At 45.4% G+C, this 288,358-nt stretch overlaps 6 protein-coding genes, 2 long non-coding RNA genes and 1 pseudogene across 10 annotated transcripts in view; 6 read left to right on the top strand and 3 right to left on the bottom strand.

Moving 5' to 3' along the window:
* Positions 1-15,431, bottom strand: part of LOC120913900 — an 18,025-nt gene extending 2,594 nt beyond the window's left edge. Inside the window, exons 1-2 of the long non-coding RNA XR_005743587.1 lie at positions 15,338-15,431; positions 5,898-5,926 (exon numbers count right to left, since the gene is read on the bottom strand). This is a non-coding gene — a long non-coding RNA (uncharacterized LOC120913900). The remainder of the gene's footprint in view (positions 1-5,897; positions 5,927-15,337) is intronic.
* Positions 15,432-21,172: 5,741 nt separating this feature from the next.
* On the top strand, positions 21,173-39,574 carry LOC120913899 (organic solute transporter subunit alpha-like). Of its 3 annotated transcripts, none has more exons than XM_040324234.1 (7): positions 21,173-21,410; positions 23,671-23,822; positions 27,550-27,623; positions 32,172-32,327; positions 36,947-37,058; positions 37,388-37,550; positions 39,009-39,574. In XM_040324234.1, exons 1-7 carry the CDS (start codon positions 21,344-21,346, stop codon positions 39,449-39,451), a joined length of 1,167 nt encoding a protein of 388 aa, XP_040180168.1. In that variant the 5' UTR covers positions 21,173-21,343; the 3' UTR covers positions 39,452-39,574. The 3 variants fall into 3 exon arrangements, with proteins under 3 accessions (XP_040180168.1, XP_040180167.1, XP_040180169.1); XM_040324233.1 differs by having other exon boundaries at positions 21,177-21,410; positions 37,298-37,550; XM_040324235.1 differs by lacking the exon at positions 21,173-21,410 and having other exon boundaries at positions 23,696-23,781; positions 37,298-37,550.
* Positions 39,575-50,171: 10,597 nt separating this feature from the next.
* FTSJ1 (FtsJ RNA 2'-O-methyltransferase 1) lies at positions 50,172-63,567 on the bottom strand. Its single transcript, XM_040324231.1, has 11 exons — positions 63,457-63,567; positions 60,540-60,668; positions 58,524-58,593; positions 57,455-57,554; positions 57,062-57,140; positions 56,077-56,129; positions 55,028-55,081; positions 54,828-54,930; positions 52,934-53,017; positions 52,667-52,770; positions 50,172-50,486 (listed from the first exon to the last, which is right to left on the bottom strand). The coding sequence occupies exons 2-11, from the start codon at positions 60,658-60,660 to the stop codon at positions 50,271-50,273; spliced, it is 984 nt and encodes a 327-aa protein (XP_040180165.1). The 5' UTR covers positions 60,661-60,668; positions 63,457-63,567; the 3' UTR covers positions 50,172-50,270.
* Positions 63,560-64,849, top strand: SFT2D3 (SFT2 domain containing 3). The gene has a single exon (XM_040324232.1). It carries the CDS (start codon positions 63,587-63,589, stop codon positions 64,268-64,270), a length of 684 nt encoding a protein of 227 aa, XP_040180166.1. The 5' UTR covers positions 63,560-63,586; the 3' UTR covers positions 64,271-64,849.
* Positions 64,850-81,982: 17,133 nt separating this feature from the next.
* On the top strand, positions 81,983-186,859 carry LOC120913896 (synaptonemal complex central element protein 1-like). Its single transcript, XM_040324230.1, has 11 exons — positions 81,983-82,091; positions 84,502-84,561; positions 92,913-92,987; positions 118,016-118,063; positions 140,635-140,689; positions 144,440-144,529; positions 162,483-162,546; positions 162,718-162,784; positions 164,731-164,848; positions 178,668-178,757; positions 186,736-186,859. The coding sequence occupies exons 1-11, from the start codon at positions 82,079-82,081 to the stop codon at positions 186,806-186,808; spliced, it is 753 nt and encodes a 250-aa protein (XP_040180164.1). The 5' UTR covers positions 81,983-82,078; the 3' UTR covers positions 186,809-186,859.
* Positions 186,860-187,950: 1,091 nt separating this feature from the next.
* LOC120914686 lies at positions 187,951-188,085 on the top strand (annotated as a pseudogene).
* A 4,253-nt stretch (positions 188,086-192,338) lies between these two features.
* On the bottom strand, positions 192,339-209,903 carry LOC120913895 (ficolin-2-like). Its single transcript, XM_040324229.1, has 9 exons — positions 209,796-209,903; positions 207,085-207,168; positions 206,562-206,606; positions 205,532-205,567; positions 195,646-195,693; positions 194,555-194,682; positions 193,836-193,965; positions 193,396-193,530; positions 192,339-193,009 (listed from the first exon to the last, which is right to left on the bottom strand). The coding sequence occupies exons 1-9, from the start codon at positions 209,863-209,865 to the stop codon at positions 192,762-192,764; spliced, it is 924 nt and encodes a 307-aa protein (XP_040180163.1). The 5' UTR covers positions 209,866-209,903; the 3' UTR covers positions 192,339-192,761.
* Positions 209,904-225,181: 15,278 nt separating this feature from the next.
* On the top strand, positions 225,182-250,605 carry LOC120913894 (ficolin-1-A-like). The gene is made up of 10 exons (XM_040324228.1): positions 225,182-225,368; positions 229,569-229,682; positions 230,961-231,005; positions 231,366-231,419; positions 236,005-236,040; positions 240,231-240,254; positions 243,419-243,543; positions 243,635-243,764; positions 246,346-246,480; positions 250,144-250,605. The coding sequence occupies exons 1-10, from the start codon at positions 225,290-225,292 to the stop codon at positions 250,404-250,406; spliced, it is 1,005 nt and encodes a 334-aa protein (XP_040180162.1). The 5' UTR covers positions 225,182-225,289; the 3' UTR covers positions 250,407-250,605.
* A 24,370-nt stretch (positions 250,606-274,975) lies between these two features.
* The window catches only part of LOC120913893, a 77,977-nt gene continuing 64,594 nt past the window's right edge, over positions 274,976-288,358 (top strand). The window contains exon 1 of the long non-coding RNA XR_005743586.1: positions 274,976-275,067. This is a non-coding gene — a long non-coding RNA (uncharacterized LOC120913893). The remainder of the gene's footprint in view (positions 275,068-288,358) is intronic.

Genomic DNA, 288,358 nt, shown 5'->3' with positions numbered 1-288,358 from the left:
AAGCACCCGATTAGAGCCATAGGCTTTAAAATTGCGTGGGCTGGGGAAACAGAGGATGCGCTCCGATCCCACCCAGGTGTGTTACAACAGCGAATGAACATTCGCTGTTGAAACACTGATCCTCAATCAGGCCGATCAGAAGCTGGTGTGAGACCCGTTTTTCGGTTGGCCGAAAAGAGAAGACTCCCGATTGGCCGCCGTGGAGAGCAGCAGAATGGGAAGCCGCCGCCGAGCAGGGGGAAGCTGCCGGTGATGGGGTAAATGCTACAGACCGACCGACCGATGGACGGGGTGGCAGAAAGGGGGTGGGTAGAAAGTTGCAGAGGATATTTTGATGGAGCAGAAAGTCAGGGTGGATATTCTGAAAGAAGGAAGATAGGGCCAGATTCTTGTATAATCTGCGGCGGCGTAGCGTAAGCCATTTACACTACGCCGCCGCAAATTACTGGAGCAAGTGCCGTATTCTCCAAGCACTTGCTCCGTAATTTGCGGCGGCGTAGTGTAAATGGCCCGGCGTAAGGCCGCGTAATTCAAAGGGGGTGGCTTGTATTTAAATTAAGCGCGCCCCCGCGCCGATCGAACTGCGCATGCGCCGGGCTGAAAAATAGCCCAGTGCGCATGCTCCAGCTCACGACGGAAAATGTCAATGACGCCGACGTGAGCGTCATTGACGTAAAGTCGTATTCGCGGATGACTTAGGAAAACAACGTTAACGACGGAAAAAGACGACGCGGACCCGACGCCATACTTAACATGGCATACGATGGACCTTCGTGAACTTGCCCCTCATATAGCAGGGGCAAGTTTACACTTACGTAAACGTCGTAAATTCACTGCGTCGTCCACGCGTACGTTCGGGAATCTCGCGTAAATAGCTAATTTGCATAGACGACGGGGAAAACGACAAGGCGACACCTAGCGGTGGGAAAAAAAATTGCATTTAAGATCTGACAGCGTAAGAGCCTTACGCCTGTCAGATCTAAGGGATATCTATGCGTAACTGATTCTAAGAATCAGTCGCATAGATAGGCGGGCCAGATTAGGACTTACGACGGCGCAAATGGCGTTGCGCCGTCGTAAGCCTTTTAAGAATCTGGCCCTTAGTCTATCTTGTCAAAAGTAAGTACTTGCCTTTACACGCACATGAACTTGTGAAAATATTTTTATTATGTCAGCGGAATCAAGACACAACATTAATAAAATAAAACAATAAGTCAGCGCGTACATAAACCTTAACTACTTGCCGACCAGCCGCCGCAGTTATACGGCGGCAGGTCGGCTCCCCTGCGCGAGAGCATGTAGCTCTACGCCACCTCGCGAAGCGGCCACTAGGGGCTCGTGCGCGTCCCCTGCTCACGACGCGCGTGCCCGGCGGGTGCGATCACCGTTGGGCACCCATGATCGCTTGTTACAGAGCGAGGAACGGGAGCTGTGTGTGCAAACACACAGCTCCCGGTCCTGTCAGGGGAGAAATGCCTGACCGTCTGTTCATACAATGTATAAACAGCGATTAGTCATTTCCCCATGTCAGTCCACCCCCCCTACAGTTAGAACACACCCAGGGAACATACTTAACCCCTTCCCCGCCCCCTAGTGTTAACCCCTTCCCTGCCAGTGGCATTTTTATAGTAATCCAATGCATTTTTATAGCACTGATCGCTATAAAAATGCCAATGGTCCCAAAAATGTGTCAGAAGTGTCCGCCATAATGTCGCAGTACCGAAAAAAAATTGCTGATCGCTGCCATTACTAGTTAAAAAAAAAAATATTAATAAAAATGCCATAAAACTACCCCCTATTTTGTAAACGCTATAACTTTTGCGCAAACCAATCAATCAATAAACGTTTATTTTTATTTATTTTTTACGAAAAATATGTAGAAAAATACGTATCGACCTAAACTGAGGAAACATTTTTTTTTTTTATATATTTTTGGGGGATATTTTTTATAGCAAAAAGTAAAAAATATAAAAAAAAATCAAAATTGTCGCTTTATTTTTGTTTATAGCGCAAAAACTAAAAACTGCAGAGGTGATCAAATAGCACCAAAAGAAAGCTCTATTTGTGGGAAAAAAAGGACGGCAATTTTGTTTGGGAGCCATGTCGCACGACCGCGCAATTGTCAGTTAAAGCGACGCAGTGCCGAATCGCAAAAAGTGCTCTGGTCTTTGACCAGCAATATGGTCCGGGGGTTAAGTGGTTAATGGAATCCCAATCTTAGTCTGTAGGGTTCAATATTGAGTTGGCCCACCGTTTGCAGCCCCACCCAAAGGTGTTCTATCGGGTTGAGGCCAGTCAAGTTCCTCCACCCCAAACTCGCTCATCTATGGGGTAGATTCAGGTAGCTACGCTATAATTTACGGCGGCGCAGCGTAGTGTATTTACGCTACGCCTCCGCAACTTACAGGAGCAAGTGCAGTATTTACAAAGCACTTGCTCCGTAAGTCGCGGCGGCGTAACGTAAAGGGGCCGGCGTAAGCGCGCGTAATTCAAATAGGGAAGGGGGGCGTGTTTTATGGTAATATGTGATGACCTGACGTGATTTGCGAACAGCGCATGCGCCGTCCGTGTACATATCCCAGTGTGCATTGCTTCCAAGTACGGCGTAACGACGTATTGGTTTTGACGTGAACGTAAATTACGTCCAGCCCTATTCGCGAACGACTTACGCAAACAACGTAAATAATTAAAATTTCGAAGCGGGAACGACGTCCATACTTAACATTGGCTGCGCCTCCTAATAGCAGGAGCAGCCTTACACAGAAAAAGCAACAACGGAAGCGCCCGTAGCGGCCAAAGTTATATTGCACACAATTCTACGCTGCCGCAATCAAGTTACGTCGGTGGAGGAAGCCTATTTTTTCAGCGTAACTGCCTTTGAGAATCGGCGTAACGCTACGCGGGCGCGAATTTCAAATTACGGCGGCGTATGTGAATCTACCCCTATGTCTTTATGGACCTTGCTTTGTGCACTGGTCCAAATTATTTGGGGAAGGGGGGATTATGGTATGGGGTTGTTTTTCAGGGGTTGGGCTTGGCCACTTAGTTCCAGTGAAAGGAACTCTTAAGGAGCCAGCATACCAAGACATTGTGGACAATTTCATGCTCCCAACTTTGTGGGAACAGTTTGGAGATGACCCCTTCCTGTTCCAACATGACTGGCCTGCACAGAGACCTGACCTCAACCCGATAAAACACTGTGGGGATGAATTGGAGTGGAGACTGCGAGCCAGGCCTTCTCATCCACATCATTCCCTGACCTCATAAATGCTCTTCTGGAAGAATGGTCAAACATTCCCATAGACACACTCCTAAACCTTGTGGACAGCCTTCCCAGAAGAGTTGAAGCTGTTGTAGCTGCAAAGGGTGGGCCAACTCAATATTGGAGCCTACGGACTAAGAATGGGATGCCATTAACCACCAAGCCTATTTTTTAAACTCTTTTTTTTTTTTTTTGCTAGAAAATTACTTAGAACCCCCAAACATTATATATATTTTTTTAACACACCCTATAGCATAAAATGTCGTTGCAATACTTTGTCACACTGTATTTTCGCAGCAGTCCTATGCAATTTTTGAGAAAAAAAATACAATTCTTAGCATAAAAAAAATAAGAAAACCGTAAAGTTAGCCAATTTTTTTTCTATATTGTGAAAGATAATGTTATGCCAAGTAAATTGATACCCAACATGCTTCAAAATTGCGCCCGCTCTTAGAATGGTGACAAACCTACAGGTTACCAGTTTTGAGTTACAGAGGAGGTAATTTGCTAACAATCGCGGCAATACCTCACCATTTACGTATGCGTTCGCTTCTGCGCGCGAGCATGGAGGGACAGGGCGCTCTGAATATTATTTTTATTTTTTGTCTTATTTATTTTACTTTTTACTTTTAAACTGTCCCTTTTTAAATAAAATAAAATTGGATCATGTTTATTCCTCATACAAGGAGTATAAACATCCCTTGTAATATAAAAAAAAGCATGACAGGACCTCTTCCAAAAGACCTCAGATCTCACACTAACATTTGTTTTATTATTGCTTTTAAGTGTATTTTTTTTTCAATAAAAAAAGTGTCCCTTTTAAGGCCGTTGGGCGGAAGTGACATTTGACATCGCTTCGGTCCTCCAAGGGCATAGAGTCGAGTGGGGGGGCCCATCATGCCCTCACTCGACTTCCTGCCCATCAGGCCACAGGACTGTATCCCCCCCACTGATACCAACGGCCTGGGATGGAGAGGGGGGGGGCACCACCTCCGTCACCCATAAAGGTGATCTTGCCTGCCGCTGAGACAACTTTTATGGGAAAGAGGACCGCTCGCTGTGGAGAAAAATACCGGGGTCATGGCAGCTATCTTCTGCCATAACAACAGTATTTATGGGTGAGGTGTATATCCACGGTGGGTGGTCCAGAAGTGTTTAAAGTTCATGTGTGTGTAAAGGCAGGAGTACCAATACTTTTGACAATATAGTGCAGGGGTATGCAATTAGTGGACCTCCAGCTGTTGCAAAACTACAAGTCCCATCATGCCTCTGGGTGTCGTCCTTGTGGCTGCCAGAGTCTTGCTTTGCCTCATGGGACTTGTAGTTCTGCAACAGCTGGAGGTCTGCTAATTGCAAATCCCTGATATATAGGTAGATTCAGAGCGAGTTACGCCAGCGTATAAGTAGATTTACGCCGGCGTAAATTTAAGCTTATTCTGGAAACCAGATATGCTTAAATTAGGCTAAGATACGAGCGGCGTAAGTCTCCTACGCCGTCGTATCTTAAAGTGTAATTTTTAGGGTGGCCGCTAGGTGGCGCTTCCCGTTGAGTTCGGCGTAGAATATGTAAATGACCAGATACGCCGATTCACGAACGTACGCTTGCCCGTCGCAGTAAAGATATGCCATTTCCGTAAGAGATATGCCGCGTAAAGATAAAGCTGCCCCTAGGAGCCGTAGTCATCGTTAAGTATGGGCGTCGTTCCCGCGTCGAAATTTGAAAATTTTACGTAGTTTGCGTAAGTCATCCGTGAATGGGGCTGGACGTAATTTACGTTCGCGTCTAAACCAATACGTCCTTGCGCCGTACTTTGGAGCAATGCACACTGGGATATGTACACGGACAGCGCATGCGCCGTTCGTAAAAAACACCAATCACGACGGGTCACGAGTAATTAACATAAAACACGCCCCCCCATCCTCATTTGAATTGGGCGCGCTTACGCTGGCCGCATTTACGCTACCCTGCCGTAAGTTAGGAGGCAAGTACTTTGTGATTACAGTACTTGCCACTCTGACTTAAGGCGGCGTAGCGTAAATACGATACGCTACGCCGCCTTGAAGTTGCGACGCGTTCTTTGAATCTAGGTAATGGTGTATATTCCATAAGATAAACACGGAGAATTGGGGAGGAGATCCCAGGAAAAAATTGAAACGCAGAGCTTAGTAAATAAGGGGAAGCTCTGCTGACTTCCACCATCCAATCATGTGCAAGCAAAAATGCTGTTTTTTAATTTTCTTGAGATTTGGGTATTCTTGAAAAGTGAATCTTTACCTAATTTACTAGGCTCTGGAGCAACTGTTTTTGCAGAGTGCAACTGCATTTTGCAAAGTGCACAGTTTATTTGCCTTTAGTAAATCAACCCCACACTGTCAAGTAGGATACAATATAGAGGGCTCAAAGATGGAGTGATGGGAGATGGAGAGATTATGAGAAGAGAGGGATAGAGGAGTCGGCAAGCAACTGTCAAGACAGTAAAGACACAGAGATTCCAGAGAAATATAAAAACAAACCACAAAAGAAGACTGGAGTGAAAGGAATGCTGGAGTTTGGGAAAGACTGGAATAGAGAGGAGGCAGGTTAGAAATAAATAGTGGTGAGTTAAGTGCAAGAAAGAAAACATTAGCGACTCACCCTGTACAGAGAATTGTCTGACTTGTCACCTGTAAAAGTAAGAAAAAAAAGTAAGAAAAATAAATCAAGGAAAATTGTAGGCTAGGGAACTCACAGATTAGATGCCCATATCTTGGCTGATTATTAAAATACTACTAAGCAAATAACCTTATTCTTTAAAAAATAATCTATATATACAGTACATCCACTACTTTGTTGCCCTGTAATCTGTTTTTCATTAAATTGTTTCTTACTGTGTTTTTCTGCCTTCTTGTTACATCTTCTATGAGCTACTAAACCTCTCCTTTTTCCCCCTCACTACCATTTGCTTGGAACAAGCAGTTGCAGTCATATGCACTGCTCTATGCACTCTACAAATCCCATAGTCCATCCCAGCCAGAGAGCGACTACTTTCCCACATACAGTGGAACTATGGAGAACGAACATAACCATCCTCTAACTAACAGATAGTTAAATCATGGCAGCAAAAAAAAAAAGAAAATTGATCTTCGGAGAAGGAGGAGAGCAATGTCAGGTACTTTTCGAGTTAAGAATACACACTTGAATAGAAATGTTGGGGCAGATCCACAAAGAAATTACGCCGGCGTATCTATTGATGCGCTGCGTAATTTAAAAGTTCCCGCGTCGTATCTTTGTTTTGTATCCACAAAACAACATACGACGGAATGTGGGATCGATTCGACAGGCGTACGTCTTAGTACGCCGTCGGATCGTAGGTGTATATTTACGCTGGCCGCTAGGTGGCGTTTCCGTCGAATTCCACGAACGTACGTCCAGGCGGCGCATTTTTTTACGTCGTTTGCGTTCGGCTTTTTCCGGCGTATAGTTAAAGCAGCTATATGGTGGCGTACTCAATGTTAAGTATGGCCGTCGTTCCCGCGTTGAAATTTTAATGTTTTACGTTGTTTGCGTAAGTCGTTCGCGAATAGGGATTTGCGTAGAATGACATCACCGTCGTAAGCATTGGCTTGTTCTGGTTTAATTTCGAGCATGCGCACTGGGATACCCCCACGGACGGAGCATGCTCCGCTCAAAAAAACGTTGTTTACGTCACAACATATTTACATAAAACACGCCCCCATCACATCGATTTGAATTGCGCGCCCTTACGCCGCCAAAGATACACTGCGCCGCCGTAACTTACGGCGCGGATTCTTTGAGGATTCGAAAAAAAAAAGTAAGTTACGGCGGCGTAGTGTATCTTAGATACGCTACGCCCGGCGGAAAAATGCGCCGCTGTACGTGGATCGGCCCCGTTGTCTTTAATCAGAGTTTATTGTCGCAAGATTGTGTGGGACCAAATCTGCCCAAACTCTTCCAATAAGCATAACGATGTATGGAATGAAAAGAACATCTTTGGATATTAAAGGGATAGGAGAGAAAATCCGAACGATTTTGAAAGCTTTGTCTGTGAATGGATCCGTTGCATGACTTGTGTACAGTATTTCAGCTCAGTTTACATGGACTTTCATGAAGAACCATTTATGGCCTAAATGATCCAGCCAACCAGTAATTAGGTTGAGCCAAAACTACTTAGCCCACTTTACATGAATTGAAAAAAAGGACAGTAAACCACTCAATTGCACCATTTTAATTTATATCATCCTATTTAAAGCGGTTGTAAACCCAAAAAAGGCATAATAAGCTAGTATGTCTAGCATACTAGCTCATTATGAATTTCTTACCTGTACCTTAGATTGAAGCCGTCCTCGTCTCCCCCTCTGACCGCAGACATCTCTCCGGAAGGTTACTTCCGGGTATCGCCGCTTCGGCGCTGTGATTTGGCAAAGACATCACTCCACACATGCGTGCGGGAGCCCTCAAAGCCAGCATTAGCCATTCACAAAACCGGCATTCCCAGTGCGCCGTTTTTTTTTGGGAAATATCTCCTAATCCGTGTAGGTTTAGGAGATATTGCAAACACCTTCAGGTAAGCCTTAAAGTGGATGTAAACCCAACATTTATTTTTTATGTCACAATGTAGAGTATAAGATTTCCTATAATCTGTGCCCAGTCTTGCCATACAGAGTTAATCCAGCTCTGAGCAATCCTTTTTTTGTTCAGTGAAAATTAACAGACTTCCAGATAAAACCCTGTCTAAATAAAAAGTCCTTTCCTCTCTCCTTGCTTTCAGTGACAGGTTATTTACATATCTATCTTGGACATGTTTATCAAATGTTATGTTAATCATAATATGAGGTGATTCACAGTTCATTGTATATTACTAGGATGTGTTATGTGGGGGAGGGGTGGATTTCTCACTTTTTATACTGTGGATCACCTCAGATATGATAAACATAACATAACATATGATAAACATGTCCAAGCTAGATATGTAAATAACCTGTCACTCAGAGCAAGGAGAGAGGAAAGGACTTTTTATTTAGACAGGTTTTTATCTGGAAGTCTGTTAATTTTCACTGAACAATAAAAGAGGATTGCTCAGAGCTGGATTAACTCTGTGTGGCAAGACTGGGCACAGATGATAGGAAATCTTATACTCTACATTGTGACATCAACAAAAAAAAAAATACAAATTTGGGGTTTACATCCACTTTAATCTAGGCTTACCTGTAGGGTTTACTTTCTCTTTAATAATAATTTACCAAAACCTAATGAGGCCCCCCTCCAAGGTCTGCTGAAGAGTGGGCAAATGACCCATCAAGAGCAGCAGATAATGTGGTGTCTGCTTTTTCTTGTTAGGCCTCATGCACACTGGATGTTTTTTACAGCAGCTGTTTTTGGCCGTGGACATTTTTTTTCTACAGTCATTAAACTCTCCATCATGTTATCCTATGTGTCCATGCACACTTAGGGTGTTATCAGCAGTTTTGGGCAGTGGCGTTTTTGAGCAGTAAAAAACAAAGCTAGTGGGTTCTCTGATAGACGTTTTTCAGCTGTAAAAACGATCTAATGCTGATAAATGTCGATAAACGCTCAAAAACTTTGCTCACCCGCGTTTTTTTAAGTTTTTGATCCATTTTAAAAAAAAATCTTGGGAAAAAAAAAACTCTATTGCAAAAACATTGAAAAACTCGCTGCAAAGCTACTGGTGTTTTTATAACGTTACTTTAATGTCCAGTGTGCATGAGGCCTTATAGTCACCAGACCCGCTACAACATTTTAAACCAGCAACACTGAGCTTTGGCTCAGACTTAGGATAAAGTATTTCTTAATTTTTCCTGTATAAAAATGAAATGACTCTTTAACCACTTAGACTGCATTCACATCTAGGCGGACGAAATCGCGGCGTTTTGTCGCCGCAAATCGCGGTAAAAATAGCGGCGTTTTGTACCCCGATTTGCGGCGACAAAACGCCGGTATTGTCCGCCTAGATGTGCCCCAAGATGACCCCCTCTATGGAGATGATTCCCATCTCCTAGCCGAACGCTCGAAGACGCCTGAAAAAAAGGTCCGGGACCTTTTTTCACGCGGCAGGCGACAGGCGTCCGGCGTGGAGATGTGAACCATCTCCATAGAGGGACATCTGTTTTCAGCCCTCTGGCGGCAGCGGCGTAGCGCTACAGGCGTAAAAACAGGCTAAATTACCGGCTCACATGGATATATAGGTCGGCAGAATGCCACGGACAGGCAAATCAACGTATATTTACGTCACTTTGAATTTGCCGCCGTGCGTGCGTGCGCGCCTGGAGCGAGCTCTGTCACCGTGCCCACGGGACCCGCGGACTCTGTGTTTGCCGGTGTCCCGCGATTGGGTCACAAAGCTGCAGAACGGGGAGAGGCAAGTGTAAACAAGCATCGGGAGCAGCGATCATAAAGGCAAGCTGTTAATAGAAAGTTAATTTTTAGGGCGGAACTCCGCTTTAACCCCTTCCTAGCCCCCTTGTGCTTAACCCCTTCACTGCCAGTCACATTTACACAGTAATCCATGCATTTTTATAGCACTGATTCGCTGTATGAATGTGAATGGTCCCAAAATAGCGTCAAAAGTGTCCGATGCGTCCGCCATAATGTCGCAGTCACGATAAAAATCACTGATCACCGCCATTACTAGTAAAAAAAATGTTTTAATAAAAGTGGCATAAAACTATCTCCTATTTTGTAGATGCTATAACTTTTGCGCAAACCAATCAATAAACGCTTATTGGGATTTTATAATTTACCAAAAATATGTAGAAGAATACGGGCTCTAGGAGATACATTATTAGTAAAATCCTGATCGTAGTTCTAGATCGTAGTTGGCCTAAAAACTGAGGAAAACATTATATATATATATATATATAATTTTTTTTTGGGGGGGATATTATAGCAAAAAGTAAAAAATATTGAATTCTTTTCAAAATTGTCGCTCTAATAATAAAAAGGGCAGAGGTGATCAAATACCACCAAAAGAAAGCTCTATTTGTGGGGAAAAAAGGGGAAAAAAGGACCTCAATTTTGTTTGGGAGCCATGTCGCACGACCGCGCAATTGTCTGTTAAATCGACGCAGTGCCGAATCGCAAAAAAGTGGCCTGGTCATTTGGCAGTCAAATGGTCCGGGGGTGAAGTGGTTAAAATCACTCTCAGAGATCACCTTAGATGGTAAAATCTCTGTCACAACAATGACATCTAATGGACCTGATTGTTTCTTGCCACTCATGTCATGTCGGTACTGCCTAATTACTAAACACTATACTGAAATAGTTTTATTTTGCTTGTGAAAATAATCATGAAGGAAATTGTGATCAGAAAATACCAACCCAGTCAAGTACCTGTTCTTCCAGGACAACAGTAAAAAGTTCTGACCTGTTCACCTAGGTACCAGTGAGTTCTGAAGGATCATGAGAAATGTATATATATTTTGTTGAGGTAGCGATTTAAGGCTTCTTTCACACTATGGATTGTATGTCCGTTTTATAATATCCGTATTACACCTATTAAGGAACGTTTATTAACGGATTTAATAACGGATACATACGGATAAATATTTTACCATTCTTCCTTTATTGAAAACGGATAATGTTTATCCGTATATATCCGTATACATCCGTTATATCATTCCTTTCTAACGTCCGTTAATAAAAACCATTTCACCCTTTCTTGAAGTCCAGCTCCAGAAGTCTTTACTGAGCATGCTCAGTAAAATTAATGTCCGTTAACATAACGGACATTTACGGAGACATTTACTAACGTCCGTGCGCCATAGACTTCAATGTTAAAATATAACGGACGTTAATATATCCGTTACTTGCAACGGACAAAAAATGGACAAAAAATAGTGCAAGACCCGTCACATATTCCGTTATAACTAACGTCCGTACGTTATAACGAACTATTACGGATCTTTACGGAACATAAAAAAATCCCATAGACTTTAATGATATTTTATAAAGGACGTATAACTTCCGTTTTTTAACATTATCTGACGGATTTTAATACGGATTATTAAAACGGATTTATTTTGTAGTGTGAAAAGGGCCTAAGATGAAGCGCGGGAAGCAAATTTTGTTTGCAAGGTGTGCTTTAAAATGTCCAATCAAAACATTTTAGAACTACGGTCAGGATTTTACTAATAATGTATCTCCTAGAGCCCCTTATGAGATAATATGTACATGAAGTGATGGTTTCTCTTAATGTAGACATCCGTATGCCGCCATCTTGATGCTTCCTTTGCCACCAGTCAGTCCGGATCAAACCAGGAAATTCCCAGAGCTGGGCACTTCTGAAATGATTTGGCCTACAGGAGATTATGCTCTATTTTGATTCCTCTTATTTTGGACCTTGGCTAACAGAGGGGCCAGATGAGCCCAAGGACCATAAAAGGGCGATCGGGTCAGTGCACGATTAGGGGGGCTTTACTGCCATCAAGATCACTTCTACCATAGCACAGAGCCCCCCATCCCTAATGATCAGACTACAACATTGTAGTCCTAATGTAAGAAACAGCATTCGGGAACTAATATATATTTTTAATTAAACAATACAACAATTACAATACAAACAATTAATCAATCATTCTGTAACATTACCTATACTATAGGATACATATTAATGGCAATTCTTGATGGAGCATGATGTTCTCTACTCTTTTCACACAACATATCTCTGGGAATTTTAAATGTTTCCAGGTAGGGTCAACCTGTGCCTGGCAGTGGCATGCCCAGGTATTTTCCAGCAATGCTCCTGCAATGGCAAGCCATTGAGCCATGGAGCACACTAATAGTCAGGAATAGCTGGCATTTTATAAGTGCAGAGAGTACCATGCCTGGTGTACTCTCTACACCTCTACATACTCATTTGCTGCTGTGTACTGCATTCTTGTCATTTCCATCACAGTTCTCTAGTCATTTAATTTGATGCGACCTTTCATCATCAGACGGCGTGCTAACTTGTATGCTTTTATCTTCTTAAAAAAAAAAACACACTTAATATTTCATTTAGGCCTAGTTCACATTGATGTGATTTGACATGTCAAATCGGCGGCAATTGCCGGCAATGGCAGTGTCCGAAGTGCAATGCCACATTTGTGGCGCTGCACCGATTCCCAAAAGTAGTTTCTGTACTACTTTTGGCGATTTGGAGTGTGCGATTTCCATTGACATCTGTGCAGAAACCTGCATAGATGTCTCTGAAATTGCCCCGAAGTCGGGATGGACATGCGGGAATGAAATTGTGTAAGTTCAGCTAAACTCGCACAATTTCATTTCCACAGTCAGGGCTTAGGGACCTTAAATCTGAACTTGGTACAAACAGTAAAACACACAGGTGGAATACATATATGGGAGTTGTTTTACCTGCCAAAGGATTTGCATTCGTGTTTATCCTGTCCTGAGATTTACACAGCTCTGGTCCATAGCATACGCCTGGCTAGGGAGGACAACTGGCTTTTCTTTGCAGCAGTTTCACTTTTACTTACAAGTCCCACCCCCTTGTGATTGAACCGTGAAAAATGAAAAAGCAGACTGATTATGTCATCTCTTTGCTCTCTCCTGCTATGACCATGCCCTTTGTTGTCCAGCACACCCCCGATTGGCTTCTTCTGCTGCTTCCCTTACCCCCTCTTTGAGCTCTGCTATACAGGCTGTACAGTGGACTGCAAGAGGCTGATACTACTTTCATTTCTAGGCCAAATAATACTTATACCACTTGTATTAAAACATGTGCATATAAGGGTGTATTAATGATTACAGAGCTGCATTAAATGTGTATGCAGGTCCGCTTTAAAACTCAACTGCAGGCAATATAATAATACAATTTAATGCAGTTATTTAAAGTGGATGTAAACCCTCCATACACGCAGTGAAGTGAACAGCCTCAGATGATACACATAGATTAACCAAATCTCCCTACATACGTTTTATATGTATATCTGCTGTCTTCACATTTTATAAACGGTTTAGAAAGTTCAGATTTTCTCTTCCTGGTTAACAGTGTGATGTCTGGGAATACAGCCAAGAAAGCTAACATTGCTGATTCGTGGAAAGGCACACACCCCCTCTCCTCATAGGCAGAGACTCTGAAGCCTCGTACACACGACCGAGAAACTCGACGGGCGAAACACATCATTTTGCTCGTCGAGTTCCTTGTCAGGCTGTCGAGGATCTCGGCGAGCCAAATTTCCCCATTCCCCTCGAGAAAAAAGAAGACATGCTCTCTTTTTGGCTCTGCGAGATCCTCGACAGTTTCCTCGTCGAAAAGTGTACACACGACCGGTTTCCTCAGCAAAAAAAAAAAACAGCAAGTCGTGTGTACGAGGCCTCAGAGCTGTTTTGTAATAGGAGCTACTCTCTGCTACTCCATTTTAGCAACCTCCTCCAACAAAAGATTCAGGCTGTTTTTGTCTAAAAAGTAAAAAAATATGTCAGGAGTTCTCAGGCTGATAACAGAAGAACCGTTCAGAAGAGAGCTATAAGACATTGAAGAGAGATAACAAAATCCTGCAGATATATGTGCCCAGCTCAAATTCCATGAATTGGGTTTACATCCACTTTAAAGATTAAAAAAAGTCAAATGTAAACCATGTCGACCCACATTTGCTGCTATGCGCTATTTTTCCTTTTCCTGATCATTTTTTCCAAGAACAAAAGGTGGCAACCCTATTCATAAATGCTATTCCAGCAGTGATTTTTGTTTACAGACCCTTATTAACACCCCCCCCCCCATAATAGTTAGAACTGTGGCAATAAATGTATGAAATTAAAAGTAGACAAGACGTTAATTACATATATAACCGTACCAAGGATTGCAGGAATAAAGCTTGCTGTAAAAAACAACAAATAACTCTGAGCAGCTCAGGTATGCAGCGCCCCTCTATAACAAAAAATATGCAGAGTCCCTCTGTTATGAAGCCTCCATACACATGCAGAGTCCCTCTGTGATGAGATATCGACAGAGGTACGGAGTCCCTCTTTTTTTAATGTCTCAATACACATGTGGAGTCCCTTTGTTTATGAGGTCTCGTCTCGTCTGTATGGAGTCCCTCTGTTATGAGGTCTCGTCCGATGTATGGAGTCCCTCTGTTATGAGGTCTCGTCAGATGTGCAGAGTCCCTCTGTTATGAGGTCTTGTCAGATGTGCAGAGTCCCTCTGTTATAAGGTCTCGTCAGATGTGCAGAGTCCCTCTGTTATGAGATCTCGACAGATGTACAGAGTCCCTCTGTTATGAGATCTCGACAGATGTACAGAGTCCCTCTGTTATAAGGTCTCGTCAGATGTGCAGAGTCCCTCTGTTATGAGATCTCGACAGATGTACAGAGTCCCTCTTTTTTTAAGGTCTCAATACACACGTGGAGTCCCTTTGTTTATGAGGTCTCGTCCGATGTATGGAGTCCCTCTGTTATGAGGTCTCGTCAGATGTGCAGAGTCCCTCTGTTATGAGGTCTTGTCAGATGTGCAGAGTCCCTCTGTTATAAGGTCTCGTCAGATGTGCAGAGTCCCTCTGTTATGAGATCTTGCCACATGTGTGGAGTCCCTCTGTTTTGAGGCCTCAATACGCATGTGGAGTCCCTCTGTTATGAGGCCTCAATACGCATGTGGAGTCCCTCTGTTTAGAGTTTTTTCAGATGTGCAGAGTACCTCTTTTATGAGATCTCGTCCGATGTGCAGAGTACTTCTATTAAGAGATCTCGTCAAATTTGCAGAGTATCTCTGTTATGAAGGTCTCCCCAGATTTTTGGAGTCCCTCTGTTATGAGGTCTCCCCGGATTTGTGGAGTCCCTTTGTTATGGGGTCTCCCCGGATTTGTGGAGTCCCTCTGTTATGGGGTCTCCCCAGATTTGTGGAGTCCCTCTGTTATTAAGGTCTGTTAGATGTGCAAATGGGGCTCTATCAGGTTTTCAGAGACCCTCTGTTATGGGGGTCAGTCAGATGTGCAGAGTCCCTTTGTTATGGGGTCCGTTTAGATGTGGAGCACCCATCTTTCATGGGGGTCTTTCAGTTGTGAGGTGTCTGCATGTTGTGAGAGTCTATCAGCCAGCACACATGCACCCCAGGTACATACCTTTTGCCTCTGGCATCTTGCCCCAGTGGCTGGCTTTCAGTGACTGAGGGATAGAATCTGCAGGTAATCGGTCATCAGCAGGCACCTCCCATATTTAATGCCCCTCCCTGAAAGCTCCCCAGTGCACGAGAGAAAGGGCAGATTCCAGAAATGTGTAGAGAATGTGCACAATCAGGGTCAGAATTGCTGATCCAGCCATAGAGAGCGTGTTGCTGACCCCTGACCCAAACGCTGACCCTCCAGCCTATCGGAATTAACTCTTGCATCTCCAGCTGGCTTTTCTGTCACATGCAGCGATATGTTATGTCACCTCTTACATTGTTACTTGTTTTTACATGGATGATGTTTACAAGACCAGCAGCTCAGCAATCACCGCTGCAAACTGGCACACTGACCACAAAACATTTGCTAAACAACTGCAATACTAACAGAGGCCTTTCAAATGTTATTCATAGAGAGCTTTTTGAACATTTCCCTTCACATTGTACTGTTATTGTTGATTTGTATAGTGGCAACATCTCCTGCAACACAGTGTGGACATGCTGGGCTCCGGACAATAACATGTGCACACATATACATTACACCAGAGAATCCTGCTAGCTAGAAACAGATTTCCGTGTAAAAATAAATATCTGTATGACCTGGAAACAGATTTTATGTTTATAATAAATGTACACTCACCGGCCTCTTTATTAGGTACACCTGTTCAATTGCTTGGTAACACAAATTGCTAATCAGCCAATCACATGGCAGCAACTCCATGCATTTTGGCATCTAGATGTGGTGAAGATTACTTTCTGAATTTCAAACTGAGCATTAGAATGGGGAAGAAGGGGGATTTAAGTGACTTTGAATGTGGCATGTTTGTTGGTACCAGACAGGCTGGTCTAAGTATTTCAAAAACTGCTGATCTACTGGGATTTTCACCCACAACCACCTCCTAGGGCAGGGGTGCCCAACCTTTTGAAGAGCAAGGACCACTTAAGTGAATTGGTAACTGGTCGCTGGCCACAATGAGCGGAGCGGGTGGATGGCAGTCAACTCGGCTCTATAAAGTCCACTCTACTCTCAGCACACCAAACTCACAGGTACTAGAAGTCTATGGGTCCTTTCACACGTGATAGCTTTCGGCTTCACGGCCGGGCACTCACTGCGCATGCACGAACGGCGCAGCGCTCCCTGAGTGGACAGGCGATCGCCTAGGAACCTGTCATGTGTCCCAGGTGATCGCCTACAGGGAGGGGCCGCCAAAAGGCGATATGACGTATCGCCTAAGTGGTCCCTGGGCGGAAGGAGGAAGTGGGACAGGAAGTCCCACTCCTACTGAAGCTCCCACTCCCCCCCCCCCAAAAAAAATTACATGCCAAATGTGGCATGTAAGGGGGCGAGGAGTGGTTTAAGTGGAAGTTCCACTTTTGGGTGGAACTCCGCTTTAAATAAAGAGTACAATTTCCAAATATTTGGCAATGTGAATAAGGTACTTCAGGTTTCAATCCAAATAATGCATATGATTTAGTAAAGCTTTAAATTCCTCCTTTCCCTCCAAGCAACTGCTGGTATTTCAAGGCACATATGTAAGGGCCCTGTTTGCACTATGCTGCCCCACTTCCTCTCAAGATGGGATAGTCACATATACATAGCTCCCAACTGTCCCTTATTTGTAACAAAGTCCCTCAGACTTATATAGTTGTATATAAAATGCAAAAGTTGCATAAAGTGCTTTTACAGTGCTAAACCACTTCATTGATTTTTTTAATTTCTGCGTTTGTATATATCAAAAGCCAATAAAACGGAATAGTAGTGGTAAAAAAAAGCACTTGGGGTTTAACTGTGACAGACTCAACTGGGACAGGGGCTTTTGGAGAGGACTAGGGGAAGCCTCCTACCCACTAATTATGGCCCATGGAAAGAGCAGATCATTCTCAAATGATAGACAACCACGTAATGGGCGCTGATGGCGAGGCTTGGATTAATTCTCTGAATAAGGACAATAAAGATTCCCTTCTGGAGTGGGTGGGAAGAGGTAATATTAATCTTGTACAGGTTAATGGTCAGAGGAAATATGGTGGCCCTATTGCAGACTGGGTTGGAGAGGCTCCTTTACTTGGGACAGAAATATTTATCAAAAATATCTCTTAAGAAATGTTAATTATATTCCTGTATACAGTTTCCTTTACATACGATAATGTGATTAGGCTCACCTGATCTGGCGTGTTGTATATTCTGTGTGATTTTACAATAAAGTGAGTGCCAGTTTGTACCTGAGCAGGTGCCGCCCAGTATCTTGGGTGCAATATGCCGCTATAATACCTGATTCCTGGTTCCAGACTGGAGGAAGCTATATCTTGATAGAAGAACCCAAGCTGGGAGCTGAATGGTTCCATCACATTAACTAATCTTTTATTTTTTTTATATATACAGTATACCTTATTCCCATTTTCAAAAGTTGGGAGGTATGCATACCTGCCTTTTTGGAGAAACACCACCATGTTTTCACACATACTTCCAGCCTGAGGCCTGTAACAATATTTAAAGAATGTCCTGTAGAAAAGCATCTTCAACCCTTTTACTGCTGGTTTAAGCAGGTCAGAATAGCCAGTTAGGCACTGTCCCGTCTGGGAGGGTAGGAGTTAATGTTTTCCCATTTTTTTTTTTTGGCGGGTTCTTCTCTGGGTCCAGCCCACTAATCCTGTGTTATATAAATGGGACAGTTGTCCAGTACAAGAGTTGAGTTGAGCCCCTGAGAGAGAGCGAGAAAACTCAGAAGTTTGGGACCCAGTTACGATCCCGTTCAGTTCCGCATGTCATAGGATCTGCCAAGGATTGGGGCAGGGGCCACTCTGAGTGAGGATCTCCAAGGGCTTTTGGAGAGTGCCAAGAGCCTTCCTGCGAGAAGAATGCTGCTATGTAAAGCCATCTGAACATGGGTTTCCCCCCGAAGACACCAGCACTGGAGAATGCCACTGAAGGACTTATAATTGCTTGGACTTCACCTTTGCAGGTACACCTGGGGCAGCACAAGCTTGTAGTTAGAAGGGACGTAGGAAAAATCCTGTTCTTGTATGTTGGACTTTGAGATGTTAATTTTTGCACATTTCTTAAGTAAAGTATTGAAACATTGTCCCTGTCTGGTCTGAAGTTACCAATTGGGGTATATTGCAAGTAACTGGCACACATAGTTCACCGAGTTGGTGAACACATTGATTGGGGTATGAAGATATCAGTGTGGAGTGGAGTAGTGTGAAGACATAAGTGGTTACCCAGGGTAACAGATGTTTTACAGCAGCCTGTCCATAACCTGTACCTGTTATAGGTGAAATGGCCTCTAGCAGGGAGGGAGATGTTGTCAGCACTCCTTCCACTAGCAGTCTGTCTTTCAGATCAACAGGAACAGATTTGTGCTGCAGAGATTCCCATCCTGTACAGAGGTATGGAGGTTCAAGAGTTAAGTTAAGTGCATGTGTGTGCCCACTCCACTACTGTGGATAGTAGTGCAAAATGCATGTCCCTCCTAAATGTAAATTAGAGAAAAGGTGTACATTGTCACGGGCACTCCAGAGTTAACTTGAGAACAGTTGCAGTGCAAGTGTTAATGGTGTACAATCATCTCTATGAGTAAGGTCACGTATTCCCTCATGATGGCCTCTGCCTTGTTCCTGGGCATGGGCATGTGTAGTAAAGTGACCCTGTATAAGGTGCCTAGCAAAGCTCAGATGAACCCACCCTGGGGGTAGGCCTCTCAGGTGACCCTTGCTTGGAGCACAACAAGGAAGGAAACATGGAGGATGTGACCACAACCCACTCAGCCTTCTACCCGTTCCCTTCAACACACTTCCCACAGGTGGTCCACACATATATTACACATGGGGTGTTCCTCGCTTAGGCCCTGAGGCTGTCCTGAAAGGACCTGCTGAACAAAAGTCAGGGAAGCCACGGTACCTCCATTTCCCCCCTATGTGTCCTCCTCTAGTCATCCTTACAGTTCAGCCCTGCAGAGGACTCTCTCTCTCTCTCTCTCCTTCTCTCTCTCTCTGTGTCACTTTCCCTTGTCCCACAAAGCACAGAACCAAATCTTGCTGGTCAGGGATGTCCTACTCCCATACACGAACTCCACCAGGCCCCACCCACAGATGGCATATAGAGGGCATAAACTCCACCCACTGAATCACCACAGGAGGGGCTACAAATAAAGGGGCATTACACCTGCCAATACATAGCTAAGGAAGCCCATGTGGGGGAGCCAGTACTGATCCACAGGCCCTCTGCTACATTCTTTCCTATTCAAGGTACACCAAAGCTCTCTATCCTTTTAGGCAGGATCCACCTTATATCAGGGATCCTGCCAAAAGGGCAGAGACACCAGGTCAGTTATTGTAAAGGAGGGGTTCTTAGCTGGGAAATAAGTTAACCCCTTACTACAGGTGGGGCTGAGGGCTGCATGGAAGGTACCAAAGGTTAGGCAAGGAAAATATTGACTGCTGCTTGGTGGGCTGCCGCCTGAGGGCCACATAATAGATACCAATTGGCTGCAGCTTGGGCACCAGTAGCTTAAAGACTTGGAGTAATGGGGAAAACCTGGTGGTATAAGCAACAAAAAGTTCCAGAAAAGGAGAATAGTAGAAGAGAAGTCCTAGAGAAGAGGAGAAACGTCAAAGAGAACTTTTAGAGGCACTGTTAATGTTTTGTACAGCGATTTCACATACATAAAGCAATTTTTCTATCTTTTTATCTATATGAATGCAGCATCCATGGCTCAAGTTTTGAAATGCTCTGTGTAGGTTTATTGTGCTCACAGTTGATTTTATTGCAGCAGTGTTATTTCTAGCTGTGTGTTTTATTTTTTATTGGTGTCTGGAATTTTGCTACTCCCCACGCCTCCATATATATTGCTGCAATATAATAAAAAAGTCCCATATAATTCCATGCTAAGACTGCACATAGAGAGCTGTAGTTTTATTAAAATCATCACATGGTTATACTATGTGGATATTTTACAGAAAGTATTTATTGAAACTCTATGCAAACACATAAAACACAAACCTTTGTTCCTTTATCTGTTTCCTTACATCAATAAATCATTTTTGTCAGCTCAGCCAATATACCTGAAACGTGTTTTTTTTTTTTAATAACTTGAGCTTCTAGAAACATTAGCTGGAAGCTGCATTCAGGCTTACAATAGAAGTTCATTCTGTGTATTTTGATGGGTGGGAAAAGCAGGTATGTCAATTACTTGGCGAGTGTCACCAGTGTGGAGATAATCATTGGTCCAATAAGCGGACAAGGGCAGATCAACAGTATGTAGTATATACTGTAGAACTAGCACCCTCCGTAGGGTCTGCACAGGGTGGATGTAGAGTACATAAGCCTGTGTGTATGACTAATTACGTTTTTTTAGAAAGTAAATTTCCCATATACACAAGGCCGAAATTAATCTTTGGAGCCCAGAGGAACACGACCTTTGTTGGCTGAAGCAATGCCCTTCTTTTTAAGCAAATATTTTTTTGTCTAACTCAAATGACAATATTGAGATAAATAAGTGTATATGATTTGACTTTGTTTTTAGCTATGATGAAAAAATGCATGGTCAATACAGTAACTACATAAAACTGTTGGCCCCTATCACCTATAGGCACAGGCCTACTATGCCTAATGGCAAATTTGGCCCTTGTAGATTTAGCTGTTTTGCTGGAGTTGTCCTTTAATCTCCACCATTCACAAACCAAGATTATAGCATCTGTAATGAAGTGATATGATGATGATCTTCAGAGGGAAGGGGCGTGACATTCTTCCCATTTCCAGGTAGATGTTACCTGTGGACTTCAGTCAGTTACCTGGACGCTAGCACCTGGCTCTATTAATGATTAATGCTCCAAAGCTGGGAGCATCCTCTTCAGGAGTGCTGGGGATCCAAGAATAAGGTGGATGTCTCAGAAGCCAGAGAGGGCCGACCCAGGAAAAATGGAAGACAGAGGAACATAACACGGGAATAAAGAAGCAAAAGCAGCCATGGTGAAGCCATCCAACTGCTCCCTTGAAGGGGGGAGTTTCCCCCTTTCATCGGAATTCCTTCAAGGTAACGTGTTCTTGCATATACAGTATATATGTGCACTATATAGTGACGCATTGGGGGGGGGGGGGGTTACTAAAACTGGTGCGCACAGAATCTGATGCAGCTGTGCATAGTAACCAATCGGCTTCTAACGTCAGATTGTTCAATTAAGCTTTGACAATATAACTTTGAAGCTGATTGGTTACTATGCACAGGTGCACTACATTCTGTGTGCACCAGTTTTAGTAAATCTCCCCCATTGTAACAATGAATCCATGTTTTCAGTAACAGACGATTATAGGAAAAACACAAAGGTAACAGTTATAAAGGATCAATAGGCTTGTCTTCCTTTTATGATTTTTACGGCCATGTCTGTTGTCCTTCTTGAGTAAATATTATAACAGATTTGAATTGGTTCTTCAGTTTCCTGCCTGTGCCTTGAAACTTTTTCTAGCTGTGTTTTCTGTATCCTGTATCCCCGACCACACACAGAATTCTAAGGCAGGTGAAGATTTGTGAGGTTCTCTCTGAATCCTGGCTGCAGTGGATTACAAAAAAGTTGAATTAAAGTTGTTTTAAACCCAGAAACAAACATTTCATATATTACAGTTTACTAATCCGTAAATGTAAAGCTAAAACAAATATCCACAAGCGCTAAAACTATGAGTCATGTGTAGAAATGTCATAATCAAACAAGGTTTAATGGACTAACCCCAGTGCAGTCATCAACCACCGGAACAATGGATATACAGAAAGAAGATAACTTGGAGGTGGCGCTCTATGGGTCAACGCTAAAAAGTACATATAAAAACCATGAATTGAATAAAATACTTGTTTATTGCAACTGAGGTCAATCAAGCAGAGACTGAAAAGGAGTTTATAAAACTTGGAGACTGTAATGCCGCATACACACCATCACTTTATGTGATGAAAAAAAACAACATTTTCTGTGAAGTAAAAAACAACGTTTTTGAAACTTCAATTTTCAAAGACGAAGTTGCCTACACACCATCGTTTTTTCACAATGCTCTAGCAAAGCGAGGTTACGTTCACCACGTTTTTCCATTGAAGCTCGCTTCATAACTAGCTTCTGGGCATGCGCGGGTGTAAAAATGTCGTTTTAAACGTTGTTTTTTGCTACACACGGTCAATTTATGTGAAGTAAAAAACAACGTTTTGAAAAACGACACATAAAATTGAAGCATGCTTCAATTTTTTTTTGGGCGTTTTTCACAAGACATAAAACGACGTTTTCCCCCACACACGGTCATTTAAAGTGACGTTTTTAAAAACGTCGTTTTTTTTTATCACATAAAGGGATGGTGTGTACGCAGCATCATGGTCAAAGTATGTGACACAACTGCAAAGATTGTATTAAAAAGCAAACAATACCACTTGATGCCTTCCGGGTGGAGAAGGGTTAACATGATCCGAACGGCTTGCTGGAGAAACATGGAGAAAGGGAATTAGCCGTGTTGAACCCGATGGAAACCCGGTTGGAGAAGGTCGCAGCCCTCTGCCAGCAGAGTGAGCTGAAGCTAGACCTGTATCCAGAGATGGTAAGTCATGGAGAGCAGGGATAACTGCCAACAGCTAGGGGTTTCTGGGTTGGTAACAAGATGAGGATGACATCACCCGTGCAGATGGTACGGACACGGCCGTGCTGCAGGTGACGGATGGTGTGTGTCTCAGTCCAGACACTGGCCACAGCAGGCTTTCCAGTTGTGTCATATACTTTGACCATTACAGTCTCCAAGTTTTATAAACTCTTTTTCATTCCCTGCTTGATTGACCTCAAGTGCAATAAACAAGTATTTTATTCAATTTATGTTTTTTATACTTTTTGGAGTTGACCCATAGAGCGACATCTCCAAGTTGTCCTAATCCGTAAATGTGGCGGCTGCATTATTTTTCTTACTTATGCTTTTTTTTTTTTTTTTTTCACATGGTGATCTGACCAGTAACTTCCTGTTTTATGGTGGCTCCATTTTGAATGGAAGAGCAACAGGGACACCTTTGGACAAAAGCATTGTCAGTGCAAAGGAGAGGGTTGTTTTAGACTAGCAGATTTAAATAGACTTGACTAACAAACTAAAGATGAACTTCAGCTAACGCTTTTTAGACATTGACAGCAACTGTTTTTTTTTAAGGGATAACGTTTTTACGTAAATGAAAAAAGTTGACCATTGTAAGCACCTTGTTTGTGTAAATGGTTTGCCTCTAACTGCCAGCATAATGGCATAATGTGTTCTTGGCAATGATTTGTTCATGTATGTCTCTCCAGTGATAAAGAAGGATCTCTGGATATTCCTTGTTCCCGTGGTGGTCGGAGTTGTCCAGTTGGCCTTATTTCTAGAGGAGATGGGATTCTTCCTGAGGAACATCCAAAGCTCACGTAGGACTTGCCTTTACCTCTGGATCTTAGGAGTATACCCAGTAAGAATAAGATATAGAAGCTGTGCCAGCAATAAGGCTTAAAGTGATTGTAAACCTCAGACATGAAATATGAACAAAACATATCCTTCTATAGTGTGTACTTGACTCAATCCAGAGTACTAAGTGTCATTTCTGACTGCTGCTTCGTTCCTCTGCTAAAAGCATGAGTCACTTCTGACAAGTTTTCCTGACACCAAGAGAAAAAGGGTGACCGTGAAGTCTGTTATTGACAGCCTCAGCTCTGTTCCTGTAGGGGGTGTGTCCCTTCTGTCCAATCAGTTTTCAGAGCTCTCCTCACTGAGTGACTTCCAAAGCTGAGAGTTCCTGTGTAAATTAGGCACTTTGAATAGATGTAAGGGAAAGACAGATGTTGATAAACAGGTACAACGTATGTTGAAGGATTTGTTTCATCTCTGTGTATCACCTGAGGCCAGTCAATTCACTGGGTTAATTTAAGGGTTTACAACCATTTTAAGAAGCGCCCAGATTTATTTAATTTACATTGACCACATCACACTTTCTTCAGAAAAAGTAAACTTTACCTGGGCTTTCCATGGCTCTAAAAATCAGGGCTGTATTTACCATAGTAGCAATTATCGGTCATGCCTAGGCACCAAGATATGAGGGGGAACCCTCTGAACATTTGTGGCTCTAATCAGCAATTGACCTACGGGGATGTTCAGAGAGCAGAATGGTGTTTAAATATTGTCCTGCCAGCAGTAATACATGTTATGGATTTCAGATTGTACGCACGTGAAGAAAGTCCACTACATGGTCAGTCCTTCTTGTCATGACATAACGTTAGGCGGTGCGGATGGGCACAGACCCCCAGTGATCTCAAAGAAAATAGAAAGTGCCAATACATATAATAGTTAATTTCTGTAATGTGCTGTTTTTTTCCGGTGTTTTCCATTTTTAATCTAATACCCTCTGGTCCACTGGAACTTCTATGTCCTGTCAAAATTACCCTAGAGTAAATTCATATATGAAAATCAGTCAATCAACTGCCTTAGTTTACTTTTCTTACACCGCACAGTATGTGTAACTTGACATCCCCAGCATCTCTTCAGATGTGATCCAAACAAGCATTTCCAGAAGGAGGTCGGCAATGGCGGCCCATTTTTCCTTTAAGGCCTCCTGCACACTGGAAGTTTAGCCACAGTGCACGAGGCTCCAACGTTTAAAGTATAACTAAAGGTACAACGTTTTATTCTCTTAGTTTTGGACAGAGTGGAGAGGGATTAGAATGCTTTTCAGTTTTTATTGCGGTCTGTGCCCCCATTAAGGAGATTCATCCTCCCTATTGTGTCCTGTTTAAGTGAAAGTAAAAGAAAATAGCAAATTTTGGGTTGTCACCAGAAAAGTAATAGAAAATAAAACTTCTAATGGGGACACTAGTTCTGGTGACTTGGGGGTTCCCAAGGAATTCCCTTAAAGTGGTTTACAACCACTTTTACCTACAGGTAAGCCTAGATTAAGGCTTACCTGTAGGTGCTCAAAATATCTCCCAAACCCCATGGTTTAGGAGATATTTACAAAGATACGGGTGCCGTAGACAACGGTGCAGGCGCACTTTAGAAATGTCGATCGTGCCGTTTCTAAAGGAAAGCGTGCCGTGACTGGTGGCTCCCGTGCGCACATGCGGGAGTGATGTCGTCGTGATTCTGGCCAATCACAGCGCCGGAGCCACGATACCCGGAAGGAAGATGGACGCTTCGTGGAACAGGGGACAGCGGTGACATCGCAGGCTTCGGTTTCAGGTAAGTGACACATAATGGGGGAAGGGAAATCTCTGCAATGGGACACAGATGGCGAAAAAAAATCTGACGGGTTATAACCCTCCCTTGTTCTATACAAATAATTATAAAAAAGTTTTGCCTATAGTTCTACTTTAACCACATCCCACCGGGCCTATAGCAGAATGATGGTGGGGCTGGGGATTAGTTATCCTGACTGGGCGTCATATGACATCCAGCAGAATAATGGATCCCCGGGGGGCACACAGAGTGGTGATCGGTGGTGCAGTGTGTCGCTCTAACACACCACATCTCTGATCACGGTAAAGAGCCTACATAAGCTCTTTACCATGTGACCAATCACAGCTTATCACAGCGGTAACCAGGAAGTGCCTGGTAATCGGCTTTCCTCAGTTCATGTTGACAAGGCGCGATAAGAGGAGAGCCGATCAGCGGCTCTCCTAAAAGGGTGGGTCTAGGCGCAGCCCCGATCAGAGGTGCCCACCCCAGATGCTATTCAGTGTCCATCAGATGCCAATCAGTGCTCATGACAGATGCCAATCAGTACCCATCAGTAATGCCCATCATTGCCCATTAGTGCCGCCTATCAGTGGTGCGAATCAGTGTCGCCTATCAGTGCTGCATATTGGTGCTGCCTCATCGGTGCCCATCAGTGCCCGTCAGTGAAGGAGAAAACGTACTTATTTACAAAATTACAAAACAGAAAAGAAGAAAAAAAAATGTTATTTCAAAAATGTTGGCAAAAAATAAGCAATCCAGTGGTGAACAAATAACACCAAAAGGAAGCTCTATTTGTGGAAAAAAGTTATAAAAATTTAATATGGGTACAGTGTAGCATGACTGCGCAATAGTTATTCAAAGTGCAACAGCGCAAAGCTGAAAATTTGTCTGGACAGGAAGGGGGTGAAAGTGACCAGTATTGAAGTGGTTAAGTACGAGCGGAAGGTACAGGCATACTGCCCAGCCCTGCTGCTGGCAGCCTGCCAAACTCTGTGTGACTTTAAAACAGAAATGCAGTGCTAGAAAAAAATATATACAATCCTATATCCAGTGCAAGTTAAATATGTGTCCATAAATGAATAAATGTAATCAAAACTAATATAAAAGGATGTTCAAAATGTCCATGCAGGGAAAAATTGTAGTGATCCATGCTGAAATGCATCCATTCCTTCACCATATAATTTCTCACAAGTGTCATGCCTCCACCAATGGATAATGTGCACACTCACCAGACTGAGTTGCTGTCTAAACTATAAGGTCTCATGCACACTGGACGTTATACAATACCTTTGGGATGAATTAGAGCGGAGACTGTGAGCCAGGCCTTCTCATCCACATCAGTACCTGACCTCAAAAATGCTCTTCTGGAAGAATGGTCAAACATTCCCATAAACACACTCCTAAAACTTGTGGACCATCTTCCCAGAAGAGTTAAAGCTGATATAGCTGCAAAGGGTGGGCCAACTCAATATTGAACCCTACAGACGAAGACTGGGATGCCATTAAACTTCATGTGCATGTAAAGGCAGGCGTCCCAATACTTTTGACAATATAGTGTATGTCAGAAATCTGTCTCAATGGTGTTCACATCCAGCCTGAATCACCAACAATAAAAAGATAGTGACCATGTTGTAGTATTTTTTGGTGACTCCAAAAGACATTAATAGGATAAAAACAGTAAAAAGTATCCTCAGACTTTACAAATATATATGCTGCTTATGTAAAATTACATCCACAGCTGCCACAATGAAGCAGAGTGGTGGCGCGACCTCAGGCAGGTAACCTCATTTACTCTGTGAGAGGCTGTTTAGTGTATTAGTGTTTAGTTTAGTGTAGTATGCGCCCAGGGAAGAATGTTCTTGTGTGCATGAGGCCTAAGTGATTCAAATCTCTGTAAGGTCAAAATGTATATAATAGTGGCCTCCTACATATGGCATTAAACTATATTTCTTGTTGTACTCCCCTGCCAGGTATTCTGCATCTCCTCCATCATTGGAATGTTCATCCCTCGTTCCTCTGGCATCTGCAACTTTGTGGCTTCCATGTGAGTGGATACAATAAATATATTATTGTCTAATATGTTCCAATGCAAATGTGCAACACAAGACCTAGGCACCAGCACTACAAGTCTCAGGACATCCTGCCAGCCACTTGTAGTTCCAAACCAGATACAGTAAAAGCTTGGATTACGAGCATAATTTGTTCCGGAAGCATGCTTGTAATCCAAAGCACTTGTATATCAAAGCAAATTTCCCCATAAGAAATAATGGAAACTCAAATGATTCGTTCCACAACCATGTATTAATAAGTCATTCAATTTATAGTCCCTATAAAAAGATACATATTGCGCACACCTTATGTTCTGTTATTGTGATAGATGATGGATATGTATTATGGCAGGGTTTGACAAATTTGCTTGGAATCTAGGAGCCAGCTAAAAAAGTTAGGAGCCAGAAAACGCGCCCCGTCCCACCGAGCTCACACGCAGAAGTGAACGCATACGTGAGTAGCGCCCGTATATGTAAACGGTGTTCAAACCACACATGTGAGGTAGAGCGAGAGCAATAATTCTAGCCCTAGACCTCCTCTGTAACTCAAAACATGCAACCTGTAGAATTTTTTAAACGTCGCCTATGGAGATTTTAAAGGGTAAAAGTTTGTCGCCATTCCACGAGCGGATGCAATTTTGAAGCGCGACATGTTGGGTATCAATTTACTCGGCGTAACATTATTTTTCACAATATAAAAAAAAATTGGGCTAACTTTACTGTTGTCTTATTTTTTTTATTTAAAAAAGTGTATTTTTTCACATAAAAGTGCGCTTGTAAGACCGCTGCGCAAATACGGTGTGACAAAGTATTGCAACGATCACCATTTTATTCTCTAGGGTGTTTAGAATACAAAATATACATAATGTTTGGGGGTTCCAATTAGAGGGAATGAGATGGCAGTGAAAACACTGGGGAAGCTCCATTAGGATTGATGGCACCAGATCACAGAAGGAAGCTTAGGCCTGCAAAGCCGCGGCCTCAATTACCGGCCGGAGCGGCTCACCGCGATCACACAGCGGGGGAGGTGGGGGCGCTTGTAGACACAGGATGAGGCACAGAGACACAGGTAATTGAGGACGCAGCTTTGCGGCCTTCTGCAGGCCTAAGCTTCCTTCCACGGGGGTAACAGGTCGCTAATTCTAGTCGCAATTGCGACCGGGCGCCCGGATTTTGTCGAACCCTGTATTATAGCCATACCTTCTATATCTCTGTATTGTTATGTTGACAATCTGAAAAATGTACTCAATTCTGTCAATGTGTCTGTTTATTCTAGAATTTGTTCTTCTTTAATAAAAAAAACATTGAAATACAAAAAGATAATATCAATGTGATAGGTTGTGCAACCAAAAAATGTCCATCCACAAATGGAAGCCTCTACAAGGGGATTAGAAGCAAAATCCAGCAGAAGCTCCAGAGTATAAAAGAGAAGAGAGGCACTTCTAAGTGTAGCAATATGTAGCTAAATGTTGTACCTTTTATTAAGACCCGGTTCACACTGGGGCGACACGACAGGCGCCTCAGCCGCCTGACGTGTCGCGTCCCATTCAATGCTATGGAACCGTTCTAATAGGAGCGACGCAAGTCGCTCCGACTTAGAAAAAAGGTTCCTGTACTACTTCGGGGCGACCTGCACATTGACTTCTATGCAGAAGTCGTTTTGCAAATCGCCTCTGAAGGCCTCTTGCAGAGTCGCCCCCGAAGTCGTGCCGCTGCTATGTGAACCGACTCTTAATGTAACCATATTGCTACACTTAGAGGCGCCTCTCTTCTCTTTTCTACTCAGTTGTGACATTATGCTTGTATATCAAGTCAAAATGTATTTAAAAATGTTGCTTGTTTTGCAAAACGCTCTCAAACCAAGTTACTCTTAAACCAAGGTTTTACTGTAGTCATAAGAATCTCTACAGCAAGTATTTTGGCTGCTGTATAGAAAATGTCAGATAGGAAATCAATTGCATTCTAAGCAACAATCATATTTTTAGCTCAGAAAAAGTATGACAGCTACAATCAGAATGGAATTTATAAAATATACAGTATATCTTTAAATACCTGCCTGTAGCAGTGATATCAAAACAAAATGCTTACTTTACTTGCTTACTTACAATCTAGAGTAAACATGCGACTGCCAGTGCATGGCACTGCCATTTTGTACTCATTAAGTCCCCCGTTCACACTGGTGCGGCTTTGATATCACCCTACTTCAACGCTATTTCAAAGCCACACATCAGTGCGGTTTGTATTGCAGATTTCATTGCGGCTTGCAACTTAATTTAACAAAAGCCTATGCAAGTCGCAATGAAATCGGTAAAAAGTAGTGCAGGAACCTTTATAATAATATCGATGTAGCACCCTGTTGTTTAGGCAGGGTTGCTAACAAATTTAGTTTGCCAGGTAGGATCGTCCTGGTTAATTGTTAGTAGATCCACTGATTCCTCTCTAATTCTGGAATTGCTGCACCTTTTCTTTTCTGTCACTAGGTGGCACTGCGGCTGGTGACATTAGATTGACAAGGGTTTTGCAAGGTCAGATTATGAATGGATGGGCATCTCAGCCATCTGGCAGGGGTTTCTCTGGCCCCTTGGCCTTCTGAGAGAGCCTATTTATTTGGGTGGAGTCAGGTTATGTGCCACCTGGATGGCTGTCTAGGTGGACATGTGTTATGTCACCCCGGGTTGCTAGACCGGAAGCCAGAGGCCTATTCCGTGGACACCTGGCTGCTAGGCTGCCTGAGGCCTATCCAGAAGCAGGAGAAGCAGCGTAGGGTTGGGACTTCAGGATTGGAGTCCAACCAAGTTGCGAAGGTTCAGCCAGACGGTGAACCAGTTTTGGTCGGAGGTAAAAGGGAAGCAGTCACCACTAAGGGACCATCCACCTTTTACCAGAGACCACTGTGAGTAAGCTTGAGCAAGTACCAGAGCAGTCTTTTCACCAGTCGGGGACGGTGAAGAAGTGGGAAAGCTTCAGCGAGTGCCAAGCCAGGGACCCAGCAGGTTAACGGGGATGGCGCTTGAGGAGTGTATAACGGGATAGCTGTGGAAGAGCTTGGGAGATCATTGGATCTGTAAGTCTAGTGAGAGACTGGGAGCTCAGTGAGTGAAGATCTACAGTGGGATAACTGTGAGATAAGAGAATAACTATTCTGTGTTACTGGGGCCTTGTACACACGAGAGGATTTCCGCTGGAAACGGTCTGCTGGACCGTTTCCAGCAGATGAATCCTCTGGCGGATTTGGATCTGATGGCTCTACACACCATCAGATCGAAATCCCCGCGGAATACATCCGCGGTGACGTGGCGTCGCCGCGACGATGACGCGGCGACGTGCGCGACCCTGGAAGGTAAATACTTCCACGCATGCGTCAAATCATTACGACGCATGCGAGGGATGGGAGCGGACGGACTGATCCGGTGAGTCTGTACAGACGACCGGATCAGTCCGCTGGACTGGATTCCAGCGGATAGATTTCTTAGCATGCTAAGAAATTTTTATCCGCTGGGAATCTGTCGGCTGGATTTTTATCCGCCGGGAAATGTCCGCTAGGCCGTACACACGACCGGATCTATCTGCTGGAACTGATCCGCGGATCAATCCCAGCAGATCGATCCAGTCGTGTCTACGGGGCCTAAGAGTTATGTGCAAATACCTTTTGTGTCTGTTAGAAGTTCAGTTGCCATAGGAGACAGCGGTCCTACCTATACAGATGTGGCATCCAGCTGGAGGCCTTTTTGTGCCTACCTATAGAGTCTCAGGCCGCGTACACACGGTCAGTCCAAACCGATGAAAACGGACTGAAGTCCAGTTTCATCGGTCCAAACCGACCGTGTGTACGGCCCATCGGTCCGTTGTCCTTCGGTCAAAAATGTTAGAACTTGCTTTAAAATCGAACCGATGGACCGCTTCCCGAAAGGTCCAAACCGATGGTTAGTACACAAAAGCATCGGTTCAAAACCTGCGCATTCTCAGAATCAAGTCGACGCATGCTTGGAAGCATTGAACTTCGTTTTTTTCAGCACGTCGTGTGTTTTACGTCACCGCGTTCTGACCCAATCGGTTTTTGAACTGATAGTGTGTACGCACATCAGACCATCAGGCCACTTCAGCGGTGAACCGATGAAAACGGTCCGTGGGACCATTCTCATCGGTTTGGATCGACCGTGTGTACGCGGCCTTAGAGTCTGCCAATTATCATTGCATCTACTCAAGGGTGTCCTGACTCTAACCTGCTTTCCCACAGTTCTTGTTAAGAGACAATAAATCTTGTTCGCATTCAAAAATTGACTGGCGCCCATCATTTCATCTTGCATTACACCCACCATGCCTGTTACCAACTCTGCAAGGAAGGATGTCAGCTTTCCCTAACTCTTGAGGTCATCATTAGGCCTCTGGAGGCCCGGGACCTTGCTACATGATCATGAGTCACGGCGACATGAACGGTTTCATTGCTGGCAATGTGGTGTGAACTGGGGCTTACTCATGGATCGTTGTTCAGTAATATCTTCTTTCCTTCTCATCTTTTGTCATTCTGTTCTGTTCATCCTCAGATATCACTCCATAACGCTGTGGAAGTTCCTGGAATTGATCACAGATTATTTTGGCGGTAAAAGCCAGATGCTGGAAGTGCTGGGAAATCAGACGGTGTCACCCAACCCTCCGCCATGCTGCTGCTGCTGTTGTTTTCCCAACATCCAAGTGAACAGGTGCCCCTCTATGCTCTAAACCAGTGGTCCCCAAACCCCATTTGCTTACCTTTATCTAGCCCTTGTCCCACTGATATGAGGTATTTCTTCCCCTAACATCAATGATGAGGCACTATTCTTCCTCCTCTGACACCAAAGATGGGAAACTGTTCCTCTTACTGGCCACTGGCCACCGTCTGGCTCCCTTAAAGTCTAAATAACAGTAAGCTAGCCTTTTGTTTACAAAGTTTGGAAACCCCTGCTCTAAAGAAACTCCCCAGGGATAGGATAACAGGGCTTTCTCTAGAATGCAAAATAAATATTAGGCAAGCAATCTGATTGGATGCTGTTTTTACCCACAAAAATATAAATATCTTAAAGCATGCTACATAAATAGGAATGTATGTTATATTTACTTGTTTTAACCTTTTTTTCCATTCCTTCAGTTGCTTCCTGGTTTCAGTGATGTCATACATGTAGTGCCCTGGGATTTAGTCAGGGAGTTCCTTACTAAATTCCTTGTCAGGAGTAGCTACTGTAGATAGTTAGAGATCCACTGATTTCTCCCTAAGTTTGGCCTTGTTGTACTTTTCTCTTCTGCCACTAGGTGGCCGGGCACTTGGTGGCATTAGATTAAGGTGACCAGTTTTTTAAATGAAATCCGGGGACATATTTTTTTCTTTACTAGTAATGGCGACAATCAGCAACTCTCTGCCCGTCGCCGCCCGCCTCACAGCCCCTCAAGTCTTACTTTTCGGGCCCTGGCTACTACTGGATGGGGAGCGGAGGAAGATCACTCCGCCAGGGAAGGCAAGGAGATAGGCAGGTGGCTGGCCAGGATTTGAGCCAAGGCAGAAGAACATGCGAGCGAAGCTGAATGGGCATGCGCCCGAAACTGAAGAAATATTCTTTCCGCTCCGACCAGCACATGATCATCAGAAAGGGGCACAGATAATGGGAAAAATACAACCCCCCTATGCTAGTAGGAACGGCGGAGCGGGGTGTGTAATTCTAATTTTTTTTATTTAATTCAGCACTGACTTTCTTTGAAATTGCCCCTGCCCCCTATTGAGTCCAATCTGGGGACAAAACCAGGGACAGACTTGGTCCGGGGACATTGTCCTCAATCAGGGGACTGTCCCCTGAAACTGGGGATGTCTGGTCACCCTACATTAGATGTGAGAAGGACATTTCAAGGTCAAGTTATGGGTATATGGGATATCTCAGCTAATGGACGGGGGTTTTCTTGAATCCCATAGCCTGCTGGGAGAACCTATAGATTCGGCTGGGGTCAGGTGATCTGTGCCACCCGGACCACTGTCTGGGTGGATGTGTGTCCTCTGCCACAAGCTGCTAGGCCAGAGAATGGGCCCATCCTGGGGGCATCTGGCTGCCAGGCTGTGTGAGGGCCTATCCAGAAGTAAGAGGGCAGCGCAGGGTTGGGACTGCCGCTTGCAGTCCAACCAAAGGTGATGGTTCTGCCGGCCGGAGAACCTATCGTGGTCCGAGGTAGAAGGGAAACTCTCGCCACTAAGGGACCAATCACCTACCAGAGACCACAGTGAGTAACTGAAGCAATAACCAGAGCAACATTCTCACGAAACGGGCACAGTGGAGAATCGGGAAACCTCAAGTCAGAGACCCAGCCAGCGGAGGTGACGCTTGCAAAGCAGCCTTGTGTGTCAAGCCAGGGACCAAGCCGGTTAGCATGGGCGAAGCTTGAGGAGTATCTGGAGTGTCTAGCTAGGGGATACCACCGCAAAAGCTTTGAGGAGCTCACGGGATTCAGAGTCAGTGAATCAGAGAGTCCAGTGAGAGACTAGGAGCTCAAGGTGCTGAAGAACTACAAGTAGACATTGTAGTGAAGCTAAGAGAACTGTTGAACTTTGTGTTAGGAAATGTTAGGTACTGTTGCCATAGGAGACAGTAATCCAGCATGTGCCGAAGTGGCGCCTTGCTGGGGCCTTTCCCTGTACAGCTGTCCTCCTATTGAAGTCCCAGAGTCTGCCAATACATTTTTTTTTATTTCATCTGTTTGGGCCTCCTGACAACATGTTTGCGCTAAGGAAGTAACTGGTACATGATTCATCTGCCCTTACTCAAGATGGCCACAGATAGAAATGCTAGGAGGTGTTTTTCAAATTAATTTCTTTGTCAGCTTATTCTCTACATTCATTTAAAAACCTTCCATGCTCAGCTACCCCCCCCCCCCCAGCCTTCCTCCCAAATACTTACCTGAGCCCCATCTCGAACCAGTGCTGTGTCTGAGAGCAGCATCTCTCTCCACCAAGCTGTGTCTGAGAGCAGCTCTGAATTGAGCCCACATGAGTACCCCCATAGGAAGCTGCCACCTATGGGGGCACTTGCCAAAGAGGAGGAGCCTGGATCACTGGCGGAGTACTCCAGAAGAGGAGGATTGGGGCTGCTCTGTGCAAAACCTATTTCACAGAGCAGGTAAGTACAGTTGGGCCGAACACCCCCCCAAAATCTATACCAGACCCTTATCTGAGCATACGGGCCGGATGTAGATCCATCGTCAATCATGACGCCCGTCAAACTGCCGTATCATGAAAAAAAAAAACCCTACTCTGCCGTTTGACTGTTCTTTTCTTTTGCCGGCAATGTTTATTTTTTAATTCAGCTGTCAGCGGGGAAACCCATTGACAGCTGATGACTCATGCGTTGTTAAGAAAGCAGCGGCCGTTTTCCTGGCCTGCTCCTTAACAACCAGCTATTCACTGTGCCCTGATTGGGCAAAGCTTTGCCCAATCAGAACTTATAATGCACTGTGCAGCACGCAATGCATTGTGGGCACTTGGCGGGTAGGGCAGACGGGCAAACAGGCGATGTTCTGGGCAAAATTTTGCTCGGCTCGACCTGTTTGCCCAACTCTACAGGTAAGTATGACATGTTTATTCATGATAAAAAAAAAAACAAGGTCACCACGATACTATATACAAATAATGTATACATGATAAATTCCTTTTCATATGGCAATCCTGGTTGGATTACCAACCAGTATCTTAATTCACCACCTGGCCACTCCAATTGTAACCTGAGGGCTTACAAATATATCCTCCCCACTTTCTCCTAGCTTTCAGGAACTAACTGATTTCCCCCTTGGCAAAGTTCCAGCTCCCTACCCTCCTATTACTTTCCCTCCCTGTTTCTTTATTGCATGCCCCTGGGGTCTCTTCCCCCCTCCCCCTTTTTTCTTTCTCTCCGTTTCTTTTTTATATTAAAGGGGTTGTAAAGGTAAATTTTTTATTTTCTAAATAGGTTCCTTTAAGCTAGTGCATTGTTGGTTCACTTACCTTTTCATTCGATTTCCCTTCTAAATGTTTTTTTTCTTTGTCTGGATTTCTTACTTCTTGTTTCTCCCCAGTAAGCTTGCCCCCATCATCCGAGCTGTTCTGGCTGGGGGTTAGTCAGCGTGCTCGTCCCCTCCCCTCTCCTGTAACTTTAGTGTGAAAGTGCGAGGGCTTTCACACTGGAGCGGTGCACTTGCGGTCCTGCAAGCAGCATCTTTGAAGAGCTTAAAATCAATAGGCAGCTCCGCCGAAGCAGCGCTATTAAAGTGGTTGTAAAGCCTAGATTAAAGGAGTTGTAAAGGAAAAAAAAATTTGGGCTAAAATTAATGTCTGCAAGGTAGACAGACAGAATAGTGTAATGATTCTGTAAAAAAAAAAACGAGTAAATACCTATTAAATTCCTTCATCTATATCACCTACGGCATTCTAGTTTCTGTTCTCTTTCTTTTCCTGGTTTGCAGCACTCGTTCATGTAAGAACTACATTTCCCAGTATGCATTGCGGCACACCCAGTAATTCACACCTCCTAAATAGAGCAACTTCTGAGCAAAAAGGAACAATGAGGAAGTGAAAAGAGGAATGTCTGCAGGTAAAGGATGCTTATTATGAAAAAAAATGTTTTCCTTTACAACCCCTTTAAGGCTTACTTGTAGGTGCTGAAAGTATCTCCTAAACCTCCACGGTTTAGGAGATATTTACAATAATGACGGGCGCCGATGCCAATGGTGCATGCGCCGTAGACAATGGAGCAGGCGCACTTTAGAAATGGCGATCGTGCCGTTTTTAAAGGAGGCTGTGCCATGACTGGCAGCTCCCGCGTGCATGCCGGAGCCGCGATACCCGGAAGTATCCCCCCCCCCCAGAGAGATGTCGGCCGCCAGAACGGTGTACAAGGACGGCTGCGGGTGCTTCGATCTGAGGTGATTATTACATAATGAGCTAGTATGCTATACTGAGTAAACAGGCTGCGACCCGGTAGTGGGCCGTAGTAATTACCGCAGCCATTTAATCTGAGGGAAATCCTGAAAACATAACCTGTTGGGGCTTCTTGAGGACTGGAGTTGAGAAACACTGGTCTAAAGGGCAGCAACCTAGGTTAGGGTAAATTTAAGCAATTGATAACACTTTGCAAGCACCGATGATATTTTTTAAATTAAATGGAATGAACGCTTTTATGACATAAACATTTCTTGGTTTCATACACATCCCACCACTTTTATTAAATGCCCCCAGGCCCAACAAATGCGACTCCGCATGTTTTCAATAGGAAACTTTCCATCAGCATTATATACTGGCTGTACATTATCTCTTTGCCTTTCTATGTCTCAGGAGCAATTTGAGGTGGATGAATATTGCCGTGTACCAGCTGTCTGTTGTCCGTACGCTTTTGTTCTTTGTGGGCCTCATTTTATGGACAGACGACAAATATGACTACGGAGATGTAAGTACTGACACCTGCCTCACCACTTTGAAACAGAACCTTCCAGTGGCCATACAGTATAAAGCATTTAAACTGAAACACCAGCCTAACGTTATTATTTTGGGGACATAATCCTACATACATTGCTATATAAAAAAGTAAGCTAAATATGAGACAGCAAAAGTAAATATGGTCAAATTTATATCAAAACTTATTTTTATTTCATAAAGCCATTTATTGATTTGTTTCTTCTTCATCAGCTTGATTACACCAACCCAAACTCTTATATCAATGTCATCATTGGCCTGTCCACATTCCTTTCGTTTTACGGCTACCTTCTCTTCTACAAGGCTACCAAGAAGGCCCTGGAAGGCTACAGTCCTCGCTCCAAATTTATCTGCATCACGCTAGTTCTGGTTCTGTGTGGTCTGCAAAATGGCATCCTGGAAACTATGAGTGCCTTAGGGGCCATCCCTTGTGTGCCACCCTGGACTGTTGAGACCCGATCACAGAGTGAGTTGTCCAAAGGAAATTGCTTGCATGCTGGCTCTGTACCCTATAATCTTTTCTTGCAATGCAATTAAGTAAAGTTTTCCACTGTGTCATGCAATGGCACCACATGCAAGCCAAAAAAAAAAACAAGTGTCTGTATGTAGAAGAGAGACAGAGGTACCTGAGATTTGATAGTTGATGTCCTGCTCCAAATTCTGCTACCCAGACACCCCTTTTTCTAACCCCCCCCCAAAAAAAAAACAGGTTTATACTTACCTGCTCTGTGCAATGGTTTTGCACAGAATGGCCCCGATCCTTCTTTCTGGGGTCCTCCACCAGCACTCCTGCTCCCCTCTTCTGTGAGTGCCCCCATAGCAACCTGCTTGCTATGGGGACACTCCTGAAAGTATGTTCCCGAGCGAGGCTGTGTGTGTCATTGACACACAGCATGGTTTGGCCCTGCTCTCTCCTCACTGGTTTTATCTGACTGCAGTGGAAGACAATGGATCCCACTGCCATCAGAGCCTCTAGTAAGCCCAGGAAGAGGAGAGAAAAGCTTCAGAAGATGGCCTCGGCGCTGGATCAAGAATAAGCAGGAGCGGAGACTCACACACACAGGTGCTGACAGGCAGGGAGGGAGGGGGAGAGGAGAGCAGTAGGATGACAGAGGAACGTAAACAGACCATGGCAATCATGGATCAGCAGCCATGATTACTGTGGTCAGCACATTAAAGGGGACACAGGAACAGGCAGGATCACCCAGTTTTTTTTTTTTTACAGTTTAGAGATGAAAAGGTTAGACAGCACAAGCACTGTCTAACCTGCTATAATGAACAGGATCTTTTTTAGGGTTATAACCACTTTAATATCTACTGTGGCCTACTTGGCTATATAGGTTATTTTCTGGAAAAGTGGAACTTGGCTTTTAACTTGGTGAATTAGGTCAAGCTGTTGCCAGAGTTTCAGTGGCTTTTGACTCTGAATCCCAAGTTTTAGGAGTCAGACTTAGGCAAAGTAAGCAAAGCCTAAGAATGCAGTTGTGCTTCACAGTAAAACTCATTATGCTAATTAGAATGCTGTGTAACCCAGAAAAAAGGGCTCCAGCCTAGTGGTAGGGTGACCAAGCTGGATTGCTTACCCGTAGTTGAGAAAATTCAGGTCACTAACCTAGCTGTGTAAATCTCAGGAAAAGGTGGACAGTCTGGCCATACATGTTCAACTTTCTTATATAATTTTCCTTTAGATTTACCAAAAAACATATAATATGAGGTCAAAACTAAACAACACTTTCAATTGTATTCAATTAAGAAGGCCCTTGCACTACATAGTTGAAGGTAAAGCTAAAGAAAATTATATAATGCATGGCCATCCTAAGTAACAGTTCTCAAATATGTCATTTGGCTGTACATCTAGCAGTTAGTAGCTATAATAATGAGACATGCTTACTAGCTATGACCTGTATTTTTACTATCTCCACAGCCATCTACAATTACTCAATCACATTAGAGATGTTTTTCATCAGCTTGTTTGCCCGCTATTGTTTTTGCCGGGTGGAGCCGTGTCCAGAATCACTGGCCCAGGAAATGGTGCAAAACAAATCTTCCCAGACCACCTTGGCTGATCTGTACAGCCTGCCTGAGGACGAAGGTGTTCGCATCAACGCTGCTTACATGAGTGAAGGAGATGAGACTTTATGCCACATCGAACATGCTCCACTTGACAAGTATGACTTCCTCCAGGAGAATGTGACCGTTCCCATGCGCAACAGCAGAGTCATGTCACGGGCACGGAGCAGTGGACTGGAGCTGGGAAACATGAACCTGCCACAGGCACGTGATGTGTCTGACGGCGCAAAGGCACCCAAAAATAGGCTTCAAGTACAGGCACAGATTAATTACATTGATGATGCCACAGTGGTGTAGGCGCTCAATGTTTTTTGGTTGAAAATGTTTCAGATTTAAAGTAGATATAATTGAAGGCAAAACTTTTTTGAAACTGTTGATAGAGTCGAGAGAGATTAAAACCCCTGTCTGTTTTTTTTGCTATCTGTGGGGCACAGATAGCAAAAAAAAACAGACAGGGGTTTTAAGGAGATTTACCCTCTTGATTAATCCTGTTTACCAGTATCGTTGAAAGTGAAAGAAAAATAAAAGAAAATCCCAAATTCGTTTTTTCCCCCCAAAAAATGAATAGAAACTACAAATGGGGACACTACAGTAAAACCTTGGACTGTGAGCATAATTAGTTCCAGAAACATGCTTGTAATCCAAAGCACTTGTATATCAAAGCGAATTTCTCCAGAAGAAATAATGGAAAATCAAATGATTAATTCCACAACCATTTATTCATTGGCCCTCCAGTTTATAGTCCATATGAAAAGATTATAGCAATGTGTCCAGGTTATGTAACCAAAAAATGTCCATCCACAAGGGGATTAGAAGCAAAATCCAGCAGGAGCTACAGAGTATAAAAGAGAAGCGAGGCGCCTCTAAATGTAGCAGTATGTTGCACCTTCATTAAATGGAAACCATATTGCTACACTTAAAGGCGCCTCTCTTCTCTTTTTTACTCAGTTGCGACATGACACTACTCTTATATCAAGATATTCATGTGAAAATGTATTTAGAAAAAAATTCTTGTCTTGCAAAATGCTCTCAAACCAAGGTTTTACTGTAGTTCTCTTAGTTTGTGGGGATTTCCCCTCACTTCCTGTTTGGCTGTGGGACAGGAAGTGAAGTCTCCTAAATGGGACACAGATGGCAAAAAAATTATCTGACTGGGGTTTGTTGTAATATGTTTTCCTGGTGCCTTCCATGGCAGCATACATATGGTTGGTAACCCCGCCCCCAACCAACCCACAGGACCAATTATAACTCTTTAAAAGAGTGTCAGCCTCCCCCCATACACCATTCTTTCTTCTGTCCTCAAACCTGCAGGATCATGGATTACCTGGATCAGCCCCTACTAGGCCACTATGTCGGCCCAACCATTGCAGGTTCATGCTCTCCTGTATATGGAGTCCCATATCTTAGGCTGCTAAAGGCGCCCAAAAGTTTGGGAACCCATTTTTCTGTGGATCTTTTTTTGGGTCTGGAGTTCAGGTATTTCCTCTATCCTTTTGACTGAGAAGACTGCTCCAAGGTAAAACACTGCCTCCCAAAGCCATATTCAACCTGGGAGTTTGCAAGCTGCTGACGCTAATTAATTAATTAATTAATTAATGCTAGCTTGTATTGTTATGCCTACTTATTGCTGTCAATGGAGGAACACTGCAGGTATGGGTTGTATTATGTATACCAAAAGACATGGTAGGGGCTCACTATCCCCTCTTTGCATTTCTCCAGGCTCCGCTCCCCACTAGCGAGGTTGCTATTTTCCATGACACGCGTGTGGAGCCGTACTCACCCACGGGCTGGTCCCACTGAGTAGGTGTATGTCTTCCCATGCTGACTGGTATCTGCGGCACTTCTCGCGCAGCCTCCGGGATTGGCTTATCCCCTCCGGGGGCAGGGCCGTGTCACAAGGGCGTGACGTCTTCGGCGTATGCGCAGTAACGTCTCGATGCCGTCGGCGGCCATCTTAGTGCACCCTGGAAGTCCGTCTGTAGGAACTGGGTGCCTTCATTATGGCAGCAGCTCTCATTTAGGGAGCACCTCTTAAGGGGAACATTCTATTTCACCTTGTATGATGCATGTATTCTCTTAGGGAGCCAGTCCAAAAATATTAGAAGCAGGCTGGATTTGTGTATTATATGTATATATCTATATCAAAGGGAAGGAGTTAGCTTATATCAAAGTATATTCTGATGATTTTCTATTAATTCAGTATGTGCAAGTATATGTAGGGGGATGTGTGTATTCCCATTTTGCCTTTTGAGTTAAAAAAATAAATAAATAAATATATATATATATATATATATATATATATATATATAATTAAAAAAAAAATATATATATATATAAGAAGGCCAATATGGTGGCCTGAGTTTATGGGAGGAGCCCGGAGGGTATTTAAGCAGCCCACTCACACATGCTCTTTGTCGGTTCAGTGTGCGGTACTACACGTCACTGGGCCGACTCTTCCCAGCTCACCTCATGTCCGTGAGTCTGCGCATTCAATCGCATTCGACACCCTCCCGCCCTTCACTTTTTCAGGGCACTTCTCAGCATATCCTTCTTCAATTAACTACCCATTACTTACCTTGGGTATGCCCCCTTTTCTTGGCATACTGACCAGACCACCAAGGCCCACTTCAGGTCTATTTATGTTGTAAGTCTTGTTGCGTGTTTATGTGATCCACATCTCTCTCGGTCAGAGGGTAACGACCATAAATATATATATATAGATGGGAACGTGAATGCATGTGTGTGTATATGTATATAAATATGTGTATATTTGTATGTATGTGTATGCATGTCTATATATGTGTATATAAAAAATAAAACTTTTTTTGATCCTCTTGATGAATGAGAAATCTATGCATATACACTGGAGTAATAACATATATTTTTTTGTGTGTATGTACTCAGAGAGAGAGTGTATATATATATATGTCTTTCTTTTCTGTTTAAAAAAAAAAAAGATCCTCAACATTCCATTAGGTAGGTGGCTGCAACTACCAGGTAAGTTTAAGTAAAAAGAGCATTCGGGCACCCTGTATGGGGAAAAGACAGAGTCTCCTGTCTTTCTTTTTTTTTCAGCCCTCACCATCAATCAATGATGGAGATGTTAAAAAAAAAAAAAAATCTCCATCATTAATGATGGAGATGTGCAAGTTGGAAGATGTGCAACCCATAGCTGCAGACTCTCCCTGCATTCGGCAGAAAAGACCTCCCTCTTCGCATTGTGCGCCTGCCCAAAACCCTGCTGGGTCCGTGGATGGAAACCTCTTCCAAAAAAAATAAAAAGGGGTATGCAGTACTTGCTCTTTGTAAACAGCCAGAAAAAGTGGCCAGGAACCCCTAGATACTATTAAAAGATTAATAAGGGCATGGCTTAACTTCATTTCAAGATCAATTTCTCCTTCATCAGGCAAAGTTCCCATGAAAATCCCGGCTCAGCCAACAGGCTGCATATCGATTCGTGAGAAGTCAACGGCGCAATGGAAGAACGATATTCTTCTTTATTTGGATTTTGGCGTTTAAGGCATATAGCCGCAGTAAAGCGAAAGGTAAAAAAAAAAAAAAGGGGGACCGGTCACCTATAACCAATCTCATGAGTTATATCCTCTAGCTGGCATAGTGGCAGCTGTTTTGTTTCCTCTCCATCTGTGGACATTTCTACCAATAAGGTAGCAGGGGATACGACACTGCCCTCAGAAAGGCAGCTTCATTCAGAAGTTTACTGGATCAAGATTGAGGTTGGCAAAAGTGTGGTCAAGCGGATAATGAGTTATGTATTCTGGCAGCTGCCCTGACTTTGTTTCCGATACAGCAAAAACATGGTCTAATAAATTCAGCCCGGAAAGAGGGCATCGAGTCAGACGAAGTTGTCAACACCCTGAGAGAACTGAAATTTACTTCAGGCTTTATGCCTGATACAGTGAGTTATTACGCAGTAATCACCAGGGAATGTACAAGAAGCCAGGGGACTTCAAATTTGCCCTCTTAAACGCAGGGAAACAGAAGGGTACATCTACTTCTCCTGAAAGTTAGTCCCTTTAGCGCCTCGCCCACCCAAAAAATTTCAGGAAAGGGCCCATCTACTGGGTGGTACCTATAGCGGGGCTTTCACTCTAGTCTAGGTGAGGATCCTAGGAAGTTCATTGAATCACTTCTATAATCGTCCGCAGCCACACCAGGAGATTCAAGCACAGCTCATCCTATGCTTTGCTTCTACTCACCAAAATCTACAGGAAAGACAGGAATTTCTTGTCTGATTTATACAAGAGTTGAGACATCAAAGAAAGTATCAACGGCTCCAGAATCAAAAGGGTTTTGTTCACTGATCTCTTAGAGTACCCTTTTAAAGTAATCAGGTAGCTGAATCGGAGTTGAGTGCAGTCGATTTCGGATCTTAGGCCCCATACACACGATAGAATCCATCCGCAGATAAATCCCAGCAAATGGGTTTCTGCGGATAGATCCTATGGTGTGTACACGCCAGCGGATCTGTTTCCGCGGAGAAATCTCCTCTGGGATGGATTCCAGCAGATCGGATATTTGCTGACATGCACAACAAATCCATCTGCTGGAATCCATTCCAACGGATGGATCCGCTCGTCTGTACAGACTTACCGGATCCATCCGTCCAAAGGGATTCCCCGCACGCGTCGTAATGATTTGACGCATGCGTGGAATTCCTTATATGACAGCGTCGCGCCCGTCGCCGCGTCATAATAGCGGCGACGGCGCGACACGTCATCGCCAGAGGATTTCAGCGCGGATTTCAATGCGATGGTGTGTACACGCCATCGCATAGAAATCTTCTGAAATCCTTGAGAGGATTTATCCGCGGATACGGTCCGCTGGACGGTATCTGCGGATAAATCCTCTCGTGTGTATGGGGCCTAAGTCAATGCATATCCATCAGGTTGCAACATTGCAAGATGTAATTCCTAAATACGGTAATCCTACAAGTTCGACCAGAGGATTAGGTGGGTCTTTGTTGACCTCAATAACACCTACCTACTCATCATTTTCCTACACGTCCCCAAAAAATTGGGGACCCTCATCCACAGCCTACTTTTTGGCACATCATCAGCTCCAGAACCTTTACAAAGGGGCTAGTGGCAATAGTGGCTCTCTTCAGGAGAAGAGGCTACATATCCTACGCTAGCAAGGCGGTACACCATTCCCGCCCCATCACAACGAAGCATCCCAAACTCACCTATAGAAGATGGTGTACACTTTAACTTTACGGTTGGTCAGTTAACTACCCCCCAAATGAAGAAAAAGAAAAGGGGGTCAGTTTTGCCAGCGCGGAAAAAGGTTTTTCTCAGAGCCTTTTTCAGTACCCCTAAGGGGGTGACGTCTCCCTCTATGGAGAAAATCCCTCTAATCATGGCCTAAATACGGTGACAAGCAGAATCAAGTCAGCAAAGAATGTCCGAATCTCCTGGGGTTATTCTCCTCCTACATTTCAATAGTGCAGTGGGCACGGTAGCATCTCTGCATTTTTCAGCAGGAGACTTTCTCTTTATAAGAAAGAAAGGAAATTCTTATCTCAGAAGTCTCTGATTATGATGAAAGACGAACCCTCACAACCCGTGGAGTCACTACAAGCTTGGTTGCACCTTTTTGATTCACTCTTGCATCAGAGGACAAGATTGAGGTGTCCACTTGGGAAAGTTGGTTGTTCCAGGACAAGTGACAGTTCAATACGCAGAGCTAAAATTTTCTAACATTCTGCAGTCAGGTGCAGCTTACATAGCAATGTCTCGTCTAGGCATCTTCTCTGATATATAGGCATATATAGGCATATGCAGCTACAATTGGTCAACAAGCCAGCCTTAACCTGTATACAGAGCCAAGAAAAGGACACATAACAGGTCATCGTCCAAGGAGTTAACTCCGATAATACTCAGAGGCAGAAGGGGCTGCTCCAGCTTCAGAGCCTTTTATAGTCCAATTCTCCAGAATTACCTGGCAGATCACTCTTCAAGGAAATTTGCCAGTACCAGCAATTGGTCCTTTTTACAAGTAGTCCCTCCAATGGGTCTACCCCCAATGAGGTAGTCCTCAGAATTTCAATTCAAATATCAAGGCACCTCGCTTCGTCACAAGGTATTCCAGTCTAGGGATCCGCGGGGTTTGGTGCCCCTTGTCCAGCTGGGCACTGTCACCTAACAGAAAGACAAGTATCCATCTGAGCAGTAGTTCCTTATTGGTCAAGAAGGCCTCGGTTCTCTATACTGTCCAAATTGTCCTTTGGCAATCCTTTCAGCACGCATAAACGTAGGTCCTGGGAAGACCTCTTCCATCCACTTCCAGAGATCCTGGAGTTGAGCGTCAGGAGGTTAGGCAAAGAAATCTAGGGCCATATTCTCAAATAATTTACGCCGGCGTATCAGCAGATACGCCGACGTAAGTCCGATTCTATGTTTAAGTGTATTCTCAAACTGAGATACACTTAAACATGCCTAAGATACGACGGCCTGCGCCGTTGTATCTTAGGCTGCAATATTTACGCTGACCGCTAGGTGGCGGTCAGCGTAAGAATATGCAAATGACTAGTCACGCCGATTCTCTAACGTACGCTTGCCCGCCGTAGTGTTTTAACGTCGTTTCCGTAAGCGATACGCGGCGTAAAGATAAACATGCCCCCTAGGTGGCGTACTCAATGTTAAGTATGGCCGTCGATCCCGCGTAGAAATTTGAAAATTTAACGTCGTTTGCGTAAGTCGTCCGTGAATGGCGCTGGACGCCATTTACGTTACAGTCAAAACAAATGATGTCCGTGAGACGTCATTTAGCGCAATGCACGTCGGGTAATTTACCCGACGGAGCATGCGCATTACGATCGGCGTGGGAGCGCGCCTAATTTAAATGATCCACGCCCCCTACCAGGATCATTTGAATTAGGAGGGCTTGCGCGGGTGGACTTTACACGCCGCAAGTTTACAGGTAAGTGGTTTGGGAATCAGGCACTTGCCACTTAAACTTGCGGCGGCGTAACGTAAAGGACATACGTTCCGCCGCCTCAGATCTTTAAGAATATGCCCCCTAGTATAATTAGATTGCTCCCATGGAGTCTTACAAAGGTTGCTTCAAACCGATAAAACTTCCACCATTAGTACCTACGGCAGGATTTGGTAGAAGGTTTTTAAATTTGCTGAAACTAGCTGTCTCAGTTCTGTGCATCCCGATTAGATTTAACTTGGGGACTTAGCTCCCTGAAGGTTCAGGTCTCAGACTTTTTTAGCCTTGCCAGTCATCAGATGGGTTTGAAATCCACCGATAACTGTTTTTAAGAAAAAAACGCTCTCTTAGTTTAAGATCTCCGGGTGAATCACTACATCCAAAAAAAAAAAAAATATTCGGTGCAGCTACGGCTCCACCTCTCGCATAAGCACAAGATTGCTCTCTAGAAGACATTGCTTTCAAAGCAAATTCCTTTTTTTTTTTAGTCACCGTCATCGCTGACTGAAGAGTCTCAGGTACCCAGACCCTAAGGGAGATGGACTCTGGTATCACGTTCTTCCAAGCAGGGTGCTCCTCCGATAAATTTCAGCAGTTTGTGTCTAGAATTCCTTCTACAAACCACCTTGACCAGGAATGGGTGCTTCCAGCTTTTAGGGAAATATTCAGCACCCCTGAAATTACACAAGCTGGATATGCCAAGAACTCTGACATTGCAGTAGTCTGACACAAGACTTATCGTGAGATCATCAGGCTTCCTCTTGGATCCCTAAACGATATAGAAATATATAAACACGAAGGGCAACTTTGACAAGTTGGATCAGTTATCTCATTTGGTGGACATATCAAGCTAGTGGTCCTCCGGTTCCAAAAATCAATAAGTATTCACTCTACACCGTGAATGGCTTTTTCCTGGGCAACTGTAGCGCTTTTTTTCCCAGAAACTCTCTGTCAGGCGACAAATATGGTCGTCTTTTACCTCATTCATGAGCTACTATGGTCTAATCATGGTTGTACTTGCTCCCCACGACATAAAAAAAAAAATAGAGAAACAGAGTGGCTTCATGAGCTGTCTGATCTAGTCGAAAGTAAAAAATATTTTGGCAGCTACCCTCCCTGTAAGCTAGTTATTAACCATACGTATGCTGCCATGGAAGGCACCAGGAAAACAGAAAATTGAATACTTACCTTTCCGTAATTTACCTTTCCTGGTGCCTGACCATGGCAGCATCCCTTGCCATAATCCTTAAATGTTTGAGTCTAGTTACAAGAATGGTGTATGGGGGAGGCTGACACTCTTTTAAAGAGTTATAATTGGTCCTGTGGGTTGGTTGGGGGCGGGGTTACCAACCATATGTATGCTGCCATGGTCAGGCACCAGGAAAGGAAAATTACGGAAAGGTAAGTATTCAATAGTCCGTATATTTATGTAGGATACATTTTTATAGCCCTCTTACTTTATCCAAAATGAAAAAAAGTTTGCTTATAGTTTTACTTTAAAGTATATTCAAGATAAGCATGTGAGAAAAAAATATATATACAAGTAGAAAGTACATTCAGTGGAACTACATATGTAAATCTTTTCCCCCCACAAAAAAAAAAAATTAAGCTGACCTAAAGGGAGGACCTGTGTTGAGATTAGTCTCATCATTTACAGGAAAATGGGAGGCTACATACAGTATAACTTTAGCAGCCTAAATGTCTGGATCTACCGATCATTGTGATTTTTACTGATGGTGACCACTGCTTACGGATTTTTTATTTTTTTTTATCATCACATGCTTAGCTTGTTACAGATTTGCTATCATAGGACAAAGTGTAACGTGCGAAGTGCAGTAACCCTAAAAGATTCTGCTTCAATTGGTCCACCCTGGCACTACCTATGTTAGTGATGTGACATTTTTTTTAACAGTGGACATTTGGTAGTGCAGGCGTTAAAGGGTCAGTCTACTTGAAGTTACATTTTTATTCTTTTATATACAGTGGGTGTAGAAAATAATCACCCCCTTTAAAATAAACAAATTTTGTCGCTTTGCAACCTGAAATGAATATAGACACATGAGGTTATTTACGAAAGGCAAATCCACTTTGCACTACAAGTGCAAACTGCACTGAATGTGCACTTGGAAGTGCAGTCGCTGTAGATCCGAGGGGGGACATGCAAGGAAAATAAAAAACAGAATTTTAGCTTGTGCATGATTGGATGATAAAATCAGCAGATCTTTCCCTCGTTTCAGATCTTCCCCTCAGATTTACAGCGCCTGCACTTCCAGTGCAATTTCAAGTGCACTTTGCACTTGTAGTGCAAAGTGGATTTGCCCTTCGTAAATAACCCCCACAGTTTTATCCAGCTGTATTTACTCAGTGCAACCTATAACCCATTGTAAATATCCATTAATCTACATAACAGCTTCTTATATTTCTCAGGGTCTCCAGTTGTGGGACCAGTATGCCGAGTTCTCAGGTCTGCACACCTGCTGATTTTTTTTTTTTTTTAAAGGGGGTTGTAAAGGTTTGTTTATTATTTTCTAAATAGGTTCCTTTAAGCTAGTGCATTGTTGGTTCACTTACCTTTTCCTTTGATTTCCCTTCTAAATGTTTTTTTTCTTTGCCTGAATTTCTCACTTCCTGTTCCTCCTCAGTAAGCTTGCCCCTATCTTCCGAGCCGTTCTGGCTGGGGGTTTGTCAGTGTGCTCACCCCCTCCATTGGGACTACATCTCTGAACGTTCACAGCGTCTCCCCGGAGGGATGCCCTCCCAAAAGAGGGGGCGAGCACGCTGACTAACCCCCAGCCAGAACAGCTTGGATGATGGGGACAAGCTTACTGAGGAGGAACAGGAAGCGAGAAATTCAGTCAATAAACTTTTAGACGGGAAATCGAATCGCTTTCTGCCCCTATCCTCCATTTATAGAAGCTGTACTATAGCTTCCATGAATGAAAGTGCTGGAGGACATGGACCTTTTATTCATCCACCCATCCAATCTTCCATTCATAGAAGCGATAAAACTACTTCTATAAATGGAGGAAGACAAGAAAGGAGGGCATAGTCCGCACTCTCAACAAATGCCTGTGACTGGTACAGCACTGAAAGATTATGATTTTGGGGGTAAGAAGGGGGCAGAAGACTTCAGATTACAATTAGGACAACCTAACACCAGCACAGGGAACACTTTTCATTAAAAGTAAGTACAGCCCATGTGCTATTTTTTTTTTCTCTTTTATCTTAAGTATAATGTGGGCTTTCATTCGTTTTAAACACTGAACACTCAGAGGGTGGTATAAATGGTCAGGAATAGAACCCACTGCTGAAGATGCTGCCCTCCAGGCAGCAGCTATTCGAAATATCACCATTCCTCCAACCCCTATGTAATGGAGATGGAGAAGAAGACATGTTTGTAGTCCTAACCTAGAGTGACAAAGTCCACCCATCTATGTTTCATAGAATATTGAAAGGCTAGAACCGTAATTTTACATTTTGTGATTGTGGAAAGAAAAGACCCCATCATATCCTGTTTGACTGAGGGTCCATTCAAATATGCTGCATTTCATTAGAGGTGTGTGTTTTCTTTTTACGGCAATAACCAAAATACCTTTCTTTTTTTAACCCACTGCACCTTGAGCATGTTACAATGCACTGCAAATAAATGCAACATTTTGCAATACAATGCAACTATCTATTTTTGTCCAGTAGACACCAACACAGGGCATTGTTGTAAACTGACACTACTGAAGACAATGGGATTTGACTTGTTCTTGTGTTGGGACTGTGTTGAACAATGGGGGTTGTGTGAATGAGCCCTGACACCCATCACCTGGAGGGTAAATATCCCCTGTATATCCAAAATCTGAAGAAAAAAAAAAAGTTCTGGCTGGAATTGGGCTTTACCAAATTTCTCTGTCACAGCAGCAATCCCCAATCTTTGTTGATTTTTCATGACAGCACTACCCAATCTTTGTTAAATTCTGTAGTTGGTTGCCATGGACATATCCTGGTTGCTATGCTTTTTGACCTTCCTCTATTAGGGGGTCAACGCTTTCCTACACGCCAACACAATTAAAAGTTTTATTTTATACATTTAAAATTTTAATAAATAAAAAATGATTTCTCTGTGTAAAAGATACAGCAATAAAACCTAAAATCCTGGACGACCGTCATCTTATCAGGAGGAGATATTGAGTTTGTGGATGGCCCCACCTTCGCAGATGGTATTATCTTCTTCCCCTTTAGCAGTTGCCATGGTGGGCTGATTCAGTGGAGATGGTGGTCGTTCCTTTGCAAGTAGATTGTTCTTTTTTAAGAAGCATGCCTCTTGGTAGGGTGGTTGAATTGGGGGTTGGTTTGGGGGCATGTAGCAGTATTCTTTACCCGTGTCCAACTACCAAAAATGGAATAAACACAATCAAGCTTATAGCCGTATAAATGTTTCCCTTATCTGTCCTTATGCCTATAAAAGTCCTCATTTGCCTGTTATTTTTTCAGGCACAAGTTTTTCCATCAAGTTTTCTTGATGGTGTACAAATCCTGTAACCAATTTAGAGCTATTCCTAAAATATGGATATTCACAGATATAGGGATTTAGAGACTAGTGTATCCTGCTGTTCAGGTTAAGGTGCACTAGCAGTCTGCCCATACTGAATAGGAAACAGATTCATGTTACTGAACTGAGCAAAAGCAGCAGGTACCTTCAAAAAAAAGGACCATTCTCTTGGACTAGAGAATTGCCTTTCTTTAATAGAAAACTGGATGGCAAAGAGTTATCTTAAACTCAACGGTTCAAAAACAGAACTTCTCTTGTTTCACGCCAACCGGAAAAATCATCCCGCAACAACATGGACACCCCCGCCCATTCTGGGAAAAACTATCGCCCCTAGCACCAAAGTCAAAAGTCTCTGAGTCATTTTTGACACCAACATGACAATGGATGCACAAATAGGGTCAGTAGTCAGCGGATCGCACCAACTGCTGTGCCTACTATGTAGACTCACGCCCTTTATTCCGAAAAAAGACGTTACAGTCGTGGTAGGAACAATTATCAATTCCAGACTGGACTATGCAAATGCCCTCCATCTCGAACTCCCCAAATACCAAATCGCTCGGCTGCAAGTCGTTCAAAATACGGCCGCCCGATTAGTGACCGGCAAAAAAACATGGGAATCAATCTCACCTTCGCTGAGATCCCTTCATTGGCTGCCAGTAAAAGACAGAATCACTTTCAAGGCACTCTGCCTAATGCATAAGTGCATTCATGGAAACGCCCCCCAATATCTATGCGAAAAAATAAAAGCCCACAACCCCAATTGTATTCTGCGATCCACCAATCAAAACCTTGTCCAGATACAAGTCCAAAGGAGATCGAAGGTTTGCAGTCCAGGGACCTCGACTGTAGAATGCTCTTCCAACCACCACTTGATTGGAGCTGGACCACTTGGCCTTCAGGAGAAGGATTAAAACCCACCTCTTCTGAGGTCAAAATGGTTTCACTCGCGGAATGGATACAGCGCCCAGAGGCGATTCAGTTTGCATGTGTTGCGCTATATAAGTTTCTCAATCACTCACTCCCCTGCTTCTCCAACTCACTGCTGCTCTATAATGAGTACTTCTGGGTGGGGGAGCGCTTGACACTTACTCTGCTGTCCCACAATGCAGCAGCTGGTGTCGGGGCTCAATAATAATGTGCAAGATAAACTATGGTTAGAAATACTTAGAAAAAAGTTAATAAAAAATATTAATAAAATCAGTCCCTTGTGTCTTTGTTCTTTGTGATAAATCTGCCCAACACCTATGTGCAAATATTGGCACAGAAGGAAATTTGCACATAGGTATAGGTGTTGGGCAGATTTATCACAAAGAACAAAGACACAAGAGATTTGATTAACATTATTATGAACGTTTTATTAAGTAGTATCTAGTATTTATAACCAGTTGATGTTGCACATTATTTTTAAGTGAAACTATTAAGTTGAAACATTGGGTATATACTTTATTTATTGGCGTATAACACTCACTTTTTTACCCTGAAAATAGAGGGTAAACAGTGCCTGCGTGTTATACGCAGGGGGCTGTGGACATTTTTTTCCCCTGAAACTTCCCTTTTAAAGTTAGGGTGCGTGTTATACACCTGTGCATGTTATACGCCGATAAATATGGTATATATATATCTCAACCAAATATTATTGGTCTTATGTAGTATTTTTATTTTTGTGCACTTTATTATTTTGTATGCATATTAGCAGCCCAGCATAATTTTTTCTGAGTCTATGCACTATATAGTTGTGGGAACACTATTAGGCGCTTGCAGCAGCTATCACTTTAATTTGTTAACCTACACATAATAATATACTGATTAGTGGTAGCGCGGGGGTATACTTTTTTTTTTTTAATGGTGTCTGGGCTGCCGCCACCTGACAGTAGGTGGACTGTATACATTCGCAGCCAGACTTGGCAGTAAGTCAAAAGAAACTTTAGACTGCATGGAGGAAGTTGCTTATAATTTCATAGATTCATAAAATGAACCTGTTACTTTGTCCAGAATGTCAATTTACTGCAGTCATTTACCTGAAGAGGGTAAGTCATATCAGAGTCATAGGCACTCAGGTCTCCACAGGCCAAGAAAGGCACAATAACACGGTTGGGACCTTCTAGCTGGTTAAAATCGACATCTAATAAAAGAAAAGACCAGAAATCAAAATACAGCTTAGTTGAAACTGATCCCCTTTGTTGAACTAATATTCAGTTCCATTTTAGGAATAAATATTCAACTTTGGGTCTGGCACCCATACTGCTTTAGCATCCAGGTTTAGGACCTGTATAAGCTGCACTCACCATAGCAGTGGTCCAGAAGGGGATTGGACATATTGGGTATGTAGCCATCTGGTGGGCTGTAACCTTGGCACACTACAAACGCTTCTGTTTAAGGAAAAACAAAATGCCAACAAAATAAGTCATGAAGAGAAAATGTTAAAGGTTTAGTCCATTCAAAAATTTTATTTTAGTTGACGGAGCCTGGATAGCTTAGTTAGCACCTGGCGTCTTATGCCGCGCACACACGATCGGAATTTCCGACAAGAAAAGTTCGATGTGAGCTTTTGGTCGGAAATTCCGACTGTGTGTAGGCCCCATCGGACTTTTTCTGTCGGAATTTCCGACAGCAAAAAATTGAGAGCTGGTTCTCAAATTTTCCAACGGGAAACGTTTTTGTCCAAACGTCTGTATGCAATTCCGACGTGCAAAAAAAAACACACATGCTCGGAATCATCGAACTTAATTTTTCTCCACTCGTTGTAGTGTTGTACGTCACCGCGTTATTGACGGTCGTAATTTTGTGTGACCGTGTGTATGCAACACAAGTTTGAGCCAAAATTCAGTCGGAAAAAAAAACAAGTTTTTCTTGTCGGAATTTTCGATCATGTGTACGCGGCATTAGATGTTCTGGCTACGCCAACAGAAAGATCACCATGCAATTACTTCTAACTCTGTTGCTGTCCACTTGGGAGTTCTAGCCAACCTCTGAGGCTGGTTTCACACTAAGATCGCATGCAGCTTACAGCAGGGGTCCTGTCCATCCCTGTTCTCTATTTTAGGTACGAATGAGGCCCAAATTTTTGTCTAAATTTGGACCCAAAATGGAGCCAAAGACGCACAGGACTCCTGTACAATTCGCTCTGCAGCCGCAACGGAGATGTGTGATGATGCTCCATTAAGAGTCGGTCACAATCTCCTGTAATGCGAAGAAACCCACATCCAATTTGCACTAGTGTGAACCCAGCCTGAGTGTTCAACCTCCCCGTTACATTCCCTATAACCTAGAGTAAGGCTTTGTTTACATGTTGCAGAGACACCAGTTTTTCTGTACGCATTGTGTAAGGGCACAACAAAGACACCACTAATATCATGTGCAGATTTTTTCTGCAACGGAATCTGCACCGTGTACAAAACTCACTAAAATGCTCATAAAAACGAATGTGAACTCATGTCTCTAAGTAAAATTTGCATTTTTTTGTATGTATAGCGAGAACGAGGCCTAAATCAAACTTCCAGCAGAGAAGGTGGAAACCCCTCATAATGGGCACAGTAATTGTGTACAGCTGGGAAATCAGCTCAAATAGCTCAACAAGAGGCCATGAGCAGTGTAGGAAACTTTTATTTCAAGTAGATGTAAACCCTAACTGAATGACATTTGTTCCTAATAATATACTTTTTTTCCATCGCTTTGTCATCCCACTAGATTTTGCAGCCTCTTTGCAGTCACTTTCTGTCTACATGCACTCCATTTTTCAGGACCTGTTTTTTAAAAGTGGACCATGCTTTTGTGATTTGTGTTGAAACAGCACTTTGCGGTCTCCATTAGAAGCCTGTGTGACAACACATTGGGACACAGCATTGTCACCCTACAACAACAAATGGCTGGACAAAGACCAGCATTGCCAGATCACCAAGTATTCTTTTAATACAAATTACATGATTAACAATTTTGGCTCCAACTAAGCCCTGAAAGCTGAATTGCCTAACTCCTGAGAAGCTGTGCTAGTTCTGGTGAGGTATAGCACTGTGCCCAATGTAGCAGATTGGGGCTCTGCTCTAGGAGTGGCACTTCTGGGAGTCAGGAAGTAGCAGGTACTAGCCATTCTCACAGGTGCCCTTGAAACCATCATCTAGTTTGCCAATTATTTAAACACACAGTCTTTGTTCCCAAACCAAAACTACAAATGCAATCTACCAATGCTGGAGTTTCGACTACTTCTGGGTTTGGCGCAGGTCACATCTCGAAAGAAGATCTTCAACTGGGAGTACAGTAAGGTGACATCTTTCCCCCGAAATATCTTAAAACATAAGACCCATGTTACTACTCAGACAGCTTATGATTAATATTTAACTCTGCAAAGGCAACAAAAGTAAATTCTCCATCATAGTACCCACCTTAGCAACAAAAGTCCCCCCTTTCCTTAGGACATGAGTGGTGATGTTCAGAGCCTGTGTTAAAAGAGATACTATGAAAAATACATTCTTGCTGCATAAGACAAACCTGTAGCATGCCTACAATTCTTAAGAGAAAAATATTGAACAAGAAAAATAAATACTTTAACATCATTATGTGTCATGTATCAGATAGGAATTCTTTCAGATACTCATACATGAGCCCCATTTGTGCTTATTCAATTATTAGAAGATGGTCTGCAATAAGGACCAATATGACTGCTGTAATCCCCACTCTGGGCTGCTGTGGAGGGCCCAACGCCATGGATTAAATGATGTGTACTGTATTAAAAAAAAAAAATTGGGGTGAAGGTGGAATTTGATATGCATGTGAAACACAGTGAATTTGCATCTATTTCATGCTGCACAATTATGTTTTCATTTATATTTTCTATTGTATTTGTTAAGTCTGCACAATTTCTATTGATTCTTTATTGTATACATTTGTGAAACACATGTTGGTGCTAGCTGCTTTGTGGCACTTAGGGATAGGCTGCACAGAGACAATTTTTATTTTAATTAGTACAACTACTTATGTTATTTCTCACTTCCCCAAAAGCCGGTTCTCTCCTCTGCTCCCAGGCTGTGGATGGGCAAATTTACATTCAATGTAGGACTGCGGATTCTGCATTGTACCGGATAAAGGCAGAGAGCTGCAACCAGCTGGGCAGCTAGGTGTATTGGCTTTGGGGATTGGATGCACAGAAAAAAAGCAAGGCCAAGGAAACGAGTAATGTGGAGAGAATTTGTACTTTTATTCTTTCTCCCCTTGCCAAACAAGCATTTAATCTATGCAGTATGAGGGGGACCTATTACGTGGATAAATAAGGTTCAGTACACAGTACAGTGGAATTAACCAGAATTATATCAAATTAAAATGACTGAAATGGAATGTATTATAATGTCTTTCTGCAATTCTGCACATAACACTGATTTATAAATAAGAATATTTACTGTTACTTTCCCTTAGCTACAAGTGGATTTCGACTCACCGCAAGCAGAAGCTGAGCTTGGATGTATTCATCAATGTCATGTAGGCCAGTAACTACAGGACAAAAAGGCAGAGATTACATTAGAAACATGGCGCATAACCCTCGTCTATGTCAGACAGGAAGGGTCATGTGACAGACACTGTAAGGCCTATTTATAAGGAGCGCTTTTAGTTTTCCTACCTTTACTTCAAAAAACATTTTAGGATATTGTTCTCAAGTAAAAATAGATATATTTGATGACCATCCAGTGCAATAAAAAAATAGCTTAAAAGTAGACAGACTGCCAATAATACAGCATAGGAAAATAAAACAAAAAAATTACACCATTGAGGCCACACTTTTGCATTGGTGCACTGCGGTGCCATTAATTTTGAATGGAACCTCTACAAACTAAGGCAAAGCAGTTGGGCTGTAGCGGTGCGCACTGTGCGTTGCAGTTCATTTTGTTTCTGGAAAAAGGGTAAGGAGCAGTTTTGGCAATGTTGACCTACCCTAACCTTATAGTGTAAACTCAGTGGACAAACGTGAACCTGTCTATAAAGCTGCACTCCAGGAAATAAAATAATAACACTTAAAATGCAACTGATTGTTTTACTGGCTGTTTGGCCAGTCTTGTTATTTAAGTATCCCTGCCATACAGCATAGCCAGATCCCTGACCTCTCTGCAGATTTAATTGCAGTTATGCAGTAGATTGGTCCAAGACCCACCCCGGTCTGTCAATGCACAAAAAAATTAAATAAAAATGGAAGCAGTATAGAAATTAAGTAATCACTCTGTCCTCTTCTACTAACAGCATGTTCAATGATTGCACTACGCAAAATTATAGAGCCCGATTGGTTCCCAGCACTACCCTTCTGTCCCCAGGTCTGAGTGCTCCAATAAAAAGGATTACAGAAAGAGGGAATAGAGAAATTTCAAACTCAGAGCAGAAGTCAAGTGACGACCATGGTAAGGGGGTGCTGGGGCAAAAAAGTGCTTAATTACCATCCGGTGCCCCATCACACACAACAAGGTCCGCTGGCTGCCCCTCGAAGTGACATATTATCTCATTAGCTGTGGAAACCTGAAAGCAGAAAACCAAAATTGCAGTTAAAGAACACATACCTCTTTTTATCATCTCTTGGTGAAAGTTATTAATAATTACAGGGCTTATTTCTACTTTTCATTCATGGCTCTGTTAGACACAGATAGTGCTTCACCTCCTACAAACATTACAAGCCTCTTATTATATAAAAAAGTCTGACCTGCCCATAGCACCCATATTTAATGTTTTCAGGCTAGAGTAAAATAGATTACTGATTATTTGCTATAAGCAACACTGACATTTCACACAATCAAAACTGAAAATTGCATTTGGTCCCTCACAGCAGACAGTACCTTAGTAATATCTCCTTGAATTTGGATCACTCCAGGTAGTGGAGCCATGGCCTGTAGATCCACCGCAACAATCTTCACCTCTGACGTCTTGTCATTAGCCCTAAATAGGAAAGGCATATTCCTTCAAGTTTCCATAAAAACAAGTTTTGCCTGGGGTTTAGTTTTAAAGTTACTCTATCACAACCTCCCCAATCCCTTGTTCTTCGGGTACCTGCAGCTCAGCCATGTCTATTCTGCCCAGTTTGGCACATCCCCAGTTGACCTGTACACCTCAGACATTGAAAATATGTTATGCGATGACATGTTAACTAAAAGACTTTCAGAACTATACAAGACTCTCCTGCCATTGGTTTATGTTGGTATTGAGACTCTATGGGCTAGATGGCAGGCGGATGTTCCAGTTATATATAATGAAGACTGAGAAGACTTGTGGGATTATCTCTTCTTTCAATTGGTAGTCAATAGAGATAAATTAATCCAATTCAAATTACACAGAATATATCTAACACCTAATAGGTTAAATAAAATGTTCCCAGGTCTTTCCTCTCAGTGCTGGAGGTGCTCAGAGGAACATGCAGACTTTAAACATGTATTCTGGACGTGTAGAGAAATAAAACATTTTTGGCCTGAAGTTACACAATTTATTGCTACATTAACTATGGTGGGGGTTCCTCCTCCTCTTCTTTTTTTTTAATTAAAGCATCCTGAAATAATACTTGATTCCTATCTCCACTCTCTTAAAAAGCAACAGCAGCTTAAGAATCTTCAGCTTTCTACACACTTTTGGGTGTGTGAGATCCCTGTGTTCCTTGTGCTATGGTTGTACAGAACACATTAGTGTAGGGCTTGACAGGTGAGACTAAATATTCATTACACCCGGAAGTCTGTCAGATGCTGAAGATTCCTCAGCCACTGTCTCTGTTCAGGAAAGCAAAGATAGGAGTCTCTCAACGTCTAGTATTATTGATCCTTTAAAAAAAAAATTGACAGAGCAATTTCTAGACAAAACGTTAAAATGTATTACTTTTCATTTACTTAATAGGGAAATATCTAAGAAAAGGTAATTTACCTGAGCTTTCTGCTGAGAACCTGACTCCAACTGCCAGGCGCTGCACACAGGTCGACGGCTCTCTGTACACCTGGCAGACAGACATATCGCAATTCACTTACATTGTCAGACCAATGTCACCAATTTCAAGATACAGTATTTATAAATGATATTATCTGAACCAGGCAGCCAATAGAATTGCTCCCTTATAAGTGCATGTACACTGAACTATGAATTCAGCCTTAAAAGAGAAGTATGGGTTTGTTTGTTTGTTTAACAGTTGTCAGTCCAGGCTTCTCGGTGGATCCCAACCATATGGTCACAATCTTTCCCCAGCCAGGACCGGTGACTTGTCCTTAAGGTTCCCCTAACGGGGAAGTTCCTTAAAAGGACTGCGCAGGCGCAAACTTGCCGACGGAAATCTCCGAATCTCACCCAGCATCCAGGCTCATTCTTTAACATCCCCGTGGATTGGAGGATGTTTAAAAAAGAGCCAGGAGGCTAAGCGAGCGGAGCGAGCCGTCCGAGCAAAGCGAGGACGTGAGGCCGACTGGCCACTTTCCTTGAAATCCACATCGCCCTGGATGCCGGTGATCTGCCAAGCTTGTTCCAGCTATGGTATTTGTTCCTCTTAACAGCTGATGATCAGCTGTTACATTCGGCTATTTCCGTAGCCTGCTACTGCGCATGCCCGGAGTCTGCGCAGTCGGTTGTGGAACTTCTCAGATGGTCATCTTCTCCCCTCCTCCTCCCTCCCTGAGGCAGCTATGGGGCCTCCCCCGCCCGGGTGCTCTCTGACTGGTGCCCTGGATGGGCCGCTCTATTGTCAGTCAGTGAGCTCCTCCTTCTCCGTCAGCCCCATAGAGCCGCACACAGCCCCCCCCCCCCTCTCTCCGATGCCCAGGGATCCCGCATGCCGCGGTCACCCTTCCTGCAATATGTCAGACGGGGAAAGCATGTAGAAGGGGATGGTAGGTGTTGTGTAGGACGGCGGTGTGCTCAGTCCATACAGAGGGGGATCCTCTCTCCTCCCCCATCACACAACAGACGCCCCTTCTCTCTTCTCTGCATCCTGATCTGCCGAGCTGTGTTCCTCTTAACAGCTGACGATCAGCTGTTTCGTTTGGTTATTTCCGTAGCCTGCCCATAGCCTATTACTGCGCATGCCCGGAGTCTGCGCAGTTGGGTGTGGAACTTCCCATATGGTGGAACAAGGATGTTAAGTCACCGGCCGAGGTTCGAAGATTTCCGTCGGCAAGTTTGCGCCTGCACAGTCCTTAAAGGAACTTTCACGATAGCCGGAACCATTTCGGCAGATCACCGGCTCTGTGATGTCAACCAAAAACGGGCTTCAGCCGCCTTCAGCTGAAAACGGATCACAGGAGTGCAGAACGAACTGCACTCCTGTGATCCACAGAAGTACAGCCAAACAGCCAAACTTCTCCTTTAAACTTCACCCAGCTTCTAAAAATAACAAGAATAACTTTTACAGTTCAAAAGCTGAACTTCAAGCAAACAGCTAAATCCACAATTAATAAGGCTTAGAGTGAAACTAAACCCTCCTAGCCTTTACAGCCAAAGAAACTGCCAGCTCTCTGTATGATCTAGAGTTGGCATGGTGCTGCACATGTGATTACATAGATCCCCGGTCATTTGATTGCTTGACAGTTTGGTTGGAAGCTGACATAAGCACACTAGCAACTGGCTTGTTTCGCACAGGCTGCAATTTGTATAAGAGCAGTATGAACAGCAAGCTTTTACAAAGCATTTACAGAGCTTTCGGCAAGCTTTGTTGAAGCTTTTAAAGAACCATTGGCTGTACTGCTTCCCATTCCTCTACTGGCCAAAACAGTGACTCCAACCAACTCAGATGCAGCCACTGTTAAGGTATTCAGAAAGCTGTGGACACCTGAATACAGTAGCAGGCAGTGGACATTCCTCCAGCCATGCTGTTTAGTGGGCTAAATAAAAGAAACCTGAATGTGTGAGTAGATGAACACAGTGCAGTACCACATAAAAGCTCTAACAACACAGTACCTTGAAAGAGTTGGTATTCCTCATCCAGCTGAAGCAGTTTGAATGCACTTCGCGCTCTCCAGCCTTCCTCTTTCGCCAAGCGATAATAAATATCCCGCTTGTCTTTTGATGATCGCCCCATTAGGAATTCTAAATAGAAAAACATGTAAAAAAGAAAAAGAAAAGAAGAGGTGTGCACTTTAGCTCTGTGGGAGGAAGTGCAGAAAGAGCATACAAACTTCATAAAAATATTGTTCTTGACCAAAAGAAAAAGACAGTCATCCTGTCCATTCACAACTAGTTGATCCTCACCATGGCTCCCCCACTGCAAAATTGTTTTGTTGCAGTCACCCCACCACACTGGTTCCCCCAAACAGTTTGGCCCTTTTCACACAGTGGGGACCAATCAGGTCCGCCTGTCAGTTTTTTAGGTAGATCCGATCGGACTATCCATTGCTCTCTATGGATCTGCAGATGGAAACAGACAGGTGTCCACTTACATCTGCCGACATCCGATCTGCACTGCTAAAAGCAAATAGATAGAGGGATCGGTTTCCCATCCATCTGGCAGATCGAACAGTCGGATGTAAATGGACAGGCGGTCATGTTTACATATGACCTTTCATAGAGGGAAGTGACCTGTGTCTGTGTCAGCCCTGCATAATCAGAGCGGACACGGACCTGTCATCAGCCTGCTCAGCGGGGATCAGTGGACAGATCCCCCGCTGAGTCCGCCCATGTGAAAGAGCCCTTACTTTCAAGGCAAGCGTTAACAGATAACTGTCACAGTTATTAGTGGGCTTATGTTAGTTCTCAACCAAATGGTCAAGCCATCAAACAGCTGGTGTCACAATGGATCACATATGCAGGACCATGGCATCTGCAGATCAAATAGAGGCTACGATAGCAGCTTCCTTGGCTATAAAAGATAAGAGGGGTTAGTTCTGCTTTAAGGCATATATAAATAATCTGAGCTCCAGGGAAAATCCTTTCTTTGCAGTGCGGTTAAGGCCCCGTACACACGACCGAACATGTTTGCTGAAACTGGTCCGCGGACCAGTTTCAGCAGACATGTTCGGTCGTCTGTACAGCCGAGCGGACAGGATTCCAGCGTACATTTGCCCGCCAGACCGTTTTCGAGCGGGCAAATGTTTCTAAACTTGCCCGCTGGAATCCTGTCCGTCGGACATGTTCGGTCGTCTGTACAGACTTACCGTACATGTCCGAGCGGCCGCCATCCCTCGCATGCGTCGAATGACTTTGACGCATGCGTGGAAGCATTGAACTGCCTCGTCGCTGTGTATCGTGTACGCGCAGATTTCTTTATTTCTGTACAGCCATCATACAGAAATCTCCGGGCGGGCATGTACGCTGAAAACGGTCCGGCGGACCGTTTTCATCGTACATGTTTGCCCGTCTGTACGAGGCCTAACCCTCACTGCAGTGATTAAATAATTATGGCTAGGGTAGTAATAAAAAAAAAAAAAAGCCCAATGCCTACAGCTTCTTTTCCCTCCAGCAGATGCATGTCTTCTGATGTCATCAAAGACAATGCAGGGCCTCTAGCTTTGTATGGGACTTGATGACTTTGAGATACAGTCCACAAGCTGGAGCTTAGGGGAAAAAAAGAGTGATGGCTGCCAGGGAGATCAGGTAAATAAAAGTACTTTTTCTGGTAGACCTGAACCAGCATTTAACTCTTGCAGTGAAGGGGCAGCCCCACTGCCAGGAGATTGGTTTTAAAGTGGAACTAAAGAAAGGTAAACTTCCCTCAATGGTTCTCATCTCATGCCATCATCTTCTTCTGAGTGCTGGTCTTCAGCCATCATCTTTGGCTAGTGCAGAAAGATGTCACGCCAGCGCATGCGCAGAAGGCAGTCATCCTGGTACACAGAGATCGAGCCGGTGTTCTAATGATATGGTTCCCCTATTGCGGGCGCAATCTGAGCCGACGGAAATCTCTGAGCCTGAACAGCTGTAGACAGAGCATGCGCAAAGAACATGGTGCTCGCTCACGATGCTCGGGGCTGGTTATACACGCCTCTCTCGGTTTTCTCTATACAGCAAGGGGCGGATGGTTTTGTGAAAGGGGCGGATGGTTTTGTGAAAGGGGCGGATATGGTTAGAGGCATGATGGCCAGTGCTTTTTTGAAAGGGGCTGCTCAATATCACATCCGCCCCTTTGAGAAAAGCACTGCCCATCATAAAGCACTGGCCATCATGCGGCATCTTATAACCATATCTGCCCCTTGCTGTATTGATATCCGAGCATTTATAACCATATCCACCCCTTTGGGAAAAGTATCCTCCCCTTGCTGTATAGAGCGAGCGGAGAGCGGCGTGTATAACCAGCCCCGAGGATCGGGAGCGAGCGCTGTGTTAATTGCGCATGCTCCGGCTACAGCTGACAAACAGCTGTTGAGGCACGGAGATTTCCGTGGCCTCCGACTGCGCCGTCGAGGCTGGACCCTATCTGATAGGGGAACCATCTCAACAAAACACTGGAAATCTCCGAACCTGAACAGCTGTTCGTCAGCTGTAAGAGATTTCCGTGGCCTCCGAATGCGCAGACGCAGCACAGTCGAGCCCGGACGCTATCTGATAGAGGAACCATATCGTTAGAGCGCTGGCAGTGTAAGCAGAGCTTTGCATGCACAGCTCAGTTTACATTGTCAGAGAAGACATTAAGCAGGCAGGTAGGGGCATTTTATTGCAGAAGAGACACAACACCTTACAGAAATGTTAAATCTTCACCCACTCTATCCACAGCTTCAAATGGACTTCAGGACACAGTGCATCCTGGTCTGTCTTATTGCTGCTGAGATCTGAGTCACACAGGAGAAAAGATGAAAGACCAGAGGCTCCCTAGCTGCTGAATGTCTGTAGGGGGGTTCCTGGGCAGAGCTGTAACAGTCCTTACTATGCACTGCACACTCACCTACTGCTTTCTGAACCTGAGCTGGGAACAGTCAGACGGATAAAACCAGCCACCTCGCTCCAGTACCGTGTTTGGTCTTCAACAAAATGGCCGCGAACAATTGAGCTACAGACCTCTAGCGGCAACTACTATGTACGGTGGCCTGAATGTTTTCGCCAATCTTTATTTACACAGAGACAAAGGCGGAAGTGTCGCCGCTATGGCGGATCTTGGAAGGCAGTTGCAGGAGTACGTGGCTCAGAATAAAGCTGGAAATAGTGGCAGTGCTTCCTCGGTGTCTTCATCCTCTGGGGAGCGCTCAGAAGGGGCATGGAAGGCCTGGCTCTCCCGTCCCAGCACTGGATTGTCCTGGTCATGGACTCCTGTGGATCCAGACCCTCTGCTGCCAGGGATGTCAGGGTCTCAGAGGCTGATTGGAGCTGTACTATGCGCAGGAATGGCTGCATTGTGTTTTGCCCTGGCGGGTCTGTATGTGCCTCTGCTGCTGCTCCGCGCCCGGAAATTCGCCATGCTGTGGTCCATGGGGTCCCTCCTGGGCCTGTGTGCTGCAGCCCTCCTGCGGGGCCCCAGTCGGCTGCTCCGAGAGCTTGATCCATGGCTACTGCTATATCTGGTGGCACTTGGTGGGACGCTGTATTCCGCACTGGGGATCCGCAGTACTTCTCTCACCGTGCTGGGGGCTGCTGCACAAATCATCACCGGAGCCGCCCTGCTGTTGGGGATGCTCCCAGGCGGAGCCGCAGGAAGACGGTATATCAGTGGACTTTGTGGAAGCCTGGTGAAGAAAGGAGTCTCCAAAGCCCTTCCAGTGTGAGGAGCCACCCATGACCACCATGGAACCCAGGCTGAACTAAAGGCTCTGCTTTGGTGTTAATTTTTGGAAAAGAATCTTCAAAATCATACCAGTGCGAAAAGCGACCCATAAAATCCAAGGGAATGCTATGGGGCCCACGCTGGACTAAGGACTCTGCTCAGTTCATTTTTGGAAATTAATCTTCAAACCCCTGCAAGTGTGGAGAGTTCCCAATGAACACCAGGAGACCACCATGGGACCCATGACTGACCAAGGGCTCTGCTTTGGTTTTTTCATTTTGGAAAGAAGTTTGCTCTCCAAAGCCCCTGTCAGTGTGAACAGTGACCAATAAAAGAGACTGCCATAGGACCCATTCTGGACTAAGGGCCCTGCTCTGGTGTTAAGTTCCTGATATTCCAGTGTGAACCTGAGATGACTTTAAAGCCCTGCTGTGGTTGAGACTCTTCCTGGATTAATCAAAAACACAAAGAGTGGCCCTCCTAATGGTTTAACCATTTTCCTTAACTATGCAGTAAACTTGAGTAGTTAAAATGGAAATCCAGACTAACCCTAACTACTATTAAACTGCCCCTCCTCCTTCCTAACATGTATGCTTACTAATCTTGAGTACGGAAAATGTGTATACTTGCCTATTTTTAGGCGGCTCCAGTCCGGTTATGTGATCCTATTCCCCTGTGTTGGCCAGCACCACTGCAGGGGAAAGGAGGGATCACCAACAATAGATGGGTCATAGTAGGTCTATAGATGACATCACTGCTGCAGGCGTAACCAGCCATTGTTGATCTCCCTCCCTTGCAGCCAGTGCTGGCTGGCACAGAAGAGACCACATGACCAGAGCGGACTGAAAATAATTTATCCTGCGATTCCACTTTAACAACTCCCTGCTGCAACAAGTCAGCACATACTTTAAAATGCAGAGCAATCCTAGTGGAAAACTTGACAGGGTCTCCAAGAAACTTGGGCCTAGCCAGAAGATTTGTCTTTTACCAAGACAATAAGGGAGCTTTAATAAAACTGGTGCACACAGAATCTGGTGTGGCTGTGCATAGTAACCAATCAGCTTCTCACTTTAGCTTGTTCAATTAAGATTTTACAAAAAACATAGAAGCTGATTGGTGACTATGCATAGCTGCACTAGATTCTGTGCGCACCAATTTTAGTAAATCGCCCTCAGTAATCCCAAATATATAGTTCTTGTCATGAAATGGCCAAATTAAGAAATATTGCAGTGTACAGATGTACAAAGCTGACAGAGACCTACCCACACAGACTTACTACTGTTATTACTTGCCTATTTTTTAATACTGACTGGAAGAGGGTGAATGCTTATGAAGTTCAGTTTGTGTATTTTATAATGTAATTTAAATCACTTTGCAGAGATTCTTTATTTTGCAATTCTTCTTGTATATGAAGGAAGACTAATTAAAAAAAAAAAAATCAGTACAATATGTATACTGTATTATTCAAAAGATTATTGCAAACACAACGAAAACATCCACCTTAGAAGAATATCACCCCCCCCCCCCACCAGGTGAGACCTGGGTCCATAATATAAATCAGGGTTTGACAAATTTGCTTGGAATCTAGGAGCCAGCTAAAAAAGTTAAGAGCCAAAAAATGCACCCCGTCCCGCCAAACTCGCACGCAGAAGTGAACGCATACGTGAGTAGCGCTCGCATATGTAAACGGTATTCAAACCACACATGTGAGGTATCGCCCGCGATTGGTAGAGCGAGAGCAATAATTCTAGCCATATACCTCCTCTGTAACTCAAAACATGCAACCTGTAGAATTTTTTAAACGTCGCCTATGGAGATTTTAAAGGGTAAAAGTTTGTCGCCATCCACGAGTGGAAGCAATTTTGAAGCGTGACATGTTGGGTATCAATTTACTCAGCGTAACATTATCTTTCACGATATAAAAAAAAATTGCGCTAACTTTACTGTTTTATTATTTATTAAATAAGTGTTTTTTTTCCTCAAAAAAAGTGCGCTTGTAAGACCGCTGCGTAAATACGGTGTGACAGAAATCATTGCAACAACCGCCATTTTATTCTCTAGGGTGTTAGAATAAAAAATATATATAATGTTTGGGGTTTCTAATTAGAGGGAAGGAGATGAAAAACTTTACTGTTGTCTTATTTTTAATTAAAAAAAGTGTATTTTCTCCTATCACCTTCCAGGACGGCACACCTGAGCGATGAGGGCTCCTCCCTACAGGAAACACAATCAATTGACAGCTTGTTATAAGTCCCCACCCTTCCCCTTGATCCCCAGTATTGATTGTGTTTCTCCCGAACACAGCGAAATGTTTGTTTTGTTTAACTTCTTGAGGCCCGCACTATAGCCAAATGACAGCTTCAGCGCGGACCTGAAAATCCAGGAGGACGTCAATTGACGTCCATCCCTTTGCTTGTTCCCCGCGCGCGCTCCCGAGCAGCGGGGAAATTCTGTGCTGACTGTGTCCCTTGGACACAGCCAATCACAGATCGCAGTGAACGGCCAATCAGAGTGCCCGTTTGCTATGCAATCTGTGCGGCCAATGAGAGATGATCTCAAATGTAAACATATGAGATCATCTTCTCATTGCCGGCTCACACAGAGACAGCGTCCTGTCAGGGAGAGAGGAGACCGATCTGTGTCCCTTGTACATAGGGACACAGATCGGTCACCTCCCCAGTCAGTCCCCCTCCCCCACAGTTAGAACACTATGCAGGGCACACATTTAACCCCTTCCTCACCCCCTAGTGTTAACCCCTTCAATGCCAGTCACATTTATACAGTAATTAGTGCATATTTATAGCACTGATCGCAGTATAAATGTGAATTGTGCCAAAAGTGTCCAATGTGTCCGCCATAATGTCGCAGTTCCAATAAAAATCGCAGATCGCCGCCATTACTAGTAAAAAAATAAATAATAATTGTGTCCCTTATTTTGTAGGGGCTATGACTTTTGCGCAAACCAGCCGCTTATTGCGATTTTTTTTTTTTTTACCAAAAGTATGTAGAATAATACGTATCAGCCTAAACCTGAGATTTTTTTTTTTTTTTTTTTAACTGAGCTATTTATTATAGCAACAAGTAAAAAATATTGTATTTTTTTTACAAAATTGTCGCTTTTTTTGTTTATAGCGTAAAAAATAAAAACCGCAGAGGTGATCAAACGCCACCAAAAGAAAGCTCTACTTATGGGGAAAAAAGGACGTCAATTTTGTTTGGGAGCCACGTCGCACGACCGCGCAATTGTCAGTTAAAGCGACACAGTGCCGGAAGCTGAAATTTCACCTGGGCAGGAGGGGGGCCCAGTAAGCAAGTGGTTAAAGACCGGGGAAAGTCTAATGGTTCCCCTGTTGAGGCAGGTTTTAGGGAGGGCTAAACTAACCTGTAGGCTTTGTCCTTCTCACAGGTCGCCCCAGGCGTGCACCAGCGCTCTGGCCGCAGGGAGGGCGAGCCATCACTGTGATGCAAAAACTCTGCCATTAAGCTGCACTCTTCACTTCCGGGTTTTTTCCTAGGAGGAAGCACTGAGCTCCAAGCCTCTTTCTGAACACGACCGCATCACAGGAAGTGGGCGGTGCCGCAGACACAGTGCAACCCGGAAGTGTTAGGACGCCGGGAGACAGCGTGGAGAGTGGTGTAGAAGGCGGTGGAAGTGGTCGGCTTGCTGTTCCAGCAGCCCAGGACCCAGCCAACCTCCTCATGGAACAAGAGGAAGGGAAGGCAAGTGCGACTGCAGGCAGATCCAGGTTGGGGACTGGTGAGTACAAACCCCCATTGAAAAAGGAGGAGGAAAAGGGAGGGAGAGGTCCTGGCTTCCATGGGGGCCAGCCAGAACAGGAAACTGGATTTCACTTCTCACCTTAACTTTTTCCCCTCCCCAGTACAACCTGCAGTCCCAGGAGAAGACAGAGAAATGTTGTACATATGTTTTATATCTCTTGTCTTACAGACTCCCCCAGCGGAACCCAGGAGGCCTCAGTACAGTCTCCTGCCGCGACAGGGCATAGTTCCTCCAAAAAATATGGGAACTGTAAGGATAAACTCCCAAAGTCCCACTCAAAGCCCTTTTGCTATAAATGCATAAACAATTTAGCAGGGAAGGAGGCTGCTGCAATGATGAAAAGTTTCCTTGCATCCATGCAGACGGAAATGCTGGCAACTGTTAAAGCTTTTCGTGAAGCAGCCGGACAGTCAGCAACTCATAGTCCTGACACAGAGGAATTTACCCCTAGAGAAGGCACATCCTCTCAAGAAAGCCTCTTTACAGGTGGACCCAGTGCCCTCCTCCCACCCTCACAAGTACTCCCTCTAGGCCAGGCAGAGGAAGATGAGGGGGGGGACTTAGAAAGCCAGGCCAACCCCCGGAGCCGCCCCCCCCCCTCATTTCCCCTCTGCTACCCTTGACCGCTCCTTCTTTCCTTCTCTTTCTCTCTGTCCTTAGTTCTGACTTTCTACCCTCTGGAATAGTACACACCCCCTTTTAGGGGGTCTTTCTTGAAATAAAGAGAAAATGTGGGGACCGGTCGCGTGACCCGGATACTTTGCTATAAATTGGCACAGTTGTTACTTTTCGTTGTATACCTAATCTATTACGTGTGCTGTGTGTATGGTTGTACCATGTCGGCCTGGTCCCTGTTTACAAATAAACAATTTTGAAAAAGAAAGCCAGGCCAGATCAGGACACAAATCGGAGGTAGAATTGGATGTAGGATTCTTTAGCCAGTCCCAGGAGGAGACAAGGCTAAGGAGACACTTTGCTGTGGAAGATCTGGAAGGACTCCTCCAGGCAATATATGCCACAGAGGAGATTCCGGAAACCCCTAAAGTAACCTCAGCACAGGATAAGGTTTATAGGGGGCTGAGCAAATCTCAATCTAGAGTGTTCCCACTCCACCAATCCCTTAAGGATCTAGTCCTACAGGAATGGAGAGAGCCTGAAAGGAGGATTGTCAGACAGAAAACTTGGAAAAGGAGATTTCCCTTTCACCAAAATGACGAGGAGACTTTCTTTAAGCTCCCAAGACTGAATGTGGCTTTTTCGCAAGTCACCAAATTGTCTGACCTCTCCTTTGAGGACGCAGGCAGTATTAAGGATTTGAGGGACCGCAGAGCAGAATCCCTCCTTAGAAAAGCTTGGGAAGCTAATACAGCAGCCATGGGTCCAGCCTTAGCAGCAGCATGTGTAGCCAGGAATACAGATTCCTGGGTGGAGACGCTCACCAAGCACCAGTCCCAGAGAACCGAATCAGAGGATGTTATCGATTCTCTAACAGTGATAGAAAAAGGTGTTGCTTACCTTGCGGATGCTGCAATCGAATCTGCAAGAGCTTCGGCTAAAACGGCAGCATTAATCAACTCCGCTAGAAGAGCTGTCTGGATTAAAGCCTGGGAAGCAGATGTAACATCTAAGGGTAAGCTATGTGGCCTTCCCTTTCAAGGTTTGTTGCTTTTTGGCCAGGACCTGGATGATGTCCTGTCAAGGTCACCAGAAGAAGGTAAAATGTTTCCAGTTAAACCCAAAAAAGGTTTAGAAAAACTTTTCGAGGCCCCTCTGGGCAATCAAAGCACAGAACCAAAAAGGAACCCAACAAACGGTGGGGTTATGGTAAGGGAAAGAAAAAGAACAACCTTCTGTTCCCCTCTCCTAAAGCTGGCGACAAGGAAGCTAAGTGACGCCAAGATCAGAGTGGAGGGACGATTGTCCCAATTTGTTCCTCAGTGGGAAAAGATTTCGGACAGCACTTACATTTGCTACGAGAAGGTTATCGCCTGGAACTTTCGGCAACACCCCTCTCTATGATCACCCTTACACATCCTCCCAGGGATGCCCTAAAAAGATCTGCCCTCCTGGAGGGTATTCAGGAATTGGTCAAGCAGGTAGTGGTACCAGTACCAAAAGAACAACAATACCAGGGATTCTATTCCCACATAGCAAGCCATCGGGAAAATACCGCCTGATAGTAAATTTAAGAAACCGGAACAAGTTTCTGGAATACAAAAAATTTACTATGGAAAGTATCTACTCGGCACGGAAGAACCTCATTAAGGAAGCCTTCATGACGACTCTGGACCTCAAAGATGCCTACCTACACGTGCCAATCCACATGGATCATCGGGCATATTTGAGGTTTGCAGTGGTGGTTGGAGGAGAGATTCTTCACTGGCAATTCAGAGCCCTACCATTTTTACAAAAATCCTAGCAGAGGCAGTAGCCTTTCTGCATCTCCAGGGTATATCCCTAATACCTTACCTGGACGATCTACTGATCTCCGGGCAGTCAGCCTCCCAGGTCACGTTGGATACCAACAAAGCAGTATCAGTCCTGAAAAACCTGGGTTGTATAATCAATACAGAGAAATCCTCCCTCAAACCAGAACAGGTCAAGACGTTCCTGGGTTACATAGTGGACACCAGGCAGAAGAAGCTCTTCCTGCCAGAAGTCAAAGTGGCAAAATAAGCTTCAGCAGTGGGGTATCTGATAAAGACCCTGTTGCACTCCAGAAGGGAAATTCTGAGAACCCTAGGCTTGATGTCAGCGAGTATACCAGCAATAGTCTGGGCACAACTTCACTCAAGGACACTTCATTTCTTCTTCCTGTCCTCTTGGGACAAAAAGGAGTTCTTGGATCAGGAGATCCTGCTCACCCCTCAGATCCTGTCCTCCCTGGAGTGGTGGACAATTCCCCAAAACCTAAAAGAAGGTTGACTATGGGCTCAGTGGAACCCGGTAAAGGTCACCACAGATGCCAGTTACTGGGGGAGGGGTGCCCACCTAGAGAAGAAAAAAGCCCAAGGGCAATGGAACAGCTCACTAGCTCGGATGTCATCCAACTACAGGGAGCTCAGAACAGTAGGGGAAGCCCTAAAAGCCTTCCAGGAAGACATCAGGGCCAAGGAGGTTCAAGTAAGCTCTGACAACACCACAGTCGTAGCCTATTTGAGTCACCAGGGAGTGACCAGGTCCAGACCCCTACTGGAACTATTCAAGGAAATCCTGGACTGGGCAGAAGGAAAAGTTCTCTCCATTTCTGCCATACACATAAAGGGGACAAGCAATACAGAGGCAGACTTCCTCAGTCATCAGCTGATAAGACAGGGGGAATGGGAACTAAACCCTGAGGTGTTTCAAACCCTGGTGCAGTACTTCGGAAATCCAGAGATAGACCTGTTTGCCAACCGGCAGAACAGAAAAATAAAGAGATATTTCTCGATTTCCCAAGAGAAAGAGTCAGAAGGTTTAGATGCACTGACTCAGACCTGGCATTACAGGCTGACATATGCCTTCCTGCCCTTGGCATTGATTCCGCGGGTCCTTCAGAAGCTCAGCAGGTCTCCAGGCCAGATCCTTCTGATAGCACCCTGGTGGCCAAGGAGAGCTTGGTTTGCAAGTCTGAAATCCATGGATGTAGCGGAACCACTGTAGCTCCCAAACAGGATAGATCTTCTCAGGCAGGGGCCAGTTCTACACCCAAGGCCGGACTTTTTCCAGCTGATGGCCTGGTTAGTAAGCGCCAGATGCTGAAGCGTAAAGGCTGCTCAGAGAAGGTAATAATAGTAGAAAACCAGTGACTAAAAAGATTTATTTTAAAGTTTGGAAGACTTTCTGTTCTTGGGGTAAAGAAAGACAGATGACCTCAACTTCTGTTCCTGTTATCCTGGAGTTTCTCCAGGACGGAGTAGATTTAGGCTTAACAGTCAGTACCCTTCGGGTTCAGATAGCAGCCCCCTCAGTCTATCTTGATAGACTGGCAAAAGAGGACCTCATTAAACATTTTCTGTTAGCAAGGGAAAGAGTTTCCTTAAAGGTAGTTTTCCGCCTTGGGACTTAACTAGGATGTTATCTAAACACCCATTCGAGAGTTTGGCAAGATCTGGCAACCTTGGCTGGATATTGCAGACTCTTCCTGGAAGGATACCCCACTTTCTCAGCCATAAAAGGGTTAAGGGGGTGAGGCTCTGGGTGCTCTGTCGATTGTCGGGAGGGTGGGATGTGAACAGACTGGGTGGGGGGGCTGGGGGTTGGGTCGGTTGGATGCTTGAGGATGTGTGAGTATGTGTGTGTGTGAGTGAGTGTGTTGGGGGTATTGTTTTGTACCTATCAGGTAACTCCACGAGCGTATTACATGTGGCCACGTTTGGTCCGCATGGGGTACCCGGGAGTAACGGGTTTTTCAGTTCCTCCGTTGAGGGACCAGGGCAATTATCCTGAGGGAGGGAAGTACAGTAGAGTGATGTGAGTTGGTCGCAATTTTTTGCCATGATATGCCTGTATTGTACCGACTACTGTGCCTTTTCTTTTTGATGAATGTACCTGTACTTGTAAAAAACTAATAAACAAAGTTTAAAAAAAAAACACCCATTCGAGCCTATAGAAGAGGTTTCCTTTAAGTTTCTAACTTTACAATTAACATTTTTGTTAGCAATTACTACAGCCAGGAGGGTAGGGGATCTGCAGGCGCTGTCCATGAAGGAACCCTTCTTGCTGGTACAGCCAGATAGTCACTCTCAGGGCAGATCCTTTGTACCTACCAAAAGTAGCATCCTTATTTCATAGGACGCAAGACATAATATTGCCGTCCTTTTGTGATGAACCAAAAAACGAGAACGAAAATAAATTTAATTGTCTCAGTGAGTGAGAAACTTATAGCGCAACACATGCGAACTGAATCGCCTCTGGGCGCTTAGTATCCATTCCCTGAGTAAACTTTTTGCCCTCAGAAGAGATGGGTTTTGATTTTTCTTCTGAAGGCCAAGTGGTTCACCTCCAGTCGGATGCTGGTTGGTAGAGCGTTCCATAGTCTAGGTCCTTGGACTGCAAATCTTCATTCTCCTTTGGACTTGTATCTGGCTTTTGGTATCAGGAGTAGATTTTGGTTGGTGGATCGCAGAACGCGATTGGGGTTCTGAGCTTTTAGTTTTTTGCATAGTTATTGGGGGCCATTTCCTTGAACACACTTATGCGTTAGAGTGCCTTGAAAGTGATTCTGTCTTTTACTGGCAACCAATGAAGGGATCTCAGTGAAGGTGAGATTGATTCCCATGGTTTTTTCCCAGTCACAAGTCGAGCGGCCGTATTTTGAACGACTTGCAGACAAGTGATTTGGTATTTAGGGAGTTCGAGATAGAGGGCATTTGCATAGTCAAGTCTGGAGTTGATAATTGTTCCCACCACGACTGCTATGTCTTCTTTTGGGATAAAGGGAGTGAGTCTGCGTAGTAGGCGCAGCAGATGGTGCGATCTGCTGACTACTGACCCTATTTGTGCATCCATTGTCATGTAGGTGTCGAAAATGACTCTGAGACTTTTGACTTTGGTGCTAGAGGTGATGGTTTTACCCAGAATGCAGTTACAACAAAAAGGAATTCTGCGCTCATAAAGGTTTACCATTCAAATTCCACATAATGTTTGTGAGTAATAACATTCAGTAGATCTCAGTTTGTTCGGAAGAACCAGTTCTTTATGTAGAAAAGATAAACAAATGTATACAGCACAACGCATAAAAATGTTCCCAGTGCCTGCATGAAAACACACACAATCTTTCAGGGCTTCAAGGGTTAAAATTTTGCAATTTTGTTTCCAGCTGCATTCATAGAAAACAACCGTGCTGATTGTAATTGGAGTACATTACCCAGGACGTCACTATGGCGTTTGATGTCACTTCCTAGTTAATATCTGGCATCTGGGCTCCTGTACACTCTCCTGTATGTGTCCAAACGTGCTCCAGCCTCAGTGTTTGCAGCTGCTAGGAGCGCAGCACAGAGATGACAGCCATGGAGAGACGTTCTTCCTGTTGGAACGTGCTGACAATGACTGTGACAAAGCCCTGGATAGGGCGAAACGCGTAGTCTGGGACTGTTTCAAAACCCCTCTTTTATTTTGGAAGACCTAAGTCAGTAATATCAAGAAAAGATTTTCATTTATAATCGCCATTTACAATTTTTTTTCCTCAATGCAATTTGCACTTTGTCCACTGGAGGGCGCCTAACATTCGGCTGAACTTTTCTCTGCCTGCTTGTCAGCACGTTCCAACAGGAAGAACGTCTCTCCATGGCTGTCATCTCTGTGCTGCGCTCCTAGCAGCTGCAAACACTGAGGCTGGAGCACGTTTGGACACATACAGGAGAGTGTACAGGAGCCCAGATGCCAGATATTAACTAGGAAGTGACATCAAACGCCATAGTGACGTCCTGGGTAATGTACTCCAATTACAATCAGCACGGTTGTTTTCTATGAATGCAGCTGGAAACAAAATTGCAAAATTTTAACCCTTGAAGCCCTGAAAGATTGTGTGTGTTTTCATGCAGGCACTGGGAACATTTTTTTGCGTTGTGCTGTATACATTTGTTTATCTTTTCTACATAAAGAACTGGTTCTTCCGAACAAACTGAGATCTACTGAATGTTATTCCTCACAAACATTATGTGGAATTTGAATGGTAAACCTTTATGAGCGCAGAATTCCTTTTTGTTGTAACTGTATTTTGGTGGTGCTTCTAGGTACCTGGATTTCTGCAGCACGGATCGTTTACAGCCCATACGAGGGTCTTAAATATTATATTGGACTATAGTGTTAACCCATAGAGCGCCAGTGAATCTTTTTTGTATCAATATATGCTTTCTTACCCAGAATGGGCGGGGGTGTCCATGTTGTTGTGGGATGATTCTTTCGATTGGCGTGAAACAGGAGAAGTTCTGTTTTCGAACCGTTTAATTTCAAAAAGAGGGCGGAGATAGATATTGAACAGAACAGGCGACAAAGGGGATCCCTGAGGGACTCCGCATGACACCGTGCGTTTTTCAGAAGTGAAGGGACCAAGTTTCACTATTTGTGATCGGTTTTCCAAGAAGGAGAACCAAGATAAATCACATTCTGCGACTCTGGCTACTTCAGCTAGCCGAGTCAGTAATAATTTGTGGTCTACAGTATCAAAAGCTGCGCTTAGGTCCAGCAGTACCAGAAGACAAGATTCTCCTTTGTCTGCTGCCTCGAGAGCGTCATCCCATATTTTGAGCAGCGCTGTTACTGTCCCGTGACCAGGAGGGAAACCTGATTGAAACGGATTGAGTAATTTGTGGGTGTCTAAATTATGTTGTAGCTGTTGTACAACTTCTTTCTCCATTACCTTGGAGAAGACATTTAGGCCTGTTATGGATCGACGGTGGTTTGGGTCTTTGGGGTCGAGGGTGTTTTTTTTTAGAATTGGTTTGATTATGCCTTGTTTCAGCAAGGTTGGCACCATGCCCTCCTTGAATGACTGGTTTATGAGCTGCGTGATAGCTGGTGCCAAAATATCGGCACATTCTTTCAGCAGTTTAGTGGGGATGATATTTTTAGTGGCATAGATGGAAATGGGTTTTAGAGTAAAATTAGTTGATTGCGGCGGATTTATGTGGGTATTAGGTTTGTGATTTAGGGGGGGTTGATGAAGGTTCTATTTTGCTGAATACTTTCATGGATTTTGTCAATTTTGTTAATGAAATAATCCGATAATTTGTTGCAAAATTCTTGTGAATCAGAATTTGGGGCCTCTAGACAGACTGGGTTCATGGTCTGGGTGACCAGATTTAAGAGTTCGCGGGGGCGGTTTAGGGCATTTGTGATGATATTGGAAAAATGATTTTTTTTGGCTTGAAAGATTTCTTTATGGTATTTTTTAGTTATTACCTTGTAGGTAGTGTGGTTTTCCTCTGAATAGCTTCTTTTCCAAGCTGCTTCTGCGCTCTTCTGCGCTCCTTGCTTCAACAACGACAGCTGGTCGTTAAACCAGCTGGAGTTGTTTTTCCGGATGCACGTTTTGCGTTTTGGCGCTACTAAGTCTGCTGACTGTAGTAGAGCCTTGTTGATGGTGTAAAGTGTTTCTGTGGCTTGTTGATGTTGGATTGTTTTTATTTTGTTCCCTAACATAGTTTTGAAAAGTTCTGAGTGGAGCTTCTTCTGAGAACTACAGTGTGTTGTCACCCGTTTTATCGTTTTTTTTGAGGGGGCATTTTTAGTTATTATGAATTTAATTGCATGGTGATCTGTCCATGGTTGCGGCTCATTTTCCAGAATGTTAATTTCCAAATCTTGTCTGAAAATGAGATCGAGCGTGTGACCTGAAGCATGTGTGGGACCACATACTAGTTGCTGCAGACTTAATCCTTCCAAATGGTCAATGCAGGCGTCGGCGACAGGGGCCTGTGGGGAGTTGGCCTAGAGGTTGAAATCCCCGAGCAGCAGGAGGTGTTTGATGTTTAGAGTATAGGTGGAGATGAACTCTGTCAATGACATGAGAAGGTGCGTTTTTGGACCAGGTGGTCTAAGCAGAGTAGTATGTGAACGGTGTCCTGGGGATTTGTTTGCAGTTGCAGAGTGAGGGTTTCCATGAATGGATGTGAGTTCTGAAGGTCTGGTTTAGTGATCGAGAGGTGAGTCTTGTGAATCACCGCCAGGCCGCCTCCTCTTTGCCCCACTCTGTTTTCTGTTAGAATGCGATAATTCTCTGGCACCAATTCTCCTAGAATGGTGTTACAGTTGGCTGTTAGCCAGCTTTCTGTGATAAAGAGGCAGTCTAAATCGTGTTGTAGGATGAAATCATGGATTTCTTGTCAGTGTTTTACTGCCGATCTTGTGTTGACCAAAGCGCATGATATGTGCTTTGGCTGGGGTGAATACGTGTAATTTTTGACTGTCGATTGTCGATCGATTCTTAACAGTTGCTCACTCCTTAGAGCTTTTTTGGTGACGGCTGGTAATATTGAGGCGGATGGCTTTAGACCCCAAATGGTTTTCGCAGAGTATCTCAGATTAGCCATAATCGCAGAACCGCCGGGGATGGTGGTTAAATGTTGAATCGGGAAGGTATTCAATGACGATGGAAAGGAAGATTTTCGGGTGGGTCCCCAACTTGCTAAACCATCCCTCCCGTTTGATCCAGAGGAAGGCGAAAAAAAAACCCCTAGCCGTGCAATGCCAATCAGCAGCGACAGGGGAAAAAATTCCTTCCTGATCCCTCAGGGGCGATCGGATAAAACCCTGGATCAACTGAACTATGGCGGTGGAGCGTGGGTTCTTACCTGTTAGAGCTGCAGATTGGTGATCCTGCTTGTCCTATGTTCTGCGACCGGGCGACTTGTCGAGTGAAAAAATTGCCAGTGAATTGATTGCTTGGACGGGCTGGAGGGGCAAAGAAAGGGGTAAGCGGGGGAGGGTAGTCTCTTTGCTGTGCTAGGAGGCTTTCCCAGGTAGATGCAGTAGTATGGTTTGTGGAATGATGAGGGGGGGTGGGGGTCAGGGATACAAATGGCAAGCCTGGGGGGCTAGGGGGAGGTGAAGCCAGATGAGGCCAGGGACCATAGGCTGGAGGCTGTGTGTGGAGGATCCGTAAAAGGAGAGCTGGGAGCTTGATCCTGATCCTGGGAGCTTGGATGCCGGTGAGCTTACCTGCCTAACCTTCCTCCGGCAGCAGGTGCTACAGACCTCACTGCAAGCCGGGCGGAGGAGAAATGACAATTGATTGATCCTCTCTCCAGCAACTTCAGTCTGGATGTAAGAAGGTGTCTTCTTACTTATCTAGAGAGAACAAAGAATTTTAGGAGATCCAATCACCTACTAGTTCTGTATGCTGGGCCCAGGAAGGGACTTCAGGCCTCAAAAGCCTCAGTCTCCAGATGGATAAGAGAAGCTATCTCCAGGGCTTATGTATGCTCCGGAATCCCAGCTCCAGCTAATATCAAAGCTCATTCAACCAGATCTCTAGCAACTTCTTGGGCTGAAAAAGCAGGGGCCTCCTGGGAAAAAATCTGCAGTGCGGCCACCTGGTCCAGTCATCATACATTCGTGTGGAAATGTTGTCACAGCAAGACTTGGCTTTCGGTCGGAAGGTCCTACAAGCTGTGGTCCCATCCTGAAGGTAGGCCTGTGGTTACTTGATTATCCTCTCAGGTGTGCCGTCATGGAAGGTGATAGGAGAAAACCTACGTTAGACATACCGGTAACGGTATTTCTACGAACCTTCCAGGACGGCAGGCCTACTTCCCACCCTTAGTGGAGGGAAAAGATAAGCTAATCGCTAGGTGGTAAGTACCTATACGGAACTATGTCCCTTGTGAACCAGTTCGGGATTACTTAAATACATACTGGGGATCAAGGGGAAGGGTGGGGAATTATAACAAGCTGTCAATTGATTGTGTTTCCTGAAGGGAGGAGCCCTCATCTCTCAGGTGTGCCGTCCTGGAAGGTTCGTAGAAATACCGTTACCCGTAAGTCTAACGTAGGTTTTTGCCCCAAAAAAGTGCACTTGTAAGACTGCTGCGCAAATACTGTGTGACAGAAAGTATTGCAAAGACCGCCATTTTATTCTCTAGGGTGTTAGAATAAAAAAAAAAATATATATATATATATAATGTTTGGGGGTTCTAATTAGAGAGAAGGAGATGCAAAACACAGAACTGCTGTTTTGCTACTTGTAATGTAACTACTTGTAATGCCAACGGCCACCACAAGATGGCGCCAGATCACAGAAGGAAGCTTAGGCCTGCAGAAGGCCGCAAAGCCGCGGCCTCAATTAACGGCCAGTCCTCGCCAGCCAGTAATTGAGGCCGCGGCTTTTTCGGCCTTCTGCAGGCCCAAGCTTCCTTCTGTGAAGGCTGCAAAGCCGCGGCCTCAATTAACGGCCAGTCCTCGCCAGCCAGTAATTGAGGCCGTGGCTTTGCGGCCTTCTGTAGGCCTAAGCTTCCCCGGGCGCCAGGTCACAATTTCTTGTCGCAATTGCGACCAGGGGCCCAGATTTTGTCGAGCCCTGGCTTAAATACAATAAAAATATACAGTCATGTGTAAATCAAATAATTCATATAAACAAAATATATATATATATATATATATATATATATATATATATATATATATATATATATAAAACCTATAAATATAGACAATTAATGGGGTTGATTTACTAAAACCGGAGAGTGCAACCGTGCATGGTAGCCAATCTGCTTTTAACTTCAGCTTGTCCAAGTAAGCTTTGACCAAAAAAAAAAAAAAAAAGGGGGCAGCAGCCCCCTCCCCCCAATACTTACCTGAGCCCTATCGTGATCCAGCGATGTTGCACGAGAGCCCTGGCTCTTCGGGACTCTCCCCCCTCATTGGCTGAGATAGCAGCGGCAGCCATTGGCTCCTGCTGATGTCAATCACAACCAGTGAGCTAATGAGAAAAGCTGTGGCAGAGCCGATCCCCATCATTGTATGTGAATGGATGAGCCTGCTTGGGTGCCCCCATTGCAAGCTTAGGGCTTGGTCCGGGACTCTCGGCAGAGCTGAGTAAGGCTCCATGCACACAGAAGCTTATAAACGGCAGTTTATTGGCGTTTGGGCGTTTTTTTATGTTAGCCCATGTGTCCATGGACGTTTTTTAGCATTAATGAGCAGTGGAGATTATGGGCTTTTTTCTGAACGCAAGAGCCTTAGAGTAAGTATAACAAGCCTTTAATATCACTTTAAATAGACCCATAAGTAAGCTATAAAGGTCGGCAGAGGAATAGTAGATGCCCTAAAATGTATGTAAACCCCAACAATTAAAGTGGTTATGAAGTCTAAACAATTCTTGCATTAACCACATTTTCCGACCATTGCGTAAATCGCCGTAGCTGTATGTCGCTTTGTTCAATAGATATAGTGGGCGCGCACATACCTGCGGCACTGAAGCAGATGCATGTGGCGATGTCCGCTAGCCACCAACGATCGCTCCACAGAGAACCAGGATGGGGATCTGTCAATGTAAACAAATAGATCCCCGTTCTGTCAGGGGAGTACAGAGTGATTGTCTGTTCCTAGTGATTAGGAACAGCGATCTCTTTGTACTCCCAGTCAGTCTACTCCCCCCACAGTTAGAAACACCTCCCAGGGAACACATTTAACCCCTTGATCGCCCTCTAGTGTTAACCCCTTCCCTGCCAGAGTGATTTATCCAGTAAGCAGTGCATTTTTATAACACTGATCACTGTATAAATGTCACTGGTCCCAAAAAAGTGTCCGATCTGTCTGCCACAATCTCAGTTTGTCCTGTTTACTATTATAAAAAGTGAAAGTCAAGGAAAACATCAAATTTTGGTCTGATACCAGAACAGAAATAGAGGGGAACTCTTTCAATGGGGACTTGTTCCTGTGACCCTAGTGACACTTAAGGATTTCCGTACTTTGGAGGGATTTCCTCTCACTTCCTGCTGGTTATGTGATACGTTACGCCGCTGTAACTTTGGGCGCAAGTTCTGTATTCAGAAAGAACTTGGGCCCTTAGTTACAGCGGCGTAACGTATGTGTGGCGGCGTAAGCCCGCCTAATTCAAATGGGGATGTTGGGGGCGTGTTTTATTTAAATTTTACTTGGCCCCACGTTTTTCAATTTTTTTTGCATGCGCCGTCCGTAAAATTTCCCAGTGTGCATTGCTCCAAATTACGCCGCAAGGACGTATTGGATTCGACGTGAACGTAAATGACGTACAACCGTATTCGCGAACGACTTACGCAAACGACGTAAAAATTTCAAAACTCGGCGCGGGAACGACGGCCATACTTAACATTAGCTACGCCTCATATAGCAGGGGTAACTATACGCCGAAAAAAGCCTAACGTAAACGACGTAAAAAAATGCGCGGCCGGACGTACGTTTCTGAATCGGCATATCTAGCTCATTTGCATATTCCTCGCGTAAATCTATGGAAGCGCCACCTAGCGGCCAGCGTAAATATGCAGCCTAAGATACGACGGTGTAAAACACTTACGCCGGTCGGATCTTAGGGAAATCTATGCGGAACTGATTCTATGAATCAGGCGCATAGATATGACCGGCCGGACTCAGAGATACGACGGCGTATCTAGAGATACGCCGTCGTATCTTCTATCTGAATCTATCTGAATCTACCCCTTTGTTTTTAGTGTGATTTTAAATCCATACCTTTTCCAAAATGTGACTTGGCTTTACATACACTTTGTCAGCAAGCTCCATTTTTATTGGCTAGGCCAGGGATGGACTGGCCATTGGGACTACAGGGAGTTTCCCGGTGGGCCGATAGCTCAGTGGGCCGGCTTCAGTGACAGCGGAACACCGCCCCCCTCTGCTCCTCTGTCTCTCCCTTCCCGCAGTGCTCACCTCCTCTCCCTTTCCGCAGCGCTCACCTGGGGGGAACAAAGAGGCATTGGGAGGACCAGAGGAGCAGAGGGGATGACAGAGGAGCATGGGGGAGGGGACAGACAGCTGACTCAACAGCTATGGCCTGGGAGTTTCTCACTTCTGCCTAATCTTGTTCTATAAGGGGGGGGCACCAAACTGATTCTTTGCCCTGGGTGAAATAATGTCTAGCTTCCCCACTGGTACTGCCTATAAGAGTACCAGTACCAGCCGCTCTACTCTAATAAAGTAGAATGGCTGGTGAAAGGGGAGAGCGGGCTTGTGTGGCGGGGGGGAGGTGCGGGTGTTGTCCGGCCGCCATGGGAGAGACCTGTCAAAATGGGCCAGTCTGGATGAAGTCCAGGGCCAAATTTCTGTCCCAGTCCAGCCCTGGGCTAGGCTGAACCCTAGTTGAGCGTACCAATGGAAAGAATAAGCAAGTTATGAAAGCTCTGACAATAGGCCTTTATATACCCCCAGCAAGCAATAACTATCCTGTTGCTGAGTGAGTTAGAACATGTGAAGCAAACACTGTTTTCTACCTCAGTTCAATTAACTACTTGCTGCAGGCCAATAAGAAGGGGGTGTGGCCAAGTGGAGGGGCGGAGACCAGGCCTTCTATGAGGTGAAATCAGTGTGAGGAGAATTTTGTGAGGGGAAGATAAAATGGAGGCTGAAGGTAAACTACTTCTTGTAATGGGGACAAGTGTGAATGGCTGTGTGGAAGGCTAACACAAAATATATATTTCTGGTTCACTGAGGTACTGGAAGTCCCAGCATGGCTTGACTCCATAGCAGCAGCTACAGAGCCACATATAGTCCTCTGACAGAGAATAAGCCACCTAGGGCTGACACTTTTTCTGAGGAAATTACCAGCCTTTTGGCCCCATTAACATCTGCCCATTGTGCCCATGTATGTTTACTCATGCTTTTTTTGCATAGTGCAGCTACAATAATATGACGCAATCAGCACGATCACTAATTAAAAAAAAAATATCTGAAATGTACTCCCAAAATCAAACAAGTGCCTAATCACCAAGGCAACAAACTACCGCTAGCACTCTCAAGTGTTTCCACTGATCCACCACAGACAATATATATTAATTAACCGCTTCTGGACCGCCTCATGTACATTTACTGTCACAGGGTGTCCCCGCTGCACAAAATCACGTACCTGTACGTGATTTTGCGCACGCGGTTTAGACCGCTTTCACACTGGGGCGGTTTGCAGGCGCTATTGCTCTAAAAATAGCACCTGCAAACCACCCTTAAACTGCTGTTTCTCCAGTGTGAAAGCCAAAGAGCTTTCACACTGGAGCGATGCACTAGCAGGACCGCTCCAAAAGTCCTGCAAGCCGCATCTTTGTGTTTACCGCTCCTCCACCGCTCCTTCCCATTGAAAGCAATGGGAAATCGCGGCTATACCGCCGGCAAAGTGCCTCTGCAAAGGCGCATTGCGGGTGGTATTAACCCTTTTTCGTCCGCTAGCGGTGGTAAAACCGCACAGCTAGTGGCCGAATACCGCTGCAATTCCAACGGTAAAGCGACACTAAAAATAGCAGCGCTTTACTGCACCTCCAGCCCCAGTGTGAAAGGGGCCTTACGGGACGTGCGCACCGTCAACACACCGCTACTGCTGTGATTGGACACAGTGGGAGCCAATCAGCGGGTCTGGCGGCCGTGATAGCCGCCGCGAACAAGGCAAGGCAAACGGCGAATCTGTCAGGAAGGGAAAGAGAGATCTCAGGCTAGGCTTAATCACAGATCTCTCTTTTCCTTCAGTGTGACACTACCCCCACACAGTTAGTAAACACCTCTCTAGGGAACATCTAACCCTCTGATCGCCCCTGGTGTAAACCCCTTCCCTGCTAGTGCCATTTATACAGTAATCAGTCCATTTTTATAGCACTGATCACTGTATTGGTGTCACTGGTCCCCAAAAAGTGTCACTCAGTGTCAGATTTGTTCGCCACAATGTCACAGTCCCACTAAAAATTCCTGTGTGTCTTAGAAGGGGTTTTTAGTATTAACAATATGAATTTAATACAATCAGAATCACAATCTGCAGATGTTTCTACTGCTTCCATGTATGGATTTGTGAGAGCCTACTGAAGGTATTGTACAATTCCCTTCATTACAATGGGCCCACTGGTTGGAAGTGCATTCAGCCATTCCTTCACAGCGTGACTTTGGTTTTAACCATACCATCACTAGACCACTTCTGTGGATACACTGTGGACTCTTATCAGATTTTATCTAATTTTATTCATATCCATGTCATTTATTGCTGTATTTTATACCAGTCTGTGTTTATTTTTTCGTTCTTTTATATACATTTAGACTATAAAGTGACATCAACTAACCACTGCATCTTTTGTTTGTTTGTTCCTTTGCCCATTCTCCAAGTGGTTGACAGCTGCACTGAAGGTTTCTTGTACTTTTTATCACAGAACACTGTGTGTCACTGTATCATGTGGTAGCGCTATTGGGGGGATTTTTTTGTATTTTTCTGATGTAAGGGAGAATTCTGGGGACTCTAACATAAGGGATGCTATAGGAACCCTGATTTAAGGGGAACACTCAGAACTCTGATGTATGAAGAGGACTCTGATGTAAGGGGGAACACTGTGGCCTCTGGTGTAATAAGGAGCTCTGATGTAAGGGGTGCTCTGAGAACCCTAATTTACCTTAGTTTACTCACTTAGAGGAGGAGAGAGAAGGGGGAGACTTAGTCCGGTCTGAATAATATGTCCGGGTCTCAGACTCAGGTCTCAGTCTGAAACCCGGACGCATGATTCCAAACCCGAACTGTCCGGGTAAATCCCGAATAGGTGGCAACCCTATGTACAACGGCAGGAGTCCCAATACTTTTGGCAATATAGTGTATATGGCAGTAGCGTGATACACTTTACCACCATGATGCCACATGAATTGATAACCTGGTGTTGCTGTTCTGTGCTGTGACCAAACTGTCACAGGCATCTCCTGGTCACTGTTTACTATGAGGTCATCACTATGCACATTCTGTTCCATCCTCCTGTCTGTACTGCATGACATTCTGTCTCTCAAAACTGGTTCTTGTTATACAGCCAAGAACATGGATCCAAAGGTGGAAGATCTACTGACGAAGATTAACATAGCTTTCAAAGGTAATCGGGGTGTGGGTGGATACCTGTCCAAGCTGTGCTGTTCAGAGAGAGAAGGAGAATAGACAATAGTGCCAGTTTAGTTATGATTCTGTAAACCCAATGTACGTTTTAAGGTTCATGCTGGGATGGTGACACACACAAACATGGGCAGAGCATACAAACTTCATTGCAAAGCCATAGTGCTAACATGTATCCTGCTTTGCTAACCTGCTTTGGTTAAGCCAGTCATACACAATTTGAATCTTGGCCGGGTCAGCAGGAGCCGGCCGAGTTTCGAACCATGTATGGGTAGGCTGAATGTACCCAAGTTGATCGATCGGTTGTTATAGCCACTAGCAATAATCACTGTGTTCTCCCAGTGAGGATGACTTTCCCCACCGGGAGAATACAATGGCTCCGTGAGAACGATTTTCTTTCCTGCAACTCATGGTTACAGGAAATAAAATCGCTCCATTTATGGCCGGCCTTAGACTTACAGCTGGGGAGTCACAATATAATATCTAGTCAATTAGTAAGTAATTGATGGGCTGTACCGTGTACGATATAACAGTCAAATCTATTCTCGAAAAACATCACCACAATTTCCAGCTTAAGAATAAGACAATTGCTTGGCCTTTTTTCACCTGTGCATTTATGTTTCAGGGATTATATTTTGCTGTATATATATATACACACACACAGTATCTCGCAAAAGTCAGTACACCCCTCACATTTTTGTAAATATTTTTTCTTATATCTTTTCATGTGACAACACTGAAGAAATAATACTTTTCTACAATGTAAAGTAATGAGTATACAGCTTGTATAACAATGTAAATTTGCTGTCCCCCTCAAAATAACTCAACACAGAGCCATTAATGTCTAAACCGCCGTCAACAAAAGTAATTACACCCCTAAGTGAAAATGTCCAAATCCCCCCCCCCCCCCCCGGTGTCATGTGACTCATTAGTGTTACAAGGTCTCAGGTGTGAATGGGAAGCCGGTGTGTTAAATTTGGTGTTATCACTCTCACTCTCTCATACTGGTCACTGGCAGTTCAACATGGCACCTCATAGCAAAGAACTCTCTGAGGATCTAAAAAAAAAGAATTTGTGCTCTGCATAAAGATGGCATAGGCTGTAAGAAGATTGCCAAGACCTTGAAACTGAGTTGCAGCTTGGTGGCCAAGACCATTCAGCGGCTTAACAGGACAGGTTCCACTCAGAACAGGCCTCGCCATGGTCGACCAAAGAAGAGTGCATGTGCTCAGCGTCATATCCAGAGGTTGTGTTTGGGAAATAGACGTATGAGTGCTGCCAGCATTGGTGCAGAGGTTGAAGGGGTGGGGGGTGTCAGCCTGTCAGTGCGCAGACCATACACCGCACACTGCATCAAATTGGTCTGCATGGTTGTCGTCCCAGAAGGAAGCCTCTTCTAAGGAAGATGCATAAGAAAGCCTGCAAATAGTTTGCTGAAGACAATCAGACAAAGGACATGGATTACTGGAACCGTGTCCTGTGGTCTGATGAGACCAAGATAAACGTATTCGGTTCAGATGGTGTCAAGTGTGTGTGGCGACAACCAGGTGAGGAGTACAAAGACAAGTGTGTCTTGCCTACAGTGAAGCATGGTGGTGGGAATGTCATGGTCTGGGGTTGCATGAGAGCTGCATGAGTGCCAACATGTACTGTGACATACTGAAGCAGAGCATGATCCCCTCCCTTCGGACACTGGGCCGCAGGGCAATATTCCTACATAACGACCCCAAACACACCTCCAAGACGACCACTGCCTTGCTAAAGAAGGTGAAGGTAAAGGTGATGGACTGACCAAGCATGTCTCCAGACCTAAACCCTATTGAGCCTCTGTGGGGCATCCTCAAATGGAAAGTGGAGGAGCACAAGGTCTCTAACATCCACCAGCTCCATGATGTCATCATGGAGGAGTGGAAAAGGACTCCAGTGGCAACTTGTGAAGCTCTGGTGAACTCCATACCCAAGAGGGTTAAGGCATACCTCCCAACTTTTTGAGATGGGAATGAGGGACACCTATCAGCAAAAAGTATTCAGGCATAGGACACACCCCTTGCCATGCCCCCTTAAAGGAGAATTGTACAAAAAAATAAGATTGGTTTAACCCACAAGTGCTTTTTTTACCACTATTATTCCTTTATATTGGCTTTTGGAATTTACAAATGCAGCAATTTAGAAATTGGATGAAAGGTTTAGCACTGGGAAACACTTTTTGATAGATTAAAAGTGCATTTTATGAATCCCAGGGAGCACCTATCCTGAACCCCTGATCTATGATTAACAAAGCCCCCACAACGAGAGTGCACACATTTATGCACACAAGAGTTGCCCGACAACTCGCTTGTTTTTACATGTTATTTTTTGTTTTTGTCTCTGTTTTTGACCATGATCCTAATTTCCTTCCCTCCCCCCCTCACAAGCAATATCTTACAATCTTCTTTTTTCATGGAAGTTATGTAGTCGATGGACACGCTTTGCCTTTACTACATTCGATACATATACAATTCATCTATATGAAAATTATTCGCTATGCCTAATCTAAAACTACTCTCATTAAATGTGAAGGGCCTCAACAGCCCCTTCAAAAGAAAAGCCCTATGGAATGATGCCCTAAAATTCGGATGCGACATACTCTGCATTCAAGAATCGCATTTTGCAAGAGACAACCCTCCTCAATTTTCACACCCTAAATTCCCGCATATCTTCGCATCTCACAACAGTAAGAAAAAAAAAGGAGTCCTGACGATCATCAAGGATTCAATCTCCTTTCAACTTTTGGACTCAAAAATTGACCAACAAGGTCGGTATGTAATACTGGTTGCAAAGATTGAAAATACAATACTAACATTAGTCAATATCTACGCACCAAATAGGAACCCACAACAATTCCTTCAAAAAGTTATCACAATAACAAAGACAATACAAAAAGGCAATATTATCTTATGTGGGGACTTTAATGCAACGATGGACCCTACTCTGGACACCACTAAAGGGATCCAATCCAAACGAAGAGGTTTGAAGAACATCTTCTCACAAGAAGACCTCCATGATCCTTGGAGGTGTCTCCACGCAACAGAAAAGGACTTTACGTTTTATTCAAATGTCCATAAATCCTATTCTAGGATCAACTTCTTCATCACTGACAGAGCTCTCCTCCAGAAAACCACAGATGCCCATATACATAACATAACATGGTCTGACCATGCTCCAATCTCTTTAATTATTGATCTAGCCCAACAAAATTCGAAGCATGTTCTTTGGAGGAACAATACATATATTTTGTCACATAGAGGAGCTCTGGCCGAGATGAAGGAAAGACTAGAAGAATATTTTAAATTTAATGACAACAACGAAGTCTCTATCTCTAGTATATGGTGTGCCCACAAAGCTTTCTCCAGAGGAATGCTGATACAATTGACGTCTAGGGAAAAAAAAAGGCGGTCACAGGAGGTAAATAATCTATTAGTGAAAATAGACAAATTAGAGAACGAACACAAGCTAGCCCCCAAACACATCCTCCTCCTCCAACAACTTAATGAAGCCAGACACGAGCTTAGAGCGACTTTGATCTCTGATCATGAAAAATACCTAAAAAAACTAAAACTAAACCACTACTCCCAAGGAAATAAAGCGGGTAAGTTACTTGCCATGCAACTACGTATTAGACAGAACAAACAGAAAATCCATGAAATTGTTCACCACAAGTCAGGAAAAGTATTGTATAACCCACAGAGTATAGCTGATGCGTTTGCAGAATACTATGAGGGCCTATATAATCTAAAAAAAGATCATACTGTCACCCAACCAACCCTAAAAGATATAACCCAATTTCTTGATAAACTTAACATCCCTACAGTAGATTCCGCTACATTAGAAAAATTAAATGATCCTATAACAGTAAATGAAATCAAAAAAGTAACCTCAATGTTACCACTAAATAAAGTGCCCGGTGCAGATGGCCTATCTAGTGAATACTTTAAGGCATTTGAAAATATGCTTTCTCCATACTTGACCAGATTGTTTAATCAAGCTGTCAACACCCGCTCATTCCCTAAGGAAATGCTTGAAGCAATTGTCATCACAATACCAAAGCAAGGGAAAGACCCGACTTCTCCAACTAATTATAGACCTATCTCGCTACTTAATTCTGATTTAATTTTTTTTGCTAAGGTTCTAGCTAATCGACTATTAGAAATTACTCCTTATCTGATTGAACCAGATCAAGTTGGATTCGTGAAGGGACGTCAAGGCCCGGATAGCACCAGACGGATGATTAATCTACTTAGCCATGTAGAGCGCGGTCGGATGCCTTCTCTGCTTCTCGGACTGGATGCGGAGAAGGCATTCGACAGAGTGCACTGGGGATATGTAGCGGAAACCCTTAAGAAATTTGGTCTCACAGGATTTATTTTTGAAGCCATAATGTCTCTCTATACTACACCATCTGCTAGGGTATTTACATCGGGAAGTATATCTAAACAGTTTAGTCTCTCAAACGGTACTAGACAGGGATGCCCCTTATCACCCATTATATTCTCATTAGCAATTGAACCACTGGCGATATCTCTCAGATCTAACCCCAATATCGTAGGAATCAAGGTCCGTCAAATAGAACATAAATTGGGACTATTCGCGGACGACGTTCTTTTAACTTTATCTGCTACCGACACACTACTAGAAGAGGTAACCGCTATCCTAGATAAATTTGGATCAGTCTCTTATTATAAGATTAATCATAGTAAATGTTTTGTACTACCTATGAACATCCCGCCAGACCTAGTTGTTAAACTAAAACAACAATCTAGCTACAATTGGGACAACCCCTCCATTACCTATCTTGGGATTCAACTTACTTACCCACCTAATAAACTGTATGAAGCAAATTATCCCTCCTTATTAACTCAAATCACTCAAGATACACAGTCTATTAAAAAGACACAACTATCTTGGATTGGAAGAATAGCAGCCTTTAAAATGAAGACGTTACCAAAAATTCTATATTACTTCCGCTCCCTCCCCATCCCATTACCGACTAAATTTTTCACACAAATTAACTCGAAATTGAGCAACTTGGTCTGGTTGGGAAAGAAACCTAGAATTGCTTTATCTACTATGTCATTGGTTAAAGCTAAAGGAGGCCTAAACCTCCCAGATTTACGCCTATATTACTTCGCCTCACTCCTTGATCAAATGAGATACTGGTTCAGATATTCAAATGATAAATTATGGTTGAACATTGAACGAGAAGTGTCTAAAGGGAAGGATCTATTTTCCCTTTCCATGGCCTGCTATGCTCTACCAAAAATTAATACACCCAACTTCCTAACAATTAGAGCTACTCTGGCAGCATGGAAGTTTGCTCTAACAAAATTACAGCCGACATGTAACCCAGTCCTAATGCCAATACCACTAGGAGTAATCGATTACTGTAAAGTAAGAATTACTACCACACCCTGGTCCAAACAGGGAATCAATTTTTTTGATCAGCTATCACCCGATGACATACATAAAATAACGAATAAACTCATAGCCAAACCGTTCAATAAAAACTTTGACCCAAAGAAAAGTGTGGAACTCCCTAGGGCGCTGTGGGAATTCTTCACTTCCTATAAAATAAGTGGGAAGAGAGGCATATTCCATATATATAAACTACTTTCATCTTTTCCAATTCAAACCAAAATTTTAAATATGATTAAATGGGAGAAGGATCTATCACAAACTTTTACGTGGGAAGAATGGCAAAAAGCCATCCATATTAACAGTTCTTCTTCTGCATGTGTAGAACATTGGGAGAACGCCCAGAAAATACTAAACCGCTGGTATTTGACCCCTTACAGACTATCCAAAATATTCCCTAGCTCCTCCCCCATATGCTGGAGATGTGAATCCCACACTGGCAATTTGTTACATACCCTCTGGGATTGTAAAACCTTATCTAGCTTCTGGAATAATGTATCCTCCTTTATCGCATCCTTCACTGGTAATCTAAAAATACTCACACCTGAATTAGCCCTACTAGGTTTAAATCTAGATGTCTATCCTCCTCAATTTAGAACTATAGTTGCCAACTTCCTTACAGCAGCGAGACTCACCATAACAAAACTATGGAAATCTACCTTAGCACCTAACTTATCTGATGTTGTCCAGAGACTCAGTACTCAGGCTCACTATGAGCTAATGTTAGCACATAGGAAAGGAACCATAAGTATATTCATTAAAAATTGGAATGAATGGATTACTCATCCTAGGGCCTCAAATTTTCTGAAGAATTTTAATAATTATTAAGTGTGTTCCTGAACGACTACACTCCTAAACTAGACCGGATGTAAAAGATAACTTCCTACTCACCTTCCCCTCCCCTCCTTCCCTTGATACCCCTTTATGTTAATTTTGATTTTATTAAATAATATAAGATAATGAGCCATAATCCCTTGTTTACAGCATGATCCCGTTGGGGTAAACAGGGATTGCTAGTTACTTGTTTAAGCATCTGACCACTATCCAACTGGACTAAGGCCCTATATGGTTACTGTTTAGTAAAATGATAATTTGAAGCCTACCCAGGCACACTGTTGAACACATAGTATGACTAAGAAACTGTTGTATTGTTATGACTCTTATTTGTGCTTTATTGTGTATCTTTGAAAAATACAATAAAAAACATTTGGAAAAAAAAAAAAAGTGCATTTTATATACATCTATATAGATCAGATCAAAATGAGGGACAAATGAGTATAATGAGGGACAGAGGGACATTGCTCCAAATCAGGGACAGTCCCTCGAAATCAGGGACAGTTGGGAGGTATGGTTAAGGCAGTGCTGGAAAATAATAGTGGACACACAAAATATTGACACTTTGGCAGGGGTCAAGTCCTGGGGAAAAAAGTGTGGGAACTCCCACCCATGATCCACTCCCCCACCCAAAAAAAAAATGATAGGCTCATATGCATAATTACTAAACCACATGTTTTTTTTTTGATCCACTGTACCTTAGTAATCTTTTATGTTACTGGCCGCTTCCTGTGTATGGATTCATCGGGTAGTGTGCGGGTATTCCGTCACTTCCTCGATGCCGCAATGTCTCCTGGGAGCGTTTGTCATTGTTCCCAGGAGACATTGCAGAGGTCTGCCTTGAGTTATTGCAGTATTTAGAAAGAACTTTAAGTTCATTCTAAATCCCGTGATAACTCGCGGCAGGCCTCCGCAATGTCTCCTGGGAACAATGACAAAAGCTCCCAGGAGACATTGCGGCATCGAGGAAGTGACGGAATGAATCCATATACAGGAAGCGGCCAGTAACATAAAGGATTACTAAGGTTCGCCTGCCCCTGACAGTGACTCGAGCTGGTCATCACCGCTTAGTAAAGGAATGGCTCGGGCGGCTCGGCTGCTCTAGTCATGCAAAGGGAACTGCGTTCCTGCTGTGAAAAAAGTGCAGGGACTCCGTTCCCACGCGTTCCCGCAGGACTTGAGCCCTGCACTTTGGGCCCAATTTGGACATTTTCACTTAGGGGTGTACTCACTTTTGTTGCCAGCGGTTTAGACATTAATGGCTGTGTGTTGAGTTATTTTGAGGGGACAGCAAATTTACACGGTTATACAAGCTGTACACTCACTACTTTACATTGTAGCAAAGTGTCATTTCTTCAGTGTTGTCACGTGAAAAGATATAATAAAATATTTACAAAAATGTGAGAGGTGTACTCACTTTTGTGAGCTACTGTGTGTGTGTGTGTATGTATATATATATATATATATATATATATATATATATATATATATATATATATATAATAAATATACTGTACATATAAAAAAACATATATGGTGTGTCCTCTATTTTATATTAAAGTAGAGTTCTGCCCCCCTCCTCAAAAAAATTTAAAGTCAGCAACTACAAATACTGTAGCTGCTGACTTTTAATATTAGGACACTTGCCTGTCCAGGGATCCCACCATGTTGGCACCCCAGCCAATTTTCGAACCGGCAGTAAAGCCTTTCACGTTCACAGCCAGTTCCCTACTGCGCATGTGCGAAGCATGCTGCACTTTCTAACTGGCGCGGCGGCAGGCTAAGGAGGAGGAGGGCCGAACTTCCGAGGGAACTCACCGCGGTGGAGTTTCACAAAAGTATGGATGAGTAACTGTCAAAAACAAGTACCCATTCCCCCTCTCTCCCCTGAAAGGTGCCAAATGTGGCACCGGAGGAGGGGAGAAAGAAGATAAGCGGAGCTTCCACTTTTGGTAGTTCTTCATATAGATTTGACATATTGTTCATGTTCATGTACAGTGGTGCCTGTCCTGTGTGGGTGATCATCATTTTCCCCCCCCCTGTGTACAGCTCTGGAAGAGATGCAAAAAGAGTTGCAGGATCTAGTGAAATACGGAGAAAACGCGGAGGAGGAACTCCAGGGGGGTAAGTTTTCATTCTAACCAAGTATTACAATTTTGCAGGAAAAAATCAATAATTTCAAGGTCAGTGAAACTTAGCCCATGTTCACACCGGTGCGATTTGTTATGTGATTTTAGAGTTCCATATCGCATTACAGGTCGCACCGCATTTCCGGCAATGGAATAGTTTAAATTGCCGCGACTCATGTCGCAGCGACTTTGAAAAAGGTTCCTGCACTACTTTTTTATTTCATTACGACTTGCATAGACTTCTGTTAAACAAAGTCGCAATGAAATCGGAGGTGCAAATCGCACTGATCTGCGGCTTTGAAATCGTGCTGAAGTAGCGTTATTTTCAAAGCCACACTTGCATGAACCAGGGCTAAGCCTAGGTTCACAGATATGAATTGCACGTTCACTTTGCATGCAGCAATTTATGGAACTCACCGCAAACCAGATCGAATGGCAATTTTGTACCATGCGATTTTGTGCAGGCAAATTCACTGTATTTGCGACCTGCGTTTGTGGTGTGGTTAAGACTATACTGATACCTGCTGCAGGTCACAAGGGCAGTGTAATTATAATGCGGTGGGAGAAACACGTGGGGTTCGTGGGTTTCTCACATTGCATTCTAGTTTACATTTTGCGATATCCTTATTCTTCAAAAATAATACATACACTTTAAATCCCATAATCCCTAGTCCATCTAGGGCAGTGGTTCTCAACCTGGGGGTCGGGACCCCCTCGGGGGTCAAATGATGATTTGCTAGGGGTCAACAAATCCTGGGCTGTTCCTGAAGCCTGCACTGTTCTCCCAGGAAGGGAGATAATAAGAGGGGGAGGAACAAAGAAAAAGGGAGGGAAAGGAAAAAAAAATAGAGAGCAAGAAAGACAGTTAGAGAGAAAGATGGGGGAAAAAAAACAAGGAACTAGGATAGAGAGAGATAAAAGGGAAAGAAAGGAGAACAAAGAGAGTGGTACATTCTAAAATGTACCATAAGGGGTTTTATTACTGTACAAGTAGAAAGGAGCACTAAATGTCTGTGGGTTGGGGGTGCAAATTCCTTTTCTTGCCTTGGGTGCTTTCAACCCACGCTATGAAAATTATTTTACTGTTAGGGGTCCCCACAACTTGGGAAATTTTATCAAGGGGTCACGGCACTAGAAGGTTGAGAACCACTGATCTAGGGAGTGAGCAAGGGACAAGGCTGAGAGCAATAGAAGGTACTTTTCTGAGTTAGGAATTGAAATTTAGATATTTTAACCACTTCCATATATCCACATATTTTGGCACTTCTCTCCTACATGCATAAATCATATTTTTTTTGTTAGAAAATTACTCAGAACCCCCAAACACTATATATGTTTTTTTAGCAGACACCCTAGGGAATAAAATGCCGGCCATTGCAACTTTTTATCTCGCACAGTATTTGCGCAATAATTTTTCAAACGTTTTGTTTTGTGAATTAAAAAATAACAAAACAGTAAAGTTAGCCCAATTTTTTTATATAATGTAAAAGATGAAGTTACGCCGAGTAAATAGATACCTAACATGTCACGCTTTAAAATTGAGCACACTCATGGAATGGCACCAAACGTCAGTACTTAAAAATCTCCATAGGCGTCGCTTATTTTTTTTTTTACAAGTTACAAATTTAGAGTTACAGAGGAGGTCTAGTGCTAGAATTGTTGCTGGCGCTCTAACGCACGCGGCGATACCTCACATGTGTGGTTTGAACAGTGTTTACATATGTGGGCGGGACTTACGTGTGTGTTCGCTTCTAAACGCGAGCTACCGGGGATAGGGGCGTTACATTTTTTTTTTTATTATTTTATTTTTTATTTTACTCAATTTCTTCTATTTTTACACTTTTTTTTTTTTTATCACTTTTATTCCTATTACAAGGAATGTAAACATCCCTTGTAATATGAATGGTTTGTTACAGGTACTCTTTATGGAGAGATGCAGGGTCAATAAGACCCCATATCTCTCCTCCAGGCTGGAAAGCATTAGATTGTGAAAAAAAATTCACCAATCTAATGCTTTCAGCCGCGATTGCGGCTGTGTTTACATTCCAGGACCCGGGCGTGACGTCATAACATCGCGCCCGGGCCTCCGACGATCATAGAGATGACTGGTGACCATCTGGTCACCAGTCTACTCTATGGTTTCCATCGGACGCCGGCGGATCGTTTCTCCAGGTCTCCGATGGCAAAGGAGAGCCCGGAGAAGCACCGGATGGCGGCGGGAGGGGGGTGCGTCCCCTCCCGCCGCCTATAAGAACGATCAAGCGGCGGAACCGCCACTATGATCGTTCTTATGGTGCAGGGATTCGTCGGCTGAGGAGATGGATATCTGAATGATGCCTGTGGCTGCAGGCATCGTTCAGATATCCCCACTGAAAGTCCAGGACGTCATATGACATCACTGGGCTGGAAGTGGTTAAAGAGTTTTATATATTTTTTTTAACCCTGCACTCCACTTTTAAACTCAGGTGGCTGAGCCATTTTTGCAATTTTTCCAATTGCTTTTTTTAATTTAATAATTGTGACTGCACCTGAAGCCGGTAGGTAGCCACGGAGGATTGGGGTTATCGGGGGAGGGGGGGTTGGATCTGAGGTACTACGTGGGAGAGGGGGTGAATTAGCAGGGGAATAGGACAGAAGAGTGGGGGAGAGCCATTTAAAAGCAGAACAGAGGCTCGGGATGGAGAGGCTGAAGACGGAAGCAACGGCATCAGCATCGGCGGGGGGGGGGGGGATGGGGGGGGTTCACGTTTGAGGTAAATAGCTCTGATCAGTGGCTTTTTAGCTGCTAATCAGAGCAATCTGTTTTGTAAAAGGTCATGGTCACTGAAGTGACCATGAGCTTATATCAGAAGGAGAAATGCCAGGTCCATACAGCATACAGACTTAGCAGCAGGCAGCAAAAGGGTTAAACCAGAGTTTAGTGTTAAGGTAACACACAAATGGTATAAGGTGGCATTTTTTTTTTTTAGAGAGAGAGACCTTAAAGTGGTTGTAAACCTACTTTTTTTACTTTTACCTACAGGTAAGCCTATAATAAGGCTTACCTGTAGGTATAAAGAATATCTCCTAAACCTGTACGGTTTAGGAGATATTCCCCTCGCAATGCGCCGCTGATTGCAGCGGCGCATGCGCAGGAGGGAATCCACGGCGAAAGCCGCCGACCCTTGCCGATTTGAAATCTCCCGCGCGCACGCGCGCGAGTGACGTCATCGCCGCTCCAGTCAATCACAGCGCTGGAGCGGCGATACCCGGAAGACACGCCGGAGCAAGATGACATCTCGCTCGGCGTGGACCAGGTAAGTGTTCTTCACCTCGTTCCGAGGTAAGTATTTCATAATCAGCTAGTATGCGGTGCATACTAGCTGATTATGCCTTTTGCCTTGCAGGTTTGAAAAAAAAAATTGTTTATGCGGTTTACAACCGCTTTAAGTTCATTAGATTGTGCCTACATGTCCAACCATTCTCTAAAGTGTATGGCAGACTTTAGGTGTGACAGACTTTTGGTTATTTAGCACCACACAATGTCACTAATAGTGGCTCCAAAGTTCTCTACAATGTAACAACCTCAGATCCTGATGAAAATTGGACTAAATTGGACCCAGCCTTATTTTTGTTACATGTCTCAAACATACCGGGGAAAACATATTGTAAATTAGTTTTGTGCCATCTTATCAATGCTGCTAGATCATGTAGCGTACGGCAGTGGAGAGATACAAGCCCCCCGACAATTCTCACATGGGTGACGTGAATTGAAGAGGTGAATAGGATGGAGGATTTGTTATTATCGGCTGAAAATCGAAAGGAGACATATTTAGAAACTTGGGGCCAATGGAATACATTTAAATTCTCGGAGGAAGGGAGTTCCCTTTTTGCTCCTGAGAGTATTTGAAAAAGAGAGTAGTGGGGGGCCTTAGGGGTGCCCTCACTACCCTGGATGATGGTATAGTAAACTCAGCTTTACCTCTTTACATTTCCCCTTGAACTCCGACTCCGCCTCCTTCTCCCCTATCAGTGTCTTTTTTTTTTCTTCTTTTCTCTTTCTATTATTTTTCCCTTTTTGTTTTTTAGAAATTCTTTCCCTCATGGGGCTTTTTACTTTCTCCTTCTTCCCCTTCAGATATGTAGAGGTTTTTATTCTTAGTAAAGTATGTTGTCAGGGCATAAATAACAGGTACTTCAAACTACACCTCCAGTGCCAAAAACCATATTGTCCACACACTAAAAAAGCCCCCCGTATGGCCAACCTCTTTATGGCCAAATGGGAGGAGGATGTGGTCTTGAATGAACGCAGACTAGAATGTGGAAACAATTTATTGATGACATTTTTTTTATATGGGTGGCGGCTGAATCCTCTGCTGTTTTGTATTTAAATTATTTGAATGATGACAGCAGGGGCATTCAACTCAGTTAATGTTCTGGACTTAAAGATCTCTATTGTAGATGATACTATTATAACGTCCACCTTCTTCAAAAATAGGGACAGGAATGGCTATATCCCAATGGATTCATGCCATCACCCATCGTGGCTGTCAGCTGTGTCTAAGGGGCAATTTCTGCACCTTAGGTGGAAATGCACTCTAATGCCGCGTACACACGATTGGTCCATCCGATGAGAACGGACCAATGGACCGTTTTCATTGGTCAACCGATGAAGCTGACTGATGGTCCTTCGCGCCTACACCATTGGTTAAAAAAACGATTGTGTCAGAACACGTTGACGTAAAACACGACGTGCTGAAAAAAACCGAAGTTCAATGCTTCCAAGCATGCGTCGACTTGATTCGGAGCATGCATGGATTTTTAACCGATGGTCGTGCCTACTAACGATCGTTTTTTTTCTATCGGTTAGGAATCCATCGGTTAAATTTAAAACAAGTTGGCTTTTTTTTAACCGATGGTTAAATAACCGATGGCGCCCACACACGATCGGTTTTGACCGATGGTCCATCAGACCATTCTCATCGGTTTAACCGATCGTGTGTACGCGGCAAAAAAGAGTCAATGGTCCTAAGGTCCATATTTATGGATAAAGGGTATGATGAAGGGATACTCGATAGCATCATTCAGGAACTGGGTGATCATGATCGAGATACACTCATCTCTAATGGCACCTGTCCAGATAGGGAAACACGGGGCTTTCGTCTGGCATTTCCTATGACCTACTCCTGTCAACATCATACCATTAGGGGCATTTTAATCAGACATTGGCTGGTCCTGATGACTGACCACATCTTGGGACCATTGTTACTGAACAACCCCATGGTCATCTTAAAGGGAACTAATAATCTGAGGAACAGGGAGGTGCCAAATGTAACATCTCATCATTGAGGCCTCAATTTTTCACGGAAATTAAAAGTTACTATTTCTGTGGGAAATGTAGGGCGTGCCATATTAATATCCTGACAGGTAGGAAAGTAACTAGTTTCAAGTCCTATGATATACAATCTTTCATCTCTTGCTCAACACAGCATGTGGTGTATTTAATTAGATTCCCTTGTGGCCTTGATTAGGTGGGCCGTACAATACGGGCCTTAAGTGTCAGGTCAGGAGAAATTTTTTCAAACATCATAAAGGTTTTCCCTGGACATAGTGGGGTAGATCCACAAACAAAGTACGCTGGCGTATCTATTGATACGCCGGCGTAATTTCAAAATTCGCGCGTCGTATCTTTGTTTTGAATCCTCAAAACAAGATACAACGGCATCTGGGTTAGATCCGATATCATCGTACGCCTTCGGATCTTAGATGCAATTTTTCGACGTCCGCTAGGTGGTGTTCCCGTCGTAATCCACGTCGAGTATGCAAATTAGCTATTTCCAACGATCCACGAACGTACGAGCGGCCGTCGCATTTTTTTCCGGCGTTTCCGTTCGGCTTTTTCCGGCGTATAGTTAAAGCTGCTATCTGGTGGCGTACTCAATGTTAAGTATGGCCTTCGTTCCCGCGTATAATTTTGAAAATTTTACGTCGTTTGCGTAAGTCGTCCGTGAATGGGGCTGGACGCCATTTACGTTCATGTCGAAAACAATGACGTCCTTGCGACGTCATTTGGAGCAATGCACCCTGGGAGTTTTGAAGGACGGGGCATGCGCAGTTCGTCCGGCGCGGGGACGCGCTTCATTTAAATGAAACACGCCCCCTACCCGCCCAATTTGAATTCTGCGCCCTTACGCCGTGAGAGATACACTACGCCGCCGTAACTTACGGCACAAATTCTTTCAGGATTCAAAGAAAAGTAAGTTACAGCGGCGTAGCGTATCTCACATACGCTGCGCCCACGCAGATGTATGTGGATCTGCCCCTGTGTGTCTAGGCACTATGCCCTTAAAGTGGTTGTAAACCCTTTTTTATGACTTTATGCTACAGGTAAGCCTATATTAAGGCTTAACTGTAGCTACCAAGGATATCTCCTAAACCTGCATGGTTTTGGAGCTATAACCCCCTGTGTCTGCATGTGCCAAAGTCATCGGCACATGCGCACTGGGGCAAACTGAAGCAACAACACCTATGTGCCGCTGCTTCAGTCTTTGTGCCGTTACCGGTGGCTCCCGGAGGTAGTAATACATAATGAGCTAGTATTCTATGCATACTAGCTCATTATGTCTTTGTCTTGCAGGGTGTTTTTTTTTTGAGGGGGGGTTTACTTCCTTTTTAAACATTTATAAAAACCTGTCAGGTACAACTTTTATAGCCCTTGAGAAATATATCCCCCATTGGAGGGGTGGTGATCCTAAGGCCCCATACTCACGAGCAAACATGTCTGCTGAAACTGGCCCGCAGGCCAGTTTCAGCAGACATGTTTGGTCGTGTGTGGGCGTGAGCGGGCCGAATTCCAGCAAACATTTGCCCGCCGGGCCTTTTCCCAGCAGACAAATATTCCTGGACTTGTTTTAAAACAGTCCGCTGGAATTCTGCCCGCTCGGACATGTACGGTCGTCAGTACAGACCTACCGTACATGTCCAGGCGCCCGCCGTCCCTCGCATGCGTCGAATGACTTCGACGCATGCGTGGAAGCATTTTAAAGGCGGGCCGCCCACGTCGCCGCGTCATTGTCGCGGCGACACCGCGTCATCGACGCGGCGACACCGCGGACACGCCCCGCGTATTGTTTACGCGCGGACTTCTGTACGATGGTGTGTACAACCATCGTACAGAAGCCCTCTGGCAGACATGTATGGTGAAAACGGTCCGACGGACCGCTTTCACCATACATGTTTGGTCGTGAGTACCCGGCCTCAGAGGTCTATTTCGAGTGTGGAAACAAGTTGTATTTACCAGTTAAAATCGTACTCCCCTATATATTAACTGTTACATCAATAATAGTTGAGATTCCAATATTGATTACGTTTGAGTGTGTGATAATTTTCTTTATAGGGGTCTTAGGTAATCTTGAGGTTCTGTTTACTATTTATTCTATATCAATTGTTAGCCTGGGAGGATTCCTTATTATGAATTTAAGAGGGTCTTAATTTACGGTAGGTTAAATTGGTTTGAATTTATGGGGATGTGTCAAATTTTAACATATTCAAACATATTTTATAAAGGTCCTCTAGGGGGCGTTATGATTGGGCTTAGGTTGTTGTACTAGGTATAGCTCCGATTGAGGCCGGACTGCCTTCTTTTATGTGACAATGGGGCGGGAACAGAATACTCCCTGATGTAAATATTAATTTATTTTTAAATTAAATATTTTGTACTTTTATTGTGCTTATTATTACCCGGGAAGATGATTTATATGTAGTTCAAAGTAGGAGCTGGTTCACAACAACCCTTATAGAGACGGTGGGGGAGAGTGCTTTTCCAGATCCTCCACTATATCTATGTGTAGGGGTTACAAGTGAATGGCTATGTGTAACACAGCACTTTATGTGGCAATGTATGACTTCTGACTTCTTTACTGCGATTAGACTCCCATCTTGTGACTCCTTTTGGTATAACACTCATGGGGACTTGTCTCCTGGAATGTCAGGGAACTGAATTCCAAATAGTACTTAAATATTTACGCACCCACCAGGGGCAGACTGACAACTCATGGGGCCCCCGGGCAATAGAAGATTATGGGGCCCCTGGGCTTATAGATGGCCATCACGCCAGGAGGCAGTGCAGAGGCGGGCAGCTAAAATATCTGGATTTTCACATCAAAAGCATGTCAGTTTCGGACATATCAGGGACAGATGTAAAAAAAACACAGATTTTTACATACTGTCCCTGGTTTTACTGAGCCTGGCAACCTTGATGGGGCCCCCTAGTGGCATTGGGCCCCCTAGTGGCATGGGGCCCTCGGGCAGTGTCCGAGTGACTCAATGGTCAGTCCGCCCCTGGCATCCACCGCCCCTTATCATGTTTCTTCAAGAAACACATCTTTTAGGAAATGCAATTTTAGCACTTAAACACCCGTGGATTCAGCGAGCTATACATGCCACTTACTCATCTTATGCCAGGGGAGTTACAAACCTCCTACACAAATCTCTGCCTTGTAATATTGAAGTGGTTGTTTACGGATCCAGGTGGGAGATCTGCTATGGTAGTGTTGGAAATACAGGCGTGCCATATAGCATTCGTAAATGTGTATATCCCACCCCCTTTCTCCAGTGGGCTTCTCTATGAAATGCTAGATAAACTAGCTACCTTGACCCCTGTGAAAATCCTAATGGCTGGGGACTTCAATAATATCCTGGATTAAACATTATATACTTCAAATCTGCGGCGTGCACATAATCCGGAGCTAGTTCATTGGGTAGCTTCTGCGGGGCTGACGGAATTATGGAGGTAAAGCTACTCTCATCTGTCCCTGGTACATGATTCCTCCTCCAGAATTGACCTAGCATTTTCCTCTTCAGACTTGGTGCCATTGAAATTGGAGGCCTCCTATTTGCCAGGGGGCATGTCCAGGGCATCTTTAATATTGATTGGACCCTGTGTCAACATTTTATTGCCCCCCCCCCCCCCCAGCTAGACTCAAAATTAGTTTACTGCAGCAGATCAAGTAGCGAGTGTGATTGGCTGCCAGAGATTACAACACATCATTACAGCTCGCTGATTAGTTGCTAGAGGTTACAGAACATCATTTTTCCTGCACACCCATCAAACCGTTAGAGGTGTGATGCACCTGGAGTTTATGCACACCTCGTGGCATTGCCCGCACGTCCGGCAGTTCTGGGTGGGGGTGATGGACTGTGTTAAGTTGGTCACTACGATCACCATAAAACCATCTCTAGAAGTCTGTCTGTTGGACTTGGTGGACACGTTAGCACCTAAAAATGCGATCTGTACTTTGCGGCGGCTGCTCTCTGGGCGGCTGCTCTCTGGGATACACACAGTTCCCAGAAGGCAGAGCGCTCCATTGACCAGAAGGAGGATGCGGAAGAAGACCAACCGTGGATAAGTAAGAGGCAGATTAGGAACATCCGCATAGCAACAGGTATTTCGGGTGAGTATAAAAAAAAGAATTTGTTTACATTTTAAAAAAAAATTTGCAGCATTTTCCTGTATTTTTTTTTTCAGGGAGTGCATATTGGTGGTTTTCCAGTGGTGATATCACGTATGACGAAATGTGTTGGAAAGAGATATGCACACACGCTACCACACATTCGCGATTGATGGTAGGCCATCTTGCTTCCTGGAACAACGACCAATTTTATTATACGCTTGTTTTTAAGCTACCCGGTGTGAGTGTTACTCTTGTTTTTACTAATAAATAGTCTAAACAATATTATGCCATGTGGATTATCCCTTTATTACATGTCTGGTGTTCCGTGACTACCCCGGAGGGGGAGTTTTATTCAGAGGGTTTTACTCCCTGGTTTGAGCCATTCACCTCTATGGCGCATATCCAGTGACAAGTGCGGATGCATGGTAGGTCTGGATCCTTCGGCATGGATATTGTAATTGAGCACATTTGGCCACTCTCATTAGGGGGTTGCATGTCCTCTGATAAGCGCGGCTATATTTATTTTGATTGGTGACAGTTATTCTATCCTACGTTCATCACTCCCACCGCTGGAGGGACTTTTTTCATCCTGAGTGCTTGTTCGTATGCAATAGCAACAATTGCTCTTGGACACTTCTATGGAATTTTATTTATTGTGTGTGTGTATATATATATATATATATATATATATATATATGTGTATTGTAAGGGGTTAGCTCGGTAGCGGGGGTGTGTGACCCTCTGGGTGGGTTCACTACACACTGAATTATACAGAGAAACAGCCGAAGACGGTTGAAAACAAAGATTTTGGTTTATTCTTCCATCTTGCTGGAAACAAGTGCAAGCATCCAAACAGCATTAACAAAATCAAACATAAAATAAACCCTGGCCACTTGGGGCATCTACCTTCACCACACAGGAACCTATCTATGGAGTCTAGCTAGCACAGCCTACTGCTGGGCCGACACTGCTGGTCCTACAGCAGAAAAACAAAATAGTCTTTTTGATTTTTATCACACAGATAAATCAACAGCACCTCACCTCTTCAGAAGTATTTCAGTTCACTGCACTCCTTCACTCAGAAAGCCTCAGGATGCAGCAGTTAGTAGTAATCCTCTGGATTACTTATAGAGGCCTTAATTGCCTCATTCTGAACAGCTGAAGTTTTCCAACGCCCTTAAATCTTTCTGGCTACTTCTGCAGCCGACACCTAATAATTTGTGTATTGTCTGAACAAGGCAGAAATGTATCTCCCGTCTGTGACAACACCCACAGATTTACCTGACATCCTGTCACATACCCCCCCCTCTTGTTTCAACCCTAGGGTTGGGACACAGGTTGCCAGGCAGGCATGCACTTGGGGCAACCCATCTGCATTCCCCATTTTAGCACGGGGGCGATGTGTTACCACACAACTAAATTCCTGGAGGGCCAGGAACCACCTATTTATTCTCCTATTGGTCTCTTTGTTCTGTGCCATCCACTTCACCGGGGCATGATCCGTCACCAGTTCAAACTGTCTACCCACGAGGTAGTACCGGAGAGAATCCAAAGCCCATTTCACCGCCAAGCACTCTTTCTCAATGGTGGCATAATTCTCCTCATGGGCCTTCAACTTTCGGCTGAGGTACATAACAGGGTATTCCTCCCCCTTGATAATCTGAGACAGTACAGCTCCTAAACCCACATTTGACGCATCTGTCTGAACCACAAAGTCCCTTGAAAAATCAGGCGAATTTAAAACTGGCTGACTACATAAGGCCTGTTTTAAAGCCTGAAAAGCTGTTTTTGCTTCGGGAGTCCATTTGGTCATGACAGACTCCTTCCCTTTGGTCAAATTGGTCAGGGGAGCAGCCTGTGAGGCAAAATGGGGGATAAAGCGGCGATAATAGCCCGCGATCCCCAAAAATGCACAAACCTGTTTCTTGTTGGTGGGACGTGGCCAATCCTGAATAGCCTCAACTTTGTTTATTTGGGGCTTGATTAGACCTCTTCCAATGGTATACCCCAGATACTTTGCCTCTTCTAACCCAAGGGTACATTTTTTTGGATTGGCTGTAAACCCGGCTTTCCAGATGGAATCCAACACAGCCTGAACTTTTGGCAAGTGTGATTCCCAATCCTCCCAATGAGGTATGCAGCAGCATAGGCTCGATGAGGCAGAAGGGTCTTATCCATGGTGCGTTGAAATGTGGCGGGAGCATTCAGTAACCCAAAAGGCATCCTCCGATATTGGAAAGATCCGTCTGGAGTTACAAATGCTGTTTTTTCCCTGGCCGACTCCGAGAGAGGAATTTGCCAATAACCCTTGGTCAGGTCTAACGTCGTCATGTACCGGTTATTGCCTAGGCGATCAATCAGTTCATCTGATTTGATTCAGGCGGCGAAAGTCATTACAAAACCGCCAACTTCCATCTGGTTTGGGCACTAAGACAATGGGACTGGACCAATCACTGTCAGAGAACTCCTGTGAGACGTTTTGCACACAGACGTGCGCAAGCGCATAGCCTTTGCCATAGAATGGCACACAGGCACTCGCATGCGTGCCAGAGCTCGCAATTGCGGGCACGCATGTACACAGACGCGGGCACGCGCGCACACGTATGAGTCTAATTACGCTTGGCGCCAGACAGCCTATTTAAAGGGAGTCTGGGCTCTTGTGCTTTGCTGACTGATCTTCAGCTGTGTTCCTGAGTCTTGCTCTGATCCTGTGTGTTTTCCTAGCATTTTGACCCGGCTTGTTCTTGACCTTGGCTCTGTGTTCTGATCCTGTACTGATGTCCATCCCTGACCCGGCTCCGTTCCTGACTCTGGCTCTGTCTATGATTTGGTACCTCACTGCCCGCCTGCTGACGAACCTGGCTATTCCTGAGACCTTGCTCCTGTCTATGTTCCTGGTTGCTGTTATCCCTCGGTTACCTGCCTGGCTGTTACCTGTTCCTGCTAAGCTCAACACAGTCTGTTCCAGGCCGCTGAACCCTGCCAAGCTGTTCTCCAGGGACCTCCGGCTCCAGGCACTCGTGTCCCTCTTGTCCTTCGGCTTCCTCTGTTTCACCTTCAGCGGAACCAGGACAGGAGATATAAGAGAGGCCGACCTCATCAAATCAGTCTCCCATCCGATCCCTGACAGTATCAGTCAGCCAATAATGGAGTCTGAAAGGGAGGCCTCTCCACCCATGGACTTTTTGCAACCAATCTCTAACGCACATCGTGCAAAAGTTGCAAGCAGATCTAAGTCGCATGGATGATCGATTACCAACCAACGCAGAGACTTTGCCACTCTTAGGTTCTTCTGCTGCTACAGATGCAGCTACTCAGACGGAGGTCTACATATCCAGTGGAACCTACCCTATTCCTGAACCCCGAGTGCCCATCCCAGAACGCTTTTCTGGAGATTGCAGGAAATTTTGGACTTTTCGTAATGCATGCAAACTTTATTTTTCTCTCCTCCCAAGAACTTTCTCCATACAGTGTCAGGGTGGGATTTGTTATCTCCCTCCTTCTGAATGAGCCCCAATCCTGGGCCTTTCAGCTTCATGAGCAGCTTGATCCAGCCCTAGCCTCTATGGACTCTTTTTTCTCTGCCATGTCTCAGCTGTACACTGACCCCTTTTGTAGGCAGACTGCCGAACAAGAACTCAGCAAACTACAGCAGGGCCAGAGACCTGTGGAGGATTATGTAACAGACTTTCACCTCTGGAGTACTGATACAGAGTGGAATCAATCAGCCCTTCATCACCAGTTTCGTCTTGGTTTATCTTATGCTATTAAGGATGAACTTGCCAGAGTGGAAGTACCCCCTGTTCTGAAGGATCTAATTAACCTTGTCATTTTGATTGACCGATGGTTACGGGAACGCCAGTCTGAAAAAACCCACAGAGACTCTCCTCACCACAGATCCAAGAGTTCCATTACCTGTCTCTCCAGCGACACGACTAGCTCACCCCGAGCTCCTCCTCGGAAAAGTTTTTTGAGGTCCCCTCTGTCTGCAGCCAAACGTCTTCGTCGCCAGCACTCTGACCTCTGCCTCTACTGTGGTGATGCCGGTCACTATTTGCGCAGCTGTCCTGTACGGCCACACAAATCCCCTATCAACTGGATCCACACGATGCATCCGCCCGGACCTGACCGGGTTCACCTAACCCTTCCGTTCCATCTTCAGCTTGCTGAGAAAACCATTTCTGTCTCTGCAATCATAGACTCTGGTGCCTGTAGCTACTTTGTGGACTCTAGTTTCGCAGCTCGGCACAATCTCCCTCTTTGTACCAAAGAACAAGTGATCGTAGTACACCTTGCTGATGGCTCTGGTATCAAGTCTGGTCCAGTAACACAGGAAACGGTCCCCATCCTCTGCCTTCCTTCTACCAGTCATCAAGAGTTCCTACGTCTAGATGTCATCTCATCACCCTTGTTCCCCATCATCTTGGGTATGCCCTGGCTGAGGGCACATAATCCCAGCATCAATTGGCTTACAGGGGAGGTCCTTTTCTCTTCACCTTACTGTCTGGTACACTGTATTTCGCACAAAGTACGCACCACTACACCTCTCCTGGCCATCCAGTCTGATCGAGAAACCTCAAAACTTGTTCCTGCAGTCTATCACAAATTTCTCAATGTCTTCAATAAGAAGAATGCAGACTCTCTACCTCCTCACCGGGCCTATGATTGCCCCATAGAACTGTTGCCCGGAGCTGAGATTCCGCTTGGCCGCATCTATCCTCTTTCTGAGCCCGAATTAGAAGCCCTCCGTCACTACATTGACGAAAATTTGGAGAAGGGCTTCATCCGACATTCCACATCTCCTGCAGGGGCAGGCATCTTCTTTGTCGAAAAAAAGGATCATACCCTCAGACCCTTTGTGGATTATCGAGATCTTAACAAGATAACGGTTAAGAATCGGTACCCACTTCCCCTAATTCCGGAACTTTTTCAAAGATTGCGAGGGGCACAAGTGTTTTCTAAACTAGATCTGAGGGGTGCATACAATTTAGTCAGAATTCGTAACGGGGACAAATGGAAAACTGCATTCCGAACACGCTTTGGACACTATGAGTATCTTGTCATGCCATTTGGCCTCTGCAATGCCCCTGCCACGTTCCAACATCTGGTGAATGACATCTTCCGGGACTACTTTGATTTGTTCATTATCGTCTACCTGGACAATATTCTTATATTCTCCAGTTCTCTTGATCTTCACAGGTGTCATGTAAATAAAGTACTTGAAAGACTGCGACAACACCATCTTTACGCTAAAGCCGAGAAATGCGACTTTGAAAGACCTTCTATCCAATTCTTGGGACTTGTTATTTCTGCAGAAGGCATCTCTCTGGATCCGCAAAAAGTTGCTGCTGTGCTTGATTGGCCTGCTCCTGAAGACAAGAAAGCCATTCAACGTTTTGTAAGCTTTGCCAATTTTTATAGAAAGTTTATTTTAAAACTTTTCCGGTATCATTGCTCCTGTCACCCAGTTGACCAAACAACATACTTCTTTCAAATGGACTTCCGAGGCACAGGATGCCTTTGAAAAATTAAAGACTTTGTTCACTTCTGCCCCATTCTAAGACACCCTGACCCTGCTCTGGCCTACGTACTCGAGGTAGACGCCTCTGAAACGGCCGTTGGGGCTATACTATCCCAAAGACAGGGGGCTAAATCTTTACTCCATCCGATTGCCTTCTTCTCTAGGAAACTGAACTCTTCTGAAAAGAATTATGATGTGGGGGATCGTGAACTATTAGCCATCAAAGCCGCCCTAGAGGAATGGCGCTATCTGTTGGAAGGGGCTGCACATCCTATCCTTATTTTTACTGATCATAAAAACTTGGAATATTTAAGAACTGCCAAACACCTAAGACCCGGCAGGCCATATGGGCACTATTCTTTTCACGTTTCATTTTTCATCTTACCTTCCGCCCCGGATCCAAGAACGGTAAACCCGATGTGCTCTCGCGCATGTTCTCTGAGTCGGCCCCACCTTCTAAACCTGACACTATTTTACCTGCCAAAAACTTTCTACTCCTGCAGACAGATGTGATGTCCCAAATCAAGGAGGCAGTTGCTAATCATTCCCCTCCTCTGGATCTGCATCTTCAACCAAAGGATGGGCTCTTCTTCCACAAGGAGCAAATTTTTATTCCTGAGCAGTTTAGAGTTCATATCCTCAAGAAATGCCATGACCATCCACTTGCCGGACACTTTGGAATTCACAAAACCTCTGACCTAGTGTCCCGTTCCTTTTGGTGGCCTGATTTATTGAAAGATTGTAGAGATTATGTAAGATCCTGCTCCGTATGTCTCAGAAACAAGTCTGATCGTGCCAAGACCTGGGGGTTGTTAGAATCTCTTCCTGTACCTGAAAAACCTTGGAACATGATTTCCTTGAATGCCATTGTGGAACTCCCCCCGTCCGAAGGATTCACCACCATCTTTGTTATAGTGGATCGTTTTTCAAAAATGGCCCATTTTGTACCTCTGAAAGGAACCCCCTCTGCCTCTGAAACCGCTTCTGCATTTGTTAAGGAGATCGTGAGACTGCATGGCGTTCCAGCAAGCATAACCTCAGATCGTGGGGTACAGTTCACCTCCACATTTTGGAGGGCCCTATGTAAAGCCTTAAGTATTGAACTATGTCTTTCATCTGCTTATCACCCGCAGACCAATGGTCAGACCGAAAGGACTAATCAGTCCCTGGAGCAATACTTGAGATATTTCTCATCCTTCTCTCAGGATGATTGGGTGTCCCTACTTCCCTTGGCAGAATTTGCGTACAATAATTCTGTTCATTCTGCTATCAACCAGTCGCCCTTCTATGTTAATTATGAGTATTGCACTTGCTTTCTACCCAATGTACCCATGGAATCTTCTGTACCAGCTGTGCAAGAGAGACTGGACTTTACCACCAATAATCAACTCTTGCGAGAAACGATCCTAAAGTCACAGGCGGCTAACAAAAAATGTTTTGATAGGAAGAGAAGAGGGAACCTGAACTTGAAGCCAGGAGACAGGGTTGTTCTGTCCACAGCTAACCTAAAGTTGAAATGCTCTTCAAAGAAACTTGGCCCAAAATTTTTGGGTCCTTTTCCAATAAAAAAACAGATCAATTCTGTGGCTTTTGAATTATCCTTGCCAAGCAGTTTAAAGATCCATCCTGTGTTCCACATTTCGCTGCTCAAGCCTACGGTCTCTAACCCCTTCCCAAATCGTGGCACCGAAGCCCCTGCCCCACTACTGGTTGAAGGAAGTGAAGAATATGAGGTTGAGGCTGTTCTGGACTTTAGGAAGAGGGGAGGTCGGACTCAGTTCCTCATTAAATGGAAGGGTTATGGCCCTGAGGATATAACTCCTGGGAACCAGCCTCCAATGTTCATGCTCCCCGGTTGATACAGGCCTACCTCCAGCTTCATCCTGAAAAACGGTCTCTTGTGGGCATCCGGAGGCTGCCTCTAAGGGGGGGCAATGTCAGGGAACTCCTGTGAGACGTTTTGCACACAGACGTGCGCAAGCGCATAGCCTTTGCCGTAGAATGGCACACAGGCTCGCGCATGCGCTTTAGAGCTCGCAATTGTGGGCATGCATGTGCACAGACGCGAGCACACGTACGAGCCTAATTACGTTTGGCGCCAGACAGCCTATTTAAAGGGAGTCTGGGCTCTTGTACTTTGCTGACTGATCTTCAGCTGTGTTCCTGAGTCTTGCTCTGATCCTGTGTGTTTTCCTAGCATTTTGACCCGGCTTGTTCTTGACCTTGGCTCTGTGTTCTGATCCTGTACTGATGTCCATCCCTGACTCGGCTCCGTTCCTGACTCTGGCTCTGTCTATGATTTGGTACCTCACTGCCTGCCTGCTGACAAACCTGGCTATTCCTGAGACCTTGCTCCTGTCTATGTTCCTGGTTGCTGTTAACCCTTGGTTACCTGCCTGGCTGTTACCTGTTCCTGCTAAGCTCATCACAGTCTGTTCCAGGCCGCTGAACCCTGCCAAGCTGTTCTCCAGGGACCTCCGGCTCCAGGCACTCATGTCCCTCTTGTCCTTCGGCTTCCTCTGTTTCACCTTCAGCGGAGCCAGGACAGGAGATATAAGAGAGTTCGACCTCATCAAATCAGTCTCCCATCCGATCCCTGACAATCACTATTTGACTCTTCTATCACCCCCAGCTCAAGCATTTTTTTTACTTCCTGGCTAATTGCCTCTCGCCGGGATTCTGGAATTCTATAAGGCTTCAACTTGACCTTATCCCCTGGTGTGGTGATAATGTCATGTTCAACTCCGGGGGCCCAACCTGGCAGGTCTGAAAACTTCTCCTTATTACGGAGCACACATTCTTTAACCTCCTGTTTGCTGAGTTTTGGATAGAGTCTCCGCTATCCCAACTTCAGGGACAGCCAGGTTAAATGGAGCAGAAAATCGGGTAGTCTTAGCGACCAAGGACTCTCTATCCTTCCAGGGTTTCAGAAAGTTCACGTGATAGAGCTGCTCAGGTTTTCGTCTTCCTGGTTGGCTAATTTTATAATTCACCACCCCCATTTTCTCCAACACTTCATAGGGATCCTGCCATTTGGCTAGGAATTTACTTTCGATCATGGGAACCAACACCAAAACCCTATCACCAGGTGCAAAGGAATGGACCTGGGCCCCACGATTGTAAATCCTTTGTTGAGCCAATTGGGCTTGAGCTAAATGTTCCTTCACAATCGGCATCACTTAGGCAATTCTATCTTGCATTTGGGCCACATGTTCAATCACACTTCGTTGAGAGAAACTCTCACTCTCCCATGTTTCCCTGGCAATGTCCAGTAGGCACCGGGGGTACCTCCCATACAGTAGCTCAAACGGAGAAAACCCTGTGGACGATTGGGGAACCTCTCTTATGGCAAACATCAGATAAGGGAGCAGATAATCCCAATTCGTTCTGTCTTTATCCACCACCTTCCTCAACATTTGTTTTAAGGTTTTATTAAACCTTTCCACTAACCCATCTTTTTGAGGGTGATATACTGATGTACGTACTTGGGTCACTTTCAGGAGTTTACAAAGTTCTTTGGTCACCCTAGACATAAACAGGGTGCCCTGGTCAGTTAGGACTTCCTTAGGAAGACCCACATGGCTGAAAACCTGAAATAACTCTTTGGCAATGGTTTTAGCAGAGGTGTTTCGGAGAGAAATGGCTTCTGGGTAACGGGTGGCATAGTCCATTATTACCAAGATGTGCTGGTGCCCTCTAGTGGACTTCAGTAAGGGGCCAACCAAGTCCATGGCGATCCTCTCAAAAGGGACCTCGATAATGGGCAGGGATACCAACGGACTGCGGAAATGTGGCACGGGTGCAGTAGTCTGACACACTGGACAGGAAGAGCAGTACAATTCCACTTCCTTAGTGATCCCAGGCCAATAAAACCTCTGGGTGATCCTCTCCCGTTTTTTTCTGCTCCCAAATGTCCCCCAAGAATGTGCCCATGGACCAGTTCCAAAACCATCTTGCGGTACGGTTTAGGCACTACCAGTTGCTCAATGGTGTCCTCTATCCTCTGTGACACTCGATATAACAGGTCCCTTCCAATAATGAAGTAAGGGCGGGCAACCCTCTCATCAGGGTTAACTAACTCCCCATCTATCTTCACTACATTCTCCCGGGCACTTAGCAATGTGGGGTCGCTCAAATGCTCAGTGATGAAATTTTCTCTGTGCACCTCAAGGTCATCAAACCCTATCGGCCGCTGTTCCTCTTCTGAGGTAGCAGGCTCCTCTCTAGGGACTGGTGTTTCCCCTGCTAAGACGGAGAATGGAAACTCAGTAGAATCCTCACAGTTAGAGGTTTCTGGAGTAGATGTTTCAGGCTCAGAAGAACCACCTACTGGGGAATCTGGGCAGTCCCAGAGTTCCCACAATTTTGGGAAATCCCTTCCCACAATGGTGTCATGTGGCAGTTTGGGAACTAAACCCACCTGGTGACACAAGTTACCGAGGGAGATTTCAAAGGAAGCCGTAGTCACCGGATATTTTCGAGTGTACACAAATTACAGCCATTTTCCTAGGATGTAAGGTTTTTCCCACCAGTAGATCACTTTTCACTAAGGTGACCAGGCTACCTGAATCCAACAATGATAAAGATATAAATGTACTACAGCGCTACTAAATAATCAAATATATGACACCAAAAAAACAACCAAATAATAATCGCTGCATATGAAACAGGTGAACTAACCAAACAATAATATGATATAAATGACAATGCACAGAAAATTAACTCTAATGATGTGAAAACCTTTGCAACAGTGCAACAATGGTGCAATATACAGTGTGATACTTAATTAGTCCCAATTAGTGATGCAGTAGGTGCAGAGACCTATACACTCCCTGTGTGGAAAATTGCAAACAGAGACTTGTGTGGGGTGCGCCTCCCTGATTCCCAGTCGCTTTTCACTGGCAGGTAACGAGATCTTCCCCCGCTGATACAGCTCATGCAAAACAAGCAGAAAGAACCTGATTGCGCAATACAATAACCACCATTAGCAGATAAGACACAAGGTTCTAATGTGGGCACACTCACGAATCCCTGGACAAAAACAGGCAACAAACAAGCCGCTCAGGATGGATGTTCTCCACATTCAGACGTGTAGTCTGTCATTCCCGTTCATAGCTCCTCCCCCACGCATTACGTCACTAGACACATGACTAAGAGACTAATTAAGTATCACACTGTATATTGCACCATTGTTGCACTGTTGCAAAGGTTTTCACATCATTAGAGTTAATTTTCTGCGCATTATCATTTATATCATCTGAATCCAACAATACCACAACATCTTTACCATCTAAGCACATTCTACATAAAGGTTTCTCATTTCCCTTTACTACAGTGCATGTGGTTGCAAAAAGGGACTGTCGTGTCTCTGTCAGAAAGTCACACTGCATGGGCTCATCACCCGCTGGGCAAACCGCTGCTACATGTCCCTCTTCCCGGCAACGGTAACAAATCAACCTTCTGGTCCTCTCCTGTGGGATGGGTCTTCCAGGCCGCTCTCGCCAAACATTAGCAGTAGTCTTGATAATTCTTCTAGTTGCTTTTTGGTCCCTCTCTCCACCCCCATCCCTTGATGCAGTCTTACCTATAGGTGGGGAGGGTCTGGTCTTGGGGTGGAAAGTCTGTGCGTCTCTGGTGGAAGAGGACAAATTCTCTGTTGTTAGGTACCTTTCGACCAAGTCTACAAGTTAGTCTGCGGTTTCCGGACCACCATGGTTCACCCATTTCTGCAGGGTGTTAGGAAGAGACCTAAGAAATTTGTCCATGACTACTCGCTCCAAAATTTTTGGTCCGGACAGAGTTTCTGGCTGCAGCCATTTCCTAGCCATATGGATGAGGTCATACATCTGCGACCGAGGTGGCTTCTTCAGCTGATAACTCCAATTGTGGAACCGCTGAGCACGGACATCCAGGGTTACACCAAAACGTGCCAATATTTCCTTTTTTAACCGATCATAGTTCTTTGCGTCTGCAAGCTCCAAATCAAAATATGCCTTTTGGGCTTCTCCAGATAATAGGGCGGCCACTAGTCCAGCCCACTGTTCTTTAGGCCAACTCTCTCTTTCCGCTGCTCTCTCAAACATGGTCAGAAACATCTCAGGGTCCTCATCTGCAGTCATCTTTGGCAAAGGGTGTCTTACCCGAAAAGTCGGTATGTTACTGGCCTGACTCCCAGCCTCGGTCTGCTGTCTCTGAATCTGTGTCACGATGGCCTCCATTTGCTGCTGGTGTCTCTGTTCCAAGCCTGCAATGCTCTCTTGGTGAGCCTGTTGTTGAGCTGCAAGGCTCTCTTGGTGAGCCTGTTGTTGAGCTGCAATGCTCTCTTGGTGAACCTGTTGTTGAGCTGCGTGAGCCTGTTGTTGAGCTGTAATGCTCCGCTGCAAACCTGCATTCGTCTCCTCCATTTTGGGTTTACTTTAACTGCCCACGGCACTCCACCATGTGTAAGGGGTTAGCTCGGTAGCGGGGGTGTGTGACCCTCTGGATGGGTTCACTACACACTGAATTATACCGATAAATAGCCGAAGACAGTTTGAAAACAAAGATTTTGGTTTATTCTTCCATCTTGCTGGAAACAAGTGCAAGCATCCAAACAGCATAAACAAAGTCAAACATAAAATAAACCCTGGCCACTTGGGGCATCTACCTTCACCACACAGGAACCTATCTATGGAGTCTGGCACAGCCTACTGCTGGGCTGACACTGCTGGTCCTACAGCAGAAAAACAAAATAGTATTTTTGATTTTTATCACACAGATAAATCAACAGCATCTCACCTCTTCAGAAGTATTTCAGTTCACCGCACTCGCTTTAACTGACAATTGCGCGGTCGTGCGATGTGGCTCCCAAACAAAATTGGCGTCCTTTTTTCCCCACAAATAGAGCTTTCTTTTGGTGGTATATGATCACCTGCGGTTTTTATTTTTTGTGCTGTAAGCAAAAATAGAGCGACAATTTTGAAAAAAAAATATTTTTTTTCCTCAGTTTTACAGTTTATTTTTTGTAAAAAAAATCGCAATAAGCGTTTATTGATTGGTTTGCGCAAAAATTATAGCCTCTACAAAATAGGGTATAGTTTTATGGCATTTTTATTAATATTTTTTTTTTTTACTAGTAATGGCGGCGATCAACGATTTTTATCGCTACTGCGACCTTATGGCGGACACTTTTGACACATTTTTGGGACCATTGGCATTTTTATAGCGATCAGTGCTTTAAAAATGCATTGATTACTGTAAAAATGCCACTGGCAGGGAAGGGGTTAACACTAGGGGGCGAGGAAGGGGTTAATTATGTTCCCTAGGCGTGTTCTAACTAAAGGGGGGGTGAGACTGACTTTGGGAAATGACAGATCGCTGTTCATACGTTGTATGAACAGACGAACAGTCATTTCTCCCCCTGACAGGACTGGGAGCTGTGTGTTTACACACACAGCTCCCGGTTCTCGCTCTGTATCGAGCGATCGCGGGTGCCCGGCGGTGATCGCGTATAACTGCGGCGGCTGGTCGGCTAGTGGTTAAACACACAGATCCATGTCCTGTCAGAGATAAGGAGACCGATGTGTGTTCCCAGTACAGAGGAACACAGATCGGTCTCCTCCCCTTGTGAGTCCCTGCCCCCTTCAGTTTAAACACACTTTAGGGAACATATTTAACCCCTTCAGCGCCCCCTAGTGTTAACACATTTAGGGCTCTTTCACACGGAGCGGATCCGTATTGATCCGCTCCGTTAGCCCGTTTGGCTCAGCTGGGATTCCTCCATAAATCCCTGCAGAGCTGTCGGCGGACAGGGCGGTCCCCGCACACTGTGCAGAGACCGCCCTGTCTCTCCTCCGCTCTCCCCTATGGGGAATTGGATGAATACGGACCGTGTGTCCGTATTCATCCGATCTGTTCCGCCGGGTGGAAGAAAAATAGGGTTTTCTTCCGTCCGCAAAAGCGGATCTTTGCGGATCTTTGCGGACGCGGATGGTTGCGGACGTTAGCGGATGCATCATCCGCTAACATCTGCAATCCCATAGGGATACATTACAAGTCCGTAAACGGACTTGTAATAAACAGACCGTTTGTCCGTACGTGTGAAAGGGCCCTTATACAGTAATCAGTGCAGTTTTATAGCACTAATTGCTGTATAAATCTGAATGGTCCCAAAACTTTGTCAAAAGTGTCCGTCGTAATGTCACGGTCACAATAAAAATGTCGCCATTAGTATTAATAAAAATGCCATAAAACTATCCCCTATTTTGTAGATGCTATAACTTTTGTGCAAACCAATCAATAAACGCTTATTGCGATTTTTTTTACCAAAAATATGTAGAACAATACGTATCGGCCTAAACTGAGGAAACAAATGTTTTTCTTATATATTTTTTAGGGATATTTATTATAGCAAAAAGTAAAAAATATAGATTTTTTTTCAAAATTGTCGCAAAATATAGCGCAAAAAAAAAAAAACCGCAGAGGTGATCAAATACCACCAAAAGAAAGCTCTATTTGTGGGGAAAAAATGACGTAAATTTTGTTTGGGAGCCACGTCGCATGACCGCGCAATTTTCAGTTAAACTGACGCAGTGCCGAATCGCAAAAAGGGGCCTGGTCCTTTAGCTGCAAAATGGTCCGGGGCTTAAGTAGTTAACCACTTAAGGACCGCATCCTGCACATATACGTCAGCAGAATGGCACGGCTGGGCACATGTATGTACAGGTACGTCCTGTACATGTACCCAGCCGTGGGTCGCGGGCGCAGGAGTCCCGCGATTGGTCCCCGGAGCTGAAGAACGGGGAGAGCCGCGTGTAAAAGCGGCTTCCCCGTTCTTCACTGTGGCGGCTGCATCGATTCTGTCCCCCCCTAATCTAGGGGGACACAATCGATTACGTCACTCCTACAGCCACACCCCCTACAGTTGTAAACACACTTCAGGGAACACATAACCCCAGCAGCGCCCCCTATTGGTTAACTCCCAAACTGCAACTGTCATTTTCTGTCATTTTCACAATAAACAATGCATTTTTTGCTGTAAAAATGACAATGGTCATGTGTCAAAATTGTCCGAAGTGTCCGCCATAATGTCGCAGTCACGAAAAAAATCGCTGATCGCCGTCATTAGTAGTAAAAAAAAAATAATTAATAAAAATGCAATAAAACTATCCCCTATTTTGTAAACGCTATAAATTTTGCGCAAACCAACTGATAAACGCTTATTGCAATTTTTTTTTTTTACCACAAATAGGTAGAATGCGTGTCGGCCTAAACTGAGGAAAAAATATTTTTTTTTAGATATTTTTGGGGGATATTTATTATAGCAAAAAGTAAAAAATATTGATTTTTTTTCAAAATTGTCGCTCTATTTTTGTTTATAGCGCAAAAAATAAAAACCGCAGAGGTGTTCAAATACCACCAAAAGAAAGCTCTATTTGTGGGAAAAAAAGGACGCCAATTTTGTTTGGGAGCCACGTCACACGACCGCGCAATTGTCAGTTAAAGCGACGCAGTGCCGAATCGCAAAAAGGGGCAAGGTCCTTTAGCTGCATTTTGGTCCGGGTCTTAAGTGGTTAAACATTACAATTTTATATATTTTATCTAGCAGTAATGTTACATAATCGCCTGATAAATGGCTATTTACAGTTCTGCATTACTAACAGTTTAATTTTTCATTTTGTTTGCGCACCCCCCTAAAACTTTGAGCACCAGCCGCCACTGGTCTGTCACAGAGCTGAACTGGATAACTTAGTCTGCTGCAGGTCTTTTACTCATTAAACCACATTTATACTATCCATACACAGTTATTAAACCCTTTCATTTCCTGTGACACTCCATTTACTGATTGTTTGCTGGGGGTGCCTTGGAGGGTACAAAAGAGGTAAAGGGTTTTGCCTGAAAAGCAACATGGAAAGATTTTCCTTTAGTCAAATTATATTTATTCTATCAAATTTTACCTAGAAGCTAATTTTGCCAAGATGTTGTCAAAGATGAAATTGGTATCAGTCTGCTCATCCCTATTGCTGGCTCACACCTTGCTGGCTGTAAAAAAATCTGCACATCTTGCAAGGCTTATTTGATTTTATCTTACAGTGCGTGCGGAGAGGCAGAATCTACAGGAAGAGCTGGAGAAGAAGCAAGGTAAAGAGAGGCCCGGAGTAGAACCCCAAGGCAATAAACGGAGGGCCGGCATGACAGGGGTTAAAGGGGTTTGGGTCACAGGGAGTTAATAGTAAGGGGCATTTCAGGGCTGTTTAAAGTTGTATGGGGGCTTGGTGGAGCTTTGGGGGGATGTGATTAGGGGATGGAACAAGGGGGTAGTCTCCAGTCAGAAGGAAGAAGAGTGTGGAACAACTTCCCACATGTTAGGGCTCCTTTCTGCAACGGCGCTTTCAAATCCCGCAATTATGGGGGATTTGGAGTCACTGATCTCCCAGCTACGGGCTGCAGTGGCTGTGCACGGCATTGACTGGCTGCATTCCTAGGTCGGTGGTCTCCTTGTGGGAGCCGGGCAAGGGGGTGCCGTACCTGCACCCCCTGCTTTGCCATGTGCTCAGAAGTCTAGGCCTCTGGAGCGCCTCAGCCCGGAGGTGTCTCCCAGAGTCCAGCGCCACCTTAGGAGCCTCACAGAGTCTGCCTCTAGGGACCCTCCGGCCCCCGCACCAAAGTGCCGGTACCACGCGGTGGTGGTGCGGCCCAGGAGGAATGTGTGTGCCTGTTGCTGGGGGACCGGGTGCTGGGGGGTCTTTGCATGTTGCGGGGTCTGTGTTGGCAGGGGCTGGGGTTGCGGTTGATTCCGGGAGGGCAGTGTCGGGAGTGCAGGATCTGGTGCAGCTCTTAGTGGGGTTGAGGGACATTTGGGGCAGCTATACCATTTATCAGATGCAGAGTTGCCCACGGCAGCCTGGGTGCCTCCGGCGGTGGCCAGGGGCACACCGGCAGCGGAGACTGGGACATTGTCTGGTCCACTGCTGGCAGCTTCGGGGATGTCATCTTCCGTGGGGGGTGCTGGTGCGGCGGACAGCGGACAATGTAAGGCGCTGGATAAGGAGGTGGACTGGGTTCGTTGGGGAATCGGCCAAATGTGTGGTGTACGTTTGTTTTGAGGAGCCGCTAGGAGCACACCTAAAGCAGGAAGTGTGTGAAAATTTGGAGAAGTGAGTACGTCAAAATTGTTTCCCTTCTTCCACTGGAAAATATTTTATCTGGATAGAGGCAAGTTGGATGACAGCAAGAAGGAGGAAGAAGAGAAAGGGCCATATAGGCTCATTCCCCGGTCGTTTACCAATTGACTTTAGGAATTTGCAATTTTAGCCAGTGTTATAGGGGAAAGGGCTCCGGAGAACTGCTCCACTCTCTTTTGTTATTTGGATGCGATAGGGGAGGCTAATCAAGTCTACGGGTGATTGACACGGCTTAGGTACCACGAGCACTTCTGCCAGCGCAAGGCGTTACGTCTGTCCTTGCACTGGGACTACAAGGACATTGGTCTTTGGATGCGGCTCATGACCTCGGCGCGGGCTGGCACTTATTTTTTTCAGTCAGGGGCAGGCAGGTCTTCTTCCTCTGGATAGTCAGCCAACAAAAGAAAGGGGTACTGCTGGCCGTTCAACGAAGGGACTTGCAAGTTTGGAACAACGTGCAAATATAAACATGAGTGCTCTGGCTGTGGGGGCTCCCACCCCTTTAATAGATGTACACAAAAATGCAAAGGCAGAACTGGGGAGCATGTGGGAAAAAGAGAGGACTCCGGTGAGCATGGCAAGGATGTGTCCGTTTCTAGGTAGGTATCCAAACCGTGAGGGGTCGGACCTGCTGGCTTCGGGATTCGCAGAGGGCTTTCGTATTCCGTGTAGGCTTCCCCACCCCCCCCCCCACAACCTGTGGACAATTTGAGGTCAGCGTTGGCTCGCATGGAGGTGGTGTCTGCGAAATTAGCAAAAATAGGTTGAGCTGGGCCGCATGGCTGGTCTGTTTATCTCTTCACCGCTGGATAATTTGGGGGTAGTCCCTAGGAAGGAACCCAACAAGTTTAGGTTGATTCATCATTTGTCATATCCCAAAAGGGGGTTTGGTAAATGAATTAATTGATCCTGGTTTGTGTTTCATTTCCTACACCTCTTTTCATGTATTGCGGTGTGTTCGTTTCTATGGTCGTGGGGCTTTATTGGCAAGAATGGATATTGAATCTTGGTAAATATTGGTATATTTTGGTTAATAAAAATGGCCGCTATGGCCAATTTATTCCAATTCTACGTGGTGCATTCATTAGATGGAAGGGTGGGGTTATTGGCATAGCAGGTAATAAGCCATATTTAATGCCATAGTCAAGAAACTGGAGGGAGATGTTGGAATTTATCAAGTAACTAGCAACCAGTGGAAGGACTGACAGAGAGAAGTACAGTCCTGGCCAAAAGTTTGGAGAATGGGGGTTGGAATGGCGGGAGACTGGGTTCACCAGGAACTTGGCACTCTTGGAACCGTTTTCAATTGTGTTTGCGGTGGAGCTTTGGGGTTCTCAGTTCAGTAACAAAAAGATCTGTTTTAATTGCGATAATATGGCTGTTGTGCAGGCAATTAAATAGCGTGTCAGCTTCATCGCCTCCGGTGGTGCATTTGTTGTGGCATTTGGTGTTGGCTTGTTTACGTTGCAGTGCATTTGTATATGCTGTTCATGTCCCGGGTTGCACTAATTCCTTGGTCGACGCTCTCTCGGTTTCAGTGGGACAAGTTTCACTTGTTGGCTACGGGAGTGACGCAACTGGGAGTTCCTTGTGCAGCACAGCTGTGGCGGATTGCCTTGGAGTGACTGCGACCCTGATTCGGCAGTCGGTGAGTGAGGCTACATGGTCGGTTATTTTTGATGGTTTGGGAGTAGTGGTCTGGGTGGAGCGGTAGTTGCGGGTGATGACAGGTTCTTAGTGTTGCATTTCATAGGTCGGAATGTGGAGGAGGGGGGTGTCGGTGTTGAATAGTAAGTTGGTTGTCATTTTTGTTCAAGTTGTTGGGTCGTAGGGATTGTACGAAGGATTTTTTTTGGTTCGGCAAGCGGTGAAGGGCTACCGCAGGGGGCGTAGGCCGGTGGATGGTCGCTGTCCGGTGTCTTTTGAGTTTTTGGGTTTGTTGTTTCGGGTGCTTCCTGATGTGTGTTTGTCAGCCTATGAGGCCCTGTTGTTTCAGACGGCCTTTTCCTTAGCATTTTTTGGGGCGCTGCGCATTGGGGAATTGATCTGTTCTTCTAGATGGGGTTGGACGGTTTGCAGTCGGCTGGCGTATAGTGTAGTGACAATTCAGTGTTTTTTTGGATACGGAGATCCAAGACGGATCAAGCCAGGCGAGGTGTGCGACTGGAGTTGTTTGACGTTGCGGGGTCGACAGCTTGTCCGATGCAGGTCATTTCATGTTTTTTGGAGTTACGCCTAGGTTGCGTCGGCCCCTTTTTATTGCATGCGGATGGTTCGTCTTTGTCTCAGTATCAGTTCACGGCGGTGATCAGGAGGTATTTGGTTGTCTTGGGTTTTTGTCCTTACGACTTTGCATCTCATTCCTTTCGAATTGGGGCCGCAACGAAGGCATCGCGTTTGGGGTTAAGTGAGGGGGCCTTACAGCGTATTGGCAGGTGGGAATGTCGGCCTTATCGCCTATATGTTCGTCCCTATTTGTTATGCTTTATGTTAGTTTATGTGGGATTTGTGCCTGTATGCTGTCCTGTTTGTCCCCTCTTGTTTTCGGGGGAAGGCTGGCTTTATGTTCTTGCTTTTATGTGTGTGGTGTTTTTGTTGTTTTTTCTTTACAGGGAAGGGCTTGATTTGGATATTGAGCCACTCATACTTCCATTGGGGAGCGAGAAGTGCTGACGTACGGCCTGACGGGCGTCAATTGGGCATTCCTAGGGAGGAGGCGGTGGTTCATTGGATCGAGATGCCCGGTCTATTGTGGAGTAGAGTGGTTCCTGCATTTAAGCGTTATGCTCGGCTTGATAGAGCCCCCAACGTGTTAGTGGTACATGCTGGGGGGAACGATTTAGGGCTACGGTCCATGAGGGAGCTCATTTGAGATGTTAAATATGACTTTCTTCGGCTTCGATTAGCTTACCTGGACTTGTTGATAGTATGATAGATAGTATGATCAGATATGATGGCCCATACACAGTGGCGGTGGGCAAGGTCAGTTACGGGTCTTAACAAGGCAAGGGGAGAAGTAAATCGGGAGGTGGCACGATTTCTGATGCGCAATGGGGGTTTGGCTGTATGCCATTACGAGTTGGAATTGGAACCTTGGTGTTATTTAAGCGGAAACTGTGTTCATTTGATTGCTGTTGGTATTGATGTGGTGTCTGGGTTTGGATGAGGGTATACAGAGGGCACTGAGGGTGTGGAGGTCCTCTCAAACCTAGGGTGTCAGGTTTGCATGGCGTTGACTGGGTGCAAGGTCCTTTTAGGTCATATGGCCAAAAAAGGTATGGTGTAGGGACCCGTCTGAGGGACGGCTCCCAGTTGGTGTATGGGTACCTGCGAGTTGTGTCTGAGTCAGTGTTTTTTGCGACTAGGAGCCTTAGAGGTGACTGGCAGGTACAGATTGGTTTTATGCCTATAAATGTTAATTATTGGATATTTTATATTTTGGTTAATAAAAATGTCCGCTATGGCCAATTTATTCCAATTCTACGTGGTGCATTAATTAGATGGAAGGGTGGGGTTATTGGCATAGCAGGTAATAAGCCATATTTAATGCTATAGTCAAGAAACTGGAGTGAGATGTTGGAATTTAATTCCTCAAGTAACTGGCAACCAGTGGAAGGACTGACAGAGAGAAGTACAGTCCTGGCCAAAAGTTTGGAAAATGACACAAATCTACATTTTCACAAAGTCTGCTGCTTCAGTGTTTTTTGTCAGATGTTACTATGGTATACTGAAGTTTAATTACAAGCATTTCATAAGTGTCAAAAACTTTTATTGACAATTACATTATGTTTATGCAGAATCAATATTTGCAGTGTTGACCCTTCTTTTTCATGACATCTGCAATTTGCCCTGGCATACTGTCAATCAACTTCTGGGCCACATCCTGACTGATGGCAGCATATTCTTGCATAATCAATGCTTGGAGTTTGTGAGAATTTGTGTTTTTTTTTTTTTATTCACCTGCCTCTTGAGGATTGACCACCAAGTTCTCAGTAGGATTAAGGTCTGGCGAGTTGACTGGCCATGGACCCAAAATTTCGATGTTTTGTTTCCCAAGCCACTAAGTTATCACTTTTGCCTTAGGCCTCGTACACACGGACGGACTGTCCGATGAAAACGGTCCGCCGGACCGTTTTCGTCGGACATGTCCGCTGCCGGATTTTGGTCTGATGGTTGTACACACCATCAAACCAAAATCCCCGCGGACAGGATACGCGGTGACGTGGCCGCGCCGTCGGCGGAACGATGACGCGGCGACGTGCGCGACCCTGGAAGGTCAATGCTTTCATGCATGCGTCGAATCACTTCGACGCATGCAAGGGCTTTCGGCCGAGCGGACATGTCTGGTAAGTTGTACAGACGACCGAACATGTCCGACGGACAGGCTTCCAGCGGACATGTTTCTTAGCATGCTAAGAAACATTTGTCCGCTGGAAACCTGTCCGATCCGCCGGAAAATTGTCCGGTCGGACGTACAGACGACCGAACATGTCCGCTGAAAGTGGTCTGCGGACCAGTTTCAGCAGACATGTTCGGTCGTATGTACGAGGCCTGATGGTAAGGTGCTCCATCATGCTGGAAAAGACATTGTTCATCACCAACTGGATGGTTCGGCGAAGTTGCTCTCTGAGGATGTTTTTGGACCATTCTTTATTCATTCGTGTTCTTAGGCAAAATTGTGAGTGTGCCCACTCTCTTAGCTGAGAAGCAACCACACACAAGAATGGTCTCAGGATGCTTTGCTGTTGGCATGACACAGGACTCATGGTAGCACTCACCTTTTCTTCTCCAGACAAGGTTTTTTCCGGATGCCCCAAACAATCATAAAGGAGAACATGACTTTACCCCATTCCTTAGCAGTCCAATGCCTGTAACCTGGGTCAGACTTACCATTGGGCTTGACTGGGCTGAAGCCCATGGGCCCCGCCCAATAGGGAGCCCTGCCCGTTTACGTTTAATTATTTTCAATAATATTCCAGTCATTTCATTTTTCATTTAAAGTGTGTTGATTGGTTTAGCATTTTTACCTGTTCTAGGGACATTGATAATTTTTGTCCTCTTTCCAAGTAGACAAACTGTCTTTATTTTATTATTACCCTTGTGAAGCTATTTTTGCAATATTATGCCTGGTGTCTGTCCTTTTGCTGGATATGGCATGTTACCATTTGTATGGCATGTTATCCAATTGCTGGATTTGCCCTTTGAATACATTGCACTCTGACTTGTGTCAGTGATTTTTTGTGCCCATGCACAGTATAAATCATGTCCTTCAGGACAGCGCTATGTTTACTATTGATGACTACGCGTCATCATTGTGCGTCGCGGTCGCGATGACGTCATTACGCCCGGTCATTCTTCTGCGCATGTGCGGGCATCCGAATGACACTATTTATAGCTGCGGTGGCTACCAATGGACAGACGTGACGGCTCTTACGGCTGAATTATATGAACCCCCTTGTCAGAGAATCGGCATCTCTAACCGCTGTGTTGCACGGCGTGCTCATGCGCGGTTCTGCGGGACGGCGCGTGCACGGGCGCATCCACGAGCACCAATCAGAGGCCGGTCCTGCCTACTTAAACCAGCCCCAGTCTCATGACGGGTTGCTGGTTTGTTGTCAGCTCCTGCTTGTTTGAACCTTCCTGTACCTGTGCTTGAGCTCATTGTGACCCGGATTTGACCCAACTACTCTGCTCTCTCTCCTGTACCTGACCCCCGGCTTGTCTCACTGGATCTGCTGCTGTCTCCAACCCTTGACCTCTGGCTTGTACCTTGGACCTTGTTACCTTCTCCAACCCCTGACCTCTGGCTTGCATCCCGGATCTGCTTACAGTCTCAGCTTGAACTTGCTCTCAGTTGTCTGAACTTTTACAGTACCCGACCCACTGCCTGTTCCTGCTACTTCCTACCTACTGAGCTCGCTGACCAGCGCCACCTTGATCTGCGATCAACTCCCAGTCTGCTGCTGGTAACCGGTGCCTCTTTTCACCCTTCCCCGCTGTCTCACCTCCAGGCGGCGGAGTGCGCAGAGTCGCAAAGGTGAGCCGCTCTCGGCATCTCGGCCTCGGTGAGTACTTACCCTGACAGTACAAACCAGCCAGATGTCCGAGGCCGACAGGGCGCGATCGCCTTTCGAGACCCTCTGCCAGCAGGTCTCCGCACTTACGGAAGCTGTGCAAAAACTGCAGGAAGGATATCTTCAGATCGATGGCCGCCTTCAGCAGCTTGCTGGATCACCCGGACCCTCTGCTCCAACTGTGGCACCCGCCACTGGGGCTGCAGCCCCACAGGCTCCCGCAAACCCGGCTGTAGTAGTGACTCATCCAGAGCCTAGGGTCCCCACACCCGAGCGATTTGCAGGCGATCGCAGGAAATACCGAGCTTTTAAGAATGCCTGCTCTTTATACCTTGCACTTCAGCCCAGGACTTTCTTTTTAGAGGCCGTAAAAGTGAGCTTCGTCATATCCCTCCTTTCTGAGGAGCTGCAAGCTTGGGCTCATGGCCTGATGGAGCAAAGAAGCCCAGTGTTGGATTCCCTTGACACCTTCTTTGAACATATGGCAAAGCTCTATGACAATCCACAGTGTACAGCTACGGCTGAGTCCACTCTCTATAGCCTAAATCAGGAAGGAGACCAGTTGAAGACTATACCGCCGAATTTCGGAAGAGGTCAGCCGATACTGGTTGGAATGAGGCGGCTTTAAAATATAATTTCCGACGGGGACTTTCAGAAGCTCTCAAAGATGAGCTAGCGAGAACTGAAAGTCCCGCCACCCTAGAAGACTTGATTCAGTCTGCCACCCAGCTGGACAGACATTTACGGGAGCGACGTTCTGAACGTTTCCAGGCTACTCGCCCCAACTGGATTCCTCCGAGGTCAGCTCCAACGCATCCGCCTCCCCCAGTTCCATCAACCATTCCTGTCTCCGATCTGGAACCTATGCAGCTCCGCCTAGTTCGTGCTCCTCTTACCCCTGAAGAAAGACAGCTCAGGCGTCAAGCCAACCTGTGTCTCTACTATGGAAGTACTGGCCATTTTCTTCGCAACTGCCCAGTGAGACTCAGTAAGTTTGAACCCAAACCCGCTTCGAACTACCGTGTTTTCAGTGCTCCACAGACTTACCTTGTCCTTTTTATCTCCCTACAGCTACCGGAAGGGGTAATCCGGATTCGGGTGCTTGCAGTAGCTTCTTGGACTCCGCCCTTGCTCGGAAGCTACGTTTTCCTCTCCATCTTAAGGACCATAATCTACAGGTACACTTGGCAGATGGCTCTCACCCCCGCTCTGGACTAGTCACGCAGGAGACTAGACCTATTCTTGCCACCACTGACTGGACACCAAGAACTCCTGCGGTTGGACCTCATCCCTTCTCCTATGTTCCCCATTATTTTGGGCCTCCCTTGGCTACAGACACATCAACCACATATAGACTGGGGCGCCTATAACCTCATCCGGATCAGAGCGGGAGATGAGTGGAAGACCGCTTTTAGGTCCAGGTTTGGACATTGTGAATACCATGTGATGCCTTTTGGACTCTGTGAAGCTCCAGCTACCTTTCAACACCTCACCTCAGGGCTTAATCATCAAATCTACATGGGAATTCCTGAATGTGACTAACCCTCGGACACCAACGCTATACGCGTTACCTAAGATTCACAAAAATTCCACTGACCCACCGGGCAGACCCATTGTCTCTGGCAATGGGTCCCTAACGGAAAAAGCCAGCCAGCTAATTGATGAATATCTTCGACCATTGGTTGAGGATTTGGCATCCCATTTACAAGACACCACAGACCTATTAAAGACCCTAGACGGGATTAACATCCCCAAGGGGTCCTGGATGGTGGCTCTGGATGTAGAGGCCCTCTACAACTATATCCCCCATCTTTTGGGGTTGAGAGTTGTAGAGGGCTTCATTTCTGAGAATTCTGAGGCCTCACCCTCATACAACAAATTCATTTTGGAACTTTTGGATTTTATCCTTTCTAACAACATTTTTCTTTTTAATGGCTCCCACTACCTCCAAGTGCAAGGTGTAGCAATGGGGACCAAATGTGCCCCCTCCTATGCGAACTTGTACTTGGGGGGGTGGGAGCAAAACCTTTTACGTACAGACGATGTGCATTAATTTTTTGAGCACATTCCTCTCTGGCGTCGATTTATAGACAATATTTTCTTTATTTGGACGGGCCCTCAGGTCGATCTTTTGTTATTTTTGGAAAGTCTGGAACACAACGATTACAACCTAAAATTCACCTTTGAAATGAGTCAACTTTCTTTAACTTTTCTGGACATCCAAATCTCAATTAATGATGAAGGCACGATCGAAACATCTCTGTTTTGCAAACCTCTGGCAGGTAACTCCCTCCTGCATGCATCCAATTCACACCCTAAATCCCTTATCTCCAACATTCCTTACGGACAGTATTTGCGAATACGTCGCAATTGCAGTACGGATTCCAATTTTGAACATGAGGCAAAATTGCTGCAAAAACGATTTCAAGAAAGAGGATATAGCAAGAAGGGTTTAAAGAAAGCCTATCTAAGAGCTAAACAGAATAAACAAAACTCTTTGCTTCATGACCCCAAAGTACCCAAAACCGACCCTGGTATACGGGTAATTACGCGCTTTTCAGGTCATCACCAGAAAGTGCGCTCTATTTTCCAAAAGTACTGGTGTCTTCTGCTTAGCGATGATGCTGTATCCAAGCATATACAAGGTCATCCAAAGATCACTTTCAAAAAATCACGGTCACTGCGGGACCGATTAGTCCGCAGCCACTATTCCTCTGGAAATGTACGCTCATGTGGAACTAAGGGATCAAGACCATGTCACAAATGCCCTTTTTGCTGTTATATCCATGCTTCTACCACAGTAAAGCTTCCAAATGGACAGATATTAAAACCTACCTTTTCTGTGACATGCCAGTCCATAGGTATAGTGTATTTAATGCAATGTGAATGTGGATCGTTTTATGTAGGAAAGACCAAGCGCCCGTTTTTTCATAGAATAAGGGATCACATTTCCCTTATTTCTAAGAAAAAAATGGAAACTCCTATAAGTCGCAATTCAGGTATTCACCATGGATTCAACAGCCACAAAATGAAATTCTCGGCTCTGGAATATATCACCCCGGGTGAGAGAGGGGGTGATTATGACAAAATATTACTTCAGAAAGAGGCCAGATGGATACACTCTTTGTCTGCCCTGACTCCCCCGGGGTTGAATGAAGCATTGATCTTCAAACCTTTTTTATAAGTTTTTCATTCATCTTTTTTATTTCTAATATTTATTTATTATTTTTTCCTTATTCATTTTCATTTATTTTTATTTTGTATTCCATTTTTCTTAAAGTACTTTCCTAATTTCCATATTGAAACCTTTATTACGATTGTTGATTCTCAAATTATTGTATTTCCATGTGTGTATCTTTTTTGTGCAATATGTATGGATATCTTCCAATTTCATTTTTATGTAACAGAATCTGCCTTTTCAGGAATTGCGGAACTGGGCGCTTTATTTGATCTTACTTTTTATCTTTTTCACAAATAAATAATCTAAATCTGTATTTTTACAGTATATATATATATATATTTATATATATTTTTTGTTTCCAGCATGTTATGCATTTTTTTGCATTGACGGCACTTGCCTCCAGGGGTGCTGTGCTTATCTGCCTGGACCCGGATTCCGTCAGGGGAACCGTACGGACATGTAGGGACCTTTGGGGTTAATTGGTTTAACCAATCCCTTTTTATTCTCTCCCTTAGGTCCTCTCTTTTCGACCTTATATGTCAGCCCTTCCTTCTCAGCTCCTTGTCTTAATGCGCGTCTTTTCCTCTCTTACACGCGCTGTTCATCTCAATTGTTTTCAATGTTAAATTAGTATTGGAAGGTTTCCAGCTTCCAAGATGGCGCGGGTCCGTCCAGCACCGCCTCCCCAGGCCTTTTTCGATTGGCCGTCCAGGAGGCGTTCTCGATTCGCCCCATTGGGTCAGCTGATGTTCACAGCTGAGGGGATGGGTGTAGATGTTTGTGGTCATGTGTCCGCATCGCGGCGGACGGATTCGTCAGACGCCGCCGTGGTGGCTGATATAAACACGGCGCTTCCAGTCGCCCAGTTGTCAGACCAGACACATCACTGTCAGGGACAGTCGCATCCCTCCTGCCATCCAGGTGGAATTTTTTTCTCCTGAACTCCCTAACCAGGTAACCATTCAACCAGCCATTTTTTGGCTTTATTCAGACATTTCCTTTGCTGACTATACAAAATCATTTCTATACTTATTCTTTATTTATTTATATATGTATATATTTTTTCTATATAGTCATCATCATTTTGACCAACCTTTCAACAATTGGCTTTCATATGGCCTCCCTTCTCATCTAAATCCCTATGTGTGGGAAAACGCTGATTGGTTCAATGTAAATAGGCCTTGTTGCCTTAACAGACAGGTATTTACCATATTTTCTATATATTTTTATAAATATATGTATTTTTTCTAAATATTAAATATCAACTAAGAGAGATTTTGGATACATGTTTGTATATATATATCCTTTGTCTTTTGCATATTTATCCATTAGGTGGCTTGTATTAGCTATGGTTTTCCTGAGGTCTTTGTGGTTTTGGTTGGAGCTATAGTTCTTCCTGGGCGATTTGCTGTCTGTACATGCTGGTCTTTTTTTGATTTTTTACCTTCGGGTAAGTTATCTTCATCTTGCGCCTGTGTTATCTATGGTTAAAATTGCTGAACATGCACTTTCTGCTTAAACTGATGTAACCTATTAACTTGTTTCATTTTTCATATACTCAATAATAACATATTTATCTACCTTCATTTAAACATTGGTATGTAAATCTACTTTACAGTCAATTAATTATATGTTTTTCTTTTCTTCTTTTTTGATACCCAGCATTGTCTGTTAAACGCTCCTGAGGAAGCTCTAAAGTAGTGAAACATGTAGAGCTAATCGACTAATCAATGCCTTGTCTTGATTTGGTATTATGTATTCAATCAAGATTAGATTTATTTATCATATATTTATGTCATATAATTGTCTTTAATAAAATGTTTTTTTCTATTTTTACATAAAACCTTGATTGTGTGAATCTCTATCTGCACCATTACAACAGCCCCTGGGTCCCTTTGGTACCCTTTTTTTGTACTTCTCATTATTTATTGGGGTGAGGTGCCTTCTGACAATTGATACTTGTCCACTAAATCCTATACCTTTCAACACCTAGTCAACGATATTTTTCGTGAACACATGGATGTCTTTTTAGTGGTATACCTGGATGACATCTTCATCTTCTCTGCTTCCATTGAGCTACACCGGGTACATGTCAAAATAGTTCTCACTATACTCAGGAACCATAAATTGTACCTTAAGGCCGAAAAGTGTGACTTTAAGAAAACCACTGTACAATTTCTTGGTTTCATCATCTCCACCTGCGGAGTTGCTATGGACCCACAGAAGGTCAAGGCTATTCAAGAATGGCCAGCTCCAGAGGACAAGAAAGGGGTACAACGATTTATTGGGTTTGCCAATTTCTACAGAAGGTTTATCACCGGATTCTCTGCCATTGTAGCGCCCATCACCAAACGCACATGTCAAGGCAACCGCTTTTCTTGGTCACAAGAGGCCCAGGAAGCCTTCCTAAAGCTTAAGTCAGCATTTACCTCCGCACCCGTCTTGCGACCCAGATCCAACGTTACCTTTCATATTGGAGGTAGACGCCTCCGAGACAGCCGTTGGGGCTATCCTATTTTAAAGGCAAGGACTGAAGTAGCTTTTGCCTCTCGAAATTTGAGTCCTCCGGAGAGGTATTACGACGTCGGGGACAGAGAGCTATTAGCGATTAAATTTGCCCTGGAGGCACGCCAACCACCCCCCCCCCACTCCCCCCCTCCCATCCTTTTCTATTTCTTCTTTTCTTTTCTTTTCTAGTCTTGTATACCTGAATTATTCTTTCTATATCTTTTTTGGTACTTTTACCGCCTTCCACAGGCAGGCTTGATATCACCAAGACAGGACCCTACCTCAAGTTTGTGTGGTTGAATGTCTTTGGCATACACCCTTATAAGTTGGAATGGTAAACATGTTACTGCCTTGTTTTTAAGGCAACCCATATCGTCAGGGGCATGTCTCCCTGCTCTCCCCTGGCCATGGGCGCAGCTGGTTCCCAAGGGGGCGCCCGGGCCGGAGGGAGCAGATGCTGGGTATATAATGCTGCGCGTTAGGGTCGAATACATAAATGTTTTCCTAGCTCCCGAAGATGTTCATACTATAGATTATGTTTTGGAAAGGTACTGTTTGTTATAATGAGAACCAGCCCACCCAATGTTGGGGGTCTGGTTCATGTTTCTTTTGAGGTCTGTCTAAAATTCTTTAATAAAACTTTTATTGAACCTAAATTTGCCCTGGAGGAGTAGAGATATCTGTTGGAAGGGGCAGTTCACCCCGTCATGATTTTCACCGATCACAAAAATTTGGAGTACCTACTATCAGCAAAGCGGTTGAGACCCAGACAAGCCTGTTGGGCTCTTTTCTTTACCAGATTTAACTTCCACATCTCCTATAGACCCGGCTCCAAGAATGGGAAGGCGGATGCTCTCTCCAGGATGTTCCCAGAAACCCCCCTGGTAACGGAGCCTAGTACCAACCTGTCCTCTCAAATTTTTCTTTTGCTCTCCCAGACTGACCTGCTAACCTCCCTCAAGGCGGCATCCAGGCACTGTTCTGACCAGGAGACTCTTTCCCTGGAACGAGTTACTCTGGTCCCGAGACAAAATTTTCATTCCTTTAGAAACCAGGCATCTGGTCCTAAGCACTTTCCATGGCCATAAACTGGCAGGTCACTTTGGGACTCGAAAAACTGCAGAGCTGGTCTCCCGCTCCTTCTGGTGGCCAAGGTGGAGGCAGGATTGCAAGGCCTATGTCACGGTATGTACCCGTTGCCAGCGTAACAAGGGACCAAATACAAAAAGTTGGGGGTTACTCAAAACACTGCCCATTCCTGAACGACTGTGGGCAGAAGTCTCCATGGACTTTATTGATGATCTGCCTCCTTCCGGGGGCTTCACCACGATTCTGGTAGTGATTGATCGTCTCTCCAAGATGGCACACTTCTGCCCATGGTGGGTACACCCTCTGCTGTAGACACGGCCAGAATTTTCTTTAAAGAGGTAGTCAGGCTCCATGGGGTACCCAAGAGCATTGTCTCTGACAGAGGCGTACAATTTACATCCAAATTCTGGAGGGAACTTTGTAAATCTCTGGAGATCAAGGTTTGCCTCTCATCTGCTTACCACCCGCAAAGCAACGCTCAGACGGAGAGGACGAATCAGACTTTGGAGCAATACCTCCTGCTTCTGCTCAGTTTCTCAGGATGACTGGTCTTCTCTACTACCATCTGCAGAGTTTTCTTACAATACTTCCGTCCATTCCACCACCAGTCAATCTCCCTTTTGGTCCAACTTCGGCTTCCATCCTTCATTTCTTCCCAATTCCAGTCCCAAGATATCTGTTCCAGCTGTTCAGGAGCACATAACTTCCGTCCAGTTGAATTTCCGGAAACTCCAGGAAATGATGCAGCAGGCTCAGGAGGACTACAAGAAGTTTTTTGATAGAGGGAAGAAGGAGTTAAAAAACATTCCAAAGGGGCAGATAATGCGGGTCAGACGTAACTGCTCAGAAACCAACAACTTTCTCAACCAATCAAAAATCCTTACAGAAAGATTTAAAGCTAAAGGATATAACCCTCAGTTTTTGGACACAATCGTGGAAGAAGTGGGAATGATACCGAGAAATAAATGTCTAGAAGATAAAAATGTTGGAAATATACAGGAAGTTCAAGAGCCAAATCCCAATGAATGGGGATTCATTTCCCAATTCCACAGTCAATATAAAGAGGTGGAATCCATTTTTATGAAGCACTGGCACATTCTGTCGTTAGATAAGAAAATAGGACCCGTAATACCACAGAAACCCCAATTTATTTATAGAAAGGCATCCACATATGGTGACACTATAGTGAAGAAAATCTTAGATCTCCCAGAAAAACCTCAAAGTTTTTGGAATAAGAATGGATTTTTCTCGTGCAGAAAATGCAAGCCTTGCAAAGAGGTGAGAAAATTACAGAGAAATTTGGATCACTTTACATCACCGTCGAACGAGCAAGATTTTGAAATAAAACAATTTATCACCTGCAACAGTACTCATGTTGTATATGCGTTAAGGTGCCCATGTGGTTTACTCTATATTGGTCGCACAAAAGGGAAACTAAAAATTCGGATAGGGGAACACATAAAGAACATCTACCTGGGAAATGTTGATCATAATGTATCCCTCCATTTCAAAATCAAACACAATCAAGACCCATCGGGCCTGGAATTCTGGGGCATTGAACAAGTTGAAGCACATTGGAGGGGCTCCCACAGAGTACGCGAGTTGTCCAAAAGAGAAACTCATTGGATCTTCCTTACTGACGTCTTAGTGCCTAAAGGACTCAATGTGGAACTCGATATCAACTGTTTCATTAGTGATACCTAATAATGACCATCAGAACTAGGGCCTCAATGCCAGCTTAAGTAATATGATCAAAATAATAAAGGGGTCACGCAATACATATGCTATCAAGAAAAGATTAGTGTAAATATTATCCACACCCATCTAACAAATAACAAAATATGACCACCATTGTACAAGGGCTGGTATTCAATCATCCATCAGAAATGGCCCCTGGGGGGTAAAGAAAACCAAGCTCATCACACTAATATGTGAGATACTACACGGTTGAGTGATCCCAAACACATTGGAAAATAGGTCTCTTCCCCCATCAACTTATGTGATCATGGTTGTGATGTGGACTTTAATATTTGCACAACACATCTTATTTAATCCCCATAAATATAGCTTTGCACACTGCATATAACGATTTACCCATGTCTCTATGATGACATAGGAATATATATTTATATTTCTATTTTTTCTACATTTCTATATATTCTTTGTTCTTTGTTCTCTTATATATTTTAAAATCTTTTCTGTAATATTTTTTATATATTTTTATAGTAAGATTTTTTATATTCTAATTTTAATATGAATGTATTTTATGGTTATATATGAGTGTGTATTTTGGGTGGTTTTACACACGTGTGATGTATATATTTATGTATAGACACACAGTGTCCTAGATTTACTCAAGTTCAACACCCAGTTTATATATTCTCTGTTTTTTTCTTAATGGACATTGGCTCTGCGGAGTGTGTAAGAACCAATGTCTATGAACGCGCCAGTCAGCCACTCATGTATAGACCCATTAAAATTGAAGCACATTGTGTTGTGACACAAAGGATATATTGATCCTAGTATAGCACAATGCATGGGCTACAATATGTGTTTATCAACATATACTAGTGTAAGAAGTAACACTTCAGACCACTCGGCTATATACATATATCACATCTTTCACAGGTACAGAGCCTAAATATGAATTTAATAGTGCATGTATGGCCGCGCGCTGACGCATACTCATCTGACAGTCCTATGGTGGCAACAGTGTATGTCAGCGAGCGGAGTACAAAAAAAGACCCAGTGATCTCCTCCTCTCCGGGGGGCGTGGCTTAGCGCGGCGCTCGGAGTGAGGATTGAGTGATGCATGGATGGAGGGTCATTCCCGTCTATAGCATCGTCACAGGTGGGCGTGTAGCACCACGCAATATAACTCCGGCGGGTGCAGAGGAATAGCACGCTCTTGGAAAAAGTCCGAACGGACGAAACGTCAGAGCGCTGCTATCCAGCACCCGACCGGAAGTGACGTATGCGTTCCACTGAGTGAGAAGCCAGGAAGTGACAGCCACAGGAAAGTCTCCAGAGCGGTCTTCAGGGGTCCACACCTAACAGTGAGAAATGCTAAAGAAACATCCACATGTATTTATGTGCCTGACTTAATTTATTTTCTGGTACGCATGTTTTTATGAGGGGACCATTGTATATCTGTTTTTGGGGTAACATTAAATATTCAAAAACGATATTGCACCATATGTTTTTTTTCATTCCCTCATACATCTGCGGACACTACACCCGGGAAGTGAATACAATAACGGTGATCAAGATAGGAGAGGGGTATGCAGTTTCCAAACATCTGAAGGTGATACGTGAGGTGATTTATATGGAAATGCGAGTGTAAAGAAACCATCTGGTGAGTGTTTCCCCCGAAGGGGACCCTATATCCCCCCACGTGGTGAATGCCTTTTTGGTGATTGGAGCACATACCTAAGCTACATCTGATCGAGTCATCCTACACAGCTTTTATCTTTTTCCAAACCAGGGGTTTGCAGCGCTGCTGCAGGACTATTTACATGCTCTGTGCGGGCTGTTTTTATTTTTCTGCTTTTATCAAGGGAAGAAGGAGTGCCCGGCTTTTGAAGTCGGGGAGGAAGTTTGGTTGTCAGCCGCCAACCTCAGGTTACACATTCCCTCACGGAAGTTGGGTCCGAGGTTCATTGGGCCTTTCAAAATTAAGCGGAAGATCAACGCTGTAGCCTTTGAATTAGCTCTGCCTAATTCTTAAAGGATTCATCCCGTTTTCCATATTTCTCTGCTGAAGCCTGTTGTCCCCGAATCCTTCCCTGGGAGAGAAGGACCTCCACCCTCACCAGTTGAGATTGAAGGAGAGATGGAGTTTGAAGTGGAAGCCATTCTGGGTTGCAGGAAAAGAGGGAGGCAGCTTCAATACCTGATTAAATGGAAGGGGTACCCCCCAGAAGACAGTTCATGGGAACCCTTGAGGAATTTACACGCTCCACGGTTAATCTGAGCCTTCCATTAGGAGCACCCAGAATTGATGTCCAGTTTGGGCGTCCGGAGTCTGCCGCTTGGGGGGGCACTGTCAGAGAATCGGCATCTCTAACCGCCGAGTTGCGCTACGGCGCATGCCCGTTTGGGAACGGTGCGCATGCGTGGTTCTGCAGGATGGCGCATGCACGGGCTCACGCAGGGGCGCATCTACGCGCACCAATCAGAGCCCGGTCCTGCCTACTTAAACCAGCCCCAGTCTCATGACGGGTTGCTGGTTTGTTGTCAGCTCCTGCTTGTTTGAACCTTCCTGTACTTGTGCTTGAACTCATTGTGACCCGGATTTGACCTGACTATTCTGCTCTCTCTCCTGTACCTGACCCCCGGCTTGTCTCACTGGATCTGCTGCTGTCTCCTACCCCTGACCTCTGGCTTGTACCTCAGACCTTGTTACCTTCTCCAACCCCTGACATCTGGCTTGCATCCCAGATCTGCTTACAGTCTCAGCTTGAACTTGCTCTCAGTTGTCTGAACTTTTACAGTACCTGACCCACTGCCTGTTCCTGCTACTTCCTACCTACTAAGCTCGCTGACCAGCGCCACCTTGATCTGCTATCAACTCTCAGTCTGCTGCTGGTAACTGGTGCCTCTTTGCACCCTTTCCCGCTGTCTCACCTCCAGGGGGCGGAGTGCGCAGAGTCGCAAAGGTGAGCCGCTCTTGGCATCTCGGCCTCAGTGAGTACTTACCTTGACACCCCTCCATCTGACAAAAAACATTTGTCATTGAATCGTTCGTGAAGGAGATTCGTTCAAAAATGCTGATTCATCTATGAAACAAGTGTATTTGATTGAGGAATTGAATCATTCATTCAAACCCAATTTTTTAAAAAATAATTCAGATTAATTACAAATTTTTAGTAGACTTCAGCAATTAACATATATTATGTAATTTTGTTTAGTTGTTTGTTTAGAATCGTTTTTATTCTCAGTTTATCCAGATATGTGTAGCTTTAATACATAACTTGTGTATGTATCATTTTGTTCTATTTAAAGTAATGTATAGAAGGTAGGGCCCGAAAGTGACTCAAGCCCAGGGGCCCCCACCACCCTAAGTCCTGCCCTGCCTGTAACATTTGAAAAACCAGTCTGTCCCTGGAGAGAAGTGGCTTCTTTGCTGCCTTTCTTGACACCAGGCCATCCTCCAAAAGTCTTCACCTCACTGTGTGTGCAGATGCACTCACACCTGCCTGCTGCCATTCCTGAGCAAGCTCTGCACTGGTGGTTCCCCGCTCTCACAGCTGAATCAACTGTAGAAGACGGTCCTGGTGCTTGCTGGACTTTCTTGGGCACCTTGAAGCCTTTTTCACAAATGCAGTGGAAATGTTCTTATGGGATTAGGTTAATTTTCATGGCAAAAAGGGACTTTGCAATTAATTGAAATTCATCTGATCACTCTTCATAACATTCTGGAGTATATGCAAATTGTCATCATAAAAACTGAGGCAGCAGACTTTGTGAACATGTATATTTCTCTTTCGTTCATTGACAGACACAGTGCTCCATTATTCAGAACCATAGGGTTATATCGTCCCTTACAAGAGTAGGACACTAGGCAGAAAAAAGACTTGGCTACGCCTATGGGCAGTCCTAGGTGATATACACCCCCTCTCTGCTATAGGCCTTCAGTTTTTTTCTGCCTAGTCAGGAGTAAGTACCTAGTTCCCTGCTGGGATCTCTGGTCCTGGCAATTTTTTGTTTTTAACCACTTCCCGCCCGGCCTATAGCCGATTTACGTCCGGGAAGTGGTTATGAAATCCTGACAGGACGTTCTAGAACGTCCTGCAGGATTTCATGCCGCGCGCGCCCGTGCGGGCGCGCATCGCGGCGATCGGTGATGCGGGGTGTCAGTCTGACACCCTGCATCTCCGATCTCGGTAAAGAGCCTCTGGCGGAGACTCTTTACCACGTGATCAGCCGTGTCCAATCACGGCTGATCACGATGTAAACAGGAAGAGCCGTTGATGGCTCTTCCTCACTCGCGTCTGACAGACGCGAGTAGAGGAGAGCCGATCGGCGGCTCTCCTGACAGGGGGGGTTCGCGCTGATTGTTTATCAGCGCAGCCCCCCCTCGGATCGCCACACTAGACCACCAGGGATGCCCACCCTGGACCACCAGGGTGGGCAAAAAAAAAAAAAAACCTTCCAAAAAAAAAAAAAAGTAAAAAAAAAAAAAAAGCATTCAAAAAAAGATGCCAATCAGTGCCCACAAATGGGCACTGACTGGCAACCTGGTAAAATCAGTGCTGCCACCCCAGTGTCCATCAGTGCCACCCCAGTGTCCATCAGTGCCACCCCACAGTGTCCATCAGTGCCACCCCACAGTGCCCATCCATGCCCAGTGCCCACCTATCAGTGCCCATCTGTGCCACCCATAAGTATCCATCAGTGCCACCCATAAGTGCCGCCCATGAGTGCCCATCTGTGCCGTCTATGAGTGCCCAGTGCCGCCTATGTGTGCCCATCAGTGCTGCCTATGTGTGCCCATCAGTGACGCCTATGAGTGCCCATCAGTGTCGCATACCAGCGCCGCCAATCAATGCCACCTCATCTGTGCCCGTCAGTACTACCTCATCGATGTCCATCAGTGCCATCTCATCGGTGCCCATTAGTGCCGCCATATCAGTGCCCATAATTGAAAGAGAAAACTTATTTACAAAAAAATTAACAGAAAAAAATAAAAACGTAATTTTTTTTCCAAATTTTCAGTCTTTTTTTAGTTGTTGCGCAACAAAAAAAAAATCGCAGAGGTGATCAAATACCACCAAAAGAAAGCTCTGTTTGTGGGGAAAAAAGGATGCCAATTTTGTTTGGGTACAGTGTAGCATGACCGCGCAATTGCCATTCAAAGTGCGACAGTGCTGAAAGCTGAAAATTGGCTTGGGCGGGAAGCTGCGTAAGTGCCTGGTATGGAAGTGGTTAAACAACTTTTTTCTCTTGGATTTATTCCTGTAAGATCTACAATCAGCTGCTGGACTGAACGACGGGCTGGGCACTAAGATCCAGTGGTCTTCCCAGGCTGGCCAGCAAGCGTGTGCAGACCACAGCTATGCGCTAGGACAAACGCAACATAGCCCCATTGGACGGGGGCTGGCCCTGCAAGTTAAACGTCTAACGAGGTCGCATATGACCGTGTCCCAGGTCAAAATGTCCTAAGGGATTTACCTTTCATGCCCTGGATGTGTTCGGGCGATTCGGGTGTATTTGGCAGTCACATTGCCTTTTCGGAGATCAGATTTGCTGTTTGTGATCACGTACAGGCAAAAAAGGTCTGTCGGCTTCTTCTGCGACCTTTCTAGATGGATCACACAGCCATCAGGGGTTGGGTTCCTCATTTTCCTGTTACGGCGCATTCTACTTGGCTGCTTATTGCCTCTTGGGCCTTCCATCATCAGGCGTCAGTTGTGCTGGTTTGCAAGGTGGCCACTTGGTCGTCGGTGTACACTTTCACAAAATTCTACAACGTGGATGTGCTGGCATCTGAGGATGCTTCTTTTGGCTGCTTTAGGTGTTGCAGGCTGCTTTTTAGAGGGTCTATTCCCTATTGAAGGGGTATTGTTCAGGTTGGGCTCCAGTTTGTTTGTGTTGAGCTCCTGTTACCTGGTTGGCTCTTGTGTTTAGCCTTGGGATTTTTCGTTGTCCCCCCCTCATGAGTTCATCGACAGACACAGCACCTACCCCTCTAAGGAGTTTTGATGCTTCTGACACTGCTTGTTACTAAACTGAAGGCCTATAGCAGAGAGGGGTGCATATCACCTAGGACTGCCCATAGGTGTAGCCAAGTCTTTTTTCTGCCTAGTGTCCTACTCCTGTAGGGGGCAATATAACCCTATGGTTCTGAATAATGAAGTGCTGTGTCTGTCAATGAACTCAATGAACAATGATTTTACCTCAAGTCAAACATCCCACTTTTTTAACATTGTTTAATTAATTTTTTTCCATACTGTGACCAGAGCAGTGCATTGATACACTGTACTCTTCTGGGGAGGTGATCAGGATTTTTTTTATTACTTTACGATTGCTTATAACAGATCATTTTTACAAATGGCATCCATTCATGTTCCATTATGTACATTTGTAAAAGTTGTGATTGGCCACAGCTACCACATGGTACAGGAGCGCTATGTCTGTCGGTACAGGCTCAGAGAGCAGTGGGAGCCATTTGCTCCTGCTGCTGTCAATAAAAGTTTGCGAGGAGAGAGTGGGGGGCAAGCGCACACAGTCTGACTCAGGATCGAGTTTGTGCCCCCATAGCAAGTGAATTGATGGGAGAAGGAGCTGAGTGCCAGGCTGCCAGCGGGGTACCCACAATAAAGGAGGTTTGGGACTGCTCCATGCAAAACCATTGCACAGAGCAGGTAAGGCGTGTTTATTATTTTAATAAAAAAATAAAGCTTCACACTTGTGCGGGTGGTTGCGGGTGAAGGATAGCATGTATATCACACCTGTTCCTGCAGCCAAAGCATGCTGCTCTTTTGCAGATGTGCCGGGCTGCCATTCATTCTTAATGACATCGCTACACATTTCCCTACACCTGTGTTTAAAAAAATTAAATAAAATGCAGGTACCTTTTTCCTGCATGAAACACAGGCACAGTAGCCTATTCAAAAGGTGTTAAACTACCCTTACAATCAAATTTTTCTTGTGTTATTTTAAATATCTTTTCAGAATCTGTCCAAGTTCTGAAGTTGAGATATGACAGCTACCTGGAAAAGGAGAAAAGGTGAGTGGACCATATATTGTTTATCATTCAATAGCCATCAGATTTGAATATCTTAAAAGCTAAATTAAAGCGGCATTAAAGTGATTGTAAAGTCTCAGGCTGGGTTCGCACTTGATTCTGAGCATGCGCGGGTTTGGAACCGATGCTTTTGCGTACTAACCATCGGTTTTGACCTATCAGTTAGGCGTCCATCGGTTGAATTTTAAAGCAAGTTCTAACTTTTTGGACCGAAGGATAACTGACCGATGGGGCCCACACACAGTCGGTTTGGACCGATGAAACTGAACTTCAGTCAGTTTTCATCGGTTTGGTCCGATCGTGTGTACAGGGCCTAACAGAGTTTGATTGACAGCAGCATGAGCCAATGGACACAGAAGGCTTTTTATCTTAATGCATAGAATGCTTAAAAGGGGTTGTAAAGGTAAATGTTTTTTCATCTTAATGCATTCTATGCTTTAAGGTGAAAAAACATCTGTGTATTAGCGCCCCCCCCCTCCCCCCGAGCCCCCCTTTACTTACCTGACCCTTCGAAAGTCCTGCACTGTGAACGCGCAGGCTTCTGGGCCGTCTTCCTGGCTCATTCATTGGTTGATTGAAAGCAGCGAAGCCATTGGCTTGCGCTGCTGTCAATCAGATCCAATGACGCGGCACGCCGGGGGGTGGGCCTGGGTGATACAGTGAGCGGCTATGGCCGCCAGCTGTATCACGAGAGCACGCCCGCAAGCACTCAACACCATGCAAGCTCACTTGCATAAAGGTGTTGAGTCCCTGCGGGGGGGAGCCGAGACAGCCGCCGAGGGACCCCAGAAGACCAGGTTCGGGGCCACTCTGTGCAAAACGAGCTGCACAGTGGAGGTAAGTATAACATGTTTGTTATTTAAAAAAAAAATACCTTTAGTGATCCTTTAACCACTTCAATACAGGGCTTTTATACCCACCTCCATACCAGGCCTATTCTGGCACTTCTTTCCTACATGTACAAATCATCATTCTTTTGCTAGAAAATTACTCAGAACCCCCAAACATTATATATGTTTTTTAGCAGACGCCCTAGGGAATAAAATGGCGGTCATTTTGACTTTTTATCTTGCACAGTATTTGCGCAATAATTTTTCAAACGCCTTTTTTTTGGAAAAAAAATGATTTAATGAATTAAAAAATAACAAAACAGTGAAGTTAGCCCAATTGTTTTGTAAAATATGAAAGATGTTACGCCGAGTAAATAGATACCTAACATGTCATGCTTTAAAATTGCGCACACTCATGGAATGGCGCCAAAATTCGTTACTTAAAAATAAAAATCTCCATAGACAACACTTTGAAAAATGTTACAGGTTACCAGTTTATGTTTCAATAGTATTTATTAATTTTCTTCATAAACAAAAGGAAAGACATTATCGGTTATGGGGGGATGTACGCTTGTGTCGCTCTGTGTGTCTGATCAGCACGTGGAGGGGCTATGGCGTGTCCCTTTAGATAATCTCCCATCAACAGGAATGGTAGAATAATCTGGGTATGTGTTTGTAACAGTCAGGGGTTAACACTGTTTACGATATTCCATTCCACAAACCCACGACAGCTTATCCGACACTCCAACAATCCAGCAGACATGATCCATTGTATTTTCCCCCCCAGAATAACGAGACACAAGCTCTGTTCTCTGGTTCCAAACGAATGACCACTTTAATAGTAAACTCTCAGGTTTTTATACAGTCAGAAGCCAAATATGGACAATGACTCAACTCCACCCACAACATGACACAATAGGTGCTCAATACACATTCCTTTAGATAATGACCTTCAGATAATCTACATGAACTAATTATTAGTCATTACCCAGACATTCTGACTCTGTGACAAGCTATTCTCACCTGATACATAAAACACATTCCTTTAGTAAACCTAATTGACATGCTAATCCACTACACCTGAAAGGTCAGACATCTGACCTTTCAGACTGCCAACACATATCTATCATCAATAGAACTTTCACACAATACAGTGTCATTAGCATCACACAATGAGTGGTCCTTGAGAGGCAGACTTAATTAGCACAATAGACAATAGAATGCAAACACAGTTAGCTTTTTTCACTACAGCCAGGTAGACTTAATTAGCACCTCAGCAGCCTATGTTCCACATTGAAGGAGACACTTTCCTATTGACCTGTTGTAATTAGTTCTTCTAGACATTAAGGAATATATTGTGGATTACTGTCCCATGCTAAAACAATCCAACATATTTCCCTTATTTCCTGGCTCAATCTGTGCCCAAAAGTGACTCCCGTTACATGACTCCCTCCTTGTGGGACACTCCGGCAGACCCGGCTTGATCCTTTTCGGGTCAACTTGGGGATGTCCGGAACTAGGAGGGTGGGATGACGTCTGTTTGCCGGGATAACCCGTCCGTATTGCCATTTTGCTTACCAGGTCGGTAGCTGATGGTGAAGGTGAATAATGGAATTCAGTTCTGGAACAGTCACTTGCTTTACTCTCTCAATGGCTCACACAACCTGTTGCTGATGCTCTTGGGAGAGATAAGGCACAACCTGGGCGCAAATCCCATTTAACTTTTTGACAATTTCAGCCTGTTTGTGCATTTCAATGTTCAAGCCACGGGACATCTCATAATACATGATGTAGTGGCGTTGCATCTCCGATTTCTCACTGGCCAACTTGTCACATTTCCATTTTAGACTGTGATATTTTGCCTGATCTATGGTACATGTCGGGGAAGATAGTCTTACCCGGGTCTCAGCAGCAAGCAATTTGGTTCAGGCAAAGCGGGTCTGGGCACAGGTAGTCACTGGGTTGGCTTCAGCGGGGCACATTGGGGCGTAAGCAGAAACAAGGGGGGCCAAATCATTCCCCAGTAGAAATCCTTCATCACCCCCACATTCACGTGTCCTGAACCAACCCCCCAATCCAGGTGAACCCGGGCAACGGGTAGCTGGAAGACGGTGCCTCCCGCTACTCTTACGGTTACAGTGTCTCCGGTGTGCTGGCTCTCTGGGATGAGGTTCTTCTGTAGCAGGGTCATGGTAGCACCAGTATCACGTAGGTCATTGGCTACCTTTCCATTGACCCAGACAGTCTGCCTGTGTTGCTGCCTGTTGTCCTGGTTAGCTGCTTGTATTGGATCTGCCTCGTGCAGGTCGCCCCAATGTTCTTCCTCCTCAACGCAGTGGGCCGCAGGCATGGATGTGTGGGGGTTCCCCCTTTCTGGCTGTCTCCATGACTGTGACTGCCTGGGTGGATTCAACGGACAGTCTAGCTTTTTGTGTCCTAGCTGTTTACACCTGAAACACCTGATGGGCTGTGAGTAGTCCTGGGAGTTGAACCTAGGCTGCTGAGAATATGTGGCCGCTGGAGGTGGTGCTGTAGGGCGGTACGACTGGGGTTGGTGGGCGATAGCCGTAGGGGGTGCCGCCGATCGATAGTCCACCCGAGCTGTTGTCTTGACCACAGGGTTATCCAGTTTGCGGGAGTCTGTGTATTCGTCTGCCAGGCGAGCTGCTTCAGACAAGGAGAAAGGTTTTCGGTCCCGGACCCACTCTCTGACTTCCAGGGACAGTATGTCAAAGAAGTGCTCCAGCAGGAACACCTGCAGCACCTCTTCCCCCGGATTCTGCTTGGCATCCATCGACCCAGTGGGATGCAGTTATATATTTAGTAACTCAAATTTTAGATTGTCTTTTAGCATTACTCTATAACTGAAGTTCTGATGTAACTCTCTAATGTTGTTGAACAGGCAGCGGGAGCGGTCAGAGGACTATAAAATGAGGATCAACAATCTGAAAACTCAAATTCAGGAAGAAAAATTAAAGCAAAGAAAACAGAGGTGAGAGTGCAAGGTGAAAACTTTCAGTTTTCCTATGTAGATTTGTGTCAGTGCAGGAGGGGTTTCAGGGGATGGTGCCTTTCATTACTGGGGACAAATAGAAGGCAAAAGTATTAAATACCTCTATGGGGTAGATTCAGATAGAATTTACGCCGGCGTATCCATAGATACGCTGCGTAAATTCAAATCTGCGCCGGCGTATCTACTTTCTGTATTCAGAAAGCTAGATACGCCGACATTTGCCTAAGATACGACTGGCATAAGTCTCTTACGCCGTCGTATCTTAGGGTGCATTCTGATGCTGGCCGCTAGGGGCGCTTCCGTTGTTGTCGCCGTAGAATATGCTAATTACCTAGATACGCCGATTCACAAACGGACGTACGCCCGTCACAATGTATTTACGTCGTTTACGTTAGGCTTTTTCGGCGTAAGGTTGTTCCTGCTATTAGAAGGCGCAGCCAATGTTAAGTATGGACGTCGTTCCCGCTTCGAAATTTTAATTTTTTACGTCGTTTGCGTAAGTCGTTCGCGAATAGGGCTGGACGTAATTTAAGTTCACGTCGAAACCAATACGTCGTTGCGCCGTACTTGGAAGCAATGCACACTGGGATATGTACACGGATAGCGCATGCGCCATCCGTAAAAAAACGTCAATCACGTCAGGTCATCCCACATTTACATAAAACACGCCCCCCCCTTCCACATTTGAATTACTCGCGCTTATGCCGGCGCCATTTACGCTATGCCGCCGCAACTTACGGAGCAAGTGCTTTGTGAATACTGCACTTGCTCCTGTAAGTTACGGCGGCGTAGCGTAAATACGTTACGCTGCGCCGCCGTATCATTGCGCGCCCCTACGTGAATCTACCCCTATGTATACAAAGGAGCATAGGGGAGAGCTCATGGCCATAACACAGGTATTGACACAGCCCCAAATGATCCACAATGGCTCAAAAATGATATGGTCCAGAAATATTTATTTATTTAAATGTAGATAAAGCACCTGGACCAGATGGCATACACCCATGGATCCTAAAATAATTGAGCCCTGTCATTTCAAAGCCATTGTTTCTAATTTTTATGGACTCTTTAATGACTGAATAAGTACCACTGGACTGGCATAAGGCCAACGTGGTGCCTATATTTAAAAAGGGACCAAAATATTTACCATACCAAGTAACTATTACATAGTAGGGGAGGTTGAAAAAAGACACAAGTCCATCAAGTCCAACCTTTGTGTGTGATTTTTATGTCAGTATATTCTTGTATGCTGTGGTCATACAGGTGCCTATCTAATAGTTTTTTGAAATTATTGATGCTCCCCGCTGAAACCACTGCCTGTGGAAGAGAATTACACATCCTAACCTCTTTTACAGTAAAGAACCCTCTACGAAGTTTAGGGTTAAACCACTTTTTTTTGCAGAAAAGCTTTATACCTATTGTGGGGTCACCAGTACGGTATTTGTACAGTGAAATGATATCCCCTCTCAATCGTCTCTTCTCCAGAGAGAATAAGTTCAGTGCTCATAACCTTTCCTCATAACTAATATTCTCCAGTCCCTTTATTCATTTTGGTGCCTTTCTCTGGACTCTCTCCAGTGCCAGCACATCCTTCCTGAGGACTGGTGCCCAGAACTGGATAGCATAATCAAGGCCGCGGCCAGACCAGAGTCTCGTAGAGTTGGAGAATTATTGTTTTATCTCTGGAGTTAATCCCCTTTTTAATGCATGCCAATATTCTGTTTGCTTTGCTTGCAGCAGCTTGGCATTGCATGCCATTGCTGAGCTTGTCATTGGACCCCCAGGTAATTTTCCATCCTAGATTCCCCCAGAGGATCTACCCCAGTGAGTAGATTGCATTCATATTTTGCCAAAGTTTCCACATTCTGCGCAGAAATTATTTCCCTGCTTAGCTTAGTATCTGCAAATACAGAGATTGAGCTGATTATCCCATCCTCCAGGTCATTTACAAATACATTTAAATAGGATTAGTCCCAGGACAGAACCCCAGGGGGACCCCACTTTCCACCCGGACCATGACTAAGGGATGTGCAGAGTACTGAGGCTCTCGTTTCTTGTAAAGTTACACAGCCAACACCACATTCTACAAACCCCCACCCAGAGGCGTTCCTAGGGGGGTGCGGTCCGCCCCCGGGTGACACCCGCTAGAGGGGTGACATCATCCCGATTTAAATTATTATTATTTTTTTTAGCTGACATGTGGGGGGGGGGGGCGGCTCCCCCTCGCGACTGCAGCGATGAGCGCCGCAGAATCAGAGCGCCGAGCGCCACGGTACAAGAGGAGGGGGGTTGCGGGGTGACACCGCAGCACCATCCATCCCCTCCTCTCACAGCCACGGGCTGTTAGTGGTGGTTGGCACACAGGCACAGCCCCCTCCTCTGTTTGTGTGTATAGAGGGGGAGGGGCCGAGGAGACCTTCTGTCCATGTGCCGTGGTGCTGCCTGCGATGATCTGAGGTACTGAATGGGGAGGGGGGGTGTTTGCACTGAGGGGGTTTTCACTAAGGGGGGTTTGCACTGAGGGGGGGTTTGTACTGGGGGGTTGCACCGAGGGGGTTTGCACTGAGGGGGGGTTGCACTGAGGGGGGGATTTGCACTGAGGGGGGGTTGCACTGAGGGGTGGGTGTCTGCACTGAGGGAGTGTCTGCACTGAAGGGGGGTCTGTGTAACATGCAGGGGTCCAGAGGTCCCTTCTCTCTTAGCCCTCCCTATTCTCTCAGCCCCCCCTCTTTCAGCCGACCCGTCTCTATGAGCCCACCCTATTCTCTCAACCCCCCTCTCTCCAAGCCCCCTCCCTTCTCTCTCAGCCCACCAGTCTCTTTCAGCCCCCATCTCTTAGCCCTCCCTCCATTCTTAGCCCTCCCTCTCTCAACCCCCCCTCTCTAAACCCCCCTCTCTCTCAACCCCCCTCTCTCTCAGCCCTCCCTCTCTCTCAGCCCTCCCTCTCTCTCAGCCTTCCCTCTCTTTCAGCCCTCCCTCTTTCTTAGCCCTCCTTCTTTCTCAGCCCTCCCTCTCTCTCAGCCCTCCCTCCTACACCTCTCTGTCTTTCAGCCCTCCCTCCTACACCTCTCTCTCCCAGCCCTCCCGCCTCTCTCTCTCTCTCAGCCCTCGCGCCTCTCTCCCTCTCTCTCTCTCTCTCTCTCTCTCTCAGCCCTCCCTCCTACACCTCTCTCTCAGCCCTCCCTCCTACACCTCTCTCTCTCTCACTCTCTGTGCACATGTACCAATTTATTTATAAAAGCGGGCATGTGTGTGTGTGTATATATATATATATATATATATATATATATATATATATATATATTGTGAGGGATTAGCTCGTGGGGATCACCTTTTCTGAAATCACAGTCTGTAAGCAGGCACTTTCTTTTAAGTCTGGCGGATGCCAGATTTTATTTATAAACGGTTTGCAGATTAAAATAAACAAAACAGTAAATTAAATCCTTGCCGTCCGGCGCTAAACTAAACAAACAGGATCTCCTCTCTATACAGTGTGGGGCTAGTCCCTGACACCCACAAAACATGTAGTAAAGCAAACCTTTTAGTCCAGCACTCAGCGCTCCCCTCACTCAGGTCCCTTCCTGAGTTTCAAGCCAGAGCCCTGTTGTGCTCTCTTCCTGGACATTTAAAGTCCAGCTGATTGTGGACTCCAGTGGACCCAAACATCCGGACCGGAATCCTAGCCAGGCCCAGAGGCTGTAAAACCCGGAATGGATTCCGGTTCAATCTCTCATAATGGAACGTATGCGAGGTGAAATGTACCTATGATCATGTATCGCACCTCGCATAGCGTCACATATCCTCCCCCTCTGCTCAAGCCCCTGCGGCTGAGCACTTGACCCAACCATACAGTGCACACGGGAGAGGGCATCTGCATTATTTTGGAGCTTCCCTGGCCTGTGCTCCACCGTAAATTTAAAAGGCTGTAGAGCCAGGAACCACCTTGTCACACGAGCATTTTTCTCCCTGTTATCACACATCCACTTCAGGGGAGCATGGTCTGTGACCAGCTTAAATGACCTCCCCAGTAGGTAATACCTCAGGGAGTCTAAGGCCCACTTAATGGCGAGACACTCCTTTTCTACGATGGCATAATTTTTCTCGTGCTTGTTCAGCTTCCTGCTCAGGTATACCACTGGGTGCTCCTCACCATCCCTGATCTGTGACAGTACGGCCCCTAGTCCCACCTCAGAGGCGTCCGTCTGTATAACAAACTCCTGGCTAAAATCCGGGGTTACTAGTACGGGTACCATACAAAGAGCCTGTTTTAACTTCTGAAATGCCCCCTCGGCTTCGGGGTTCCATTTGACCATGACCGACCCCTTACCCTTCGTTAGATCGGTCAAGGGGGCGGCAATGGTGGCAAAATTGGGTATGAAACGCCTGTAATACCCCGTAATGCCCAGGAAGGCCCTCACTTGTTTTTTATTGACTGGTTGGGGCCATTTTTGAATTGCCTCAATCTTATTGGTCTGCGGCTTGACCATCCCCCGGCCAATAACGTACCCAAGGTATTTGGCCTCCTCCAGGCCTATGGCACATTTCTTTGGATTGGCCGTGAGACGTGCTTCCCTAAGGGAATCTACGACCGCTTGTACACGGAGCAGGTGCGATTCCCAATCTGGGCTGTGGATGACCACATCGTCCAAGTACGCCGCTGCATACGAGCGATGTGGTCTCAAAATTTTGTCCATCATTCGCTGGAATGATGCAGGGGCTCCGTGCAGACCAAACGGCATCCGCTTATACTGAAACGAGCCCTCAGGAGTGGAAAAGGCAGTCTTCTCCTTGGCCGATTCAGTAAGCGGTATCTGCCAATAACCTTTCGTTAGGTCTAGGGTCGTTATGTAGCGAGCCTGTCCCAACCTGTCCACAAGTTCGTCGACCCGGGGCATCGGGTAGGCGTCAAATTTGGACACACTGTTAAGTTTTCTAAAATCATTACAAAACCTAATACTGCCATCAGGTTTTGGGACCAGCACTATGGGACTTGACCACTCACTGTGAGACTCCTCGATCACATCCAACTCTAACATATTTTTTATTTCTTCCGCAACTGCCTCTCGCCGGGCCTCTGGAATTCTATATGGTTTTACATTTACCCGAACCCCTGGTTCCGTCACTATGTCATGTTGGATCGTGTTGGTCAGTCCGGGTAAGGGGGAGAAAAAGTCTCTATTTTTCTGCACGAATGCCCTAACGTCACTTTGCTGTGCTACGGACAGAGAATCTGTGATGGGAACGTCAGGTATCACGGGTATCCGGTCTGTTGGAGGCGGGGACGTGGCCAGTAAAGTCTCTCGGTCCTTCCAGGGCTTTAAGAGATTTACATGGTAAATTTGGTGTGGTTTCCTTTTCCCTGGTTGGTAGACTTTGTAGTTTACCTCCCCCACCCTTTGGACAACCTCAAAGGGACCCTGCCACTTGGCTAAAAACTTTCTACCGTGGGAACCAGTACCAACACTCTGTCCCCCGGGTTGAAAGTACGGACCTTGGCACCCCGGTTATAGACCCTCCTTTGGGCCTCCTGGGCTCGCTCCATATGTTCCCGTACTAGGGGCAGAATGGTTGCGATTCGGTCCTGCATCAAGGAGACATGCTCTATGATGCTCCTATATGGGCTGACCTCTCCTTCCCACGTTTCTTTAGCAATATCTAGCAGGCCCCTGGGATGCCTACCATACAAAAGCTCAAAGGGGGAATAGCCTGTGGAGGCCTGTGGAACCTCTCGTATGGCAAACATGAGATATGGTAGCAAAAAATCCCAGTCTCTCCCATCCTTGTCGACCACCTTTTTCAACATACTCTTCAATGTTTTATTAAACCTTTCGACCAGACCATCTGTCTGGGGGTGGTAGACAGAAGTACGGAGATGGGAGATTTTGTACAATCTACACAACTCCTTGGTAACCCTTGACATAAAAGGGGTGCCTTGATCGGTCAAGATCTCTTTTGGGATCCCCACTCGACTAAACACCTGGACTAATTCCTTGGCAATAACCTTGGCGGAGGTGTTACGCAAGGGTATGGCCTCAGGATAGCGAGTCGCATAGTCCAGGATCACCAGAATATGCTGGTGACCCCGGGCAGATTTCACGACCGGCCCCACCAGGTCCATGCCAATCCTTTCAAAGGGGACCTCAATTATTGGTAGAGGAACAAGGGGGCTGCGAAAATGGGGCGATGGTGCTGACATTTGGCACTCGGGGCACGATTCGCAGTACTCCTTGACCTCTGCATGCAAACCGGGCCAGAAGAATCTTTGGGTGATTCTCTCCCTGGTTTTTTCGACCCCGAGATGTCCCCCCATAACATGACCATGGGCCAGGTCTAGCACCACCCTGCGAAAGGGTTTGGGAACCAGTAGCTGTTCTACCTCTTCCTCTCCATGTTTTATCACTCGATATAACAAATTGTTTTTAATTGCCATGTAGGGAAAGGACACCACCCAATTAGGATCCACCGGTTCCCCATCCAACACCTTAACATTTTCCCTGGCATTTATGAGGGTGGGCTCTCGCAGCTGCTCGGTACAGAAATCCTCCCTCCTGACCTCCAAGTCGGGTACCACATTTTGGCTACTCTCCATGTCAGGGTCAGGCAAGGTTTCCTGTTCATTACCCTCAAGCTGGGTGCTAGCTTCTAAGTCCTCCGGTTCCCCAGCCATGGCAGGGAAAGGAAGAGGATCTCCGGCTTCCTCGATCCCACCAACAGCATGCCCTTCCCTTTGGCAAAACGGGTCTGGTGAGAGTTCTCGAGTTTCCCCAGTAGGGGTAACGCTATCTACTGGCCTCCCTTCACTCTCCCATAACTTCCAAAAATGAGGAAAGTCTCTCCCCACTAAGGCTTCATGGAGCAGTGAAGGTACCACCCCCACTGAATGTGTTACACAGCCCCAGGGGGTATCAACCTCAACCACCGCTGTCTGGTAGTCCCGAGTGTCCCCATGGATGCATATTACCCCAATACAACTGGGGTGTAGTTTTGCGGGGTCTACACATGCACTCCTGACTAAGGTCACCACACTACCAGAGTCTAGCAGGGCTGTAAGAGGCTTGCCATCTATTGAAATAACGCACATTTGTTTTTCAAGGCGACTCTGACTTGTCGCAACACATGCGACCTGTGCAAACAGAGAAATGCGTCTTACCCTATCAACATAATCACATTGCATAGGTTCATCATTTAGAGGGCAATCTGCAGCAATATGGCCTAATGCATGGCAACGAAAACACTGTATTTGCCCTACCCCCAGTCCTTTTAACGGTCCCAAAAACCTTCCTGGCTTCTTTGGCCAGTCTCTAGGTCTAGGACCTACAGTCTCATCTGCTGTAACAACAGTCTTATCCACTCTCCCCAAACTCTTGAACCCCGGAACAGTCTTACCCGAACCGTTGGGAGATCTTGCACCCCGAGACACACCGAAGTGGGGCGTAGGTGGGTTTATCAAGTCCTCAGTAGCACTGTACCTCTCCACTAGGTCCACCATTTGGGCTGCAGTGTTGGGGTCCCCCTGTCCGACCCACTTTCTCAGGGTAGCAGGGAGCGCACGCAGGTACCGGTCCATTACCACACGCTCCACAATCTGAGGGCTGGTCAGAGTCTCTGGCTGCAACCACTTCCTGGTGAGGTGGACCAGGTCAAACATTTGTGACCGGGGTGGCTTGTTGCTGGAATAGGACCACTGATGCACGCGCTGGGCCCGAACTGCCATGGTGACACCCAATCGTGCGAGTATTTCTGTCTTTAGAGTCTCATAGTCCTGGGCCTTATCTGGTTCTAGGTCAAAATAGGCCTTTTGGGGTTCTCCTGTTAGGAATGGGGCCAATAGTCCCGCCCACTGCTCTTTTGGCCATCCTTCGCGGTCAGCGACTCTCTCGAAAGTCGCCATGTACGCCTCAACATCATCCGCCGGTGTCATCTTTTGCAGGTGGTAGGAAGCACGTACAATCTTTGGTTCCGCTAACACCGGAGGTGCGGACCCCTTTTTCAGTTCCACCAGAGCTTCGGCGAACTGTCGGTTCATCTCCTGCTGGGCAGCGTGTTGTGCTGCAACGGCCTCTGCGACTTGGCGGTGTTGTGCTGCAACGGCCTCTGCGACTTGGCGGTGTTGTGCTGCAGCGGCCTCTGCGACTTGGCGGTTTATCTCCTGCTGGGCAGCCTGTTGTGCTGCAGCGGCCTCTCGTTGTGCTGCAGCGGCCTCTGCGACTTGGCGGTTGGTTTCCCGCTGGGCTGCATTGGCCTGTAGCAGGGCCTTTAACATTTCTTCCATTTTCAGAAAAGTGCCCGCTGAATCCACCACGTGTGAGGGATTAGCTCGTGGGGATCACCTTTTCTGAAATCACAGTCTGTAAGCAGGCACTTTCTTTTAAGTCTGGCGGATGCCAGATTTTATTTATAAACGGTTTGCAGATTAAAATAAACAAAACAGTAAATTAAATCCTTGCCGTCCGGCGCTAAACTAAACAAACAGGATCTCCTCTCTATACAGTGTGGGGCTAGTCCCTGACACCCACAAAACATGTAGTAAAGCAAACCTTTTAGTCCAGCACTCAGCGCTCCCCTCACTCAGGTCCCTTCCTGAGTTTCAAGCCAGAGCCCTGTTGTGCTCTCTTCCTGGACATTTAAAGTCCAGCTGATTGTGGACTCCAGTGGACCCAAACATCCGGACCGGAATCCTAGCCAGGCCCAGAGGCTGTAAAACCCGGAATGGATTCCGGTTCAATCTCTCATAATGGAACGTATGCGAGGTGAAATGTACCTATGATCATGTATCGCACCTCGCATAGCGTCACAATATATATATACATACATACGTGTTTGCGCTTTGGGGTGCACACCCTAATGTAATAGGTTGCGCACGCCTATGGAGAGGACTAAAAAGATATAACCATGCCAATGGTACAGCAGAAAACATATAGCACAGTGAGGAAGGTTTGTGGCCCAGGATGATAGGACAGTCAAAATTAGAAACGGCTTGCATTACACCAACAGTGTAGCACAAGCCAGCAGGGACACTTTCCATGCTGCCCCCCTGCAAAGTGCTGCCCTAGGCCTGGGCCTTGTTGGCCTAAGCCAGGATACAGCGTTATATGTTTCTCTGGGTCTGGGTCCCTTATTTCTCCCTTCCTCTCTCTTCTCTCCCCCCATTTTTGGTCAGACTGTATACTGTTGTCTATATTTCTGAGGTTCCTACCTATATGGATACTACCTAGAGACTATTGTGCTGCAGTGTATGTGAAATATTCTTTCATGTGTTTTGTTTGTTTCTTTTTTTTAAATAAAGAAAATGTTTCTGTTTAAAAAAACGATTAAAGGAGAAGTAGACCCTAAAGCTTTTTGGCCCGACTTCTCCTGTGGTTCACTGGAGTGCAATTCGTTCTGCACTCCTGTGACCTGTTTTCAGCCAGCTGCGGACTAAAGTCCAATGTTGCCTGACATTACTCAGGCGGTCTCTTTTTATCACTGGTAAATTATTGGCGCAACAGAACTACTAAAACACTCCTAAGTAGATTTTGCCTAATGTGGTGACTGCAAGCAAGTAGGTAAATCTCTCAGTACCCAAAGACCACTCCTGTATCTTAGTCCTTATAGGAATAGCCATACATTTTACTCATAGTAGAACAGTGTACTATGGCAATCTATGTGCATGTCAAAACTTGTAAAAAGAACCTCATGATCACTTAAATCATCTTTAGTGTTTTCTGGTAATATTGATGGCACCCCCCTCTTTTACACAACTAGGATTTCCTCTTTGCTGATTTCACAGCTCTTTCATGCATATAGGTTAAGATTTTACAAGCAAATGTCTGCAAAACTATAGTGCAATAATTTGATTAGTATTGGCAGCTTCCTATAAAGATTTCAGCTGTCGTCCCAAGCTTTCAGCTTGTTTTAATGAGCCTGGGTTTACACAGGTCTGGCTACGGTTTTCAGTCCGGTGTCCTGTGCGTTTGTGTCCATCAGTTCAAGTGTGATTCAACTGCACCCGTACCGGACCCAAAAACACACAGGACCCTTTTCAAATTCGCACCACAGCTACCTGAATATGTGTAAACTGGCTCCATTAAAAGCCTGTCACATTCAATGTAAAACCCATCCATTTTGCATGTATGTGAACCCAGCCTAAAGCGGATCTTTACTGCATCTGAGCACCACAGTCCAAAAATACGGTTTAATTCATTTTTAATATTCAAAGCAAACTCCTCCCATACATGTCTCTATGCTTTATTTTCTTGAGAAATCCCCTTGAAAAACAACATCCTAGAATTTCTTGGTCTGGCCATCTTGAGTAAGGGCATGTAGCATTTACTTCCATGAATCCTTAGCTCAAGCATGCATGCAGGAGAGTGTGCTTAGCTGAGAAAACCCCTTCTCTTCTCCTCCCTTTCTGAAGACTCCTGGGATGTATGACATAATTTGCCTGGGAAGCAAACCAGGAAGTAATGAAAGAATTGTAAAAAAAAAAAAATTACAAGTAAGTATGATATACTTTCCTATCTATTTACTAATGCTATCAGCATGAGGTTTAAAAATAATCAATGTTGATTTGGAGAGTGAAGTTCCATGCAGGCATAAGGACATTTACATATAGTACAAAGCTTTGAATGTTATTAAAGTAGAGTTCCACCTTGCAGGAGGATGGTGGAGCAGATACCTATCTTTCACAGGTATCCTGTCCCCACAGCTGCGGCTAATTACAGTGATGAAAATAAGTATTTGAACACCCTGCTATTTTGCAAGTTCTCCCACTTGGAAATAATGGAGGGGTCTGAAATTGTTATCGTAGGTGCAGTGGCGTCACTAGGGTTGGTGTCACCTGGTGCGGTAAAATATGGTGTCACCCCCCCCCCCAATAAAAATTTTAAAATATTTTTTACCCTACTGTTTGCTCTCTGTTCTCCTTTCTTCCCCTTTTCTCTCTTTCCCTATCCATCTTTCTTGTGCGTTCTATCCCTTCTTCTTTCTCTCCATTTTTTGTCCCCTCCCCCCACCTCTCTTTCTCCAGAACCGCAATTCACATCTCAGGAGCCTATAGGCCAGGGGCGTACCTAGAGCATTTGGCACCCGGGGCGGATCCAATATCTGGCACCCCCCCCCCCCCCACACGTTAAAATGTAAAAACACCCCACTGTGCCCCCTGCATACCTCTGCATCCTTCAATATCTTTTTGTTACTACTGTGTACCCCTCTCCACAACTGCACCTCTGGACCACTTTACATTACACAGCCCCCTGCATCACTGCACCCCTTTTACATTACACAGCACCCTGCATCACTGGACCCCTTTACATTACACAGCACCCTGCATCACTGCACCCCTTTTACATTACACAGCACCCTGCATCACTGGACCCCTTTACATTACACAGCCCCCTGCATCACTGCACCCCTTTTACATTACACAGCACCCTGCATCACTGGACCCCTTTACATTACACAGCACCCTGCATCACTGCACCCCTTTTACATTACACAGCCGCCTGCACCTCTGCACCCCTTTACATCACATAGCCCCCTGCACCTCTGGACCCTTTTACACTACACAGCCCTCTGCACCCCTTTACATTACACAGCACCCTGCACCTCTGGACCCTTTTACATTACAAAGCCACCTGCACCTCTGGACCCCTTTACATTACACAGCACCCTGCATCACTGCACCCCTTTTACATTACACAGCACCCTGCATCACTGGACCCCTTTACATTACACAGCACCCTGCATCACTGCACCCCTTTTACATTACACAGCCGCCTGCACCTCTGCACCCCTTTACATCACATAGCCCCCTGCACCTCTGGACCCTTTTACACTACACAGCCCTCTGCACCCCTTTACATTACACAGCACCCTGCACCTCTGGACCCTTTTACATTACACAGCCCTCTGCACCCCTTTACATTACACAGCACCCTGCACCTCTGGACCCTTTTACATTACACAGCCCTCTGCACCCCTTTACATTACACAGCACCCTGCACCTCTGGACCCTTTTACATTACACAGCCACCTGCACCTCTGGACCCCTTTACATTACACAGCACCCTGCATCACTGGCCCCCTTTACATCTCATAGCCCCCTGCACCTCTGGACCCTTTTACATTACACAACACCCTGCATCACTGCACCCCTTTTACATTACACAGCCACCTGCACCTCTGGTCATGTCAGCTTAAAAAAAAAAAAAAAATTTTTTTTTTTTTTTTTTTTTAAATCGGGATGGTGTCACCCCTCTAGTGGGTGTCACCCGGTGCGGCCCGAACCCCCGCACCCCCCTAGCAACGCCACTGCGTAGGTGCATGTCCACTGTGAGAGATATAATCAAAAAAAAAAATCCAGAAATCACAATGTATGATTTTTTTTAACTATTTATTTGTATGATACAGCTGCAAATAAGTATTTGAACACCTGAGAAAAACAATGTTAATATTTGGTACAGTAGCCTTTGTTTGCAATTACAGCGGTCAAACATTTCTTGTAGTTTTTCACCAGGTTTGCACACACTGGAGGAGGGATTTTGGCCCACTATTCCACACAGATCTTCTCTAGATCAGTCAGGTTTCTGGGCTGTCGCTGAGAAACACGGAGTTTGAGCTCCCTCCAAAGATTCTCTATTGGGTTTAGGTCTGGAGACTGGCTAGGCCACGCCAGAACCTTGATATGCTTCTTACAGAGCCACTCCTTGGTTATCCTGGCTGTGTGCTTCGGGTCATTGTCATGTTGGAAGACCCAGCCTCGACCCATCTTCAAAGCTCTAACTGAGGGAAGGAGGTTGTTGCCCAAAATCTCGCAATACATGGCCCCGGTCATCCTCTCCTTAATACAGTGCAGTCGCCCTGTCCCATGTGCAGAAAAACACCCCCAAAGCATGATGCTACCACCCCCATGCTTCACAGTAGGGGTGGTGTTCTTGGGATGGTACTCATCATTCTTCTTCCTCCAAACACGGTTAGTGGAATTATGACCAAAAAGTTCTATTTTGGTCTCATCTGACCACATGACTTTCTCCCATGACTCCTCTGGATCATCCAAATGGTCATTGGCAAACTTAAGATGGGCCTTGACATGTGCTGGTTTAAGCAGGGGAACCTTCCGTGCCATGCATGATTTCAAACCATGACGTCTTAGTGTATTACCAACAGTAACCTTGGAAACGGTGGTCCCAGCTCTTTTGAGGTCATTGACCAGCTCCTCCCGTGTAGTCCTGGGCTGATTTCTCACCTTTCTTAGGATCATTGAGACCCCACGAGGTGAGATTTTGCATGGAGCCCCAGTCCGAGGGAGATTGACAGTCATGTTTAGCTTCTTCCATTTTCTAATGATTGCTCCAACAGTGGACCTTTTTTCACCAAGCTGCTTGGCAATTTCCCCGTAGCCCTTTCCAGCCTTGTGGAGGTGTACAATTTTGTCTCTAGTGTCTTTGGACAGCTCTTTGGTCTTGGCCATGTTAGTAGTTGGATTCTTACTGATTGTATGGGGTGGACAGGTGTCTTTATGCAGCTAATGACCTCAAACAGGTGCATCTAATTTAGGATAATAAATGGAGTGGAGGTGGACATTTTAAAGGCAGACTAAGGCTTCTTTCACACTATGGATTGTATGTCCGTTTTATAATATCCGTATTACACCTATTAACGGACGTTTATTAACAGATTTAATAACGGATACATACGGATAAATATTTTACCATTCTTCCTTTATTGAAAACGGATAATGTTTATCCGTATATATCCGTATACATCCGTTATATCATTCCTTTCTAACGTCCGTTAATAAAAAAACATTTCACCCTTTCTTGAAGTCCAGCTCCAGAAGTCGTATGGATATTCAGGGGAACCCCGCCGTCAATTTAAAACAAAAATGACGTGCGGTTCCCGGTAAATATCCATAACCAGACCCTTCAGGTCTGGTATGGATATTCAGGGGAACCCCGCCGTCAATTTAAAACAAAAATGACGTGCGGTTCCCCCTAAATATCCATAACCAGACCCATTATCCGAGCACGTTGACCTGGCCGGCCGCAGAAAAGAGGGGGGGACAGAGTGCGGCCCCCCCTCTCTCCTGAACCGCACCAGGCCACATGCCCTCAACATGGGGAGGATGTCCCCATGTTGATGGGGACAAGGGTCTCATCCCCACAACCCTTGCCCGGTGGTTGTGGGGGTATGCGGGCGGAAGGTTTATCAGAATCTGGAAGACCCCTTTAACAAAGGGGACCCCCAGATCCTGACCCCCCCCCTGTGTGAAATGGTAATGGGGTACACTGTACCTCTACCATTTCACGAAGGAAGTAAAAAGTATTGTAAAAAAAACACACTGACACAAAAGAATAAAGTCCTTTATTAAAAAAAAAAAAAAAAACTCCAGCGCTGAAAAATCCACTCGTTCCCGGCTTCCTGCGTTGTCCTGATCCAGCGACGGGTGCGGGTGATCTCCCGCGATGAGAAGATCCAGCGTCGGGTGATCTCCGCTCCCAGCGAATGAGCGGCTGAAGCTGTGACATTTCTTATATAGAGGAGGTCTTCCCCAGTGATGTAGCAGAGGTACGTCAGAGGGGGCAGGGTCACGTGACGGGTGGCTCTGCCTCCTCTATATAAGAAATGTCACAGCTTCAGCCGCTCATTCGCTGGGCTGTGCCCAGCGGTGAGAGGAGGTCCGGGATGCTGCTGCGCCGGATGGATGGATCTTCACATCGCTGGAGCGGAGATCACCCGACGCTGGATCTTCTCATCGCGGGAGATCACCCGCACCCGTCGCTGGATCAGGACAACGCAGGAAGCCGGGAACGAGTGGATTTTTCAGCGCTGGAGTTTTTTTTTTAACCTCTTGACCACCGCCCCATGTCAAAAAGACGTCCTCTTTTTAAAGTTGAATATCTTGATAACGGCAGCAGCTGCTGCCACAACCGAGATATTCATCTTTTCAGGGGGCGGTGGTGTACACGATAACGGCGGTCTCCGCGGCGGATTCGCCGCGAGATCGCCGTTATCGGTGGCGGGAGAGGGCCCCCCCCCTCCCGCCGCTCTCCCGCGCCCTCCGCCGCTTACCGGAGCCGTCGGTAGCGGCGGAGGGGATCGGATGTGTCCGGCAGCTGAGCGGGGACGGGACTGAAGGAGAAATCTCCTTCACCCATCCTCATAGCTCTGCTGGGCGGAAGTGACGTCAAAACGTCAGTCCCGCCCAGCCTCTTAAAGAAACATTTTTTTTTGTGTCATTTGAAAAAATGACATTTTTTTTTTTTTATTTTTTTTTTTGCATTTAAGTCTAATTATGAGATCTGAGGTCTTTTTGACCCCAGATCTCATATTTAAGAGGACCTGTCATGCTTTTTTCTATTACAAGGGATGTTTACATTCCTTGTAATAGGAATAAAAGTGATCAATTTTTTTTTTTTTTTTTTCAGTGTAAAAAATTATAAAACTAAATAAAAATAAATAAGAAAACCCAAAAAATTTTTTTTAAAGCCCCCCGTCCCGACGAGCTCGCGCGCAGAAGCAAACGCATACGCGAGTAGCGCCCGCATATGAAAACGGTATTCAAACCACACAAGTGAGGTATCGCCGCGATCGTTAGAGTGAGAGAAATAATTCTAGCCCTAGACCTACTCTGCAACTCAAAAAATGCAACCTGTAGAATTTTTTAAACGTCGCCTATCGAGATTTTTAAGGGTAAAAGTTTGACGCCATGCCACGAGCGGGCGCAATTTTTAAGCGTGACATGTTGGGTATCATTTTACTCGGCGTAACATTATCTTTCACAATATATAAAAAAATTGGGCAAAATGTATTGCTGTCTTATTTTTTTATTCAAAAAAGTGATTTTTATCCAAAAAAAGTGCGCTTGTAAGACCGCTGCGCAAATACGGTGTGACAAAAAGTATTGCAATGACTGCCATTTTATTCCCTAGGATGTCTGCTAAAAAAAATATATAATGTTTGGGGGTTCTGATTAATTTTCTAGCAAAAAAATTGTGATTTTCACATGAAGGAGAGAAGTGCCAGAATTAACCTGGTGGGCAAGTGGTTAATAAAGGACTTTATTCTTTTGTGTCAGTGTGTTTTTTTTACAATACTTTTTACTTCCTTCGTGAAATGGTAGAGGTACAGTGTACCCCATTACCATTTCACACAGGGGGGGGGGGTCAGGATCTGGGGGTCCGCTTTGTTAAAGGGGTCTTCCAGATTCTGATAAACCTTCCGCCCGCATACCCCCACAACCACCGGGCAAGGGTTGTGGGGATGAGACCCTTGTCCCCATCAACATGGGGACATCCTCCCCATGTTGAGGGCATGTGGCCTGGTGCGGTTCAGGAGAGAGGGGGGGGGCCGCACTCTGTCCCCCCCTCTTTTCTGCGGCCGGCCAGGTCAACGTGCTCGGATAATGGGTCTGGTTATGGATATTTAGGGGGAACCGCACGTCATTTTTGTTTTAAATTGACGGCGGGGTTCCCCTGAATATCCATACCAGACCTGAAGGGTCTGGTTATGGATATTTACCGGGAACCGCACGTCATTTTTGTTTTAAATTGACGGCGGGGTTCCCCTGAATATCCATACCAGACCTGAAGGGTCTGGTTATGGATATTTACCGGGAACCGCACGTCATTTTTGTTTTAAATTGACAGCGGGGTTCCCCTGAATATCCATGCTCAGTAAAATTAACGTCCGTTAACATAACGGACATTTACGGAGACATTTACTAACGTCCATGTGCCATAGACTTCAATGTTAAAATATAACGGACGTTAATATATCCGTTACTTGCAACGGACAAAAAATTGACAAAAAATAGTGCAAGACCCGTCACATATTCCGTTATAACTAACGTCCGTATGTTATAACGGACTATTACGGATCTTTACGGAACATAAAAAAATCCCATAGACTTTAATGATATTTTATAAAGGACGTATAACTTCCGTTTTTTAACATTATCTGACGGATTTTAAAACGGATTATTAAAACGGATTTATTTTGTAGTGTGAAAAGGGCCTAACAGGTCTTTGAGGGTCAGAATTCTAGCTGATAGACAGGTGTTCAAATACTTATTTGCAGCTGTATCATACAAATAAATAGTTAAAAAATCATAAATTGTGATTTCTGGAATTTTTTTTTTTGATTATGTCTCTCACAGTGGACATGCACCTACGATGACCCCTCCATGATTTCCAAGTGGGAGAACTTGCAAAATAGCAGGGTGTTCAAATACTTATATTCCTCACTGTATATCAGTGCTTGGCTCCCACCCCTCCCCCCCTGTCGCCAGGCCAGTAGGAGAGCACAGCGAGTGCCTCACGCATGCGCAGTAGGGACCTGGCGTGAAGCTGTAATGCTTCACTACCAGGTTCCCTTACTGGCAATGCCGGCGGTAGCACCCGACAGCTGATGGAGACATCAGCTGTGGTGCTGACTTCGCTGGACTCCAGGACAGGTAAGTGTCCTATTATTAAAATTCAGCAGCTACAGTATTTGGAGCTTCTGGCTTTTAATTTTTGCAATAATGGGTAGACCATTGCTTTAACTTATTTAGAGAACCTCTTTTGTCTGGAGTAGTCCTTCAGGAAATGATCTCCATTCATTGAAATGCATCATTAAAATACCCTTGTCCAGAGATAAACATGAGCGTGACATTGCTGGTTTCTGTAAATGCTAGTAGTTTCCTGTGTCTAGCTTCAGCATTTGAGTCCTGGAACACGCATACAGGAGAAAGTCTGAATTTCTTACCTCGCTACTTGTACCAGAGTGGTATTGAAGCCAATGTGGACATGGCAGCTAGACAACCAGAGAAGAATGGGTCAGCAATGGCAGCCAACATTTAACTCTCAAACATTCACTGCATGTGGGTACTAGCCTGGAACTGTTATGAAACGTGGTTTATATGGGATCATCAAAACATTGATATGTCTGTTTCTTCTCTTGCTTTATTTAGGATGAGGTTTGAGGACCAGCTAGAAAATCTTATGACCAAACACAGAAACCTGGCAGAATTTTATGTAAGGATCTTTGTATTTTGTGGTCTTCATGTTTAAAGAGAAAGCTGGCTGTGTGTTCCAATGGCTTCAAGAAAAGTACAGTGGATGTGATATTATCTTTGTAGTGTTCGATTCTTGAATTTTTTAGTTGTTATAACTTATAAAACAGCTCGCTCGCAAATCTTTTTTCAGAATCCAAAGAGGCTTGAAGAAGAGATCTCTCGCTTGGAAAAACAGAAAAATGAACTAATACAGGAATGTAAGTACTGATTATTTTCCCAAGAGAAAAAGGGGAATTACAACTATGCTATGTTTTTAAACATTAAAAAAGTAGCAAAACAACAACTTTCATATGTGTATGTTTTTGGCTTAGCCCCAGATCTAAAATGTATGCCTGCTTCTAATGATTAGAGAGAATAGATTGGAGAGCCAGAGTGTGTGTAAACTAATCCAACTGCCTTAATAAAGTAATCTTACAACAGTTCAAGGTCACATGACTCAAAGCCATGCGTTGAGATGTTGAAATCAGCAGAGCCTTCCATTATCAAACTGTATGAAAACTCCACTCTGGAGCTCACAATACAGAGCTTATGGGGTAGATTCACAAAGGGCGTCCTAACTTTGCGGCGGCGTAGCGTATCGTGTTTACACTACGCCGCCGTAAGTTAGCGAGGCAAGTACATGATTCACAAAGTACTTGCCTGCTAAGTTACGGCGGCGTAGCGTGAATCGGGCGTGCGTAAGGGCGGCTAATTCAAATTCGGCTGAGGGGGCGTGTTTTATGTTAATGGGTCTTGACCTGACGTGATTGACGTATTTTTTACGAACGGCGCATGCGCCGTCCGCCTACATATCCCAGTGTGCATTGCGGCTAAGTACGCCGCACGGTCCTATTGATTTAGACATGGACGTAAATGACGTAAAACCCTATTCACGGACGAATTACGCAAACGACATAAAATTGTACTATGGAACAAACAGGCCCATGGGTCACATTTCACCTCTGTCCCGCTTATTTTTTTGATCAAACCTAGGACTTCTTTCCAGAATTTATGTATCTGCGGGCATTGCCACCAGATGTGAGCATGAGTCCCCTAATGCCCACATCATCGCCAACATAATGGTGACGTCTCGCTGTTCATTCTGTGAAGTCTTAGTAGCACAAAATACCATCTAGTCAGGAGCTTGTAATTCATCTCTTTTATTTTGTTGTCTATAGAGGTAGAGTGGACATAATCCAGGATCTGTCTCTTCTTATCCTCTGGATTGTGTTGTTTTAGTTCAACTTCCCATGCCCTTATAGATTTTAGCTTCTCCAAGCACCCCTCCAAGGTCAGTATACCGTATATGTTTGATATCCCTTGTTTACCCGAGCCACTCCGGTCTATGAGTCTCTCCCAAGGGTTCAACTCATTCGGAGCCCTCATAGGCTTTGGTAGAGATTGGACAAAGTGCTGGACTTGTCCATATCTCCACTCGTCCCCCTCCACAGCTCCACACCTTTCTTGTATGTCTCTCAGAGGGCTCAGGGTGTCCTTCTTCATTATGTCTTAGTTTCAATACACCCGTCCTTGCCCATCTCAGGAAACTGCCCCCCTCCTTGCCCGGCAGAAAGTAGTCCGTACCCGTAAGGGGCAGTTGGGGGCTATTATATGGCCATCTTTTAATTTTACATATTCTGTCCCATATTCTGAATGTTTCTTTGGTTATTGATGGGGTGTCTCCTAGGAGGCATCTGTATTGTTTTGGAACCCATATTCTTGTGCCCAAATTTGTGCCACTCAAGTTCTCCTCAATGCCTACCCATTTTTTCCTTAGTCCCCCCTCCTGAAACCTCCTACAATTTGTACAAACAACAAAATGCCTTGGCCTGGCACTGAGGATAGCTAGCATAAATTGCAATTTGGGGGCTGCTCACCGCTGGGCTCACGTCCAATCTGGCGTGCGTTTCACTCATGCTGGGAGACAAACTAGAAGCAGGGATCCGGAACTAGTGTGACCGGAATCGCCTCGACGTACGTTTCGTGAGAATCATGCCATCAGGAAGAAAAAAGAGAAACAGACCCAGGGCTTTCACACTTCTTCAAAGGGGATATACTGTATTTTAACACTTTTTTCTTTTTTTATATATATATATATGAGGCTTAGTTTTTTTTTACTAGAATTACGACATTTACAAAATCTTTTCTCTCACTTTGCTTAAAGATAGGGAGAAGCTCCCTAAACTTAAAGAAATAAAGGAAACTGAGGCAAGACTCATAGATGATGGTATCCTTACCCCAGAAAATGTCTTCCTTCACAGTGAGGAAGCTGTGTGTGTAGTGTAAGTAATCACGCTGACCATATTTCTTTTACTTACAGTATTTTTATTGAAAATATTAAGTACACAAAAGAGAAATATTAGCAATAGCAAATCAGAGTTTCAGGTTATCACCAGCATAATATGGGAACATATCAGACGAAGGACAATAATTATCTAGGTAAGTACAGGTTGTTCAATGATAGAATATATATATATATAAAACTCAACGTGTGTGTGTGTGTATGTATGTATGTATGTTCCAGCATCACGTCCAAACGGCTAAAGATATTAACATGAAACTTGGCACGCATGTTACTTATATGTCAGCAACAAACATAGGATAGGTGGTTTAACCCTTACCCACCCCCATTTGCCATGGTCGGGGTTTTTCTTTAAAGTCCCATTCAACTCTATGGGAAATACATGTTACTTCATAACTTCCAAACGGCTGTACATATTTCGATAACACTTGGTCACATGTTACTTATATGTCCACTTAAACTATAGGATAGTTAATTTATCCCTTAACTGCCCCCATTTGTGAGGGTCGGGGTTTTTGTTTAAAGTCCCATGCAAATCAATGGGAAATGTATGTTCCCACATAACTTCTGTACGCCTGGAGATATTTCAATAATACCTGGTACACATATTACTTATATGCCAAATAAAAATATATGACAGTTAAATTAACCCTTACCTACACCCTTATATAAAAGATGGGTATATTTATATTACTATGATTTTCCTCCCCAAAAGGTTAAGATAGGAAGACCGGGCAACGCCGGGTATTCAGCTAGTATATATATATATGATATATAGATATTTATACAGTATGAGGACCCCCATCTTGAAATAAAGAAATAAAGTGTCTTGTAAATTGGCCCAATTTCGGGTGCAAATTAAGAGGGGACTATACCTACAGCCCCCATCCCACCGCCGTGTTCCTATCTAAAAAAAAAGGGTGGATAAAGCCCCCATCTTGAAAAAGAGTATCATATATATTTACCCACTTAAGGAGGGGGCCTTCAGCCCCAATCCCACCGCCGTGTCCCTATCTATAGATTACTAAAAAAAAAAAAAAGGGGGGGGGGATGAGAACCCCCATCTTAAAATAAAAAAATAAATAAAGTGTCTTGTAAATTAGCCCAATTTCGGGTGCAAATTAAGAGGGGACTATACCTACAGCCCCAATCCCACCGCCATGTCCCTATCTATAAATTACTTAAAAAAAGGGGGGGGATAAAACCCCAATCTTGAAAAAGAGTGTCTTATATATTTACCCACTTAAGGAGGGGACCTTCAGCCCCAGTCCCACCTCTGTGTCCCTATCTCTAGAGTGCTAAGGCTCTGGCATACAAGGAGAAAAAAAAAACGTTTTTTTTGGGGGGGGGGGGAAGACTCATTCCCCTCATACTCCCTCCTACTAACCCAGGGTACTAATAAAAATGTATGTCTTCTTGAACTCCCTCCATCCTCTCCATATCTCTTCGCATTTTGATCTGCTTTCGTTCTGGATTGACAGTAATTCCTCCATTTCTCCCATCTTGCCCACTTCCCTAAGCCATTCCCCCACCGATGGAGCATTTTCTTTCTTCCAGTTCTTTGGTATTACTGCCTTTGCTCCATTCAGTAGGTAAGGGATCAGGGACAGTCTATATTTTTTCCTTGATATCATTGTACTATGGAACAAACAGGCCCATGGGTCACATTTCACCTCTGTCCCGCTTATTTTTTTGATCAAACCTAGGACTTCTTTCCAGAATTTATGTATCTGCGGGCATTGCCACCAGATGTGAGCATGAGTCCCCTAATGCCCACATCATCGCCAACATAATGGTGACGTCTCGCTGTTCATTCTGTGAAGTCTTAGTAGCACAAAATACCATCTAGTCAGGAGCTTGTAATTCATCTCTTTTATTTTGTTGTCTATAGAGGTAGAGTGGACATAATCCAGGATCTGTCTCTTCTTATCCTCTGGATTGTGTTGTTTTAGTTCAACTTCCCATGCCCTTATAGATTTTAGCTTCTCCAAGCACCCCTCCAAGGTCAGTATACCGTATATGTTTGATATCCCTTGTTTACCCGAGCCACTCCGGTCTATGAGTCTCTCCCAAGGGTTCAACTCATTCGGAGCCCTCATAGGCTTTGGTAGAGATTGGACAAAGTGCTGGACTTGTCCATATCTCCACTCGTCCCCCTCCACAGCTCCACACCTTTCTTGTATGTCTCTCAGAGGGCTCAGGGTGTCCTTCTTCATTATGTCTTAGTTTCAATACACCCGTCCTTGCCCATCTCAGGAAACTGCCCCCCTCCTTGCCCGGCAGAAAGTAGTCCGTACCCGTAAGGGGCAGTTGGGGGCTATTATATGGCCATCTTTTAATTTTACATATTCTGTCCCATATTCTGAATGTTTCTTTGGTTATTGATGGGGTGTCTCCTAGGAGGCATCTGTATTGTTTTGGAACCCATATTCTTGTGCCCAAATTTGTGCCACTCAAGTTCTCCTCAATGCCTACCCATTTTTTCCTTAGTCCCCCCTCCTGAAACCAGTCAGTAATCCTTTTTAGCACCGCTGCTTCATAATATCTCTTAAAGTCTGGTAGTTGTATTCCCCCTTCATTTCTAGGCCTAGACAGAATCTCTGCGGAGATACAGGATTTCTTGTTTTTCCATATGTACCCCCTTATTTATGTTTTGAAATATACTTCTGGGATTTTAATTGGAAGAACTTGAAATATATACAGGATTTTGTGCAAAATCATCATTTTGATGATATTTATTCTTCCAAACCAAGATATTATATCTGTCCAATACCCTTTGAGTTCTCCTTTAATTTTATTTAATAAAGAGATATAATTATCTACATATTATCTCCCTTTCTGACTTTGACATGAGTATCCTTAGGTACTTCATTGCCTTTTGTCTGTACCCGTTTCAATGTGAATGGGTATAGGGCTCCAAGATCTCTGCGTTCTTTTGGGCTCATAGATATCGTCAGAGTCTCAGTTTTCTCTCTGTTAATTTTTAAGTTCTAAATTTCTCCATATTTACCATATTCCTCCATCATTTTTGGCATTGTCTGTATTGGATTGGATACATAAAAGCATCATATCGTCGGCGAATGCAGATATCTTGTGTTCCTCCCCATCCACCTCCAATCCCTTTATCTCCTCATTAGATCTAATTGTGGCCAAAAGGGGTTCCAGAGATAATACAAAAAGGAGGGGGGAAAGCGGGCATCCCTGACGAGTCCCGTTAAAAAGTGGAAAACTTTCTGACAAGGAACCATTAACTCGGAGCTGCGCCAAGGGTTTTGAGTATAATGCTTCTATTAGTCTAAGCATTCTAGGTCCCAGTCCTATATATCTTAATGTTGCAGTCATGAATTTCCAATCTAGTCTATCAAATGCTTTTTCAGCATCCAGCGACATAAACATTACCGGTTTTCTGTTCTTCCTGGCTTTTTGAATCAGGAAGAGCCCCCTCAGCACATTATCTCTTGTTTCCCTCCCAGGCAGGGCCGGCGCTACCACTAGGCGGACTAAGCGACCGCTTAGGGCGCACTGCCACCTAGGGCGCCCGGCGGCTGGTTTTTGTTCTGCCGCACTGTCCGCCACAGCGCTTGCACACAATCCACAAGCAGTCTGACATGTCAAGCACCGCCGCCGCCAGCCTCCCCCCCCAGCACAGCACGTCAGGGACAGTCTGCTCCCTCCTCCGCTCTCTGATCACACATCGCCCGCTACCCCCCCTGCGATCAGCCCCGAGCCCATCACAGCTCCTGCGACCCGTAGAGACTACGCTTCCTCCGTGTACCATGTGACAGGGGGTGTGGCCGCTCCTCTCTCCTCCGGCTTTCAGTTAGTGTGCCTGGCGCGGGTTATCGGGAGGAGCAGCCCCAGGGATCGGTGTGGTGGTCGGGAGGTAGGTGCAGGGTGGAGGAGTTTCCAGGGACGGAGGAGGCGTCGCTGTTTGTGCAGGTGTCACTGATGTATAAATATGGTGTAGTCAGACCATCTGCTTTCACTTGGCTGCAGCCTGCACCCCCTCTCTCTCCTTTCCACCTGACTATCTCTCCACCTGGCTCACCCCCCCCACCTGGCTCATCCCCCCCCACCTGGCTCATCCCCCCCCACCTGGCTCATCCCCCCCACCTGGCTCATCCCCCCACCTGGCTTATCCCCCCCCACCTGGCTCACCCCCCCCCACCTGGCTCATCCCCCCCACCTGGCTCATCCCCCCCCCACCTGGCTCACCCCCCCCACCTGGCTCATCCCCCCCACCTGGCTCACCCCCCCCACCTGGCTCATCCCCCCCCACCTGGCTCTCATCCCCCCACCTGGCTCACCCCCCCACCTGGCTCACCCCCCCTCACCTGGCTCACCCCCCCCCACCTGGCTCTCACCCCCCCACCTGGCTCATCCCCCCCACCTGGCTCATCCCCCCACCTGGCTTATCCATCCATCTGACTCATTCCCCCCACCTGGCTCACCCCCCCTCACCTGGCTCACCCCCCCCCCACCTGGCTCTCACCCCCCCACCTGGCTCATCCCCCCCACCTGGCTCATCCCCCCACCTGGCTTATCCATCCATCTGACTCATTCCCCACCTGGCTCACCTCCCCCCACCTGACTCATTCATCCACCTGGAGACTACGCTTCCTCCGTGTACCATGTGACAGGGGGTGTGGCCGCTCCTCTCTCCTCCGGCTTTCAGTTAGTGTGCCTGGTGCGGTTTATCGGGAGGAGCAGCCCCAGGGATCGGTGTGGTGGTCGGGAGGTAGGTGCAGGGTGGAGTTTCCAGGGACGGAGGAGGCGTCGCTGTTTGTGCAGGTGTCACTGATGTATAAATATGGTGTAGTCAGACCATCTGCTTTCACTGCAGCCTGCACCCCCTCTCTCTCCTTTCCACCTGACTATCTCTCCACCTGGCTCACCCCCCCACCTGGCTCCCCCCCCCCCCCCACCTGGCTCACCCCCCCCCACCTGGCTCACCCCCCCCCACCTGGCTCACCCCCCCCCCCCCACCTGGCTCACCCCCCCCCACCTGGCTCATCCCCCCCACCTGGCTCACCCCCCCCCCCACCTGGCTCATCCCCCCACCTGGCTCATCCCCCACCCACCTGGCTCATCCCCCCCACCTGGCTCATCCCCCCACCTGGCTCACCCCCCCCACCTGGCTCTCCCCCCCACCTGGCTCATCCCCCCCACCTGGCTCACCCCCCCCCCCACCTGGCTCATCCCCCCCCACCTGGCTCATCCCCCCCCCCACCTGGCTCACCCCCCCCACCTGGCTCACCCCCCCACCTGGCTCACCCCCCCACCTGGCTCATCCCCCCCCCACCTGGCTCATCCCCCCCCCACCTGGCTCATCCCCCCCACCTGGCTCATCCCCCCCACCTGGCTCACCCCCCCTCACCTGGCCCACCCCCCCACCTGGCTCTTACCCCCCCACCTGGCTCATCCCCCCCCATCTGGCTCATCCCCCCCACCTGGCTTATCCATCCATCTGACTCATTCCCCACCTGGCTCACCTCCCCCCACCTGACTCATTCATCCACCTGGCTCATCCCCACGCCTGACTCATCCCCCCCACGGCTCCACCTGACTCATCCATCTACATGGCTCATCCTCCGCCTCACTCATCCCCCCCACCTGGCTCATCCCCCCCACCTGGCTCATCCATCCATCTGACTCATCCCCCATTTGACTCATTCATCCACCTGGCTCATCCCCACGCCTGACTCATCCCCCCACCTGACTCATCCATCTACATGGCTCATCATCCCCCCCACCTGGCTCATCCCCCTCCCACCTGGCTCATCCCCCTCCCACCTTGCTCATCCATCCACCTTACTCACCCCCCCCACCTGGCTCATCCATCTGACTCATCCCCCACCTGACTCATTCATCCACCTGGCTCATCCCCCCCACGGCCCCACCTGACTCATCCATCTACATGGCTCATCCTCCGCCTCACTCATCCCCCCCACCTGGCTCACCCCCCACCTGGCTCATCTATCCACCTGGCTCATCCCCCCCCACCTGGCTCATCCATCCACCTTACTCATCCCCCCCCACCTGGCTCATCCATCTGACTCATCCCCCACCTGACTCATTCATCCATCTGACTCATCCCCACGCCTGTCTCATCCCCCCCACGGCCCCACCTGACTCATCCATCTACATGGCTCATCCTCCGCCTCACTCATCCCCCCCACATGGCTCACCCCCCCACCTGGCTCATCTATCCACCTGGCTCATCCCCCCCACCTGGCTCATCCATCCATCTGACTCATCCCCCACCTGACTCATTCATCCACCTGGCTCATCCCCCCGCCTGACTCATCCATCTACATGGCTCATCATCCCCCTCCCACCTGGCTCATCCCCCTCCCACCTGGCTCATCCATCCACCTTACTCATCCCCCCCACCTGGCTCATCCATCTGACTCATCCCCCACCTGACTCATTCATCCATCTGGCTCATCCCCCCCACCTGGCTCATCCATCCACCTGACTCATCCACCTGGCTCACCCCCCCACCTGGCACATCCATCCATCTGACTCATCATCCACCTGGCTCATCCCCATGCCTGACTTATTCCCCCACCTGACTCATCCATCTACATGGCTCATCCTCCGCCTCACCTCCCCCTACCTGGTAAACCCCCCCCACCTTGCTCATCCCCCCCCACCTGACTTATCCATCCACCTGTCTCATCCCCCCCACCTGGCTCATCCATCTGGCTCATCCCCAACCTGACTCATTCATCCACCTGGTTCATCCCCACGCCTGACTCCCCCCCCCCCCCACGGCCCCACCTGACTCATCCATCTACATGGTTCATCCTCCGCCTCGCTCATCCCCCCACCTGGCTCATCCATCCACCTGGCTCATCCCCCCCCACCTGGCTTACCACCCCACCTGACTCATCCTCCACCTGACTCATCCCCCACCTGACTCATCCCCCACCTGACTCATCCTCCGCCTTGCTCATCCCCCCCACCTGGCTCATCCCCCCCACCTGGCTAACCCCCCCCCCACCTGTCTCCCCCCCCCCCCCCCACCTGGCTCATCCCCCCCACCTGGCACATTCATCCACCTGTCTCATCCCCACGCCTGATTCATCCTCCCACCTGACTCATCCATCTACATGGCTCATCCTCAGCCTCGCTCATCCCCCCCCACCTGGCTCATCCATCCACCTGGCTCATACCCCCCACCTGGCTGCACCCCCTCTCCTGTCCACCTGTCTCCATCCCTCCACCAGGAGTTCTGATGCTAAAATAATTGTTTTTTTTTTTTTTGGGGGGGGGCGCAAGTAGCTGGTCTCGCTTAGGGTGCAAAATAGTCTAGCACCGGCCCTGCTCCCAGGGACAAAACCTGCCCAGGCACCCTATTATATATTTTTTGGGACTGCCCTGTGCTCCAAACTTTCTGGCAGACGGTACTTAAAGGAATTGTAAAGGAAACATTTTTTTTTGCTGAAATGACTGTTTACAGGGTATAGAGACATAATAGTTAACTGATTCCTTTTAAAAACGATTAAAAATAGATAACAATCAATCATATAATGTACCTCCTAGTTTCATTTTCGTTTTTGCATCTAGCATAGTTTTTGCATGTTATTTGATGCCTCTGTGCTAGACAGACCCATAGAGCAGTACTGGTTTGGAAAACAAAACTAGAATCTCCCAGTACTGTGGTCATCAGGAAACAGACAACCAGGAAGTGTCCAGAACAGAAATGAATTACAGCAACATCAGAGCAAAAACGAACAATGAGGACATGAAACCAGGACTGCAGTAAGGTGAAGGAAGCTATTTAGTTAAAAAAAAAATTCCTTTAGTGACCCTTTAAGCTCATACAGAAACTCACAACCATCTCCCTTCAGGATAGCCCAGCTGCAGTTCTCCTTAACCTTACTCCCCTTTCAAGGAAACGTTACCATAAATCTCTCCTCAAGCATCTCCTTAATGCTGCCCGGGCCAGTGTCCAACTTCTTTGGAAGCAACAGTCTGTGCCAACGGTAGCCCAATGGTTCGCAAGAGTGAAGGATATTGAGCAGATGGAAGATCTAACCTCTGCGCTGCGACATAAGTCAAAGGAACATAAGTCCAGATGGATCCACTGGAACCTCTTTCACTTCTTTGATGAATTCCCCCCAATGCATGGCAGGATCCACAGTTTAGGATCCCCATTGCCAGTTCAGCGTTACCGATCTGGGCTCCTTGGGGGTAATTGCCCCTCCCCTCCTGTTCCCCCCGTCCCCTCCCTTAAGGTTTTTTTTCTTCTCTCTCTCTCTCTCTCTCTCTCTTTCTCTATATCTCCCTTTTCTACTTCTCTCTTTCAGTAAAAAACAAACAAAATGTGAATAGCACAGATGTTTGTTTACCCTATATTAGACCTCAGCGAGTGGTATGAATCTGACTGAGTAGCGACCTCTACACACAGGTTTTTATACTTGATATGTTCATCATAATCTATATGTAATACAAAGTTGTCTTTATGTTTGTATCTTTGTCTTATCTTTAAATAAAAAATTATTAAAAAAAGAAAGGCATCCCCACAACATGATGCTGCCACCATGTTTCACGGTGGGGATGGTGTGTTCAGAGTGATGTGCAGTGTTAGTTTTCTTCCACACAAAGGGGTTTATTTAACTGCTTGCCGACCAGCCGCCGCAGTTATACGGCGGCAGGTCGGCTCTGCTGGGCGAGATTAAGTATCTATACGTCATCTCTCCCAGCAGCCAATAGGGGCTCGCGCGCACCCCCCGCTCGTCCCTGATCCTGGCGCGTGTGCCCGGCGGGCGTGATCGCCACCGGGCACCCACGATCGCTCGTTACAGAGCGAGGACCGGGAGCTGTGTGTGTAAACACACAGCTCCCAGTCCTGTCAGGGGAGAAATGCCTGACCGTCTGTTCATACAATGTATGAACAGTGACCAGTCATTTCCCCCAGTCAGTCCACACCCCCCCCTTTAGTTAGAACAGGGAACATACTTAACCCCTTCCTTGCCCCCTAGTGTTAACCCCTTCCCTGCCAGTGGCATTTTTATAGTAATCAATTCATTTTTATAGCACTGATCGCTATAAAAATGCCAATGGTCCCAAAAATGTGTCAAAAGTGTCCGAAGTGTCCGCCATAATGTCGCAGTACCGAAAAAAGCCATAAAACTATCCCCTATTTTGTAAACGCTATAACTTTTGCGCAAACCAATCAATAAACGCTTATTGGGATTTTTTTTATGAAAAATATGTAGACGAATACGTATCGGCCTAAACTGAGGAAAAAATATTTTTTTTTTATATATTTTTGGGGGATATTTATTATAGCAAAAAAGTAATTTTTTTTCAAAATTGTCGCTCTATTTTGTTTATAGCGCAAAAACTAAAAACCGCAGAGGTGATCAAATACCACCAAAAAAAAGCTCTATTTGTGGGAAAAAAAGGACACCAATTTTGTTTGGGAGCCACGTCGCACGACCGCGCAATTGTCAGTTAAAGCGACGCAGTGCCGAATTGCAAAAAGTGGCCTGGTCTTTGACCAGCAATATGGTCCGGGGGTTAAGTGGTTAAAAAGGCAAATCCACTTTGCACTACAAGTGCACTGCACGTGCACTTGGAAGTGCAGTCACTGTAGATCTGAGGGGAATAGACAAGGAAAATAACAAAAAAGCATTTTCGCTTGTACATGATTGGATGACAAAATCAGCAGAGCTTCCCCTTATTTCAGATGTTCACCTCAGATCTAAAGGGACTACACTTCTTTTGCTTTTAGGCAAAATAATAAAATGTTGGTCTCATCTGACCAGAGCACCTTCTTCCACATATTTGCTGTTTCTCCCACATGGCTTCTCGCAAACTGAAAACTGAACTTCTTATGGTTTACTTTAAACAATGGCTTTCTTCTTGCCACTCTTCCATAAAGGCCAGATTTGTGGGGTGCACAATTAATAGTTGTCCCACCTGAGCTGTGGATCTCTGCAGCTCCTCCAGAGTTACCATGCGCCTCTTGACTGCTTCTCTGAATAATGCTCTCCTTGTCCAGCCTGTCAGTTTAGGTGGACGGCCAAGTCTTGTTGTGTTTGCAGTTGTGCCATACCCTTTCCATTTTCCGATGGTAGATTGAACAGTGCTCCATGAGATGTTCAAAGCTTGGGATATTTTTTATAACCTAACCCTGCTTTAAACTTCATCACAACTTTATCAGAAACCATGAATCAGACCGAGACAGTACAGTTAAATCACACTTGTTTAATAATAATAATAAGAAGAAGAAGATAAACAGAGTAAGCATAGTCAAAACATAGCCAGAGTTCAGGAACCAAATCGGATAGTCAGCCGAGTCAAATGTCATAGAGCCAGAGATGAACGTAGTAGAACAGCAAGCAGGATTATGAGCCAGAAGGGATGTCAACCAAGCAAGTCTTCAACAGGAACGCAGGAGATAGTCTCTGTGATGTTGACCAAGGCGAAGGCAGAGAGCAGGTGAACTGGAAGGCTTAAGTAGGCAGGACTGACGAGCCGGATCATCAACAGGTGAGTCACTGTGGAGGTATAGGAGCTGGCGATTAGCCGACAGCTGAGCAGCCAGCACAGAGAAGGAAGGGCTAAGCACAGCCCTGACAGTTCCTTGGCCTTCATGATGCCGTTTGTTCACTAGGGTTCTCTAACAAACCCCTGAGGGCTTCGAAGAACAGCTGTATATATATATACTGAGATTAAATTACACACAGGTGCACTCTGCCTACTAATTAGGTGACTTCTGAAGGCAATTTGGGGTATCAGAGTAAAGGGGGCTGAATACAAATGCACGCCACACTTTTCAGATATTTATCTGTAAAAACTTTGGAAAACCATTTATAATTTTTCCTTCCACTTCACAAGGCACTCTGTGTGTGTGTATGTATTAGGGTTGTCCCGATACCGATACCAGTATCGGTATTGGGACCGATACTGAGCATTTGCGGGAGTACTTGTAAATGCCCCCAAAAGCCAGATCCGATACTACACGTCGCCGCCGCATACCGCAACGCCGCCGCCGCCTTGTTAATCAGCTTACGGGGAACATTACAGCTTTCATTTGAATAGCTGTCTGTTCCGTGCCGCGCCACGTATAGACAATCCCCCTTGCTCGGGATTGGACGGGTGATCTGTCTATCAAAGTGCAGATCACCCATCCAATCCTGAGCAAGGGGGAGTGTCTATACGCAGCGTGGCGGGAAACACACAGCTATTCAAATGAAAGCTGTAATGTTCCCCGCACGTTGATTAACTAGGCGGCAGCATCTAGGTATGGGGAGACATGGCTGCATATGTGGGGAGACATGGCTGCATATGTGGGGACAAGGCTGCATATGTGGGGGACATGGCTTCTTATGTGGGGGACATGGCTGCATATGTAAGGGACATGGCTGCATATGTGGGGGACATGGCTGCATATGTGGGGGACATGGCTGCATTCGTGGGGGACATGGCTGCATTTGGGGACACATTTAAAAAAAAGTATCAGTATTCGGTATCGGCGAGTACTTGAAAAAAAGTATCGGTACTTGTACTCGATCCTAAAAAAGTGGTATCGGGACAACCCTAGTATGTGTATGTATATATATATATATATATATATATATATATATATATATATATGTATGTGTGTGTGTATATATATATATATATATATATATATATATATATACACACACACAACCTAGAAAGGCAAGAATCATTTAGTCCATTTGTTAAGAGTTTCAACTTCCAGCCGCAGTAGTAATTGGATAGACAACCACAGGAGTGGTCAGGATAATTATTATACCGGAGAAGGGGAGACCAATAAAGGGGAGGCAGAGAAATTGGCAAGAGGTTGGGGGAAGGGGGGTTAAGAAAAATGGTATCCCCATACCTGAGATTAAAGTCTTAGCAGGCACCCCACAGTTTTTAAACCTTCATTAAAGTAAAAAGTAAAGAAAAAAAGTAAAAAAAAAAAAGGGGTGGGGGGCCTAACAGCCAGGAACAGGTTAAGAAAATGAGAAGTACAGAGTCCATGGGTTCCACGTTCTGTCAAATTTCTTAGTGTTATAGAGAGTACAGGTGAGTTTGCCATTGACCATAATCTGCTTATGCTTCACATAGTCAAATGGTACAAATGACTGCTGACAAGAACATATAAGTAATATGTTTCACAGATTTATTTTGGACCTCATCAGGTAGCTTATGGAAGAGGGCCATAAGGCCCTGCGAATGTTTACTCCTGTTACTGAATAAATAAAGTTAAACATTCTAATTCAAAATCTAGTCACTATAGGGCATTGCCACCATATGTGATACATAGTCCCCAGTTGCCCACAACATCGAAAGCAGGCAGTTGACAAGGTAAGATGCATTTTGGCAATACGGGTGGGGACCTGATAAGAACGCAAGAGTTTTATAATTAGTTTATTTTAATGTGGTGTTGATAGATATCTCAGACAAGGCATAGGCCACGCCCTGCCAGTCAGGCAATTCCCAAGTGCTCCCATTGGGTCATATATGAGAGTTTGGTATTCGGATCAGTGAGGGAAGCATATATCACAGAAATTTGTTCCCACAAAAGACCCCTTGCATGACAAGACAATTGTGTGAGGGGTCCATCTAATAGGGCAAGCTTGTATCGCAGGAAAGATTTAAGTTGATAACAACAAAATGTTTCGCTAGGGGGCAGCTATAAATTATCTACAAAATATTGCAAGGAGTTTGGTTGGGCCCTGTTAAGGTAGTCTCTGATCCATAGAAGGCCCTTGTTGAGCCACCACTTTAGTTTAGATTTGATAATTTTCCCCTTGATACATATCCTTCAGGATATAGGTTTTCATTGCTGGCACAGTAACAAGCCTTGGTTTACTTCACCATCCTGCATTCTGTATCAAAAAGAACATTGGGCTAGATTCAGATAGGAGATACGACGGCGTATCTCCAGATACGCCGTCGTATCTCTGAGTCCGGCCGGTCGTATCTATGCGACTGATTCAGAGAATCAGTTACGCATAGTTTTCCCTAAGATCCGACCGGCGTAAGTGTTTTACACCGTCGTATCTTAGGCTGCATATTTACGCTGGCCGCTAGGTGGCGCTTCCGTAAAGTTACGCGAGGAATATGCTAATTAGGTATTTACGCCGATTCAGAAACGTATGTCCGGCCGGCGCATTTTTTTACGTCGTTTACGTTAGGCTTTTTCCGGCGTAAAGTAACCCCTGCTATATGAGGCGTAGCTAATGTTAAGTATGGACGTCGTTCCCGCGCAGAGTTTTGAAAATTTTACATTGTTTGTGTAAGTCGTTCGCGAATAGGGCTGGACGTTATTTACGTTCACGTCGAAACCAATACGTCCTTGCAGCGTACTTTGGAGCAATGCACACTGGGATATTCCACGGATGGCGCATGCGCCGTTCGTGAAATACGTCAAATACGTGGGGTCACAGAGAATTTAAATAAAACACGCCCACATCAAACACATTTGAATTAGGCGGGCTTACGCCGGACGACATAAGTTATGCCGCCGTAACTAAGGGCGCAAGTTCTTTCTGAATACGGAACTTGCGCCCAAATTTACGGCGGCGTAACTTATCTGAGATACGTTACGCCGGCACATAGACCATTCTATCTGAATCTAGCCCATTGTCTTTTTTGCTTTATCTTCTCAAAATGTAGCACCAAACCAGTTACATAAAAGTGTAAGCATCTAGCATCTAGGGTACCATTATAACACTGCAGGCTTCCAGATGTAAAAGCTTACTTGGGGTGCATCTATATACCATGTTATAATGTCTTATTTGTCTTTTTGCACTTTGACTTGGCAGGAAAATGTTTGAAGAAGAAAATGCTTTGGTCAAGACCATGCTGGAAAAAGCAACTGCACGTCATTCGGAGCTTCTGGATAATTGCAACAGGTGAGTGAACAACCTCTTGAGAGGATGAGGCTGGGTTTACACTTGTACGACAAATGCTCCAACATTGGGAGCTCATGTCGCATGATGTGTGTAAATCAATGTTTCCCTATGAGAGCTGTCTTAAAGTGATATTAAGGCTGCATTCACACCTCGGCGTACAAAATCGCAGCGTTTTGTCCCGCGAACTTCGGCGACAAATAGCGGCGTTTCGCCGCGATTGTGAATGCAGCCTTCACCCCCTCTATGAAGATGGTTCACATCTCCTATACCGAACGCCGAAAGCCGCCTGAAAAAAAGGTCCGGGACTTTTTTTCAGGCGGCAGGCGAACGGCGTTCGGCGTTCGGCGTGGAGATGTGAACCATCTCCATAGAGGTGCATGTTAAATCATCCCTCTGGCGTCTCAGGGCTGCAGCGGCGTCGCACTACAGGCGTATATACGCCTAGGTGTGAACGGGGGCTAAAGGTTCAAGTTTTTTTTTTTAGATAACAAACGTATCATAATCACAGGTTGATGAAGTATTTACTTCACTTCAGAGGTATTCATCTCTCCGCTGATCAGGTGGGTGACAGGTCCGTGTCTGCTCCTCTATGCAGAGCGGACACAGTCCGCTCTCATCTATGGGACAATCGGATGGAAACGGACGTCATCTGCCAGACGAATGGGGAATAGGTCTCCCATCCTTCTATTTTTGGCGAACAGGATTGGATCGGATGACTGGAGGGTCCCATCAGGTCCACCTAAAAAACTGACAGGCGGACCTGATCGGATTGCCTGTGTGAAAGGGGCCTCATACACACGACCAGTTTTCTCGTCAGGAAAAAAAAAAAAAAAATTTCAGACTGGATTTCTCTCAAGCCTGCCTTGCATACACATGCTTAGGCCAAATACCGCCCGTCCAAAGCGTGGTGACGTACAACACGTACGACGGGACTGTAAAGGGGAAGTTCCATTCAAATGGCGCCACCCTTTGGGCTGCTTTTGCTGATCCTCAGGCTAGTAAAAGTTTGGTGAGAGACAATTCGCGCTTTTCAGTCTTTGTGCTTTTCAGTCCATTACAGCGTGACGAATGTGCTATGTACATTACGAACGCTAGTTTTATTAGAACGAGCACTCCCAACTCATACTTGATTCTGATCATGCACGTTTTTTTTTTCGACAGGAAAAAGTCCGCCGGGACTCCCGATAGGAAAAAAGAAAGCTGGTTTTCCCGGGCCAAAAGCTCTCATGGCAGTTTTCCCGACGGGAAAACCTGCCATGTGTATGAGGCAGAAGAGGGTCAGTCCACCCAAAAGTGATATTTTAGTTGTAGGTGGAGCCTGAAAAGCTGAGTCCATCCCAGGCTCCAACAATGAGATCTCCCTGCCACACTGATATTTCAGCATTTGGTGGGTGTTGGAGAGTTAAACAACAGTTTCCCTTATTTTTCTGGGAGTGGGCTGAGTTTCTGGGTCTGTGAGATATATAGTTACAGTATTTTTGTAAATATTTTAATATATCTTTCATGTGACAACACTGAAGAAATTACACTTTGCTACAATGTAAAGTAGTAAGTGTACAGCGTGTATAACAGTGTAAATTTGCTGTCCACTCAAAGTAACTCAACACACAGGCAAATAATGTCTAAACCGCTGGCAACAAAAGTGAGTACACCCCTAAGTGAAAATGTCCAAATTGGGCCCAGTTAGCCATTTTAACTCACCGGTGGCATGTGACTCAGGCCTTGTACTCACGGCAGGACATGTCCGATGAAAACGGTCTGCAGACCGTTTCCATCGGACATGTCTGGCCGGGGACTGCCCGGGGACTTCTGTTCGATGGCTATACACACCATCGAACAGAAGTCCGCGCGTAAACAATACGCGGGGCGTGTCGGCGGTGTCGCCGCGTCGATGACGCGGTGTCGCCGCGACAATGACGCGGCGACGTGGGCGGCCTGCCTTTAAAATGCTTCCACGCATGCGTCGAAGTCATTCGACGCATGCGAGGGATGGCGGGCGGCAGGACATGTACGGTAGGTCTGTACAGATCCGCCCGAAAATGGTCCGCTCGGGCCAACACACGGCCAAACATGTCTGCTAAAAACTGGTCTGCGGACCAGTTTCAGCAGACATGTTTGGTCGTGAGTACGGGGCCTCAGTGTTACAAGGTCTCAGGTGTGAATGGGGAGTAGGTGTGTTACATTTGGTGTTATTACTCTCACGCTCTCATACTGTTCACTGGAAGCTCAACATAGCAAAGAACTCTCTTAGGCTGCATTCACACCTTGGCGTACAAAATCGCGGCGTTTTGTCCCGCGAATTGCGGCGACAAATTGCGGCGTTTTGTACAGCGATTTGTGAACCATCTCCATAGAGGGCAATGTGAAATCATCCCTCCAGCGTCTCGGGGGCTGCTGCGGCGTCGCACTACAGGCGTATATACGCCTAGGTGTGAACAGAGCCTGAGGATCTGAAAAAAAATTGTTGCTCTACATCAGGGTTTGACAAATTTGCATGCAGAAGCGAACACATACATGAGTAGCGCCCGCATATCTAAACGGTATTCAAATAACACATGTGAGGTATTGTCGCAATCGTTAGAGCGAGAGCAATAATTCTAGCTCTAGACCTCCTCTGTAACTCAAAACATGCAACCTGTAGAATTTTTTAAACGTCGCCTATGGAGATTTTAAAGGGTAAAAGTTTGTTGGCATTCCACGAGCGGACGCAATTTTGAAGCGTGACATATTGGGTATCAATTTACTCGGCGTAACATTATCTTTCACAATATAAAAAAAAATTGGGATAACTTTACTGTTGTCTTATTTTTTAATTTTTTAAAAAAGTGCGCTTGTAAGACCGCTGCGCAAATACGGCGTGACAGAAAGTATTGCAACGATCGCCATTTTATTCTCTGTTAGAATAAAAAATATATATAATGTTTGGGGGTTATAATTAGAGGGAAGGAGATGGCAGTGAAAACAGTGAAAAATTACACATTAGAACTGGTTTTACTTGTATTTACTTGTTTACGTGCCAACAGCCACCACCAGATGGCACCATGTCACAGAAGTAAGCTTGGGACTTCACAAGGCCGCAAAGCCGCAGCCTCAATTATGCGGCGGGGGAGGTGGGAGCGCACGGAGACACAGGATTCTGTGCCTCCGTGCGCCCCCACCTCGCGATTGCGGCGGGCCCGCGATGGCCGGTAATTGAGGCTTCGGCTTTGCGGCCTTGTAGGCCGCAAAGCCACAGCCTCAATTACCGGCAAGCGCGGGCGCCAGGTCACAATTTCTTGTCGCAATTGCGACCTGGCGCCCGGATTTTGTCGAGCCCTGCTCTACATAAAGATGGTCTAAGCTATCAAAACATTGGCAAGACCCTAAAACTGAGCTGAAGCACGGTGGCCAAGACCACAGAGCGATTTAACAGGACAGGTTCCACTCAGAACAGGCCTCGCCATGGTCGACCAAAGAAGTTGAGTGCACGTTCTCAGCATCATATCCAGAGGTTGTCTTTGGGAAATAGACGTATGAGTGCTGCCAGCATTGCTGCAGAGGTTAAAGGTGTGGGGAGTCAGTGTTTAGACCATACACCGCACACTGCATCAAATTGGTCTGCATGGCTGACGTTCCAGAAGGAAGCCTCTTCTAAAGATGATGCACAAGAAAGCCCGCAAAGTTTGCTGAAGACAAGCAGACTAAGCACATGGATTACTGGAACCATGTCCTGTGGTCTGATGAGACCAAGATAAACTTATTTGGTTCAGAAGTGTGTGTGGCGGCAACCAGGTGAGGAGTACAAAGACAAGTGTGTCTTGCCTACAGTCAAGCATGGTGGTGGGAGTGTCATGGTCTGGGGCTGTATAAGTGCTGCCTGCACTGGGGAGCTACAGTTCATTGAGGGAACCATGAATGCCAACATGTACTGTGACATACTGAAGCGGAGCATGATCCCTTCCCTTCGGAGACTGGGCTGCAGGGCAGTATCCCAACATGATAATGACCCCAAACACACCTCCAAGATGACCACTGCCTTGCTAAAGAAGCTGAGGGTAAAGGAGGTGGACTGGCCAAGCATGTCTCCAGACCTAAACCCTATTGAGCATCTGTGGGGCATTCTCAAAGGTGGAGGAGCGCAAGGTCTCTAACATCCACCAGCTCAGTGATGACTTCATGGAGGAGTGGAAGAAGACTCCAGTGGCAACCTGTGAAGCTCTGGTGAACTCCATGCCCAAGAGGGTTAAGGCAGTGCTGGAAAATTAATGGTGACCACACAAAATATTGACATTTGGGCCCAATTTGGGCCTTTTTTGACTTAGGGGTGTACTCACTTTTGTTGCCAGCTGTGTGTTGAGTTGTTATGAGGGGACAGCAAATGTACACTGTTATACAAGCTGTACATTCACTACTTTACATTGTAGTAAAGTGTCATTTCTTCAGTGTTGTCACATGAAAAGACATAATAACATATTAACAAAAATGTGAGGGGTGTATTTACTTTTGTGAGATAATGTGTATTACACATATACAGTACACCTCACATCACTCACACGCACCCTATATTACACATATACAGCTCACATCACTCACATACACAATATATTACACATATACAACTCATATCACTCACATCTACACACCCAGTGGCGGTGCGTCCATAGTGGGCGCAGGAGCGCCGCCCCCTCTCTCCTGCACCCGTCAATCAACAATACATAGATTCATGCATTGCATGAATCTTTGTATTGTTGCCGCAGCTGCCCACTATTCAGGTGTCCGGCCCCTATTGAGCGCCGACCATCTAAATAACAGCGGTGGGTGTGTTTTGGAAGTGCTTGATTAGAGCCAGAGGCTCTAATAGGCTTCCTGATTAGATCCTGTGGGCTCTAATCGGATTCCAAATGGTTAAACAGAGGGCGCACGGCTGTGTGTTCCCTGTTTAAACAGTGCTGTGTTAGGGAATCGCTTCCCTAACATTGACCAGCTTCTCAGCCAATCGGGTGCACCGGGTCTGGTTACCGGTCACCTGATTGGCTGAAGCGACAGGTGAACAGAGATGACATTGAGGGAGCGTGGAGGAGGACGGCTGACCCGAGAAAGGTCGGGGGGGGGGGCAAACTGGCTGCATTTTATGGGGAAAACTGGCGGCATTAGAGGAGGCAAACTGGTGGCATTAGAGGAGGTAAACTGCCGGTATTTGAGGGGACAAACTGGCGGAATTTGAGTGGGCAAACTGACGGTATTTGAGGGGGCAAACTGACGGTATTTGAGGGGGCAAACTGGCTGCATTTGAGGGGGCAAACTGGCTGCATCTGAGGGGGCAAACTGGTGGCATTTGATGGGCATAGTGGCTGCGTTTGATGGCACAGTGGCGACAATTGATGGGAACAGTAGCTGCATTTAATGGGCACAGTGAGGCTGCAATTGATGTTTTATTTTTTTCAGTTTGTTTGCCCCCCCCCCAAATTTTGAGCACCTGCCAGCACTACTCACCTGGCTGGTAGGGCTCTAAAGCATACCTAAAAATGTCCCAAGGGATGGTGTGTTCCCCAGAGGAGCAGGAAGATGGTGTCAGGAGAAATGAGAGACTCACCGAGTGGAGGTTCCCATGGTCTTGCACACATCAGTCACAGGCACTTAAAGGCCTTGGCGTTGTTCTTGAAGATGCACACACTGTGACTGCATTCCCAGAAGCCTTAGTCTGAGGAGGGCTTCAGGTGCCACTTTTGTCTGTGGAGCAGTCAGGAAGACACACACAATGACATGGGTCAGGTCAGTCAGAGTCTGATGGGAGACTTCCTGGGGCTAGGCCTCTGTTAAACCTCCCTTTCTGGTGGTTGTGTTGGTACTACTGTTGCTTTTTGATTGTCTGCCATGGGTTGCAGAGCTGCAATAGATAGCAGATGCATCCTTGCTGCCATTGTGAAAGGCTCTGTACAAGAACCTTAAAATGCTTCCACATAGTGATGCATTTTGGATTCCCTCTTTTCTGGTGGGATGTGTTCTGCCATTTAGGCCTCGTAGTGTGGATCCAAGAGGGTGTTCACCCTGTTAATTTTGTAGACTAAAACATTTTCGTCGACTAAATACTATTTTAGTTGACTAAAATACGACTAAAACAATTGAGATGACTAAAATAAGACTAAAACTAAAATGGCATTTTAGTCAAAAGACTAAAATGGGACTAAAACTAAATTGCCATTTTAGTCAAAAGAATATGTTCATATCTCAATACCATGAATAATAACATATCAAGTTTTTCACTCCAGCTGTATATAATGAGTTTGGAAATTGTAGAGAAATTATTAACTAATGCATTACAATTTAGCTACACCCATTAGATTTTAGATGACTTAAATGTACTGGAGATTTTAATCGACTAAATACGACTAAAACTAAAACAATTGCAGCAAGCTAAAATGGGACTAAAACTAAAATGTAATTTTAGTCCTAAGACTTAGGACACTTTCACACTTGTACGGCATGTCCCACGATTTGGGACTGCAAAGTATCTTGACAAGTCGTTTCCCATGATTACCAATTACTACCATTCATATTAGTATGACTTCAAGTCGCACCGACTTCAAAGTAGTCCCTGCACTTCTTTAGTCCGGCTTTGATGCGAGTTCAGGTTCATAGACCTCAAGTGCCCACTAAATCACGGCAAAATCGTGGCCGCAAAATCAGGGGAAAGTCGCTGCAAAGACGTGCAAGTGTGAAAGGGGCCTAAGACTAAAACGAAATTAAAATGTTCTGCCAAAATTAACACTGCTCCTAGGCAAACAAGTTTCACACCACTTAGCTTGTGCATTGCTTTATATACTTCATGATGCGTGGGAGGTCCAAATGGTGGTGTTAATAATGTAAAGGGTGTGTCCTTGGAAAAAGGATCCAAAGAGGAGGACAAGGAGGAGGAGGCAGGGGTGAAATAGAAGGAGGCGTACAGATGGCAGAGGTGGCCGAATCTTCCCCAACTCATGGTGGTACCACAAATTCAATAGGTTTACCCCTCACAACTTGCTGCCTATCCACCACTAGATTTACCCACTTTGTGGTAAACAATATGCACCACCTCTGCCCATGCCTACTGGCCCACATATCTGAGGTCAGGTGTACCCTGCCATTGACAGTTTGCTGCAATGACAAGGACTGGAGTGGCAAGGGGTCAGCGTCTTTGACTCCAAAACCCGCAAGATGGAGGTTGGCAGGGAACACTAATACAGGAGATTTTGGAGTGTAATGAGGTGATGGGGAGGGTAATGGCTCCACTTTCAGCCGCTGCTCCCCACTCCTCGCTCTGCCATTTATCACTGCTGGAGATAGAGAAGGCTGAGATCCTATTAAATTATTTCTCCCCTTTCTGTCTTTTTGTAAAAAAAAAAAAACATTTCTTCCCTTCCTCAGATTCTTTGTCCCTGTTCATTTCCAGCTCACCTGGTAGGGCTTTTTTTGTCTCCCATGCTGAGTGTGACGAACGAGGAGGAGATCCGGACAGCGAGGTGGGAGCAAGTGGCTGCAACGACCTGAATCACCCACAGCCAGCTCTGTCTGCCCCTGCCCTAGCACGTGGCCAAATTACCCTGTTCGGTGTGACCCTGGTAGTTATGCCACTGCCCGGCAGCCTAATTTAGTTGGGGGCAAGGAATAACCTGGGAGGGGCAAATGCCCCACTGTAGCGCCGCGACTGGCTGACTGTATGCTCCCCATGGCCATACTGTAATAACAGCAGCAGTCATACAAGAGCATTATACCTGCAGCCCTCAATGTCTTCTTCATTCCTCTCGCCATTAAATATAGTTTTTACGTTTTTTGATAATACACAGTGCTGCCCTGCATCATCTTTAAAATTGCGCACATAAAGTACGTATGTACTATATAAAGTACGTATGTTCTATATATATTTTTGCATATACAGTATATTGGCATTTGGATAGCTCTGTGCCTTTAGGAGGCTCATTTATTCCCATAATGTTCTGCCTCATATGCCTTGTCTTTTCAGACTGGAAGCAGAGCTGATATCTGCAGAAGTAAAATTGTCTAAGACCTCCGGAGCTGTATCCTGGGGAAATTAACCAATTCTACAGTGTTTGTTTTTAATTCAATACATGTGGAATTCAGAACAAGAGTTTTTACCCCTCATTATCCTGTTTTGGTCTTAATTCCGGGATTCCTGATGATAAGTTATCATTGTTTGTGAAGTTAATTATTTGTTAAATAAAGTTTATATAAAGTTTATTCTGCAGTTGTCCCTGAAGGTAGCCGACCCACTTCAGAACTCACGTGGTCGCGGTAAGTGGTCGGTCTTACTACCTGAGCTCTCAGATGAGTGCTGGGATGAGGCCACTGAGGTTTGTTTTCAAGATATTATCAGTCCTGCTGACCGGTTCATCCAATTTAAATTTATACATCACCTACACTATACTCCGGCCAAGCTCGAATGGGATTCGGTACTTCAGTCGCTTGCCCCAGATGTACCTTAGCTGATGCAGACTTGCTTCATATGTTCTGGAGTTGCCCTGGGCTCGCCTTTTACTGGAGGGACCTGTTCAGTTTTTTTTGAGAACCAACTTACACTTCCTATACTTAGGAATCCAGAGATTGCACTCTTGGGTATACTAAACAAGTTTGTACACAGAACCCACCCTCTAATTCTACTTCGCACAGTTCTGTATTATGCACGGAAGGTTATATTATTACAATTGAAGGATGTAAACTCTCCAACACCCCAAACCCTCTATCGCATATTCAATGGGGAGCTCCCCAAGCTCAAGCGAATATATAAGAGTAGGGCTTGTACAAAGAAATTCCCTAAAATATGGCAGCCATGGCTGGATGTCACTAATTCATTTTGGGGTACTGTTTTGTCATCCCAGATGACTTAGTCTAGCTTGACCTACAGTGTGTGCTACCCTAAACTCCCGGAGGAGATGGTACATTAAAACTGGAAAGGTCTTTATATGATACAAAGCTTTTGTTTCAATTGAAATAAGGAGTGAGGTGGGCAGAGACCTAAGTAGGTTCATACGTGTGTATGATTGAATGAATCTGTGTGTGACTGCTGTTGTATTCTTATGGGTACTTTAAGGCTGCATCCATCCCGTAGAGGGGAGGGAGGTATTTTCCCAGGGCTCTGAATGTGCCTTCTAAGTTATGTCATTGATTTCAATGGGTCGCCGAGACCACCAAATGTACTTGCGTAGGCAATGCGTAATTGGTCCCTTCTTGGCCTTTTGGCTAAGATCAAGTGTAGTATCTGTTCTTATCAGTTGTCAGTAGGTGGTGTTATGCTAACCATCCTGAGTACACGCGAGGTGGAAAGGGATGGCGGTTGGCAGTTGCTAAACCTGCTGGCGTGGAGGTGGAAGCCTTCTGATTTGGACGGAGAAACATGTGGTGGAAGCTGAAGGGCCGGGCCCCTGGCCTTAGGCTTGGAATTGGTGGTGCCTGCCCTGGTCAGTTGTTCGGGAGAGAACACTTGCTCCTCCTCCCCCTTGGGGGGAGCGGTTAGTATTTCCCAAATGTGATTAGGTGGGAGTGATGGGAGTAGTGGGAGTAGCCTATTGGCGTGGGCTCTCCCCGATCTCTCAGAGCTCCTACCTTCCTGGCTTGGAAGGGTGCTGCTGGTCCAGGCCGGGGGTCAGGGTCCATTGAAAAGCCTGTGGAGATAGTGCCCCTGGAGTGGCAGTCCAGGGCTGCCATACATTGCATGAGTGTTTGAGAGGGCACTTACTCGTATGGCACTAGGGCCACGTTTCCACATACACTTTTTTACCACCTGTCTCTAGGGCCGAGCCTTTTGGCTAGGACCAGGGAAATTTTTGTTTCCTGGCCGGAGGGCCGGCCATCGTATTGCACGATGGTCACTTCCTTCTCACACCTCCCACCTTCCTTCTCCCCCACTTTCTTTTTTATTTTACCCCTGTGTTGTCACTTTATGTCTTTTTTTGTTGGTGCATGTTTGTACACTTTATGTGTGATTAGTAGGGTGCCGGTCCTCGGGCCAGCACTGAATGTCTTGGGAGTAGGTGGACATGGCCTTCTGGCTTAGTTTGCCTGCTCTCATTGGGTCTCCCTTTGGGGGAGCCCCACCTGGAAGGGTTCTGTTTCGGCAGACCCTCCAAGGAAGTTGGATCCGTGTCGGCTTCGGCTGCATGGACCACATATTACTCTAGTCCCTGTCAGGAGCCTAACGCCCCAGGGGATCAGGGTTGGGTCCTTTTCGGAGGATCACTTGACGTTTGCACCCAACGTTTGCACCTGTCTGTGAACACTCTTTATGTGTGTGCACATTTTTTCTGCACCGGGTGAAGTTTTTGAGGTTGTGTTTTGCACGCCACACGCTTTTCAATACAATAAAAAATTGCCTCTTCCTTAGAGACCATCCATAACATTATCTATACAGGCCTGGGTCCCAACTCGTCCCAGCACAACCATATTAGCTACTTCTCTTTCATTATTTCGCTCAATTGTTTCAAAGATATCTAAACATTCTTGGTCGACCTCCCCAATAACCCTCTGTGGTTCAATCTCAATCTGCAGGAACTGTACTCCCTACCCGATCCCAATCGGTGGTACTCTAAAGGGGTTAAATACCTATGTCATTTATACGAGGCACAGGGTTTTAAATCTTTCTATCAACTACGCATTGACTTTAACCTACCACGCCCCTACCTGTTCTATTATTATCAGCTCGGACATGCTGTTCATGCCCAGTTTGGTTCATTAGATGACCCTACAATTATACCCCCATTGGCAAAACTGCTAAGACACCCTGATCCCACTAAACTTGTCTCCACTTACTATGGTATCCTTGCGACTTATTTTAATCCTAGATTCCGTAGAGCTTTGACAAAATGGACCTCTATGGACATTTACCTCACGGATGATGACTGGTCCGAATTTAGTGATATGTACAAAACTTCAGTTATCTCATCTAGGGACGGAATCATACAAATCAAAATCTTTCACCACTCCCACCTTACTCCAGCTAAGTTACAAAAAAAGGGGCTAACACCCTTAGCTGAGTGCTTCCCGCTGACTTCCTACACTGTTTCTGGTCCTGTCCAGTGGTTCAAGACTTCTGGGCAGAGGTAGGCTCTTTCATTTCCTCAACGATGGGTCTCCTGAACATTGTTCATCCCAAGAACTGCCTTCTAGGCATCTTTGGTGATCGTCACATGCTAAGAAAATGCTCCATATTCTGTATTTCTATGTTAAATTTAATTAATGATTCTATACCACTGTACAAACTCACATTTGAACTCCGGAAACAGAATAAGACATTACACAAAATTTGGGGTAGATGGATAGCTGATGGGCACAGTGGCGACAATGGCATGGCACAGTGGCTGCGTTTGGCATGACACAGTGGTGACAATTGATGGCACAGTGGCTGCGTTTGGCATGGCACAGTGGCGACAATTGATGGGCACAGTGGCGACAATGGCGACAATTGATATGATGGCACAGTGGCGAAAATTGATGGGCACAGTAGCGAAAATTGATGGCACAGTGGCTGCGTTTGATGGCATGGCACAGTGGCGACAATTAACAGGCACAGTGGCTGCGTTTGATGGCATGGCACAGTGGCGACAATTTTATGGCACAGTGGCTGCGTTTGATGGGCACAGTGGCGGCAATTGATGGGCACAGTGGCGGCAATTGATAGGCACAGTTAGGCTGCAATTTGATGTTTGTTTGCGCCCCCCCAAAAATGTTAAGCACCAGCCGCCACTGATACATATATGTCAGGACTGTTTTGGATTAAAGTATTGCTGAAGTTTTACAGTTCTATACTGATTATGAAAGCATTCTTAGAGAATGGGGCCTGCTTTCAGAAATAGTTTGTCTTTGCCTTGATCTAGCCGGATAACAACACTAACCCTCTATATATTTGCTACAACTGTATATATTAGATAGTTATGTTATGGTATTATTGCTTATTTGCTTTCAAGATGTGCATAAAAAATTTTGATACTTGGATGTCAGATGTGACTATTTTCCTGTATATGGGGTATCTCAGTCAATGGGCAGGGGTTTTCTTGAATCCCTTGGCCTGCTGGGAGAGCCTATATATTCGAGTGAGATTAGGTGATCTATGTTCTGTTCCACCTGGACGGCTGTCGGGGTGGACGTGTGTCGTATGCCCCGGGATGCTAAGCACGAGTGTGGGACTATCCCGGGGGCATCTGGCTGCTAGGCCGTGTGAGGGCCTATCCAAAAGTGAGAGAGCAGTGCAGGGTTGGGATTGCAGCTTGCAGTCCAACCAGAAGAGGTTCTGCTGGCCAGAGAACCTGTCAGTGGTTGGAGGTAGAAGGGAAGCTGTTGCCACAAAGGGACCAATCACCTTTACCAGGGACTACAGTGAGTACAGTGAGAATCGGGAAACTTCAGGTGGTGGTTCAGCCTTGTGAGTCAAGCTAGGGACCGAGCCGGTTAGCAGGGGTGAAGCTTGAGAAGTACCTGGAGTGCCAAGCTAGGAACGCAGCAGAGAAGCAGGGGTGATGCCTGAGGGGATACCACCTCAACCCTTGGAGGAGCCCAAGGGATTCAGAGTCAGTGAATTAGCAGGTCTAATGAGAGACCGGGAGCTCAGTATTGAAGAACTACAATGAGAAGTTGTAGTGAAGCTGAAAGAACTGTTACGTTTGAGTTAGGAACTGTTAAAGACCGTTACCATAGGAGACAGCATTCCTGCAATTGCAGATGTGGCGGCTTCTTGCTGGGGCCTTTCCCTGCACAGCTGTCCTATTGAAGTCTCCAAGTCTGCAATTGAATCTATAACTACTTAAGGGTGTCCTGGCCCTAACCCTCTTTCCCTTGAAAAAAATATAAAAAAAGACTAAGAAATAAAACCTCTTTTGCATCCAAGAAGTGTCTGACGCCCAATAACTTTCATCATCTTTGCACCCACTATGCCTCACAACTCACTACATATTGAAGGATGTCAGCGGTCTGTGGCCTCATTAGACTGTTCCCCTAATTTTTCAAATACTTCATTACCAGATGTGGATGTCCTATTTAAAACTGCTTGCATTTCCTTCTCAAGATCCTTGTTCATTTGAAAAGCCATATAGCCCCCCCCCCCCCCCAATATTTGCTTAGTTGGTGTGCGTTAAAGCACAAACCGCATCAGGAAAATGGCAAATCTCAAGAGATCATCCAGACGAGGTAATTAAATCTAAATAATATATACATAAGCTAGGTAAGAAAAATATGAGATTCCAAGATATATCAACTGGAGCTGAATCATTTTAATTGACATCCCCAACTGCTCATTCTTTGAGAGGATAATTGATCATTCAGACTGGAGAAGAGGGGAGGGCATTAAATTCTACCTAAGTTGATATTTTAGCTACAGGAGGTGTGTGGTGGACTGGCTTGTTACATGCCTTGGATTCTCCAACAGAGCCCCAAACAATAATTCCTAACCTGTTGCTGTTCAAAGTCGTCACAATAAGAACATAGAAGCTCAGGGACAGAGCAAGAACTCCTCCCCCTATGCATTGCTCCATGAAAGTTTCCAGTAAGACACAGTACCTGAAAACCTACTGCTGAGCTCTATCTTTAAATAAATCATAGTGCTCTGGAAATCCTTTGTTATACTTTAAATGTTTATTTGTGTCATAAAGATTATATACTGAACATATAAAAAAACATAGAATAGTTTAAATATAAACTTAAAGAAATTGACCTGTAACCATAAGAACAAGTTCAGATTGTGCATTGCTGTACATGTTTTACACTGTTTTGAATTGGAACGCAATCGACTAAGGCAATGCACCTGCTTCCTGTAGGTTGTAATGTGTTGGCAGCCCACTGAAAATGAACGGACTGCTTTAACTCTGCGCACCTTAACATGCAACATAATATACATTAACGTGCTTGTGTTAACATGCTGCATAGGTGCAATCCCAGTCTTATGGTTTCCCTTTCATAAAACACAGGTGAAAGGTAAGTGTATGTACTGTATATTGGCATGTGTATTCATTTCACTTATTTGCAGTTTTCTGGTTGTATCCCCCATTAAGCAGGTCTGATTTTCATCTCAGACTGTTTGTAAGAGTAGTTATATCCTTTTCCAGAATTCCAGTTTATTCCATCAGCAAAGGTATCATGGTTTCCCAGCAGGTACTGTCCGTTCAAGTTAGATTGGTGGCACTGGTTGTACCACCAGGAACCTTTATAGAGCTGGACACAATCTCTGTCACCTGTGTCATTGTCTTGGTCTACAGTGGAGAACTGCATTCCATTGTGATATGTCAAAGAATCTCCTAGGAGAACATAATGAATTTAAAGAAACATTTTAGTAGGAGACTTTTGCAAAAATGATAAGCCATTTTTTTTATAAACCTCCATGTCTGTAACAGTTTTATTCTCCTCCCCTCTCAGCAAGTACCTTGACTCCTGTAAATGACAGTACCCAAATTAAAGTCTATCTAAAGGCAAATGTTTTTTGGGGGTAGAGTAGGGGAAGGTAACAGCCACTATAACTTATTTTTGCCATCCAAGTCTGTAAATCTTACATATAAGAAATGTGGATTATTTATTTATTCAACTTAGTACCTTAGCCTGGTGTTTACGTTTAATGACATGCAGCTTGGACCTTATTCAGAACAAGAGGCAAGCCCCCTCCCACTTCAAATATTACATTCCTTACCTGCATTACCACTTGTGAAATTTCTGATTACCAGCTTAAACTTTTCAGCTTCTCCCAGAATTTTAAAGAAGTTGTATTTAGCAAAATGCTTGATGGTGTCAAAGCCTTGAAGATCCACTCGCAGTTCCCAAGTCCCTGACATGACAGAAAAATGATTATCATATAATAATTTTCTTTTATCGTAAAAGTATGTTGGTGCCTTTATTATATGAATTTTAAAGAACTTTATTGACGAAAAAAAAAGTTTTAAAAACTGCAAAATACTGCAGCTTTAATGGAAATAAAATTTACAGGACGGAAATGGAGTATTAAATTGTGTCAAGAAAAACAATAAAATGTTGATGTGCGATTCTCCATTTTCCTTTCTGCTTAAAAATGAATTAATATTAAACAAGTTTTAAAAAAACTTCCTGCAAGAAAACACCCTTATTTATCATTACCTGATGACGTTATCACGTGAATATTCTCATTCCCCAGCCAGAACTCTGTCAAGCGGCTACCAAACCCCTTCTTGTAAGACTCCCAGTTTTGCAGGAAATCCACAGATCCATCACAGCGCCTCTGGAAAACCTAAATAACAAATTCTATGACTATTGTTGAGCCCAGCATTAACAAAGTTGCAAGTCTTTCTTTGCATCAGTCTAGAATTATAGATTAAATATACAGCACATTTTTTGGGGAGTACATTTGTGTGCAAATTATTCCTGCTCACTACAATGGATTAAATAGAAACTGCTACCTCCAACCTGTTTCGACTATCCTGTGCTGCCACATATTAACTGATGGTAGCTGACGTGAAAAACATACGTTTCCCAAAGAAATCTGAGCTCTGCCTCTCTCCACCATGATTCACAATTTGTGACCCAGTACCAGAGCACTGATCACAATTAAAGAGACTTACGGAAGGAACACTGATCCTCTGCTTCAGCTGAAAATGTGAGTGATAGTAGAGAAAGAGCAGGGTGAGGGTTTTTCCAATCAGCTTTGTATTTTTATTATTTTACAGTAATCAGAAAGATTATACATGACTTCTAAGGCGTTGTTATGAGTTAGTACATTATGATCATTGCTCTTTGCTTTATTATAGGATGGTGATGGGTTATATACTTGCTGATTTTGAACTAATCAGGATTCATGAAACACAGGTAGAGATACTTACAACCCAGCCTCCCCCATCAGTGTGCATGTCACAAAGCACTTTTAATGGATTTTTTCCATCTGGGAATATTGTATACCAGTCGCTGATACTGAAGCCTTTCTCCAGGAGCTCCTTACAGTTCCTCGCTGCTGAAATAATAATGACAGAATTGATTAAAGTCAGGAAGACGACCTGTGCCTTCTCTACAACTGGCTCCAATTTTTAGAGTCAGGGAAAGTCAGACCCCAACTTGAAAACAATTTGATAGCCCTGGTTTAAAGTAATAAAGCTTCATGGATTTGTGGTAATGTCCTTTCCTTTTTCAGTGTAAATCCTTTGGGGGAAAAGAACTACCAAAAAAATATAAAGGCAGACTGAGGTACTATTTAAAATACATTTAAGGATATTTTACTAAATTCTTAAGTGCATTAGTTTTCTAAATATTTTCCAAAATGTTTGCTTTAAAATTGTATTTGTTGGACATTTGCAAAGTTTGAACATTTGCATCAATGTGAATATACAGTACGTGGTATGGTGACCCTTAAAGGGTCACTAAAGGAATTTTTTTTTTTAGCTAAATAGCTTCCTTTACCTTACTGCAGTACTGGTTTCATGTCCTTATTGTTCGTTTTTGCTTTGAAGTTGCTGTAATTTTGCTGTGATCTCCACACTTCCTGGTTGTCTGGCTCCTTATAACCATCGTACTGGGAGCTTTTCACGATGGTCTAAGCTGTCATTACTGTGTGTCTAAAACTTAACAGAACCAATCAGATTCATTTTAAAAACAAAACACTGCCCTGGATTTGTTTGTTTTTGTTCTGTGTGTCTCTCTAGTTCACATAAACATGAAACCAGTTTAAAAACGAAAGTGAAACTAGAGGCACATTATATGATTGAATTTAATCTATTTTTAATCATTTTTAAAAGGAATCAGTTAACTTTTATGTCTCTATACCCTGTAAACAGTCATTTCAGCAAAACATTTTTTTTCCTTTAGTGACCCTTTAAGTTCCTGCCCCGAGATTACCTGGAGGTCTTATCGTGTAGATTAAGCTGTTTTTAACTTGCAAGCATACATATATAAAAATAATATATGAATGTGTCTCTGTTACCATGTGTGATTTCCGGAGAGCCTGCGTCTCCCTTCTTCCCCTTCTCACCTGTGCATTAAAGAAAAGAACGATTTTTTATAAACACAGGGTTTGCAAACAATTACATGGTGGAGTAAGCTCTCCCAAAGTAATTATGTGCCATCCAATGGACCAGGGACAGGATGTGATCACTTTGGAGAAGCCCCCTCACCACAGTCCCAAGGTCATATATATAATTTGATTGACCTGTATAAGTACATTACATACTGTATGTTATATTAGGATACAATCACTGATAAGTGTAACACTTGCTTATAACATATCAACATAGGTATATTCTCCCTTTGTTTCATAAAATGTGTTGAGAAAGGCCTAATTTTTTGGCAGACTTCAGCAGATAATGCAGGGGTAAGCAACCCCCCAGCACTGGTGCCACTAGCGGCACGCAAAGCCTCTTTAGCCAGCACTTGACTCCCTCCCCATCAGCAGAGCAGCGCAGGGAAGTGTCGTTGAGACACTAATGCATTCCAATTTCAGAGTTCCCCACGCCGCAAATGCACTGAGGGGGGGGCACTGTGCCCCCACACATTGTAAAAGATGGGAAACATTATTTGGTTCTCTAACTTTGCTTTAGCTGCGATTGTCAGCTTTTGTGATGAGGAAGAGATTGGGTGCAGTTCTGCTGGGGGGTTCCTGTTTCCAGGAGGAGGAGAACTGTTAATGGCCACTGCCAAAGCCAATCACAGTTCTGCTAGCCCCACCCACCAGCTGGAGGAAGATAACTCGCTTGGTTGCCACTACCAATCTTAGAAAGAAAGGATTTCCCTGTGATTGAGAAAACCACAAACAGTTTGTTCAATTACTGTTGAGCTTTTGGGAACTTTCTTGAAATTATTCCTGAACCTTTGCGTCACTTACTACTGAGCCCCTGCACTCTGTGTCCCTTTAAGCCACAGCCAGTATTCAGCGCAATGAAAATCATACCCAACTTTTGATGCGGCGCGTATCGCCACACTTTTCCTCAGCAGCGTGGGCACCAGTGGCGGTTCGTCCATAGAGGGCGCTGGAGCGCCGCCCCCTCTGGCTCTCACCGCCACTGAGTGAAATAACATAGATTCATGCATTGCACGAATCTATGTTATTTTCGCCGTTGCAGCTGTTATTCAGATGGTCGGCGCTCAATGTCCGGCCATCTGAATAACGCCAGCTGGTTGGCTGTAGGGAAATGTCTATCAAAGCCAGCGGCTCTGATAGGCTTTCCCAATACAGCCCGGAAGCTTATTCTCGGAGCGCACAGACTGTACGCCCCTTGAATAAGATGACAGGCGTCTCAGCCAATCAGGTTGGCCGGTTCTGGCTACCAGTAACCTGATTGGCTGAGACGCCTGTCAGTCATCGAGGGCGGGAGAAGACATCGTGGGACGTGGATGCCTAAAACCAGTAAGGTAAGTGCCGGGCGGAGGGGGAAGAAAGCAATTTACAGGGCACAGTGGGGACAATTGGCACAGTGGTGACCATTAAAGGGCACAGTGGTGACAATGTATGGCACAGTGGCTGCGTTTAATGGATGGCACAGTGGTGACAATGCATGGCACAGTGGTGACAATGGATGGCACAGTAGCTGCATTTAATGGCATGGCACAGTGGTGACAATGGATGGCACAGTGACTGCGTTTAATGGCATGGCACAGTGGTGACAATGTATGGCACAGTGGCTGCGTTTAATGGCATGGCACAGTGGTGACAATGCATGGCACAGTGGTGACAATGGATGGCACAGTAGCTGCGTTTAATGGCATGGCACAGTGGTGACAATGGATGGCACAGTGACTGCGTTTAATGGCATGGCACAGTGGTGACAATGGATGGCACAGTGGCTGCGTTTAATGGCATGGCACAGTGGTGACAATGGATGGCACAGTGACTGCGTTTAATGGCATGGCACAGTGGTGCGAATTGATGGCACAGTGGCTGCGTTTGATGGCATGTAACAGTGGCTGCGTTTGATGGCATGTAACAGTGGCTGCGTTTGGGCACAGTGAGACTGCAATTTTTTTTTTCCTTTGCGCCCCCCCAAATATTTTGAGCACCAGCCGCCACTGGTGGGCACAACTTTTGATCCTGCACACAGGTCCGCTGCTATCAGAAAATGCCCCTGACCTGAGATCACCATTGCACATCTATTCCAGATGCTTGGGGGGCGTGGCCTGATGCATGGAGAGCTAGGACGCTTGTTCCAGGAGCTCCCGCACACGCCGTCTGTTAACGGCTACTACCGCGACCCTGACACGCCATACACCCCGGTAATGGGACGGAAGGGAGGGGGAGACGTTCACCACCCCGCCGATGCAAGCAGGGACGGCGAAATAGACAGATTCTTTCCGCGATTGAGGCCGGAGCAGCGCGGCACCCCCTCGTCCAAGATGGCGGCGGCCCGCTCCACAGGTCCCCACGAGGCCTCACACGGAGCTTCCTCGCAGCGCTCAGCTTCAGGTATGAAGACCAGGCAGAGAGCCATCTCCCCCCCTGACTCAGACGCTGGTTCTACCCGCTCCGCCTGTCACTCCCCGGACACCCACCGCTCACATGCTGACTGGGACTTGGAGGCTTACATTAAGGCCCTGCCGACCAGGCATGATTTTGAGGCCTGTGTCCAACGCATGGAGCGCTCATACAAGCAGGAGATAGCTGAACTCCGCAGGGATGTCACTAACAGGTTAGAAGATGTGGAACAAACTGTAGAAGAGAATGTAACCACCCTACAGGCCCATGAAGCCATACTCAATGATCACACTGCCCAGATCCAACAGCTAATGCTAGCCCAGGATGACCAGGAGAATAGGGCCAAACGCAATAACATTCGCGTGCGTGGCCTCCCTGAATTGATTGAAACCAAAGACCGGTGTGTGCGGGCCCCCTCCCCGTGCGAGGACCGCGGCACCCCACTTAGGATTCTCAGCTCCCTTTGGGTGATAGCTGAAATGTTGCTAGCAACAGTGTTAGAATGGCCGTTTCGGCCTCACTTTTTCTTTCATTACTTCTTCTTCTTTCTCTTCCTTCCCTCTGGGCCTCTTGCCCGACCCTCTCCTCCTTCCCTCTCCCTCCCTCCTCCTCTTCCCCCCTCTCCTCCCCCTCCCCTGGAGTCGGCGTGCTCCCCTCCGGTAAGTTACTATCTATCTTCTACCGAACCATTTTCATGGCCACCCCTGCCTACCTAACTGTATCCTCTTTGAACTGCAGGGGCCTGAATGTTCCTGAGAAGAGGAGACAGATTATGTATCACTTCCATAAACTTCGCACTCAAATTCTTCTCCTCCAAGAAACCCATTTTAGATCTGATTCAGTCCCCAAGTTCCTCCATAAGCAATACCCCACTTGGTTTCATAGCACTAACCCCTTATCGAAATCTAAGGGGGTTTCCATTGCCTTCCATGCCTCGTTCACGCCCGATATCTTAGACTAGTATATAGATACAGCTGGAAGGTTTATATTTTTAAAACCGTCTTATAAAAAAGTGATCTACACTGTGATTAATGTGTATTCTCCCAACCAGGACCAGCTGCAATTCTTCACTTCCATGCTCTCCCGCCTGAGGAAGTTTAGCGTGACCAACATGATCCTCGGAGGTGACTTCAACGCTGCTCTAATACCCCGCCTAGATACATCAACTGGTAAGTCCTCGCTCTCTCTGGCTACTACGACCAAGCTGCGTACTCTTTTTGCTGACCTTTCCCTGGTGGACGTGTGGAGAGTTCTCCATCCCTCTGCCAGAGACTACACAAATTTCTCCCCCGCACACTCATCTTATAGCAGACTGGACTATGTACTCATCTCCCGGTCGCTGCTGGATCTCTCTCCCAGTGCCTCGATTGGCCTCACATTGTGGTCAGATCATGCACCCGTCCATGTCTGCCTGGGAAAACCCCCCCCCCTATAAACCCAGAGCCTCGTGGAGGCTTAATGACAACCTACTGTCGGACTTGGCTTGTTCCGCTGACATCATTCAGACCATTACTAACTTCATTACAGACCATGCACGCGATGACACCAACCCGCTCACGAAATGGGAAGCCCTCAAGTGTGTCCTAAGAGGCACGTTCATAAAACACGGCTCTAGACTCAAGAAAGCTTGCTCGGTAGACATCAACCACCTCCTGGCTACTATTACGGCCCTGGAGGACTCCCACAAACGTTCCCCTGACGCATCTAAAATGGTGGATTTGGCCAATGCCCGTCGGGACCTCCTGCAGATTTTCGCCGACCGATCTTTGGTGGCTAGAGATAAGGGGCGGTTTTTGCACTATTCTCAGGCCAACAAGTGCGGCAGACGACTGGCAAATACCCTCAACCCGCGCCAGACCAAGAAACATATCCCTTTTATCTCTTCCCCCAGTAAAGGTAAATTGATGGTCAATTTCGCCATCGCAGAGGAATTCCGACAATATTACTCGGACCTTTATAATCTCCCACCCCAGCCCCCCCCATCCCCGTCTGGCCCGAGCAGCTCGTCACCTGATGTGTCTTCCTATATCACCGAAACCGCTCTCCCATCCATTGCAACAACTGACTCTGACGAACTAGAAGAACCCCTGACTGACCTTGATTTTTGATCAGCCATTAAGAAACTTAAAAACGGCAAAAGCCCTGGCCCGGACGGCTTTACCCCCCGTTTTTATAAGACATTCAGCACACAACTGGCCCCCCTTTTGGCGAAAGCTTTCAATGTCATCAGTGAACATTGCCCCCCATCCTCCTCCCTTTTATCGGCCCAGATAGTGGTCATCCCCAAACCCGGCAAAGACCATTCCCAGTGCTCCAACTTCAGGCCGATATCTCTTCTAAATGTCGACTTGAAGTTATTCGCAAAAATTCTATCGGACCGCCTTGCGCCGCTCTTGCCAAATGTTATACACGGAGACCAGGTGGGGTTTGTCCCTGGCCGTGAGGCCCGGGACAACACCACTAAAACTCTCCACCTGATAGCCTATGCCCATAAACACCGGATACCGACCTGCCTTCTCTCCTGTGATGCAGAGAAGGCCTTTGACCGGGTCAGCTGGCCATTTTTGCATGCCACTCTCACCCAGATTGGGCTGGGACCGAAGATGCTCTCCCGCATCATGTCCTTATATACCTCCCCCTCTGCCACTGTATTGGTGAACGGTGTTCAGTCGGGCACGGTGTCGATCAACAACGGCACCAGGCAAGGCTGTCCTTTATCCCCTCTCCTTTTCGCGCTTGTCATTGAACACTTGGCCCAGGCGCTCAGAGCAAACCCTAGTGTACGAGGTATACAAATACCTTCCTCCCACTGCAAACTTTCCTTATACGCAGACGACCTGCTTCTCTATGTTACCCAACCCCACATTAGCATCCCATCCATCCTGCGAGAACTTGCTAGGTTCAGCAGACTCAGTAACTACAAACTAAACTTGTCTAAAACAGAAGCCCTGAATGTATCCTTACCGCTACCGACCCTCAACACCCTTAAATCTAACTTTTCGTTCCAATGGTGGGAGAGGTCTATCTCCTACCTAGGTACTGCCATCCCCGCACAGCTGTCAGAGGTATACACGCTGAACTATGGCCCATTACTAACCAAACTTAGACGCCTCATGTAGGACCGTATGGACCTTCCTATCTCGTGGTTCGGGCGCATGAATGCGTTGAAAATGGATATCCTACCCAAGGCATTATATCTATTCCAGGCACTTCCGATAGCTCTTCCATCTGCCTTTTTTCGCTCACTTCGCTCGATGGCTATTCGGTTTGTCTGGAGGGGAAACCGCCCAAGGTTAAAACACAAACTTCTATGCTCCCCCGTTACTAGCGGGGGTACGGGCCTCCCCGATTTTGAACTATATCACACTTCGGCGGTGCTCTCCCGAGTCCTGGAGTGGTTTCCTCGCCCACTGCGTAAAGTTTCCACCATGGTGGAGCAGGATTTGTCCCCTGTGGACGTCCGGGCTCTCCCATGGGGATACGCCAAGACATACCGATCCCTCCCTGGGTTGTCCCCCCTGACTAAGGATGCCCTGACCATTTGGTACCGGAAGAGGGAGGCATATGCTCTCTCCACTGATCCGGGGCCCTTAACCCCGTTGTTCGACAACCCTGTCCTCCCAGAAAGCAGAACGATCCTAACCATAGATGACTATGATAGAGCTTCTTGGCCAACCGCCCACCGCTTTGTTCACGCTTCCTCCGGGACCTTTACCACACCCACGCCCTCCACATCCTCTCGGATAACCTGGCTCACTCGGTTACATCTCTCAGCGTATTGTAAATCACTCCGTGCCACTGGCCAGGTCCACAGGCCCCTGACTGACTTCGAGCAACTCTGCTCGCTCCCGGACACCCCGCGACATACTCTCTCCCAGACCTACAAACTGATCTTGGAACACACACACGACTCCCTACCCAAGTTTACTGCAGCTTGGTCGGAGGACCTTGGTAGAGATATCAGTGAGGCGGATTGGCGCAAAGCCTTCTTTTATACACACAAGTCCTCTATCTCGAGCTATGCTCAAGAAAATAATTATAAAGTATTGTCAAGGTGGTATGGTGTTCCAGTCACCCTCGGGATCATGTACCCATCCGCTTCTGACTCTTGCTGGAGATGCGACCAGACCACAGGTACGTACTGCCATATATGGTGGGAGTGTGACTTAATTCGCCCTTTTTGGGAATTCATTTTTCAGATCTATACAGACCTATATGATAAACCACTTGCTCCCTCCCCCTCCATAGCCCTCCTTTCCATTCTCCCAAGCTCCTTTAAGCTCCAAAAACACACCCTTTTGAAATTTTGTTTGAGTGCTGGCAGACAGCTGATCTCCAGACATTGGAAATCCCCTACCCCCCGACCCCAGCCGAATGGGTATGTGAGATGAACAATATCATGCTTATGGAGGAACTACAGGCCAAATCCCTTGACACCCATCCTAAATTCTCTTTCACCTGGAGTGTATGGAGACATTACTCCACTTCAGACAAGCTAAAATCTAGGCTGAACCCAGCCTAACTCCCTGCCCCCTACTAAGTGCCGGTATACCCCACCCCCTGGTTGTGGAGGGCCGTCTCGGAACGGAGCACGCCGCTCCCCTCCCCCCTCCTTCCCCTTCCCCTCCCCCCCTCCTTTCCCCTGTTCCTTCTCTGTTCCCCTCTCTTCTTAAATTCACTAATTATCTTTAGTTTCCTTTCCTCTCTGTCACATGGCCCTCTTCCTGGGCTCCCCAAACAGACCATGCTGTGCTTTTATCAGCCCCCTGCGGGCTCGGTGCATCTACAGAGCCCTTAAATTACGGTGCATCCCCCAAGCTGGTTGGTAGATCCCTGCACCCCAGTCCTGACTGTACAAATGTCATGGACGCTACTGCCCTTGTTCCTGGCCGCAAAAGGCTCCCAGAGGGGCGGCCGGGACACGGGTGGTCTCTTTCAGAAGCTGGACTGCACTGCACCGCCTATAGATGTTTAACCCACCAATGTGCCTACTTAACATTTATTTGTATTCTCTCCTTAATCATTCGACATGGTAATGTAACTGTTTTCCCTTTTATTTGTTATTTTATTTTTGTGTTTCTACTTTTATCGACTGGGTCACCCTCTGTTGGGTTCCGGTTGAAGCTGTTCTGTCTGTCTAAAAACCGACAATAAAAACTTATTGAACCTATTCCAGATGCTTGTATGTGACATCACATATAAGCACGTGGGATGGATGCGAGAGGTGGATCAGCAGGATGAGTGTGCCAAGACAGGTAGATGTATCTCATCTCTGCTTCCTTTATCCATTCTGCATATCACGCATATCATAGATGAGAAGATGGTACAGCGGTGGAGCAGATGAGCAGGAGGGTACAGCGGTGGGAAAAATGAGGAGGAGTTCAGAGGTGGGACAGAAGAGCAGGAGGGTACAGCGGTGGGGCAGGTGTGCAGGGAGGTACAGTGGTGGAAGGGATGAGAAGGGGGTTCAGCAGTGGGACAGAAGAGCACAAGGGTACAGTGATGGGGCATATAAGCAGGGGGGTTCAGTGTTGAGCCTGGTGAGAAGGGGGTTACAGTGGTGGGACAGATGAGCAGGGGGGTTCAGTGTTGGGTCAGATGAGATGGGGGTTTAGTGGTGGGACAGAAAAGCAGGGGGGGTAGAGCAGTGGGGCAGATGTCAAAGGAGGTGTATTGGTGGGACAGATGAGCCGGGGGTTACAGTGGTGGGACAGATGAGCAGGGGGAACAGAGGTGGGGCAGGAGAGCAGGAGGAACAGAGGTGGGGCAGGGGGGTACAGAGGTGAGACAGATGTGCAAGAGGTCCATTGGTGGGGCAGATGAGAAAGCGGATTACAGTGGTGGGGCAGACGAGCAGAAGGGTTCAGTGTTAGGACAGATAAGAAGGTGATTCAGTAGTGAGACAGAAGAGCATATGGATACGGCGGTGGAGCAGATGTGCAGGGAGGTACAGTGGTGGGGCAGATAAGAAAAGGGGTACATTGATGGGGCATATGAGCAGGGGGGTTACAGTGGTGGGACAGAAGAACAAGGGGGTACAGTGGTGGGGCAGATGTGCAGGAGGTACATTGGTGGGAGGGATGAGAAGGGGGTTCAGCGTAGGACAGAAAAGCAGGTGGGTACAGTGATAGGGCAAATAAGCAGGGGGTTACAGTGGTGGGAAAGGTGAGCAGGGGGTTCAGTGGTGGGACAGAAGACCGGGAGAATACAGTGGTGGGGCAGAAGAGCAGGGGGTACAGCGGTGGGGAAGATGTGAAAGAAGGGGCATTGGTGGGACAGATGAGCAGGGGGTTACAGTGGTTGGACAGAAGAGCAGGGGGTACAGAGGTGGGGAAGATGTACAGGGGGGTACAGTGGTTGGGCAGAAGAGAAAGGAGGTACATTGTTGGGACAGATGAGTAGGGGTTACAGAGGTGGGCAGATGAGCAGGGGGAACAGAGGTGGGACAGATGTGCAGGAGGTACAGTGGTGGGGCAAGTGAGCAGATAAGTTCAGTGTTAGGACAGTTCAGTGTTAGGACAGATGAGAAGATGGTTCAGCGGTGAGACAGAAGAGCACAGGAATACGGCGGTGGAGCAGATGTGCAGGGAGGTACAGTGGTGGGGCAGATGAGAAAGGGAGAACATTGGTGGGGCAGATGAGAAAGGGATTACAGTGGTGGGACAGATGAGCAGGGGGTTACAGTGGTGGGACAGATGAGCAGGGGGTTACAGTGGTGGGACAGATGTGCAGGGTAGTACAGTGGTGGGGAAGATGAGCAGGGGGGTACAGAGGTGGGGCATATGTGCAGGGTAGTACAGTGGTGGGGCAGATGTGCAGGGGGTTGCAGTGGTGGGGCAGATTTGCAGGAGGTTGTAGTGGTGGGGCAGATGTACAGGGGGTTGCAGTGGTGGGACAGATGGGCAGGGGGGTACAGAGGTGGGGCAGATGTGCAGGGTAGTACAGTGGTGGGGCAGATGTGCAGGGGGTTGCAGTGGTGGGACAGATGGGCAGGGGGGGTACAGAGGTGGGACAGATGAGCGGAGGGGTACAGTGGTGGGACAGATAAACAGGGGGGACAGTGATCTGAGGTGTGAAGATGCATGAATTGGGGCTGATCTGAGGCGTGAGAGTGCAGGATGTTAATTTCTCTCTAGTTTACAGCATTTACTTTTCGCGGTACTCAACTTTAAAATAATCAGCCATAATATACTTTTTTTTCTTATGCTGATTTTGTATACATATATCAGTAAAAGGATGTCTTCAATTCCTGTACCTAAAAAGACCTGCTTACTCTGTTTGCATGTCTTGAAAATTCCAAATGGGATGTTGGTACATTTGAAGCGAATCAAAAATGCTTTTTGTGTTGGTCTTTTTAAACCTTCTGACCATAAGAATACATTGCATTTAACATCTTTTAGTTTACCTTTGGTTCCTGGCATGCCTGGATTTCCTGGATCTCCTACAAAAAATGACACAAAATTATTTAGTCTAATAGGTAGATTCAGTAAGAGTTAGGCCAGCTTATCAGTAGATAAGCCGACCTAACTCAGAATCTACGCCGACTTATGTTTAAGTGTATGCTCAAACAGAGATATGCTTAAACATATCTAAGATACGACGGCTTGCGCCGTCCTATCTTAGATTGCAATATTTCGGATGGCCGCTAGGTGGCGCTTCCATTGCGGTCGGCGTAGAATATGTAAATGAGTAGATACGCCGATTCACGAACGTACGCCCGGCCGACGCAGTACTTTTACGCCGTTTACGTTAGAGATAGGCCGCCTAAAGTTAGAGCTTAGCCCTACATGGAATAGAAATGTTAAGTATGGCCGCCGTTCCCGCGGAGAAATTTGACATTTTTACGTCGTTTGCGTAAGTCGTCTGTGAATCAGGATTTACGTTGTTTACGTCCACGTCAAAATCAATAGGCCCGTGCGGCGTACTTAGCCGCAATGCACACTGGGAAATGTAGGCGCCCGGCGCATGCGCAGTAAAAAAAAAATCAAAAACGTAAGGTCAAGCCTTATTAACATAAAACACGCCCCCCTTACACACATTTGAATTTGGCGCCCTTACGCCCGCCCGCTTTAGGCTACGCCGCCGTAACATAGCAGGCAAGTACATTGTGAATCATGTACTTGCCTCGCTAACTTACGGCGGCGTAGCTTAAATGCCTTAAGCTACGCCGCCGCAAAGTTGCGGCAACGTACGTGAATCTAGGCATAAGAGGTAGAGTAAACTGCATATGGTAGTATATTATAGTTAGTATAAGTTGTATATAGTAAAGTGACACAGTGAAAAATTCTTCAGCAGCACAGAGTATTTCTCAAGAGGAAAGTGGCTCTTTGTCACATGACTCTTATTATTACATTATGCATAATCAGTAAAGAATATGCAGTTCTCAGAATCCATAAAAACAAATAGGTTTTGTAAGATTTTGATAAACAACCAACCTTTCTTTCCTGGAAGACCAGCCAATCCTTGGCTGCCTGGCAGACCTAATAAATGGTAATAGAAAAAAAATACATATAAAATTTTTTTTTTCTTCTTAATGCTCATGAACGAGGGGCAGAACCCTTCACAACCTTTACTCCTCAGTTCCTGGTCTACTGTACATCCTTTTCCCCTAGCCAGTGATTCAGAAAGTGCTGAAGCCAGAGGTTCAGCTGACAGCCAAATCAATAGCATCTTCAGGAGTAAGTCAGCATTGACAGCCACTGAATTTCTCTCATGACTGGTTTCCTTTACCACCCAAGAAGACCTGCACCAAAGAAGTGCAGAACCCATACATTTTGTATCACACCCTCCAGTGTCAAATGACCAAATGGTGAGCTTGCTATGGGGACCATACTCTACTCAAAATTAAGAAATTATGAATGGGGCTGCTCTTTGTCAACCATCCTGATGTGATTTTTTTTTTGTCCCAGCAGTTCAATTCTTAATATATTTACCATGTTATATAAAAGTCATACCAACCTTTCTCTCCAGGTACTCCAGGTTCTCCTTGGGCTCCGGGGGTCCCAGGACATCCCCTTAAGAAGGTAATTTGCTCTGTTCCAGCTTGCACAAAAGTGAAACAAATAATTATTATAAGATCACCAGATAGGTCCCCTTGATGAAAAATAGTGTCTTCTATGTGTGGCTGAGGTTTTATTCAGCAGGAAAGCTGAGTGATTGCTCAGGTATAATCTATAGATTTGTTTTTGCGAAATACAGCAATGAAAAAATGACACAACTGATATTACATTTTCTATTGGCTGCCAACATGTTGAATCAAATACTGGTTTCTAATATCACTTAACTACTCCAGTGGTAAGATCTCCCCACCAAAGTTTCCAGTTCCATTTAACAGCTGCAGCTATTAGGAAACCAAGTGGTAATGTCTAATGAGTTCTGCGGGATAAACGGATACAAAAAAAAAGCAGAACACTATACATTTGATCGTCTTTCTAGACTGAGCTTCCAGTTCTAGATAGCTATTAATATACAATATATAGGATTTTATATCATGGACAATGTAACGGAAGGAGCTGGAACACACAAAGATGGACAACCAACAACAACCAAAAACTCCCAGGTGGACAGAAAGGAAGTGGCAGGGAGATCTCACCGCAGAAGCAAGCAAGACATATAGAACAAGTGTTGGCAGACTTCAAAGGGCAAACACAGTGTTTGGTTTTGACCTTAGTTTGAGATGCTTATGAGATCATTCAACATTGAGATCATCTGCATTTTATCTGCTTTAAAGGGGTTGTAAACCCTCAGAGTTTTCCACCTTAATGCATTCTATGCATTAAGGTTGAAAAACCTCCTGTGCTGCCTCCCAGAGCCCCCCTTTTACTTACCTGAACTCGGTCTTTCCAGCGACAGGGACGAGCACACCAGCTCCAGCCAGTGTCTTGGTCCTCAATGGATAGATTGATAGCAGAAGGAGCCATTGGCTCCCGCTGCTGTCAATCAAATCCAATGATGTGGGAGCTGGGGGGTGGAGCCTGGTACTGTTGTCTGTTTTAATGGATGGAGCAGCAGGACACGGGAGCACGCCCGCACAAGTGCCCACAGGGAAAGCTCTTTTCTAACGGGGCACAAGAGAAGAGAAGCCAGGACCCCAGAAGAGGTGGATTGGGGCCACTCTGTGCAAAACCCTTGCAAAGAGGAGGTAAGTATGACATGTTTGTTATTCTTTTTTTTAAACAAGACTTTACAACCCCTTTAACCACTTGCCGCCCGCCAATGACAGATTGACGGCAGCAAAGTGGTTGCCTAATCCTGAATGGACGTCATATGACGTCCTCAGGATATTGAGCCGCTGCGCGCCCCCATGGGCGTGCATCGCGGCGATCGTTGTTGCGGGGTGTCAGTCTGACACCCCGCAACACCGATCTAGGCAAAGTGTCTCTCACGGAGACACTTTACCACGTGATCAGCCGTGTCCAATCACGGCTGATCACGATGTAAACAGGAAGAGCCGTTGATGGCTCTTCCTCACTCGCGTCTGACAAACACGAGTAGAAGAGAGCCGATCGGCGGCTCTCCTGACAGGGGGGGTTCGCGCTGATTGTTTATCAGCGCAGCCCCCCCTCGGATCGCCACACTGGACCACCAGGGAATTAAAAAAAAAAAAAACAGTAAAAAAATATATAAAAAAAAAGATGCCAATCAGTGCCCACAAATGGGCATTGATTGGCAACATGGATCCATCATTGCCACCCCTCAGTGTCCATCAGTGCCACCCCACAGTGTCCATCAGTGCCACCCCACAGTGCCAATCTGTGCCCAGTGCCCACCTATCAGTGCCCATCTGTGCCACCCATAAGTACCCATCAGTGCCACCCATAAGTACCCATCAGTGCCACCCATATGTGCCGCCCATGAGTGCCCATATGTGCCGCCTATGAGTGCCCAGTGCCGCCTATGAGTGCCCTTCAGTGCCGCCTATGAGTGCTCATCAGTGCCGCCCATGAGTGCCCATCAGTGCCGCCTATGAGTGCCCATCAGTGCCGCATACCAGCGTCCATCAGTCCCGCATACCAGCGCTGCCTATCAGTGCCACCTCATCGGTGCCCATCAGTACTACCTTATTGGTGCCCATCAGGGCCACCTCATCGGTGCCCATCAGTGCCGCCATATCAGTGCCCTTAATTGAAAGAGAAAACGTACTTATTTACAAAAAAATTACAGAAAAAAATAAAAACTTTATTTTTTTCCAAAATTTCAGTGTTTTTTTAGTTGTTGCGCAAAAAAAAAATCGCAGAGGTGATCAAATACCACCAAAAGAAAGCTCTATTTGTGGGGAAAAAAGGACGCCAATTTTGTTTGGGTACAGAGTAGCATGACTGCGCAATTGTCATTCAAAGTGCGACATGGCTGAAAGCTGAAAATTGGCTTGGGCGGGAAGGTGCGTAAGTGCCCTGTATGGAAGTGGTTAAGCTGCTTTTGCATCTCTATACACTTGTATGGGAAGAAGAGCAGTTCTGGAGCAAACAAGGACTGTTGGCTTCTAAGAAGGCAGAGCCCGATTTAGCCCATTAATTTCCAACCATAACTAAAACATCACTTTTGAATGGACTAACTCTTTAATAAGAGTTAAGTCAAAATTATTTAGAGAATTTCATTGACAAATATTTACCCCAAAACTTCATCCCATAGTTAAAGTTTCTTTGAAGAATATATAAATAATATCTCACCAGAGCATGTTTCCTCAGCATTACTGAGTGTGGTGAGCAGAAAGAGGACCACAACTGGTAGGGCCAACATCACAACTCCTGATAATTCAACCAGCTTCTCTTCTTGCCCTGGTATGTCTGACACTATTTATATACAGTCAAAGTCCAGTAGAAATAATAACCAAACTGTCTAAAAAAAAACTCTGCAAATCATTGCGCAACCTCAAAAACAATGACATTATTCAGGGAATGTGTCACATTTGTGTCACAGAAATATCATTTAACAAATGCTCTTGGTGTCCTCAAACTCACCCACAAGCCAGCCGCCAATGTTCAACACTCCATTTCAATTCTGATGACAGGAAAGATGTTATTGATATTTTAAGTCAACAAGAGTTGACATTTCAACAGTTACAACATAAAATGGTTTATTTTACAAATGTCATTGTTAAGTCCAATTCCATGTGCAGAAGAAATAGGATCCATGTTAGTTTTTTACTGCAGGCTGTGACCCATTGGGAGAGAATTTCTATAACTTCCTATGAAGTGGGTGGGAAATTTCTGCAGTGCAGATACAGACTGAACCAAAATACTCCACTCTTCCCCAACCAATCAGGGTTAAATTTGATCCTCTTATAAAACAAATTGTGTTTTTTTTTTATTTAAGGGGGCCATTAAATCTCATTATTGAAATGTGTTGACCTTACATTAAATAAAAAAAATGTATTTTACATGTGTTACCATTGTTTTCTATGTAGCACAAGTTTTCTGTAAATAGAGGCACTAACACCAAAATGTGAAGATGAGAAACAAAAAATACAAATATTTCACTCAGATAGCACTTTATTCATTATGGCCAGGATTCACATACATTGGCGCATATTTATGCTACGCCGAACCAGCGCAGAGAGGCAAGCATAGTATTCACAAAGCACTCGCTCCCAAATCTACGCTGGGTTCCCTCGGCGTAAGCCGGCGTAGGTGGTAGTGGGCGTGAGACATGCTAATGAGGCGTGACCCCATGCTAATGATGTGCCGAGTGCCAGACAAGTACTTAAATTGAATGGCGCATGCACCGTCCCGTGGACGCATTCCAGTGCGCATGCTCAGAATCACGTCGAAACAACTGCCTAAGTTACTTCGAATCACTGCCTATGACGTGAACGTAACCTACGCCTAGCCCTATTCACGGGGGGGTGATGGAGCCACACCACAAATAATTATTGGAAAAAGGTATTAATATATTCTTCTTTTACAGAGGAGGCACAGGAAACACAGGCTCACGAGAAAAGGAATGATTACTATATGGCAGTGGTGAGAAGGGCAGTAAATTTTGTAGGGAAATTTATTTTTTAGAAAGGTTTTATAGGGGTAGGTTACTTAGGTGTGTAACAATTCTGTGGCTCATTGCTTATGGGTGTATATGTCTTTATGTCAATGGTAACAGTTAAAAGGAATAATAAGGGTATAGTTTTAATGACATGGAATGTCAGGGGCCTGAGGAATAAGGTTAAAAGGAATGCGATGTTTAAATACTTTGATAAAATGAAACCTGAGGTAATATGCCTGCAGGAAACACACATGCGGCCCGACTCTGTCCACCTGCTGAATTCACGTAAATATCCAACGCAATATCACTTAATGCACACCTCCTACTCTAGGGGTGTAAGTGTGATGGTCTCTGCTAATGTTACTTTTGAATGTATTCAACAGCAGGTGGACAGAGAGGGCAGATATGTTTTTTTGCTCTGTAAACTGAATGGCTTAATGTGTATTATTGCTTCAATATATATCCCTCCACCGTTTACAGCAGCGCCACTTAGAAATCTAGTGTAATTCATGGCCTCATCTCCGGATGTACTGGTATTAGCACAGGGAGATTTCAATAATACCCTGGATAGGGGCTTGGACAGAATATATTTTTCACCTAGAGTGGCGAGGCGGATAATTGGTAAAACGACCTTCGCCTCCCTGCTCTCGGAAATAGGACTTCATGATGTTTGGCGTGAGGGGCATGTAGATGATAGATGCTAATCATGCCATTATACCACGTATGATGGTCTCTCCCATATAGATCTAGGTCTGGGAAATGAGATGTTAATGCATCGGGTAGAAGATTCGGCTTACGAACCACGTTTAATATCAGATCACTCACCATTCTGGGTACGGCTCAATGTGTCTGTTACATCGGACCGCCCGTTGTGAAAAATAAACCCATACTGGCTGACCTTGTTCCCTCCATCAGATGGAATAAGAGAGGCAGTACGGGAGTTTCTACATTTCGATAAGGGTTCTACCAGTGCAGGGATGGTGTGGGATACACTTAAGGCATTCCTGAGGGAATGTCTCATGAAAGAGATTTCTGGTATTAAAACTCTCTCCAGGGAATGGGAGAACAGGGTTCGGGACGAACTGAAGGTTAGAGAACAGGCATTGGTAGCAGACCCCTCCCAAGCCAAACACGACTCTTGGATAAAAGCGCAATCTTTGTATAACTCAGTTCTGCTGTCCGCAGCAGAGAAGATTAGATACTTCCAACAGCAAAGTTATTTTGAGGAGGGGGAAAATACGGGCCGACTTCTTGCCCTTATAGCCAGGGAGCAGCGGGAATCATCTAATATTTCAGCAATACAGGCTAAAACGGGGGAGATGCATACCCATGGGGATGAAATTCTAAGGGACTTTCAACAATTCTTCTAAAGCAAGCTATAGTCCATCGGACATGGCTTTGTTTTTACAAACCTGCCCGTTCCCACAATTATCGGAGGCAGATAGGGAAATGTTGAATTTACCCATAACTTTAACTGAGCTGAAGGAAGCCATGGATGGGGCTCCACTTCATAAATCCTCAGGACCAGATGGTATACCAGTAGAGGTATATTCCCATTATGGGGAAATTCTCTTACCACCTCTACTACAGGCCTTGCAGATGAGACAGGCATTCTGCCAGATAGTATGCAGGAGGCAATAATTATAGTACTATTAAAGCCGGGAAAGGATAGGCTCTTGTTGGATTCGTATCGTCCGATCTCCTTGTTAAATGCAGACGTTAAGCTCCTGGCCAAAATTTTGGCCTCAAGGTTATCGCGGGTAATTGACAAACTGGTACATCTGGACCAGTCTGGTTTTATACCCAGTCATTCTACGGCGGATAATATTAGGGGATTATATATGAATATACAGGTGTCGGTGGACAACCTGGGAGGTAGGGCCATTCTGTCACTGGATTCCGCGAAGGCAATCAATAGCGTGGAGTGGCCCTACCTCCTAGAGATAATGGCAAGATTCGGACTGGGGAGTACGTTTATAGAATGGGTAAAGGTACTGTACTCTAAACCCAGAGCTAAACTTTGAATTAATAATAAACCTTCACCTGTATTTAATTTACATAGAGGGACCAGGCAAGGGTGTCCGTTGTCCCTGTTGCTGTTCACATTGGCAGTCGAGCCTCTGGCCATCCGGATCCGCACCGCCAATGAGGTGGTGGGGTTCCGTAGGGGACAGAGGGAAGATAAAATATCGTTGTATGCAGATGACGCGCTTATTTATCTAGGTGACTCAACCGCTTCATTGCGGGCAGTGATGGGGATAATAGGGGACTTCGGAAGCTTCTCGGGCTTTGTCATTAATTGGTCTAAATCAATTTTAATGCCTATAGACAAATTAAGGGAATCCCTGCCAGAGCAGAACAGATTATGATAACCAACAGTTTTAAGTATTTAGGAGTGGTGGTATCCTCAGACCTGGCTGAGTATCTCCGGCTGAACCTGGGCCCTCTGCTGGATAGACAGAGGGAGAAATGTAACAGTTGGTGCAAACTCCCACTGTCAGTGGTAGGACAGGCAAACTTAATAAAAATGGTATGGGCACCACAGCTCCTATACGTATTCCACAATTCGCCCATATGGATTACAAATAAATGGTTTAAACAAATTGATACATTGATGAGGGATCTAATCTGGAAGAAGAAGGTGGCCAGGATAAGTTTAGCAACCCTTCAGTACAGAAAAGACAGAGGAGGTCTGGCAGTGCCTCACCCTAAAATTGATTTTTTGGCTTCTCAGCTCCAGCAGTTGGCAGGATGGGGTGGGAAATGAGTGTGGACCCCATATGTAAGCTGGTGACTACATATGTTCCCGCATTAGAGGCAGCATCACACCTGGAAATGGATCTGCCTAGTTTGCCATTCTCGGCCCCGATTTGTACTCTTCTTAAAATGGTATGGGGTGAGATTCAGAAAATTTTGGGGATAACAGGGGTGCTGCCTTTCACACCGATATGGCATAATCCAAGATACCCAGAGCTACAGGAACTAAGGGAAGTTACTTTATGGAAAGAGAAAGGGATTTATTTTTTTGCACAATTATACAAGGGGGAGGTATTAAAAACATATGAACAGTTGTGTCAGGAATTTCAATTAAGCCCAAGGGGGTTTTATCAATATCTCCAAATTCGACACGCTTTGCAGGCACAACAAAAAAACAATCATTAGTAATAGGGCTAATATCAAAAATCTATATGAAACTGCTAGCGACGGTCCAGGATCATACTTCCCTGAGATGCCGTAGCAAATGGGTAGAAGATATAGGGGAAATAGATCAGAACCAGTGGGACAGAGCTTTAGAATCCATTTTGGTAGTATCGGGTATCTGCGTCACACAGATTATCACAACTATTTTTTTTGCACAGAGCATATAGAACACCATTACAAATGTATAGGCGGGGAGGAAGAGACTCCCCCAATGCCCAAAGTGTAAAATACATCAGGGGGATTTTATACATCTAATATGGAGATGTTCAAAACTACACCGGTACTGGGAAGAAATCTCCCAGTGTATAAATAGATTGGCCCAGGTACCAGTCCCTTTAGATCCCTTGGTGTACATACTAGGGGCTATAGATGCTGAGTTATTCTCAAAAGGAAAATACCTTATGATAACTAGATTATTGTACATGGCGAGAAAACTTATTGCACGACATTGGATGGCACCGGGGGAACCTACGGGGAGGCAGTGGATCCAATATGTAAATTCCCTACTCCTAAGAGGAAAATTGTCATATAGCCGTAGGGGGGAAGCGAGAAAATTTGAACTCATATGGCAACCATGGCTAGAGGATGCCAGTCTCGCATTACCCCAATTGGTAACAGATAGACTCCGGAGATAGGGAGCCCAGAGGGGCAAAGACGGGGAAGGTGAAAACTAGAGAAAGGAATAAAGAGAAGGTAAAAGTACACTCACTAGACCCTGGAGAAGCCTGGGGTCAGAAGAAATATGAAAGTTAGTTACAAGAGGAAACAAATAAGGTGATGGCGGGGGCTAGAAGAAAAGGAAAAATAGAAATAACACATAGGTGTCACGTACCTTAAGGATGAGCCCGACGTGCAGGAAGTGGCTGCTGTTGCTCCTCTGATCCCGGACCCCTGGTAGAGTAGACAGGGGGAGCGGGAATGCAGAGTCGCACAAGCGCCAGGGATGACGCTGGTGCAGGGGCCGGATGGAGCTTCTGCGGAGTCCGAGGAAGTCTCTGAAAGGCAGGTGCAGGCTGGTAAGTAGCAGCCTGGATGCAGGAGCACTGGAACAGCAGGCAAGCCGGAAAGGAAGGTATTCTGAAAGTCTGGCCGCAGCAGGTCCCAGAAGACTGGACAGGGTCCCAGAAGACTGGACAGGCAGGAGCAGCCGGACTGGTAACAGGAGAGGCCCAGGTAACAGAGAGGTCGACTAGCCGGGTCGGCAACAGACGGTCAGCGGAGTACCAGGGGTCAGGCAGAAGGATGGTCAGAGCAAGCCGAGGTCAGGGCAGGCGGAAGACAGGAACAACGGAGACAAGCCGGGTATCAGGATCTGGATCAAGCAGGAGTAGTTGGTACAGGTACAGGTACAGGTACAGGTGGTCTCAGGAAACGCTGCAGACCGGACAGCAAGGGGCCAGGCTTCCAGGACACTTTAAGTAGGTTGTTTTGGCGCCAAATAGACGCATGCACGTGCCCGCGCGCCGTTACCGCCGATGCGCGCTCCCGTGCGCCGTTACCGCCGGTGCGCGCGTGCACGAGCGCGATGCCGTGGTTGCGCGCGCATTGCGCGTGCCGATGCGCCGCTAGCGCCCTCTGGTGGCCGAGATAATTCATGACATTGCCCCCCCCCAAGGGGCAGCCTCCGGATGCCCAACTGAGTCATCTTCAGCGGGTGAGAGTCTTTAAACAACTGAATTAGTCTTTCGGCGTGTATGTTGTCCTCCGGTTCCCATGAATTTTCCTCTGGCCCATACCCCTTCCATTTAACGAGGAACTGAATTTGGTTGCGTCTCTTCCTGCAATCCAGGATAGATTCCACCTCAAATTCCTCCTCACCGTCGACTAATACTGGTTCTGGGGGATCGGTATCCCGTCCAGGGAAGGAGTTGGGGACGTCCGGTTTGAGCAGGGCCACGTGAAACACCGGGTGGATTCGAAAGGACTCTGGTAAGTCAAGTTCGTAGGCCACCTCGTTTATCCTTCTCTTGACAGCAAAGGGACCCACGAATTTAGGACCCAGCTTCTTCGTAGGGCATGCAAGCCTTAAGTTCAAAGTGGACAAGTAAACTTTAGTTCCGGGTACTAAGTTGAGTTCCCCCCTTCTTCTCCTGTCAAAGATTTCCTTATTACGTTCCTGTGTTTGGGTCATGGTTTCCTGCAGGATCCTGTTATTTGAGTTAAAGAAATCCAAGGTGTCTTGAACGGCGGGTACCGTACTTTCCGGAACAGAATTAGAGAGGAACAGTGGGTGGAACCCATAGTTGGCAAAAAAAGGAGACTGTTTGGTGGCCGAATGGATGGAATTATTATAGGCGAACTCCGCCAAGGGCAGCAGAGAAACCCAGTCTTCTTGCGAAAAGGACGAGAAGCAGCGGAGATACTGTTCAAGGGTCTGATTCGTCCTCTCCGTCTGCCCATTTGACTGTGGGTGGTATGCTGAGGAAAACGATAGGCCGATCTCGAGACTGCTGCAAAGTGCCCTCCAAAACCTAGATGTGAACTGTACTCCACGGTCGGACACAATATCCGCAGGAACACCGTGGAGTCTGACAATTTCTCTGATGAAGGCTTTAGCCGTCTCTGGAGCCGAGGGTGTGCCCTTTAAGGGGACAAAGTGTGCCATCTTAGACAGCCTGTCCACTACCACAAAGATAGTGGTGAAGCCCTCCGATGGGGGAAGTTCCACGATGAAGTCCATGGAGATCCTTCTCCAAGGCCTTTCCGGTACGGGTAATGGTTTAAGGAGTCCCCAGGCTCTGAGTTTACTCCCCTTGTTTCGAATGCACGTAGTGCACGATTCCACATAATCTTTGCAGTCCTTTAGAAGTTGGGGCCACCAAAAGGTGCGTTGCAGAAGTTCAGCGGTCTTTTGTATCCCAAAGTGCCCAGCCAGCTTGTGGTCATGACAGGAGCCCAGAACATTAACTCGCAGCCCCTCGGGTACGAAGATCTTATCCCGGTACCATAGCAGACCGTCCCTGGATTGTAGCTCCGGATCAGGTGGAGAAGAAATGTCAGCGGATGCCTGCCTGATCTGGGGTACCAAGTCTCTTTGTAGTAGCAAAAAGTTCCCTGAAGACAGAATAGTATCCGGAGGGTTGGGAGGCTCCGAACTGGCGTACATGCGGGAAAGAGCATCCGGTTTGACATTTTTCGACCCTGGCCTGTACGTGATGTGGAATGAAAACCTTGTAAAAAAAAGTGCCCACCTGGCCTGGCGTGGTCTAAGTCTCTTGGCTACTTTTAGGTACTCCAGGTTTTTGTGATCTGTAAAAATCAAAATCGGGTGCGCTGCTCCTTCCAGGAGGTACCGCCACTCCTCCAAGGCGGCTTTTATCGCCAACAGCTCTCGGTCTCCAACATCGTAATTTTTTTCTGCTTCAGATAGTTTACGAGAAAAGTAAGCGACGGGATATAGCAATGCCTTGGGACCCTGCCTCTGAGAGAGGACTGCTCCAACCGCGGTTTCAGATGCATCCACTTCAAGGATGTAGGGCAGGCTTGCGTCGGGATGTCTCAGAATGGATGCCGAGGTGAACAAGCCTTTCAGGGTTTCGAAGGCTGCTTGGGCCTCCGGTGTCCAGCAAAACCGAGCAGACAGTTTAGTCAAGTCCGTTATAGGAGAAATGATGTTGGAAAAGGCTTTGATGAACTTCCTATAAAAATTCGCAAACCCGACGAATCGCTGAACACCTTTTCTGTCAGTCGGAGCTGGCCAGTCAAGTATTGCGGAAACTTTCTGAGGATCCATCTCAACGCCCCTTACAGAGATGATAAGTCCCAGAAACTGTATACTGGAGCGCTCGAACTCGCATTTGCTGGGTTTTGCGTACAGTCCGTGGATACGGAGACGTTCAAGCACCTTCCTCACATGTACACGGTGTTTCTCTAGGGAAGGGGAGAAGATTAGGATATCATCCAGATAGACAATCATAAAGAGGTCCAGATAATCTCTAAAAATGTCATTGACAAAATGTTGGAATGTTGCCGGAGCATTACAGAGCCCAAAGGGCATGACTAGATATTCAAAGTGCCCGAAACGGGTACGGAAGGCGGTCTTCCACTCGTCGCCTTCGCGTATGCGGACAAGGTTGTAGGCCCCTCGGAGGTCCAATTTAGTAAAAATGACCGCGGACCCCAGACGCTGAAATAGTTCGGGTACCAAGGGAAGAGGGTATCTGTTTTTAATAGTTATTTTGTTGAGTTCCCGGTAGTCCACACAGGGGCGAAGGGAATGGTCTTTCTTTTCAACAAAAAAGATGCCTGCACCCGCGGGTGACGTGGAGGCACGGATGAACCCCCTCCTCAAGCTGTCATCGATATAGGTTTTCAGGGTCTCAAGTTCAAGTCCGGTTAAGGGGAAGATCCTTCCGAAGGGGACTTCGGCACCAGGAAGGAGTTCGATGGGGCAATCATAGGCCCTGTGGGGTGGGAGGGTCTCGGCCCCCTTTTTGCTGAAAACATCCAGATAGTCATGATAAATTTCTGGGACGGATTGACGAGTCTCAATGTCAGAGTCCGAACAGAGTAATGGCAGGGGTGGAGACGGTAGTTGCAGGCAATGCTGTCGGCAGAATGGAGAGTTGAAGTCAATTTTACCAGTGGCCCAGTCAATCTGGGGGTTGTGGACTTGGAGCCATGGTACTCCCAGTATGACAGGGAACAGAGGGGAGTTGATCACATCCAAGCATAAGAGTTCGTGGTGGTTATCGGCAATGGTGGTGGCAAGAGGCTGGGTCTCCTGGGTGACGGGACCAGATTTTAACACCGAGCCGTCTGCTAAGTACACAGAAAGTCCAGTAGACCTGGGGCGGAGAGGAATCTGATATCTGAAGGCAAATGATTGATCCAAAAAGCAGCTACAGGCTCCTGAATCAATAATGGCGCTGGTTTGTATAGTTCTTCCTGGAAGCTGAAATAAAACAAGGATAGCCAGATGAGTGGAATTGCTTGGACGGACAGGTAGGGATACAGACGACAAGGATTGACACTTACGCAGCTTGGCAGGACAGGTCCTCACGTAGTGTCCGGACTCCCCGCAGTACAGGCACAGGTTGTTGGCCCTACGGCGTTGTCGTTCCTCCGGAGTAAGTGAAGGGCGAAGGAGGCCTAGCTGCATAGGCTCTGAATTATCAGGGGTAGAAGAGGCTGTGGGCGCTGGTAGAGGTGGATTGAACGTGGAAGGTACCCGTGGCATCATCCAGACCGGACGGGATGGGGCAGTGGTCCTTTCAGTCCTGCGCTCCCTCAGGCGCCGATCGATCTGGATGGTCAAGTTGATTAAAGCGTCCAGGGTCCCAGGAACTCCTACCCGGGCCAGCTCATCCTTTAGCGGTTCGGACAGGCCAAGGCGAAACTGGTAGCAGAGAGCCGAGTCGTTCCAGGTTGTGTCAGAACACCATTTGCGGAATTCGGACACATAGTCTTCGGCGGGTCTACGACCCTGTTGTAGAGCATGTAATGCGGCTTCTGCAGTGGCGGTCTGATGCGGGTCCTCATAAAGCAGAGACATAGCCTGGAAAAAGGCGGTTAAGTTGTCAAGTGATTCATCCTTGATCTCCATGAGGCGATGAGCCCAGGTTTGCGGTTCGCCAGACAGTAGCGAAACGACGAAGCCCACCTTAGTAGCTTCCAGAGAGAAAGTCCGGGGTTGGAGGGCGAAGTATAATTCGCAAGCGTTGCGGAAGGCTCGGAATTTGTTACGTTCTCCCGCAAACCTCTCGGGCATGGGAACTTTAGGTTCAGGTGGCAGCATTATTACTGATGGCGAAGCGGATGCCCCTGAAGTCGCAGAGGCTGTGGCAGGAGTGGACAAGGCTTGGACCCGATTTTCCAGACGTGTGTAACCTTCTTGCAGGGTTCGGACGGCCTGGGTTAGTCCTTCCAAATGGCGGCAGAGTTCCTGCATCGGATCCACTCCCTGCGCGGGCTCGGACATGGCTGTCCGGTACTGTCACGTACCTTAAGGATGAGCCCGACGTGCAGGAAGTGGCTGCTGTTGCTCCTCTGATCCCGGACCCCTGGTAGAGTAGACAGGGGGAGCGGGAATGCAGAGTCGCACAAGCGCCAGGGATGACGCTGGTGCAGGGGCCGGATGGAGCTTCTGCGGAGTCCGAGGAAGTCTCTGAAAGGCAGGTGCAGGCTGGTAAGTAGCAGCCTGGATGCAGGAGCACTGGAACAGCAGGCAAGCCGGAAAGGAAGGTATTCTGAAAGTCTGGCCGCAGCAGGTCCCAGAAGACTGGACAGGGTCCCAGAAGACTGGACAGGCAGGAGCAGCCGGACTGGTAACAGGAGAGGCCCAGGTAACAGAGAGGTCGACTAGCCGGGTCGGCAACAGACGGTCAGCGGAGTACCAGGGGTCAGGCAGAAGGATGGTCAGAGCAAGCCGAGGTCAGGGCAGGCGGAAGACAGGAACAACGGAGACAAGCCGGGTATCAGGATCTGGATCAAGCAGGAGTAGTTGGTACAGGTACAGGTACAGGTACAGGTGGTCTCAGGAAACGCTGCAGACCGGACAGCAAGGGGCCAGGCTTCCAGGACACTTTAAGTAGGTTGTTTTGGCGCCAAATAGACGCATGCACGTGCCCGCGCGCCGTTACCGCCGATGCGCGCTCCCGTGCGCCGTTACCGCCGGTGCGCGCGTGCACGAGCGCGATGCCGTGGTTGCGCGCGCATTGCGCGTGCCGATGCGCCGCTAGCGCCCTCTGGTGGCCGAGATAATTCATGACAATAGGTGACACAACTGATAATAAAAATAAGGTTTTATGGAAATGTAATTAAATGTTTTTTTTAATGTATAGTTTTGTAGATGATTGTAAACACAGAGGGCCAGATTCAGAAAGAGATATGACGGTGTATCTCCTGATACGCCATCGTATCTCTGAGTTCTGCCGGTCGTATCTATGCGACTGATTCAGAGAATCAGTTACGCATAGATATTCCTAAGATCCGACAGGTGTAACTGTGTTACACCGTCGGATCTTAGGCTGCAATTCCAGGCCGGCCGCTAGGTGGCGTTTCGTTTTTTTTACGCGACGAATATGCAAATGAGGAGTTACGCAGATTCAGAAACGAACGACTGCCCGGCGCTTTTTATTTACGTCGTTTGCGTTCGGCTTTTTCCGGCGTATAGTTACTCCTGTGTCTATGAGGCGCAGCCAATGTTAAGTATGGCCGTCGTTCCCGCGCCGAGTTTTGAAATTTTTACGTCGTTTGCGTAAGTCGTTCTCAAATACGGATGGACGTAATTTACGTTCACGACGAAAGCAATGATGTCCTTGCGATGTCATTTCGAGCAATGCACACTGGGAGATTTTACGGACGGCGCATGCGCCGTTCAAGTAAAACGTAAAAAATGCGGGGTCAAGGGAAATTTAAATAAAACCCGCCCCCTACATCCCCATTTAAATTACGCGGCCTTACGCCGCAACACATACGCTACGCCGCTCTAACTAAGGGCGCAAGTTCTTTGTAAATAAAGAACTTGCGCCCAAAGTTAGAGCGGCGTAACGTATCCGAGATACGTTACGCGGGCCGGACAGATACGCCAATGTATCTGAATCCGGCCTAGAGTGTACCACAAGAGTAACATTTCTAAAAAAAAAAAAAAGATGTATACAAAAAAAAAGTTGCGCAGTGCCGAATCACAAAAAGTGGCCCGGTTATTTGGCAGCCAAATGGTCCGGGGCTGAAGTGATTAAAGAGCACACCTCAAATAAAAGGTATAAATGATTTATTTAACCACTTGACCACCAGGCACGTAAACCCACTTAATAACCAGACCAATTTTCAGCTTTCGGTGCTCTCACTATTTGAATGACAATTACTTAGTCATACAACATTGTACCCAAATGAAATTTTCGTCCTTTTTTTCACACAAATAGAGCTTTCTTTTGGTGGTATTTAATCACCGTTGGGTTTTTTATTTTTTGCGCTATAAGAGAAAAAAGACTGAAAATTCTGTAAAAAAAATGAAATTTTCTTTGTTTCTGTTATAAAATTTAGCAAATTTCGTATTTTTTCTTCATTCTTTTGCATAATGTGAAAGATGAAGTTACGCCGAGTAAATAGACACCCAACATGTCACCCTTCAAAATTGCACACGCTCGTGGAATGGCGCCAAACTTCGCTACTTAAAAATCCCAATAGGCGACGTTGCAGGGTATTGTGGGGTATTGCAGACTTTCGTGGGGTATTGCAGAGTATTGTGGGGTATTGCAGAGTAGTGTGGGGTATTGTAGAGTATTGTGGGGTATTGCAGAGTATTGTGGGGTATTGCAGAGTATTGTGGGGTATTGCAGAGTATTGCACAGGGTATTGTGTATTGCACAGTATGGGCAGGGATAGCTGACCGTGTTGGGATGGATGGATGGCTGGATCTGTGACTGCATTTGTCACAGATCCAGACCACAGCACTCGTGCTGCATCCGCTCTCTCCCCTCTCCTCTCACACTGTACCGTTCGGTACAGAGAGGGGAGGGAGGAACCGGCGTCATCACATGACGCCGGTTTGTTTACAAGTGATCGCTCCGTCATTGGACGGAGCGATCACGTGGTAAACTGCCGCCATCAGCGGTGATTTACCGTGATCCTTGATGTGCCGGGTCCTCCGGACCCGGCGGTCACGGACATTCCCGTGTGCGCGCCCCATGGGGCACGTGGGAGCGCGATTCTGGGAGGACGTCCATGGACGTCCTCCCAGAGTTAAGGAACCGCCTTGTAGACGTATATCGTCTATAGGGCGGTGATTAAGCGGTTAATAAACATTTGAAAACAGCAATTGATACATAAAAGAAACCACATATTAAATGTTGCATTTTTCTCATAGACCTTTCCATGAGATCTGATTGTGTCATGTAGATAACTGTCAGTAGTCTAGGATGACTGTGCTACTGTAGGTCTTTGCAATATTGATTTATATGTAGACATTTAATATGTGGTTTATTTTCTGTATTAATTGTTGTTTTTAAATGTTTGGTAAATAAATCATTTATACTTTTTACTTGAGGTGTGCTCTTTAAAAGTCCAAAGGACAGTTTTGTTTTTTGTTATGTGCATACTATTGGGGGACTGAGCATCACCTTCTTGGGCTAGCTCGCCTGTATTATATCTAAAGCTCATGTTACATTAGCATGATGGCCTATAATAAGAATGCTTCTTGCACTCGTGGTCAGTGGGAAGAATGCTTCTTACACTGGAGGTCAGTAGAAAGATTACCCCTTACATATAGTTAAAAAGATAATTGGTATCAGTCACTACTTATCCAGTTGCTCATTGTCCAAGGAACCCCTAGCAACCTCTGAAGGAATCCTATATTTATAGGAAATGACTTATAACTCTGACCTTTCTTTACACATAGATTTACTTTAAACACAAAAAACATTCATTCACAAAACTTTCACTAGAGGGAGTGCTAAAATAAACTGTTGTCACCCCAGGAGAAGCGTTGATTTGCTGTGTAGCGCCCCCTTTACTTTCAGTAAGGGCACTACGCTAAAGTTAGTGGGAGAATGAGAGAGGTAAGTTGCTCTCATTCTTGATTATGTTAAATTTGGCTGTCACCAAATCTGGATTGTTCTGTGGGTCAGACTGCGTTCTAGGGATGCGGTTCCATCCCTGGGTGGCAGGTGGCGCCAGAGAGGACCAGGCGGAGCCGCTTCTTCTCAGCAGCCAATTAGAGGAGTTTTCCCTCGCGGGGCATGCTGGGGAGGAGTATTTCTGTGGCGGAGGCCGTTGTTCTTGGTTTTTCGCGGGTTCCTGGTTCGGCACCCACCTTTAGGGTGTGTGCACATCGCGGGCCCCACCACTATGGCCTACCTGGGCTGGGGTCGTGCGCTACGCGGCGTTCCAGGCTCTGGGCCCTCCTGGTCTGGAGCAACTGATGCTACCAAGGGGCCCCAGTGACTTACTGGGTCCCCCTTCTACTAAGAAGATCCCAGGCTGTATTCCGTTCGGTGGAGGATCGGCTTGAGGAGAACCCGGAGGCAGGTTATCCAAAAGGGCTTGAACGAACCATCGGGGATCTGGTGACCAGAACATTGACAGGTACACTTGCACTGTCAACCGGTGACCTTAACGCAGTGTTTCTCAACTCCAGTCCTCAAGGCGCCCCAACAGGTCATGTTTTCAGGATTTCCCTCAGATGAAACAGCTGTGGTAATTACTAAGGCAGTGAAACTGATCAAATCATCTGTGCAAAATAATGGAAATCCTGAAAACATGACCTGTTGGGGCGCCTTGAGGACTGGAGTTGAGAAACACTGCCTTAACGTGATTTACTGGGAGGATTTGCTCAACCATTTAGCTCATTCAAATACTAGGCCTGTGGTAGAGGTCTCACTAGAGCCAGACCTGCTCCTCCCAGCAACCTTAAAGTGGCGCTCCAGCTGCCAGGCCTGTGGCAGAGGTCTGTCTGGGGGCACTTCACCCACTCTGGCTGGAGTGGCGACGAACTGTACTACTATAGAAAGCAGGATTGCTTTCCTTCTATCCAAATTTGTAATCAATGATGGGAGAATTGTGCGAGAAATATAAAATGAAATGCGCATGAGCTGTGACCTGGAAAGAAAAGAAGATTCTCACTACGAAAATTATTTTCTGTACCAACATGAGAGGAAATTGAAGACTTGGTTAATCAAATTTCTAAATCAATGGTAGCACCATCGAATCGCAAATGCACAAAATTTCAGATTTTCAAAAAAAAAATATTCGGAATTAGACCCATGTATGGCTTGCATTAAATGTAATCAATGTATGTGCTCTCTGAAATTACACTTCAATTTCCCTTGAAGGTAAGCTACATTGCAACACAGATTCACTGGTATTTGTTTAGGGAAGAGCTAGATACCAGTAAGTAAATATTGCTGTATCATTATGCATTCATTGTGTTTTGGTCAAGGAGCCAGTGACCTCTCAATCGCACTCCTGGGCAGGAATTGACTGTCCATGGTTATATTTACTGGATGACTTAAATTTCAGAATTAGATCCCAGCCAGCCAGGGTTATGAGGCGTTCACACCAGATCACACTGTGGGTCCTCTGGATTACTATCACGTTTTGTCTGACAGTTGAAGCCTGCTCAGGTCAGTAAATCCTGTATTTTTAATGACTAATGGCCACAGATTTGTGTGCTAGTACAGCGTTGCATAACAGTTCTATATATATATATATATATATATATATATATATATATATATATATATATATATATATGTGCTCCTGGGGCACAGTTTCATTTTTTATTTTTGCAGAGGATAAATTCTGCTTTAAAAAACATATACTGTGTATATATATATATATATATATATATATATATATATATATATATATATATATATATAAAATGAAACTGTGCCCCAGGAGCAATTAACCATAATGTTCTAGTATGTGCATCATATTGGCACATTATGGCAGATTTACCTGGCTAGTTATCTCCTCTAGCACTGCTGTCATGGATGCTGCGACCTTCTCCTAGTTGATTGGCTGGGCACAATGACATCACTACCACGCACATGCAGGGAAGTCACATTATTACAGCATAGAGCCATGCTGTAAATCAGGGTTTGACAAAATTTGTTTGAATCTAGGAGCCAGCTAAAAAAGTTAGGAGCCAGTTTATTTATTTTTTAGTATTGGGGTACTTTCACACTGGGGCGTCGCAGGCGTTGGCGGTAAAGTTTACCGTCGCATTTGCCACGATTTACAGCCGCTAGCGGGACGCTTTTAACCCCCGCTAGCGGCCAAAAAAGGGTTAAAACCGCCCGCAAAGCACCATGGCTGCGCTGCCCCATTGATTTCAATGGGCAGGGGCACTTTTATAGCAGCTGCAAAGCGCCTGCAAAGTGCCCCAGTGTGAAAGCAGCCTTACTCTGCAATGAGCCAGCTCTGGGGATCTGTCAGATTCAACTTCTGCCTCATATATTGTCCTTTGTTAAGAAGGCTGCACATAGGAGCGGGCGGTGATGCATTTCAGGTATTTTTCAAGTATTGGACAATTTATGCAGAGGGCTACGCGCCACACTCTCATACGCACGGCAGGGCTCATATTACATTGACTGTATCCACTTCAATGCTGCACAAGGAAAATGAAATATGCAATAAAAAGTTTTAAGGACTACGAGGCTCAGCAAGCCTACTATGGGAAAATATAGAATATGATAAAGCAATTCAAAAAAACAAAAAAGGGAAAAAAAATATAAAAAAACTGATTTATAAATTCTGCATTGAATTGATAAAAAAAACTTTTGCTGTGTGCAGTGTGTGCCCAACATGCCGGCAAGCAAGGGATTACCTCTAGAGCTGGGCGATTTTGGCCCCCCAAAAAATCTGCGATTTAAAAAAAAAAAAAACTATTCAAGATTCAAATCAAGTTTTTTTTTCTGATGGACACCGCCCGGGTCCTCCGTTTTTAGTCAAGGCCATGGCTTCGGCCTAGTCCGCCGCGATCCTGGGAAAAGGCCTCGCAGCCTTTTCCCAGGATCGCAGCGAGCTGCGGGCAGGATGTTTTAGGCGAGGCTGCTGCTTCGGCCTAGTCCGTGGAGCGCCGGTCCTACGTTTTTAGGCGAGGCCTAATCTCGTTCCAAAATGATGACAGTGATGGACAGTACTCTGTGTCTGGAAGGCCTAAGAGGCCCGGGCCATGTACATCTTCCCAGCCAAGACCCCACAGCCCACGCGCCCAACACTATTTCTAGACGCCATGACGACCTGGCGCCTGGGATTTGTCGAGCCCTGCTGTAAATGTACACTGAGCTGTGCATGCGCAGCTCAGTGTTCACAAATGCTGACAGACATGACCTCTTCTGTCATAAAACTCCTACCTGTCAGTGTTAATTTCCTTTTTTAAATTTAATTCCCCTCTAAAAACAATGGCCCAAATTCAGGTAGAATGGAGCAATATTTGCGTGGGCAAAGAGCAAAGATTTTTCTCTGCGCCCACGCAAATATTTCCATTTGCCCAGCGATTCACGGAGCAGTAGCTCCGTAAATTGCGCGGGCGCTATGCTAATTAGCCCTGCGTAAGGGCACCTAATGTAAATGATCCCGCCGGGGGCGGGAATCATTTAAATTAGGCACGCTCCCGCGCCGAGCTAACAGCGCATGCTCCGTCGGGAAACTTTCCCGACGTGCATTGCGGCAAATGACGTCGCAAGTACGTCATTTGCTTCTAAGTGAATGTGAATGGCATCCAGCGCCATTCACGGTTCACTTACGTAAACGACGTGAAATTTAAATTTCACGGGCGGGAGGCGCAGCTATACTTTAGCATTGGCTGCGCCTGCTATTAGCAGGAGCAGCCTTATGCTAAAGGCGCCGTACGGAAACTCCGTACCTTGCGTACGCAGGGCCCGCGCAACTTTTGTGAATCGGTGGTAGTATGCAATTTGCATACTATACGCCGATCACAAAGGCCGCGCCCCCTAGCGGCCAACGCAAGAATGCAGCCTGGGATGTGAAGGCATAAGGAGGCTTATGTTTGTCACATCCTAGGCTGCATTCGGTGTAACAAGGTTCCTGAATCAGGAGCACTCGTTACACCGGAGCAAGTAAGCACTTGCGCCGCGCAACTATGGTTGCGCGGGCGCAAGTGCTTCTTGAATCTGGGCCAATGACTTGCTATAGTTTTGCTCCTGCAGAAAGAGGTTTTCTTATGCAAGGGTGAGGAAAAGGCTACCCACAGACAGCAGCGCAATTCAGATTTGCAGCCAATTGCTTAGTCATATAGAGATTTTGGAAGATGATAATATACCAAATCAAAAGAGAAATGAATATCTAATCTAATATATATACCAGTATATATTTTTTTAACATTACATTTTTTATTAAGTTATTAGAACATAAAATAACAAATAAAGACATTAAGAAAAGTATAAAAGGATTCACACCATTACAGTTGCATAGTATATACTGACATTATAGCATAGTATATACTGACATTATAGCATAGTATATACTGACATTAAGTCAGTATAATAATCATGAATAATCCTTCAAATTCATATATCTTTAAATTCAGTTTCTAGCTAGTAAACCTCCATGAATAAACCTATTCACCTCTAGGGTAGAAAACTCTGAACAGGTCTATTCTAACATATTCTAACATCTAATATATTTTTTTAATGAGAAATTGACTCAAAATCAAACTTAAAATCTCAAGTGTTGCACTGTGTCTAGACATAGATACGAGATATGTAGACCATAAATCCAAACTAAAAAATGAAAAAAAGTTTAAAAATGATTTGTAATAATTGCATTGCTGCAACATATGAATAATTTGTTTAATGTGATGTTTCACAACCAAAATGAGTTTAAATACACTTTAATGTAAAAAGTAACAAAAGTAATTTCTTATATTTTAAAACTTGCAGCTTTTATTAAAGTAATACCTGACGATTCTGCCATGAAGGTCCTTGTAAAGACACTTCTTATTATTGGATGACAACTCTTGTCTCCCAACTGTTCTCCTGTGTTGTCACCCTGTCACACATTACACAGGCAAGGTCCACTTTTGTCCCCATCAGACAACCAACTCTGAGAAGTGACTAGGGGTGGCCCGTCCATTAGGGGTGCCGGGCGCCACCCACCCTGTCCATGCATCCGGCCCCCTGATCGACATATAGGACGCCGGACGCATGGATTCCAATGGCGGGTCTTGTTTTTTTAAAGCACGTGATTAGAGTCACAGGCTCTAATAGGCTTAAAAAATGGGTGAGCTTGGGGCGCAAATCCCACCCAGTTGTGTGACAATAGCGAATGAATATTCGCTATCGCCACACTGATCCTCCTCTCGACCAATCAGGAAGTGGGTCTTGAGACCCGTCACCCGATTGGCTGAAAGGACAGGCAATCTTATTGGACACCTAGGAGGAGGAGGGATGAGCGCACCACAGAACCCGCCATAATGCAGAAGATGGGAAGAGGACACAGGAGCCACTGCCCGCCGCCCATAGGAGCCCACAACCCGCCCGCTGCCCACCTCCCATAGGATTTTAGCAAGCTAAATGTCACCTATTTGCAGTTTACACATACTTGAAACAAAATGTTAATATATCACAAAGCTAAAGATATGCATATGATTTCTAAGGAAAATGCATGCATCTATTAAGGATATGAGACCTGTAAAATTGTATTTAGATTGACATCTCACTTACGGTATTTTGTTGCTAATCATTTCTGTCTAGAAACAAACAGTCTGTAATATTCTTCGATAGAATTGATAAGACGTAAGCCACATCCACAAATATATAGTCACAATATATTATCCATCTTGTTGCCCCCTGTAGATATAAATGTAATCACTGAGAGATGGAAAAACAGTTTGGATCTGCTCCGTGGATGTCCTGGGACTGAAGGACCTAAAGGACCTGATGGGAAGCCTGGAGATCAAGGAGAAATAGGTTCTGTTTTATTACTATAGACTAGAGCTAGTGGTAATAACTTCTTCCGGGCCTTGGTCCTGTGGTGGGCCTGCTCTGATAATATGATATCTCAGTTTTTGGTTGGTGCTGGAGAGCTGTGGCAAAAATACTATGTTTATTGCTTTTCCCAAGATTTATATTGATAAAAGTAGCCTATTCCATCTATCCATTGACTTTTAGCTCCACAACAGAAAACATTTCTCTATAAGTGTTAGTTATATACATAGGCTGACGTAGAAGGGTGTGTCAGGTGAGCCTGGGTGCACCCTAACCCCTATGTGTGGTGCCAATTCCCCTTACTGCCCAGGCTTCCCCCATGTTCGCCCCCTGCTCTGCAGTGCTGCTGGCTTCCCTCCTCTCCTTTTTCCCCAGCTGCTGCAGGGAATGTTTCAGTATAGAGAGTCGGAGAAGGGGCTAGTAAATATGAAATTTACCAGCACCTTACTTTTCTAACTGAACACAGTGAACACACTTGCTGTGTTCATTCATAACTGAAGCATAGTAAACGGTGTTTGTTATGCTTCAGTTTGTGAATGAAGAGGAAAAAGCTGCTCAGCACAGTGCACTTCCCATTCATTTACTCAGGCTGCAAAGAAAGGTATGTGTGTTTGAGCTCTGGGGTGCATACCCTAATGCAATAGGCTGTGCACACCTATGGTTGTAAAGCTATAAGCTTCAGTACCTTAACAGATGATAGTATCTTCTAAACAAAATAAGAATATTACTGCTCAGATCGCACAGATATTCAGAGCAGTTCTATAGCTCTATAGCAGAAAAAAGCAGCCCAGTTGTCACTTGGCTAGTCCCTTCTGATAAGGAAAGCAGATTTTGCGTTTTGTTGTCATTTGTAATAGGGCACATCTGGTTTCCTATATTAGATGTGACTGCTGCTGCAGTCCAGGGAGCTGCATACAATGACAAGGAAGGGTGCAGCTGCTGTCCTTTACCTTGTGAACCTTGTGAAGTTCACAGGCTGCTATCATTTGACAGAGTTGTGGCTAATGGTAGGAGCAAGCATTCAGGAGAGCTATGAGCTAACAGGAATATTTCCAGAAAGATCAGATCCCTGCTATATTTACTTTGCCTAGAACAACATAAATAAAGCCAAAAATAATAAAACAATGGGGAATCCTGTAAGTGTTTATTATCTTCTACAGATGCAATGGGTTCAATTCACAAAATTGAAAGTTGGCGACAGGGTTTCTTAAAAATAACTAGACCTAAAGCAAACAAATGACATACTTTTTCTATTTAAAGGACTTCCTGGGTTGACTGGGAGCATAGGAATAACAGGTGAACAAGGTAAGTGAAAATACATGCTTTGCCACAATAAAGAAGCCCCTCAACTTTCACCCATTGTATTGCCCCTAAAAGGGCTCCTGACTCTGGTTGTAGTTGCAGGTGAAGCTCATTTGCCCTGTGGCATTCTACTTAGTTATTGTATTTAATAGGAAAATCCAACAGGTACATTGACATGGTGGCAGTGGTTGAAGATTGTTACACTGACTGCACTGTACTATTACAGTGACCACTACTAAAAGGAAAGCAATAAAAATTTTGTTTGGTCAGTGATGTCTGCTAAATGCAAATAGATGTATTTGTTTGTACGAGAAATGTCTCTAAATGCTTTTCATACCTTCAACAATTCTTCTATTTCTGCAGGAGATGTGGGGGAAATTGGATCTCTTGGAGATTTTGGACGTCCTGGGACTATTGGTACGTTGCAGGGACTGGTGAGGCACTGGCTAGTATCAGAGGCAGATACTGCGATCGTTAGAGCGAGAGCAATAATTCTAGTTCTCCTCCGTAACTCTAAACATGTAACCTGTAAAAATGTTACAGCGTCGCCTATGGAGATTTTTTAAGTATTGAAGTTTGGCACCATTCCACAAGTGTGTGGAATTTTAAAGCATCACGTTAGGTATCTATTTACTCAGCGTAACATCATCTTTCATGTTATACAAAAAAATCAGGCTAGCTTTTGTGTTTTTTTTTTTGTTTGTTTTTTATTCATGAAATAGTTTCGTTCAAAAAAAAAAACGTGTTTGAAAAATTGCTGGGCAAATACAGTGTGACATAAAAAGTTGCAATGACTACCATTTTATTTCCTACGTTGTCTGCTAAAAACAATATATATAATGTTTGGGGGTTCTGAGTAATTTTCTTGCAAAAAAATATGACTTTTACATGTAGGAGAGAAGTGTCAGAATTGGCCTGGGTGGCAAGGGGTTAATTACCATAAGTAAGTAATATACAAATAATTGTAATTTATTATATTTTCAAATACTGTACTCAAGCAAGTGGCTTAATGGACAAACTACTGAAGTTTGATGTTATAACTTCCAACCAACTTCCAACAGTAAATAGATAAATAATAAATTATGTTATAAAATATAGCATATAAATATATGATTATATGATCTCATTCTCCCTCTTAACTGTGTGAGAAAAACATGAGATTGTGCGTAAATCTTATACCCATAAACCCATGTTTTTTTCCTTCTAGTTAAGAGGGCTGGGCTGGAAGGTAGTATTTGTCTTTTAGACACATGCCCCCTTCTATGACACTGGAGTGAGAGGCATGCCTCCACTGCAGCATTTTTCTTTTCTTCAAATAACAATTTTTTATTTATAAAATGTCTCACAAATATACACAGACACAAAAGGAGTCAGAAAAGATATCCGCAGAAACATAATAACACGCGTTACGTATGCGACAGTGTTAGGAGGCTGTTGGCAGAAATTATGCAATAAAAGAAAAAACCATAGACCAACTCCTTCAGTAATAGTATCATCAAAACTAAACATAGTAGACAGTATTGTAAAACTGATATCATGCATACATTTGCAGAGATAGTCTGCATTTCCAGGAACAAATAAAAGAAAGGGGGGGAGAGAAGAGAAGGAAGAAAGCAGAAAGTAACTTTAGGTTACCGCATTGACTTCCGTGCCTGCTCATGGCGGGTCCTCCCGCTGATGCCACCTCTTCCAGACCTCGTTGTACTCGTCCAGCCTATCCTGTATTCTGGCCGTAATTTTTTCCAATAATTCCACATCCGTCCCAAGATGCCAGGGCCTCTTGGGATGGGGGGGGGGGGATTTCTTCCAGTTAAGGGCAATTAGGTATCTGGCTGCCGTTATAATATGCCTGAGTAGTTTCTTGTATGGTTTGGCAAGTTTTGGCTGAGAAAGGCCTAACAAGAAAAATGTAGGTGTCAGGGGTATCGGCACCTCAAAGAGGCGGGTTAGTAGTTGTTGTGTATATTGCCAGAACAGAGCTATGAGAGGAAAGGACCAGTAGATGTGGAAGAGAGAGCCTCTGTCTCATTGGCAGTGCCAGCATCGGTCAGAGGTGGAGGGATAGATTTTATGGAGTATGTCTGGGGTCTGATACCAAAACAAGAGAATCTTGTACGCATTTTCCTTATAAAGAGTACATAGTGAACTTTTGTCAGCCTGCCTCCAGATGGCCTGCCAGGCTTCCACTGGAAGCTCCTCTCCCAGCTCTCCCACATGTAAGCATGTTTTCCTCATACTGGTATGGTGTATGTGTTTAGAATCTGGTATATATCAGAGATGAGTCCTCTGCGACAGATCCCCTCCAAAATAATACGTTCAAATGGAGAGGGTGGGGAAAATGGTTTGGGCAAAATGCCTGATCTGTAGATAACTGTAGAACACCCGTCGTGGCAATTTATGTTTTGTTTGGAGCTCCGAGAATGACAGCAGTTTACAGGATCTGGGGTCCACCAGGTGACCAAAATGGAACAGGTTCCGTGAGGCCCAGGGCCAGGACATCTGGTGGGTCAGACTATCCGGTATTTTAGGATTGCAAAGAAAGGAGTTCATCAGTGAGCATTCAGACCTGAGCTGGCTGTCACAGGACAGCTTACACCAGAGCCCACGCTGGGACATTGAACCTAGTAATCGGCCAGGGTCCACCTCCGCATTCGACCCCCAGAGGAGGCTGTTTGGGTGTACAGGGGCTAGTCAAATTTTTTCTATCTCAGTCCATTTATTGTAGGACCTATGGGGGAACCATGAGACTATTGCGCGTAGCTTGGCCGCTTGGTAGTACCTAACAAAGTTGGGAAATGCCAGACCCCCATCCCTGCGTGAGGCCGTCATGACAGAGCAAGGTATCCTGTGTTTTTTATAGTTCCAGACATAATGCAGCGTGTCGCTCTGGAGTCTACGTAAATGGGCGTATGAAACAGGGATGGGCAACGTCTGAAACATATAAAGGAGCTTAGGGAGGATGACCATTTTAACGGACGTGATCCGTCCCAGGAGGGAGATATGATGGGTTTTCCATTTTTGGAGAAGCTCCCTAATTGACGGGTATAGAGGGGGGAAATTGGCTTGATATAGGGTGCTAAAAGACGGGGTAAGATTAAACCCCAGATATTTAAGGAAAGTACGTTCCCATTTGTAAGTAAAACCTGATTGCAGGTGGTGGACCTCGTCCTCCAGAATATTAACCACTTAACCCCCGGACCATATTGCTGGTCAAAGACCAGAGCACTTTTTGCGATTCGGGACTGCGCCGCTTTAACTGACAATTGCGCGGTCGTGCGACGTGGCTCCCAAACAAAATTGGCGTCCTTTTTTTCCCACAAACAGAGCTTTCTTTTGGTGGTATTTGATCACCTCTGCGGTTTTTATTTTTTGCGCTATAAACAAAAATAGAGCGACAATTTGAAAAAAAATTATATTTTTTACTTTTTGCTGTAAAAAATATCCCCCAAAAATATATAAAAAAACATTTTTTTTTCACAGTTTAGGCCGATACGTATTCTTCTACATATTTTTCGTAAAAAAAATCGCAATAAGCGTTTATTGATTGGTTTGCGCAAAAGTTATAGCGTTTACAAAATAGGGGGTATTTTTATGGCATTTTTATTAATATATTTTTTTTACTAGTAATGGCGGCGATCAGCGATTTTTTTCGGTACTGCGACATTATGGCGGACACTTCGGACACTTTTGACACATTTTTGGGACCATTGGCATTTTTATAGCGATCAGTGCTATAAAAATGCATTGGATTACTATAAAAATGCCACTGGCAGTGAAGGGGTTAACACTAGGGGGCAGGGAAGGGGTTAAGTATGTCCCTGTGTGTTATCTTACTGTGGGGGGGGGGGGTGGACTCACTAGGGGAAACACTGATCCTCTGTTCATACATTGTATGAACAGAAGATCAGCATTTCCCCTGCTGACAGGACCGAGAGCTGTGTGTTTACACACACAGCTCCCGGTCCCCGCTCTGTAACGAGCAATCGCGGGTGCCCGGCGGCGATCGAGCCCGCCGGGCACACGCACGGGAGTCGGGGGCGAGCGGGGGGCGCGCGCGCCTCCGGCGGCGCACACGCGCCCCTAGTGGCCGCTCGAAGAGCGGACGTATAGCTACGGGCTCTCGCCCAGGAGAGCCGACCTGCCGCCGTATAATGACGGTGGCTGGTCGGCTAGTAGTTAATTGGAAGGGCTGTAGACATTGACGCATTTGTTTTGTGCCCAGAGAGCGCCCCATAGCGATCTAATTCGGCATCAAATGTTGGGAAGGGAGATCCTAGGTTGGGTCAGAGTGAGGATGATGTCATCCGCAAATAGCGATATTTTGAATTAATTTCCCCTTACCGAGATATCATGAATGGCCTGAATAGTCGCCGCCAGGGGCTCCACACATAATGTAAATAGCAAGGGAGAGAGCAGGCAGCCCTAGCGCTTGTCATTAGCAATCGCAAAGGTGGGTGACGCGGCAAATGGGGTTTTGACTTGTGAGGTGAGACAGGCGTAGAGATGTTGTACCTGTTGTAGACAGGGTTCAAATTTAGTTTACAACTGATCTGCCTGCACAGTACAGACAGGGTTAATTATGGCAAACACAGCTGTCCACCCCTTTCAAAAAAAGGAAAACTAGTAGGATTTTACAGAGCTTGAATTTCCAGAACAGATCACCAAAAACTGTAAGCAATTTTGTAATATATATTTTTTAAGATATGCTGTGTAAATGAGAGCATGTTACAAATTCAAACCCCAATTTGGCTGGGAAAATACATGTTAAAATACCCACAAGGCAATGCAAAGTACGGTGACTGTTAAGTTAATGCAATCATTCAAATGTGTTTTTTTTTTTTTCATTTCACAATGGCCAACTACAACTTGATTGGTTGTAAGAAGTTGTTGTACTTTGTATTCCAATATTAAATACGCCTTTATTCTGAGTTTCGTTGTGACTATATAGAATAAATATATTTTATGCCAATAATTTTTTGTTTTTATTTTCCCCTTCCAACAGGAGAAACAGGCTATGACGGACCACAAGGAGAAAAAGGTGATAAGCTGTTTATCACATACAATTTGTTTGGGATCAGTATAAGTGGAACCCTGCTCCTGTTCTTGCCCATGCATATGTCAGAATTTCTGTTCATATCTGTGGTCAGATTGTCACAGCTAAACGGTTTTGTACATGAAAAATGCTGTTTTTTTTTTGTTTGGATAAAGCAAGTAAAGGCTAGACCGGGCCCCCTGAACAAAGCTAGAGCAGTTTTCTGTTTCAGTTTTGGTTGCTGCCTCTGCCGCTGCAGATTCACCCCTCTTGTTTTGATGACTGTTGTCTCCAGTGCAAAAAGTGATGGGAAGTCCACATTTTTTAAGTTGTCACGGTAATGGGAGGTAAGGAGGAAATCTTCCAATGAGAAATATCTGCTCTTATGCCAACTTTCTAAGGCTGGGTTCACACTGGTGCGATGCCACAGTGATTCCTGTGCGGGTTCCCACATCGTATCTGACTCCCAGGCAGTTCACACCTCTGCGGGTGTCAATATAAAGTTAATGACATCCCCAAAATGGTTCACAGAAGGTAGTGTGAATTGTGAAATTGGATGGAATCGGCTAGCATGGGTCTGAGCACCCATGCGTTTCCATTCCGGTGCGGACAAAAAAAAGGGTCCTGCGCCATTTTGGTCCAAATGTGATGTGATTTCAGCCCTACAAACTGTATGGCAGAATTCATACTGCACAGACATTGCATGTGATGTGCACAGGCATTCTGTGTGAATCACATGCAATGTTTGAGTTCACCCCAGTGTGAAGCCAGCCTAAGTGTTGGGATATCTCCCCACTTTAAAGAAATCTCCTATTGCTTCCTGCTGTTTCCGTTGGAGGTTGCTATAAATAGATTAGCAGAGAACTTGTGTTCTCACAAGACAGCTCTGAAAGCAATGTGGAGGGGGTGCCTTGTCTCCAATCAGCCATCCCTAGTGTAATCCAAGCCTTCTCTAACACAATGTAAGAATTCTAAAGATAATAGCAAGATGAAGACAGCAGATATGCAAGTAAAACTTATGTAGGAGTATTTGTTTAATCCCTGTGTATCATCTGAGGCTGTTTACTTCACTGGGTATTTGTGAGGGTTTACTTCCACTTTAGGGATTCGTGGCTGTAGTTTCAGCTCCCTCCATATATTTTTCTAGAGGATCAAGGTCTGGAGACTGACTAGGCCACTCGATGACCTTAATGTGCTTCTTCTTGAGCCACTCCTTTGTGGCCTTGGCGGTATGTTTTTGGTCATTGTCATGTTGGAAGACCCATCTACAAAACATCTTCAGTGTATTGGCTGAGGGAAGAAGGTTCTCATCCAAGATTTTTACAATAATGACCTGTTCATTGGCCCCTCAATGCGGCAAAGTTTGCCTGTACCTTTAGTTGAGAAACAGCCCCAAAGAATCATGTTTCCCTATTGTGCTTGACTGGTGTTCTTAGGGTCATATTCAACATTTTTCTTCCTTCAAACACGGCGAGTTTAGTTAATGCCAAAGAGCAAAATTTTGGTTCCATCTGACCACAGCACATTCTCTCAATCCTTTTCTGAGTCAGTCACACTAAAGACGGGTCATGGATGTGTCTTTTAGAAAGACAATGACCCAAAACATACCACCAAGGCAACAAAGGAGTGACTCAGGAAAAAGCACATTAAAGGGACACTAAAGGTTTGTTTTTTATTGCCTAAATTCATTGGTGTAAGCTAGTGCATCACAGTGTCACTTACCTCGTCCTTCCATTTGTGCTCCAAATGTGAGTAATCCAGCTTTCAAAAAGTAATTTCCTGTCTCTCCTCATATTGCTTTCCACCAGCACCTGAGCCGTTTTGCATGGAGGAAAGCTGAACGTGCTTGCCCCCTCCCTATGACTACAGCTCTGCGTGAGCTGCGTGAAGACTGTCTACAATTCACAGGCAGGGCATAAGTGGGCATCTCTACAATGTGGCTTAGTCTGCTGGGGAGGCGGGAATGTGTGTAGACTGGGCAGACATGAATGTGTGTAGGCGGGAATGGGTGTATACTAGGGGCGGAGTGTGGCGGCGTGTGTCCATGAGAACTTTACTCGTTCGGCGATTAAAGGCTCTGTGCATGCGTGATGCCGCTAAGCCTAATGGGAAGTGTAGTTCCCATTAGGCTGTGACGTAGCTATTATGCACGCGCACCACAAACCACGAAATGAGTGGCAATAAAGATTCAGGAATGACGGAGGATGAGAAACAAGCTCTATTTTAACAGGTATATAAGGATTTATAATGACAATCATTCGTTTTTTTTCTTTATTAGCACCTGTCAGACGTCAGTTTAAGTGGAAAATATTTTTAACTTTACAACCCCCTTAAAGTCATTAAGGTCATGTAGGTAGATTCACAAAGAGTTAGGCCGGCTTATCAGTAGATAAGCCGACCTAACTCAGAATCTACGCCGACCTAAGTTTAAGCGTATGCTCAAACAGAGATACGCTTAAACATATCTAAGATACGACGGCTTGCGCCGTCCTATCTTAGATTGCAATATTTTGGATGGCCGCTAGGTGGCGCTTCTATTGCGGTCGGCGTAGAATATGTAAATGAGGGGATACGCTGATTCACGAACGTACGCCAGGCCGACGCAGTACTTTTACGCCGTTTACGTAAGAGATAGGCCGCGTAAAGTTAGAGCTAGGCTCTAGTGGAATAGTAATGTCAAGTATGGCCGCCGTTCCCGCCGCGAAATTCGAAATTTTTACGTCGTTTGCTTAAGTCGTCCGCAAATCGGGATTTACGTCGTTTACGTCCACATCAAAATCAATAGGCCCGTGCGGCGTACGTAACCGCAATGCACACTGGGAAATGTAGTCGCCCGGCGCATGCGCAGTGACAAAAAAAATGTAAAAAACGTGAGGTCAAGCCCCATTACCATTAAACACGCCCCCCCAACCCATTTGAATTAGGCGCCCTTACGCCCGCCGCGTTTACACTACGCCATCCTAAGTAAGGAGGCAAGTACTTTGTGAATCATGTACTTGCCTCAATTACTTAAGGCGGCGTAGTGTAAACACGCTAGGCTACGCCGCCGCAAATTAGCGCGCCCCTACCTGAATCTACCTAATGGAGTGGCCTAGTCAGTCTCCAGACCTTAATTCTATAGAAAATTTAAGGAGGGAGCTGAAACTTTGAGTTGCGAAGCGACAGCCAAGAAACCTTAAGGATTTAGAGAAGATCTGTGGTGGATCAAAGTGGACCAAAATCCCTCCTGAGATGTGTGCAGACCTGGTCACTAACTACAAGAAACGTCTAAGCTCTGTGCTTGCCAACAAGGCTTTCTCCTAAGTACTAAGTCATGTTTTGCTTGGGAATCAAATACTTTTTTTACTCACTGAACTGCAACTCAATTTATAACATTTGTATCATGTGTTTTTTTATAATAAAAATTATAGATCCTTTGTTTCCTTGTGAGTGGGCAAACTTCCATATCTGCAGGGGATCAAATAACAGTTTTCCCCACTGTATGTGAAAAATGTGGGAAAAATCTGGCACATGATTCATAAAGAAAGAAGATATAGAAGAGTAGTATATTCCCTTCAAAGTTTCATTTTTCCCAGATTAAAAAAAAAAAAAAAATATATATATATATATATATATATATATATATATATATATATATATATATATATATATATATATATAAATGCTACTTGTAAAGAAAAGGTTTAATAAATACCCCCCTATGATGCTGATCTTCGTTGTCATACCTCTATGCTTGCGGAAAAATCTTTTATATACAATAAATATCTGGGTGTGTCCAATGCTCAGTGTCCCTTTCCACGCTGTAGTTCCGTCTGTCAGTCCCTATGTCAGAACAGGACACAGTAATGATGTAGAGGCCAGTGATGTAGGGGTCAACGGAGGGAACCACAGTGTGCAAAGGGGAACAAGGCATCCAACACATCTGGAAGTGTATTGGATGGAAAGCATTTTTCATTCAATACAGCATTACAACATAAAAACAGCAGCATGACAGGTAAATATTAACTTGTTTCTTAACAGGGAGCATTTTTTTAATATAAGGATAGAATCGCTTCAGGTGCAGGATTTTTTGTATTGCCTTTGCTTTGCAATGTGGCAATTTGACTTGGTGAATGACATCTAAAATTTAAATTTAGCATTATTTGAAGAACTGCTTGCACACAATTAAAACTCTTTTTTCTTAATAACTCTTATAGGTGAAACAGGAGATCCCGCTGATGGTAAGAAAAAAAAATTGAAAAAAAAAAAGATGAAATATTTGTATGCTCAGCCTTGGAGATCACACAACTAACACGGCATGTAGAGCAGAAATATGTATTGTTGTCCTTTAGTTATAAACTGGCAACATATTAAACAGCAGTTTACTTACTAAAGGAGTGGAGACCTAAGTGTTTCTTCACTCAGCCTTATAAATAATATAAAGTTGGCTCACTTTATTTATCCAAACACATGCAATCAAAAATCCTATTTATGGTAGTATAAGTAAGTACTGAAGCACACTTTTCTGGTAACAACTGTAAATTTTGGAATTTCAATTCTTTTCATTCTTGGTGACATGGGTAAATTCTAGGGATGCACCAACATCGATACTGGTATTGATGCGGATACCAAGAATTTTCATGGGTTCCCAAACTGATACTTTGCAGTTCGATTGGTGTCATACAAAATGAATGGGTGCAAAGAATCATTTTTTATTTGAACAGGAATGCAGTGAGATTTCTGTCTAAATCGCATGTGATTTCCCTCACCGCTCCTGTGTGTGTAAAGGAAGAGAAGCATCATGTAGTGCAGCAATAGGCTATATTTAACAACTCAGTAAATATAAAAAGTAAATATCTAGTGAAATATATATCTGCAGTGTCCCTGTCCCACAGATGATAGCAAACCACGGCTGCTGGAGGTGCTCCTAGGGCTGGAGGAGATGTCCGGTGGTCTGCCCCCAAGCTGACATCACTTTCGCCTTATACCCATAGGAGTCCCGGAACTTCTCCTCCAGCCCTGTGAGCACCTCCAGCAGCCGCGGTTTGCTATCATTGGCAGGACTGGGACACTGCAGATATGGATTTGACTAGATATTTACTGTACATGTACCATTCAGAGCCCTGCACACAATGCCTGCACAAGTGGGGCACAAAGCTGCTGTGTTAGAGCCATTTTAGGAATATGTTAAGGGGTATATTTAAGTTAGGTTAAGGGTTGTTATTGCCATGACTAGCCATGATAGAAAATTATTGTCATTCCAAAGTTTTAACAGTTTTCACTAGAACAATAGTTGAAGGCAAATCGTTCAATGGCTACCTCCAATGGTTGTTCTGGTAACAACTGTCCTAGAGGGACTTCACCTCTCTCTCTTTGGAGAGATTTTCTTTCACTTTTTTCACCTTCTGCACCTTAGGAAAATCAAGATAAATCTCCCCAACTGGAGACAAGAAAAAATAAACTGACAGGGGGTTGTACACCTTACTCTATCCAAAACCAAAAAGAAAACGTTTTGGCTATTCACATAATGTTGGGGGGAGAGGTTAAGAGGTAATATGGGTCAAGTGGGGTTTTAAGAGTAGGGCTCAGGTAGATTGTGTTAGGAATAGGTTAAAGAGAGGTGATTTTATTTGCACTTCTTTTGGGCACCATAGTCACTAATCCAAAAACTCCTAGATCTATGCTCTGGAAAAATCAAACATTATGCCAAAAATATCACAAATATTAAATTCTTTGTATAAAATCTTTGTAAAAAATATATTTGTAAAAATATTGCTTTAAAAAGGGGCAAATAAAGGTAAAAAAAATATGCCACTTTGAAAGCAGGAAAATTTCAGTGGTAACAATGGAAAAATGTATTGCGAAGATAAACTTTGTGTAGAAACTATTTAGATACTACTGGTGATGGCACTATTTTTTTAAATTGGCCGATTACGCTGAAATGAACAAATAAATGACAAAAGAGGTTTTAAATTAAATTTTCTCCTTATATATCATAAATGACCCCTGAGCTTACCAATTCTTAGATGTGTTGGCTGAATCAGTTTTCTATTGTAGGCTTTCTTTCTTCTATTTTTTTCTAGTGATCTGGCCTGTAAGATCCCTTTCACACCAAGGTGTTTTTCAGGTGTTTTAGCGCTAAAAATAGCACCTAAATAATGCCTGAAAAAATCCTGCCCTGCAGTCTTCAGTGTGAAAGCCCAAAGGCCTAGTACACACGAGAGGATCGATCCGCGGAAACGGTCCGGAGGTCAGTTTCCGCGGATAAATCCTCTGGCGGATTTTGATCTCATGGTTGTACTAACCATGAGATCAAAATCCGCGCGGAATTCCATCCGCGGTGACGTGTCGCGCCGTCGCCGCGATGATGACGCGGCGACGTGCGCGACGCTGTGATATAAGGACTTCCATGCGTGCGTCGAATCATTACGACGCATGCGAGGGATGGATTCGGACGGATTGATCCGGTGAGTCTGTACAGACCAGCGGATCAATCCGTTGGACTGGATTCCAGCGGATCGATTTCTTAGCAAGTTAAGAAATTTTGATCCGCTGGAAATCCATCGCCCCGAAAAATATCCGCGGATAAATATCCGCTGAATCGTACACACCAGGGGATCTATCCGCTGAAACCGGTCCGCGGATAAATTCCAGCGGATAGATCCTCTCGTGTGTACGGGGCCAAAGGCTTTCACACTGAAGCGGTGCGCTAGAAGGACTGTTGCAAAGTCCTGCTAGCCGCATCTTTGGAGCGGTGAAGGAGCGGTGTGTTTTAATGCGCTGCTTCACCAGACCACCAGGTAAAAACACAGGGGGAGAAGCCTAAAAAAGAAGATAAATGCAGCCACCACATCTGATGATTAATAAACTGCAATTTTTGGTTTTGGGTTTAATACCGCTTTAAGGGTACTTTCACACTAGGGCAGTGCCGGCATTAGTGGTAAAGCTGTGCTAGTATAAGCGGCGCTTTACCGCTGTTATGGCAGTGATTTTTAGCCGCTAGCAGGGTGCTTTTAACCCCCGCTAGCGGCCGAAAAAATGGTTAAAAGCGCCCATGTTGCGGCTGACGAATCGCTTTGGAGGCGCTTTGACAATGCTGCCTATTCAATTCAGTGGGTAGGCCGTTTTGGGAGTGGTGTATACACCTCTCCCGCACTGCCCTAAGGATGCTGCTTGCAGGACTTTTTTTCCCGTCCTGCAAGCGCACCGCCCCAATGTGAAAGCACTCTCACTTTCACACTGAGGCTTTCACACTGGGGAAGCATGAGAGGCACTTTTCAGGCACTATTTTTAGCGCTAAAATGTGTGAAAAGCACCCCAGTGTGAAAGGGGTCTAAGACAGGACTGATAAAATGTAATAATTAAAGGATGTATTTGTAAGATGTTAACTCTCTCTGCTCTGCAGGTCCGAGGAACTGTAAGGATCTGATGGACTTAGGACTGACCCTTACGGGGTGGTATTACATATATCCAGACGGAAGTCCTCTGAGAGTTATGTGTGATATGGAGACAGATGGTGGGGGATGGATTGTAAGTTATAGGACAGTATTATGTAACTGGAACAAGATGTGTATTTGTGTACTGACACAATGTAACAGATAAGCAATGCAATTTTTTTTAGGTATTCCAGAGGCGGTGGGATGGTTCAGTGGACTTTTACCGTGACTTTGAAAGCTATAAGAAAGGATTTGGAAATCAGTGGAGTGAATTCTGGTTGGGAAATGAAAATATTCACGCCTTAACAGCTAATGGTAAATTGCGGCAAATAGGTAGATAAAAAGAATGATAATGAGTGAGAGAATGAGAGAGACCGATAATGAAAGAATGAGAGAGAGCGATGATGGAAGAGAACGATAATGAGAGAGAATGAGAGAGAACCATAATGAAAGAGAGAGAATGAGATGGAACGATCGTGCGTGAGAGAGAGAACCACCATAAAACCCTACTGACCAATAAGGACCAGCCCACGCCATGCGGCCTGAAACAACTCATCAGCGTCTTGTCTATCCCAAACCCCCAACAATTCAGCCTGACAAAATCTCAAATAAAAAATATAATGAACGACTCCAAATAAAAATATGTTGAAGAATGGAGAAATTAAAAAACAAACTCCAAGAAACAGTTTTACCAGTTTACTGCAGAGAGACTACAAACTGGCCTCATAACTGGAGGGGCTACAGAACCCCAAAGGCAGACAGACCCTGAGCCATAGGTGTGCGCAGCTTATTGCTATAGGATGGCACCCTAAAGTTTACATACACACACACTATTATAAATTATTGTAAACAAACATTTTAAGATGTATTAAAACATGGACAATGTCAGTAGAGCAGTAAACGGTATCAGTAGGGCAGTTTTTTTTTTTTTTTTTATTTCTTTTGTATAAACATTTTTTTGGGTGAAATATCAGGGGTCTAAACAGCTCTGCGCTAAGCAGCTTCCCATTCTTTCAAAAACACAGTTTACTATGCTTCAGTTATGAATGGACACAGTACTGATCCCTCATTGTACTCATTCAGAAAATAAAGGGGCTGGTGAATGACACAAGTAAACTGTGGTCTCAATGTGACCAGGGGTGCCAGAAAGATGAGGACCACTTCCTGCTACAGTGCCCCAAGTACTCATCAGTGTGGAACACTCACTTCGAGACTCTCCTTTCTCATCCTGGACTTTAATTCTATTGAAGAAAGGAGGAAACTTAAAATTCTACTAGGAGAAAAGGAGTCAACTTACTTTGGCAATGCTAAAATACATTTGGTCTTGCCAACAAAGCTTATTTGAATGTTTAAGTTGAATCGAGGAAGACAGAATGAGAGAGAATATGATAATGAGAGAAAGAATGAGAGAGAACGATAATGAAAGAGAAAGAATGCGAATGAGAGAAAGAATGAGAGAAAGAATGATATCGAGAGAGACAGTGGCGGTGCGTCCATAGAGGGCACAGGACCGCGGCCCCCTCTCTCCTACACTGCTCTATCACCAATAGATAGATACATGCATTGCATGAATCTATCTATTGTCGCCGCTGCCGCCCCCTATTCATATGAATTACAGCGGCGGTGTGTTTTGGAAGTGCTTGATTAGAGCCATTGGCTCTAATAGGCTTCCTGATTAGAGCCTGTGGGCTCTAATAGGCTTCCAAAATGGTAAGCAGTGGGCGCACTGCTGTGCATTTTGGTGATTACTCAGTGGTGTGTTAAGGAAGCAAATACATTGCTTCCCTAACACTGACCCATCTCTCAGCCAATCAGGTGCATCGGGTCTGGTTACCTGTCACCTGATTGGCTGAAGCGACAGGCGCTGTAATTGGATGCCTATCAGGCGTCCAATCACAGCATCACTGTGTCATAGCAGAAGATGGAAAAGGACAGGAGAATACATCGAGGACTCGAAGGACGGTGCCATGACCCGAGACAGGTAAGTGCCGGGCAATGGGGGGGGAGCACACTGGCAGTATTTGATGGGGCAAACTGGCAGCACACTGGCAGCATTTGATGGGAAAAACTGGCAGCACACTGGCAGCATTTGATGGGGCAAACTGGCAGCACACTGGTGGCATTTGATGGGACAAACTGGCAGCACACTGGCGGCATTTGATGGGACAAACTGGCAGCACACTGGCAGCATTTGATGGGGCAAACTGTCAGCACACTGGTGTAATTTGATGGGGCAAACTGGCAGCATTTGATGGGGCAAACTGGCAACACACTGGCGGCATTTGATGGAGGAAACTGGCAGCATATAATGGGGCAAACTGGCAGCACACTGGCGGCAGTTCATGGGGCACACTGGCAGTAATTGATGAGCCCACACTGGCAGCAATTGATGGGGCACACTGGCAACAATTGATGGTTACAGTACCTGCGTTCAATGGCACAGTGGCGGCAATTTATGGGCACAGTGGCTGTGTTTGATGGGCACAGTGGCTGCGTTTGATGTTTTTAGTTTGTTTGTGCCCCCCAAAGATTTTGAGCACCAGCTGCCACTGGAGAGAGAGAGAATGAGAGAGAATAAGAATGAGAGAGAATCAATGATAATAAGAGAGTGAGAATGAGAGAGAACAATGATGAGCCATTGAGAATGATAATGATAGAGAAAGAATGATAATACGAGAATGAGAGCGAACAATGATGAGCCATTGAGAATGATAATGAGAGAGAAAGAATGATAATACGAGAATGAGAGCGAACAATGATGAGCCATTGAGAATGATAATGAGAGAGAAAGAATGATAATACGAGAATGAGAGCGAACAATGATGAGCCATTGAGAATGATAATGAGAGAGAAAACTAAAGAAAGAAGATCGTTTTACAGATGTTGGTTCTTACAGGTAAATTCCAGCTCCGTATAGATCTTGGAGATTTTGACAACAATAACACATATGCCACCTATGAAGGATTCTCGCTCGGAGGGGAGTCAGAACAGTACACCCTCTATCTGAGCGAGTACACCGGAGGTACTGCAGGTAACTATTTTTCATGAGACAAAAAAAAAACATGCCTCAATACTTTGTGACTCATAGAATGTATGACATCATTTTGGTCTAGGGCAGAAACCAGGAAGCAGCTGAAGAAATGTAATTGCTAGTTCATACCAGACGCAGTTCTGTTCAGTTCCGTGCGCTTTTTTTCTGCACAAAATGCATGCAAAGGGGCAGATCCACAAAGAAATTACGCCGGCGTATCTATTGATACGCCGTGTAATTTCAAATTTTGCGCGTCGTATCTTTGTTTTGTATCCTCAAAACAAGATACGACGGCATCTCGGCTAGGCTGAAATATTTCGGCGGCCGCTAGGTGGCGTTTCCGTCGAATTCCGCATTGAGTATGCAAATGAGCTATTTACGGCGATCCACGAACGTACGACCAGCCAGCGCATTTTGTTTACGTCGTTGGCGTATAGTTAAAGCTGCTGTGATGAGGTGTACTCAATGTTAAGTATGGCCGTCGTTCCCGCGTACAATTTTGATTTTTTTACGTCGTTTGCGAAAGTCGTTCGCGAATAGGGATTTGCGTAGAATGATGTCACCGACGTGAGCATTGGCTTGTTCCGGGTTAATTTCGAGAATGCGCACTGGGATGCCCCCACTGACGGCGCATGCGCAGTTTAAAAAAAACGCTGTTTACGTAGGGTCACGACGTATTAACATAAAACACGCCCCCATTACATCCATTTAAACTCCGCGCCATTACCCTGCCAAAGATACACTACGCCGCCGTAACTTACGGCGCAAATTCTTTCAGAATTTGAAAAAAATGACGGCGGCGTAGTGTATCTTAGATACGATGCGCCCAGCGTATTAATGCGCTGAGGTACGTGGATCTACCCCACAGTGTTTTCCATGTGATCCAATGGCTCTAGTTCACACCATGCAGTCAGTTTCCAGTCAGTTTCTGCACCAGAAACTGACTGGAAACTGACTAAATGGTGTGAACTAGAGCCATTGGATCACATGGAAAACACTGTGCATGCATTTTGTGCAGAAAAAGAGCACACGGAACTAAACAGAACTGCATCTGGTTTTGAACTGGCCCTAAACAAAAAGTTAAAGTGGAGGTTCCCCCTAAAAAAAAATTCTAACAATACATTCAGAAGACTGGTTACACTGCGGGTAGGCTGTTTTTTTTTTCCGTACATACCTCGATATCGCTGTTTCATCCCTCGGCTTCCGGGTATGATTCTTGTGGGGCTGGGCGTTCCTAGTTGATTGACGTTCCTCCGACCGACGCATACGTGACATCACGACTTTCCGAAAGAAGCCGAACGTCGCTGCGCAGGTGCCGTATAAAGCCGACTCTATACGGCGCCTGCGCAATGACGTTCGGCTTCTGTCGGAAAGCCGTGACGCGCAGTATGCGCCGGTCGGAGGAACATCAATCAACTAGGTCCAGCAAGAATCATACCCGGAAGCCGAGGGATGAAACGCCGATAACGAGGTATGTACGAAAAAAAAAAAAAAAAACAGCATACCCGCAGTGTAATCAGTCAATATAAGGTAAATAGAAGGTAAAGAAAGAGGGACATGATCATGCTCAATTAATGAGTGAGTAACTTGTATAGCGCTACAAAAACAAAATCGCCTCAAGGCACTGTATCCAATGTGGTCGTCCAGCCATGCTTCAGAATAGATAGGTCTTACGTTTTTTTCTGAAGGCCCGTTAGTTTTCCTCCATCCGAATGTCTGAAGGTAGAGCGTTCCATAACTGTGGTCCTTGGACAGCGAATCTTCGTTCTCCTTTTGTTTTGTAGTGAGATTTGGGGATGTGGAGGAGGTTTCCGATTAGTTGATCGGAGGGCCGATTTGGGGTTTAGTGTTTTATTTTCTCACATAAGTATTGCGGCGTGTTTCCTTGCGTGCATTTGTGGGTGAGGTAGAGGGTCTTGAATGTCACCCGATCCTTTACGGCTAGCCAGTGGAGGGTCCTCATGACCGGGAAGATTGGTTCCCACGTTTTTTTACCCGTTACCAGTCTGGCTGCAGTGTTCTGGACGACTTGTAGACGAGCAATCTGGTATTTCGGTAGTCCTAGGTAGAAGGAATTTGCGTAGTCGAGTCTGGAATTGATTAGTGTTCAAACTACTACTGCTGTGTCTTCTTTCGGGATGAAGGGGATGAGTCTATGCAGCGAGCTAATCACTTTATTGAATTGAAGAAAGCCAAATCAGATTGCACTCACATTTGTCAGTAGAAAGGATGCACATTCTACACAGTCTCATAGTGGGGGGAGTGGATGAAAGCTGACATCGTCAGTGGTGCAGGGAAAACGTATGCTTCAGTTGGAATCCTCACATGCAGAACAGTCTATAATATAAGGCGGTCAACTCCATCACTCACTGCTGTGCTTCACGCCGGAGCCCACAGCATACAGACTTGTCCAACGTGTTTCGGGGGGGGGGGGGGGTCTCCCTTTCTCAAGATTGCCAGCGCATCCCACAACACTGCCATAAATTGGGAACCCAGACATAAGAAAGGGTGACCCACCCCTGTAACATGTTGCCTGTGTAACTTTTGTCCCCTGTCAGAGGAATTGTTGTTGGACAAGTCTGTATGCTGTGGGCTCAGGTTTGGGCACAGTCCAAAGTGCAGGAGTGTGTCTCCTCTTTCCTTAACCTGTCAGCATTGCGAATTAAAGGTTCCAACTGAAGCTGTCTTTTTTCCTGCACCACTGGGTGTGGTGTCAGCGTTCATCCTCCCCTGCTATGAGGCTGTGTTATGAGGCTGTGTTATTAGGCTGTGTTTCACAATGATGCGATATAGGATCTGACTTGTGAGACCCCAAGTCAGATGACATGTGAAATTCAATGTTTCCCCCATGAGAGCTGTCTTAACTGATACTACACAAGTCTGTCCAACTTTATAAAAGGTTCCTACACTACGTTGGTCCAACTTTGATACGACTTCAATGACACAGAGTGTAAAAAGTCACATCAAAGTCGTATTCCAAAATTGCACTGAAAGTCACATGACTTTTGAGGCAGGCTAGTTTGAACCAAGCCTTCTACTGGCAAATATGAGATTAATTGTGCAAGATCATGAGTTTCCCAGTTTTTTTCTTTATTGTTTTCGTGTTTAATGCATTCTCCTGTGCATGATGAGCCCAGGGATAGCTGCAGAAGATCTTTCGATGTGGATTACACAGATGGGCTGTTGATTGGTCTCAGATTTTGCCCTGGTTCACACTGGGTACGATTTGGAACGATTTGAGATGCGATTTGACATGTCAAATCGCATCTCAAATCGGCGGCAATTGTCGGCAATGGCACTGTCCTAATCAGTGCGACGCTGCATCTGCGATTTCAAAAAGTAGTTCCTGTACTACTTTTTGCGATTTCGGGCCGCGATTTACATTAAATTGCGGCCGAAATCGCGGCAAATCGCGGCAAAATCGCGGCCGCAAAATTTTGAATTCGCAGCAGTGTGAACCTAGGCTTAAAGGCACATAGCATGGGAAAATTGTTAAAGTATGTTTTTTCTGTTACTGGTTTCCTCCCACTAAAAAGATGCCCTCTCATCTTGATCTCTGGGTCTCAAAGTGAGGTGGATTCTCCCCAAAAAAATATATGACATAGGATTTAACCCTTCCCTACTCTAAATACTATAATAACAACTTATTTGTTACTTCCTTAGGTGACTCTCTCTCTTACCACAAAAACCAAAAGTTTTCTACCAAAGATAAGGACGGTGATGGCAGCCACAGGGTCAACTGTGCTGTTTTTTATACTGCTCCCTGGTGGCACAAAGCCTGTTTTGACTCCTCTCTGAATGGTCTTTATCTTAAAGGGGAGCATACGGAAAAAGGGGGGATTGCCTGGGCCAAGTTCAGAGGCATCCAGTACTCGCTCAAGTTCTCGGAGATTAAGTTTCGCCCAGTGGAGGAAGAAGAGTGGTAGATTTTGTTTTTCTGTAGAGTAACATTTCCCCTTTCCATGGTCTGGTGAGCCATTTAGATTTTAAAGCTGAACAAACTGGCCACTTACAGCTACCCACTAGGTAGAAGCCCAACCATGCTTTGCAAGGCAAACTGTCATGGTTTTTGCAAATTGTTTAATGATGTATTTGTAATAAAATGATTAAATGATTCTCAACCAATTGCTGCTCTTTATTTAACCACTTCAATACCAGGCACTTATACACCTTCCTGCCCAAGCCAATTTTCAGCTTTAAGCGCTGTCGCAATTTGAATGACAATTGCGCGGGCATGCTACACTGTACCCAAACACATTTTTTATAATTTTGTTCCCACAAATAGAGCTTTCTTTTGGTGGTATTTGATCACCTCTGCGATTTTTATTTTTTGCCCCACGAATAAAAAAATACGTTTTTTATTTGTTTCTGTTACATTTTTTGTAAATAAGTATGTTTTTTTTCTTCAATGACGGGCACTGATATGGCTGCACTGATGGGCACTGATAAGGCGGCACTGATGAGCATTGATGATGAACACTGATAAGTGGCACTGATAGGCGGCACTGATGGGCACTCATAGGCGGCACTGATGGGCGGCACTGATTGGTATTTATGGGTGGCACCGATGAGTACTTATGGGTGGCACTGATGTTCACGGATAGGTGGGCACTGAGGGACACTGATGAATGGTACTGATTACACTGGTGGGTGGCATTGCTGGGTATCACTGTTTTTATTAGTACTATCATGGTGCCAGTCAGTGCCCATTTGTGGGCACTGATTGGCATATGTTGGGCATATTTTGGCACATGTGGATGACCATGGGGGATGTACCTGGCCATCCACATGTTAAAGGCCTCCCTGGTGGTCCTATCGGCTTCCCTGGTTGTCCAGTGTGGGCATCCGAGGGGGCTGCGCTGATAAACAATCAGCGCAAACCCCCCCTGTCAGGAGAGCTGCCGAATTCACTCTCCTCTACTCACGTCTGTCAGAAGATCAACGTCTCTTCCTGTTTACATTGTGATCAGCTGTGATTGGACACAGCTGATCACGTGGTAAAGAGCCCTTTACTGAGATCGGTGTAGCGGTGTATCAGAACCACCGAACGCCGCGCTGCACGCCCCCGTGAGTGTGCGGCGGATGTTATCCTGCTAGAGGTCATATGACGTCCAGTCAGGATAACTGAATGCTTCTAGAGTAAAAAAATCTATCTAAAGATAGTTTTCTATTTAAGATACATTAATAATTTAGTTTATTCAGCATGAAATGGAGCTTAGTTATGTAGCATGAGGCTGTATATTCTGTAATATATATTTTTTGGTAAACTCATTCGATGAATCCAAGCTCTGCAAGTTGAGATAACATGCACTGCATTGATGCATTCACACAATTTCACAGTAGCCATGAGATAAAACAAAGTTCAGGAATATTTTTTTATCCTATTGTTTTACAAATCTATTGATTCCACTGGTGGGTGGCATTGCTGGGCATCACTGTTTTTATTAGTACTATTATGGTGCCAGTCAGTGCCCATTTGTGATTGAATTAGTTCTGATATCGCTGTTTTACTAACCTGACAGTTTTTTATTCTAAATAGGAATAAATATTGTTTTCAAATATTAAAGATTCTAACTACCAGCAAGAAAAAGTCCTTACATTTAAAGAGTACCTGTCATTTCACATCCATCATGGCAGCCCCTGTTAGCGAGCATCCACTCACCTGCTGCCACCACCTCCCTCACTTTGTTGTGTCACTGCCGCATAACCAGTGGGTCAGAGGAGGAACCGCTGCGGAACAGAGATGACAGTTGCTCTTTAAAAGTTACGATTTAAATCAAGTTGATTTACAGTAAATCAAGCCTTTTTACTAGGGACTCCCGCTGTGGAGTGGGGACTACTTCCTTCGTTCCTGAGTCCCTGCTCTGCTGTTAGGGAGGGCAGACAAACACCTCCTCTGCCTTCTCCCCCTGTGACTGATCTGCTGCTGGGCAGTGACTGTCATATTCTCACCCTGGGCCTTCAGAACTGCCACAAGTGTGGGGCAGAGGTCTTGGACCCTCCGTCTGGTTGCCATCGCTTCAGCAGCCAAGCCCCTCCACCCTGGATACAATACACATTATCATAAGCATAAACATCCGCACAACGATTTTGGCAATCTAAAAATTTTTTAGCCCCTTCTCCACTCCCCCTGCTGCCTTCTGGGAGACACACAGGTCCCAGAAGACAGTGGGACTATTCAGAAAGCGCAGCGTGATTAATTAAAAATCCTAGTATAAAATCAAAAAGTGCTGTTATGAATAGATTGACCACATTCTTGATGTACAGTATGTCCCTGGAAAAGTTCTATGGCCCGGAGTCAGAAAGCACTTACACCAACGTATCTCGAGATACGCCGTGTAAGTGCACTGATGCGCCGTCGTATCTATGCGCCTGATTCTTAAAGCTAGATACGCCTGAATTTTGGCTCCATCCGACCGACGTAAGTCTCCTACGCCATCGTATCTTGGGCGCATATTTACGCTGGCCGCAAGGGGCGCTTCCATTGTTTTATGCGCTGAATATGTAAATGAGCGAGATACGCCGATTCACGAACATACTTACGCCCGTCGCAGTAATCTACGCCGTTTACGTAAGGCGTACGTCCGGCGTAAAGTTAAGCCTCATAAAGCAGGGGTAAGTCATGTTAGGGTATGGACCAGGGAACAGCCGTCGTATTTTACATTGTTTACGTAAGTCGTACGTGAATGGGGCTGGGCGTAGGTTACGTTCACGTCGTAGGCATTGAGCCGTCGTATCTTAGGGAGTATATGCGACGTGATTCTGAGCATGCGCGCTCATACGCCGTTCGTTCGGCCCTTCATTTACATGGGGTCACGCTTCATTATAATAGATCACGCCCATTACCTTCCTACTTTGAATTAGGCGGGCTTATGCCGGCCAATTTACGTTACGCCGGTGCAAGTTTGGGAGCGAGTGCTTTGTGAATACAGGGCCAGATTCACAGCCAGGCGGCACAGCGTAACGTAACCGATTTAGGTTACACCGCCGCAAATTTTCGGGCTAAGTGCCCGATCCACAAAGCACTTACCGGGAAATTTGCGGCGGTGTATCCTAAATCCGTCCGGCGCAAGGCGGGCCAATTCAAATGGGGCGGGTACCATTTAAATTAGGCGCGCTCCCGCGCCGGACGTACTGCGCATGCTCCCGAGGCAAATTTCCCGACGTGCTTTGCGCGAAATTACGACGCGCCGACGTTTTGTGAATCGCGACGTGAAAAAAAGACTTGCGCCGGGAAAAAAAAAAATTTAAAAAAAATTCAAAAGAGACGCGGGAAAGACGGGTATACTTTTACATGGTGTACTAATTTTACACTTTGTAAAAGGTGCCCTATCTTTGCGACGGCAAACTAACACTTGCGGCGACCTAACGACGGGAAAAAGTTTCGTGGATCGCCATAACTGCTAATTTGCATACCCGTTGCTGGTTTACGACGCGAAATCCCCCCAGCGGCGGCCGCGGTACTGCATCCTAAGATCCGACAGTGTAAGTTCATTACACCTGTCGGATCTTCTGCCTATCTATGCGTAACTGATTCTATGAATCAGTTGCATAGATAGAAACAGGGATACGACGGCGTATAAGCAGATACGCCGTCGTATCCCTTTTGTGAATCTGGCCCACAGTTCTTGCCTCACTGATTTAGGTCGGCGTAGCGCATATGAGATGCGCTACGCCGGTCTAAAGATGCGCCGCTGTACGTGAATCCGGGCCTATGTGTTTTGCAGATTTACCGCTTCTTCTGGACCAACAAGGATTTTTGCACACTATTATGTAAGCCATCATAAAAACACTTCCTCAGACATATCTGGGACAAGAACAACAAAAAAATTAAGGTAGGTGTTGTCGCTTAGATGCGCCCATGGGAGAAAATCTCAGGACAGCCAGCACCAGAGAAATATGCATAGATTAGCATCTCTACATGACGTAATGTTGTCTAATGCATGCAATCCATAATGGGGGTTTAATTAGGGTTGTCATTTTTTTTTCCAAGCCAAACACGAACACTTTAGCACCGAACGGTAATTTTTTGGTTTTAGTATACACTACAGGACTGGGCAAATAGTGCCCCCTCACCCTTCTGTCAAGCCTTGTTCCGAGCCACATTCCTGTTTGAATATTTTGTCCAGGTTTCAGCTGGACTGGAACCTGGTCACGTAATTCAAAACCCAGAATGAATGGAAAAAAAACTCATAGGGCCAGATTTTAAAGAGATACGACGGTGTATCTCCTGGTCGTATCTATGCGACTGATTCATATAATCAGTTACGCATAGATATCCCTAAGATCCGACAGGTGTATCTGTGTTACACCGTCGGATCTTAGGCTGCAATTCCAGGCCGGCCTCTAGGTGGCGCTTCCCTATCTTTTACGTGACGATTATGCTAATGAGCAGTTACGCCGATCCGAAACAAACGACCGTTGCGTCGTTTGCGTTCGGCTTTTAACGGCGTATACTTACCCCTGTTTCTATGAGGCGCAGCCAATGTTAAGTATGGCCGTCGTTCCCATGTCAAATTTTTTTTTTATGTTGTTTGCGTACGTCGATTCACAAAAGCGCTGGACGCGAGTTACGCTCACGCCGAAAGCAATGACGTCCTAGCGACGTCATTGGGAGCAATGCACGCCGGGAAAATTCGCAGACGGCGCATGCGCATTTAAATCGGCGTGGAGACGCGCCTGATTTAAATACTACATTCCCCCTGGCCGCGGAATTTGAATTCCGCCGGGGGATTTACGATCCGCCGCCGCAAGTTTTGAGGTAAGTGTTTTGTGAATTACCCACTTGCCTCTAAAACTTGCGGCGGCGGATCTTAAATCAGATAGATTACGCGGATCTAAAGATCCGCTGATCTATCTGAATCTGGCCCATAGTGTGTTCCAGGCTTAAAGTGGGGTACACTGACAGCTCTAGTCCGAGCTGCTGTACTAACCATGCCAGATTAGTTCAGTCATCTCCCCTACTAAGCTGTTTTATTCTGATAGGGGGACGGCCCCCCACCAGAACACTCAGATCGGTGCTTTCTGCCATTGGTTGAGAGTGCTGATCGGAAGTCGATCGGCTGCTGGTTTTCCAGCATGCACGTCCAATAGAAGCTGTCTGAACAGCCGACTTCTGTCTGATAGACCGACATACACACAGACAAAATGTCGACCATTTTTATTTTAACTTGCAAATGTCTCCTGACATTCTGCCCATGTGTATGGGGTCTTTAGGAGTTTGTATCTGGGTCTCTGATCTGCACACTGGTCGTAGATGGATCGAATCTCAGCCAGTTCAGCAGGGACCGGCCAAGATTCCATCTACCTATAGCAGGCTAGTTGTACCCAAGCCAATCAATGGATCCTATTGGATTTTTACATGTGATTACTGTCGGTGACTATGGAAGCTTGCAGTAATCATTGTGTTCTGCAGGCTGGAAAGGCTCCCCATGCCCCTCACCGCTGGGAGAACACAGTAGCGCCATGGGAGTGATTCTGCCATCAACACTTACTGTGTTGAAGTTAAAATCAAGTACGTTTCTTTCAAAAATCTAGCTTGCCTAAGTAAATTTCTTTCTTTCAACCGTATGTTGAAGGAAAGAAAAATTGTTAAATTTCCCCATCAACACATTCAGTCTAGGTTCATATCTACAGTATGTGGTTGCGGTTAAAGCATTTTTCAGGCATGTTTGCAGTGTGCTTTGCATTTTTAACAGCTGACAGCTAAAGAACAAAAAAAAAAAAAAATGGTATGGAATCCCCCCCAGAATCCATACCAGATCCTTATTCGAGCATGCAGCTCGGCAGGTCAGGAAAAGCAGGGGACGAGTGATGCCCCCACACACCGAAGTATCTTGTTCCCATGTGGTAGGTGTCTGTGGGTGGGGGGCTTATCGGATCCTGGAAGTGTCTTTAAACAAGGGGGGCCCTAGATCCCACCCCCCCATGTGAATGAGTATGGGGTACCTATCCATTCACCAAAAAAGTGTAAACGTGAATAAAGACAGTAAAAGAGTTTTTGACAATTCCTTTCTTAAAAAAATAATTAAAAAAATGTCCCCCCATGTATATCCATCGTCAATCACGATGACTTGAAGAAAAAAAAGGAGCTCCGCTCTCCAAATTCACCAAAAAGGTGAAAAAGTGAATAAACACAATACAAGAGGCTTTGACAATTCCTTGACAATTGCTTTATTTAAAAAAAAAAAAAAAATGTCCTCCGATGTCGACATTTCTTAAATAGCTATGGGTCAGGGACAGCTGGCAACGTCACCTGGTGTGACTTTGGCAGCCCGATGACGTCATAGGGGGCAGTGCCTTCAGGTGACGTCATCAGCTGGCCCCACCCCATAGCTATTTAAGAAATCTCACATGGTGGGGCAGGCAGACCGCGGGAGCATTGGTGGCTAGCAGAGCAGTTTTTTTTTGTTTGGGGTTGACATCGGGGGATATTGATTTTTTTTTTTTTTTTAATAAAGCAATTGTCGAGGAATTGTCAAAACCTCACTTTTTTCACCTTTTTGGTGAATGGGTAGGCCATACTCATTCACATGGGGGGGCTGGGATCTGGGGGTCCCTTGTTAAAGGGGGCTTACAGATTTTCATAAGCCCCACCTGCAGACCCCCACAACCACAGCCCAGGGTGGGGGGGAAGAGCCCTCCCCAAAAGCATCCTACCTTGTTGAGGGCATGTGGCCTGGTATGGTTCATGACAGGTGGGGGCGCTCGCTTGTCCCCTCCCTTTCTTGACCTGATTTTTTACAAAAATTTTAGCATGGGGTTCCCCTCCAAATACATACTAGACCCGAAGTGCCGACTGCAATTTTTTTTTACATTTCCCGCTTTAAGCTCCTCCAGTTAGGTAAAATTGGTCCTCTGCATTGCTTACTACTGACCTCTGAACTCTGTGTCAGGTACTACTGACTTCTAAACTCTGTCTCATCTACTACTGGCCTTTAAACTCTGCGTCACTACTGACTTCTGTCCTCTCCCCTCTTGACCTTGTACACTGCCCTGCTGACCCCTGCCCTTCACCCTGCTGACCCTGCTGACCCCCTGTACACAGGCAAAAATTCCTGTTGCCCGGCTGTATGCGTAAGGGAGGACCCTAAAATCCAGCAGCCCTTATATAAGTCTAAAAGTGGCCATAGATGGATCAAAATTCTATGCTGGACCAAATGAATTTCGATTCATGTATGGTTGTCTCCTTTCAACAGAAGTTAATCATTTGATCAACTTCTGTCATATAGGAATGTTTGAAATCTTTTATCAGTCAGTGATTGGATTCAATTGGCTGTAGCCACTGATCAATGTATTTTGACAGAGTAGGAGTCCCGCTGTCAGAATACAATGTTCCAGCGGGGTGGATTCCTTTATCTAGCTCCTTTGTGTACATTTAGCTTTTTTTTTTCAGCTGACCCATTGGCTATATAAAAAATCAAGTCATCTATGGCCAGCATAGGTCACTAACACAACTGCACCTTATTATTTTGAGACTTGCTGTTGGGGGTAGAGCTAGTATATTGGCAGATTCAGGCATTTTTATTTATTTTTATGTACAATGCAATGTATAAACAGACTGTTTCAATCAATAAAAAAGCAAATACACGCATCATTTCTCTGTAAAAGCTCTCTGTGTACTTGTCCTCTAAGTAATCTGTGACACATCATTTATCCTTGACAGTGTATGCCAAATGCAACCTGCAGACAATAGTGGGACTATACTCTATTGTGCAATGGTCTGCAGTGTTTAATCACCTTGGTGCTCTGAAACTAGGTAAACACATCATGAATTGATCAAACACATGTACTTTGCCCACAACCACTTTCACAATTTTCTCCAGTGTCAACACTAAGAAATTGAACAGTTGCATGAGAAGTAGAATTCCTTAAAACTTTCAAAGAACCAGAAACAAAGGGGAGAGGAAAAAATGTGTCTTCACAGGACCCTCTGTTTGGTTGTTTAAAGGGTAACTCCACTTTCGTGGGGAAAAAATATAGCAAATAAAGAAAAAATATAGCGTATACAATTGCGATACAAGTCATATTGTAATTGAATGTTATTAAAAATTACCTTTCCCTTTCAATCTTCAGCCGCTGTGATTTTCTATAAATAAAAAGCAATATGGCGACCTGGAGTTGTTCTGTACACAGAATGTTTACTGGCCACTCCCCAGAAACATAATTTGCCGTTTGTGTGATTGGCTGACTGTTTTACCCAGAAGTCTGCCTAAGATACAAGTCAGATTTCAGTCAAATTACATTTTTGTTCAGCTATTTCCAATAGGAACACGTCTAAAGGGATGCAGGCCCAGCAGCTTTTCTCATTAGTGCCCTGCAGGTGCCACAGCTGACTGATAATTATGAAACCACTCCCATTAGACGCATTCGTAGAACACCCTCCACCTATAAGTAAACTTGATAAAGATGATGCTCATGCCACAACGGCTTTACTTTCTTCACAACGCCCCCATGGCTATCCAGGGGTGAGAGAGGGACTGGGTCTCAAAGTTCTTCACAGACACTGAACCTCCACACTGTACGCAGAAGACCAATTCTTATGGCTTTGGAGGCTCAAGCCTTCGTTAAGCCACATAAAAAGTACACAACCTATAGTCTAGTTCAAAAGGTATGGAATAATTCCAAATATTTCCAGAAGCTGTACTGCTTTTAATCCTATTTGGCGGAATCGATACTTACACTGAATTGGCCAAGCTGCAATTTGGAGCTAGATGGAAAGCATATGGGGTTACCCATCTTCAGCAAATCTTCCATAATGGGGTGCTACGCACCTTCACTGACCTGAAGGAGACATACAACTTACAGCTTTCGATGCATTTTTATTACTTACAACTCAGCCACGCAGTAGCGGCACAAAGCCGGTCTTCGGAGTGGCATCTATCCCCGACCCCGGTGTTTGGCCTTGTTAGGGATGCTGTTTCATCTAAAGGTTTAATTTCCCAATGTTATGCTATATTGTTACAATCCGTTTTGAAGCAACACCCCCGAAAAGTAACAGAGAAATGGGAGGCAGACGTTGGACAACTAGATGGGGAGCAATAGGAAGAGATATTTCAGATGATAGGTACTTGCTCACTGAATGTATCACAAAGACTTACCCAGTTATACATTCTTTTGCAAATTTACTATACTCCCCACAGACTCAACCTGATGAATTTACAATCCAAATTCACATGCACAAGATGTAAACGTGACCATGGGGACCTCATACACCTACTATGGCTCTGTCCCAAACTATATACATATTGGGCCAGAGTATTGACTACAGTCAACTCAGTATTTAAAGTTTCTCTTCCACAGGACCCGTGAGCTTGTCTCCTGGGTTCACTGGAAGTATACACTAGAGAGGCTATCCACAGAGTCTTATTTCAGGCCAGGAAATGTATTATGATACATTGGAAGTCTGAGGATCCCCCGACCATAAAGGAATGAATCGCTAAGGCCCCATGTACAGGGGACGCTGGTGCAAACTCTTCTGAACGAAGGTTGAAACTGGCGTTTAGAAACGCCAGTTTTGCCGTGTTTGCATGCCGCGTTTAGTGTCATTTTATCGCATTTGCGTCTAGAAGCGTTTAGTTAAGAAACATCATAAGGACCCTCCCTAAGCTCAAAAAACAGTATTATTAACAATTTCAGACATTTTGTGAGACCAGAGTGAGTAGCTGGGAGAGCAGCAGGGTACTTGTATTGAGCGTGTCACTTGCCATATCACCTGCCACAAGTTGTGGATTGTCCACTTGCCACGTCACCTGCCACAAGTTGTGGATTGTCCACTTGCCACGTCACCTGCCACAAGTTGTGGATTGTCTACTTGCCACATCACCTGCCACAAGTTGTGATTTGTCCACCTGCCACGTCACCTGCCACAAGTTGTGGATTGTCCACTTGCCACAAGTTGTGGATTGTCCACTTGCCACGTCACCTGCCACAAGTTGTGGATTGTCCACTTGCCACAAGTTGTGGATTGTCCACTTGCCACGTCACCTGCCACAAGTTGTGGATTGTCCACTTGCCACAAGTTGTGGATTGTCCACTTGCCACGTCACCTGCCACAAGTTGTGGATTGTCTACTTGCCACAAGTTGTGGATTGTCCACTTGCCACGTCACCTGCCACAAGTTGTGGATTGTCCACAATGCAATGCAAGCAATTACATTTTTTTTTTTATGTTTTTTTATCCTTTGCCATAGTTTTTTAGATTTTTAATGCAAAAAAAATAGATCACCTTTAAAAACACTTATAAACGAAAATGCGGCTAAACACTGATATCGCGTTTAGCTGCGTTTGGCATCTGAAACGTGGAAATCTTTGGCGTCTGAACCCATTTTTTTGCTTCCAGAAAAACAAGGTTAAACGCAACTGTCCAAAAAACGTCAATAAACGAGACACATAGGATAACATTCAATGTGTTTAGGGGCAGTTGAAAAAAGTGTCCAACTGCCTCTGAACGCGCATTTACCAGCGTCCTGTGTACATGGGGCCTAACACTGATGCAGTGTTCAGAATGGATAAACTTATATATCAGCACAGGGGCAGTGTACCCAAATTTGAGAAAATATGGGCACCGTGGCTAGATGTACCGGGACTTGATTATTGCTAATCAATGTTGGTTGAGCACAGGGTTATGGGATATAATGTAACCTGCTGATAAAGATATAATGTTGTTTATTGCTGTTGTTGAGATGCATGGTACTAAACTGTATTGCTACGAGTAAGCATCACACGATGTGAAACATGTCAGCCATCCTTTTCCTTTTGTTCACTTCTTTTTGACTGCAACATTGTTGGTTGTTTTTTTTTGGATTTCACTTGCTGAATAAAGATATCGTTTTAAGGAGTGCGGCAGTCCAGGACCTCTTTTCATCCAATGTTTTGCACTGATGACATTGTTTGTATGCCAATTCTACAAAATAAATACATTTTTGTTGGATTAAAAAAAAAAAGCGTAACTCCACTTTTGTTGAAACCCATCTATGTACATTTCAAGAATTTAAACAAACTTTGGAGATTCCTACCTTTTGTTATTCTGAAGAAATCCCTGTGTGTTTCTCTGTGTCTATGTGTGAAACTGAATCTGATGGGAGTGGTTTCATAATTATCAATCAGCTGGGCACCTTACAAGGCACTAATGAGGAAAGCTGCTGGGGTCTGCATCTCTTTAGACGTGATTTCCTATTGGGAGTATCTCATCAAAAATGTCATTTTTGTTCCAGGGGATGTCTGAAATCTGACTTGTATCCTAGTGTAGACTTCTGGGAAAATTGGTGAGCCAATCACACAAGCAGGAAATTACATATCGGTGTACAGAACATCTCCATGTTGTCATATTGCATTGCATTTTCAAAAAATTACAGTGCTGCAGATTGAAAAGGAAAGGTAATTTTTAATAACATTCAATTACAATATGACTTGTGTCGCAATTGTATACGCTACATTATTTTTTCTTTAGTTACCCTTTAAAGCAGAAAGCTACTTAAAGGAACACTAAAGGTTCGTTTTTTATTAGATCAATTGATTGCTGTAAGCTTGAGCATTTAAATATCACTTACCCCGTTTTTCCTTTTGACCTCCAAAATACAGTAATCCAGGTTTGAAAATGTTATTTCCTGTCACTTCTCTTCTTGCTTTCCACCAGCATCTGAGCCATTTTGCATGGTGGAAAGCAGAATGTGCTCACCCCCTCCCTATGACTACAGCCCTGCGTGAAGATGATCTCTTATCCCTCACAGGCATGGAGGCTAAGCCTAATGGGAACTGTAGTTCCCATTAGGCCATGATGTAGCAAGAATGAATGCGCACCGCAAACCAGGAAGTCAGTGAGAATAATGATTCAGGAGTGATGGAGGTGAATAAAACAGCTCGATTTCAACAGGTATCAAACTAGTTATAATGCAAAACATTACTTTTTACTTTATCAGCTACTGTCAGACTTTAATTTGAGAGGAAAATATTTTTGTCTTTACAACCCCTTTAATGCTGATCTCCAGGTTTTCTGTAATTTTAAATAGTTTGTTTGGTCCAAACAAACAAACAGTTTTTTGTTTCACTATGTACTGCATGTAGCTTCAGTTACACAGTACACAGTGCCGGGTTTACGGCTGTGAGATTTGCTGTCTATTTGTTTTTTCAAAATTGTCACCCTTTTTTCGTTTATAGCGCAAAAAATTAAAACCACAGAGATGATCAAATACCACCAAAAGAAAGCTCTATCTGTGGGAAAAGACGGGAGGTCTCACAGCCAAAAAAGTTTCGGCTGAGTCGAAGAGCATGATGTCATCAGCCCACTTCACTGCCTCTGCCAATCAGATGAAGCTTTAAAAAGTCAAACATTCAAGATGTTAGCGTCATAAGTTCCCACTAAATATTGTAGTGCGTGTGTATGTGGAAAGGTCAGTTGAGATCTACCAACCTTTCTCATCAACAAAAAAGGACTTCTACAAAACGTATTTCCAAAAGCAGAAGTCTCAGGTCCATGAATTGCCAGCTGAAGGAAGCCTAGGCTAACCTCCAACTTGTCCTCATTTCATTCACAGTTATAGATGCTTTTTTGACTACTCCTATGAACCGTAAATGTATGCAGCTGAGACCTCTGTGTTTATTAAAATGTCAGAAAAATGTTTTAGTTGGGTTCCCTTATTAGCTGGTGGCAGGGCTTTTTTTCAGGGGGAACTTGGGGGAACTCAGTTCCACCACCTCTGGCTCAGACCCTTTGGTGTCTGCTCACTACAATCACTTGTAAACACAGAAGTCTGGTTTCTGTGTTTACAAGTGACAGCTCTGCACTCTGTGTGTAACCACCTGAACTCTGCATTCTGTATGTAATGCAATCGTGGTATTTAATGCCCCTTTTAAGACCCTTCTACTGTTTGTGAAATCTGAACGGGGTCGTGGTTGAGTTCCTGCACCTATTTTCTGAGGAAAAAAGGGACACTGGGAGGAATATGAGCAATTCGGTCTTCTTTAGGAAACTATACAGGATGTCATTATTCATTTATTATAATAAAAATCAGCTAAATAATTATATGAACCACTATCCACTATTTAAAATGAGTCATTCACTGATGTGGCAGAATAACTCACAATTTCTGTTATATCAACTAAATATTATTTTAAGAAAAATCTCTCAAATTAAACAAAGCAGCAAAATGTTTTTGCAGCAGAGCGGGTAAGGGTAAGATTCCCTACCAAGTATTTATTGATGTGTCTTCCTGATTACTTGTTTTGGTGTCAGAGATAGAAAGTGAGAAGAAAACAAATACAAACCTAATAGATGTTCTAAGTATTTTCTGCAGTACCTAATAATGAACAAGGTTTAGGTTTAACCACTTCACCCCCGGAAGGTTTTACCCTCTTCATGACCAGGCCATTTTTGCGTTACGGCACTCAGTTACTTTAACTGACAATTGCGCAGGCGTGCGATGATGTACCCAAATACAATTGATGTACTCTTTTTCCCACAAATAGAGCTTTCTTTAGGTGGTATTTGATCACCTCTGCGGTTTTTATTTTTTGCGCTGGAAACAAAAAAAAAGAGTGACAGTTTCGAAAAAAAATTATAATATTTTGTACATTCTTCTATAAAACATATCCAATAAAAAAAATTAAAAAATCTAATTTGTTCATCAATTTGGGCCAATATGTTTTCTGCTACATATTTTTGGTAAAAAAAATCCCAATAAATCTATATTGATTGGTTTGCGCAAAAGTTATCGCGTCTACAAACTGTGGGATATTTTTATGGCATATTTAATTTTTTTTTACTAATAATGGCAGCGGTCAGCGATTTTTAGCGGGACTGCGACATTGCCGTGGGACAAATCGGACACCTAACTGACACTGTTGGCACTTTTTTGGGAACCAATGACATTATTACATTGATCGGTGCTAAAAAATATGTACTGTCACTCTACTAATGACACTGGCAGGGCAGGGGTTAACACCAGGGGTGATGAAAGGGATAAGTGTTTTCCCAAGGGGTGCTTGCTAACTGTGTGGGGGATAGACTGACTGAACACAGAGATCCATGTTCCTGCTTAGCAGAAACACAAGATCATTGTGTTCTCCCCTGTAAACAAGGCAGATCACCATTCTGCCTTTTTGGGGAACGATCGGCGGGTCCCCACTGTCTATTGGATGAAATGACAAACAGGTATGTTGTTTCACGCAATAGAGCCGCCCTGCCGTAGTAGATCTGGGGTAGGCGGTTTTTAAGTAGGTAACCACGTTTGTTGAGAAAAAAATTTCCCCTCTGGGTGATCTATGTACATTAGGATTTTTAACAAACTTTTTGTTGCAGATTCCTACCTTTTGTTATTATGAAGAAATCCCTGTGTGTTTCTTAATTATATATCAGACAGGAGGCTCATATCTTCAAGAAGGAAGTTGCTGCACCTGCAGAGTTCTCATGAGGAACATGGCAGGGCCTGCATCTCTTTAGCCATGATTTCCTATTGTGAGTATCTCACCAAAAATGAAAATTTTGTTGCAGGGGATGCCAGAAATCTGACTTGTATCTTGGTGCAGACTTCTAGGAAAATCAATGAGCCAATCACACAAGCAGGAACTTATGTTTCTGGGGGTGGGGCATTCTGTACACCTCCAGGTATCCATATTGCATTGTATTTTCAGAAAATTACAGTGGCTGCAGATTGAAACGGAAAAATACATTTTTGATAACATTCAATTACAATATGACTTGTGTTGCAATTGTATACGCCAGGGGTATTGAATTAAAATTTACTGAGGTCCGATTAGTAAAATTTTCTTCAAGCGGAGGTCCGAATCGCAGTTTTGTGCAATTACTCTGATTCTTTACATCACAGCCCAGGGGTGCAGACGCGACACACAATTCGTTTGAATGGGTTGCTGTGCCTGAGTTTTCTGCTGGAAAAAGGTCCTGGCATCTTTTTTAAAAATGCAGCCGCATGGAAACTGCATGCTGCGTTTATGTGCGGGAAATTGCACCTTGCATTTCAGTGCATTTAGGAGTCAATGGTACCCCTTCACGTTTACTGTGCAGCACCACATTTTGTGCACAGCTGCTTGTCCCCTTCACATCTTCCCCACCACAGCCCTGCCCCCCTTCACATATCACCCCACACAGTATTGTCCTATCACACATCCCCCCACACACAGAACTGCCCCCCCACACACAGCACTACCCCCCCCCCCCACACACAGCACTGCCCCCACACACAGCATTGCCCCCACACACACACAGCACTGTCCCCCCCACAGCACTACCCCCCACAGCACTGCCCCCGCACACACAGCACTGCCCCCCCACACACAGCACTGCCCCCACACACACAGCACTGCCCCCACACACACACAGCACTGCCCCCACACACACAGCACTGTCCCCCCCACAGCACTGCCCCCACACACACAGCACTGCCCCCACACACACAGCACTGCCCCCACACACACAGCACTGTCCCCCCCACAGCACTGCCCCCACACACACAGCACTGCCCCCACACACACAGCACTGCCCCCACACACACAGCACTGTCCCCCCCACAGCACTGCCCCCACACACACAGCACTGCCCCCACACACACAGCACTGTCCCCCCCACAGCACTGCCCCCCCCACACAGCACTGCCCCCACACACACACAGCACTGCCTCCACACACACACAGCACTGTCCCCCCCACAGCACTACCCCCCACAGCACTGCCCCCGCACACACAGCACTGCCCCCCCACACACAGCACTGCCCCCACACACACAGCACTGCCCCCACACACACAGCACTGCCCCCACACACACAGCACTGCCCCCACACACACAGCACTGCCCCCCCCCCACACACAGCACTGCCCCCCCCCACACACAGCACTGCCCCCCCCCCCCACACACAGCACTGCCCCCCCCCCACACACAGCACTGCCCCCACACACAGCACTGCCCCCCCACACACAGCACTGCCCCCCCACACACAGCACTGCCCCCACACACAGCACTGCCCCCCCCCACACACAGCACTGCCCCCCCCACAGAACTACCCCCCACAGCACTGCCCCCACACACACAGCACTGCCCCCACACACACACACAGCACTGCCCCCCACACACAGCACTGCCCCCCCACACACAGCACTGTCCCCCCCACAGCACTGCCCCCGCACACACAGCACTGCCCCCCCCCACACACAGCACTGCCCCCCCCCACACAGCACTGTCCCCCCACACACAGCACTGTCCCCCCACACACAGCACTGTCCCCCCCACAGCACTGCCCCCGCACACACAGCACTGCCCCCGCACACACAGCACTGCCCCCACACACACAGCACTGCCCCCACACACACAGCACTGCCCCCACACACAGCACTGCCCCCACACACACACAGCACTGCCCCCGCACACACAGCACTGCCCCCACACACACAGCACTGCCCCCCCCACACACAGCACTGCCCCCCCCACACACAGCACTGCCCCCACACACACAGCACTGTCCCCCCACACACAGCACTGTCCCCCCCACAGCACTGCCCCCGCACACACAGCACTGCCCCCCCCACACACAGCACTGCCCCCGCACACACAGCACTGCCCCCACACACACAGCACTGCCCCCACACACACAGCACTGCCCCCACACACACAGCACTGCCTCCACACACACAGCACTGCCCCCCCACACACACAGCACTGCCCCCCCCACACACAGCACTGTCCCCCCCCACACACAGCACTGTCCCCCCCACAGAACTACCCCCCACAGCACTGCCCCCGCACACACAGCACTGCCCCCCCACACACAGAACTACCTCCACACACACAGCACTGCCCCCACACACACAGCACTGTCCCCCCCACAGAACTACCCCCCACAGCACTGCCCCCGCACACACAGCACTGCCCCCACACACACAGCACTACCCCCCCCCCCCCACACAGCACTGCCCCCCCCCACACACAGCACTGCCCCCCCCCACACACAGCACTGTCCCCCCACACAGCACGGCCCCCGCACACACAGCACTGTCCCCCCACACACAGCACTGTCCCCCCCACACACAGCACTGCCCCCCCACACACAGCACTGCCCCCCCCACACACAGCACTGCCCCCACACACACAGCACTGTCCCCCCACACACAGCACTGCCCCCCCACACACAGCACTGCCCCCCCCCACACACAGCACTGCCCCCCCCACACACAGCACTGCCTCCACACACACAGCACTGCCCCCACACACACAGCACTGCCCCCACACACACAGCACTGTCCCCCCACACACAGCACTGCCCCCCCCCACACACAGCACTGCCCCCCCCACACAGCACTGCCCCCCCCACACACAGCACTGCCTCCACACACACAGCACTGCCCCCACACACACAGCACTGCCCCCCCCCCACACACAGCACTGCCCCCACACACACAGCACTGCCCCCACACACACAGCACTGCCCCCCCCCACACACAGCACTGCCCCCGCACACACAGCACTGCCTCCACACACACAGCACTGTCCCCCCCACACACAGCACTGCCTCCACACACACACACAGCACTGTCCCCCCCACAGAACTACCCCCCACAGCACTGCCCCCGCACACACAGCACTGCCCCCGCACACACAGCACTGCCCCCCCACACACAGCACTGCCCCCCCCCATCCATCCATCACATTTAGATATATTTTCCTCCCTTCCCTCTCCACCCCTACCTTTCACAGAGCGGAGAGCAGGAGGCGGGACAATCGCGAACTGAAGGCACAGCAGCACTGGGAGGGGCGCGGGAGCTGCCGGGTTGAATTTTCAGTGAACTGGTGATTGGCTGCTAGGACTGCCTCCTAGCAGCCAATCAAATCCTGATTAACGTGACAGGCGGCTACCTCTCTGGTCTCGCCCCCAGTCCAGAATTGTCCCGCCTCCCGCTCCTCTACTCTGCTAATGATAGCGGAGGAGGCTGGGGACAAAAGCGCCGACTAGATGGCGCGATCGCCGCGGTCCGTGAAGAGCAGCAGCTCGGGCCGGACGCGGACCGCGGGCCGCCATTTAGTGATGCCCGTTATACGCTATGGGCCAGATCCACAACCAGCGGGAGCAACGTAACTTTTGTGATTTAAGTTACACCGCCGCAAATTGCCCAAGTTAGTGCCCGATCCACAAAGCACTTACCTCGAAATTTGCGGCGGTGTATCCTAAATCAGTCCGGCGCAAGGCGGGCCAATTCAAATGGGGCGAGTCCCATTTAAATTAGGCGCGCTCCTGCGCCGGACGTACTGCGCATGCTCCCAACGCTATTTTCCCGACGTGCTTTGCGTTACGTTACATTGCGCCAAGTTTTGTGAATCGCGACGGGTAAAAAAGAGATGCGGCGGGAAAAAAAAAAATTGACAGCGACGCGGGAAAGACGGGTATACTTTTACATGGTGTACTAACTTTACACTTTGTAAAAGCAGCCCTATCTTTGCGACGGCAAACTAACGCCCGATGCTGGTTTACGACGAGAAATGCCCCCACCCGGCCGCGGTACTGCATCCTCTATGAATCAGCCGCATAGATAGAAACAGGTATACCTTTTGTGGATCTGGCCCCAAATTATTATTTTTTTTTATCTGCTATTTTTCTTCTTCACAAAAGTGGAGTTACCCTTTAAGCTGTGCTTTAATATTTAAGCTGACCACATAATTGAAACTTCTTTTTTGTTTTAAACATGATGCTTTTGCTTAACAAAACGATAGGGAAACATGTCATTAGAAAAACATGAATGTTTCCACTGCTGAGCTGCATGAAAATGCTAGTTGCCTGGCTGTTAATCCGATGTACTTGCTTCAGTGTTTTGATGTACAGATTCAGAACAACAAATATGGAGATAAGTGCTTTTTCACATTTCTCTGACTTCTTAGATTGATGTGCTTGCTTAGTATGTAAGTCCTAGGGACAGCGTAACAGCCAGGCACATTGCATTGCAAGTTGAAGTCAACAATGTAGCCACTGTATATCTCTCATGGCAGGTTTACTTAAATAAAACCTACTAGGGATGAGCCGAACACCCCCCGGTTCGGTTCGCAGCAGAACCTGCGAACAAGTAAAAAATTTGTTCGAACACGGGAACACCATTAAAGTCTATGGAACATGAACATGAAAAATCAAAAGTGCTCATTTTACAGGTTAATATTAGGGCTGTTACTGATCAAAATATTTCTGTTCGATTAATAGTTTTTTTTTATAAATCAATTAATCGACTAATTTAGATTAATTATAACGCACATACAGATCCAACTACTTTTAGCTGATCTCCTTGCAGGCTGATTCCCAGTGCAGATACCAAGCACTGGTAGCTCAACGCGATTGGCACTGTGCTGACAAGCCATTCACCTCTGCAGCTAGGGGTTCGGATCCCGGTCTCGGCTACATGTGAATTGAGTTTGGTGGTCTCAGCCCGGCTCCCGGTGGGTGTGCTATGCGAGGTAAGCCTGCGCTTCGTACGCCCACCCCCCTCCCACAAAAACCACCACACTTACACGCACTCGAAATTGGGTTAACATGCACGCACTTTGACCACGCGGTCTCTAAAAAGAGAGGCGAAGGACTAACGGGGCTGGTTGAGTGGGCAAATCCTCTCACTCCCTTATAGGGAGTCCCTCTGCCCCGTTGGGCTTCAAAGCGGAGCAGGTAGGGCAGGCTGTGTGGGAGGACCCCCTCACACACCCGCCATTGCCACCCGGGGCATGGAGAAAGGTAGCAGATTGCCTCTGGGGAGGCCTGCCTACTCCCAACTCCTGCAGTCCGGCTCCTCTCTCGAGTACACGCACAAAATACACTTTAAAGAAAAAAAAAAAAAAGTTAATTTGCACAGCCCTAGTTAATATGCAAGTTATTGTCAGAAAAAGTGTTTGGGGACCCTGGTCCCGCCCCAGGGGACATGTATTAATGCAAAAAAAAGCATTAGAAATAGTGATTTTAATAATGCTTAAAGTGAAACAATAAAAGTGAAATATTCCTTTAAATTTCGAACCTGGGGGGTGTCTATAGTATGCCTGTAAAGTAGAGCATGTTTCCTGTGCTTAGAAAAGTCCCTGCACAAAATGACAGTTCTAAAGGAAAACAAAGTAATTTAAAACTACTCGCGGCTATAATGAATTGTCGGGTCCTGGCAATACAGATACAAAGTCATTGAAAAACACAGCATAGGTGACCACCTTAGTTCATTACCAGGCCCTTTGGGTCTGGTATAAATATTAAGGGGAACCCTGAACCAAAAAAAAAAAGCTTGGGGGTCCCTTTTATTGTTTCACTTTAAGCATTATTGAAATCAATGCTCCCGAAAAAACTACTATATACGTTTTTCTAAAGCCACCTGTTTAAAAACATTGCTCAATTTACTAAAGTGTGTTGTGTGTAATTGCCAGAAATTGTTCTGTAATGGCACTAAATTGTCATCATCACCTTCAAACCAGTTTCAGATCTGACTAACAGTGGGAGAGCTTGCACAGACTGCTGTAATGGACAGTCAGAGATCAGAAGTGATTGTATATAAAATCCATGGTTCTTTCTCCAAGTACAGTATTTTATGCATTCATTATCAGCCTCTGCAGGAATTTTTCCCACAAATAGAGCTTTCTTTTGGTGGTATTTGATCACCTCTGCGGTTTTTATTTTTTGCGCTATAAACAAAAATAGAGCGTCAATTTTGAAAAAAATTCAATATTTTCAACTTTTTGCTATAATAAATATCCCCCAAAAATGTATAAAAAATTATTTTTTTTCCTCAGTTTAGGCCGATACGTATTCTTCTACCTATTTATGGTAAAAAAAATCACAATAGGCGTTTATCGTTTGGTTTGCGCAAAATTTATAGCGTTTACAAAATAGGGCATAGTTTTATTGCATTTTTATTAAATTCATTTTTTTTTACTAATGGCGGTGATCAGCGATTTCTTTCATGACTGCGACATTATGGCGAACATATCGGACAATTTTGACACATTTTTGGGACCATTGTCATTTTCACAGCAGAAAGTGCTATAAAAATGCACTGTTTACCGTGAAAATGACAATTGCAGTTTAAGAGTTAACCACTAGGGGGGCACTGTAGGGGTTAAGTGTGACCTCATATGTGTATCTAACTGTAGGGGGGCGGGGCTGGACGTGTGACGTCCGTGATCGTCTTTCCCTATATCAGGGAACAGACGATCACTGACACTGCCACAATGAAGAACGGGGAAGGTGTATTTACACACACCTCTCTCCGTTCTTCAGCTCCCGTGACCGATCGCGGGACACCGGCGGCGATCGGGTCCGCGGGTCCCGCGGGTGCGGTCACGGAGCTTCGGACCGAGCTCGCTACCCCACGGCTTGGCTTAAAGAGACACGTACAGGTACGTGATTGTGCCCAGCCGTGCCATTCTGCCGACGTATATTGGCATGAATAGGTCCATAAGTGGTTAAAGGGGTTGTAAAGGTTTGTTTTTATTTTCTAAATAGGTTCCTTTAAGCTAGTGCATTGTTGGTTCACTTACCTTTTCCTTCGATTTCCCTTCTAAATGTTTTTTTTCTTTGTTTTCTTTGTCTGAATTTCTCACTTTCTGTTCCTCCTCAGTAAGCTGTTCTGGCTGACTAACCACCGCTCAGATGATGGTGGCAAGTTTACTGCGGAGACACAGGAAATTCAGACAAAGAAAAAAAAACATTTAGAAGGGAAATGGAAGGAAAAGGTAAGTGAACCAACAATGCACTAGCTTAAAGGAACCTATTTTGAAAATACAAAAAAAAACCTTTACAACCCCTTTTTCCAACGAGAATTTTGTGTTGATGGCCTGTTGGCAGAAAATCTGACCGTTTGTATGCTCCATCGGACAATTGTTGTCGGATTTTCTGCGGACAAATGTTGGAAGGCAGGCATTAAAATTTTCCGTGGACAACAGTCTGTTGTTGGATTTTCTCATCGTGTGTACACAAGTTCGTCAGACAAAAGTCCAAAGTACAAACCAGCTTGCTTGGAATCAATGCTCACCAAACACAATATTAGCAGACTTGCCCAAATGATGGCGCTAAAGAGCCAAAAAACCACATAGTTTTGTGTTTGTTGGCCAACAATTCGTTGCTGTTTGTATGCAAGACAAGTTCCTGGCCAACGCCCTTCGAACAAAAGTCCAATGCTTGTGTGCACGAGGCTTTAGACGTGCAAGGTGTCTGTAATAAGACTCTTTCTCCTTGTGCACTTTTCCCTCATTGCTTTGGCGCAGCCAGGTGCCTTTGCATTTTCTACAGAGATAGAGCACCTGTATTCAGTGAATGGAAACCTTTCTTTTACCAATTGAGCTGATCCATTTATCCTATGGGAGGACAGCCTCGTGATTTATTTCTTTTTGTTAACCAGAGACAGTTTCAAGTCCTCAAGTTGCATTCAAGTTACAGTTCTGGGCTCAGGGCATCACTTATCTTCTGATCCCTATCCAGGTTCATCCCCTAATAAAACAGAAAACAAAACACCCTGAACTGGTTCTTGACCATCAAGTGAATTCTGGAAAATTCCTGTTGCCTGGCTGTGCATGTGAGGGGGACCCAAAAGTACAGTGGCTCCTAAGGGGGTAGCACTACATAAATTAACGTTTTTGTGCCCTGGTTTCAGCTGTGACTACTTAAAGTGGAGGTTCACCCTAAAAACTATTTTTTTACATTAAAAAGTACAATAGTAAGTACATTTCATTTCGGCAGTTTTTTTTTTTTTTGCTCTGTACTTACCTTTATATCCTGATTTTGTCCAGGGCTCCCGCGTTCTGACGACTCCGGGACTGGGCGTTCCTATCCCAGCCTCAGGGTTCCGATGACTGCGGGACTGGGCGTTTCTATCCTTCCGTTCGATGATTGACGGCTTGTGAAACAGGTGACGCGCGTCACCAGATTTCCGGAAATACCCGAGCTAAGAGTTGGCAATATACGGCGCCTGCGCCTGCTGTGTAGAGCTGACTGCGCAGGCGCCGTATAGTGCCGACTCGCAGCTCGGCTCTTTCCCGACGTCTGGTGACTCGTGTTGTGCGACAGGTCACCTGTTTCACAAGACGTCAATCATCCTACAGAAGGATAGGAACGCCCAGTCCCGCAGTCATCGGAACCCGGAAGCCCTGGACAACATCAGGATATAAAGGTAAGTACAGAGCAAAAAAAAAAAAAACTGCCGAAATGAAATGTACTTACTATTGTACTTTTTAATGTAAAAAAATTGTTTTTAGGGTGAACCTCCACTTTAAGTAGTCACAGCTGAAACCAGGGCACAAAAACGTTAATTTATGTAGTGCTACCCCCGTAGGAGCCACTGTACTTTTGGGTCCCCCTCACATGCACAGCCAGGCAACAGGAATTTTCCAGAATTCACTTGATGGTCAAGAACCAGTTCAGGGTGTCAGGGTGGTAAAAAAAACTGCCGAAATCTATTGTTCTTAATATGCTATATCTGCTAGATGCAATTTAATTTTTTTTTTTTTTGGGTGAACCCCCGCTTTAAAGCTTCAAGAATATTTTTTCTTCCATATAGTAACCACATAGGTAAGGAAAACACAGACTACTGTCTGCATGGGCCCCAAGAGCTGCACCATCAGGGGCGCATGTTGGTCACCAAGGCCCTAGGAACCAAGGGCCAGATTCAGGTACATTTGCGGCGGTCTAACGTATCCCATTTACGTTACACCGCCGCAAGTTTTAAGCGCAAGTGCTTGATTCACAAAGCACTTGCCTGTAAACTTGCGGCGGCGTAGCAAAAATGCGTCCGGCGCAAGCCCGCCTAATTCAAATGGGGCGTGTATCAATTAAATTAGGCGCGTTCCCGCGCCGAACGTACTGCGCATGCTCCGCTTTGAAATTTCCCGCCGTGCTTTGCACGAAATGACATTGCACCGACGTAATCTTTTGAATGGTGACGTGCGTTACGTCCATTCCTATTCACGGACGACTTACGCAAAAAAAAATTTTTTTAAATTCGACGCGGGAACGACGGCCATACTTTAACATGGGCAGTCTAAATATAAGCCATGAAATAGCAGCCGTAACTATCCGCCGGGAAAAGCCGACTAGCGACGACGTAAGAGAATGCGACGAACGCGCGTACCTTCGTGGATCGCCGTAAACAGCTAATTAGCATACCTGACGCGGAAAACGACGCAAACTCCACCCAGCGGGCGCCGAAGTATTACACCTACGATCCGAAGGCCTGTCGGATCGAAGCCTAAAGCCGTCGTATCTTGGTTTGAGAATTCAAACTAAAGATACGACGCGGCAAATTTGAAAATACGCCGGTGTATCAGTAGATACGCCGGCGTATTTCTACTGTGAATCTGGCCCTAAAGCTTTATCTGAATGACAGCCCTGCACTTTTAAAATCTGAGCAGCAATAGAAGCCCCACATAAGAGAAGTCATTCAGCTTCCAGTTTTGCCCAGGTTGTGCACAGCATCCTTCCTTTGGAATACCCCTGATAAAAAGTCCAGGCCAGTGCTCTACCATAGATCCACTCCAGGTAATGCTGGCACCAGGCAGGTAATCAGCGGCACCTGGGGGTGGTCATGTGACCCCCTGTCCAGGAACTGAGGGAGCGCTGAGTGCAGACTACCATACACAACAGTGAGTACAGTGCTAGGGGATAAGGCATATTTCTAATCAGCAGTGCCATGGGAAGTGTCGGTGCGTTTGTTTTCTCTTACTAGAAAAAGTAATGCAAATGCTTGGCTGTTAGTGTGTGCAAACATGAAGGGCCAGTCTGGCCATTTTGTAACGAAGAGGACTACTTTCTATAACAAGTTTGCCATGTACTCTATACACACTGAGGAAAGACATGAGCCTTGCCTCTTTCTCTGCAGCCTTTTACGCATAAGAAACATTTTCAGGGTAAAGGCTCCAGCAATGTGAAGTATTATAGCAATGTATGTGTTACATATGTTAGAGTGCTGTGGTGCCATTTATTGAATGAGCTGCCTTAATGCAAGACTGACATTTAATGAGGTTTTGTTGGCAGCAGTGTGGTGTATTGCATTGCACCTTACAGCATTTAAAAAAAAAGTACTGGAATTTGAGGGGTTTTCAGCACAGTGGTGTATTTCATAATGTCTGGTATTTATTACTATTTTCTTTGTATTATTTTTCACTTGCACTTTTTTCACTTGAGTGTTACACTATATTTTATGGTTATTTATATCTACTTATTTCTTTTGCACAGGACACCTTGTTTGGTTCTATCCAATCCAATCCAATTTTTTTTTTTTTTTGGTTGCGCATGTTTATACCGATTTTTGACACATTTATTACTGTATGGCACTCTTACAGACCGTACACACCACCTCAGCGCAGGGGTGTATTTATTAATGTCTGGTATTACTGTATGGCACTCTCAAAGACAGTGCACACCACCTCAGCGCAGTGGTGTATTTATGGCCGGTAGGTATGGCACAGTGGTGTGTTTATTACAGTACGGCACTCCCACAGACAGTGCACACCACCTTAGGGGTGTATTTATTACTGTATAACACTCACAGACCATGCACACCACCTCAGCGCAGGGGTGTATTTATTACTGTATTGCACTCTTGCAGACTGTGCACACCACCTCAGCGCAGTGGTGTATTTATGGCCAGTAGGTATGGCACTCTTACAGTATGCACACCACCTCCAGCCCAGTGGTGTATTTATTAATGTCCAGTGTTTATTACAGTACGGCACTCCCACAGACAGTGCACACCACCTCAGCGCAGTGGTGTATTTATGGCCGGTAGGTATGGCACAGTGGTGTGTTTATTACAGTACGGCACTCCCACAGACAGTGCACACCACCTTAGGGGTGTATTTATTACTGTATAACACTCATAGACCATGCACACCACCTCAGCGCAGGGGTGTATTTATTACTGTATTGCACTCTCGCAGACTGTGCACACCACCTCAGCGCAGGGGTGTATTTATTACTGTATTGCACTCTCGCAGACTGTGCACACCACCTCAGCGCAGGGGTGTATTTATTGCTGTCAGGTTACTGTCTGTCAAAGACAAAATCGCACTTCTAGTGCAGTGGGGAAAGGTTAAAATGTCATCATTATGGCAGGGATTGGCAAGAATTCTTTCCAATTGTGACAGAAGAAAAAATTAATTGTTGAGTGAGGAAGAGTTAGACTTTTTCTGGGATAGGTAGTGAGGGAAAATCTCCCTAATGAGGACATTTATTTTCTTCATTCTATCAAAACCGCTTAAAATTAGTGTATGGTAGACCTGAAGTGTGCCATGTTAATGTACCTTGAATAAGATTTGTGGTCATCCTACACGGACGACACATTTTTATTCTGTTTTGAGTCTTTTTGGAACAATGGCTTTTCTATGTTTTGTTTTTGTATGTATTTTATATTGTGGAGGATCCGCACCCTTTGCCATAACTTAGCCATCTTTTGCACCATGTTATACCTGTGTAGCACCCTTCTAGAGTAGTGTAGGGTTTGAATTTAGTCAGCTACTCTGTAATTAGTGGAGCAGGGGTGGATTGTTTAGGCCTGCTCAGTGTCTCATAGGCTGCTGCTCTGATTACTTTCCCCTGTAGGATTCTGGAATGATAGGGGAGAAAGAACAAAGTGGGCAGCATGAATATTTATAGACAACAGCCTAACAGCCTATCCCTGAAGAAGAATGCCCAGTAGGTGGTGGGAGAGCCCATAAATAGTATGAGGCAGGGTCTTAGTGTTGCTGGGTCCCCTGTGCAGGGACTCTGCCCCTGGGCAGATGCCTTTGTGAAGACACCGAAGTCCCAGCTAGGCATAGCTCTGGGGGGAATGGTCTATGGGCAGATGGTTCATGTGCTGTAGAGTCAGTGACTGTGTGTAGCTTTTGGTCTCTGCAAGAATTCTTAGGGGTCAGTTCACTAACAGATAAATACTGCATCCATTTTTTTTTTTGTTAAAATCGCCGTAAAATGCAGTATTTATTTCAAAAGTAGTCAATTCGCAAAAAGGCATGCATTATTAATCAAATATTAATGTTTTGCAATATTTATCACTCATGTTTAGTGTTATTTTTTTTTTTAACCACTTCAGCCCCAGGAAGAATTGGCTGGCCAATGACCGGGCCATTTTTTGCGATTCGGCACGGCGTTGCTTTAACTGACAATTGTGTGGTCGTGCGACGCTGTACCCAAACAAAATTGACGTCCTTTTTTTCCCCACAAATAGAGCTTTCTTTTGGTGGTATTTGATCATCTCTGCGATTACATTTTGTGCTATAAACGAATAGTGTAAATTTTTAAAAAAAACACAGTATTTTGTACTTTTTGCTATAATAAATATCCCCAATTTTTATTTTATTTTTTTAACCACTTGCCGCCCGCCAATGACAAATTGACGTCGGCAAAGTGGTTGTAGAATCCTGACTGGACTTCATATGACGTCCTCAGGATTCTGAGCCGCTGCACGCCCCCGGGGGCGCGCATCGCGGCGATCGTTGTTGCAGGGTGTCAGTCTGACAACACCGATCAAGGTAAAGAGTCTCTCACGGAGACTCTTACCACGTGATCAGCCGTGTCCAATCACGTGCCCAGCCGTGCCACCTATCCAAGCCCATCCATGCCGCCTATCCGTGCCGCCTATCAGTGCCCATCCGTGCTGCATTTTAGTGCCCATCAATGCCACCACATCAGTGCCACCTTATTAGTGCCCGTCAGTGCAGTACCATCAGTGCCCATCAGTGAAGGAGAAAACGTACTTATTTACAATGTTTTATAACAGTGGTGTGCAGGGCAGGACTTAGGGTGGTGGGGGCCCCTGGGCTTAATAATCGAAGGAGCCCCCTGGGCGGGGGGGGTGGGTTGTTACCGCCGACCGATCATAGTTGTTGAGCGGGGGGGATCCGCCGCCCGACCGATCAAAGTTGTGGGGGGGGGGGGGGGCAGCCGCCGGACAGACTTCTTACCTCTTCCCAGGGCTGCCTTCAGTAATTTTGGGACCACTTGCACAGCTCAGTGAAGGGGCCCCCTGGAGCATCGAAGATGTTGAGCTGGGGGGCTACCGAGAATTACATCCATCCGCCAAAGTTGTTAAGGGGGGGTGGGTGCCAAGGATTACATCCATCCGCCTAAGTTGTTGAGGGGGGGTGCCGAAATTTGCCGCGAATGAGGGATTGTCACAAAATTGCGGGAGGGGGTTGCCGCGATTGCTGCGAAATTGCGGGAGGTTGCTGCGATTGCCGCAAACGGCGGATTGCTGTGAATTGCGGGAGGGGATTGCCACAAAATTGCGGGAGGGGGGGTGCTGCGATTGCCACGAACGGGGGGTTTTGCCGCGATTGGCCAGGGCCCATGGGCTTGAGCCCAGTCAAGCCCAATGGTAAGTCCGGCCCTGATTCTGTATAAATTTCAACGTTTTGGAGCCCTGAGCAATTTTAACCACTTCCTGACGGCCATACGACTATATACGGCCGCAGGGTGGCTCTAAATCTCTGGGTGGCTGTTTTTTTACGGCCTCCGCTCCTCCTGGCCACTGGGGGGCGAGCGCCGCCGGCCGCATCACTGAGATGCCGATGCGCGTGCCAGGCGGCCGCGATGTCCGCCAGGCACCCGCGATGTCCTGACTTGCCTGCTCGCCCCCTCCCCCCCCTCAAGAGGCTTTCTTCACACCAGGAAGAAAGCCTCGCATTACGGTGGTGAGTTACAGACAGAAGAACAGGAAGTGTGCATTTCTCAGAAGAAATAAGGACATTTAAAAGCAAAATCGAAGGATTGAGGTAAGTGAAGGAGGACTGCACTGAGGTAAAGGAAGCTATTTAGGGAAAAACATTTTTTCCTGTACAACCTCTTTAAGTATTTGTAAGTAAATTCCACAAGATCTTAATAGGCTATATATAGAAAATTATTACCCTCTTATGCAGTGCACAATACAAGATCTTAAAAAGTACGATCGAGACCAATATTCATGGTTTGGGAGGATCAATATATTGAAAATGGATATAGTACTGTGTTTTCTTTATCTTTTCCAAACTATACCTATAGTGGGCCCCCCCCGTTCTTATTTTTTTTCTTCTTATTTTTTTTTTTTTTTACTCTACAATCTGCTTTTACAAGGTTTATTTGGGGTTCCAATAGACCTAGACTGCAAAGGAGAATTCTATCCCTCCCTAACGCAAAAGGGGTTGAAGGGGCACCGACTCTCTATTACTATCATGTTGCAGCGGTGTTAACTAGACTAGTAAATTGGTTCCATCATTCCCACCTTAACCTCCCTGGCGGTATGATTCTTTCAGAAAAAACATGCTGAAAGCGGTACCATTATTTGCAAGGAAATTTGGCGTTTTATACTGTAGGCCTGTAATTTTTAGGAATAACTCACTTAAATCTGACCAAACAAGAATCTGATAGGCATCCCGGGTATGACCTTTTTTTAAAAACAAAATTATAATATAATAAAAATTATAAATAATTATAACAAATAATATAATTCTAATAAAAATGATTCAATGATGTAATCAACTCAAAATCACTGAAATTTGCTCAGTTGCAGAATTGTTGCTGTCATTATTTTATTTATTTTTTTATGACGAATTTCCCCACAAATCGCTATCACACAATTCTGCAAGTGATTATAATTTATTATCGCTGTTTTCTAGCTGATCTAAAACCATTTTTGACATAAAGGGACACTTTTGGTTGCTATGGACAATCTACAGTTTGCAGGCAGAAAGAAAGGTGTTTTTTTTTTTTTTTATATAAAAGAACATGTAGGGCACTGGGCAGACCACTAGGGACAAGGGGGGTGTGTTTTTTTACATACAGTATACTGTAATCTTATAGATTACAGTACTGTATGTATAGTGTTTGTTTACTTGTTTACTTTTTTGAATTTGGCGTCGATCTCCGCTCCCGTGCGTCGTAACGTCGCAGGGAACAGAGATCGGCTGCACAGGAGGACGCTGTGTGAATCGAGCGAGGTCCCGCTCGCTCACACAGCGCGGTGACATCGCTGGATCCAGGAGAAGATAAGCCAGCGCGCGCTGCAGGCTCTGCATAGCTACCCCGAACGTGACTTGGGGTTACCGATTTTGGTAGAAAAAATCAACCCCGAGTCGTGCTCGGGGTTACCGCCAGGAGGGTTAAACAATGGGTACATATAGAAACAGTCAATCGCTCCTTTCGATCTTCAGGCACTTCCCTGGTTAGATATCTCTGTCCGGGGTCCAGTCTCTTCTTTGTCTTTTCTTACAGCACATTTATTGCGTATTTGGGACAAATTACATACTCAACTAGGACTTTCCCCTAAAGTGGGATTAATGACTCCCCTGTTTGGCAATCCAGGGTTTCCTCCAGCCGTGGCACGGAGATAGTTTTTGGTATAGAGCAGTGGTCATCAACCTTGTCCTGCAGGGCCCACTAACAGGCCAGGTTTGCAAGATAACTCAAATACATCACAGCTGATATCATTTGCTCCTCGGTGATTGCAGTATTCTGGTCTGCATCTCCCCAAGGTAATACATAAAACCTGGCCTAGTGGGCCCTGCAGGACAGGGTTGATGACCACTGGTATAGAGTAAGGAGTCAAATCGTCGAATATCTCAAACTCTTTGTCACAGAGATTTTCCATTCTTATCAAATCTGATCCCTATACAGCAGCAATTAATCAAACACTGGCTGGAATCTGCAACTTTTGTCTATTTCTTGCTTCGTTCCCTGACAGGGATGTATTCAATAGAGAGCCAGATACCTTTTGTACCAGAACACATTTCTTTATCATACACCACGGGACACAAAGCCAGTCATTACATAATTGGTTAAGGGTCACCAGCGGTGATTGGACACTGACACAACTAATTGAAGACCGTTCCCCTCCATATAACCCCTCCCATCAGGGAAGTACCTCCGTTTTTTCGCCAGTGTCTAAAGGTGTTGGACGCGATAGGATGCTAAAAGAAAGCTCTGCCAAAGAGACCCTCTGGGGGTAAAAAGAGCTATGCTTTCGGAACCATCCAAGATGCCAAAAATTAAGCCAAAACTGGACGGGATCCTGGCCTCATACATGAGGCGTCGCCTGTAACATGTCTCCTTGGGGGACTGGGCTCTAGGATCCAGCACTTTCACTACTTCGCTAAAAGTCCTGGTAATTCAACAACCTCACACGTCTCTCCCCTCTTTAATGAGTGAATTTCATAGGTTCGGGGACTTTAGTATTTTTAAATTAAATATATCCAAGACTGAAGCTCTGAACAGATCCCTTCCCCGTACAACTCTCACTAGATTACAGGCACATTTTCCCTTCCAGTGGACCCCTAAGGGCATCTCTTATCTGGCTATAACGATCCCCTCCAATCTGTCGCAGCTTTATGCCCTCAATTATCTCCCACTTCTGACCCAGCTTCGGAGGGAATTGGAAGCCTGGGACTCCGCCCTAATACCTTGGTTTGGATGTATTAATACATTAAAAATGGACACATTTCCTAAATTACTCTATTTGTTCCAAACTGTACCCATCTCTGTCTCCAAATAATTTTTCTCTTCCCTACGCTCCATGTCCATACGTTTTATTTGGCACCAAGGCATGTCCCGCATCCATCACACCTTACTCGCATACCCTAAGACTTGGGGCGGGGTGGGACTACCCGACTTTGAATTATATCATAGGGCTGCAGTATTATCCAGGGTGTTAGAATGGTTCCCTCGCCCCTTCCCTAAAGCTTCCAACATGGTAGAACAGGATTTTATCCTTTATGATCTCCGGGCCTTGCTTTGGGTTTATGGACATCACCTACAGTTACTTTTTGATGCTTCTCCGCTGACAACAGCCGCCCTACAGTTGTGGTACAAGAAGGGATTGCTTTCCTTATTGTCCACTGACCCATCACCACTCACATCCCTTTTCGATCACCCTGCGTTACCTCAGGGACTGGGCTCACACACGGTTGGGACCGTACTCTCGTCACGCCTGGCCCATAGGGAGCTCATTTGTACACCCCGTTTCCGGCTCCCCTGTACTGCCTAGGGACCATGGTAATTGGCTCACGGCCCTGCGCATATCCTCCTTTTGCTCTGACCTTTTTTCCTCATCCCAGACTCACAGACCCCTAACAGGTTTTGAACAGCTGTGCTCTCTCTCAGAAACACCAAGACATTTGCTCTCCTCTATGTACACACTGCAGCACACTTTGATACATGATCAACCCCCCCCTCCTACACAAGGAAGTCATCCACGGATCTGGGAAAGGAACTCCAAACAGCGGATTGGCAGAAATCTTACTATCTCACTCACAAGTCCTCTGTCTTCTGCTACTCTCAGGAGAAACACTTTAAGCTCCTCTCTCGATGGTACAGGGATCCTCGCTCTCTACATAAAATCTTTCCATTTGTGCCCCCTGTGTGTTGGAGATACGGCTCGGTGGATGGTAGCTACCTCCATATTTGGTGGAAGTGTCTGACCGTTCAGCCCCTTTGGTCTCAGGTCTTTGCCATATACAGCAAGCTCTATGATCGATCCCTAACACCTTCACCAGAGATAGCTTTACTGTCCATGTTACCTGACTCCATAGCTTCCCAGAAGGGTACCTTGCTGCGTCTCTTTCTGGCGGCCGCAAGGCAGCTTAACCCCCAATTTTGGAAAACTACTACTACCCCTCCCTTGTCCCTGTGGGTCTCTGTATTCAATGATATCATGCGCATGGAGGAAATGTTGGCCCTAGGTACTGACACTTATAATAAATTTAAGACCTTGTGGCTCTTGTGGATCGTTTATTCTACCTCTGACTCCTTAAAGTCATTACTAACACTTTGAGATCAGCCCTGATACTCACTCCATGTATACTCTACACCAGGGGTCTCAAACTACCTGAGGGCCACAAGACAAGTTTTCATATGCCATGGGGGGCCGCATGCAAACTTTCAAACTTCAAAAACAACAGTACTGGTGTCAGCGAACACATTATTAACCCCCAGCACTGGTGTCAGCGAGCGCATTATTACCACCAGCACTGGTGTAAGTCAGGGTTTGACAAATTTGCTTGGAATCTAGGAGCCAGCTAAAAAAGTTAGGAGCCAGAAAACGCACCCCGTCCCGACGAGCTTGCGCGCAGAAGCGAACACATACGTGAGCAGCGCCCGCATATGTAAACGGTGTTCAAACCACACATGTGAGGTATCGCCGCGATTGGTAGAGTGAGAGCAATAATTCTAGCTCCTCTGTAACTTAAAACATGCAACCTGTAGATTTTTTTAAACGTCGCCTATGAAGATTTTAAAGGGTAAAAAAGTTTGTCGGCATTCCACAAGCGGACACAATTTTGAAGCGTGACATGTTGGGTATGAATTTACTCGGCGTAACATTCTTTCATAATATTAAAAAAAATGGGGATAACTTTACTGTTTTATTTTTTAATTAAAAAAAGTGTAATTTTTTCCCAAAAAAGTGCGCTTGTAAGACCGCTGCGCAAATACGGCGTAACAGAAAGTATTGCAACGATCGCTATTTTATTCTCTAGGGTGTTAGGATAAAAAATATATATAATGTTTGGGGGTTCTAATTAGAGGGAAGAATATGGCAGTGAAAATAGTGTAAAATGACATTAAAATTGCTGTTTAACTTGTAATGCTTAACTTGTAATACCAACGGCCACCACCAGATGGCGCCAGCTCACATCTGGTGGTAATAACTTGTAATACCAACGGCTCACCACCAGATGGCGCCAGCTCAAAAAAAAAAAGAAAAAACATTTTTTTTTTTGCTCCCCTCACTTCCACCCTGCCTGTGGGCCATTTATAACTGGTCCGCGGGCCGCAAATGGCCCGCGGGCCGGTACTTTGAGACCACTGCTCTACACAGATGACGTGTCGTGGCCCTCTCAGTTCTTCTTTTTCTTCCTCCCTTTTCCTCTCTTTTGTTTTCCCTCTTCTTTCTCCCCTTACTTTTTCTCCTTTTCTCTTTCACGATGATCAGATGTTGTTCTACTGATTTATGTTTTATCAGCCCTCCGTGTTTTTCCATATCACACATTGTTAGCCACCCGACATGGGAGGCGAAATTGTTGGACTCGTGATGGGCCTACGTTATACAGTTTCTCAGACCATATGTATTGATATGTACCTTCCTGTATTGTAGGCATCTGATGAAAAGCAATAAATACATATTTACCCCTAAAAGTCCTGGTAAGAGTTTTTTTTTACAAGGCCCAAGGGAGAGGTATCCTTTAAATAGGAACCCATATCTCTGAAGGTTGGCACACAAAGCCCGCCGTGATGGGTGAAGATTGGTCTGTCTAATTTCAGCAGAAAAAACAGCGGTGGGGAGCAGGTAAGTGGTTAAGAGTCCTAAACAATGTTTAAGGACCTTTTCCTATATGTTGGGTGAGTGTCTTCTCTAAAGCCACCACTGGGGGGAGTAAAGAGCTGAGTTTAACTCGCCATGCTTTGCGAAGTGACGGCTTTCTTCAGGGCAAGCACACTTTTTCTTCTCTGCTGCAGAGCTCTGCTTCAGTCGCCTCCCTCCTCCTCCTCTCAAATGGGACAGCAGGTAATGGCAATGGGTGTTACACACAGAGATGTGCGGCCATAAGGAGGGAGCTTCCCTCACACCTGAGACAGCAGCCATAGCCCCGGGTCGCGCGCAGATTTTCGGTGGCGAACGCCTCTTTGGGGAGGATCTGGAAAAATATATCCAAAAGATATCGAGCGGTAAAACCACTCTTTTACCTGAGAAAGACGTTCTCTTTCCCCAGTCCCGGGAAGACTTGCATCCAGACAGTGGCGACAGCATTTTCAGCCAACCACAAAGGCCAAAGGAAATCGGGCTCAGAAAAACAAGAAGCCGTGGTGTTCAAGAGCTAACAAGCAAGACCCCAAAGCCTCTCTGTGAATGGGGCACCCCCACTCGGCCGAGTGGGGGGGCGGCTTTGTCGGTTTTCAGTGGCCTTGCTCTTTTAGGGTTACTTCTGTAACCACCCCTTGAGACAGCAAGTGAGTCTGTTGTCTCACTTGCTGTCTCAAGGGGTGGTTACAGAAGTAACCCTAAAAGAGCAAGGTTCAGGTTTTTATTCAAACCTCTTTCAAGAAGGATCCTCCTTTTTTTTTTTTTTTTTTTTTTTTTTTTTTTGTGGATCTTTGGAGAGTCTTGAACTTCGAAACTGAGAAGATGGGATCTCTCAAAATTCCAGTTTGTACCCTGAGGATACTGTGGATACTACCCACGTGTCCTGGATTTCTGTCTGCCATGCCACTGAAAACCGACAAAGCCGCCCCCCCCCCACTCGGCCGAGTGGGGGTGCCCCTTCACAGAGAGGCTTTGGGGTCTTGCTTGTTAGCTCTTGAACACCACAGCTTCTTGTTTTTCTGAGCCTGATTTCCTTTGGCCTTTGTGGTTGGCTGAAAATGCTTGAGCAAGCTGTCTCAAGGGGTGGTTACAGAAGTAACCCTAAAAGAGCAAGGTTCAGGTTTTTATTCAAACCTCTTTGTGATTCCAAAACCAAATGGAGACGTCAGACCCATCCTGGATCTAATATCTCTAAATCGGTTTCTAAACATTCGCCATTTCCGATTGGAAACAATTCGATCCGTGGTCGCCACCCTACAAGGCGGAGAATTTATGCTGTCCATAGACATCAAGGACGCATATTTACATGTACCTATCCACCCCGCTCACCAAAGATTCCGAAGGTTTGCAGTAGAACAGCGCCACTTCCAATTTGTGGCACTGCCCTTTGGTGTGGCTACCAGAAATTTGAAATAAGCAAAATTCTTGCTTTTTGCCAGTCAGGAGTGGATATGAAACTAGCCCTTAGTACCATCAAGGGTAAAATTTTGGCTCTATCGGTCTTCTTTCAAAGACCACTGGCATTTCATTCGCTAGTTCGGGCGTTCATTCAGGGGGTACTGCGGATCAATCCGTCAGTCAAGTCTCCCTTGTGCCCATGGGATTTGAATTTGGTATTGTCAGTGTTGCAAAAGCAACCTTTTGAACCTATTCGCCATATTCCTTTAATTTTAAGCAGGAAATTGGCCTTTTTGATTGCTATCTCTTTTCCTAGACGAGTATCTTAATTGGCAGCTGTTTCTTGAAAAGAGACTTATCTAACTTGTCACAAGGACAAAATTGTACTATGGCCCTATATACTTTGAACAGCAGTATACAGGCAGTGCAAACAAGACAGGAACTGTAGATTTGTTGTTCAGTAGAATCTGTTTGTAATTTTGAACTGGTAGTTTTTTAAAGTGTAGCTCCAGCCAAAAAATTTTTTAAGCTTTTTGGAAAACATAGAGAAGGGTTATCACCCCTGTAACATTTGTTTTGCTGTCTGTGCCCATCTGTTCAGAAGATTGCACCTCACTTTCTGTCCCAATGATATGTTTTTTTGTAAAATTTGTTTTTTTTTTAGTCAAACAAGGATTGGTGATGAAGCATCAGTGGACGGGAGACCCCTCTTACAGAAGAGAATTTCCCTTCCTAGGGGTAGATTTCCTCTCACTTCCTGTTGTCTCCTTCCGTTTGCAAGTAGGAGTCGTTTATAAGTTGGATGTTTGAAAGTAGGGGACTGCCGTATATACTCTGTAGAAATTTGGGCCCTAGGTGTTAGTGTGCCCCTCACAGTTAGTCTTGGTGGGCGCTGGAACACACTGCTGTGAACTATTATATCAAGAATTGTAATTACCGTATTTATCGCGGTATACCGCGCACCCCTAAAGTTGCCGTGAATCCTGTGGGAAAAAAAGTTTTTGTTGTACTTCGTCGGGTCCGGCGTGCGGCTTCGGGTGTCCTCTTCGTCGGGTCCGGCGTCCTTCTGCGGCTTCGGGTGTCCTCTTCGTCGGGTGCGGCGTCCTCACGTCCTCCCCGCACCGAGTTTGAATACTGCGCCGACATATACCGAGTGCAGTACACTCGTGTATCGTCGGGCAGGCTCGGCAAATCTCGCGCTGACGTTCTGTATGCTCAGGAGGTCAGCGTGAGAGGCGCCGAGACTGCCCGAAGAAACACGAGTGTACTGCGCTCGGTATATGCCGGCGCAGTATTCAAACTCGTGGCGGGAAAGCGGGTATCGGCGTATATCGCGCACCCACGATTTTGCCCTGATTTTCAGGGCAAAATAGTGCGCGGTATACGCCGATTTAAATACGGTACATGCCATTGTTGAACAGTGGTAGAAAAATTGGGCCTTTGGTGCTGGCGCTGGTACCACAACACTGCAAGTCCTCACAGTTACTCTTGGTGGGCGCAGGAATGGGCCCTGCTGTGAAATATTAGATCAAGAATTGTAATTACATGCCCCTGTTGAACAGGGGCCGAAAAATTGGGCCTGTGGTGCTGGTGCCACAACACTGTAAGCCCTCGCAGTGAAAATACTTGCTGATCAGCCACTGCCTGTGATATTAATATGACAACAACAGCAATTGTATTCACGTGGCTTTAGGTGCACACTGTGCAGAGGACCCAGACAGTACACACACCATGTAGCTTTAGGTGCACACTGTGCAGAGGACACAGACAGTACACCACATGAAAATACTGCAGCTAGCACAATCACATGCCTGCCTGTCAGTATATTAGGAAGAGTGGATCTAGCTAAACTCAATACAGTGTATAAATATTTATACATCCCCTGGGATGCATATATATCCTCTACACACTGTAACTCTAATGCCGCGTACACACCATCACTTTATGTGATGGAAAAAAAACGACACTTTCTGTGAAGTAAAAAATGACGTTTTTGAAACTTCAATTTTCAAAGACGAAGTTGCCTACACACCATCGTTTTCTCACAATGATCTTGCAAAGTGAGGTTACGTTCCACCACGTTTTACCATTGAAGCTTGCTTCATAAGTAGCTTCTGGGCATGCGTGGATGAAAAAACGTCTTAGAAAACGAAGTTTTTTGCTACACACGGTCAATTTCTGTGAAGTAAAAAGTGCACTTTTGAAAAACG

The sequence above is a fragment of the Rana temporaria genome, chromosome 9 (assembly GCF_905171775.1).
Source record: "Rana temporaria chromosome 9, aRanTem1.1, whole genome shotgun sequence".
NCBI lineage: Eukaryota > Metazoa > Chordata > Amphibia > Anura > Ranidae > Rana > Rana temporaria.
The sequence above is the reverse complement of the archived record's forward strand: the minus strand, read 5'-3'. Positions and strand labels throughout refer to the sequence as shown.

Excerpts from the sequence above, each read along its gene's own strand:
- LOC120913899 (XM_040324233.1), top strand. The coding sequence starts at position 21,344 with ATGGTGAAGCCATCCAACTGCTCCCTTGAAGGGGGGAGTTTCCCCCTT. Across the intron at positions 21,411-23,670 it reads TTCATCGGAATTCCTTCAAG|TGATAAAGAAGGATCTCTGG; the intron begins GTAACGTGTTCT and ends ATGTCTCTCCAG. Across the intron at positions 32,328-36,946 it reads CCCAACATCCAAGTGAACAG|GAGCAATTTGAGGTGGATGA; the intron begins GTGCCCCTCTAT and ends TCTATGTCTCAG.
- FTSJ1 (XM_040324231.1), bottom strand. The coding sequence starts at position 60,660 with ATGGGGCGATCATCAAAAGACAAGCGGGATATTTATTATCGCTTGGCG. Across the intron at positions 55,082-56,076 it reads AAGCTCAGCTTCTGCTTGCG|GCTCTGAACATCACCACTCA; the intron begins GTGAGTCGAAAT and ends CTTTTAACACAG. Across the intron at positions 54,931-55,027 it reads GGGGGACTTTTGTTGCTAAG|ATATTTCGGGGGAAAGATGT; the intron begins GTGGGTACTATG and ends TTATGTTTTAAG.
- SFT2D3 (XM_040324232.1), top strand. The coding sequence starts at position 63,587 with ATGTACGGTGGCCTGAATGTTTTCGCCAATCTTTATTTACACAGAGAC.
- LOC120913896 (XM_040324230.1), top strand. Across the intron at positions 84,562-92,912 it reads GATTAACATAGCTTTCAAAG|CTCTGGAAGAGATGCAAAAA; the intron begins GTAATCGGGGTG and ends CCCTGTGTACAG. Across the intron at positions 144,530-162,482 it reads TTAAAGCAAAGAAAACAGAG|GATGAGGTTTGAGGACCAGC; the intron begins GTGAGAGTGCAA and ends TGCTTTATTTAG.
- LOC120913895 (XM_040324229.1), bottom strand. The coding sequence starts at position 209,865 with ATGTTGGCCCTACCAGTTGTGGTCCTCTTTCTGCTCACCACACTCAGT. Across the intron at positions 194,683-195,645 it reads CTCTCCGGAAATCACACATG|CAGCGAGGAACTGTAAGGAG; the intron begins GTAACAGAGACA and ends TTATTATTTCAG. Across the intron at positions 193,966-194,554 it reads CTGATGGGGGAGGCTGGGTT|GTTTTCCAGAGGCGCTGTGA; the intron begins GTAAGTATCTCT and ends TTTGTTATTTAG.
- LOC120913894 (XM_040324228.1), top strand. The coding sequence starts at position 225,290 with ATGAGGCGTTCACACCAGATCACACTGTGGGTCCTCTGGATTACTATC. Across the intron at positions 231,006-231,365 it reads AGGAATAACAGGTGAACAAG|GAGATGTGGGGGAAATTGGA; the intron begins GTAAGTGAAAAT and ends CTATTTCTGCAG. Across the intron at positions 246,481-250,143 it reads GTACACCGGAGGTACTGCAG|GTGACTCTCTCTCTTACCAC; the intron begins GTAACTATTTTT and ends TTACTTCCTTAG.